Raw genomic sequence first — 288,358 nt, 5'->3', positions numbered from 1 at the left:
AAACAAATATGTGTTTGTATACATCATCGTTTGAAATTATATACACAAAGCATGATGACGAGGTTAAATATTTTGAATACATCATAATGCATAAAAGTATTTATTTTATTTATTATTTGAAAGCCTGAGGGATGAAACTAGAGCTAATTCAACAAGAAAAGGGAAAAAATTTGATTTATGCTTGTGGATGGACATTTTTGCATATAAAATAAAGAAATTAATAACATATTCACACGAATTTGGGTATTTGTAACAAAAAATAAACTCACATTATAAAAATATAAGAACTTTAAATTAACCCAAAATATATTAGTTGTAGCCTACTACAATTACAAAATTACTGGCAGCTGTTTCTTCAACAAGACCACAAAATAAGCAGTTTAATCAATATCATGATATTAACAGATAGAAGAATTAAACCTGTCACTCATATCTTTTAAGTTGTTGCACTTGTGATAACGTCGTAGGTCACATGATAACGTCAACATGGCGGATTATATCCGGATCTCGCATACTCAACGAGATTTGGCTGTTAAGTACCTACTCTTTTAGCGCTCGTTAAGTAAGTACTTAATGAAATTGAGTACCTACTCATTGAGTAGGCGGTTTCGGACGCAGCCAATGTCTCCTATTGAGGCTCAGGTGTGTCGTTCCTAAACTAGAATACGAAGAGGAAAGGAAAAAGGTAAGAAAGAGAAAATAAATGAAAATAATGGGATGAGATAAGAAAAAGGGAATTAAACAAAGAGGTAAATTAATAAATAAAATAGAGTGGCTAAGTGTATAACCAAGAAAGGAAAAGAAAGATATAACGCAATAAAATAATGAACAAATGTGAGTCAAAATTAGGAAAAACTTTGGTGGAATAAGTTTGCTTAAACTTTTAAAGTTCAAGGCTTATTCATACCTGAAGTAATTAGATCTAAAATATAATTTTAGTTATGAAAAGTATGAAATTAGAAGTAATGGAAATTTGGAAATTTAGAAATCATTTAAAATTACTTTCTAGAAAAATAGGATTTCAATTTAAATTTAATTAGTTTTATTAAATTCAAATTTGACAATTAAAAATTGTAAGCCAGTATTTCTTTTTCAAGTCAAATGCAGGTAAAACGATTAATAATTGTAAACCAATATTTTTCTTTTCAAGTAAAATATAGGTAAAGTAATAAGTGAGAAAGTAAAGGGGAAAATAAGAAGGAAAGACCAACAAGTGTACATAAAATTGAAGTGTTTTAAGTGGTTAAATCACTTTATAGTTGCTCACACAGACACTGCTTTCACACAATGATGTTAACTAGCTTAGCTTTGAGGCTAAAGGCTTTAGCATATGAACTTCAATGTAAACAACTGCAGAGGTTAGCTTTAACAAGACCGTGACGTTTAGCACAATGACGTTCTTCCGGAAGCGTTGGTTAAGACTTCCGTGCCACGACTGTAACTATGGCGACCAAACAAAATGAGAGTGGCGAACATGTGATTTACATCAAATACATGTAACTGTACAAATGAAAGACACATGCACGTACAATCAAGCGTTACGTGAAATGTCGGCGCATTTCAACTCTATAAATAAGAGACACCACTCGTAGCTGTTTTACGACGTGGGGCTTAAACTTTAAGTGATAGCTTTCTGCTGTAATAGATGGAAAAATCGCGACCTCGGCGGGTCTCTATTTGCACGCAAAATATAACAGTTTCAAAAGCTTCACTTGATCAGTTTCAAATCACTTCCCATTAAATTGCGCTCGTACACACGTAGTGTTACACGGGCTCAAACAAGCAAGCGTATAGCTGTTTAACAAGAGGAGAATATAGCAGACTGAGTACAGTGGAACACGCACTGTAATCAGTTTAGCTAAATATAAAACAAGCAAGCGTATAGCGTTACTGTTTAACAAGAGGAGACTATAGCAGACTGAGTACAGTGGAACACGCACTGACACTTTAACTATAAATAGTTTTAGAAACAGATCGAGGAACACGCTCGATCTTGCCGTTCTGTGAGGAGAGTATTCGTCCTGCACAGAGTATTTTAACTAAATGCAGTTTAGTTTCAATTCAGCTCTCTGATACACAATAGCGTTATTATAGCTATTTGAATGACGCTGGAACACGCAGACATCAGAATAGCTATAAACAAGGCATTCTAGAATTTAAGGAACAGGCTTAATTCTTACCTTATAGTATGTGTGATATAGATCTGAAATTTACTGCAGACTGGAGTTTAGAGACAAGACAGCAGACTGGGGTTACAGCTCTCACTCATTCAAGCACTCGTTCAAACGGCTCGCGCCGCGCGCTACATACGTCACTCACACAAACACTGGGGTTTAATAATCTGATCAATAAAAAGAAAAGTGACTTGATATGTGCTCAAAATTTAGATTAAACTGCCCGAATTATACTCCACCATTACTGTAGGGAAAACACCCTAGGAAGTAAAATTAGCTCAAATGAAATATTTAGGGAATTATAAAGAGTTGTTTAGATTACGACCGAGCAACTGATTCGTCCAGCGTTCATTTGCTCGAGCCGTAAGAAAACACTGATTAGAGCACGGTAACTTGATCACAGTTGAAGACATTAAATCATAAGCACATAATACAAGACACTTTCCTTTTAAAATCTACAAGAGATTTTATTTATTCTAACACAAACTAATCTAACACAAAGGCACGCACACACACACACACATTCATACGCGTTTCAGTAAGAAGGAAATGAGAGAGAAAGAGTCTTGAAAGAGAGAGAGAGAGAGAGAGAGAGAGAGAATTTTTTTGAATTTTAATACACCTTTATTAAACCAAAAAAGGTTTCACAATATTACAAAATCACAAAGCAAAAAATAAATAAATAAATAATAAATAAAAAACAAAATCAAAAAGCAAGCATTAATTCTTCAACATCATCAACTGTACAAAGAACCTCATTTATCCCCCAAATGTACATAAAAGACTCCACACATTTAATCATTTTATAATAGGCATGCTCTATTCTAAGCCGAGCTGCGACCAAGCCTTTAAAAATCTTCAACACATCCAGAGGACCCTGTCCAGACAACTTATTTTTTCTTGATTTCCAGATAGCAAGTTTTGCTATACCAGACAAAAAATTCAATGAAATCAATTGACTTTTCCTTTTTTCTCTATACTTTGGACCATATATAAACATTTCAAAAGAGAAAGCTTCACCAATTTCAGTAAACCATTGAGATAAAAATGAAAACAATTCATTTAGCCGAGTACACTGTACAAATAAATGAAAAACTGTTTCAGCCTCTGTACAGAAGGGACAACCCACCCCAACAGAAGGATCAATGTGCACCACGTATCTGTTTGTGGCTATCGCCCCATGTACAATCCTCCACTGAAGGTCACCTGTTCTTTTATCAATTGGGCATTTGTATAAGGACCGCCAGCAGCCTCTAGGGGAAGAAACAACTCCAAAAAATTCAGTCCATTTTGTTGAAGTCAGTCCACTCAAAAAATTAGCATTAGATGCTTTTACACAGGAGATATATAGGGCTTTTTTTCCTACTTCTTCAAAAATTCCAAGCTGAGGGGTTTTAAAAGACAAAAGACTCTTTCCATCATCTTGCCAATCTCCCACAGCAATAGTTACATTAAGAGAGGGGAAAACATAAGGAATCCCTTTTCTCCATTGATCAACTGCTATGGAGTCATTTGTCAAAGTCTTATGTTCCCCATGCAAAGACGTTAAAATTTCAGTAGTAGCTTGTTCCAGCAGACGCAAGGATCTCACCCCAGTCCTTTCACTCAGTTCCTCTGTGCTTGTATTTAAAAGATGCCCCAACTTTGTACATCCAGCAGCCGTAAAACATGCACGCAGACTGATACCAGACATAAGTCTTGAAGGTAGAAAATTGTTCAGAAAAAGTGGCTCTTCAAAAAGCCATAATCCATAATTTGTGTCTGATGAACGTGAAATGGTAAAAACCTTCCATGCCTCCATGACTGATTTATAAAACAACGTAAGACTCGCCCGATCTTCATTCTGAAGCTCCATCAAGAACAAATGTTTGTCCAGTCCCATACCTCTGACCCGCCTGAGAAGAGCAGAAGCTGTCTTTAGCCATGATACATCTGTATGATACAACAGTCTTTGAGCTACTTGTAGCCGGAAAGCCATAATTCGGGCTCTTATGTCTATCAAACCTTGACCTCCTTCTTGAACAGGAAGGTATAAAGCAGCAGCACGTATCCAATGTTGTCCAGACCAAAAAAAGTCACAAGTTTCCTTTGAATTTCTTCAATAATTCCAGCAGGTGGTTGTAACACACATACTTTGTGCCACAAGGTAGAAGCGACTAAATTATTAGTCACTAAAATCCTCCCCCTATAGGACAACTGAGGTAGCAACCATTTCCATTTAGACAACTTGCTGCACACTTTCTCCACTATACCCTCCCAATTTTTCTTTTGAAAATCATTTGACCCCAAAAAAACTCCTAACAATTTAAGTCCCTCCTTACCCCACTTAAGGTCCCCAGGTAATTTTGGGAGATTCTCAGATTCCCCTTTACCAGCCCAAAAAGCTTCACTCTTAGCCCAGTTCACTTTAGCTGATGAAACTTTCTCATAAAGACGGAGTACCTCAGATAAACACTTAATATCTTGAGTGTGATTCACAAAGACTGTAATGTCATCAGCATAAGCAGAGAGAGAAATGTTTGAGTCTAAAGAAAAACCAGGCACTTTAAAACCTGACAGTCCTTCTCTAAGTTTAATAAGCAAAGGCTCAATTGCTAAACTATATAGCTGACCAGACAATGGGCAGCCTTGTCTAATACCCCTTAAAATAGGAATTGGCCAACTCAAAGTGCCCCCTATCTTAACCATACATGATGCACCGTTATATAATAACTGTATCAAATTTAAAAAAGTTTCACCAAAACCAAAAACCTTCAATACATTAAAAAGATAATTGTGATCAACACGATCAAAAGCCTTCTCTTGATCCAGAGCAATTAGTCCAACATCCACATTAAAACCATTGCAAATATCTATAATGTCTCGTACTAAAAACAAATTGTCCATAATAAACCTCTTTGGAATACAATATGATTGATCCTTATGTACAACCAAACCCAAATAATTTTTTAATCTATTTGCCAGACATTTTGAAAATATTTTATATTCTGTTGTAAGAAGAGCAACAGGACGCCAATTCTTCAATAAGGCTAAATCTCCTTTTTTTGGCAATAATGATAAAACAGCATACTGACAGGTAGTAGGTAAAACACCCTCTTTTATAGATTCACATAAAACATCAAAATAATCATGTCCAATGCAATTCCAAAACTTCTTATAAAAGTCTGCTGGCAGTCCATCTATTCCAGGGGATCTTCCTGAACTAAGTTGTCCCACAGCAGCAGTAATTTCCTTAAATGTTATATTAGCATCCAAAACAGTTTTAGATTCAGAGTCCAGCTGAGGAAGACCTTGAAGAAGTTGTGTCATCAATTCATCATTTTCACAGTTTTCTGCAGCATAAAGATTTGAATAAAAATCCACAGCATGTTTTCTCATTTCTATAGTCTTATATGTTATCCTCCCATCAGGGAGTTTAAGACATGGCATTTGTTTTTGTTGAGCCACCTTATATTCCAAGTTAAAAAAAAAAGAAGTTGGTGCATCCATCTCTGCTAAAGACATGAAACGGGACCTTATCAAAGCTCCCTTTACTTTTTCATTTAGGACCAGACTTAGCTCTCCTCTTTTCTTTCGTAAATCTTCATACAGTACAGAATTGTGCGCATCAACAAGCTGCAATTCCATCAACTGAATTTGCTTTTCAAGTGATTCAATCACATTCTTTATTCTACTACTACAGTTGGCTGAATACCGCTGACAAAAGGTTTTAATTTGAGTCTTACCTACATCCCACCACTGTTTCAAGTTTTCAAAAGAACTTTTTTTTTTTTTTCCAATTTTCCCAAAAGAAAACAAAATTATCACAAAAAACAGCATCCTGAAGCAATTTAACATTAAAATGCCAAAAAACAGACTTTCTAGGAACATCTGACATGGTCATTGTCATAATAATTAAATGATGATCAGAAAAGCCTACAGGACAAATGCAACATTCAATTACTCTACTACTGAAATATTTAGACACATAAAATCTATCTAGTCTGGCAGCACTAACTCTATTATTAAAAGTCTTAATCCATGTATACTGTCTATCATCAGGGTGTTTTATTCTCCACATATCCAATAATTGGAATTCTTTTATAAGTTTTGTCAATGCACTTGAAGACTGTATATGAGGTTCTTCAGTATTACGATCTATAGTAAAATTTATTGTGCAGTTCCAGTCTCCACCAATAATAACACATCCTTCACTGGAAACCTTTTTTAGACTCTCATTGAGTATATTTAAAAAATGTAAGCGCTCCTGTCCCACTGTTGGCGCATAAATATTAATTAGAAAAACAAGCATTCCTTCAATCTTAGCTTTAACTACCAATAACCGACCCTTTACTGGTTCCTCTGTACTTATAATATCTACCCTTATGATTGGAGAGAAAAAGATTCCTACCCCTCTGCTTAAATTTGTACCATGACTAAGTATTTTATGTCCCTTCCACCACAAATTCCACTCAATTTCATTCTTTATATCACTATGAGTTTCTTGCAGGAAGACAATATCAAGTTTTTTTTGTTCAATTGTTTCATAGACTACAGCACGTTTTACACTATCCCTCCCACCATTAATATTTAAAGAGCCTATCCTCAAAACCTCCATACTCAAGATTAAGATGGAAAATAAAGAGTAAAGCATGATATGAAAGCAAGGAAAAGACACCATGTGATACATGATTATTTTAGATTTTAGATTTACTCTTTTTTCTAGTCATTGCTTTGCCTTTTCTTATAGTGGTAAGATGCTTTTTCAGCCGAAAACGCTTCTTCTCACTAAGTTCCTCAACTCCAACAGTCCTCTGATAAAACATAACAGATTGAACAAATCTGTCTACATCAGAAAAGAAATAATTTATGTTAATTTGTTTACCGTACGTCTCATCCAGGAAACTACCCAGATAGCAAACTGACATAGAATCAACGTAGAAACGACGTTTCTCGTGACATCGAAACGACGTTGATCTCCGACGTTGATCCGGCATCAGTTTGCTCATCGGGGTAATGTTGAATCAACGTCAGACACTCCATTCAAATCTAACGGAAAATCGACGCAATTGGTTTGGTTACCGAACGTTGAAACGATGTTGATTTTCGGATGGTTGAAACGACGTTGTAGAATCAACACATATTCAACATAAAATCGATCTAATTGGTTTGCTTACCTAACGTCGAAACGATGTTGATTTCAGCTGAGTGAAACGACGTTGTAGATCAACACGAATTCAACATGAAATCGATCTAACTGGTTTGCTTACCCAACGTTGATGTTGATTTCATTTGGGTGAAATAACTCTATACAATTAACACATTTTCTACTTATTTTAAAAATCTCAAACACTTAATACTAAAAGATAAGCCTGTTTACAAAATAATCACACATCACATTCAGTTAACATTGCTTTAATATTTACAAAATACAGGTACAAATAGCCTACATCGTTAGAGCATACAAATCTTCTATACAAGACTAACATAGAAAAGGCATTTACTCTCAAATACACACAAAGAGGTATACAAGTTAATTATTAGCTATTATAAATAGTCTCAAGCTACAAATTAAAAGCAATATTTACTCAAGTATAAAACTGGTCATGTTCTTTTGTACCAAATGTGTTATTTTTATTGGAGCACAAAAGGAGATGCAAGGCAGAACATCAAGAGACTGACAGCCTGAGTCAGAATACGCCATCAGTTTCTTTTCTTGCTGTGACTGAGACTATATGACTCTCTCCTTTTGTGTTCAACAAAAATAAAGACATATGGGTCACTAGATGATTTATAAAGAAATCTTACCCTTAAAAATGGAGGACAGAAGAATATAGACGATGAATTGGTTTTCCTTTGCAATTAAAATGTAAGTTCCTTGCTCTTGTAACAACAGAGATGTAAACTCATCAGGGATGAAAAGGGTGACAAAGATGTAACCTACAATTTCAATACAATGGACAATAAAATATATATTTTTAATTACTTTTTTTAATTTCAAGGTTTATGAATATTTAAATTTATTTCATAATTATTATTGACATTTATATCAAAATTAAAATATTTCATCTTTATCTAAATGTAAACCAGTGTCAATTCATGAAGTGCCCCAATGATTTAACGGATTCACTCCTGTAATTGGATAAGTGCGAATGTCACTCCTGAAAATTTGCAGTGCAGGTGGTTCTCTATAGCCCCCAGCTGTTAGAATAGCGACTCAATTATGCACATGCTGTATTGTATCTGGCATTATTGTAGTGAAACTGAGCAACTGACAGTGGAAGGTGTAGACAATATTTCAGTGAAGTCATCAAAATGTTTTAGTAGTTGAAAACTTAGTTCCTTTCTCTCTCAAAAACATAACACAACAGTTACACCTTTTAAATTTCAGAGTGTCTATTTACATAAAGTGCAAATAGCGTCCCTTTTTGGCAAACGCTATTTACACTAGCTTTTGGGCCACTCAAGTTTTAAAAAGAAGCACAGAAGGCAACGTCTTCAGTGACACAGCAGTAGAGAGTAGGGAGTTCTGGCTTTTGATGCAGGTTCAAATCTGCCTTTTGCTAAGCTCACATTTATTTTCAATAAAAATGAAAATAATGTTCTAAAAGCGACTAGACTAAAATACTGAATGTCAAATAGTAGCATTTATAATAAATATTATAATTATATATAATAATATATAAACCATACTTCTACAGTGCATGTAATTTCGGGGTGGTGCAGTGTTGATTACTGATTGATTAATAATGACAAGATCAGATTGTCAGATTGTATATCTTTACATTTTGAATATATTTGTTAAAATTTGAATTCATGTTAATAAAAAAGATACTGCAAAGTGTGACATCATATCAGGACTGTTACAGTGTCTGAAGAGCACGGCTTAAATGTAAGCATATGAATTTCTTAATTTGTGAAATAGGATTTGTGCACCCCCAATGAAGAATTTGAAAAGGTGTAGCTGTTTTTGTAACTGGAGAAAAAAGTTTGCAACTTTTAAAAATCCTTTCAAATTTTTAAATAAAAAAATAAATAAATAATTTACTGATGTATGACTATTCTTTAAAATTAGAAATCCCACTGTCACAGGTGCTCAGTTTTGCTATAATAATACCCGCACAGAACATGGTAGTAATCAGCCATCCATTTAAAAGCAGAGGTCTTTGTGGTGTACTGTTGGTACATCTGTCCAGGCCAACATCTGATGTCCTGATGCCTTCAACTGGGGATCCCTGAGAACCTGCAATAGAAATAGTACAGATCAAAATCATACATCATACATACCCATTACAAAGTATCTCATCTGGTAACACAAATTATCATTCCAGGTTTAGTTTTAGTGGGCATGATAATGCCCAAAAGAAATTATTTCAATTCGCCCCTCTGAATATTCCTCTAACGTGGCATTTTGTGAGAAGACCAATGACCTTGTCACGTCTTCTTTTACATTGTAATTTTCATATAAGAGAAATAATTAATGCAAAATATGAAACATCCATGCATTTACAAACCTCATTTGGATAAATACAATGGTGGAAAACTTGAATCAGTGTTACACAGGAAAGCCTGTCAGTGATGTGCTGTAAAGTAAAAGGAAAGACACGAATAACACTGTAAAACTGTATTTTCATAGTGGGTCCTTTTATAATAAAGTCATTATATTATGTTTTTAAAAGATCTTGTTAATTTTGTTTAATAATATGAACAATATTAATAGTAGTAATAGTAGTAGTATATATAAATGCTAGAAAAATTTCACCATGAGCTGTTTGCATGTAAATGAACATAATGGGAACAGAAAGTAAAAAACAGCTCCATCTGAAACTTTTCAATCAAATCAAAGGAGTACAAGCTCCTGTTCTAAAATTATAGTACACAAGACACACAAATGAGAGGTACAGTCTCTCCCTAATCTTACAAAATAACAACCATCCTGACAAACACATGTTGTATGAAGACTAGAGTTGGAATAAAACACCCCTCCTAATCCTCACATATCATATAAAGTATTTCCCCTCCTCAAGTCCATATTGTCCTTTCATCTTCAGGAAGCCATCTTTCAGCCTCCATGCAGTGGTTGGGTAGAGCTACATTAGGTTAGGACAGCCTTAAGAAGTTATTTCATGTGACTCATAGAAGTTATGTCAGTTATGTCATATGGGTAGGGATAGGTATCGTTATAGTTCTAACGGTATTGCTACTGTTAATTATTGATCGGGTACTTCAACGGTATTCTTATCGGTTCTTTTTATTATATACAAATTAAGAACATAATTAACATTGCTTTATAGATGAAATCAACTGAAGATAAAAGACATTAAATCTCTCAAGATCTCAGCAGAGGAGGATTAAACAACTCTAAACAACAACTAACACCGTGTCTACACCAGACATGACTTTTTTTGTGTCGCGCCTCAACAGCTAAAAGCTGACCGACTGTTGAAAATAGAACGCGGAGCCCGCTTACTGTCAGGAATTTGTTGTGTTGCGTCACTCCTCATCCAGTGTAGACAAAATCACAGATTATAACAGGTTCTATTATTAAACATGCTGAGAAGATGTTACTGTTTATGTGATCACAGATATTCCGTGCATCACAGCACATATGAGCTTTGAAGCAGTCTGTCTCAATCGAGATGTGTTATAGGCTGCCCACAATATGCGCGGCAATATCCATCGGCAACTGTAACAGATTTTAGATTTTTGAATTTCATCTTGGGATTTCAAACAGAAACAAGATTTTTCTTACCCCCCCAGAAAACAAGAAATATTTTATGTAATTTTAATTATCTAGAAAAGGCATCTTGATTTAACAATTTCTAGATATTTGGAATATAAACAATACAAAAATACTAAGTAAGAAAATTTTTTTGTAGTGCAGGACATTTTTAAATATATCTCCGATTGTGTTTGTCTAAAAGAAGAAAGTCATATACATCTAGGATGGCTTGAGGGTGAGTAAATCATGGGATAATTCTCATTTTTGGGTGAACTAACCCTTTAAGGTCTTTTTTTTATCTTTGGTTGATTTCATCTAAGGCTGTGGCTGGAAGTTTTTCACTTTTTCTGTTGTTGTTTCTTTCCTTCAGTAATTCTGCTCGTTAACAGGACTGGTTTACGTCACGTGACAAGCATTGATAATGACACAAGAGAGGGTAACTTCTGTCCACCTCGTCTATAGGCAAGGACTAAAATAGAGAAATTTCATATGAATTAATATTGATTCTGGAATAAAAATGTTTTTTTTTTTTTTTTTAATCATAAACAAATTGCGATAGGTGAATCGATTTTTTCCCCCCAGCCCTAACATCTATATAGCAATAATGAATAGTGCGTGTAATTTCTCCAGTACCGACGGCAGAACCAATATTGTTCAAGCTTATCGATACTCTGGTCTTTCAGAATTTAGCCCCGGGGCCTGTTTAATACCATGTTTCGGTACCCATCCCTACATATGGGTGAGCTCATAAGGATGAAAGCTTGAGTCAGTCTCTTGATTTGTGACTGTGCAGCTATTGTGAAACTCACCATCTTCATGTATCAAGTGTGAATGGCATCTTGTCCTGAAGAATCACAGCTCCAAACGCTAGAGATTACATCTCATCTGGTAACAAGAGCATAGTACAGCCATAACTGTAAGAACTCTAATGATATCTTTACCCCCTGATATTGCATTGATGATATAAATTCAAACACATTAGAGGCTAAGAGTATGAGCAATGAGTAAGCTGCCCAGATTTCTGTCGAAAATAACTTACTTGCCTGAAGTTGTCGACCCACTGGACCACAATCAGCATTTATAAGTAAAAATATTTAAGAATATATCATTAAAAAATGCATGCACGTATACAAATAAATAAATACCTTTGAGTGGAACAGTATGGTGTCTGTCACTGGCAAACATAACTACAAATAGACAGAGAAATACAATAAAATAGATTAATGACCATGATATTCTGTTATCATAATAGTTAAATAAATGATTATAACTACAAGCATTATAACATTATACTTGTCACGTATGTTACCTCTTTTAGCTGATTATTTAGCCTACAGGCCTTTCAAGAACAACCTCACTGAAACAACCTGGGGTTAATGATTTTAAAATGTGAGACTTCTTTCAAAGACATGTAAAAATCTTACAGACCCACAACTTTTCAACAGTAGTGTAGTGAATGATTGAGGTTTTGCTTACAATAGTCATCTGGTTCATGGCCTTTGACAGGAGGTCGCTCAGCTCTGCTGGGGTGCAGGAGGCCATCCTCATGGAAGGATCTAGGAACATAACGTTCAATTTGTCACAGAGCCAACCACATTTATTACAGGTTTATTACAAGGAACCAAGCTAGAGCAGAGGTGGAAAGAATAAAATACATAATATTAAAAAATAATTTCTTAAGTTAACAGAATTTATATTTTTAGTATTAGAATTCACTATTGTACATACAGTGTCACTTACGTTTGGATGTCAAAGCCTTCTTAACTAATGCATTAAAAATAATTTTACAAAAGAAAACTGCAGATGCATGGTGATATAGGTAAAATATATCGTGAAATAAATGCATTTTCAAGTATTTAATGAGCTTTCTCAGTTCACCTGTGTTTCCTCCAGAAATGCTGCAAACTTTGGAATTTACCCTTTGTTAGAGGGGGTTTTCTTTCGTCCCTGAAATTACAGAACAATTTTTATCAATATTTGTTTACCATTAGAGATCAAACCGTGTTTGAAATAGTTTCAGCTAATATTCGCGCTCATGTAAGTGACGTCACCGATTAACGGTACAGCCAGCGCATACTTTTAGGTTAAATAAATAAGTAAGTTTACCATCATTCATTGATAATATGCCAGCAAAACGTTAACAAAGCTATCAAAACATCTCATCTACACATAACGATGAGATTAAAAGCCCAAACTTTCATTAAACAAGGGCTCAAAATATAGAGTTAGCCAACCGCTTCTGAAAACGGTTGAGATGCTAACGGACTTTTTCAAAGACACTAAATCATTTCTTTTAAGTAAATATTCAACAGAAGTGTGTCAGTTACACTTAAGAAAAGTGTCAGGAACAGTTTTATATATTATGTGTGTGATTTTGTGGACTAAACTTACCTAAAATCAGTGAAAACAACAGCGAGACGGAGGCTTGCTGCTTGACGTTTCCCCGTTTCCATGGCAACTCAGATCCGCTACAGCATTTGAAAGCGATTCGAACGTTCAACGCGCACGCGCATTAAAACACGTCACAGTCATGCAGCATTTACAAACATAAACATATAGAATTATAACATTACATACAATTATTAAATCATGAATTTAAAATGCATTTTGTAGTTCTATCGACCCATTGTGCAAAATGAGAAAGTGAAACTTTAAAAGAACTTCTTTATATTTTTGGAAAACGTGCTTGGAGTATTTTTATACCAACACTTTACTTTTGTTTTATATGTATATATATATATATATATATATGTATATATATATATATATATATATATATATATATATATATATATAAAGCCAGTTTGTGCTTTTCTGATTCTCTGTAACTGTAAAAAAATAAATAAAATAAATGTACAATATATTAGATTTATTCATGTCCACTACAATGGGCACCAGGACGGAAACAACAACAACAAAAAACATATTTTAACCATACAGTATTATGAGCTAGAGTTCAAACACAGTATGTGAACTAGCGTTGAAGATTTTGAACTTAACACATACTGAAACAATGAGCAATGGCAATCAGAATGAAAACATGTAAGATAGGATGGAGTCTCAAGAAACATTTTGATTCTTTTTGTTGGTCGAGTGGGTGAATTGAAGTATATGTACTTGCTGGTTTTGATAAATATGTGTTTGTGTGATTGATTGCATATAGCATCCAGGCATCAGTGTGTGTGTGTGTGTGTGTGTGTGTGTTGCTTTGTGTACACTCATAGTCATTTCACATTCGTTGTTTCACAATATTGTCTCTTGTTAAAAACTATACATAACATGATTCATGAATAGGCTATATTTTTAAAATATATTTTTTACATATGTACACAGGCCTATTTATGCATGTAACATGAAGATCAATTTTTAAGCTTTATGTTCTATACATTTTTAAAATATAAACAGTATATATATATATATAAACAGTATATATATATATATATATATATATATATATAGCTCTGGAAAAAATTAAGAGACCACTTAATATTGATTTCTGAACTTGGAGTGGTCTCTTAATTTTTTCCAGAGCTGTATATATATATATGAAGACTTCAGATGCAAAAGCCTCTAAGTGCCATCTGAAATTCTTCTAAAATGAGCATTTTTATCAAGCTTATATGTTTATGTTCAGTTATTTCACTTTAATGGCAATGAAAAGGACCTATTAATTGCCATTCAAGTGAAATTACTGAACCTACGAGCTTGATAAAAATTTCAGACAGTACTTAGAGGCTTTTGCATCTTAAGTCTTCATATTAACAGTGTTTCACATATATGTTGCATTCATGGTTTTCATTAACGCTCCTTCTCGTGTGTTTATGACCTACCGATACCGTTTGAGCAATCTTCGGTAGGCTATGCTTTCATTTAATTTTAAAATGGATGCATCGGACAAGAAATCACGGAAACTTGAGGACTGCTCATTTTATCAGTGTCAGAGTAAGAGCCTGCTATAGATTTTGCTGCTCATTTATGTGGATTTATTATAAATAACCACTGCTATAAACTTGTTTAATTTACTTAAATAGGGTTTTTATAACGAATTAAAATTATATCAGTAAATAAGTCAAAAGACATGCACGTCCTAATAGTGCACGCAATGTCCGATTCCTCTAACCAAGTTTAAACATATATTAGACGTTATGATTTCGATCATATGCGTCGGCGTAGGTATCTGTTGATGAAACAACCTCATTTCGACATTGAATCGATGTCATATTTTCGACGTAATAACGTTCTGATGTACAGATCAAATAGTGAACGTTGAATCAACATTGAAATTTGATCGGCGACTGATACTGATCTTTACAACCAAAAATAAACGTTGAATCGACGTCCGTTTGCTATCTGGGTATTGATTTCTTCAAGACTATACAAGGAATCTTTATTGAAACCTCCTGAAAAAACTGCCTGAGACACATTAAATGCAAGTCCCTGTGAACCACCATCATTTTCACACATAGAAACTTGTGACTCTGTATCATCCGATTGCTCCTCTTCCACATCCTCATCATTCAAGGCGCCCAAATACGATTTTTTTTCCATTCCATCATTTGCAATTTCCAACTGTTTAGTACCTTTAGCTACTTCATCAGTAACATCAGGAGTTAAATCCATTACGCAATTCTTTGGGCCTACATTAACTACATCGCCGTCAGTTTCAGTGTCAACAACCAGTAACGCATCATCTGAATTAACAGCACTCACCTCAACAAGTGGAACAACCTCGTCTTTGGATGCCGCAACCAGATCAACGTTATTATTTGCGACCCCATTCTCTGATCCTGCCGCGCTCTCCTCACCTGTTTTCTTGTGTGGACACGTAAGACGCTTGTGTCCGATGTCTCCACACTCAAAACATCTTATGCTGCCAGTAGTTGCATACACCATATACAACCTTCCTTCATGTTTCACACGGAAATTAATATCCAGTGTATTCTCAGGTGATTCTAGCACCATGTAAACATACCGTCTGAAAGACGCAACGTGCTTCAGAGCCGGATGTTTACATCCAAGCGTAACAGTTTTAAAGGGACTAACAATTTTCCCAAAACGCGCTAACTCACGTTGCAAAACGTCATTAGATATAAAAGGCGGGATATTTGAAACTGTTACTTTCGTTGTCAAAGTATACAGCGGAGAGAGTTGCACAAACGCATCATTAACAGTAAGACCAGTTACAATTAAACGGTTGACAAGATTTTGTTCCTTCAAAAAAACAACAACAGCTTGATTCATGCGTGATGCCGATACAATATTCTCATGACCAATCTGATCACCAACTGCAATTAAAACATCCTCCACAGTAGAATTATCCTCAGGAACGCACCTGAAACCATTACGGAGTGATAATGGCGGCGTCTCATCAAGAGACGCCATTCTGCCAAACAAACACCAGTATTCAACTATTTTACAATTTCCTTTCTAAATCATGTATTTTCTAGACAGAAAAGCAAAAATAAATAAAGAAAAGCTAGATTTAGAAACTCTCACCACACCGCAGCTCTCACCACCACCACCACCACTCTCACCAACTCCCAGCATGCAACAGAGAGAGAGAGAGAGAGAGAGAGAGAGAGAGAGAGAGAGAGAGAGAGAGAGAGAGAGAAAGAGAAAGAGAAAGAGAAAGAGAAAGAGAGAGATCTGATTAACCGAATTCCTATCAATGCATTTCAAAGACCAGAACGAAACATGAATCATTCATTTAAATGCACCAGTTCAGTTTTCATCTGGAGGTACTTGCTTGCGTTGACTAAGGTGAATTTCCCTCGTCGTGCAGAGAGGGGTTTCCCAAGTCGATGATTGGTCCAGATCAGGTCCGTGTGGAACAATGAAGGAAGTCTCTTTGTCACTGGAGTTGAAGCGGCAAAAGTCGTTGGTTGAATTTTGCGGCGAAACTTAGGACACAAGACTTTCAGCGGTAAAGGAAAATTAAGTAAAGAAAAGAAAAGTGAGTGAAGGTTGGATGGCTTGAATGAGCGGCTGGTCTGTTCTTCTTGTCACTCCATTGTTCTTGGTACTTGTCTTGGCTTCTTTTCCCAGAACAGAACCAACTCCTTTCTCGTTTACTAACCAACTTCTCTCCGTTTACTATCTTGCAATATGATCGTTTAAACTTGTTTGATTGATTGATTGATTGATTGATTGAAAAACTTTATTAATCCCAGTAGGGAAACTAATTTGCCACCAACTTCGACAATACAACCAACAAACTCAGCACACAGTTAACACACAGATAAATAAGAAACAATAAATACATGATAAAAGACCAGTGAGACATGATACAGTTTCACAATTAAGGAAATAATTAACAATGTTCATTAAAATATCTGACCGCTGCAGGGACAAAAGACCGTCTCATTCGTTCACTAGAGCACCGAGGCATTATTAATCGCTCACTAAAAGAGCTTCTAAGTCCTTTAAAAATATTGTGTAGTGGATGGCCTTCAAAAAGCAGAACGATTTTTAATTTTGACCTTGTCCTCTTCTCTACAATGACCTCTAATAAGTCTGGAGTAAGACCATTAATCGAACCAGCCCTCTTGATCAGCTTATTTATTCTATTTTTGTCCTCAACAGGTATGCTGCCCCCCCAGCAAAGTACAGCATAAAAAAGAACACTAGCTAAAATCCCTTGATAAAAAACATCTAAAAACTTTGTGCTGACATTGAATGATCTAAGTTTTCTCAAAAAGAAAAGTCTCGACTGGGCCTTCTTCATTAGGACATTAGTATTCTCTTTCCAATTCAATTTTTCATCCAAATGGACGCCTAAAAATTTGTATGACTGCACAATTTCGATCAACTGTCCATTAATTGTGACTGGAAGGACCTTCTCTTTTTTCTTTCTAAAATCGATCACAAGTTCTTTAGTCTTCTCTACATTCAGTTTTAAAAAGTTAGACTCACACCAGCTGAAAAAAGACTGAACCTCCCTTCTGTAAGCCAAATCATCGCCCTGATTAAGTAAAGCCACTAAGGCAGTATCATCAGAGAATTTTTGTACCCAACTTGATTGCTGACTATGCCTATAGTCAGCAGTATACAGTGTAAATAAAAAGGGAGCTAAGACTGTGCTCTGAGGTACTCCAGTATTAGTTAAAATGGTATCAGAAAGATTTTTACCAAGCCTAACAAACTGTGGTCGTGATAAGAGGTAATCTAGAATCCAAGAAATGGTTGTATTGTGCAATTTAAAATCAATTAATTTATTGGCTAAAATATGTGGCTGAATAGTGTTAAAAGCACTCGAAAAATCAAAAAACATGATCCTGACAGAGCTGGCAGTAGTTTCAAGATGATTATAAATGTTATGGACCATAAAAAGTAAAGCATCATCTACCCCTACACCCTTCCTATATGCAAATTGCAAGGGGTCCTGAAAAACAAACACCTGCCTAGTCAGGTGATCCAATACAACCCTCTCAAAACACTTCATAATATGAGAAGTTAAAGCAATAGGCCTCAGATTGGCAAGGTTGTTGGACACCTTAGCTTTTTTAGGAATAGGGACAAGGCAAGACATTTTCCACATAGCTGGAATCTTAGCAGAAGACAGAGACAAAGAAAACAATGAATGAAGGACGGAGCATAACTGGTCAGCACACACTTTAAGGGTGCGTGGATAAACACCATCGGGGCCTGCTGCCTTATTAGATTTAATACGCTTTAACTGCTGACGAACCTCTTCAATGTTAAGGTTAATAGCTGGGCTACAATCATCAAGGCTGTTCTGCCTAAGATTAGAAAGAATATTCTCATGTAGAGAAGAAAAATCAAATTCATCAAACCTGGCAAAAAAAGCATTGGCATCATTAGCCTGTATACCCAGTTGACATAAACTGGGATTACTGGTCCCATATCCAGTAATAGACTTCATACCATTCCATAGCCCTCTTGTGTTAGTACAGGACATATTTCCTTCAACCCTTGCCTTATATTTTTGTTTGCCCTGTCTGATAATGACTTTCAGCTGTCTTTGAGCATCTTTAATCTTTTCTTTATCACCACTATAAAATGCAGCTTTCTTCTTATTAATAGCAGCTTTAACTTCTCTGGTAACCCATGGTTTATTATTGGGAAAAATTCTGATTCGTTTACTAGGAATTAAAGACTCAACACAGTAATTAATATAACAAGTCACTTTGTCAGAAATACTTTCCAAATCACTATCTCCATCAAAAAACACAGTCCAATCTGTGCATTCAAAGCACCCCCTTAGTGATTCACAGGCATCTCTGACCAGATGCGCACAGTCTTTGACGTAGTCGACTGTTTCCGTATCACCGGTGAATATTTGGACATCAGGGATATCAGGTTATGGTCGGATTTACCCAGCAGAGGAAGCAATTTTGTAACATAGCCATCCTTAACGTTTGTATAAAACAAGTCAATGGTTTTGTCACCCCTCGTAGAACATGTCACCATTTGTTTAAAAGACAGTAAAATGGCAGAGAGAGAGCAATGATTAAAATCCCCGTTTAAGATAACCAGCGCGTCAGGAGAAGAGCGCTGTAAGTTATGCATAATCCTCGAAATTGTCTCAGTGGCACACTTCCCATTACCCGATGGAGGAATATACGCCACCATAACAATGACATGGGAAAACTCCCTGGGTAGATAGTAAGGTCGACAGCTCACTGCAATGAGCTCAATGTTCGGGTCACAAACTCTCTCTTTTACCGTAACATGTTGAGTATGACACCACCGGTCATTCACATACAGGCAGACACCTCCACCTTGCTTCTTACCAGTACTTGCTTGTTCTCTGTCCATCCTATGAAGTGTGAAACCTTCAATATCCACATGAGAATCAGGTATCCTGTCCGACAGCCACGTCTCAGAAAAGCAGATTAAACTGGTCTGTCGGAACATACAATCGAACTTCAAGCAGGCCGCCAACTCGTCCGCCTTGTTAACCAGGGAGCGAACATTCCCCATAACGACCGAGGGTAAAACAGGTTTATATCCCCGCCGACGATTTCTAACCCGAACACCACTTCTGCTGCCTCTCTTCCTTCCTTTGGCCCTGGGCATGATTTCTGACACATCGGCGTCAGGGTCCAATAAACTTGGTGCAGAAACCCGCAGCCGAAGAAGCTCATTCCGGCTGTATGTAATGACCGGCCAGCCCGGCTCTCTCATCACCTGGAGTGTTTGTGTGGCGTTCCAAACAATCAATGTCCACAGCCACAAAAGGCATACAAAGGTGCAATTGTTAAGTGAAACCATAATCATGTCATCAGGGATCAATCACGCTAAAAATCCAAAATTAAACTAACTAAATAAATAAATAAAATGAACACATTAAACACAATCGTTCGACGCACAGTGGTAGCAGAGTCGCCAGCAAAAGGGGGCGGCGCCTCTGTCACCCCTCTGAGGAGTCCTGGCCAATCAGACATTGTCCTATTTCAAGAGGGCCTTCCTCTGCCCCCAATGAAACATAAGTGTAACATACTGTTTCTGCTTCAGCAGAGAGTGCCATTTTAACATAATTTCTATTAAATGGGATACAATACATTTTAAACAGATTTCATTCAAGTCAGGATATAGGAAAGGGGGAGAGAATCAAATTAAGTCCAAATAAGGCATACTTTCAGTCATTCAGTCAAGAGTTAACACATTTACATGAATTGTGAGTGTTCTAAAGCCTAACTGTTTACAGGTAGTACTTGTGGACACATAATGCAAAATGTATGTAGTTAAAAGATGTTTGATAAGTCCGTTAAAATTGTTGGAACAATTTTGAAGCAGATTTATTTGTTGTTCAACAGTCTCTTTGGCTTTCCTGTGAAGTAAGGAAACAAAAGGGTCTGGATTGTCTCTCTGTCTTCTTGGGTGACCCTTTGGTATGTCGCTTCTGCTATCAGGAAGCATGTGTCGTAAAAGTAATCAGCCTGGCTTTATCTGCAGACGGGCCGGAGCCGGAACCTCAATTCTGAATTAGAATTATGTTTTGAAAGAATCATCTGAATGATTCATTTGTCTGGTTCGTCCACAGTTCCTACATCACCAAAGCGAGGAAGTTGCCGTTTTCTGTTTACTCTCACAGGTCCACAAACCTGCCGAAAGTCACAGTCGTCCGGAGCCGAGTTAGTGATTAACAAACAAAGTTCATCAGGTTAAAAGCGTTCTGAAAACTCCAAAGTTTATTGACTCTGAACGGATCCATCCAGACGTTACAGTCCCCCTTTCGGCCAACAAAGTTCCTGTGCGGACTTCGTTGGACGTTAACCAAGTTTGATGGCACATGGATCCGGATGGTCACGCAGCAGGTGGTTCCTACTGGTCCTTGAGGAAGGGCAGATAGGCACTTGTCCGTGGATTCTTGCATCCCTTTGGTCCCTTTGGATAGGATGAAGGCCAGGCCCAGGGCGAGTGCGTACTTGATTGCCATGGAGAGGCAACGGATTGTGTTGGCAGCAGTCCAAGCTCGGGCTCTAGGTGAGCTGGTCAGGACAGGCAGTCGTGAGAATGCTTGGAGGGCTGCATCGATGGGGGTACTGTCACTTAGCTGGGACCCCCTTTTGTCAATCCTAAATTCCAGTCCTGGATCTAAGGCGTGATGGTGATTCCTGGAGGAGGATGGGATTTCCAGTTCTGACTGGTCCTCTTTGCTTGAGAGACAGTGCACTGCCAGATGGCTGCGATGAAAGGTGGAACTCAGGGGTACCTGGATCCTCTTACTTGGATTGGGCAGGCTGACACGAGTGGCGGTGTTGTGCTGATTGTAGATTAGGATGGCAGCATGAGTGGGGGTGTGGATGAGTAGTCGATCACCCACAATTTCGGCTTATGTTCCGATGACTGGGGTGCGAGGCTTGGCCGGGCAGCATGTGTCGCTGGTCATGGGCTGCAACCGGCCCATTCCTTCAGTGTGGTTTCTGAGGAAGAGCTGGTTTGGGCAGAAGTACTGAAAGTCTTTGGTGAAACTACACCTGCTAAAGTGGGGAGCCGGGCACAGCTGTGGGTTGTTGTTGTGGTAGGCTACCGCAACTGAGGTGTGTTTCTTGGCATGGGTGTTACGTTGCCGCCACCTGACATTGACCGTGTCTTTGGGTCTGCCAGTAGCAAAGTCCAGCACAGTTTGTGTAGGATACTGAGGAATCCTATTCATAGCCACTCTGTCCATAGAGAAGCTAATTTCTCGTAGCAGGTCTGTCAACAGAGCTATAACCAGCTGATTTTGGGCAAAGTCATTCTGGAGGACTGTAAACAGTTGCTTCCTTGAGTTCGCCGTTTGGATCAGCAGGAAACTGTGAGTGCGGAGAACCACCGCAATACCTTTCCAGGATTTGCAGGTGGTTTGCAGGGTTTGGCTCTGTGTTGCGAGTTGCTTTCTCAGTTGTAGCTTGTTGTGATGCTGATGAGGGGAGCAGGCTGTGATGAGACTCAAGTCTCCTGGTTGGTACAGGTGCAACGGCAGTGGCACCTGCCGTGCCATCAGTAGTTCCGTGGGGAACACCTGAGTTGACTCCTGTATGGTGTCTGTGATGGCCATGAGCATCAGATGAGATTTTACAGTCCAGTCTTTCTGGTCGACTGACCGTGGAAACGTGACTCCTCTGCGTTGCAGTGGAGCTCTGTGATTTGGGTTTACAGTTTGGACTTGACAGCAAACCTGACATTCTCTGATATACTCTGCCACATCTTTCTGCATGCTGGGCCAGTACGCCACTTGTTCCAAAGTCTCATAAATAGTTCTGGTGCCATGGTGTTTGGCACATGGTGTGTCGTGGGTGTATATCAGTTCACCCCCCTTTTGGCCCTGTGGCAGTACAAGTTTTGGCGCTGTGAAGACATCAGGGACATATATTAGAAAGTTCACTCCCACACGCAGCATGTGGTTGGTCTCATGTAGTCGTTTGTGGCCAGGGGCCGTCATGGGACCAGATGCCGTGAACGGGAGGTTGGAGGGGTATGAGTGGTGGTGCAAAACATTTCGCATGGAAGTGTTGGCAAGTTTGGTTGTCAGTGGCAGTGGCAGTAATGCGGGAGATGTTGCAGGGACAGTCCGCTGGATGCGGGTTGTTGTTGCCACACTAAGGGTGGGTGAATGGGGTGGGTGTGACCATAGCTTGTTATGCAGGGTGCCAGTCTTGGCAAGGGCATTAGTTTGGTCGTTCACGCCTTTGTCACGCCCTGGTTGCTTTAAGCGTCTTTTCACCTCTTCCCCGTAAGTGATTGTGTCGTGTGCTTAGGTGAGGTGATCACGTGTCTGGAACAGGTGTTGATGTTTCACCTGCTTGTTGCATTCAGTCTTGAAACCAGTTTGTTTCCAGCCCAGAAGATGGCATGTGAAACAAGGTCTGGCAAAGTTTGAGTCTGTGCACATGAGTTCCCTGATGTTATGAGCTGAGGAGACGTGAAGGGTTTTGAGGGTGGCTGCTGCTTCACCATACTGACATGACTGGGGACCCCACCTGCTGTTCTGTGGTTGGCAGGGTTGGTTTCTTAACCATCGTACCCCTGCATTTGCCTGTGGGATGCCCTTATGGATGTAGAAACGTCCATCACCATAGGCCTCCTGCACTGGTTCATGTGGGGCGATGTGACCTTCGTACTTGCAAGTTTCACAAGTTCACACTTACAAATAAGTCAGGTAAATTCATTGGTAAACGTATTTGGCGTGCTGTCCGGGGAGAGGGCTCCGAGCTTGGCAATCGGCCCGAACACAGAGTACCCCCCCCCCCTCCTTTTAGATTATATGAAGTAATCCAGAGAGTGTGAGGAGATGGGGTGGTGGAGGGATTCTGGAAACTGTCGTTGAACTACGTTTATAAAACATCATTTAGTGAGACCGCAGCATAAAAGGTCTTTGTCAAATGTCACTTTGAATTTGTGCAAGACGTTTCTGAGTCTTTGACAGTCTGCTTCATTCTTTAGCGCACTTGCATCTTTCTGGATCTGTTGGCCTTTAGGCTCAAACCTTGGGAAGGGCTCCTCTGTTGTGGTGTTAGCTGTCAGGTTGGCTGTCAGAGGTGCAGCGCTTTCCTGAGTTTCAACTGTGGGTACTGCAAGGTGTTTGTCCTCCATCAGCTCCGTTCTGTGCACCTGTTCTGTGGGTACCAGTTTGATGGTGTAAGGTGGTACTACCGTTTCCTGTGCGTGGAGCCAAACAGCACCCCCTTTGGTGTAAGGTGGTACTACAATTTCATGTATGTTGATCCAAACAGCACCCCCTTTGGTGTAAGGCGGTACTACAGGTTCCTGTATGTTGATCAGGATGCAGACCTGTTGGATAGTCTGGCCTGACAGGAAGTTGGCAGTGTTGACAGGAACAACAGGAAGCTGTACAGTCATCGGGGCCCACAACAACTCATTTGCACTGTCCGTATGAGCATTAGAGTGCATCAGGAGGTCTGGAAGGACCAGGAAGGGATGGGTTAAATGCCGGTTGTTCCATTTGAAGTTCAAAACGCAGATGTCCTTGACAGTCATCATGGTTGGCAGACGAAAGTCTAGTGGAAAGTGTGTTTGCTTGTTGACAAATGGGAGGTCCGGTGTTCCTTCACTGAGAGCACTTAACAGCGTGTGGCTGAAGGCTGAGTTGTCTGCCCACAGTGTGAGAATAATGTCTGTTGTAGTTACATCATTCAGCTGTGAGTCTGTCGTGACCTTGGAGCAGAGAGAGTTACAGTCTATGGTGAGTTGAAGTACGCCGGGTGGCGACCTTGAACTGTGCTCTGAGCCGGGGTTCCCGCGGTTAGCTGGGAGATTTCCCGCGACCTCTGTGACCTGACCGTCTGGCTCAGGTGGTCTGGGTGACTGGGAAGGCAGAAGTTCACACACTTGAGCCCAGATTTTCAGCAGTCTGGCATTCAATAAAGGCTCAAAACAGTCTAGCAGGTCTTTGTGAGTGAACCAGGGAAATGTGTCCATTTGCGCTACGCCCACAGGAGGTACCAGGCTCACTCGACCAATGGTGTGGTGCATGAGAGCTGTGTGTTCAAGGTGGACCTCATTTGGACTGTGCGACTGCACATTCAGCTCACATCTTTGCGACTTGACAGTCTGGCTTTGGCTTTCAGCTTCGTTTCTCAGTCTTTCAAAAAGGTAAGGACAGGTTTCTGGACAGTAATCGGAGACTGTGTAGCTGGTTTGATTTTCTACAGTCTTTTCAGGAGCAGTGTTCTGCTTGGAGTGAGCTTCATTGACCAAGTTTTGCAGCTGCTGAGTAGACATACTGCGTGAGCAGGCCAAGGCTGCCAGGTGATCACTCACCGCAGGGTGCAGCTCTCGGAAAAGCAGAGTGTTGAAGATGAAATCTTCCTCCATCGCTGGCTGACCACGTGCTATAAAGTAGGCCATTTGCAGTCGGCTGTAGCAAGTGTGTGGGTTTTTCAGTCTGCCCCATTTTAGGTCCATGGCAGCAGGGAGCCCTTGATCTGATGCAGGGTCTGAAAGCTTTTGGATCAGAGCCTGTCGCAGGTGCTGGCAGTTGGATGTGACAGCTGCTGGCAAAGGTTCTTGGCCGCTGGACATTTTGGGCAGTGGACTTTTAACCCCATTTGGAATTAGGGCTTCTTGACTGGTTAGGGAAAACTCGGTGATGTGTGTTTCCCCTCCCATGCCACTTTTCAGTACTCTGTAACCAGTGTCAAGTTCATTCACATAGTCTCTTTGTTGTTTCGGAGCCATAACTCCTTTCTGGGCCTGTTTGAGATGATTTTCACAGGTCAGGGCTTTAGTGTGTCTGTCTTTCAGCTTAGTCTCTGCTTTGGCTAGGGGAGCTTCACTGTGTTGGAGTTTTCCAGTCAGTTTTCTACGCTCCACCTCCAGGTGGAGCTCTGCAAGGGCTTTTTGAAGTCTTTGCAGCTCCTCCTGCAGCTCGGGTTTGGATTCGTCCTCTGTCCAACGCTGGTCCTGGGTCTCGACGAGTCGCTGATCGTGGTGACGATGAATCTAGGCCTGATTCCTCCGGGCATCCTCCGCCTGGAGCTTGAGGTTGTGGGCGATGGCTCGGATGACTTTCGCCCATTCTTTGTAGCTCGGCGTTGGATCGTGGGCCATTAGTCGATTCAGGTTGTCGTCCAGCTGCTCGTTGCTTCGGTGCTGGGGATCCACAGCGTCGTTGGGCAGGATTGTGCTGGTCAGGGAGCCCAACCCGGTCTTGAGTCCGTCCCCATGGGTGCTGGGGCTGGCTGCTCTGAACACGTTAGCTTGCTGTTGGCGAGAGAAAGACAGCACAAACAGAACCACGCGCAGGGCTAACGACTTATAATAATGCATGATTATATAATTCTTTGGTTTGGTTCCAGTTAACGGGTGCAGACAGTTAGTGGAATGTAGGCTAGACACTTAATTGTCTATAGCCAAAAGGACCACGCTGGTCAATCTGTGTGGGTGAGTGCCGGATTTTAATAAAGATTTCGACAGGCGGTAGCCCTAAGAGTCCTTTGATGACTCTCGCTGCTCGGTCGTCTATCTATTACTCCGTTTTCCGTGATGGCTCTCACAGGCTCTGCTTTTACATGAACTGAAAGAAACAAACACAGTAGAGAAGCAAAACAGAACAGGGTGGATGCAATTAAATGAGAAATAGAGCAGTAAACAAATAGAAAGGAATAAAAATAGAATAGCAATAAACTAAAACAGAAGGGCTAGAGTGGAGAAGTGAAACTTAAACTTCCTATTCCAGCTGGGTTTATGACAGTGTCAGGCGAGTGCACTGTTGCGTCCTACCCTAGAGGGATGGTATGGATCGAGAGCATAAGGGTTGGCCCGCACCTGAATAATTGAAGAATATGTAATATTCTGTGGCTTTCAATTAGGTGAAGTGACTGTATGTCACTAATTTAGGCCTGGGTGAATCGTGGGTGCTCAGATAAGAACTCAATGGCAGGCCACCGTTCAAACACTCTACTGCGGTGTCCGTGGCCACCTGTCCCCTTTGTACCACGGTGCAACCTCTCAAACAGGGAACACCAGCACAATTGCGCACTTTGGTAAGGTATTTGCGCCAACGGCCAGAGTGACCGGTCAAAATTGAGTTTTCCCTAAACTCAGAGTCTGTCCCCTTTACGGGCAGTTACTCCAAACGGGCGGTTCTGTCGTGCAGAAGCCTGAGCAGGGAAATTAAACAAAATTGCTATGGCGTTATTTTCCTATCAAATGTCGAGAGCGCATTATTGTAGCGCAAAAGTACATTAATATAATGCGCGAGCGCGAATCTCTCTGCTCGCGCACGGGAACTGGGCGCGCGCTCTCAGATAGATGCTGCTCTTGTAAGAATTTTCTCTGGGCTCGCTCAGAAAATATGCCTGCACTTAAAACGTGTCCAGTGCAATCGCGAATTTCTCCTCTTTGCTTAAAGTAAGCGTGTACGCGCACAGACTGTGTCCCGTGCGTTCGCGCATGCCTAAGTACTCTTCTCTACGACTTCCTTCTCTTTGCTCTTGGCATAAACACTGTCAAAACGGCAACAACCAATCAGAAATAGGCTTCAACTACTGACCAATGAAAACGCGACATAGTACATGGAATCTTATTGGTTGATATTGAATCGCACATGGAATCAGAATCACTTCGTTCAATCAAGACGAGCCGAGATGGATCCGCCGAATCGACGATCCAGGTAAACTGTTTTATTTGTTTTGCTGTTAAATATGTCAAATGTATCTTAGAAATGTCTGGGAAGAGGGCGATTGGATTATTTTACATATAAATGACCTAGACTGTCTATCTACACAACCATATTGTTCACACTACAGGTGCCATGCCCATTGAAAGTGAGATTTTTGAGGCAAATGGATTTTAATGCAGATTCCAAAAGGCAAAAATAATATTTTACGTCTGATAATTAACACTTTGTCTCGTGCAATCTCACCAAAACATTAAGTATGTAGCGAGATCATTCATATCTGAACAAAATGCCCCCCTAATTTCAAGATAAGGGGCATAATGCCCCAGAAAAATTATGCTATATCTATTATGGCTGTCACGAATGAAGTGATGTGAAATTAATGAAAAGTGTCATCTGCATTAGATTTCCTTTATCGCGGATTGCAGCGTTGAGTGTTATAACCAATCACGCACTTTCTGTTTTGCTTAATTAATGCAGTTTGGCCAATCAGAGGCATTTTGATACTCACCAAGGAGAACACTGGAGTTGTTTACTAAATGAATTCTGAATGTACTATCACAGTCTTTTTCTTTCTTTCTTTAGCTTTATTTAGCCAATAAGTTCTTGTTATTGATTATTTAGGGTAATTACATTATCCAAATTTGTGTAAATACATGTACATGAGCATCAAGCAGTCAGTATAAATAAACATAAACGCCATGTCAGATGTAGGTAACACCTTTTGTAGTGTTAAGGTGGCTTTTGTTGATGTTGATTGGTAACATAGTATTGAGATTGATTAAGTACCAGGTTATTTGTATTGGACAAAAAAAACAACAAAACAAAACAAAACAAAAAAACACAGATACATTGCCTTACAAAGCTAAAACCCTTAAAGGCAGGGTAGGCAAAAAATTTTGTTCCAAATTTGTTTAAACTTTCTATATATATCCATGCATAATTAAAATGTAAGAACTCTGATAAAAAGAGTATAAAAATCGAGTGACTCTAGACCGTTTCATCTGTATTAAACACAGCTCATTATTTCCATCCGGGACGAAACATAGGATTGGCTTAGGCGACTGTCACTCTCTCGCAACCATGGCAACCACCCTTTTGACACACATGACCTGCCCACTTGCGCGCACACGTTTGATTTGGGGAATTCAAGAGGCATGGATCATAGGAATACCAAAACAATGGCAGAGAAACAGCAAGCAAAATTCACAGTACCGGCCTACGCAGTTAGTAAAGGCAAACCAGGCAAAAAAAGGAAGACAGTAACAGTAGGTCTACACGAAAAGGCAATGAACAAAAAGTCTTTGGATAAACAAAGAAATAAAACGCGAGTTAATATCGGCGTGGCTTTCCAGCGATGGCGAGAACTGAGAGCAGGATTGTGCACAGTTTGCACGCATGCATCAATCGGCATTTATCATATATGCATCATATAACAGTGGCAGGTCCCGAGGCAGGCGCATATAACCACGGAAGGTCCCGAGGCAGGCGCGCATAACCGTGGCAGGTCCCGAGGCAGGCGCATATAACCACGGAAGGTCCCGAGGCAGGCGCATATAACCACGGAAGGTCCCGAGGCAGGCGCGCATAACCGTGGCAGGTCCCGAGGCAGGCGCATATAACCACGGCAGGTCCCGAGGCAGGCGCGCATAACCGCGGAAGGTCCAGTGGCAGCTCCCCCTGCCATGCGAAGATTTTACTCCCTCTCAACTGAGGGAACTCAAGGGGCTGAAAAGTGACTCCTTGATGGCTTTATCTCTGCTGGACAGGTAAATCTTTCTTTTTGTATTTTGATCATACATATTTTTTTGTTTATTTGTTCATGAAGCATGTGTCATTAGCACACGTAGCTGCGTAATATAGCTAACATAACATTACTCAGCGAGCCGTAGTAGAGACGATAAATAATCTATAGGCCTAGCTCAAGATGATAGCTATAGTGTTGAATTGTGCATACTTTTGCTTTAGATAACTAAATACATGTTTAACAGATAGTAGGCCTAACGTTACTCCGCATCTAGGAACTTTTTTTAGAACTATATTTACCCTCTGTCTAACTGTTTTACCATGTTCACCTGTAAGTTTACCTGCACGTTTTTTTTCGCCTTTGTGTTGTTTTTACATTCTCTACCTATGTTTACTGATGTCTTTATCTTGTCTCTGTGTGTGTCGTACACACTTTGTTGTATGTGTGTGTTATTATTTTGTGTCTGCAATGCAGTTGTGAGTTGATATTTGAGTGTATGTTACTCTGTTTATCTGTAGAACAACGTATATGTTATGAATCTTACACGAAATTCATCTTCATCACAGTGTAAATGATGGTAATGGAAAAACGTGTATCATGCAACCTGTTTTTAGCTTTGCCTTATAGATAACTAGCTCGTTAGCGAATCAAAAAATACATATTTTAATTGATATTTTACCAATATCAATATGCTAGCTTGATAGTGAGTACTAAAATACATCTTGTTTGTTTATCTTCATAATTATAAAGTTATTTTTATTACATGTGATTCTCACAAGATGTCACTACATGCACTGTGCTCCCTCCTCTCCGCTCGTCTCAGGTAAATGATTCGTCTTCCAGCTCAGTGGTCGGAGTCGCGCGTTCATGCGTTTTGGGGGCGTGGCTTTGGAAGGAGCCCAGAAGGGAGGGGGTGGAGTGAATGGAAATAATGAGCTGTCTTTAAAACAGTCGTGAGAGGTCTACAGACACTCGATTTTTATACTTTCTTTTTCAGAGTACTTACATTTTAATTATGTATTGATATATAAATAGTTTAAACTAATTTTGAAAAAAAGTTTTTTTATACATTTTTTGTCTACCCTGCCTTTAATGGAATATAAAGATTGATCTACCAGAATATAAAGATTGATCTACCAGATAAAATGTTATGGTTTAAAAATCTAAAATGTTGTATACTGTATTACTATTCCAGTCCGCCATCATTGATGAAGCAACTCGTCATCTCATAACATTGATAAGTGATCAGATAAGATCAGACAGCCAGCTACAGACAGGGCAGATTCAAACAACTGCTCCGCAGCAGCAGCAGCCCTCACCTGCTCCACAGCAGCAGCCCTCACCTGCTTAGCAGCAGCAGCCCTCACCTGCTCAGCAGCAGCAGACACCAGTGCAGAGAGAAATGACCAGGTTATTTATGTTTAGGAAAGATTGTAATTTGTTTTCTAATCTCTAGTTTAGCTAGCATATGAATATGTTTTGTTTAGTTAAATGGTCAGTTGACAACTGATATGTAAGCACTCAATTTATCATGTATAAATTCATATCTGTTAGTCTCTGTTATTAGGCTATTAAAATCACATGATATTATTTAATGAGTATACAATGTTTTGAATTTTTCAGATCATTCCCAGGATATTTTTTAAAGGGATCTCAAAAGGGACGAAAAAGGGTTCGATCCCCCTGTAAAGTGGTCAACACCAGCAGCAGGACTCTTTCCATGCAGTTCTATTTAGTAAATAAGAATGTGGAAAAGACACCAAAACCATCAGAGGATTTTACACTTTTCCTTGCTGGAATGGGAAGGCGTACAGTTAAATTATCTGAAGATGCTGACCACTCTGAGGTAAATTAGAAAAGGACATAATTGAACTTGATCAAAATGAAGGTTTAATTGGACCCACTTTATATTAAGTGGCCTTAACTACTATGTACTTACATTTAAATTAATCATTTGATACAGTGCACTTATTGTGTACATACATGTTTTTACATTGTACTTATATTTTAAAAAGACCTGCATGTAATTACATCTGTATTTAATTTCTGTAATTACATTGATAATTACATAGTTGACCCATCCCTTACATCTTACCCCTACCCCTTACCCCCCTTAAACCTACCCATACCACCAAACCTGTCCCTAACCTTACCCGTATTCCACCTCAATAGCTGCAAAAGTGTTTTGCAATTCAATATGAACCCAATAAGTACGTTGTACTTATTTTTTGATGTAAGTACATAGTAGTTAAGGCCACTTAATATAAAGTTTAATTAAATTAAAAATATAACCGTTTAATTTTAAAATCGATTTTGCTACAGTATTGTTTGCATTCCATTGTGAATTCTATTCAGATTATAGCACATTATCAGGTTCTTAGGGGCAGTTTCCCGGACAGGGTTTAAATTAAACCAGGATAAGCCTTAATCTAGAATAGTTAATTGTGGTTTAAAAAATGGCTTTCTGAAACACAGATTAAGTACAGATTACTAAAACCTGGACTATGAAGTCCAGACTTAAAATAAACTAGATTAATTTAAAACCAACTGTGCTAATCTGAATTAGCATGAGAGAGGTTGCCTGTAAAACATGGAATGAACCGAGAAAAGCTTAAATTGCAGGGAACTGAGTAGCAAATCCAAGGAAAACAATTTCAGCAAAAAAGACTCCAATATAAAAACATAACTAAACAAGAGACATTTATTTTAAAGCATGCAAAATTTCTGTGAAAAAAATAAATGCATGGAAATCTGTTTGTAATTAATTATTTTAAATAGAATAATTATATATATATATATATATATATATATATATATATATATATATATATATATATAATCATATGATTATTAAGGCTTTTGTTTTGTCCTTTACATAGCAACTGTTACGGGTGCTGGTTGCAATAGACGGGTCGTATACGGACATCCACAATTAATGGGTATTTAATGAAAGCAGGAGCATAACACACAACCAGACACTACAATATAACATTTAAGAACCGACAAGGAGTGAAGGGAGTGAGTCCATATATATAGGGAGTGCAAACGAGTCCAGGTGATGGTGATGGGTGATGATGAAGAGCTGACGAGGGAAGTGAGTGCAGGTGTAGAAACAGGAGTATCATGGGAAATGGAGTCTTGGAGACGAGGGAACTGTAACAGTACCTCCCCCTCCCGGTAGGCGCGACCTCGCGCCGTAGATGTAACACCGGGGAGGGGGGGTGGGCGCCCTGGAGACCTCATGCCGGTGCAGGGAGAGGCATGGGTAGGAGTGGAGGTCTCCAGGGCGGGTCAATGAGCCATGGTGGGTCAGGTGCAGCGGGCAGCCATGGCAGGTCAGGTGCAGCGGGCAGCCATGGCGGGTCAGGTGCAGTGGGCAGCCATGGCGGGTCAGGAGCAGTGGGCAGCCACGGCGGGTCAGGAGCAGTGGGCAGCCACGGCGGGTCAGGAGCAGTGGGCAGCCACGGAGGGTCAGGAGATGTGGGCAGCCACGGCGGGTCAGGAGCAGTGGGCAGCCACGGAGGGTCAGGAGCAGTGGGCAGCCACGGCGGGTCAGGAGCAGTGGGCAGCCACGGAGGGTCAGGAGACGTGGGCAGCCACGGCGGGTCAGGAGCAGTGGGCAGCCACGGCGGGTCAGGAGCAGTGGGCAGCCACGGCGGGTCAGGAGCAGTGGGCAGCCACGGCGGGTCAGGAGACGTGGGCAGCCACGGCAGGTCAGGAGCAGTGGGCAGCCACGGAGGGTCAGGAGCAGTGGGCAGCCACGGAGGGTCAGGAGACGAGGGCAGCCACGGCGGGTCAGGAGCAGCGGGCAGCCACAGCGGGTCAGGTGCAGCGGGCAGCCACGGCGGGTCAGGAGACGTGGGCAGCCACGGCGGGTCAGGAGACGTGGGCAGCCATGGCGGGACAGGAGACGTGGGCAGCCACGGCGTGACAGGAGACGTGGGCAGCCACGGCAGTGTTCAGAGCCCACCCCCATGTGTATTCCCCACATGTCCCCCACCCATGGGTACTTGGGCCCCCCCCCAAAAAATACTTGGGGAGGTTTAGGATAGCAACAAGGAGTCCCAGAGACATCATGGAAATGTGGGTGGAGGAGCATGGAGCGGAGGGCTCGGCGGCGGAGACTGGAGCGGAGGGCTCGGCGGCGGAGACTGGAGCGGAGGGCTCGGCGGCGGAGACTGGCGCTGCTTGCTCGGCGGCGGAGACTGGAGATGCAGGCTCGGCGGCGGAGACTGGAGAAACTGGCTCAGAGAAAAAGTCTATAAGCCAGATCGCATCATCTGGCGGCTTGCATAGAGTTGGAGCTGAGGGCTCGGCGGCGGCGGCTGGAGCCGATTTCTTCCTCCACCTTTTCAGGTTCATCAAAACGGATAGTTTCCTCGTCCAGTCCATCCAGAAACAGGGCGTTCAAAAGTGCATCTGACCAGTTAGTCAGGAAAGCCAGCTCTACAAACTCCTCCACATACCTCTCCAGTGAACGGCCAACCTGGAAGAGTCCTACGAGCCGTTCCGCCGCAGAGAGAGGTGGTGAAGGAGTGGGAGCCTCGATATGATGAGCAGTAGTGGAAACCGGTACCAGGTAGATACCCATCTTATGATGTGGAGGTCCAACGGTTTGGTCTGTTCTTCTGTTACGGGTGCTGGTTGCAATAGACGAGTCGTATACGGACATCCACAATTAATGGGTATTTAATGAAAGCAGGAGCATAACACACAACCAGAAACTACAATATAACATTTAAGAACTGACAAGGAGTGAAGGGAGTGAGTCCATATATATAGGGAGTGCAAACGAGGAAGTCCAGGTGATGGTGATGGGTGATGATGAGGAGCTGACGAGGGAAGTGAGTGCAGGTGTAGAAACAGGAGGATCATGGGAAATGGAGTCTTGGAGACGAGGGTACTGTAACAGCAACAAACTAAACATAACTATTTTCACGTGATGATCAGTGTTGGCAGTCTAGAAATGATACTGGTTTGATCTAAAGCACTATCATATAGTAGTTTCTTCATTATATAAAAAAGGCAATGCTTGTTAGCAGGTCCTCAACCCAAGCACAAGCTCTACACTTCACCACAACGGTAATCTCCAAAAAACACTAACATAACAAAAACATTTACATAATTGAACATTAAATAGTAAGAAGTCTCTCCATATTCTCATCTTTCTAAAAACTGCATAAAATAACACTTTTTCAACATTTACTCTCCCACTTCAGCTGGTGGGAAGCATGATGGGAAGTGAAAGTCCTGTTTGATTGGGTTACTTGACTGAAACATTATTTCAAAATGAAAACATCTAGTGAGTTCTAGTTATCATTTCAAGTCAATTTAAAATGAAGCAATAACATTTGAACCAAAAACAATGCTGTTAAATCAACCTCCAGGAAATTAGCTTATAAAACTCTGGACTAGACTAAGACCAGGACTATTTTAAACCATAATTTAAAGGGCCATTTTATTTTAGGACTAGGCTTAATCTCTGTCCGGGAAACCGCCACTTATTGTATGCAGATACATTTTAGTATATTAAAAAGTTTTAAAGTTGTAATGTACTGAAAGTACTGTTAACATTCTATTAATTTTTAACATTTGCGTTCAGTATGTCTGCTTTTGAAATAAATGTAGGAGTATTACTGAATGTTTTGGTTACCCAGAAATCTGTTTTTGTGCAGATAACAAGGCAACTGATGGAACACTATCCAAAATTTATGAAACTCACTGGAGGATGGCTCCTGTACAAGGCTCTTGGTAATTAGGGCCCAAGCGAAAATTCGCGCAGGGCCCTCTTGTTCTTCTAAGGATTATTAGGGCCCAAGCGAATTAAGCGCGCAGGGCCCTCTTGTTCTTCTAAGGATTATTAGGGCCCAAGCGAAAATTCGCGCAGGGCCCTCTTGTTCTTCTAAGGATTATTAGGGCCCAAGCGAAAATTCGCGCAGGGCCCTCTTGTTCTTCTAAGGATTATTAGGGCCCAAGCGAAAATTCGCGCAGGGCCCTCTTGTTCTTCTAAGGATTATTAGGGCCCAAGCGAAAATTCGCGCAGGGCCCTCTTGTTCTTCTAAGGATTATTAGGGCCCAAGCGAAAATTCGCGCAGGGCCCTCTTGTTCTTCTAAGGATTATTATTATTTTTTTTTTTTTTTTTTTGCGTCTTACAGGGCTTTTTGGGGGCCTTAACATGCTCAAAAACTCTTGAAAATTGGCACACACATTGGAATCCGCGGCCATTAGGACGCCGGAGAGGCTGGTACCCGGGCGTGGCAGGGGCTCGACAGCGCCCCCTTGAAAAAAGTCTGAAAATTTGGTCCATATATTAAACATGCTTGCACGTATTAGTATGAAACTCGGTACACATATAGACCTCATCGGGCCGAACAACTTTCGTGCTCTAAGTTAATCGCCACGCCAACAGGAAGTCAGCTATTAAGGGTTGTTTGAAAAACGCATGCTCTGGAATTTGATATACTCCTCCTAGACGATTAATCCGATCGCCACCAAACTCGGTCAGCATGAAGTCAAGACACTGATGATTAAAAATTGCCAGGGGATTTTTGATATCTCGAACGGTTTGGCCGTGGCGAGGCAACGAATTTATGGCGAGAAAAAGGAAACAGGAAATGTGTTATAACGTCTTAATACATATATTGATCTTTATGAAACTTCACGAGTGTGTTCGTTATAGGAGTCTGATCACATGGATGTGACTATTGTGAGTCAAAGTTATAGCGCCACCAACTGGCAGCAGGAAGTGTATCACTTTTTGAAATGTTTTGAGATCACCCTCTTATTTTTACCTGATTTGCTTCAAACTTCATCAGTGTAATGTCAATACACAGCAGATGTAGACCTATGACAGGATTTTTGATATTTGAAATATTGTTGCCATGGCAACAGGTCAAACTGTAATAATATTCTTGAGTGTTTTTGAGGATCTTAACATGCTTCAAATTGCATGAAACTCGACACACACATCAATATTGTCAACCAGTAGACATGGACAAAGCCATAGAAATGGGCGTGGTGGAGGGGCTCAGTAGCGCCACCTTTTGACAAAAGTGGGGGGGTTAGTTTTTCCTACAGTCACCAAACTCGGTACACATATTATTCTCATCAAGCCGGACAATTTTCTAATTTACATTCATTAGCTCCGACCAACAGGAAGTCAGCTATTTTGGTTTGAATGTTAATTTTTTGAAAAAACAGGCTATGAATTTTATACTACTACTCCTACAGGGTTTATCCAATTTACACCAAGCTTTTTTTAACTTGTTGCGAACACATTGAAGTTGTTTAATTGCAAACGGATTTTGGATATCTCAAACGGTTTGGCCGTGGCGAGGCAACGAATTTATGGCGAGAAAAGGGAAACAGGAAATGTGTTATAACTTCTGCATACATTGATTGATGTTTATGAAACTTCAGGAGTGTGTTGGTTGTAGTAGTCTGATCACATGGATGTAACTATTGTGAGTCAAAGTTATAGCGCCACCAAATGGCAGCAAGAAGTGTATCACTTTTAAAATGCTTTGAGATCACCCTCTTATTTTTACCTGATTTGCTTCAAACTTCATCAGTGTAATGTCAATACACAGCAGATGTAGACCTATGACAGGATTTTTGATATTTGAAATATTGTTGCCATGGCAACAGGTCAAACTGTAATAATATTCTTGAGTGTTTTTGAGGCTCTTAACATGCTTCAAATTGCATGAAACTCGACACACACATCAATATTGTCAACCAGTAGACATGGACAAAGCCATAGAAATGGGCGTGGTGGAGGGGCTCAGTAGCGCCACCTTTTGACAAAAGTGGGGGGGTTAGTTTTTCCTACAGTCACCAAACTCGGTACACATATTATTCTCATCAAGCCGGACAATTTTCTAATTTACATTCATTAGCTCCGACCAACAGGAAGTCAGCTATTTTGGTTTGAATGTTAATTTTTTGAAAAAACAGGCTATGAATTTTATACTACTACTCCTACAGGGTTTATCCAATTTACACCAAGCTTTTTTTAACTTGTTGCGAACACATTGAAGTTGTTTAATTGCAAACGGATTTTGGATATCTCAAACGGTTTGGCCGTGGCGAGGCAACGAATTTATGGCGAGAAAAGGGAAACAGGAAATGTGTTATAACTTCTGCATACATTGATTGATGTTTATGAAACTTCAGGAGTGTGTTGGTTGTAGTAGTCTGATCACATGGATGTAACTATTGTGAGTCAAAGTTATAGCGCCACCAAATGGCAGCAAGAAGTGTATCACTTTTAAAATGCTTTGAGATCACCCTCTTATTTTTACCTGATTTGCTTCAAACTTCATCAGTGTAATGTCAATACACAGCAGATGTAGACCTATGACAGGATTTTTGATATTTGAAATATTGTTGCCATGGCAACAGGTCAAACTGTAATAATATTCTTGAGTGTTTTTGAGGCTCTTAACATGCTTCAAATTGCATGAAACTCGACACACACATCAATATTGTCAACCAGTAGACATGGACAAAGCCATAGAAATGGGCGTGGTGGAGGGGCTCAGTAGCGCCACCTTTTGACAAAAGTGGGGGGGTTAGTTTTTCCTACAGTCACCAAACTCGGTACACATATTATTCTCATCAAGCCGGACAATTTTCTAATTTACATTCATTAGCTCCGACCAACAGGAAGTCAGCTATTTTGGTTTGAATGTTAATTTTTTGAAAAAACAGGCTATGAATTTTATACTACTACTCCTACAGGGTTTATCCAATTTACACCAAGCTTTTTTTAACTTGTTGCAAACACATTGAAGTTGTTTAATTGCAAACGGATTTTGGATATCTCAAACGGTTTGGCCGTGGCGAGGCAACGAATTTATGGCGAGAAAAGGGAAACAGGAAATGTGTTATAACTTCTGCATACATTGATTGATGTTTATGAAACTTCAGGAGTGTGTTGGTTGTAGTAGTCTGATCACATGGATGTAACTATTGTGAGTCAAAGTTATAGCGCCACCAAATGGCAGCAAGAAGTGTATCACTTTTAAAATGCTTTGAGATCACCCTCTTATTTTTACCTGATTTGCTTCAAACTTCATCAGTGTAATGTCAATACACAGCAGATGTAGACCTATGACAGGATTTTTGATATTTGAAATATTGTTGCCATGGCAACAGGTCAAACTGTAATAATATTCTTGAGTGTTTTTGAGGCTCTTAACATGCTTCAAATTGCATGAAACTCGACACACACATCAATATTGTCAACCAGTAGACATGGACAAAGCCATAGAAATGGGCGTGGTGGAGGGGCTCAGTAGCGGTTCAACGCTGTTTCCGGTTCAACGCTGCTCAACGCTGCTGCCTGCCAGCTGTCTGATCTACGCTCGGAGCTTCGTGGAGATTATCCTAAATCCTTCTCTTTATTCCTATTCGCATAATATAACTTTCTTATTTTTCACCTGATTACTTAACCTATTGCATAGTATTACTAAACGGAACGATTTATTACTAGCAATCCACCAGCGTAATCACCTAGTGTTAGCCATAGCCTGCTAGCTACCGTCTACTTTCTTTTTTTCCTCTAAACCTACCTTCCTTGTCGATTGAATGGCGGATTTATCCGATGTATGTTATTCTGATCTGTCCTCGCCAGATCGGGAAGCTGTGGAGACGTTGCTGCCCGGCATTCATCGATCCACCGCGAGGTACAGCGTCCCGCACATCACCCTCGCCCCAGGCACCGGCAAGCGACCGAGACATCCAGCCAGCGAGTCCCGTGTGCGTTGCAGTTTTTCGGACGGCGTTCATCAAACACACGGTCAGTCATGTCCGACGATTATCATGTGTAGTAAATGCAACATGTACAGCTTAGCTCTTTCTGTCAGCAGTGAGACTTACACATGTGATAAATGCAGGGATATTGTCAGGCTGACAGAGAGAATCTCAGAATTAGAGACACGCATCCAAACTTTAATTGAGGATAGTGAGAATGAAAGGGCCTTAGATACTGCTTTGGATGCGACTAGCCTAGTAAACACTACACATTCGGTTCCGGTTGTAGAAGCCACGCAGCAGGCTAACTGGGTGACTGTGAGGCGGCATAATGGCAAGAACAAACACCACTCTTCCGTTCCGATTAGAACATCAAACAGGTTCTCCCCACTCAGTGACGCACCCACTGAGAATCCTGTTGAAAGTGCCCTAGTAATTGGCGATTCTATTACACGGAACGTGAAAATAGAGACACCAGCCACCATAGTCACATGTTTGCCGGGGGCCAGAGCACCTGACATCAAAGCAAATTTAAAAGTGCTGGCTAATGCTAAACGTAAATATTCTAAAATCATTATCCTCGTCGGCACAAATGATGTTCGACTTCGCCAGTCGGAGATCACTAAAATTAACATTAAAGAGGTGTGTGAACTCGCAAATTCAATGTCAGCAAAAGTAATTTGTTCTGGCCCTCTTCCTGTTCGTCGGAGTGATGAGATAGTTAGCAGGTTATCATCACTCAATGGCTGGCTGTCTAAGTGGTGTGCGCAGAATAATATAGGTTTCATAGACAATTGGAAAAGCTTTTGGGGCAGACCTGATCTGTTGAAAAGAGATGGTATTCATCCCTCCCGGGATGGTGCTGCTCTTCTCTCTAGAAATTTGGCAAATAGTCTTAGAGCTGAAACATGACAAACCAGGGCCCAGATCAGGACGCAGACAAACTGGCTAAACCGACCGTCTGCTAGCCGCCTCACGTCACATAACTCAGATAATTCACAGCACATAGAAACACTTTCACCTAGATATTATCACATAGAGACTGTGTCTGTACCTCGAACTAGTAAATACAAAAAACTTCCAAAACCTTTTAAGGGTAAAAATTTAATTGATGTTCAAAAAATGAAAATCACAGATAAATCAGATAAACAAATGATAAAGCTTGGGTTACTGAATATTAGATCTATTTCTTCAAAAGCACTTATTGTAAATGAAATTATCACAGACAATAAACTAGACTTGCTGTGTTTGACAGAAACCTGGCTAAAACCAGACGATTACATTACTTTAAATGAATCTAGTCCTCAAGGTTATGATTATCGACACAATCCTCGACAGAAAGGCAAAGGGGGAGGTGTTGCTGTAATTTATAGTAATATATTCAGAATCATTCAAAAGAATTTCAAATATAATTCCTTTGAAGTGATGGTGCTTTATGTAACATTATGTAAGTTGACATTTGTGCTGGCTACTGTATACAGGCCACCAGGGCACCATACTGACTTTATCAAAGAATTTGCTGAGTTTCTATCAGAGTTAGTACTGGCTGCGGATAAAGTCCTTGTTGTTGGTGATTTTAATATCCATGTAGATAATAATAAAGACGCATTTGGATTGGCATTTGCAGATATCTTAAACTCTATTGGAGTTAAACAACACGTGTCAGGACCCACTCATTGTCGTAATCATACCCTAGATCTAATACTGTCGCATGGAATAGATATTGATGCTGTTGAAATTCTACAGCAGAGCGATGATATATCAGATCATTATTTAGTCTCGTGTATAATACAATTAGCCAAGGCTACAAAACCACCACCCAGCCATAAATATTGTAGAAAAATCACGTCTGCCACTAAAGATTGCTTTATAAATAATCTCCCCGAGCAGTTTCATCGCCTTAGTATACCTGACAACATAGAAGAACTCGATGCTGCAACAGAAACTATTGGCTCTCTCTTTTCCAGCACATTAGATGCGGTCGCTCCTTTACGTCTAAAGAAGATTAAGGAAACTAATCCAACGCCGTGGTATGATGAGCACACTCGGGCTCTAAAACGAGCTGTTAGAAAAGCTGAACGTAGTTGGAAGAAAACAAAACTAGAAGTTTTTCGCCTTTCGTGGAAAGAAAAAATGATTGAGTACAGAACAGCCATAAGAAATGCTAGATCTACTTATTTTTCAAATCTCTTAATAGAAAACAAACATAATCCTAGGTATTTATTTGACACAGTGGCTAAATTAACTAGAAACAGAGATTCAACTGCTGACGTTTCCATAGAGCACAGCAGTAATGACTTTATGAACTTCTTTACTTGCAAGATTGATAATATTAGAGAGAAAATTATAAACATGCAACCGTCTACAGTTTCTCTTCAGACAGTGCACTGTAGTGTCCCTGAGGTAAAACTAGAATCATTCGCCGCTATAGGAGAGGAAGAATTATCTAAACTTATCAAATCATCAAAATCAACGACATGTATGTTAGACCCAATGCCGACTAAACTACTGAAAGAAATGCTTCCAGAGGTCATAGGTCCACTTCTTGATATAATTAATTCATCTTTAACACTAGGACACGTGCCAAAAACCTTTAAGCAGGCTATTATCAAACCTCTTATTAAAAAACCTCAACTAGATCCGAGAGATATAGTAAATTACAGGCCAATCTCGAATCTACCTTTTCTGTCAAAGATACTAGAAAAGGCAGTTTCAACACAACTGTGTTCCTTTTTAGAAAGAAATGGAATCTGTGAGGATTTCCAGTCAGGATTTAGACCATACCATAGTACTGAGACTGCTCTCGTTAGAGTTACAAACGATCTACTCCTATCATCCGATCGTGGCTGTATTTCTCTATTAGTGTTATTAGATCTCAGTGCTGCTTTTGACACTATCGATCATAACATTCTTTTAAAAAGACTTGAAAACTATATTGGCATTAGTGGAATTGCTTTGGCATGGTTCAAATCATACTTATCTGACCGTTATCAGTCTGTGGTAGTTAATGAAGAGATGTCGTATCGATCACAGGTTAAATATGGGGTACCACAAGGCTCAGTATTAGGACCGTTGCTTTTCACTCTGTACATGCTGCCCTTAGGAGAGATAATTAGGAAGCATGGTGTTAGTTTTCACTGCTACGCTGACGATACTCAGCTCTATATTTCCTCGCGCCCTGACGAAACCTACAAATTCACAAAACTAACAGAATGCATAGCTGACATTAAAAACTGGATGACAAGAAATTTCTTATTATTAAATTCAGAAAAAACTGATTTCCTAATCTTTGGACCAAAAACTTCCTCACGAAAAAACCTTGAATACTCTCTAACACTTGACGGGTGCTCCATTAAACCTTCGTCCTCAGTTAGGAACCTGGGTGTGCTCTTTGATACCAATCTTTCATTTGAAAGTCATGTTTCTAGTATCTGTAAAACCGCCTTCTTCCATCTAAAAAATATATCTAAATTACGACATATGCTCTCAATGACAAATGCGGAACAGTTGGTTCATGCATTCATGACCTCAAGACTAGATTATTGTAACGCTCTACTGGGTGGTTGTTCTGCTCGGCTTTTAAACAAACTACAGTTGGTTCAAAATGCGGCAGCTAGAGTTCTTACTAGAACCAGAAAGTATGACCATATTAGCCCAGTTCTGTCAACATTACATTGGCTCCCTATTAAACATCGTATAGATTTTAAAATCTTGCTACTTACTTATAAAGCTCTAAATGGTTTAGCTCCCCAGTACCTAAGTGAGCTCTTAATGCATTATAGTCCTTCACGTTTATTGCGATCTCAGAATTTAGGCCAGTTGATAATACCCAGAATATCAAAATCAACTGAAGGCGGCAGATCATTTTCCTATTTAGCACCTAAACTCTGGAACAATCTTCCTAGCATTGTTCGGGAAGCAGACACACTCTGTCAGTTTAAATCTAGACTAAAAACACATCTCTTTGCTCTTGCATACACATAACACATCATCAATACATTAACATTTTTCAAATCCGTTAAAGGATTGTTACGCTGCAATAATTAGGTCGGCCGGAACCGAGAACATTTCCTATAACACTAGATATACCTGTACATCAGAACAAGAATGGCATCTACGCTAATATCTGTCTCTCTGCTTATCCTGAGGTTTGCCGGGTGCTGGATCCAGGCCGTATCCAGGTCAGATGGAGAACCTGCGTCTGGACCTGACTACAACGTAGCCCAGGATCCCCGTATCCGCTTGCATATATTTATATATAATCGATTTTTAATCTCTATAATAAAATGTACAATTCAGATTTTGATCTCCATATACATTTACATATATATATCTTCCAAGGGGTTTTTTCCCTCCTAGGACTTTTTTCCCAGTGCTAGCACGCTGGGTTTTTCTCCTAGGGGGTTTTTTCCACCCCTGGAAGTCAGCCGACATTGGCTTAATGTAGCACCATCTTGTATATGTTACATATTACCACGCTTGTTTGTACAGTTTTAACCACTTCCCTTTTTTTCTGTGCTTCTAATATGTAAAGCTGCTTTGAAACAATTACCAATTGTAAAAGCGCTATATAAATAAATTTGACTTGACTTTGACTAGCGCCACCTTTTGACAAAAGTGGGGGGGTTAGTTTTTCCTACAGTCACCAAACTCGGTACACATATTATTCTCATCAAGCCGGACAATTTTCTAATTTACATTCATTAGCTCCGACCAACAGGAAGTCAGCTATTTTGGTTTGAATGTTAATTTTTTGAAAAAACAGGCTATGAATTTTATACTACTACTCCTACAGGGTTTATCCAATTTACACCAAGCTTTTTTTAACTTGTTGCTAACACATTGAAGTTGTTTAATTGCAAACGGATTTTGGATATCTCAAACGGTTTGGCCGTGGCGAGGCAACGAATTTATGGCAAGAAAAGGGAAACAAAGTGTTATAACTTCTGCATACATTAATTGATTTTGATGAAACTTTGGCTTAGCCTTCGTTGTACAAGGCTGATCACATGGATTTGACTATTGTGATTCAAAGTCATAGCGCCACCAACTGGAAGCAGAAAATGTGTCACTTTCAGCATACATTGAGATCACCCTTATTTTTACCTGATTTGCTTCAAAATTCATCAGAATAATGTTAAAACTTGGCACATGTAATCCTTTGAAAATGGGAAGGGAGGAGGGGCTCTATAGCGGCACCTTGTAGTGCAGTAAATGTGGAGTGAATTTGACATAGTCCTTTGATGTTTAACCGTTTTAAGTGCCTATTGCCCGCTGTGCACAATTGCCCTGAAGCCACCGGGGTGGCGGTGCCACCGGGCTTGGGCCCGCCATCGCTGCTCGCAGCTATATTTATTATTATTATTATTATTTTTTTTTTTTTTTTTTCCGTCTTCCGAGGCTTTTTGGGGGCCTTAACATGCTCAAAAACTCTTGAAAATTGGCACACACATTGGAATCCGCGGCCATTAGGACGCCGGAGAGGCTGGTACCCGGGCGTGGCAGGGGGGCTCGACAGCGCCCCCTTGAAAAAAGTCTGAAAATTTGGTCCATATATTAAACATGCTTGCACGTATTAGTATGAAACTCGGTACACATATAGACCTCATCGGGCCGAACAACTTTCGCACTCTAAGTTAATCGCCACGCCAACAGGAAGTCAGCTATTAAGGGTTGTTTGAAAAACGCATGCTCTGGAATTTGATATACTCCTCCTAGACGATTAATCCGATCGCCACCAAACTCGGTCAGCATGAAGTCAAGACACTGATGATTAAAAATTGCCAGGGGATTTTTGATATCTCGAACGGTTTGGCCGTGGCGAGGCAACGAATTTATGGCGAGAAAAAGGAAACAGGAAATGTGTTATAACGTCTTAATACATATATTGATCTTTATGAAACTTCACGAGTGTGTTCGTTATAGGAGTCTGATCACATGGATGTGACTATTGTGAGTCAAAGTTATAGCGCCACCAACTGGCAGCAGGAAGTGTATCACTTTTTGAAATGTTTTGAGATCACCCTCTTATTTTTACCTGATTTGCTTCAAACTTCATCAGTGTAATGTCAATACACAGCAGATGTAGACCTATGACAGGATTTTTGATATTTGAAATATTGTTGCCATGGCAACAGGTCAAACTGTAATAATATTCTTGAGTGTTTTTGAGGATCTTAACATGCTTCAAATTGCATGAAACTCGACACACACATCAATATTGTCAACCAGTAGACATGGACAAAGCCATAGAAATGGGCGTGGTGGAGGGGCTCAGTAGCGCCACCTTTTGACAAAAGTGGGGGTTAGTTTTTCCTACAGTCACCAAACTCGGTACACATATTATTCTCATCAAGCCGGACAATTTTCTAATTTACATTCATTAGCTCCGACCAACAGGAAGTCAGCTATTTTGGTTTGAATGTTAATTTTTTGAAAAAACAGGCTATGAATTTTATACTACTACTCCTACAGGGTTTATCCAATTTACACCAAGCTTTTTTAACTTGTTGCGAACACATTGAAGTTGTTTAATTGCAAACGGATTTTGGATATCTCAAACGGTTTGGCCGTGGCGAGGCAACGAATTTATGGCGAGAAAAGGGAAACAGGAAATGTGTTATAACTTCTGCATACATTGATTGATGTTTATGAAACTTCAGGAGTGTGTTGGTTGTAGTAGTCTGATCACATGGATGTAACTATTGTGAGTCAAAGTTATAGCGCCACCAAATGGCAGCAAGAAGTGTATCACTTTTAAAATGCTTTGAGATCACCCTCTTATTTTTACCTGATTTGCTTCAAACTTCATCAGTGTAATGTCAATACACAGCAGATGTAGACCTATGACAGGATTTTTGATATTTGAAATATTGTTGCCATGGCAACAGGTCAAACTGTAATAATATTCTTGAGTGTTTTTGAGGCTCTTAACATGCTTCAAATTGCATGAAACTCGACACACACATCAATATTGTCAACCAGTAGACATGGACAAAGCCATAGAAATGGGCGTGGTGGAGGGGCTCAGTAGCGCCACCTTTTGACAAAAGTGGGGGTTAGTTTTTCCTACAGTCACCAAACTCGGTACACATATTATTCTCATCAAGCCGGACAATTTTCTAATTTACATTCATTAGCTCCGACCAACAGGAAGTCAGCTATTTTGGTTTGAATGTTAATTTTTTGAAAAAACAGGCTATGAATTTTATACTACTACTCCTACAGGGTTTATCCAATTTACACCAAGCTTTTTTTAACTTGTTGCTAACACATTGAAGTTGTTTAATTGCAAACGGATTTTGGATATCTCAAACGGTTTGGCCGTGGCGAGGCAACGAATTTATGGCAAGAAAAGGGAAATAAAGTGTTATAACTTCTGCATACATTAATTGATTTTGATGAAACTTTGGCTTAGTCTTCGTTGTACAAGGCTGATCACATGGATTTGACTATTGTGATTCAAAGTCATAGCGCCACCAACTGGAAGCAGAAAATGTGTCACTTTCAGCATACATTGAGATCACCCTCTTATTTTTACCTGATTTGCTTCAAAATTCATCAGAATAATGTTAAAACTTGGCACATGTAATCCTTTGAAAATGGGCAGGGAGGAGGGGCTCTATAACGGCACCTTGTAGTGCAGTAAATGTGGAGTGAATTTGACATAGTCCTTTGATGTTTAACCGTTTTAAGTGCCTATTGCCCGCTGTGCACAGTTGCCCTGAAGCCACCGGGGTGGCGGTGCCACCGGGCTTGGGCCCGCCATCGCTGCTCGCAGCTATATTTAGGGCCCAAGCGAATTAAGCGCGCAGGGCCCTCTTGTTCTTCTAAGGATTATTATTATTATTATTTTTTTTTTTTTTTCGTCTTCCGGGGCTTTTTGGGGGCCTTAACATGCTCAAAAACTCTTGAAAATTGGCACACACATTGGAATCCGCGGCCATTAGGACGCCGGAGAGGCTGGTACCCGGGCGTGGCAGGGGGGCTCGACAGCGCCCCCTTGAAAAAAGTCTGAAAATTTGGTCCATATATTAAACATGCTTGCACATATTAGTATGAAACTCGGTACACATATAGACCTCATCGGGCCGAACAACTTTCGCGCTCTAAGTTAATCGCCACGCCAACAGGAAGTCAGCTATTAAGGGTTGTTTGAAAAACGCATGCTCTGGAATTTGATATACTCCTCCTAGACGATTAATCCGATCGCCACCAAACTCGGTCAGCATGAAGTCAAGACACTGATGATTAAAAATTGCCAGGGGATTTTTGATATCTCGAACGGTTTGGCCGTGGCGAGGCAACGAATTTATGGCGAGAAAAAGGAAACAGGAAATGTGTTATAACGTCTTAATACATATATTGATCTTTATGAAACTTCACGAGTGTGTTCGATATAGGAGTCTGATCACATGGATGTGACTATTGTGAGTCAAAGTTATAGCGCCACCAACTGGCAGCAGGAAGTGTATCACTTTTTGAAATGTTTTGAGATCACCCTCTTATTTTTACCTGATTTGCTTCAAACTTCATCAGTGTAATGTCAATACACAGCAGATGTAGACCTATGACAGGATTTTTGATATTTGAAATATTGTTGCCATGGCAACAGGTCAAACTGTAATAATATTCTTGAGTGTTTTTGAGGCTCTTAACATGCTTCAAATTGCATGAAACTTGACACACACATCAATATTGTCAACCAGTAGACATGGACAAAGCCATAGAAATGGGCGTGGTGGAGGGGCTCAGTAGCGCCACCTTTTGACAAAAGTGGGGGGGTTAGTTTTTCCTACAGTCACCAAACTCGGTACACATATTGATCTCATCAAGCCGGACAATTTTCTAATTTACATTCATTAGCTCCGACCAACAGGAAGTCGGCTATTTTTGTTTGAATGTTAATTTTTTGAAAAAACAGGCTATGAATTTTATACTACTACTCCTACAGGGTTTATCCAATTTACACCAAGCTTTTTTTAACTTGTTGCTAAAACATTGAAGTTGTTTAATTGCAAACGGATTTTGGATACCTCAAACGGTTTGGCCGTGGCGAGGCAACAAATTTATGGCGAGAAAAAGGAAACAGGAAATGTGTTATAACGTCTGCATACATATATTGATCTTTATGAAACTTCACGAGTGTGTTAGTTGTAGTAGTCTGATCACATGGATGTGACTATTGTGAGTCAAAGTTATAGCGCCACCAACTGGCAGCACGAAGTGTATCACTTTTTGAAATGCTTTGAGATCACCCTCTTATTTTTACCTGATATGCTTCAAACTTCATCAGTGTAATGTCAATACACAGCAGATGTAGACCTATGACAGGATTTTTGATATTTGAAATATTGTTGCCATGGCAACAGGTCAAACTGTAATAATATTCTTGAGTGTTTTTGAGGCTCTTAACATGCTTCAAATTGCATGAAACTCGACACACACATCAATATTGTCAACCAGTAGACATGGACAAAGCCATAGAAATGGGCGTGGTGGAGGGGCTCAGTAGCGCCACCTTTTGACAAAAGTGGGGGGGTTAGTTTTTCCTACAGTCACCAAACTCGGTACACATATTGTTCTCATCAAGCCGGACAATTTTCTAATTTACATTCATTAGCTCCGACCAACAGGAAGTCAGCTATTTTGGTTTGAATGTTAATTTTTTGAAAAAACAGGCTATGAATTTTATACTACTACTCCTACAGGGTTTATCCAATTTACACCAAGCTTTTTTTAACTTGTTGCTAACACATTGAAGTTGTTTAATTGCAAACGGATTTTGGATATCTCAAACGGTTTGGCCGTGGCGAGGCAACGAATTTATGGCAAGAAAAGGGAAACAAAGTGTTATAACTTCTGCATACATTAATTGATTTTGATGAAACTTTGGCTTAGTCTTCGTTGTACAAGGCTGATCACATGGATTTGACTATTGTGATTCAAAGTCATAGCGCCACCAACTGGAAGCAGAAAATGTGTCACTTTCAGCATACATTGAGATCACCCTCTTATTTTTACCTGATTTGCTTCAAAATTCATCAGAATAATGTTAAAACTTGGCACATGTAATCCTTTGAAAATGGGCAGGGAGGAGGGGCTCTATAGCGGCACCTTGTAGTGCAGTAAATGTGGAGTGAATTTGACATAGTCCTTTGATGTTTAACCGTTTTAAGTGCCTATTGCCCGCTGTGCACAGTTGCCCTGAAGCCACCGGGGTGGCGGTGCCACCGGGCTTGGGCCCGCCATCGCTGCTCGCAGCTATATTTAAGATTAGAATAAATATATTCTAAATTCTAAATTGTATTCTAAATTTATAAATGTGAAAAAATTACAACATGTTATTGTGTGACAACGAGTAAGAACCTCAGTAGTATATAGTTGGATTTGTTGTCTTTAAAGGTGGGTCAGGACAGCGAAAACTGATGATTGTCCCACCAGAAGCTGATGGCTATAATGGCCAGTATTTAAAATCATCAAGTGGAGGTGGAAAGATTACCATGTTTATAGTTCCTATTCAAGAGGAGCTAGATACAATGCCTCTTCCTTCAGATGCCGAAGAATTTCAGAAAATGCCAAAAGCAACCTGCCAAAACTGCAGCTTGTCCATGCCCCTACAGATCTTGGCTATGCATGTTAAGTCATGCAGTACTATTGAATTGTCCACCGAGGATGATACCACTAGTTCTGGAAGGGTAATTACATTTTAAGGAAAACTTTAACCTCACTGTAACATTTAAATGTTCTTTAATGGAAAATGTTGTCATGTTTTTTGAAAGGTGATTATATGTCTTATATTTTCATTGTAGTCTTCTCCTCTTCCTGTATTCAATGGATCAGCATTACCAAAACCCATTTCAGAAGGTGGCAGCAGCACTAGTAAAGCAAGCTCTGAGGTATCAAATTTACAATAGCATTTACCACAAAATTGTACTACCCAACACTAATTCTAATTTGTTTGTTTTTTTGTGATATTTAGTGGTGGATAAATTAACTTGCTGATGACTCTCTTAATACATATGTTTTCATTGCAGTCTTTTCCTGTACCCACTACTGCTGGATTGTCCTCGGCAGAAGCCAGCACTAGCACTAATAAATTAAATTCCGAGGTATCAAATTAACAATAATGTCACAGACACGTCAGGTTCCACCTCACTCCCTTACCCACGCACTCAATCACCGGAATTCTAATCACCGCCACCTGAAGCTCATCACCACAGTCATCAGTCACACTATAAGAACCCCACACTCACACACACACATTGTCCGGTCTCGTTCGTGATACACCCCGTTGTACACTTACCTCAAGGACTCTCAAAACGATACTTACCTGTCTACATCATCTCCTTCGTCTCCATTGTCTCCAGTACTCCTCGTGTTCTTACCTGCCTGTGTGTGTGAGTGTTCCTGTCTGCCATCTCCAACGTCTCCTTCCACCATCACCTGCAACACAAAGAAAAGGACAGTATTACCTCTCATTCATCTCCAAGACCTTCCATATCTCCATTCACTTACCTGTTTGCTCTGCTGATTGTTTCAATAAACTACCCAACTGCTTTTATCTCTGCTCCCGGTGTCTCTGTTGTAACAGAAGACCGGACCATAACAGCTATTCATCAGCATGAGCTACAATGACCCGTTTCAAGAGCTCGTGGACGCATTGCGCCGAGCACTCACCCCTCAACCACAGTCACCGCCGCCAGGACCCCTCGCCGCTGCCACTTCCGCATCCACTGTCACCGCTGCTTCACCTGTTTACACCGCCAGTCCCATGGCCAAACCAGCGCCCTACTCAGGATCGGCGGAGGACTGCAGCGGATTCCTTCTTCAGTGCGAGTTGGTCCTGGAGATGCAGCCGCACCTCTATCCCACCGAAACGGCGAAGATAGCGTTCATTATCTCCCAACTGCAAGGCAAGGCCCTTCAATGGGCGGATTCCCTCTGGACTGCCTTAGGGAAGCACGCTTGCTCGGGGGTGTCGGAACGGCCTATTTTGCACTCCGTGTACGGCCGTTCGTGGACACTCCGCACCGCCCCCTAGCGTTGGCGCCCCGTACAGGAACGTCCTATCTGTCCACTTTCGGCCTAGTTTGCACTCCGTGTACGGCCGCTCGAGGACACTCGGCGTCGCCCCCTAGCGGCGCCCGACCCCCGTACATGAACGTACTATCTGTCCACTTTCGGCCTACTTTGCACTCCGCGTACGGCCGTTCGAGGACACTCGGCGTCGCCCCCTAGCGGCGCCCGACCCCCGTACATGAACGTACTATCCGTCCCCTTTCGGCCTGTTCCGCATCCTCCCACCTGCGACTTATCCGACGCGACCCCTGTAGTAAGTCCGCGGACGGACCCACGGAAGACCAGCCGAACGGCCGTGCCGGGCGAAGCGTCGCGCGCCGCGCCGCCCGGGCGCGTTATCGGGGGCGCGTCCACCGACTGACTATGGGGGCCCTGTGGAATAAGTTAGAGGTGGGAGGGTGACCAGCGGTTGTCCGCGTGCTGCTTTTCCGTCCCCTTTCGGCCTGTTCCGCGGCCTCCCACCTGCGACTTATCCGACGCGCCCCCTGTAGTAAGTCCGCGGACAGACCCACGGAAGACCAGCCGAGCGGCCGCGGCACAATTTCAATACTTTTTCAAGTCGAAAATCCCATAAAATGAAACTCAAAGTCACTGCAGAATCCCCAAACAGCCTAAACGGTCTGTGTAGAATAGATATAAAGTGGTAGACTTGCGTGTAAGGGAAGTCGATAAGCCGCCTGTGTACAAAAATATGCACAATTTCAATACTTTTTCAAGTCAAAAATCCCATAAAATGAAACTCAAAGTCACTGCAGAATCCCCAAACAGCCTAAACGGTCTGTGTAGAATAGGTTTAAACTGGGAGGTTTTCGGGTAAGGGAAGTCGATGATAAGCCGCCTGTGTACAAAAATATGCACAATTTCAATAATTTTTCAAAGTCAAAAATCCCATAAATTGAAACTCAAAGTCACAGCTGCATCCCCAAACAGCCTAAACGGTCTGTGTAGAATAGGTGTAAACTGGGAGGTTTTCGGGTAAGGGAAGCGGCCTCCCACCTGCTGTCTATCTGATGGTGACCCAGTAAGCCACCTGTGTACACCAACTTGTGTACAGGCCATCCACTTGACCTGTCCCTAAACCTAACCGTCTCGGCCCCCCTGCCCCTAACCCTAACCCTAAGCCCCTAACCCTAACCGCCCGGGCCCCCCGGCGCCTAACCCTAACCGCCCGGGCCCCCCGGCGCCTAACCCTAACCGCCCTGGCCCCCCGGCGCCTAACCCTAACCGCCCGGGCCCCCCCGCGCCTAACCCTAACCCCCTAACCCGCCTGGGCCCCCCCGCCCCAAACCCTGGCCGCCTCCCGCCCCGGGCGGTCGTTTCGGGGGAGTTTAGGCGGTCAGGGGGAGGTTCGGGCGGTCCGTGGACGCGAGGAAGACTACGGTGGAGGAAGGTCGGTCAGGGGGAGGTTTAGGCCGTTCGTGGACGGGCGATGAAGGGTAGTCGGTCGGCGGTAGGTTTAGGCCGTTCGTGGACGGGCGGCGGGGGGTAGTCGGTCGGCGGGAGGTTTGGGCCGTTGGCGTACGTCTAGGCGCTCGGGGGGAGCCCTAGGCTGTCCCCGTCCCGTGGCGCGAGGGCGCCCCCCCCTGGCGTCCGTGCGGCGCCTGCCGTGGCCAGGCGCCCTTGCCCCGGGGGTAAGGCCGAAACCTCCCCCCCGCGCGCTAGGAGATGGGGGAGCGGGCGTCCACGGCGAGCGCCGCTCCCTCCGACCCCCTAGACGTCCAGTGGCTGTCAGAGGCTATGGGCGGCGCGGGCCACGAACAGCCGGTTCCCTTGCTCCCCTAAGGGCACGGCGTTCCGTGGGAGCGTACGCGAACGGCCTGTTTTGCAGGCCGCGGACGGCCGTTGGTGGGAGGTGCGCGCCGCCCCCCAGGGATTTTTGGGGTCCGAAAATCCTGGCTCCCGGACGCGGTACCGGCTGCGGCCACGGGGTGGAGCGCTTCTCCGCGGACGTCCTAAACGTCCCCTTTCGGCCTAGGTGCTTCCACGGAAGTCCTAAGCGTCCCCTTTCGGCCTAGATTTTTTCCACCAAAGTCCTAAGCGTCCCCTTTCGGCCTAAGTTTTTCCACGGACGTCCTAAACGTCCCCTTTCGGCCTAGATTTTTTCCACCAAAGTCCTAAACGTCCCCTTTCGGCCTAAGTTTTTCCACCAAAGTCCTAAACGTCCCCTTTCGGCCTAAGTTTTTCCACGGACGTCCTAAACGTCCCCTTTCGGCCTAGATTTTTTCCACCAAAGTCCTAAACGTCCCCTTTCGGCCTAAGTTTTTCCACCAAAGTCCTAAACGTCCCCTTTCGGCCTAAGTTTTTCCACGGACGTCCTAAACGTCCCCTTTCGGCCTAGATTTTTTCCACCAAAGTCCTAAACGTCCCCTTTCGGCCCAAGTTTTTCCACCAAAGTCCTAAGCGTCCAGTTTCGGCCTACCTCTCGCCACCAAAGTCCGAAAACGTCCCCATTCGGCCAAGGCTTCCCACCAAAGTCCTAAACGTCACCTTTCGTCCTATGCCATAGGTAAGGGGCAAAACGTACACTTGGCCGCTCACTTAAGAAGGAAACGGGCGTCCATTTGTTGCAGCGCTCCCTCCGACTGCCTAGAAGTACAGTGGCAATCTAAATGAATGGGGTTTTTCCCACCAACGACCTAAATTCCCTTGGTCTGCCTTAGGGAAGCGCCCCTTACTCGGGGGTGTCGGAAAGGCCTATTTCGCACTCCGCGGACAGCCGTTCGTGGACACTCTGCACCGCCCCCTAGCGTCCGCAATCCGTACATGGAAGTCCTATCTGTCCACTTTGGGCCTACTTTGCACTCCGTGTACGGCCGTTCGTGGTCACTCGACGTCGCCCCCTAGCGTTGGCGCCCCGTACATGAACGTCCTATCTGTCCCCTTTCGGCCTACGCCAGGGGTAAGGGGCAAAACGTACACTTGGCCGCTCACTTAAGAAGGAAATGGGCGTCCATTTGTTGCAGCGCTCCCTCCGACTGCCTAGAAGTACAGTGGCAACTTAAATGAATGGGGTTTTTCCCACCAACGACCTAAATTCCCTTGACTCAAAAAGGCTCAGTCGTAAAATCCTATCCAGCGTTCGTCTCCCACTTCAGAGAAGTCTTCGGAAGACCTTTGGCTGATTCTTCTACTGGTGAGAAATTGTATAATTTAAAACAAGGAAACCAGACTGTTAACGATTATGCCTTGCAGTTCAGAACGCTCGCCGCAACCAGCGGATGGAATGAACAAGCCCTCATCACCACCTTTCGACAAGGTTTGGAGCCTAATGTGCGGTTGCATCTCGCTGCATACGAGGACTCCATAGGACTCGAACGATTCATCCAACTCGCCATCCGTGTGGGTTCTCGTATGCAGTCGTGTCTCCTTGAGCACCAGGGCCAACCACTGACCACCACCCTCCTCCGTCGGTCCGAACCCGTCAGCTCTCCAGAACCAGCCACCGAACCCATGCAAGTGGATAACTCCCGTTTGTCTCCAGCAGAAAGGCAGAGAAGGCTGACCCTGAATCTTTGCTTGTACTGTGGATCCCCTGGGCATGTCATCTCCACATGCCCAACCCGTCCTCCTCGACCTGTGGTGAGTGCTATCATTCCTTCTATCCAAAAGATGAAACCACTCACTACTATCGTAAACCTTACTGCTGCTAATGCTTCCGTTCCAGTGGTGGCACTCCTCGATTCAGGGTCAGCAGGAAACTTCATCTCCGGCGCCCTCTGTCGACACCTCGGGCTCAAGACCTCGCCTTCTCCGATTAACTACCAGGTCCACTCCATCACGGGCAAACTCCTAAGCCGAAAGATGATTCGTCGTGTTACTGGTCCCCTTCAACTGCAAGTGGGTATCTTCCACTCTGAGAACATCCATCTGCTGGTTCTGGAGGAATCCACCGCTGACGTGGTTCTAGGGCGCCCGTGGTTGGAACTCCACAATCCCACCATCTCCTGGCGCACGGGCGAAGTCCTGAAGTGAGGTGACCACTGCTTCTCCAGCTGCTTCCCAGAACTTCCTGTTCCAAGATCTCCTCTCTCCAAGAATATCTCTGTGAACGCTACCTCCATCGAAAGTCCTGTGGAAAAACGCTCCGTCGATGTTCCACCCGACTACGCCCCCTTCAGTGACGTCTTCTGCCCGCAACGCGCCTCCAAGCTTCCTCCACACCGGCCATGGGACTGCGCCATCGATCTGTTACCGGGTGAGCCAGTGCCTAGGGGACGCATTTACCCCCTATCTGTACCGGAGGAGAAGGCCATGGAGGAATATATTAAAGAGGCCCTTAACCAAGGATACATCCGCCCGTCTACTTCCCCTGCTGCTTCAAGCTTCTTCTTCGTGGCCAAGAAGGACGGAGGCTTGCGGCCCTGTATCGATTATCGCTCCTTGAACAAAATTACAGTTAAATTCAGGTATCCACTTCCCCTCGTCCCAGCGGCCCTGGAACATCTCCGCGGTGCCACTGTGTTCACCAAGCTGGACCTCCGCAGCGCGTATAACCTCATCCGGATACGCGAGGGGGACGAGTGGAAGACCGCCTTCGTCACGCCCACCGGCCACTATGAATACCTCGTGATGCCGTATGGCCTGGTCAACGCCCTCCGTATTCCAGGATTTCATCCATGAGGTGCTCCGGGAGTTCCTCCACAAGTTCGTTCTGGTGTATATTGATGACATCCTCATCTACTCCCGGAGCTTGGCCGAACATCGCCACCACGTTGCGGAGGTCCTCAAGCGCTTACGGCAGTTCCAACTCTTCCTAAAAGCAGAGAAGTGTTCCTTCCATCAGCCCTCTGTCCACTTCCTGGGATATGTGATTGACCACAGTGGCATCCGGATGGACGAGGGGAAGGTTTCCGCCATCCAGAACTGGCCAACTCCAACTACCATTAAAGAACTCCAACGTTTCCTCGGCTTCTCCAATTTCTACCGTCGCTTCATCAAGAATTACAGCACCATCGTCAGCCCACTCACCAACCTGCTCCGTAAACAGCCCAAGTCTCTGTCCTGGTCCCAGCCTGCCACAGAAGCTTTTGAAACCCTCAAGAAAGCCTTCACCACCGCTCCCCTCCTCGTCCACCCCAATCCAGATTTACCATTCGTCGTGGAGGTGGACGCCTCCACCACCGGAGTGGGAGCGGTCCTCTCACAGCAGCAGGGGAATCCAAGTAGGCTCCATCCATGCGCCGCCTTCTCCCGCAAGCTCAACCCGGCGGAGGTAAATTACGACATCGGGGACCGTGAACTCCTGGCTGTCAAGCTCGCCCTTGAGGAGTGGAGGCATTGGTTGGAGGGAGCTAACCACCCTTTCCAAGTTCTTACTGACCATAAAAACCTTGAGTATCTGAAAGCTGCCAAACGACTCAACCCACGTCAAGCCAGATGGGCAATGTTCTTTTCAAGATTTAACTTCGCCATCTCATACCGCCCTGGTTCGAAGAACCTCAAGGCCGATGCTCTCTCACGTCTCCACGCTCCCGAGGAGAAGAATGATGACCCTGAAACTATCCTGCCCGAGTCTCTCTTCATGAGCCCCATCGAATGGTCGGAAGAGACCTTACCCTCCTCCAATGCCTCCTCACGCACTCCGCCGGGTTGTCCCCAAGGCTTGCGTTACATCACCAGGACACGACGCACTCCACTCCTGCACTCCGTTCACTCTTCACTTGGCACTGGTCACCCGGGGGTCAATGAGACCCTCTCGCTGCTCAAACAGCGCTTCTGGTGGCCAAACATGGCCAGCGACGTCAGAAGGTACGTGCAGGGCTGCAGGGAGTGCGCCATCTCCAAGAGCCCACGCCATCTTCCAACCGGCAAGCTCAATCCTCTGCCCGTTCCTGAGAGACCCTGGTCACACCTGGGAGTAGACTTCGTCACCGACCTCCCCGAATCTGATGGTCACACCTGTATTCTGGTTGTCGTAGACCGTTTCTCCAAAGCCTGCCGTCTGATCCCCCTGGAAGGTCTACCCACTGCCATGGCCACAGCGGAATTAATGTTCAACCATGTCTTCCGTCATTATGGAATCCCCGAAGACATAGTCTCTGATAGAGGACCTCAATTTGTCTCTCGAGTCTGGAAGGCGTTCTTCTCCCTCCTGGGTGTGACCGTCAGCCTATCGTCTGGATACCATCCTCAGTCGAACGGGCAGACGGAACGGAAGATCCAGGAGATTGGCCGCTTCCTGCGTACCTTCTATCATGGCCACCAGGACTCCTGGAACCAGTACCTGGGCTGGGCCGAGTACGCCCAGAACTCCCTCCGTCAAGCTACAACAGGATTAACACCTTTCCAATGCGTGCTCGGCTTCCAGCCCCCACTGTTCCCCTGGGACGGGGAACCCTCCAACGTGCCAGCGGTCGACTACTGGTTCCGGGAGAGCGAGAGGGTATGGGACTCAGCTCATCACCAGCTGCAGAGAGCCCTGCGCAGGCGCAAGATGACAGCCGACCTTCGGCGCTCCCACGCTCCAACTTACCAACCGGGGCAGAAGGTCTGGCTGTCCACCAGAGACATCAGGATGCGCCTGCCCTGCATGAAGCTGAGTCCCCGCTTCATTGGCCCATTCACCATCCTCCGTCAGATCAACCCCGTCACCTACCGGTTACAACTTCCTGCACAATATAAGAGAATTCATCCAACCTTCCATGTGTCACTCCTAAAACCTCACCACCCTTCTGTTCTTCCTTCCACAGAACCTGACGTGGCAGCCGTCGAGCCCCCCCTTCCACTCATCCTGGACGATGGGACTGCCTACGAGGTTCGAGAGATCCTGGACTCCCGGCGCCGTGGTGGTCTCTTAGAATATCTGGTGGATTGGGAAGGCTACGGTCCCGAAGAACGCTCATGGGTCCCTAGGAATGATATCCTTGATCCTACTCTGTTACAGACTTTCCACACCAACCACCCGGACAGACCTGCCCCACGACCTCGAGGACGACCACCACGACGTCGGGGTCCTCGGCCCTCAGGAGCGGGCCGTGGGAGGGGGGGGTACTGTCACAGACACGTCAGGTTCCACCTCACTCCCTTACCCACGCACTCAATCACCGGAATTCTAATCACCGCCACCTGAAGCTCATCACCACAGTCATCAGTCACACTATAAGAACCCCACACTCACACACACACATTGTCCGGTCTCGTTCGTGATACACCCCGTTGTACACTTACCTCAAGGACTCTCAAAACGATACTTACCTGTCTACATCATCTCCTTCGTCTCCATTGTCTCCAGTACTCCTCGTGTTCCTACCTGCCTGTGTGTGTGAGTGTTCCTGTCTGCCATCTCCAACGTCTCCTTCCACCATCACCTGCAACACAAAGAAAAGGACAGTATTACCTCTCATTCATCTCCAAGACCTTCCATATCTCCATTCACACATTACACGTTTGCTCTGCTGATTGTTTCAATAAACTACCCAACTGCTTTTATCTCTGCTCCCGGTGTCTCTGTTGTAACAAATAAAGCTTTTAGCAATATATAGTACTACCTAACACTGATTATATGTTTAATGTATTTATTTTCATGATATTTAGTGGTGGATTGATTGACTTTCTGATGACTCTCATATCAAATGAACAATACTGCCAGACCACTACCCTGCATATAGAGTTCTTTATTCATTAAAGCTGAAGTGTGTGATTATTTCTACCACTGTATGAACATACAAACAAACTCAAACTCATTTGTTGTGTGTAGATGGACAGGTCACTTAATATAAATATAGCAATAATAATATTTATTTAGCATTAAAGAGACAATGTGTACAGTTAGCAAAGAAATCAGCATGATCATGAATTTCATATTTATAGTATCTACATATGACAATGTGAGTATGAGTTTTTTAACATCGAAAATAATATGCATTTTAGCTTTAAGTGATATATATAATTTTTTTTTTTGTAGTAATTTGTTTTATTGGCTGATTGTATTATTGTGTTTTTAGGCTGCCTGTCCACTGTGTCTACATAATTTTCCAATGGATTATTTAGAAATTCATGCCATCTTTTGTGGTGAAAGGTAACTTAATTCAAGAATTGCAATCAAATTTTCCTAACAAAATGGATTTAATTAATTTAGTGGTCAGTATTTTTAATTTGTTGTTTTATTCTGTTGCATGCAGTTTGGAGAATTCCCAAGCACCGATTTCTGATCTGGAAGATGTTTTTGAACCATTTGGCTGTAAAATCGAAAGGTATGACTATATTTTTTTAAATTTTAACTTAGATATACAATTTTACATTTATTACAGAAGTTAATAGTATTAAATATTTTAGCTGTATTTTTCTTTTCTTACCTAGCCTTGAAGATGTTCTCAAAACCATCAGTGCAGCCGTAATTACAGAAGGGCATAGATTTGACATCACCGTATCGAGACAAAACATGCTGGAGAGGGGCCTTGTGCAGTGGCAGAGGCAAAAAAAGTCATCTCCCATTAACAAACTGAAAGTTGCCTTTATAGGTGAAGCTGGAGTAGACACTGGGGCACTGAGCAAGGAATTTCTGACAGGCATGATTGCATAACATGAATAAAAATATATTGTAGATCAGGGTTTTTCCAAATATTCCTGGAGTTTCCCGATCACTGCATGTTTTTAAAGTTTCTCTATTTTTGACACATCTGAAGTTATGCGTTAAAAATTAGTAGAACTATGATCTGAAGCAGAGCTGGGTTTCAAATGGGAATGGCTGGTGCTGTACATGTGATAAACTTTTACAAGTCATGCAGAATTGTTACAATAACCATTTTCTCATTTAAGAAATGATCGGAGGCATTGAAGGGCGTTTTTTTGAGGGGGGAGCACCAAAGTATTCTCTGTCTGATCTGGACAAAGGTCATTTCAAGTATGTATTAGTATTTTAATACTTTATAAGACAATAATTTAATCTCACCTTCTGTTATTAAATGTTTACTATGTGAAAAAAACTAAAGAAAAATTATTTTGCTTATTCAGGACTATAGGAGAAATAATGGCGTTCAGCTTGGCCCAGGGTGGCCCAGCCCCAAACTTCCTTGCACATTGGTGCTATAAGGTCCTGTGTAGTGGCTCTCTAGAGTTTGCACACCTAGAAAAAAATGATCTGGGAAATGGGCACTATCGTGATCTTACAGCACAGGTATTTTTATTTAGATGATTATGATAGACACGTTTTTTGATGAAGACCTTTAAATATATGCACAATTATTTCAGGTTGAATCAGCTACAGAAAGCTCAATTACAGAGCTCACAGAAGACATTTTGAGCTGTGGGTATCTCGGCGTAGTCAGCTTAGAGAAGAAGGATGAAATTATCCGGTATGTAGGAATTGTTTAAGAATATTAATTTGAGTGAGGTTTGGCAGAATTAAATTCATTTGTGTGCATAACTTTGTCTCTCACAATGCTATTTTTCCAGAGCTATTATCCTACATGCCACTCTTAAGTTGATCCCTATGCTGCAAGAGATCAGGAAGGGTTTGCAGCTTTATGGCCTTGGTGGTCTTATGGAAAAACACCCAGAAATTTGTCAGCCTCTGTTTGTTCCTGGGACAGAAACGGCAGTAAGTACATTAGTAGTAGTAGTAGTACCACATAGATGTGGCTTTTGTGGTTCACAATCATAGTGCCACCAACTGGCTTCAGGAATTGTGGCACTGGAGTTTTAGCCCATCATTGCTGCTTGCCACTGTATTTATTATTATTATTATTAGGACATGCAGAAACCATCAATATTTGTAGGCTAATTTCCTTGCAATTGTAAAACTGCCTTATTATACTTTCATAACATTTTTTATTTATCTATTTTGTATCTGATCAACTAACTTGGTTAGTGACAGAATTTACACAGTGCAGCTTCTAATAGTTTTAAAACTATAAGGGAGCACAAACACATGCCAGAAGACCAGATGTGAACTGTGTATAGATCAGTGTTTCTCAGCAGTCCTCTGGAGCCACTGCTCTGCACATTTTGTATGTATCCCTTAATTAACACATCTGATTCAGATCATCAGCTTGTTAGGAGAGAGTTCCATGAACTGAACTGTGTCAGATAAGAGAAACATCCAAAATGTGCAGTGTGTCCTGAGGACAAGTTGAGAGCCACTGCTCTAGATCAGTGGTTCCCAAACCAGTCCTGGAGGACCCCCAGCACTGCACATTTTGGATGTCTCTCTCATCTAACACACCTGATTCAACTTATCAGCTCATTAGTAGAGACTACAAGACCTGAGGTAGGTGTGTTAGATAAGGCCAACATACAAAATGTGCAGTGCTGGGGGTCCTTCAGAACAGGTTTGGGAACCACTGCTCTAGATAAGACTAGGCTTTAATTTGAAAATTTTTCTTCATTGTTTTTCAACATTTACTTAACAGGTTGTGGATGCAGATTTCGTCATTTCCATTTGCCAGGCAGAGTTCAGTGTAAAGGGCTCATACAGAGAACAGGTCGAGGTTGTCATGATGAACAATCTTCAAGACCTTCTTCAGGAACAGGAGCAAAGTAAAAACACTAAAACTACAAGTCTTAAAAGTGAATGTAAAATTCACACTAAAATAGTGATTTTACTTACCTTTACATCATTGTAAACTTGCATGGCTTAGAACACAATGTGCAGATTAATGCTGCTCTTATCAATACAATGAATTCTGACAAGGGGCTTGCAAGTTTCATAAAAACAATTCTGCACCACATTCCTTATTAAACTACAATCTAAGTCTTCCTCTTTATGTGAGAATTTAAATTACTTTAGGAAAATACTGCACAAGAGGCATTCTTCACTGTCATTATATAAAAAACACTTTTCTTTAAAGTAAAAACAGGTTTTAAAAGATGAGTAAATAATGACAGATTTCAACCATAACTGTGATGCAGAATATAATGAGCCTAGGATATGTTATCCAACTGTGGCAGCATGCAGCAATACAATTATGCTACCTGTTAAACACATGTCAAACTATGAAGACGGATGGAGGGTTGATGGAGGGTTTCTTTCTTGGCCAGGAATTTCTGAAGGTTTAGCTGCACAAGATTTTCAGTTTAACATGGAAATGTATTAAGTTTAGAAACGATGGACACAATTTCTTTGCCAGGAATTTTTTGCTTGTATGACAGTGTATTACGGTTTCAAGTTGATAAAAATGTTAGTATAAAGAGTTTAAGCTGTCATATGGTAAGTGTAACAAGGTCAGTAGATGTGGGAAGAAGGAGGCGGGAACCGGCGAACATTGAACCAAACTTTAATCTAAAATAAACAAACAAAACGAAAGTAATGCCGGCAGACCCTCGCGGACGTCTGCCGGCCACACAAACATAACAAAACATAAAATAAAGTCCAGGCCTGGTCCTCTCTCGTCCTTCATTGTAGTCGCTCCTCCTTTTATGCCTCCGGAGCTCCTCCGTGAGAGACTCGAGGCTGGCACGCCTTGCAGGTGACGCTCATTATCACTCGCGTCACCGGCCTCGCGCCGTTCCCTCACGGCTCTCGCCCGCCCTGCTCGTCACATACCCCCAACGCCCCTCGCAGGCCGGGGGGTACCTCCGAGACTGCGCTCTACTCCCCCCCCGGGGCCTGTCTCGGCGGCCGCAGCACCTGGGGGTAAGGACAGACGAGACGAGAGAAAGGAGACGGAAGCAAGGGGAGCGACAGGACGAGAGAGGGGAGAGAGGAAAAAAAAAAAAAAAAATTCTTGGTCCGGTTCCCCGACACAATGCCGCTCGGTCCTCAGCCTGCCAAGAGGCTCTTCTTCGCGGTGCCATGCGGTGGCACTGGACGCTCGGTGGACGGCCCGATCCTCGACCGCCTCCTGGCGGCCGGCAATGGCTCCTCCGACTGAGGGCAGCCGGCAGCGAGTCCCCCGTCCCCTGCTCCTCCCCTTCATGGCGGACGGCAGCAGGCTCTGGCCCACGGCGAACGGCGGCGACTCCTCCGCTCCCTCCAGGTCTAAGACGGCAGCCACCCCACCCCGTCCCAGGAGCACGGCATCCGGGTCTCCGTCCCACCTTTCACAAGGCTCCAGCACCACCGCCTCGGGCAGCCTCTCGCGGTCTACACACACTCCTGTGCTGCCCGAACTCCGCAGCACCGCGATCCCCCTCAGCAGCGAGGGCTCTTCGACAGCATGTCCCTCCTTCCTCCCGGGTTTCGGCACCAATGTAACACGGTCAGTAGATGTGGGAAGAAGGCAGGAACCGGCGAACATTCAGCAAAACTTTAATATAAAATAAACAAAGAACAAAACGAAGGTAATGCCGGCAGACCCTCACGGACGTCTGCCGGCCACACAAACATAATAAAACATAAAATAAAGTCCGGGCCTGGTCCTCTCTCGTCCTCCACGGTAGTCGCTCCTCCTTTTATGCTCCCGGAGCTCCTCCGTGAGGGACTCAAGGCCTGTGCGCCTCCCAGGTGAAGCTCATTAACACTCGCGCCACCGGCCTCGCACCGTTCCCTCACGGCTCTCGCCCGCCCTGGTCGCCACATACCCCCATCGCCCCTCGCAGGCCGGGGGGTACTCCCGAGACTGCGCTCTACTCCCCCCCCGGGGCCTGTCTCGGCGGCCGCAGCACCTGGGGGTAAGGACAGACGAGACGAGAGAAAGGAGACGGAAGCAAGGGGAGCGACAGGACGAGAGAGGGGAGAGAGGAAAAAGAAAAAAAAATTCTTGGTCCGGTTCCCCGACACACTGCCGCTTGGTCCTCAGCCTGCCGAGAGGCTCTTCTTCGCGGTGCCATGCGGTGGCACTGGACGCTCGGTGGACGGCCCGATCCTCGACCGCCTCCTGGCGGCCGGCGATGGCTCCTCCGACTGAGGGCAGCCGGCAGCGAGTCCCCCGTTCCCTGCTCCTCCCCTTTATGGCGGACGGCAGCAGGCTCCGGCCCACGGCGAACGGCGGCGACTCCTCCGCTCCCTCCAGGTCCAGGACGGCAGCCACCCCACCTCGTCCCAGGAGCACGGCATCCGGGTCTCCGTCCCACCTTTCACAAGGCTCCAGCACCACCGCCTCGGGCAGCCTCTCGCGGTCTTCACTTCCGCGCTGCCCGACCTCCGCAGCACCGCGACCCCCCTCAACAGCGAGGGCTCTCCGACAGCATGTCCCTCCTTCCTCCCGGGTTTCGGCACCAATGTAACAAGGTCAGTAGATGTGGGAAGAAGGAGGCGGGAACCGGCGAACATTGAACCAAACTTTAAAATAAACAAACAAAACGAAAGTAATGCCGGCAGACCCTCGCGGACGTCTGCCGGCCACACAAACATAACAAAACATAAAATAAAGTCCAGGCCTGGTCCTCTCTCGTCCTTCATTGTAGTCGCTCCTCCTTTTATGCCTCCGGAGCTCCTCCGTGAGAGACTCGAGGCCGGCACGCCTTGCAGGTGACGCTCATTATCACTCGCGTCACCGGCCTCGCGCCGTTCCCTCACGGCTCTCGCCCGCCCTGCTCGTCACATACCCCCAACGCCCCTCGCAGGCCGGGGGGTACCTCCGAGACTGCGCTCTACTCCCCCCCCGGGGCCTGTCTCGGCGGCCGCAGCACCTGGGGGTAAGGACAGACGAGACGAGAGAAAGGAGACGGAAGCAAGGGGAGCGACAGGACGAGAGAGGGGAGAGAGGAAAAAAAAAAAAAAAATTCTTGGTCCGGTTCCCCGACACAATGCCGCTCGGTCCTCAGCCTGCCAAGAGGCTCTTCTTCGCGGTGCCATGCGGTGGCACTGGACGCTCGGTGGACGGCCCGATCCTCGACCGCCTCCTGGCGGCCGGCAATGGCTCCTCCGACTGAGGGCAGCCGGCAGCGAGTCCCCCGTCCCCTGCTCCTCCCCTTCATGGCGGACGGCAGCAGGCTCTGGCCCACGGCGAACGGCGGCGACTCCTCCGCTCCCTCCAGGTCTAAGACGGCAGCCACCCCACCCTGTCCCAGGAGCACGGCATCCGGGTCTCCGTCCCACCTTTCACAAGGCTCCAGCACCACCGCCTCGGGCAGCCTCTCGCGGTCTACACACACTCCTGTGCTGCCCGAACTCCGCAGCACCGCGATCCCCCTCAGCAGCGAGGGCTCTTCGACAGCATGTCCCTCCTTCCTCCCGGGTTTCGGCACCAATGTAACACGGTCAGTAGATGTGGGAAGAAGGCAGGAACCGGCGAACATTCAGCAAAACTTTAATATAAAATAAACAAAGAACAAAACGAAGGTAATGCCGGCAGACCCTCACGGACGTCTGCCGGCCACACAAACATAATAAAACATAAAATAAAGTCCGGGCCTGGTCCTCTCTCGTCCTCCACGGTAGTCGCTCCTCCTTTTATGCTCCCGGAGCTCCTCCGTGAGGGACTCAAGGCCTGTGCGCCTCCCAGGTGAAGCTCATTAACACTCGCGCCACCGGCCTCGCACCGTTCCCTCACGGCTCTCGCCCGCCCTGGTCGCCACATACCCCCATCGCCCCTCGCAGGCCGGGGGGTACTCCCGAGACTGCGCTCTACTCCCCCCCGGGGCCTGTCTCGGCGGCCGCAGCACCTGGGGGTAAGGACAGACGAGACGAGAGAAAGGAGACGGAAGCAAGGGGAGCGACAGGACGAGAGAGGGGAGAGAGGAAAAAGAAAAAAAAATTCTTGGTCCGGTTCCCCGACACACTGCCGCTTGGTCCTCAGCCTGCCGAGAGGCTCTTCTTCGCGGTGCCATGCGGTGGCACTGGACGCTCGGTGGACGGCCCGATCCTCGACCGCCTCCTGGCGGCCGGCGATGGCTCCTCCGACTGAGGGCAGCCGGCAGCGAGTCCCCCGTTCCCTGCTCCTCCCCTTTATGGCGGACGGCAGCAGGCTCCGGCCCACGGCGAACGGCGGCGACTCCTCCGCTCCCTCCAGGTCCAGGACGGCAGCCACCCCACCTCGTCCCAGGAGCACGGCATCCGGGTCTCCGTCCCACCTTTCACAAGGCTCCAGCACCACCGCCTCGGGCAGCCTCTCGCGGTCTTCACTTCCGCGCTGCCCGACCTCCGCAGCACCGCGACCCCCCTCAACAGCGAGGGCTCTCCGACAGCATGTCCCTCCTTCCTCCCGGGTTTCGGCACCAATGTAACAAGGTCAGTAGATGTGGGAAGAAGGAGGCGGGAACCGGCGAACATTGAACCAAACTTTAATCTAAAATAAACAAACAAAACGAAAGTAATGCCGGCAGACCCTCGCGGACGTCTGCCGGCCACACAAACATAACAAAACATAAAATAAAGTCCAGGCCTGGTCCTCTCTCGTCCTTCATTGTAGTCGCTCCTCCTTTTATGCCTCCGGAGCTCCTCCGTGAGAGACTCGAGGCCGGCACGCCTCGCAGGTGACGCTCATTATCACTCGCGTCACCGGCCTCGCGCCGTTCCCTCACGGCTCTCGCCCGCCCTGCTCGTCACAGTAAGCATTCCACAAACACTGTTCAGCACCACATACTTCTTTGTGACAATCACTACAGTTTTAGTTTAGGGTGACACCCTAAAAGAGAGTGATATTGAATCTTACAATAAGTTCACTGTATTTGAATTTTTTTTTTTTCTTATGTTCAATAAAGTCTATTTGGAAAATACATGTTTCCATCTCAAGTAGATATGAACAAGCAAAGGACAATAGATTAAGCGTATTCATAATTTGTCAGTGAAAAATATCAAAGCACTGAATATAGATGTCTCTACCATTCGAGTGTGATGTCACTGTAGGGTCAACAGCAGCTTGGAGGCTTCTCATTTCTTGTTCATTTAGAGGGGGGAGGAGTTCTGGAACCACAACTCCAAATGCTGTTAATGGTTCCTCATGGAAAATGGCACTTTCCCAGTCCATGTCACAGTCCTCTACATCCTAGGGAAATGTAATCAATTAAAATTCTTAGTCAAATAAGCAACCTCTAAGAAACATTATTTGTGTTAGAGAAATAAAACTCATTCATACCTCTAAATTTTCAAGCTCACTGATGCTATTTTGCATAAGTCCCACCTCCCACAACTGATGTGGGGTCATATTTCCCTCAGTGCGGAGAGGGTGATGGTTCCAGCCCTCAGCAAATGTCTGCAAGTCTTTGCGGAGACGGGGAAGAAACACAAACTGGGCAAGGAAAATGTGTAGTGTGTTTGAGATGTCCAGCAAGCCATCTTCTTCAAGACCATGGAGGGTATCGTAATATGTGGTAGTCACCGCTGTCCACACATCACGCCAGAGCCGTTCGATTCTGTAACAGGAAGAATGATTACTATGCGATACTTAAGAACACAAATGGAGCTAAATATTATGTAAAATAGCTTGAAATGTCTAATCATGACTAAAATTTAAAAAAAAGGGTATTCTACATTTAAATATAGCATGGCTTCAGAAAATAAACAAATTTAACGAATCATCTTATCCTACAACCTGCATTTTCTTACTTTACCTTTGGTTATGTACGCTTTTCCCAGAAATGAAACTTGCTCTGTCTGTTCCCCTTACAGTGAACATGAAGCGTGCAATGTCGAGGTTCTCAACTCCTTGAAAACCTCTAACCCTTTGCAATAATATAAAAGATTAGTCAATCGGTTTAACAGTTTAGCCAATAAGTTAATTTTTCATTCATGTTGTTCCAAACCTGCATGACTTACTTTCTTCTATGTAACACATAAGGAAATGTTAGTCTCAGTATTGTGTTAATCTCTCAGTATGATAGCCCAGGTAAAAAAAAAAAACATTTCTATAATGTACTTAAAGTGCTCTATTTACTAAAAATTCTTCTTTAGTATTTCTTAAGATAATCTTAAGAACATCTAAGTGTACTCACCTGTGCTATTTTGAGACACCATTAAATATGAACTTAAATGTGCTTTTATACTATATCTGTATTTAAAAATATATTTAGTTACCACTTGTAGCACACTATGGGTTCAAATGTACTATAATGTACAATATAAAAAAAAATACAGTTTTACTAGCAATTACCTTGAAGGCACACCATTCTTCTCAATGGATTGTAAAAAGAAGGTAAAGGCAGTTGATGCCTTGTTGTTGTTAGCTGCATCCAAGTACATTATCTAAAGAGAGCAAATCCATAAGATAATGTTTACTTGGAATGGACAGTAGATATCACAACAAAATATGTAATGACAGTATTATTATAAACATACAAACACATCTTATTAACTTTCTGGAGAAACCGTCAATGCCCCCAAATATGACAATGTTGTATCTAGTTGGAAGAAAACAAATTTTATTATTATTATTTCTATTGCAGTCTCATGTACAATTGTACAAAAATGTTAGAAACCTACCTTATCAGTTTGTGGTTGGTATCCACATGCACTAGACTGAGAGGGGCCCTGACAGAGTATTTTCTCCTCACTACACAGCCTAGCTGTGTCATGCGGGAAAAAATCCCAACTGCATCTACTCTGTGCATAGATGCCCTCAGTCTGCTCCACTGTATCTTGTAACCTAAAGATCTCAACCTTCCCATCATCAATCTATAGCCCACATGAGGCATTTGAGACTTGATGTTGGTCACTAACATATCAAGCTCTTGGTCACCTATTGTACTATAGGAGTCTGACACAGACAGTCCAAACTCTCTCATCCTACGGAAAACTGTACTTTCACTAACTCCTAATAGTTTGGCTATGCAAGGGACGGGCAGCTGAATGTCTAGCAAGGACTTAATCTTCTCATTTTCAACTGTGAATTTAGGTCGTCCCATAACTCCTGCGACTGCCTCCACCTCAATTTGAAGCGTTTCATTTGTTTCATTTTCAACCTGCTCTCTCACCAAAATACAGAGGTCTCTAAGGGCATTTACAATGCATTCTGGGATAACAAGTTCTTCTAATGCATCAATGAGTATTAGTTCATGTGTGCAAATGAAATGTAGATAATCAAGGTTGAGGCCTGAGGCAGAATGGTTAACAATATACTGCAGCTTATTCAGTAATCTGTCCAAGACTAGCCGTCTAAGCAAGATCTGTAGGGGGGAAAAAGTAGACTAGTCATTATAAAATCTATGTTAGACATTTAATATAACAGTTATAAATTGTATTTCTTACAACGAATAACAAAATTCCAGAACTACTAGTAATTGTCAGGTTTAAAGACACTATAATGACCAGGGCTGGATTTCCCGATGACGTGGTCTATTAGCGTGCTACAAAGACTTTTAAATGAAGATATACCTTTTCTAGACATGTTCCCCGAACTATAGGCCTACCTTATTGTTGCTTAAAGGGATAGTTCCCCCAAAAATGAAAATTCTTTCATAATTTACTCCCACTCAAGTACTTTCAAACAAGTATGAATTTCTTTGATCTGCTGAACACAAAGAAATATATTTGGAAGAATGTCAGTAACTAAATAGAATGTCCCACCGCCACTACCATTTACTACTAGTAGAATAGAAAAAAAATAGTTATCTGTGTATGAAATATGACAAGCGTTGAGCGCTTCCGTCTCTGGTTCAGTGCAAAAGCACATTTGAATTTAACAGTGAATCTTTGCATTTATTCTTTGCCATAATCCTAATTGAACACTGGGTGTATTACAGTTTCAGAATTATATTCGTATAGACTGTCAACAGTGATAAGGTATAGCTAAGAGTGGTCTAGACCAACCTTACTTACGAATGACTTACAGAAGACTTACACAGAATCACACACACACACGCACACACTGATGCCCTGATGTTATATGCACACAATCATATATGTATCAAAAACAGCAAGTACAAACAACACACCCACAAACACACACAGACATATACACACATATTCCCATTCACCCCTGCAAACAACAAAAATAATAAAACAAGTTTTTTGAGAATTCATCTTATCATCTTACATTTTCTCTACATTCTTATAGCATTGCTCTTTGTTACAGTATGTGTTCTTTTCAAAATATTCAATGCTATGGTTCACATATTGTGTTTGAACTCTAGCTCATAAGAAATGTATGGTTAAAATATGACAATTTTTTTGTTGCTTGAGCCCTGGTGTCCATTGTAGTGGACATGAAAAAAATCTAATAAAAAATGAGTTTGCACAAATATTTTTTTAGACTCATTTATACATTAAAGAAGAACAAATATCAAGTGGATATTTTTTTTTTTTTTTTTGCTCAGTGGCACATAATTCAGGTCTGAAGGGGTTAAGGTATAATTTAAAAACGACGTAGAGTTAAGAAGGTTTCGGGAAATCCAGCCCTGTAACATTACCTTTTAGATAACTTTAGAGTCTGGAGTACTAATGTTTACAGATTGTGCAGATAGACAGTCTAGGTCATTTATATGTAAAATAATCCAATCGCCCTCTTCCCAGACATTTCTAAGATACATTTGACATATTTAACAGCAAAACAAATAAAACAGTTTACCTGAGATCGTCGATTCGGCGGATCCATCTCGGCTCGTCTTGATTGAACGAACTGATTCTGATTCCATGTGCGATTCAATATCAACCAATAAGATTCCATGTACTATGTCGCGTTTTCATTGGTCAGTAGTTGAGTTGAAGCCTATTTCTGATTGGTTGTTGCCGTTTTGACAGTGTTTATGCCAAGAGCAAAGAGAAAGAAGTCGTAGAGAAGAGTACTTAGGCATGCGCGAACGCACGGGACACAGTCTGTGCGCATACACGCTTACTTTAAGCGAAGAGGAGAGATTCGCGATTGCACTGGACACGTTTTAAGTGCAGGCATATTTTCTGAGCGAGCCCAGAGAAAATTCTTACAAGAGCAGCGTCTATCTGAGAGCGCGCGCCCAGTTCCCGCGCGCGAGCAGAGAGATTCGCGCTCGCGCATTATATTAATGTACTTTCGCGCTACAATAATGCGCTCTCGACATTTGATAGGAAAATAACGCCATAAATTGCCGTTTGTTGTCAATCTGGCTCGTTGCCTCCCTGTACCTGATACACAACTCGCTGATGTCCTTGCATGTTGCCCGTGATACGAGGTCAGAATGTCCCCGATTCACACACAGTTAGTGCAAGAAGCGCCAGGCCAGGCAGCTCCACTCACTGGAACTCACTGGGGCGACTGTCAACTCACCACCAGGCGGTGAAGGACCTTCTCTGCAAGTGCACAAACAGTCAGGTAAACACGACTTAATTGTAAATTTAAATCTCAATTTAAATCTTGTTTAAATAGAATTTAAATAATTAAGTGTGTAGGATAAAAGAGTAGGGGTCTAAAGTGAACTAGCTAGAAGCAGAACAGAAGTAAAAATAAAATAAAACAAAACAAATCAGATGCACTTTATTCAAATTTGCATTAAACGAGTGCGCAGAATAGCAGAATGGGAAAAGAGAAAGCAACGAGGATAATTCAGATGCACTTGATTCAAATTTGAATTAAACTCTGTTCAATTAAATTTAAATGAGTGCATAGAATAACAGAAAAGGGAGAAAGAAAGGAGAAAGCCTTCCCTATTTGCAGATTCCCTAAAGAGAATTGCTTGTTGATGAGCAAAAATGCCAACTGATTGACACTACTTAATTTTAAGATTGAATTAAATGTTATTTAATTAAATTCAAAATAAGTGTATGAAATAAAGGAGGCTTGGGTGTGCGTGAATATTATTGCCAGCCAATAACAACAGGACCCAGAACTAAGAGTGAATGAAATAAAACTTTAAGTAATAAAGGGAATGAATTTCCAAAGTAAAACTAAAGAAATAACTTGAGAGAAAGAGAGAGAAAAGACAAAAAGGGAATGGATGAAATAACACAAAGTAGAATAAAAATAAAATAAATAAACTGAAATAAAATAAAATAGAGTAGATCTGTAAATACAGGAAAAAGAATACAAGGGAAAAGAGAATTGACTTATCTGGCAGTGTCCACCAGGGGGCGCACTCTCAGAAAGTGAATTCTCTTGTTGGAAAGGAAACTTAAATTAAATTAAAAATTTAAACGTGTTTAAATTAAATTTAAATCAGTAAAACACATTCCAACACGATTGGAAAGCATAACCACCAAAAGCAAATTACTTTTACAACTCCCCGCAGTATAGAGAAGCAAAAGATAATTTGGGGATAATTTCAGTTCAAAGTATGGAGCGGCTTTAACTCAGAACGTCCACGCGGTGGCGTCCATGAGTCCACACAACCAATAAGTAGGGAGGGGTGCCACACCTGAGCAGACTGCCCTCTGGCGTCGGGTCAGAGTTACTGCATCCCCTTTCTCTAATTCGTGATATAAAAACCAACGCGCTTGTGGGGTTCTGGCCCTTACGCTGTTTTAACTGCACGATCACGATTACACTATAGAATCTCGCGGATTCTTTGGTGCCAATTCACTGGACACTAAACATGCACTCCTTTCGCGAGTACACAACTTTGGGAATCAGTCCCAAAGTTTTGGGCAGACTTAGTGCACACGAACATGTAACGCTTGCGGGATTCCTTCGCCACGGGTTACAAATCAACATTGGATCAGGATGCTGATATAGCTCCAAACTCTCACACATCAATCGTTAAAGCAGATGAACTACTCGATTAGATTTGTAAGGGGGATCAAGTGGTTTGGTTAGCTAGGCCGAACGACGTAACCCAGGAGCGCCAACTATTGTGAATTTTTTTGGACGACACAATTAATTCAGATTTAATAGTGGCAATTTACTAATAAGGCCTTAAAAGAGATTTAGTGGGAATATTGCCACTATACTCGTTTCAAAACGCGTTGAATACGATTCAATTCGTTAATTCAAGCGGAAATTAATATTAAACTGTATTTGCAAAAGACTGTCGCCCTCTTGCATAAGTCTGAATATTAATGAACTGCAGTTATTTCACGGTCAACCAAGACTAGGCCTGCAGTGTTTTTAGACACAAACAGCAGCTTGTTAACGGTGCGTAGAGTGAGGACCCGTGCGTCTTCTCACTGAATAAAGCGCGCATGTACATTAAATCACACACAGATTATTCTACATTGCTCTTTTACCAAAACCCAAGTTTAAAACGTTGCTCGCGAATTCTCCACCAAATAATATGTGACGATTGTGTAGCGGTAATTAATCAATTTATGGATGAAATATGAATATAATAATTCATAAGGTTATGAATAAATTATGATTCATATATCGACCCAACGGGGAATTAAACATATATTGTGAATCAATTACAACAAATTATAATCAATTACATATATGATTAGTTCTGGTTTAATAATTATTTAGAGAAACTGTTCGTTTGTCCAGCAAACTAAGTCCCTCACAGAATATTATAAACAGAGTTATTATCTGGCCATGAAAATAACTTGTTATTATAACATCAAAGCATAAAGCGATCGAAAAACTGACCTGGTTTTCAGCTGAAAGAACAAACAGAACAATCGAGCATGAATTAAGTGTTTAATATATGCAGCTACGACTACAGAGATTATACGTCTAGAATATATACAGAAGTATATATATATATATATATATATATATATATATATATATATATATATATATATATATATATATATATACACAAGAGTGGAAGTGAAGAAAAGGAAAGAGAGAAGGCAAGTAGCAAACTCACAACCAGTCCTAAGCCAGCACGGAAATCAGTTCCATCATCTAAGATTGAGAAACGGCAGTATACTTGCATTGGTTGTGTGTGTCGAATTTCAGGTTAGCGCTGGTGCAGTTCGTTGGCTTCCTCCGTTCCGCGGAAGGTTTGAACTGAGGACTTGAGAGTGAGTTTCGCTGGAAGATGGCAGTCCCGAAGCTGAGCGCGATGGCAGCGCGTGGTCACCGGAGATGTCCGAGAAAAACGTTCTCCTTTTGAAGTCACCAAAGTGAGGAAGTTGCCGTTTTCTGTTTACTCTCACAGGTCCACAAACCTGCCGAAAGTCACAGTCCGGAGCCGAGTTAGTGATTAACAAACAAAGTTCATCAGGTTAAAAGCGTTCTGAAAACTCCAAAGTTTATTGACTCTGAACGGATCCATCCAGACGTTACAGCTGCAACAGAAACTATTGGCTCTCTCTTTTCCAGCACATTAGATGCAGTTGCTCCTTTACGTCTAAAGAAGATTAAGGAAACTAATCCAACGCCGTGGTATGAGCAGCACACTCGGGCTCTAAAACGAGCTGTTAGAAAAGCTGAACGTAGTTGGAAGAAAACAAAACTAGAAGTTTTTCGCCTTTCGTGGAAAGAAAAAATTATTGAGTACAGAACGGCTATAAGAAATGCTAGATCTACTTATTTTTCAAATCTCTTAATAGAAAACAAACATAATCCTAGGTATTTATTTGACACAGTGGCTAAATTAACTAGAAACAGAGATTCAACTGCTGACGTTTCCATAGAGCACAGCAGTAATGACTTTATGAACTTCTTTACTTGCAAGATTGATAATATTAGAGAGAAAATTGAAAACATGCAGCCGTCTACAGTTTCGCTTCAGACAGTGCACTGTAGTGTCCCTGAGGTAAAACTAGAATCATTCGCCGCTATAGGAGAGGAAGAATTATCTAAACTTATCAAATCATCAAAATCAACGACATGTATGCTAGACCCAATGCCGACTAAACTACTGAAAGAAATGCTTCCAGAGGTCGTAGGTCCACTTCTTGATATAATTAATTCATCCTTAACACTAGGATACGTGCCAAAAACCTTTAAGCAGGCTATTATTAAACCTCTTATTAAAAAACCTCAACTAGATCCGAGAGATTTAGTAAATTACAGGCCAATATCGAATCTACCTTTTCTGTCAAAGATACTAGAAAAGACAGTTTCAACACAACTGTGCCTCTTTTTAGAAAGAAATGGAATCTGTGAGGATTTCCAGTCAGGATTTAGACCATACCATAGTACTGAGACTGCTCTCGTTAGAGTTACAAACGATCTACTCCTATCATCCGATCGTGGCTGTATTTCTCTATTAGTGTTATTAGATCTCAGTGCTGCTTTTGACACTATCGATCATACCATTCTTTTAAAAAGACTTGAAAACTATATTGGCATTAGTGGAATTGTTTTGGCATGGTTCAAATCGTACTTATCTGACCGTTATCAGTCTGTAGTAGTTAATGAAGAGATGTCGTATTGATCACAGGTTCAATATGGAGTACTACAAGGCTCAGTACTAGGACCGTTGCTTTTCACTCTGTACATGCTGCCCTTAGGAGAGATAATTAGGAAGCATGGTGTTAGTTTTCACTGCTACGCTGACGATACTCAGCTGTATATTTCCTCGCGCCCTGATGAAACCTACAAATTCGCAAAACTAACAGAATACATAGCTGATATTAAAAACTGGATGACAAGAAATTTCTTATTATTAAATTCAGAAAAAACTGATATCCTAATCTTTGGACCAAAAACTTCCTCACGAAAAAAACTTGAATACTCTCTAACACTTGACGGGTGCTCCATCAAACCTTCGTCCTCAGTTAGGAACTTGGGTGTGCTCTTTGATACCAATCTTTCATTTGAAAGTCATGTTTCTAGTATCTGTAAAACCGCCTTCTTCCATCTAAAAAATATATCTAAACTACGACATATGCTCTCAATGACAAATGCGGAACAGTTGGTTCATGCATTCATGACCTCAAGACTAGATTATTGTAACGCTCTACTGGGTGGTTGTTCTGCTCGGCTTTTAAACAGACTACAGTTGGTCCAAAATGCGGCAGCTAGAGTTCTTACTAGAACCAGAAAGTATGACCATATTAGCCCAGTTCTGTCAACATAACATTGGCTCCCTAATAAACATCGTATAGATTTTAAAATCTTGCTACTTACTTGTAAAGCTCTAAATGGTTTAGCTCCCCAGTACCTAAGTGAGCTCTTAATACATTATAGTCCTTCACGTTTATTGCGATCTCAGAATTCAGGCCAGTTGATAATACCCAGAATATCAAAATCAACTGAAGGCGGCAGATCCTTTTCCTATTTAGCACCTAAACTCTGGAACAATCTTCCTAGCATTGTTCGGGAAGCAGACACACTCTGTCAGTTTAAATCTAGACTAAAAACACATCTCTTTGCTCTTGCATACACATAACACATTATCAATACATTAACATTTTTTAAATCCGTTAAAGGATTGTTACGCTGCAATAATTAGGTCGGCCGGAACCGAGAACATTTCCTATAACACTAGATATACCTGTACATCAGAATAAGAATGGCATCTACGCTAATATCTGTCTCTCTGCTTATCCTGAGGTTTGCCGGGTGCTGGATCCAGGCCGTATCCAGATCAGATGGAGAACCTGTGTCTGGACCTGACTACAACGTAGCCCAGGAGACAATGGGCCTACAGATCCAGTTCTGGCTGCATCTATAATTCAGATTTTTAATCCCTGTATCCACTTACATATATTTATATATAATCTATTTTTAATCTCTATAATAAAAATGTATAATTCAGATTTTGATCTCCATATCCATTTACATATATTATATATATCTTCCAAGGGTTTTTTTCCCTCCTAGGGGTTTTTTTTTTTCACCCCTGGGAGTCAGCCGACATTGGCTTAATGTAGCAACATCTTGTATATGTTACATATTACCACGCTTGTTTGTACAGCTTATTTTTAACCACTTCCCTTTTTCTGTGCTTCTAATATGTAAAGCTGCTTTGAAACAATTACCAATTGTAAAAGCGCTATATAAATAAATTTGACTTGACTTGACTTGACCTGTGAGGGTAAACAGAAAAATCCAACTTCCTCACTTTGGTGACTTCAAAGGAACACTACCCCCCCCCAGAGACTGTCCAGAACACATTCCAACACACACACACACACACACACACACACACACACACACACACACACACACACACACACACACACACACACACACACACACACACACACACACACACACACACACACACACACATATATACAGAAACACACAAACATACACTTTTGACTGTATATGTAAAATACAACTATGCCAAAATATATCCATCATGTCCTCAAGTTCAAACCTTCCCGCGGAACGGAAGAAGCCATTTTTGACAGCCCTAGTTTTAATATATACAAATTACGAATACAGAGGTTATACGTCTAAATATATATACAAGAATATACACACCTATGTACAAGAGTGGAAGTAGAGAAGGAAAGAGAGAAGGCAAGTAGGTGTTTGGTAGCTTCTCTGCTTGGCCCCTATTGAATGAACTGGGCTAAGTGCTAATAAAGTTTCGCCGCAAGACAGAGCGATTTAGTGCACGCACTGAGACGAGAGAGGTGTGTATCAATTCGTCTTAGTTAAGGGAATAACATAGTTTAATATGAAAAAACGGTGGAGTATCCCTTTAAACCACCATTATTTGGCTTTGTTAATAAACGGACATAATATGAAAATTATGTATCTGTGTCCTGTTATTTATCTTTTGGTATGCATTTCAGAAAAAAAATGGTTAGGATTCAGGTGTAATTGCAAATAGTGATTAATCCTGATTAATCCACTGAAAATTCTGATTAATTTGATTAAAAATTTTAATCATTTGACAGCCCTAATTAAAACACTTATTCATGCTTGATTGTTCTGTTTGTTCTTTCAACTGAAGACCAAGTCACTTTAACGTTTTCGATCGTTTTATGCTTTGATGCTATAATAGGAATATTCTCTTGGCCAGAGAATTACTCCGTTCATAATATTCTATGAGAAGCAACGGTTTGCTGGACAAACTAACAGTTTCTCTAAATAATTATTAAACCAGAACTAATCATATATGTAATTGATTATAATTCGTTGTAATTAATTCACAATATATGTTTAATTCCCCCTTGGGTCAATATGTGCATAATAATTCATAAAACCTTGTGAATTATTATATTCATATTCCACCCATAAATTGATTAATAGCCGCTACATCGTTACACATCATCCAGGATGAGTGGAAGGGGGGCTCGATGGCTGCCACGTCAGGTTCTGTGGAAGGAAGAACAGAAGGGTGGTGAGGCTTTAATAGTGAGACATGGAACGTGGGATGAATTCTTTTATACTGTGCAGGGAGTTGGAGGCGGTACGTGACTGGGTTGATCTGTCGAATGATGGTGAACGGGCCAATGAAGCGGGGACTCAGCTTCTTGCAGGGCAGACGCATCCTGATGTCTCTGGTGGACAGCCAGACCTTCTGCCCCGGTTGGTAGGTAGGGGTGTCGGAGCGCCGAAGGTCGGCTGCCATCTTGCGTCTGCGCAGGGCTCTTTGCACTTGGTGGTGTGCTGAGTCCCAAACCCTCTCGCTCTCCCGGAACCAGTAGTCGACTGCCGGAATGTTGGAGGGTTCCCCATCCCAGGGGAACAGTGGGGGTTGGTAACCGAGTATGCACTGAAATGGTGTTAGTCCAGTTGTGGCTTGTTGGAGGGAGTTTTGTGCGTACTCGGCCCAACCCAGGTACTGGTTCCAGGATTTCTGGTGGCCGTGACAGAAGGTACACAGGAAACGGCATATCTCCTGGATCTTCCGTTCCGTCTGCCCGTTCGACTGAGGATGGTATCCGGACGACAGGCTGACGGTCACACCCAGGAGGGAGAAGAATGCCTTCCATACACGGGAGATAAATTGGGGCCCTCTGTCAGAGACTATGTCTTTGGGGATTCCATAATAACGAAAGGCATGGTTGAACATCAGTTCTGCAGTAGTCATGGCGGTAGGTAGACCCTTCAGGGGAATCAAACGGCAGGCTTTGGAGAAGCGGTCTACAACTACCAGGATGCAAGTGTGACCATCAGACTCGGGGAGATCGGTGACGAAGTCCACTCCCAGGTGTGACCAGGGTCTCTCAGGAACGGGCAGAGGATTGAGCTTGCCGTTGGGAAGATGGTGTGGGCTCTTGGAGATGGCGCACTCCCTGCTGCCCTGCACGTACCTTCTGACGTCGCTGGCCATGTTGGGCCACCAGAAGGGTTGTTTGAGCATCAAGAGGGTCTCATTGATCCTCGGGTGGCCAGTGCCAAGTGAAGAGTGAACGGTGTGCAGGAGTGGAGTGCGATGTGCCCGTGTGATGTATTGCAAGCCTTGGGGGCAACCCGGCGGAGTGCGTGAGGAGGCATTGGAGGAGGGTAACGTCTCTTCCGACCACTGGATGGGGCTAACGAAGATTGATTCAGGCAGGATAGTTTCTGGAGTTTCAGTTTTCTCTTCTGGAGCATGGAGACGAGATAGAGCATCAGCTTTTGTATTCTTGGAACCTGGGCGATAGGATATGGAGAAGTTAAACCGTGAAAAGAACATGGCCCAGCGAGCTTGGCGAGGGTTGAGTCTTTTAGAAGCCTTCAAATACTCAAGGTTCTTGTGATCAGTGAGAACTTGGAAGGGATGGTTAGCCCCATCCAACCAATGCCACCATTCTTCCAGGGCAAGCTTGACGGCCAAGAGCTCATGGTCACCGATGTCGTAGTTGACCTCCGCCGGGTTGAGCTTGCGGGAGAAGACGACACATGGATGGAGTCTACTTGGCGTCCCCTGCTGCTGTGAAAGGACCGCTCCCACTCCGGTGGTGGAGGCGTCCACCTCCACGACGAAAGGTAAGTCCTGGTTAGGGTTGACGAGGAGGGGAGCGGTGGTGAAGACTCTCTTGAGGGTCTCAAACGCGTTGGTGGCATGTTGGGACCAGGACAGAGACTTGGGCTGATGACGTAGCAGGTTGGTGAGTGGGCTGACGATGGTACAGTAATTCTTGATGAAGCGACGGTAGAAAATGGAGAATCCGAGGAAGCGTTGGAGTTCTTTTATGATTGTTGGAGTGTGCCAGGTCTGGATTGCATAGACCTTCCACTCGTCCATCTGGATGCCACTGTAGTCAATCACGTACCCCAGGAAGTGGACAGAGGGCTGGTGGAAGGAGCACTTCTCTGCTTTGAGGAACAGGTGGTATTGCCGTAAGCGCTGGAGGACCTCCGCAACGTGGTGGCGATGTTCGGCCAAGCTCCGGGAGTAAATGAGGATGTCGTCTATATACATCAGCACGAACTTGTGGAGAAACTCCCGGAGCACCTCGTGGATGAAGTCATGGAATACGGAGGGGGTGTGTGCAGGAGTGGAGTGCGATGTGGAGAAACAGTGGTCACCCCACCTCAGGACTTCGCCCGTGCACCAGGAGATGTTGGGACTGTGTTGTTCAAGCCACGGGCGCCCTAGAACCACGTCAACGGTGGACTCCTCCAGAACCAGCAGATGATGAAATTTCCTGCTGACCCTGAATCGAGGAGCGCCACCACTGGAACAGAGGCATTAGCAGCAGTAAGGTTTACAATAGTAGTGAGTGGTTTCATTTTTTGAATGGAGGGCATGATAGCACTCACCACGGGCCGAGGAGGACGAGTTGGGCATGTGGAGATTACATGCCCCGGAGATCCACAGTATAAACATAAATTCAGGGTCAGCCTTCTCTGTCTTTCAGCAATAGTGAGACGTGAATGATCCACAGTGAATCCGCTCTTTGAAGGGCCTTACCTTGCAGTTGGGAGATTATGAATGCGATTTTATCCGTGTCGGTGGGGTAGAGGTGAATCATGTGGTAAATTATCATTGCATTGATTTATTTGATGTTATTATTAAATAATATTATAGCCTGGCATATATGATAGGCCTATATAATGTTTAGTGATTTTGATATCGCAGACTAAAATACCGGCAGGAATAAATATTTAGGCTAATTTAGGAGCGCCAAGAGAATGGATAACAGCCGCAACGAGCTGCAATGAGCACTGGCCATGATTTCAGAAACAACACATTCCAGCGGATAGATCGCCTCTTATTTAACACAGACCTACAAATTTCTTATCAAATGGAGATGTTTCTTTCTTTTAGGTACAGTTATTCGCTGAGTTTAAAGGGCACCTATTATGCCCCTTTTACAAGATGTAATATTGGTCTTGGGCGTCCCCAGAATGTATTTGTGAAGTTTCAGCACACAATAGCCCACAGTTAATTTATTATAACCATTTGAAAATGTCATTTTTGGGGCCTGTTTTAAAAAGAGCTGTTTTGGTGTGTACCACCTTAAATATAAATGAGCTGCATATCCCCGCCCTGCCTTTGAATGGGGGCGTAACTTGCATACCTATGACAATAAACAATGGCTGAGAGTGAGAGACAGTAATACTGTTTGTATGCTTTATAACAGGGCCTCAGCAGGGTGCGAGATGGTTTTGCACAATTTTAAACGTCCACAAAAAAAGAAAAAGAAATATAAATGGGTCCCAGTTCTCACCCACTGTGGTCCCACAAAAACCCCTTAGAGGGGCCATTTGTGGGTCCAGTGTTATCACCTTCTGGGCTCCATAAGGGTTCTGTATGTGGCCGATATTGGCCCCATTTATTAGAACCCATATGTGGGCCCCTATAATGAATGCACAAATGGGCCCCACTTAGGCTGCGTTTACACTGGCACAAAAAATCCGATCTTCTGCTCACATCTGACACAGATCGGAATTAGTTGCACACGTGTAAACACAAAAATCCACATGAGATCCGATTTTTTCTTATCCGATCTGAGCCACTTCCAAATGTGGTTTTAAATCCGATACATATCTGATCTCTTAACATGCAACCTATTTCTAAACACGCATATCCGATTCCCATTGTAATTCCAAGCCATCAAACGGTGACGGCGGCACGTTTGCTTCAATGTTGTTAGCTTCAATGTTGTATTATGAAGCAGACGTGCTTGTATGCACTCGCACAAAAACTTTGCAACTCTATATTGATGTGGGAACTTTGTCTAACGTGAAAGAAATTGCACACACACATATATTCAGCAGCTGAATTTCAAACTTTGCCCGGTTAATTTAAAAGACCGCCGTGTTGTTGTTTTTCCTATAAGCCAAACGCTTCACTGTAGCTCTCTTTTTCTCGCGCGCTCTCTCCCTTGCTCGCTCAAATTCATTAAAAAAATGGAATTCTAAAACAAATAAATGTAGATAAAATATCAAACACAAATTACCTTTATTTTGTGGTCAATATCCGTTCAGTCAGAATTTGCGCTGCAATACATCCATGACAGCTGTTAATTAATCCATTTTGACAGGCTAATCATGGCCACTCCATGAATAATTTTAATAGCACGGCCATTCAAAACCCGAGGATCTACTATGTGCATTTAAAACTATCAATAACGATCCTTTTGGGGCAGGAAGTAATGTAAACACATATCGGATACCAGTCACGTCTAAAGTGAATGTAAACACACTGGCCAAAATGATATGGTCAAAAGACTGGATCTGTGCATTAAGACTTGTAGTGTAAATGCAGCCTTAGAGCCCACTATGGACCCATCATGTGCCCCTATGGGCAAACACACATGGGGCCCTACAGTAATAAAAAAGAAATATAAATGGGGCCCAGTTCTTACCCACTTTGGTCCCACAAAAGACCCATAGAGGGGCCATTTGTGGGTCCAGTGTTATCACCCTTTTGTGCCCCATAAGGCCCACATTGGCCCCATTAATTAGAAACAATATGTGACCCATGTGGGCCCCTGTAATGAACACACAAATGGGCCCCACTTAGAGCCCACTATGGACCCATCATGAGCCCCTATGGGCTAACACACATGGGGCCTGTGTGGAGCCGATGGACAAAATTCTATGGGACCCACTTGGGTTGCCCATGCAGGGCCCAAGTGATAGCCCATCAAAAACCCACATGGACATGTTGGCTGGGCAGATGCCTCTCTCAGTGTGTGTTTTCTGATGGGACTGGATGGGGACACTATTCGTTATAGTGAACCTGTTTGTTATTTCTCTCTAGTCGAGTCGATTCATCTCATTTAAATGGTTCAAATTTTGAAGTTGAAGAAGTTAAAGTTGAGAATTATATTCCTCATCCGACCCCATCAGAAACACACATGGCCTCAAAAGCTCACCCCACGACGGTTCCCTCCACAAACCACTCCAATGCATCCGTCCATTACTGCACTCCAACGCTTCCCTGTGTCCAAAGATGGGGTTCCAACAGCGCTGACCTGGGGACCAAAGTGGCTGTAGCGTCTGCACAGGATCAGAATCATCAACACAACTGTAAATTAAAGAAAGCTTTTAACGTTTGACCTCCTTCGTATAACTCACAGACCATGGCTCCGGTCGGTCTGGATGAGATTGCTCCATTGGCATCTTTGTTGCCTCATTGAAGCTAAGCAGGAGACATTCTCACCAGCTCCGGGGACTTCAGCTCCGTCACCCCTGTTCACCCCATGTTGGGTTAATGGCCAGGTGGTCATAGACACCAGCCAAACCCACATGGAAAAAACCTATATAAACATATATGTTTCAATATAGGTTTTGATATAGGTTTTTAATATATGTGACATATATAAAATTGTCCGTTTTCCTATATTATATGTACATATATGCACACATATATGTACACATATATATATATATATATATATATATATATATATATATATATATATATATATATATATGTTACATATATTTTGTTATACATTTCTTCTTTTTCACTATCTTCATACAAGAAAAAATTGACCTTGTAAATGTTTTTGGAAAACGTGTAGATATCATAGTTAATATATCATGTTAATATATTGCCATAGTTAAAGATATGAAGAAGCAATGGATATGGATATGAAGAAGCAATACAGGAGACCTATATTTCCTGTATATGCACATATATGCACCTCAATTTTGCCTATATGTGGCATATATACGCATATATGCAGCATATATATTATCATATATGTGCATATATGCAGCATTTATGTGCATGTACACTGCATATAGGTTTCATATATGCGCATATATCCACATATAGGTTCTTTCCATGTGGGAAACCCCACTGCACATCACACACACACATACAGACACACACAAACACGCATGGAGAATGTATTTACATGTATCCTCAAAAAATGACTATGCCAAAGTGTACCCATTGTTGTATTCAAGTGTGCATGCATGTATCCATATTATATAAGCTATATAAGCTTAGACTGTAGTTGTGTTAGTTACACTCTAAACCAGGGGTCTCAAACTTGCGGCCCGCGGGATGATATTTTGTGGCCCCCCACCTGACATCAAAGTTTAGTGTTAGTGCGGCCCGCGAGTTATTCTAAAACTTTTGTTTTATTTTGTTATCACTTATGGCAGTGGTCTCAAACTGCCGGCCCGCGGGACATTATGACTGATATGCAAAGAAAAAGTCGCCGTTCTAAGGGGCATTCACATATCGCGTCACATAAGCGGCGCCGCGCCGCATTCTCCTTCTTTCCAATGCGCTTTTGCTCCAGTGGCGTCTGTCGTTGCTATGCAACCATGAGCCGCGCTCTCAACCGCGTCGCTTCTTTTATGAGCGCTCTAGGCCAATTTCACACTTCCGGGTTTTTGGCTTCCGGAACGATCCACGCAGTGTAAAACTTTTTCCGGTTACAGTGATAGATAGCCTCGATCAGAAACAGCTCGGGAATCAAAGTCGTTTTACGAATTAAATGTCATGAAAATGTTTGAACGTTCTTGTTGAATTATTGGTGAGACTACAGAGCTCTTATCAAGAGCAAAATTTAATAAATAATTTGTGATGGCGGTTAAACTGGTTATATTCTTCGTGCCTGTTTGGCGCGGCTGTGCATTATCGCGCTCCATGTGCTGTACAGACGGTGCCTGCGTCTCAAAGTGCTAGTCTGTGTAATAAAATAGTAAATAGTAGTCTATGTGTACTAATATTCAGTGCTATTTAGGGTGGATAGTATGCACTTTGGGAGTATAGAGTGCTTTTAGCGACGTGCTGGGGATATTATCAGCTGGAAGCTCCCTTATCACGCAAGATCCTCTGATTCATGAAACAGGACCACTCGCACCCTGATATTCCTGGATATAAACCTTACAGTCTATGATATAAACACTTCAGTCTCTCACTCATTTTCCTGTCGTCATCTTAAAATGTGTATTATGCGCAGTATTATTGTGCTGTTGCAACATTAATGCAAAGACTGATAGTTGTACAATGTGGTTTTGGAATTATGTCTTAGTTTAATCATTTTAATCGATCAGGATTAGTTATAACATATGCTTGAATGTGGGATGATGCCATATGATATTACATGCTATATATTTTTAAAACATATTAAACTCACGACAATATTATGTATCTCGATTTTATATCCCCCATTAAAGTATATATTGGGAGTTATTTTTTAATTAATAAATAATGTTCGTCGTAGGTAATACGATTGGGGGAATAGCTGAATGAGTAGCTGCGTAGCCTTTACTGTATGACAGCTGGTAATATAAATCCACCTGCCGGTAAATTTGAGCAACGGTCTTAGCGGCCGTACAAGCTACAAACCAGTAGAAAATAATTTCTTTGTAGATTATACAAAAAAACTTGGAAAACAGACAAAACATAAAAGGTAAGAAGCGATATTTGAGAAAAGAGCATATCAATCTAATAGCCGTAGACGCATAGCGGAACTAACTTTACCCTGCGTCACGTGATTTCCGATTCTTGTGAAAAAGGCCTCTTGCCTAAATTAGAGTAAAAGCTCTTGACTTTAAGTCACGAGCGTCGATTTAAACCACCGAAACGCGTCCGATGCAGCCATTCAGGCATCTTGAACAAATGTGTCTCAGGCTGTGTGAGCTCAAGCGCTGCCAGGTGTCTGTCAAGAAACAGAACAGTACAGTGTTGTTCAGTGCAAGATTTTAATGTTATTTAAGCTAACATGAAGTAAGGGAAAATACTTCCACTAGATTTTAAAATCTAATAATGTATGTATGAGAGCTTTTTATTTTTTGGCAAAATAAAGTATGTATATATATATATATAGATAGATAGATAGCTCCAGTTTTTTGTTTATTTCTGACTCCTCCACGCCACATGTTTTGCTGGTTTTGTTCCTAAATTACATATTTTTTATTCCATGCACCTTGTTGGATGTGAGAAGTTGCACCAGACTATTGCAATTAATAGCATTATATTAGTAGGCTATATTAGTAGTATTATATTAGTAATAGTATTATATTACACTCTGTAACAGAGAGAGACACTGCTGTTTACATTTAGTATGGTAAATAAAATATTTATAGTTTAGGTATAAAAACATTTTAGTTGCCCTAATGAAAGTAAATGAGAAATAATGCAAATGAAAGTAAATTTTCTGAAATATTGCGCTTTCTTGCGCTTGAATGTTAATATGGCCCTCTTATGACGTGTCTATAACAGAAACGGCCCCCCGACAATTTGAGTTTGAGACCCCTGCTCTAAACAGTATATTCAAGTATAAAACCGTATCTCTCCCTTAAAGTCCACGTGAACCGCAAGTTGCAAACGTCTTTTCTCCAGTGTTGTGACGTATTTCCAAGTGAAATGTATTAGAGTGCCCCAGGGATGACGCGTTTTTGTAGACCAACCCGGAAGTTAGCGGCGCACGGGTTCCCTCGGTTGAAAGCCTATTCATTTTTCCCATAGACTTTTGGAAAATCGCAGAAAATAAGCTCTGTGTTTAACAAAGGGTTATGACACTTACACACATTTTGTCCATCAAGATAATCTTTACAAGTTAACACAACATTTAGATTTTGAAGCCTAAATAAAGTCGTCAGATATAAAAGGCTAACATATAAACGGACTACAGCACACCATGGTCGCGGATCAACGACGTCACCACCAAGCTTCCTCAAACGGTATTTAAAAAACAACTTTATTTCTAAACATTCTCACTGATTATCTGTGCTGTTATGAATACTTTTCCACTTTTTTATGAGAAATGCTGTCCAAATGTCCCGTTTTTAATGATGACGTCTGAAGTCCCCGTCAAAGGAAGTAGTCCCTTTCAGCAATTTGTTAGCAATCGCGGATTTTAAGACACATTAATTGTTTAAAAAAATCACAAGTGGGTTATAACTGGTGTGTTTTATGTCATAGATCAAAACGTGAAAGTATTTAGAGGCGTTGTTAACCACAGACCTTATTTCAGGCTGTTAGATCAAAATCTCAGTAATAGGTAGAATATTTGTAATTCCAGTCATCAGTTAAGAAACAGGCGCCTCAACCCCTGTGATGTGTGGCAGCAGCAGCGTGAGATCTCGGGAGAATGACCAAGCAGACACAGATCATGTGTGGTACAAAGCATTCTCAGATTTATTCAGGAAGAATGGTCATATTTATAGACATAGGTTAAACAACAATCTCCAGGATGGCTTTAGCATCCAATCATACAACTTACCATGTAAACCTTACCATGTATGGCATTTCAACAAATAAGAAATGTATGTGCGTAAATGTGTGTGTGTCTTCAACTTCTGGTTACGTGTGAGAGTGTCAGTGTGTCCAGGTAGGCACATGAGTTAGAGAACCATTGTCCTTTTTACATAGTTCATGTTGATTGTCTTGGCAGCATTGTAAGTTAGAGGGACAACGGACCAGACGCTGTGTATGGCATGACAAATCAAAGAGTCCTTTGTGTCGTCCATGTGTCCATGTCATGGCAGCAGGCATAGCCGAGTTCAAAGTTATTGTTACAAGTCCCATTCTGCAGTCAAAGTTTTCTCCAACACTGCTGAACTGCTCTCTCCTTCCATGGTCCTTGACGTTGTTATGTTGGTCCAGATTAACTAGTCAGATCGCATATGGACGTAATGCTGCGTGTTCAGCTCCTTTCTGGCCATATGTTTACTCTCCTAATTAATCTGAACGTCCTCCTCGGCACGGGGCAGCCTTCAGTCTACTCGTGTGCATCAATTGCGGCTGCAGGTCAGTCAGCATTCCCATCCTTGTCACTGCAATCACCATGGCCGGCCCCAGATATTTTGGCTCTCCGATCTTGACTGGTTTCAGACTCCTCATCAGCACCTGCACAAACTTGTGTGTTGGTTTCTCTGAGGGGAGAGGAAGAGTTAGTGAAACATCACCATTAATATAATTACATTTTTCGACCAGCTCCGTGACATAGTCGTCCAGGATCCTCCATTTCACCTAAAGAAGAAAAACGCCAGCGCTGCCTTTGACCAATGGTGTCGGGAAAGGCCTACCCATCAGAATTTCAAAAGGAAACATTTTAGTAGTGGAGGATGGTGTCATTCGTATTTCAGCTAAAACAGCTTGCAATACAGTCATCCAAATTTTTCCACCTCTAAACACGCTTTAGTTAATATATCTTTGATCGTTCTGTTAAATCAATCAATAGTTTTAAGTTTTAGCCAATAATTGTGTTACTTTGGATGTAAAAGGTGTTCCATAATCATTTTAAATGACACTTGGTATCCCAAATCTGGGTATCATTTTTTTGCATTTTTTGCATTCTCCCTCGCACATAGGAAAGCTTCTGGCCACTTTGTGAATCTGTCAATGGATGTTAGTTTTTGCACAGATAAAGCATTAATTGCCTGAGCTGTCTTAGCAGCACTTGTGTGCGAGAGACCATGATAGTGACGTATAAGCAACACAAGTGTCGACTTTGGCCAATTGATTACTTACTTGCTTCCTCTTAATCTCCTGCTGCATGTCCCCTAACCTTGACTATGGCCTCTTTGCTCGTCAGCTGCACTACATTAATTAAATCTACTATCAAATCCAAATGTGTACTTAGAATTAGTATAAATTTTGACAATTTTATTAACAAGTTCCACTGCCTGTGCTGATGTGTATGGTAATGTTTTTCTGCATAACTATAAACCATCTGATGGTTTAGAACATGAACCATCAACATATAGACTATCCCCCTCTTTCCAATTCAATTCAATTCAAATTTATTTGTATAGCGCTTTTCACGATACATATCATTTCAAAGCAGCTTTACAGAAAATGGATGTCAACATTACAATTTAAAGAATGTAGTTAGCAAATAATATACTTTAGGTAATTACAATCACTGTTAGCAGTTTAACTGAAGGTAGAAGTAATGAGCTCCTGGAAAATGAATTACATTAACAATAAATTAGGATATAGAGATTGTGCAATGTGAATGTTGATCTAGATGATTGCGTCTCCTGAAGTCCTCGCAGGAGCTGGCACCGTCTCTTCACAGGTGATGGTCATCTGAGGTCTTCTTAAGAGGCTGGATACAAACTGAAGCTGATGTACTCTCTAGTCACCTCAGGGCGGGTGTCCCGAGGTAAAACAGAAAAGCAAAAGGAGAACAATTAGCGTAGCTGCTGTTCTTAACTTTAAGCAAAGATAGTCATGTGCAGTTGATCTGGTATGAGATGCGTTATGTGAATGCTTGGCTAAAGAGATGCGTCTTTAATCTAGATTTAAACTGGGTGAGCAAGTCTGAGCCCCGAACATTATCAGGAAGGCTATTCCAGATTTTAGGAGCCAAATGTGAAAACGCTCTCCCTCCTTTAGTGGACTTAGATATCCTAGGTACAACCAGAAGTCCAGAGTTTTGTGATCTTAAAGAGCGTGAAGGATTGTAGGGCGATAGAAGATTGGTTAAGTACACAGGAGCTAAACCATTTAGAGCCTTATAGGTCATTAGCAATACTTTATAATCGATACGGAACTTAATGGGTAACCAGTGTAGAGATGATAAGATTGGTGTTGTATGATCATATTTTCTTGACCTGGTAAGAACTCTAGCAGCTGCATTTTGTACTAATTGTAGCTTGTTTATTGAGGAAGCAGGACAACCAGCTAATAATGCATTACGGTAATCTAGTCGAGACGTCATGAAAGCATGAACTAACTTTTCTGCATCAGAAATAGATAACATATTCCGTATTTTAGCAATGTTTCTGAGGTGAAAGAAGGCTGTTTTTGTAACATATGAAATATGATTTTCAAAGGACAAGTTGCTGTCTAATATAACACCTAGGTCTTTAACTGTCGAGGATGGAGTAACAGTACATCCTTCTAAATGCAGATTGTAGTCTGAGAGATTCTGTGCACAGGTTTTTGGCCCAATAAGTAATACTTCAGTCTTATCTGAATTTAATAGAAGAAAATTACTAGTCATCCAATGTTTTACTTCTTTAACTGTCATGATCACCAGTGAGAGTGCCCTTTCAGCCACTAGAGGGCACTCCATTCCGGACTCTCGTTTCCACCCTTTGCATTCACTACATTACCCATAACGCACTCCCCGGACTCATTATCCCATGTTCATTGCACCAGCTGTTTTGTATCACATCATTAGTGTCTGTCTATTTATACCTGGTTTGTTTCTGCCTTTGTTTGTGGTTCTTTGTTTAATGTTACATGCACTTCTGTTTTTGTTTGGACTGACTTCTGGATTTTTGACCTTTTTGCCTGTTCTTGGATTACGATTTGGATTACCCATTAAACTTCTGCTGCTATTGGATCCTATCTTCTTGTTTTTGTGTGCACTGTGACAGAAAGAACCACCATGCAAGGATCCAGCAGTGTGGGGTTCTGAATCCTTCCTCCAGCCACTACCAGGGAGCGTTTGGATCAACTGCGAGCGTTGAGGGCTCTACGCCAAGAGGGATGGGAGGTAGGATGCTTCGCCAAGGTCTTTTGGACGATGGCGGTGGGGCTGGGTTACAATGACGCGGCTTTGAAGGATATGTTTAATTGCTGCCTTGACGATCCTCTGCCTCAATGTGAGATGGAAGGGCTACGGATTTTAGATTTCTGGAGATTCGCCGCATATCTCCGCCGTCGGAGAGAATGGACCTCACCGAGTCAACCAGGCAGTGTGCATGCTCCAGCCCATGAATCCGTTTCAGAAGGCATTGAGGAGGTGGACACTGAGCCTCAGCTTCACCCCGGTAAAGGGAGGAGGAGGAGAAGGAAGAAGTCTCCAGTCAGTGAGTCGGCTCCAGTCAGTCAGTGAGTCGGCTCCAGTCAGTCAGTGAGTCGGCTCCAGTCAGTCAGTGAGTCCGCTCCAGTCAGTCAGTTAGTCCGCTCCAGAGCCCGCTCCAGTCAGTGAGTCCACTCCAGTCAGAGAGTCCGCTCCAGAGCCCGTTCCAGTCAGTGAGTCCGCTCCAGTCAGTGAATCCACTCCAGAGCCCGTTCCAGTCAGTGAGTCCACTCCAGTCAGTGAGTCCACTCCAGAGCCCGCTCCAGTCAGTGAGTCCACTCCAGAGTCCGCTCCAGTCAGTGAGTCCACTCCAGAGTCCGCTCCAGTCAGTGAGTCCACTCCAGAGCACGCTCCAGTCAGTGAGTCCACTCCAGAGCCCGCTCCAGTCAGTGAGTCCACTCCAGAGCCCGCTCCAGTCAGTGAGTCCGCTACAGAGCCCGTTCCAGTCAGTGAGTCCACTCCAGTCAATGAGTCCGCTCCAGAGCCCGTTCCAGTCAGTGAGTCCGCTACAGAGCCCGTTCCAGTCAGTGAGTCCACTCCAGTCAGTGAGTCCGCTCCAGAGCCCGTTCCAGTCAGTGAGTCCGCTACAGAGCCCGCTCCAGTCAGTGAGTCCGCTACAGAGCCCGCTCCAGTCAGTGAGTCCGCTCCAGTCAGAGAGTCCGCTCCAGAGCCCGTTCCAGTTAGTGAGTCCGCTCCAGTCAGTGAATCCACTCCAGAGCCCGCTTCAGTCAGTGAGTCCACTCCAGAGCCCGTTCCAGTCAGTGAGTCCACTCCAGTCAGTGAGTCCACTCCAGAGCCCGCTCCAGTCAGTGAGTCCACTCCAGAGCCCGCTCCAGTCAGTGAGTCCACTCCAGAGCCCGCTCCAGTCAGTGAATCCGCTCCAGAGCCCGCTCCAGTCAGTGAGTCCACTCCAGAGCCCGCTCCAGTCAGTGAGTCCACTCCAGAGCCCGCTCCAGTCAGTGAGTCCACTCCAGAGCCCGCTCCAGTCAGTGAGTCCACTCCAGAGCCCGCTCCAGTCAGTGAGTCCACTCCAGAGCCCGCTCCAGTCAGTGAGTCCACTCCAGAGCCCGCTCCAGTCAGTGAGTCCACTCCAGAGTCCGCTCCAGTCAGTGAGTCCACTCCAGAGCCCGCTCCAGTCAGTGAGTCCACTCCAGAGCCCGCTCCAGTCAGTGAGTCCGCTACAGAGCCCGCTCCAGGCAGTGAGTCCACTCCAGTCAGAGAGTCCGCTCCAGAGCCCGTTCCAGTCAGTGAGTCCGCTCCAGTCAGTGAGTCCACTCCAGAGCCCGTTCCAGTCAGTGAGTCCACTCCAGTCAGTGAGTCCACTCCAGAGCCCGCTCCAGTCAGTGAGTCCACTCCAGAGCCCGCTCCAGTCAGTGAGTCCACTCCAGAGCCCGCTCCAGTCAGTGAGTCCGCTACAGAGCCCGCTCCAGGCAGTGAGTCCACTCCAGTCAGAGAGTCCGCTCCAGAGCCCGTTCCAGTCAGTGAGTCCGCTCCAGTCAGTGAGTCCACTCCAGAGCCCCCTCCAGTCAGTGAGTCCACTCCAGAGCCCGCTCCAGTCAGTGAGTCCACTCCAGAGCCCGCTCCAGTCAGTGAGTCCACTCCAGAGCCCGCTCCAGTCAGTGAGTCCACTCCAGAGCCCGCTCCAGTCAGTGAGTCCACTCCAGAGCCCGCTCCAGTCAGTGAGTCCACTCCAGAGCCCGCTCCAGTCAGTGAGTCCACTCCAGAGCCCGCTCCAGTCAGTGAGTCCACTCCAGAGCCCGCTCCAGTCAGTGAGTCCACTCCAGAGCCCGTTCCAGTCAGTGAGTCCGCTCCAGAGCCCGCTCCAGTCAGTGAGTCCGCTACAGAGCCCGCTCCAGTCAGTGAGTCCGCTACAGAGCCCGCTCCAGTCAGTGAGTCCGCTACAGAGCCCGCTCCAGTCAGTGAGTCCGCTACAGAGCCCGCTCCAGTCAGTGAGTCCGCTACAGAGCCCGCTCCAGTCAGTGAGTCCGCTACAGAGCCCGCTCCAGTCAGTGAGTCCGCTACAGAGCCCGCTCCAGTCAGTGAGTCCGCTACAGAGCCCGCTCCAGTCAGTGAGTCCGCTACAGAGCCCGCTCCAGTCAGTGAGTCCGCTACAGAGCCCGCTCCAGTCAGTGAGTCCGCTACAGAGCCCGCTCCAGAGCCCGTTCCAGTCAGTGAGTCCACTCCAGTCAGTGAGTCCACTCCAGAGCCCGCTCCAGTCAGTGAGTCCACTCCAGAGCCCGCTCCAGTCAGTGAATCCACTCCAGAGCCCGCTCCAGTCAGTGAATCCACTCCAGAGCCCGCTCCAGTCAGTGAATCCGCTCCAGAGCCCGCTCCAGTCAGTGAGTCCACTCCAGAGCCCGCTCCAGTCAGTGAGTCCGCTACAGAGCCCGCTCCAGGCAGTGAGTCTACTCCAGTCAGAGAGTCCGCTCCAGAGCCCGTTCCAGTCAGTGAGTCCGCTCCAGTCAGTGAGTCCACTCCAGAGCCCGCTTCAGTCAGTGAGTCCACTCCAGAGCCCGCTCCAGTCAGTGAGTCCACTCCAGAGCCCGCTCCAGTCAGTGAGTCCGCTCCAGTCAGAGAGTCCGCTCCAGAGCCTGTTCCAGTCAGTGAGTCCGCTCCAGTCAGTGAATCCGCTCCAGAGTCCGCTCCAGTCAGTGAGTCCGCTCCAGTCAGAGAGTCCGCTCCAGAGCCCGTTCCAGTCAGTGAGTCCGCTCCAGTCAGTGAATCCACTCCAGAGTCCGCTTCAGTCAGTGAGTCCACTCCAGAGCCCGCTCCAGTCAGTGAGTCCACTCCAGTCAGTGAGTCCACTCCAGAGCCCGCTCCAGTCAGTGAGTCCACTCCAGTCAGAGAGTCCGCTCCAGAGCCCGTTCCAGTCAGTGAGTCCGCTCCAGTCAGTGAATCCACTCCAGAGTCCGCTTCAGTCAGTGAGTCCACTCCAGAGCCCGCTCCAGTCAGTGAGTCCACTCCAGAGCCCGCTCCAGTCAGTGAGTCCACTCCAGTCAGAGAGTCCGCTCCAGAGCCCGTTCCAGTCAGTGAGTCCGCTCCAGTCAGAGAGTCCGCTCCAGAGCCTGTTCCAGTCAGTGAGTCCGCTCCAGTCAGTGAATCCACTCCAGAGTCCGCTCCAGTCAGTGAGTCCGCTCCAGTCAGAGAGTCCGCTCCAGAGCCCGTTCCAGTCAGTGAGTCCGCTCCAGTCAGTGAATCCACTCCAGAGTCCGCTTCAGTCAGTGAGTCCACTCCAGAGCCCGCTCCAGTCAGTGAGTCCACTCCAGAGCCCGCTCCAGTCAGTGAGTCCACTCCAGAGCCCGCTCCAGTCAGTGAGTCCACTCCAGTCAGAGAGTCCGCTCCAGAGCCCGTTCCAGTCAGTGAGTCCACTCCAGAGCCCGCTCCAGTCAGTGAGTCCACTCCAGAGCCCGCTCCAGTCAGTGAGTCCACTCCAGTCAGAGAGTCCGCTCCAGAGCCCGTTCCAGTCAGTGAGTCCGCTCCAATCAGTGAATCCACTCCAGAGTCCGCTTCAGTCAGTGAGTCCACTCCAGAGCCCGCTCCAGTCAGTGAGTCCGCTCCAGAGCCCGTTCCAGTTAGTGAGTCCGCTCCAGTCAGTGAGTCCACTCCAGAGCCCGCTCCAGTCAGTGAGTCCACTCCAGAGCCCGCTCCAGTCAGTGAGTCCACTCCAGAGCCCGCTCCAGTCAGTGAGTCCACTCCAGAGCCCGCTCCAGTCAGTGAGTCCACTCCAGAGCCCGCTCCAGTCAGTGAGTCCACTCCAGAGCCCGCTCCAGTCAGTGAGTCCACTCCAGTCAGAGAGTCCGCTCCAGAGCCCGTTCCAGTCAGTGAGTCCGCTCCAGTCAGTGAATCCACTCCAGAGTCCGCTTCAGTCAGTGAGTCCACTCCAGAGCCCGCTCCAGTCAGTGAGTCCACTCCAGTCAGAGAGTCCGCTCCAGAGCCCGTTCCAGTCAGTGAGTCCGCTCCAGTCAGTGAATCCACTCCAGAGTCCGCTTCAGTCAGTGAGTCCACTCCAGAGCCCGCTCCAGTCAGTGAGTCCACTCCAGTCAGAGAGTCCGCTCCAGAGCCCGTTCCAGTCAGTGAGTCCGCTCCAGTCAGTGAATCCACTCCAGAGTCCGCTTCAGTCAGTGAGTCCACTCCAGAGCCCGCTCCAGTCAGTGAGTCCACTCCAGTCAGTGAGTCCACTCCAGAGCCCGCTCCAGTCAGTGAGTCCACTCCAGAGCCCGCTCCAGTCAGTGAGTCCACTCCAGTCAGTGAGTCCACTCCAGAGCCCGCTCCAGTCAGTGAGTCCACTCCAGAGCCCGCTCCAGTCAGTGAGTCCACTCCAGAGCCCGCTTCAGTCAGTGAGTCCACTCCAGAGCCCGTTCCAGTCAGTGAGTCCACTCCAGTCAGTGAGTCCACTCCAGAGCCCGTTCCAGTCAGTGAGTCCACTCCAGTCAGTGAGTCCACTCCAGAGCCCGCTCCAGTCAGTGAGTCCACTCCAGTCAGAGAGTCCGCTCCAGAGCCCGTTCCAGTCAGTGAGTCCACTCCAGAGCCCGCTCCAGTCAGTGAGTCCACTCCAGTCAGAGAGTCCGCTCCAGAGCCCGTTCCAGTCAGTGAGTCCGCTCCAGTCAGTGAATCCGCTCCAGAGCCCGCTTCAGTCAGTGAGTCCACTCCAGAGCCCGTTCCAGTCAGTGAGTCCACTCCAGTCAGTGAGTCCACTCCAGAGCCCGTTCCAGTCAGTGAGTCCACTCCAGTCAGTGAGTCCACTCCAGAGCCCGCTCCAGTCAGTGAGTCCACTCCAGTCAGAGAGTCCGCTCCAGAGCCCGTTCCAGTCAGTGAGTCCACTCCAGAGCCCGCTCCAGTCAGTGAGTCCACTCCAGTCAGAGAGTCCGCTCCAGAGCCCGTTCCAGTCAGTGAGTCCGCTCCAGTCAGTGAATCCGCTCCAGAGCCCGCTTCAGTCAGGGAGTCCACTCCAGAGCCCGTTCCAGTCAGTGAGTCCACTCCAGAGCCCGCTCCAGTCAGTGAGTCCACTCCAGAGCCCGCTCCAGTCAGTGAGTCCACTCCAGAGCCCGCTCCAGTCAGTGAGTCCACTCCAGAGCCCGCTCCAGTCAGTGAGTCCACTCCAGAGCCCGCTCCAGTCAGTGAGTCCACTCCAGAGCCCGCTCCAGTCAGTGAGTCCACTCCAGAGCCCGCTCCAGTCAGTGAGTCCACTCCAGAGCCCGCTCCAGTCAGTGAGTCCACTCCAGAGCCCGCTCCAGTCAGTGAGTCCACTCCAGAGCCCGCTCCAGTCAGTGAGTCCACTCCAGAGCCCGCTCCAGTCAGTGAGTCCACTCCAGAGCCCGCTCCAGTCAGTGAGTCCACTCCAGAGCCCGCTCCAGTCAGTGAGTCCACTCCAGAGCCCGCTCCAGTCAGTGAGTCCACTCCAGAGCCCGCTCCAGTCAGTGAGTCCACTCCAGTCAGAGAGTCCGCTCCAGAGCCCGTTCCAGTCAGTGAGTCCGCTCCAGTCAGTGAGTCCACTCCAGAGCCCGCTCCAGTCAGTGAGTCCACTCCAGTCAGAGAGTCCGCTCCAGAGCCCGTTCCAGTCAGTGAGTCCGCTCCAGTCAGTGAATCCACTCCAGAGTCCGCTTCGGTCAGTGAGTCCACTCCAGAGCCCGCTCCAGTCAGTGAGTCCACTCCAGTCAGAGAGTCCGCTCCAGAGCCCGTTCCAGTCAGTGAGTCCGCTCCAGTCAGTGAATCCACTCCAGAGTCCGCTTCAGTCAGTGAGTCCACTCCAGAGCCCGCTCCAGTCAGTGAGTCCACTCCAGTTAGAGAGTCCGCTCCAGAGCCCGTTCCAGTCAGTGAGTCCGCTCCAGAGCGCGCTTCAGTCAGTGAGTCCGCTCCAGAGCCCGTTCCAGTCAGTGAGTCCGCTCCAGTCAGTGAATCCACTCCAGAGTCCGCTTCAGTCAGTGAGTCCACTCCAGAGCCCGCTCCAGTCAGTGAGTCCACTCCAGTCAGAGAGTCCGCTCCAGAGCCCGTTCCAGTCAGTGAGTCCGCTCCAGTCAGTGAATCCACTCCAGAGTCCGCTTCAGTCAGTGAGTCCACTCCAGAGCCCGCTCCAGTCAGTGAGTCCACTCCAGTCAGAGAGTCCGCTCCAGAGCCCGTTCCAGTCAGTGAGTCCGCTCCAGAGCCCGTTCCAGTCAGTGAGTCCACTCCAGTCAGTGAGTCCACTCCAGAGCCCGCTCCAGTCAGTGAGTCCACTCCAGAGCCCGCTCCAGTCAGTGAGTCCACTCCAGAGCCCGCTCCAGTCAGTGAGTCCACTCCAGAGCCCGCTCCATTCAGTGAGTCCACTCCAGAGCCCGCTCCAGTCAGTGAGTCCACTCCAGAGCCCGCTCCAGTCAGTGAGTCCACTCCAGAGCCCGCTCCAGTCAGTGAGTCCACTCCAGAGCCCGCTCCAGTCAGTGAGTCCACTCCAGAGCCCGCTCCAGTCAGTGAGTCCACTCCAGAGCCCGGTCCAGTCAGTGAGTCCACTCCAGAGCCCGCTCCAGTCAGTGAGTCCACTCCAGAGCCCGCTCCAGTCAGTGAGTCCACTCCAGTCAGTGAGTCCACTCCAGAGCCCGCTCCAGTCAGTGAGTCCACTCCAGAGCCCGTTCCAGTCAGTGAGTCCACTCCAGTCAGTGAGTCCACTCCAGAGCCCGCTCCAGTCAGTGAGTCCACTCCAGATCCCGCTCCAGTCAGTGAGTCCACTCCAGAGCCCGCTCCAGTCAGTGAGTCCGCTACAGAGCCCGCTCCAGTCAGTGAGTCCGCTCCAGAGCCCGCTCCAGTCAGTGAGTCCGCTCCAGTCAGTGAGTCCACTCCAGAGCCTGCTCCAGTCAGTGAGTCCACTCCAGAGCCCGCTCCAGTCAGTGAGTCCACTCCAGTCAGTGAATCCACTCCAGAGCCCGATTCAGTCAGCGAGTCCACTCCAGAGCCCGTTCCAGTCAGTGAGTCCACTCCAGTCAGTGAGTCCACTCCAGTCAGTGAGTCCACTCCAGAGCCCGCTCCAGTCAGTGAGTCCACTCCAGAGCCCGCTCCAGTCAGTGAGTCCACTCCAGAGCCCGTTCCAGTCAGTGAGTCCGCTCCAGTCAGTGAATCCACTCCAGAGCCCGCTTCAGTCAGTGAGTCCACTCCAGAGCCCGTTCCAGTCAGTGAGTCCACTCCAGTCAGTGAGTCCACTCCAGAGCCCGCTCCAGTCAGTGAGTCCACTCCAGAGCCCGCTCCAGTCAGTGAGTCCACTCCAGAGCCCGCTCCAGTCAGTGAGTCCACTCCAGAGCCCGTTCCAGTCAGTGAGTCCGCTCCAGTCAGTGAATCCACTCCAGAGCCCGCTTCAGTCAGTGAGTCCACTCCAGAGCCCGTTCCAGTCAGTGAGTCCACTCCAGTCAGTGAGTCCACTCCAGAGCCCGCTCCAGTCAGTGAGTCCACTCCAGAGCCCGCTCCAGTCAGTGAGTCCACTCCAGAGCCCGCTCCAGTCAGTGAGTCCACTCCAGAGCCCGCTCCAGTCAGTGAGTCCACTCCAGAGCCCGCTCCAGTCAGTGAGTCCACTCCAGAGCCCGCTCCAGTCAGTGAGTCCACTCCAGAGCCCGCTCCAGTCAGTGAGTCCGCTACAGAGCCCGCTCCAGTCAGTGAGTCCACTCCAGAGCCCGCTCCAGTCAGTGAGTCCACTCCAGAGCCCGCTCCAGTCAGTGAGTCCGCTCCAGAGCCCGCTCCAGTCAGTGAGTCCGCTACAGAGCCCGCTCCAGTCAGTGAGTCCGCTCCAGAGCCCGCTCCAGTCAGTGAGTCCGCTCCAGAGCCCGTTCCAGTCAGTGAGTCCACTCCAGTCAGTGAGTCCACTCCAGAGCCCGCTCCAGTCAGTGATTCCGCTCCAGTCAGTGAATCCACTCCAGAGCCCGCTTCAGTCAGTGAGTCCGCTCCAGAGCCCGTTCCAGTCAGTGAGTCCGCTCCAGAGCCCGTTCCAGTCAGTGAGTCCGCTCCAGAGCCCGTTCCAGTCAGTGAGTCCACTCCAGTCAGTGAGTCCACTCCAGAGCCCGCTCCAGTCAGTGAGTCCACTCCAGAGCCCGCTCCAGTCAGTGAGTCCACTCCAGAGCCCGCTCCAGTCAGTGAGTCCACTCCAGAGCCCGCTCCAGTCAGTGAGTCCACTCCAGAGCCCGCTCCAGTCAGTGAGTCCACTCCAGAGCCCGCTCCAGTCAGTGAGTCCACTCCAGAGCCCGCTCCAGTCAGTGAGTCCACTCCAGAGCCCGGTCCAGTCAGTGAGTCCACTCCAGAGCCCGCTCCAGTCAGTGAGTCCACTCCAGAGCCCGCTCCAGTCAGTGAGTCCACTCCAGTCAGTGAGTCCACTCCAGAGCCCGCTCCAGTCAGTGAGTCCACTCCAGAGCCCGCTCCAGTCAGTGAGTCCACTCCAGAGCCCGCTCCAGTCAGTGAGTCCACTCCAGTCAGTGAATCCACTCCAGAGCCCGCTTCAGTCAGAGAGTCCACTCCAGAGCCCGTTCCAGTCAGTGAGTCCACTCCAGTCAGTGAGTCCACTCCAGAGCCCGCTCCAGTCAGTGAGTCCACTCCAGAGCCCGTTCCAGTCAGTGAGTCCGCTCCAGTCAGTGAATCCACTCCAGAGCCCGCTCCAGTCAGTGAGTCCACTCCAGTCAGTGAGTCCACTCCAGAGCCCGCTCCAGTCAGTGAGTCCACTCCAGAGCCCGCTCCAGTCAGTGAGTCCACTCCAGAGCCCGCTCCAGTCAGTGAGTCCACTCCAGAGCCCGCTCCAGTCAGTGAGTCCACTCCAGTCAGTGAGTCCACTCCAGAGCCCGCTCCAGTCAGTGAGTCCACTCCAGAGCCCGCTCCAGTCAGTGAGTCCACTCCAGAGCCCGCTCCAGTCAGTGAGTCCACTCCAGTCAGTGAATCCACTCCAGAGCCCGCTTCAGTCAGCGAGTCCACTCCAGAGCCCGTTCCAGTCAGTGAGTCCACTCCAGTCAGTGAGTCCACTCCAGAGCCCGCTCCAGTCAGTGAGTCCACTCCAGAGCCCGTTCCAGTCAGTGAGTCCGCTCCAGTCAGTGAATCCACTCCAGAGCCCGCTTCAGTCAGTGAGTCCACTCCAGAGCCCGCTCCAGTCAGTGAGTCCACTCCAGAGCCCGCTCCAGTCAGTGAGTCCACTCCAGAGCCCGCTTCAGTCAGTGAGTCCACTCCAGAGCCCGTTCCAGTCAGTGAGTCCACTCCAGTCAGTGAGTCCACTCCAGAGCCCGCTCCAGTCAGTGAGTCCACTCCAGAGCCCGTTCCAGTCAGTGAGTCCACTCCAGTCAGTGAGTCCACTCCAGAGCCCGCTCCAGTCAGTGAGTCCACTCCAGAGCCCGCTCCAGTCAGTGAGTCCACTCCAGAGCCCGTTCCAGTCAGTGAGTCCGCTCCAGTCAGTGAATCCACTCCAGAGCCCGCTTCAGTCAGTGAGTCCACTCCAGAGCCCGTTCCAGTCAGTGAGTCCACTCCAGTCAGTGAGTCCACTCCAGAGCCCGCTCCAGTCAGTGAGTCCACTCCAGAGCCCGTTCCAGTCAGTGAGTCCACTCCAGTCAGTGAGTCCACTCCAGAGCCCGCTCCAGTCAGTGAGTCCACTCCAGAGCCCGCTCCAGTCAGTGAGTCCACTCCAGAGCCCGCTCCAGTTAGTGAGTCCACTCCAGAGCCCGCTCCAGTCAGTGAGTCCACTCCAGAGCCCGCTCCAGTCAGTGAGTCCACTCCAGAGCCCGCTCCAGTCAGTGAGTCCACTCCAGAGCCCGCTCCAGTCAGTGAGTCCACTCCAGAGCCCGCTCCAGTCAGTGAGTCCACTCCAGAGCCCGTTCCAGTCAGTGAGTCCACTCCAGTCAGTGAGTCCACTCCAGAGCCCGCTCCAGTCAGTGAGTCCACTCCAGAGCCCGCTCCAGTCAGTGAGTCCACTCCAGAGCCCGTTCCAGTCAGTGAGTCCACTCCAGTCAGTGAGTCCACTCCAGAGCCCGCTCCAGTCAGTGAGTCCACTCCAGAGCCCGCTCCAGTCAGTGAGTCCACTCCAGAGCCCGCTCCAGTCAGTGAGTCCACTCCAGAGCCCGCTCCAGTCAGTGAGTCCACTCCAGTCAGTGAATCCACTCCAGAGCCCGCTTCAGTCAGCGAGTCCACTCCAGAGCCCGTTCCAGTCAGTGAGTCCACTCCAGTCAGTGAGTCCACTCCAGAGCCCGCTCCAGTCAGTGAGTCCACTCCAGAGCCCGTTCCAGTCAGTGAGTCCGCTCCAGTCAGTGAATCCACTCCAGAGCCCGCTCCAGTCAGTGAGTCCACTCCAGTCAGTGAGTCCACTCCAGAGCCCGCTCCAGTCAGTGAGTCCACTCCAGAGCCCGCTCCAGTCAGTGAGTCCACTCCAGAGCCCGCTCCAGTCAGTGAGTCCACTCCAGAGCCCGCTCCAGTCAGTGAGTCCACTCCAGTCAGTGAGTCCACTCCAGAGCCCGCTCCAGTCAGTGAGTCCACTCCAGAGCCCGCTCCAGTCAGTGAGTCCACTCCAGAGCCCGCTCCAGTCAGTGAGTCCACTCCAGTCAGTGAATCCACTCCAGAGCCCGCTTCAGTCAGCGAGTCCACTCCAGAGCCCGTTCCAGTCAGTGAGTCCACTCCAGTCAGTGAGTCCACTCCAGAGCCCGCTCCAGTCAGTGAGTCCACTCCAGAGCCCGTTCCAGTCAGTGAGTCCGCTCCAGTCAGTGAATCCACTCCAGAGCCCGCTTCAGTCAGTGAGTCCACTCCAGAGCCCGCTCCAGTCAGTGAGTCCACTCCAGAGCCCGCTCCAGTCAGTGAGTCCACTCCAGAGCCCGCTTCAGTCAGTGAGTCCACTCCAGAGCCCGTTCCAGTCAGTGAGTCCACTCCAGTCAGTGAGTCCACTCCAGAGCCCGCTCCAGTCAGTGAGTCCACTCCAGAGCCCGTTCCAGTCAGTGAGTCCACTCCAGTCAGTGAGTCCACTCCAGAGCCCGCTCCAGTCAGTGAGTCCACTCCAGAGCCCGCTCCAGTCAGTGAGTCCACTCCAGAGCCCGTTCCAGTCAGTGAGTCCGCTCCAGTCAGTGAATCCACTCCAGAGCCCGCTTCAGTCAGTGAGTCCACTCCAGAGCCCGTTCCAGTCAGTGAGTCCACTCCAGTCAGTGAGTCCACTCCAGAGCCCGCTCCAGTCAGTGAGTCCACTCCAGAGCCCGTTCCAGTCAGTGAGTCCACTCCAGTCAGTGAGTCCACTCCAGAGCCCGCTCCAGTCAGTGAGTCCACTCCAGAGCCCGCTCCAGTCAGTGAGTCCACTCCAGAGCCCGCTCCAGTTAGTGAGTCCACTCCAGAGCCCGCTCCAGTCAGTGAGTCCACTCCAGAGCCCGCTCCAGTCAGTGAGTCCACTCCAGAGCCCGCTCCAGTCAGTGAGTCCACTCCAGAGCCCGCTCCAGTCAGTGAGTCCACTCCAGAGCCCGCTCCAGTCAGTGAGTCCACTCCAGAGCCCGTTCCAGTCAGTGAGTCCACTCCAGTCAGTGAGTCCACTCCAGAGCCCGCTCCAGTCAGTGAGTCCACTCCAGAGCCCGCTCCAGTCAGTGAGTCCACTCCAGAGCCCGTTCCAGTCAGTGAGTCCACTCCAGTCAGTGAGTCCACTCCAGAGCCCGCTCCAGTCAGTGAGTCCACTCCAGAGCCCGCTCCAGTCAGTGAGTCCACTCCAGAGCCCACTCCAGTCAGTGAGTCCGCTACAGAGCCCGCTCCAGTCAGTGAGTCCGCTCCAGAGCCCGCTCCAGTCAGTGAGTCCGCTCCAGTCAGTGAGTCCGCTCCAGTCAGTGAGTCCACTCCAGAGCCCGCTCCAGTCAGTGAGTCCACTCCAGAGCCCGCTCCAGTCAGTGAGTCCACTCCAGTCAGTGAATCCACTCCAGAGCCCGATTCAGTCAGCGAGTCCACTCCAGAGCCCGTTCCAGTCAGTGAGTCCACTCCAGTCAGTGAGTCCACTCCAGAGCCCGCTCCAGTCAGTGAGTCCACTCCAGAGCCCGCTCCAGTCAGTGAGTCCACTCCAGAGCCCGTTCCAGTCAGTGAGTCCGCTCCAGTCAGTGAATCCACTCCAGAGCCCGCTTCAGTCAGTGAGTCCACTCCAGAGCCCGTTCCAGTCAGTGAGTCCACTCCAGTCAGTGAGTCCACTCCAGAGCCCGCTCCAGTCAGTGAGTCCACTCCAGAGCCCGTTCCAGTCAGTGAGTCCACTCCAGTCAGTGAGTCCACTCCAGAGCCCGCTCCAGTCAGTGAGTCCACTCCAGAGCCCGCTCCAGTCAGTGAGTCCACTCCAGAGCCCGCTCCAGTCAGTGAGTCCACTCCAGAGCCCGCTCCAGTCAGTGAGTCCACTCCAGAGCCCGCTCCAGTCAGTGAGTCCACTCCAGAGCCCGCTCCAGTCAGTGAGTCCACTCCAGAGCCCGCTCCAGTCAGTGAGTCCACTCCAGAGCCCGCTCCAGTCAGTGAGTCCGCTCCAGAGCCCGCTCCAGTCAGTGAGTCCGCTCCAGAGCCCGCTCCAGTCAGTGATTCCGCTCCAGAGCCCGCTCCAGTCAGTGATTCCACTCCAGAGCCCGCTCCAGTCAGTGAGTCCGCTACAGAGCCCGCTCCAGTCAGTGAGTCCGCTCCAGAGCCCGCTCCAGTCAGTGAGTCCGCTCCAGAGCCCGTTCCAGTCAGTGAGTCCACTCCAGTCAGTGAGTCCACTCCAGAGCCCGCTCCAGTCAGTGAGTCCGCTACAGAGCCCGCTCCAGTCAGTGAGTCCGCTCCAGAGCCCGCTCCAGTCAGTGAGTCCGCTCCAGAGCCCGCTCCAGTCAGTGAGTCCGCTCCAGAGCCCGCTCCAGTCAGTGAGTCCGCTCCAGAGCCCGCTCCAGTCAGTGAGTCCGCTCCAGAGCCCGCTCCAGTCAGTGAGTCCGCTCCAGTCAGTGAATCCACTCCAGAGCCCGCTTCAGTCAGTGAGTCCACTCCAGAGCCCGTTCCAGTCAGTGAGTCCACTCCAGTCAGTGAGTCCACTCCAGAGCCCGCTCCAGTCAGTGAGTCCACTCCAGAGCCCGTTCCAGTCAGTGAGTCCACTCCAGTCAGTGAGTCCACTCCAGAGCCCGCTTCAGTCAGTGAGTCCACTCCAGAGCCCGTTCCAGTCAATGAGTCCGCTCCAGAGCCCGTTCCAGTCAGTGAGTCCGCTCCAGAGCCCGTTCCAGTCAGTGAGTCCGCTACAGAGCCCGCTCCAGTCAGTGAGTCCACTCCAGTCAGAGAGTCCGCTCCAGAGCCCGTTCCAGTCAGTGAGTCCGCTCCAGAGCCCGTTCCAGTCAGTGAGTCCGCTCCAGTCAGTGAATCCACTCCAGAGCCCGCTCCAGTCAGTGAGTCCACTCCAGTCAGTGAGTCCGCTCCAGAGCCCGTTCCAGTCAGTGAGTCCGCTCCAGAGCCCGTTCCAGTCAGTGAGTCCGCTCCAATCAGTGAATCCACTCCAGAGCCCGCTCCAGTCAGTGAATCCGCTCCAGAGCCCGCTCCAGTCAATGAGTCCGCTCCAGAGCCCGTTCCAGTCAGTGAGTCCGCTACAGAGCCCGCTCCAGTCAGTGAGTCCACTCCAGTCAGAGAGTCCGCTCCAGAGCCCGTTCCAGTCAGTGAGTCCGCTCCAGTAAGTGAATCCACTCCAGAGCCCGCTTCAGTCAGTGAGTCCACTCCAGAGCCCGTTCCAGTCAGTGAGTCCGCTCCAGTCAGTGAGTCCGCTACAGAGCCCGCTCCAGTCAGTGAGTCCGCTCCAGAGCCCGCTCCAGTCAGTGAATCCGCTCCAGAGCCCGCTCCAGTCAATGAGTCCGCTCCAGAGCCCGTTCCAGTCAGTGAGTCCGCTACAGAGCCCGCTCTAGTCAGTGAGTCCACTCCAGTCAGAGAGTCCGCTCCAGAGCCCGTTCCAGTCAGTGAGTCCGCTCCAGTCAGTGAATCCACTCCAGAGCCCGCTTCAGTCAGTGAATCCACTCCAGAGCCCGCTTCAGTCAGTGAGTCCACTCCAGAGCCCGCTTCAGTCAGTGAGTCCACTCCAGAGCCCGTTCCAGTCAGTGAGTCCACTCCAGTCAATGAGTCCACTCCAGAGTCCGCTCCAGTCAGTGAGTCCACTCCAGAGCCCGCTCCAGTCAGTGAGTCCGCTGCAGTCAGTGAGTCCGCTACAGAGCCCGCTCCAGTCAGTGAGTCCGCTACAGAGCCCGCTCCAGTCAGTGAGTCCGCTCCAGAGCCCGTTCCAGTCAGTGAGTCCGCTCCAGAGCGCGCTTCAGTCAGTGAGTCCGCTCCAGAGCCCGTTCCAGTCAGTGAGTCCGCTCCAGTCAGTGAATCCACTCCAGAGTCCGCTTCAGTCAGTGAGTCCACTCCAGAGCCCGCTCCAGTCAGTGAGTCCACTCCAGTCAGAGAGTCCGCTCCAGAGCCCGTTCCAGTCAGTGAGTCCGCTCCAGTCAGTGAATCCACTCCAGAGTCCGCTTCAGTCAGTGAGTCCACTCCAGAGCCCGCTCCAGTCAGTGAGTCCACTCCAGTCAGAGAGTCCGCTCCAGAGCCCGTTCCAGTCAGTGAGTCCGCTCCAGAGCCCGTTCCAGTCAGTGAGTCCACTCCAGTCAGTGAGTCCACTCCAGAGCCCGCTCCAGTCAGTGAGTCCACTCCAGAGCCCGCTCCAGTCAGTGAGTCCACTCCAGAGCCCGCTCCAGTCAGTGAGTCCACTCCAGAGCCCGCTCCAGTCAGTGAGTCCACTCCAGAGCCCGCTCCAGTCAGTGAGTCCACTCCAGAGCCCGCTCCAGTCAGTGAGTCCACTCCAGAGCCCGGTCCAGTCAGTGAGTCCACTCCAGAGCCCGCTCCAGTCAGTGAGTCCACTCCAGAGCCCGCTCCAGTCAGTGAGTCCACTCCAGTCAGTGAGTCCACTCCAGAGCCCGCTCCAGTCAGTGAGTCCACTCCAGAGCCCGCTCCAGTCAGTGAGTCCACTCCAGAGCCCGCTCCAGTCAGTGAGTCCACTCCAGTCAGTGAATCCACTCCAGAGCCCGCTTCAGTCAGCGAGTCCACTCCAGAGCCCGTTCCAGTCAGTGAGTCCACTCCAGTCAGTGAGTCCACTCCAGAGCCCGCTCCAGTCAGTGAGTCCACTCCAGAGCCCGTTCCAGTCAGTGAGTCCGCTCCAGTCAGTGAATCCACTCCAGAGCCCGCTCCAGTCAGTGAGTCCACTCCAGTCAGTGAGTCCACTCCAGAGCCCGCTCCAGTCAGTGAGTCCACTCCAGAGCCCGCTCCAGTCAGTGAGTCCACTCCAGAGCCCGCTCCAGTCAGTGAGTCCACTCCAGTCAGTGAATCCACTCCAGAGCCCGCTTCAGTCAGCGAGTCCACTCCAGAGCCCGTTCCAGTCAGTGAGTCCACTCCAGTCAGTGAGTCCACTCCAGAGCCCGCTCCAGTCAGTGAGTCCACTCCAGAGCCCGTTCCAGTCAGTGAGTCCGCTCCAGTCAGTGAATCCACTCCAGAGCCCGCTTCAGTCAGTGAGTCCACTCCAGAGCCCGTTCCAGTCAGTGAGTCCACTCCAGAGCCCGCTCCAGTCAGTGAGTCCACTCCAGAGCCCGCTCCAGTCAGTGAGTCCACTCCAGAGCCCGTTCCAGTCAGTGAGTCCACTCCAGTCAGTGAGTCCACTCCAGAGCCCGCTCCAGTCAGTGAGTCCACTCCAGAGCCCGCTCCAGTCAGTGAGTCCACTCCAGAGCCCGCTCCAGTCAGTGAGTCCGCTACAGAGCCCGCTCCAGTCAGTGAGTCCGCTACAGAGCCCGCTCCAGTCAGTGAGTCCGCTCCAGAGCCCGCTCCAGTCAGTGAGTCCGCTCCAGTCAGTGAGTCCGCTCCAGTCAGTGAGTCCACTCCAGAGCCTGCTCCAGTCAGTGAGTCCACTCCAGAGCCCGCTCCAGTCAGTGAGTCCACTCCAGTCAGTGAATCCACTCCAGAGCCCGATTCAGTCAGCGAGTCCACTCCAGAGCCCGTTCCAGTCAGTGAGTCCACTCCAGTCAGTGAGTCCACTCCAGAGCCCGCTCCAGTCAGTGAGTCCACTCCAGAGCCCGCTCCAGTCAGTGAGTCCACTCCAGAGCCCGCTCCAGTCAGTGAGTCCACTCCAGAGCCCGTTCCAGTCAGTGAGTCCGCTCCAGTCAGTGAATCCACTCCAGAGCCCGCTTCAGTCAGTGAGTCCACTCCAGAGCCCGTTCCAGTCAGTGAGTCCACTCCAGTCAGTGAGTCCACTCCAGAGCCCGCTCCAGTCAGTGAGTCCACTCCAGAGCCCGCTCCAGTCAGTGAGTCCACTCCAGAGCCCGCTCCAGTCAGTGAGTCCACTCCAGAGCCCGCTCCAGTCAGTGAGTCCACTCCAGAGCCCGCTCCAGTCAGTGAGTCCACTCCAGAGCCCGCTCCAGTCAGTGAGTCCACTCCAGAGCCCGCTCCAGTCAGTGAGTCCGCTCCAGAGCCCGCTCCAGTCAGTGAGTCCGCTACAGAGCCCGCTCCAGTCAGTGAGTCCGCTCCAGAGCCCGCTCCAGTCAGTGAGTCCGCTCCAGAGCCCGTTCCAGTCAGTGACTCCGCTCCAGTCAGTGAGTCCACTCCAGAGCCCGCTCCAGTCAGTGAGTCCGCTCCAGTCAGTGAATCCACTCCAGAGCCCGCTTCAGTCAGTGAGTCCGCTCCAGAGCCCGTTCCAGTCAGTGAGTCCGCTCCAGAGCCCGTTCCAGTCAGTGAGTCCGCTCCAGAGCCCGTTCCAGTCAGTGAGTCCACTCCAGTCAGTGAGTCCACTCCAGAGCCCGCTCCAGTCAGTGAGTCCACTCCAGAGCCCGCTCCAGTCAGTGAGTCCACTCCAGAGCCCGCTCCAGTCAGTGAGTCCACTCCAGAGCCCGCTCCAGTCAGTGAGTCCACTCCAGAGCCCGCTCCAGTCAGTGAGTCCACTCCAGAGCCCGCTCCAGTCAGTGAGTCCACTCCAGAGCCCGCTCCAGTCAGTGAGTCCACTCCAGAGCCCGCTCCAGTCAGTGAGTCCACTCCAGAGCCCGGTCCAGTCAGTGAGTCCACTCCAGAGCCCGCTCCAGTCAGTGAGTCCACTCCAGAGCCCGCTCCAGTCAGTGAGTCCACTCCAGTCAGTGAGTCCACTCCAGAGCCCGCTCCAGTCAGTGAGTCCACTCCAGAGCCCGCTCCAGTCAGTGAGTCCACTCCAGAGCCCGCTCCAGTCAGTGAGTCCACTCCAGTCAGTGAATCCACTCCAGAGCCCGCTTCAGTCAGCGAGTCCACTCCAGAGCCCGTTCCAGTCAGTGAGTCCACTCCAGTCAGTGAGTCCACTCCAGAGCCCGCTCCAGTCAGTGAGTCCACTCCAGAGCCCGTTCCAGTCAGTGAGTCCGCTCCAGTCAGTGAATCCACTCCAGAGCCCGCTCCAGTCAGTGAGTCCACTCCAGTCAGTGAGTCCACTCCAGAGCCCGCTCCAGTCAGTGAGTCCACTCCAGAGCCCGCTCCAGTCAGTGAGTCCACTCCAGAGCCCGCTCCAGTCAGTGAGTCCACTCCAGTCAGTGAGTCCACTCCAGAGCCCGCTCCAGTCAGTGAGTCCACTCCAGAGCCCGCTCCAGTCAGTGAGTCCACTCCAGAGCCCGCTCCAGTCAGTGAGTCCACTCCAGTCAGTGAATCCACTCCAGAGCCCGCTTCAGTCAGCGAGTCCACTCCAGAGCCCGTTCCAGTCAGTGAGTCCACTCCAGTCAGTGAGTCCACTCCAGAGCCCGCTCCAGTCAGTGAGTCCACTCCAGAGCCCGTTCCAGTCAGTGAGTCCGCTCCAGTCAGTGAATCCACTCCAGAGCCCGCTTCAGTCAGTGAGTCCACTCCAGAGCCCGTTCCAGTCAGTGAGTCCACTCCAGAGCCCGCTCCAGTCAGTGAGTCCACTCCAGAGCCCGCTCCAGTCAGTGAGTCCACTCCAGAGCCCGTTCCAGTCAGTGAGTCCACTCCAGTCAGTGAGTCCACTCCAGAGCCCGCTCCAGTCAGTGAGTCCACTCCAGAGCCCGCTCCAGTCAGTGAGTCCACTCCAGAGCCCACTCCAGTCAGTGAGTCCGCTACAGAGCCCGCTCCAGTCAGTGAGTCCGCTCCAGAGCCCGCTCCAGTCAGTGAGTCCGCTCCAGTCAGTGAGTCTGCTCCAGTCAGTGAGTCCACTCCAGAGCCCGCTCCAGTCAGTGAGTCCACTCCAGAGCCCGCTCCAGTCAGTGAGTCCACTCCAGTCAGTGAATCCACTCCAGAGCCCGATTCAGTCAGCGAGTCCACTCCAGAGCCCGTTCCAGTCAGTGAGTCCACTCCAGTCAGTGAGTCCACTCCAGAGCCCGCTCCAGTCAGTGAGTCCACTCCAGAGCCCGCTCCAGTCAGTGAGTCCACTCCAGAGCCCGTTCCAGTCAGTGAGTCCGCTCCAGTCAGTGAATCCACTCCAGAGCCCGCTTCAGTCAGTGAGTCCACTCCAGAGCCCGTTCCAGTCAGTGAGTCCACTCCAGTCAGTGAGTCCACTCCAGAGCCCGCTCCAGTCAGTGAGTCCACTCCAGAGCCCGTTCCAGTCAGTGAGTCCACTCCAGTCAGTGAGTCCACTCCAGAGCCCGCTCCAGTCAGTGAGTCCACTCCAGAGCCCGCTCCAGTCAGTGAGTCCACTCCAGAGCCCGTTCCAGTCAGTGAGTCCGCTCCAGTCAGTGAATCCACTCCAGAGCCCGCTTCAGTCAGTGAGTCCACTCCAGAGCCCGTTCCAGTCAGTGAGTCCACTCCAGTCAGTGAGTCCACTCCAGAGCCCGCTCCAGTCAGTGAGTCCACTCCAGAGCCCGTTCCAGTCAGTGAGTCCACTCCAGTCAGTGAGTCCACTCCAGAGCCCGCTCCAGTCAGTGAGTCCACTCCAGAGCCCGCTCCAGTCAGTGAGTCCACTCCAGAGCCCGCTCCAGTTAGTGAGTCCACTCCAGAGCCCGCTCCAGTCAGTGAGTCCACTCCAGAGCCCGCTCCAGTCAGTGAGTCCACTCCAGAGCCCGCTCCAGTCAGTGAGTCCACTCCAGAGCCCGCTCCAGTCAGTGAGTCCACTCCAGAGCCCGTTCCAGTCAGTGAGTCCACTCCAGTCAGTGAGTCCACTCCAGTCAGTGAGTCCACTCCAGAGCCCGCTCCAGTCAGTGAGTCCACTCCAGAGCCCGCTCCAGTCAGTGAGTCCACTCCAGAGCCCGCTCCAGTCAGTGAGTCCGCTACAGAGCCCGCTCCAGTCAGTGAGTCCGCTCCAGAGCCCGCTCCAGTCAGTGAGTCCGCTCCAGTCAGTGAGTCCGCTCCAGTCAGTGAGTCCACTCCAGAGCCCGCTCCAGTCAGTGAGTCCACTCCAGAGCCCGCTCCAGTCAGTGAGTCCACTCCAGTCAGTGAATCCACTCCAGAGCCCGCTTCAGTCAGCGAGTCCACTCCAGAGCCCGTTCCAGTCAGTGAGTCCACTCCAGTCAGTGAGTCCACTCCAGAGCCCGCTCCAGTCAGTGAGTCCACTCCAGAGCCCGTTCCAGTCAGTGAGTCCGCTCCAGTCAGTGAATCCACTCCAGAGCCCGCTTCAGTCAGTGAGTCCACTCCAGAGCCCGTTCCAGTCAGTGAGTCCACTCCAGTCAGTGAGTCCACTCCAGAGCCCGCTCCAGTCAGTGAGTCCACTCCAGAGCCCGTTCCAGTCAGTGAGTCCACTCCAGTCAGTGAGTCCACTCCAGAGCCCACTCCAGTCAGTGAGTCCACTCCAGAGCCCGCTCCAGTCAGTGAGTCCACTCCAGAGCCCGCTCCAGTCAGTGAGTCCACTCCAGAGCCCGCTCCAGTCAGTGAGTCCACTCCAGAGCCCGCTCCAGTCAGTGAGTCCACTCCAGAGCCCGCTCCAGTCAGTGAGTCCACTCCAGAGCCCGCTCCAGTCAGTGAGTCCACTCCAGAGCCCGCTCCAGTCAGTGAGTCCACTCCAGAGCCCGCTCCAGTCAGTGAGTCCACTCCAGAGCCCGCTCCAGTCAGTGAGTCCACTCCAGAGCCCGCTCCAGTCAGTGAGTCCGCTCCAGAGCCCGCTCCAGTCAGTGAGTCCGCTCCAGAGCCCGCTCCAGTCAGTGATTCCACTCCAGAGCCCGCTCCAGTCAGTGAGTCCGCTACAGAGCCCGCTCCAGTCAGTGAGTCCGCTCCAGAGCCCGCTCCAGTCAGTGAGTCCGCTCCAGAGCCCGTTCCAGTCAGTGAGTCCACTCCAGTCAGTGAGTCCACTCCAGAGCCCGCTCCAGTCAGTGAGTCCGCTACAGAGCCCGCTCCAGTCAGTGAGTCCGCTCCAGAGCCCGCTCCAGTCAGTGAGTCCGCTCCAGAGCCCGCTCCAGTCAGTGAGTCCACTCCAGAGCCCGCTCCAGTCAGTGAGTCCGCTCCAGTCAGTGAATCCACTCCAGAGCCCGCTTCAGTCAGTGAGTCCACTCCAGAGCCCGTTCCAGTCAGTGAGTCCACTCCAGTCAGTGAGTCCACTCCAGAGCCCGCTCCAGTCAGTGAGTCCACTCCAGAGCCCGTTCCAGTCAGTGAGTCCACTCCAGTCAGTGAGTCCACTCCAGAGCCCGCTTCAGTCAGTGAGTCCACTCCAGAGCCCGTTCCAGTCAATGAGTCCGCTCCAGAGCCCGTTCCAGTCATTGAGTCCGCTACAGAGCCCGCTCCAGTCAGTGAGTCCACTCCAGTCAGAGAGTCCGCTCCAGAGCCCGTTCCAGTCAGTGAGTCCGCTCCAGAGCCCGTTCCAGTCAGTGAGTCCGCTCCAGTCAGTGAATCCACTCCAGAGCCCGCTCCAGTCAGTGAGTCCACTCCAGTCAGTGAGTCCGCTCCAGAGCCCGTTCCAGTCAGTGAGTCCGCTCCAGAGCCCGTTCCAGTCAGTGAGTCCGCTCCAATCAGTGAATCCACTCCAGAGCCCGCTCCAGTCAGTGAATCCGCTCCAGAGCCCGCTCCAGTCAATGAGTCCGCTCCAGAGCCCGTTCCAGTCAGTGAGTCCGCTACAGAGCCCGCTCCAGTCAGTGAGTCCACTCCAGTCAGAGAGTCCGCTCCAGAGCCCGTTCCAGTCAGTGAGTCCGCTCCAGTCAGTGAATCCACTCCAGAGCCCGCTTCAGTCAGTGAGTCCACTCCAGAGCCCGTTCCAGTCAGTGAGTCCGCTCCAGTCAGTGAGTCCGCTACAGAGCCCGCTCCAGTCAGTGAGTCCGCTCCAGAGCCCGCTCCAGTCAGTGAATCCGCTCCAGAGCCCGCTCCAGTCAATGAGTCCGCTCCAGAGCCCGTTCCAGTCAGTGAGTCCGCTACAGAGCCCGCTCTAGTCAGTGAGTCCACTCCAGTCAGAGAGTCCGCTCCAGAGCCCGTTCCAGTCAGTGAGTCCGCTCCAGTCAGTGAATCCACTCCAGAGCCCGCTTCAGTCAGTGAATCCACTCCAGAGCCCGCTTCAGTCAGTGAGTCCACTCCAGAGCCCGCTTCAGTCAGTGAGTCCACTCCAGAGCCCGTTCCAGTCAGTGAGTCCACTCCAGTCAGTGAGTCCACTCCAGAGCCCGCTCCAGTCAGTGAGTCCACTCCAGAGCCCGTTCCAGTCAGTGAGTCCACTCCAGTCAGTGAGTCCACTCCAGAGCCCGCTCCAGTCAGTGAGTCCGCTCCAGAGCCCGCTCCAGTCAGTGAGTCCGCTCCAGAGCCCGCTCCAGTCAGTGAGTCCGCTCCAAAGCCCGCTCCAGTCAGTGAGTCCGCTCCAGAGCCCGCTCCAGTGAGTGAGTCCACTCCAGAGCCCGCTCCAGTCAGTGAGTCCACTCCAGAGTCCGCTCCAGTCAGTGAGTCCGCTCCAGTCAGTGAGTCCACTCCAGAGTCCGCTCCAGTCAGTGAGTCCACTCCAGAGCCCGTTCCAGTCAGTGAGTCCGCTCCAGAGCCCGCTCCAGTCAATGAGTCCGCTACAGAGTCCGCTACAGAGCCCGCTCCAGTCAATGAGTCCACTCCAGTCAGAGAGTCCGCTCCAGAGCCCGTTCCAGTCAGTGAGTCCGCTCCAGTCAGTGAATCCACTCCAGAGCCCGCTTCAGTCAGTGAGTCCACTCCAGAGCCCGCTTCAGTCAGTGAGTCCACTCCAGAGCCCGTTCCAGTCAGTGAGTCCACTCCAGTCAATGAGTCCACTCCAGAGTCCGCTCCAGTCAGTGAGTCCACTCCAGAGCCCGCTCCAGTCAGTGAGTCCGCTACAGAGCCCGCTCCAGTCAGTGAGTCCGCTACAGAGCCCGTTCCAGTCAGTGAGTCCGCTACAGAGCCCGCTCCAGTCAGAGAGTCCGCTCCAGAGCCCGTTCCAGTCAGTGAGTCCGCTCCAGTCAGTGAATCCACTCCAGAGCCCGCTTCAGTCAGTGAGTCCACTCCAGAGCCCGCTTCAGTCAGTGAGTCCACTCCAGAGCCCGTTCCAGTCAGTGAGTCCACTCCAGTCAATGAGTCCACTCCAGAGTCCGCTCCAGTCAGTGAGTCCGCTACAGAGCCCGCTCCAGTCAGTGAGTCCGCTACAGAGCCCGCTCCAGTCAGTGAGTCCGCTCCAGAGCCCGCTCCAGTCAGTGAGTCCACTCCAGAGCCCGCTCCAGTCAGTGAGTCCACTCCAGAGCCCGCTCCAGTCAGTGAGTCCACTCCAGAGTCCGCTCCAGTCAGTGAGTCCACTCCAGTCAGAGAGTCCGCTCCAGAGCCCGTTCCAGTCAGTGAGTCCGCTCCAGAGCCCGCTCCAGTCAATGAGTCCGCTACAGAGCCCGCTCCAGTCAGAGTCCACTCCAGTCAGAGAATCCGCTCCAGAGCCCGTTCCAGTCAGTGAGTCCGCTCCAGTCAGTGAATCCACTCCAGAGCCCGCTCCAGTCAGTGAGTCCACTCCAGAGCCCGCTCCAGTCAGTGAGTCCACTCCAGAGCCCGCTCCAGTCAGTGAGTCCGCTCCAGAGCCCGCTCCAGTCAGTGAGTCCGCTCCAGAGCCCGCTCCAGTCAGTGAGTCCGCTACAGAGCCCGCTCCAGTCAGTGAGTCCGCTACAGAGCCCGCTCCAGTCAGTGAGTCCGCTACAGAGTCCGCTCCAGTCAGAGAGTCCGCTCCAGAGCCCGTTCCAGTCAGTGAGTCCGCTCCAGTCAGTGAATCCACTCCAGAGCCCGCTTCAGTCAGTGAGTCCACTCCAGTCAGTGAGTCCACTCCAGTCAGTGAGTCCACTCCAGAGCCCGCTCCAGTCAGTGAGTCCACTCCAGAGTCCGCTCCAGTCAGTGAGTCCACTCCAGTCAGTGAGTCCACTCCAGAGCCCGTTCCAGTCAGTGAGTCCGCTCCAGTCAGTGAGTCCGCTCCAGAGCCCGCTCCAGTCAGTGAGTCCGCTCCAGAGCCCGCTCCAGTCAGTGAATCCGCTCCAGAGCCCGCTCCAGTCAGTGAGTCCGCTACAGAGCCCGCTCCAGTCAGTGAGTCCGCTACAGAGCCCGCTCCAGTCAGTGAGTCCACTCCAGTCAGAGAGTCCGCTCCAGAGCCCGTTCCAGTCAGTGAGTCCGCTCCAGTCAGAGAGTCCGCTCCAGAGCCCGTTCCAGTCAGTGAGTCCGCTCCAGAGCCCGCTCCAGTCAGTGAGTCCGCTCCAGAGCCCGTTCCAGTCAGTGAGTCCGCTCCAGAGCCCGTTCCAGTCAGTGAGTCCGCTACAGAGCCCGCTCCAGTCAGTGAGTCCGCTACAGAGCCCGCTCCAGTCAGTGAGTCCACTCCAGTCAGAGAGTCCGCTCCAGAGCCCGTTCCAGTCAGTGAGTCCGCTCCAGTCAGTGAGTCCACTCCAGTCAGAGAGTCCGCTCCAGAGCCCGTTCCAGTCAGTGAGTCCGCTCCAGAGCCCGCTCCAGTCAGTGAGTCCGCTCCAGAGCCCGTTCCAGTCAGTGAGTCCGCTCCAGAGCCCGCTCCAGTCAGTGAGTCCGCTACAGAGCCCGCTCCAGTCAGTGAGTCCGCTACAGAGCCCGCTCCAGTCAGTGAGTCCGCTACAGAGCCCGCTCCAGTCAGTGAGTCCGCTACAGAGCCCGCTCCAGTCAGTGAGTCCGCTACAGAGCCCGCTCCAGTCAGTGAGTCCGCTACAGAGCCCGCTCCAGTCAGTGAGTCCGCTACAGAGCCCGCTCCAGTCAGTGAGTCCGCTACAGAGCCCGCTCCAGTCAGTGAGTCCGCTCCAGAGCCCGCTCCCGTCAGTGAGTCCACTCCAGAGTCCGCTCCAGTCAGTGAGTCCACTCCAGTCAGAGAGTCCGCTCCAGAGCCCGTTCCAGTCAGTGAGTCCACTGCAGAGCCCGCTCCAGTCAGTGAGTCCACTCCCCAGCCAACATGTATATGTGGGCCCCACATGGTATATGCTTGGGCTACATGGGTACCAAGTGGGCATGGTCCCATAATGGGCATCTTATCTGGGGCCCACATGGGTCAGCCAAGTAGGTCGCACATGGGCAAAAACAGGTGGGCTCCCTATGTGGGTCCTAGCTGGGTCATTAATAGGAAATGAGTGCATGGGCTCAAAATGGGCAACACAAATGGGACCATCTTGGCCAAACCATATGGGTCAAACATGGGCAAACACAATAAGTCCCATGTAGGATGTCTACATGGGCCCAAGGTAGTACCCACATAGGCAATCTCTATATGGGATCTGAATGGGGAAATACATATTGGGCCCGTATGGCCAAACCATATGGGTCAAAGATGGGCAAACACAATAAGTCCCATGTAGGATGTCTACATGGGCCCAAGGTAATACCCACATAGGCAATCTCTATATGGGATCTGAATGGGGAAATACATATTGGGCCCGTATGGCCAAACTATATGGGCCAAACATGGGCAAACACAATCAGTCCCATGTAGGCTGTCTACATGGGCCCAAGGTAGTACACACATAGGTAATCTCTATATGGGATCTGAATGGGGAAATGCATATGGGGCCCTCTTGGTCAAACCATATGGGTCACACATGGGCAAACACAATCAGTCCCATGTAGGCTGTCTACATGGGCCCAAGGTAGTACACACATAGGTAATCTCTATATGGGATCTGAATGGGGAAATGCATATGGGGCCCTCTTGGCCAAACCATATGGGTCACACATGGGCAAACACAATCAGTCCCATGTAGGCTGTCTACATGGGCCCAAGGTAGTACCCACATAGGTAATCTCTATATGGGATCTGAATGGGGAAATGCATATTGGGCCTGTATGGCCAAACCATATGGGGCAAACATGGGCAAACACAATAAGTCCCATGTAGGCTGTCTACATGGGCCCAAGGTAGTACACACATAGGTAATCTCTATATGGGATCTGAATGGGGAAATGCATATGGGGCCCTCTTGGCCAAACCATATGGGTCACACATGGGCAAACACAATCAGTCCCATGTAGGCTGTCTACATGGGCCCAAGGTAGTACCCACATAGGTAATCTCTATATGGGATCTGAATGGGGAAATGCATATTGGGCCTGTATGGCCAAACAATATGGGTCACACATGGGCAAACACAATCAGTCCCATGTAGGCTGTCTTAGTGCTGTAGTACTCGAGACGTTTTTCTTTTGTCTCGGACTTGTCTCGGACTCGTTGGTATTTGCACTCGGACTTGTCTCGGACTTTGTCATTGGTCTCGCCGAAAGTTCTAGTTGGTCTCGACCGAATCCAGCAGGTCAGTCTCACTTCTTTCCAGTTCCGAGCCGATCCGTTGTTACCAGCGGCACCGCACAGGCAATAACGTCAGCTTTGTGTTCTTGCTCTCTTCTCTCCGGCGGTGAAGTGACACCTGCGCGGGCGCCTCCTCTCTCTCACTCGTCTCATTCGCTCTGGTTCCCACAGGTTTCGCGCTCACACCAAAAGCGCACGCACCACTGATCTATATTAGTGGACCGAACTAGAACCAGGGGGCGGGCCAAATAATATTTTGAATTTGGACTGCAGTACCTATTTTGAACACTGGGTGTCATTATTACATAGTGCCCCTTTAAAGGTGCTAAAGAGGATGTTTTGTTTTATACATTTTTGCAATATTACTTGAAACTGTCTTTACTAACTGATAAAAGACTATTTATTAGGTGCACTGAAAGTAATAATATTAATATACATCATCTGTGCACGAGGTAGTGCCTTAAAAACATCAGCCAATCGTTTAAGCGATCATCGCGTAAACGATTGGCCCTCTGGCTTGTCAATCACTGCCATTACGTTCCTTGTGAAAGACGTGTGTGGATTGGCCCTCTGGCTTGTCAATCACTGCCATGATGTTCCTTGTGCGAGACGTGCGCGGCTGCACTCTCCAGTAACTTTCCACACTCCACAGGCGCTGCATGCAATGTTTTTGTCAGGAGACAGGAGTAACAACTGCAGATTATGAGTTACCTGCGGTGAGTCCGATATAATGAATCCACTAACACGACACAGCGAATGCCGGTGGTAAACACTCCTGTTCCAGTACTCGTGTTTACGAGTTTTGGGAGGCGTTCCCTTGAAATGAGCTGTGAAGGAGGGGGGTTGTTCTTATGCATGCGCTCATTTCAAAAACTCACTAACAGTCTTTGGTTTCTCAGTCGACGAAAAGATCCTCTTTAGCACCTTTAACCTGAAAAACTTTCATAGCTCTCTATTCTATTGCATTAATTTGTGCTGTTGTTTGCAATTTTTTTTATTTGTTTTTATTTTATTACTGAGTTTTACTTTTTTTATGAAAATAAAACTTTGTGTTGAAGAAAAGTAGATTTTTGTTTGTATATGCTGTCAATTATAGTTCTTAGAAAGAAAATCGGAATCGGTAAAAATAGGTATAGGCAGATCACACTATTAAAAAATCTGAAATCGGAATCAGCCAAGAAAATTCTCTAGTTCCAACTAAAGCCACAGCAGAACTGAGACTCATATCGATGTTTTGTGAACGAATCATGGCTGTGAAAAAACCATGAAAGGCAATGATTCAATTACCCTTTCAAAAATACCAGCACTTGCTTCGTTACTGAATGAATGAATGAATGAATGACTCAATGACTCATTCATTAAGACAATGACTTACTGCCACTGAAAATGTGAAATTGCACTTCAGCTTTATGTGAATTTAGTGAAATTGCTATACATAAAGTAAATAAAATGGCCTTATTTGATCCTACAGTGTTGCTACTCTGCACATGATTTTTGATCATGACAAATAATAATGCAAAATGATTGTCTTAGAATAGAAGATATGCTGTCTCACGCATCATATAAATTATCAATAGTTATGTACGTGGTCTTGAAGAGGATTCTTTTTTTTTCCTGTCTCTTTCTTGACTGTCTCATTTGGACTCGGACTTGACTTGGACTCGAAACTTTTTGGACTTGGACTTGACTTGGACTTGAACCTCTTTGGACTCGGTCTTGACTTGGACTCGAACCTTTTGGACTTGGACTTGACTTGGACTCGACAAAGGTGGACTTGACTACAGCCCTAGGCTGTCTACATGGGCCCAAGGTAGTACCCACATAGGTAATCTCTATATGGGATCTGAATGGGGAAATGCATATGGGGCCCTCTTGGCCAAACAATATGGGTCACACATGGACAAACACAATCAGTCCCATGTAGGCTGTCTACATGGGCCCAAGGTAGTACCCACATAGGTAATCTCTATATGGGATCTGAATGGGGAAATGCATATGGGGCCCTCTTGGCCAAACAATATGGGTCACACATGGGCAAACACAATCAGTCCCATGTAGGCTGTCTACATGGGCCCAAGGTAGTACCCACATAGGTAATCTCTATATGGGATCTGAATGGGGAAAAGCATATGGGGCCCTCTTGGCCAAACCATATGGGTCAAACATGGGCAAAGGGTTATTTTCACTATGTTAGTTTCTGATATCATGAATGTGATTGTTACTAGTAAGAAAGCCAGTTTAGATATCTGAAATTATATTGATATTAGAAATACATTTTCAGATATTAAAAATGGACATATTTACCAGTAACAATTCAATTGTTGATATCAAGAACTAACATTTCAACTAGTGACAATTGAATTCTTGTTATCAAAAATTTGCATTTTACTAGTAGCAATGTAATTATTGATATCAAAAATTATGATTTTTACTAGTAAGAATTGTATTTCTAATATGTGAAATTGGAATTTCATGAAATGTACAGAAAATGCAGACTAAGGATGCTCAGGTCAAAGACCAGTCACATGATTAGCTTAGATCATTACAAACCAATCACCAGAACAAATCACAGTGATGAAGACATTCATTTTTACTCAACTGTAAGACTTAAATGTGCACGTATCTATTTCTATTCATTGAGACTCACTCTGTTGTTGTGACGAGTGACCTCCCGGCCGTAAATAAAACTTCATTTCTACAAAGAGCAACTTGGAAGTCGTGTCAGGTATATGCTGCGCAGCTAAGAAATAGAAGTACTAAAGATTCTATGCTCAAAAGACCACAGCAGAGACAGTGATAGTGTTGGAAGACTATAGAGTCACCCTCTGGGTGAGGCTGTAATACTCTGAGTTAGTATTAATGATCCAGTGTCGGACCAGCGTACACCTGAGAAGGACGGTGAGAGTGTATAGATGCTAAAGACCTGTGTGCTCATGTGTGATTGAGGTAGTGATAGTAGCTTCTTGACGGGACGCCGTCACCTTACTTCGGGAAGGGAATTACCTCGAAGTATTGGAAATGTATTAGAAGTATTCGAGAAGGGAATTACCTCGAGATACTGTAGTATTACTGAGTATTACATATATTATATTGACAACTGGAGGTTGTTTGAATTGTCAGTGGTGAAGTCAGATTAGTATTGGGAATTTCCACGACAATATCAACAATTGAATTTGAATGGCAGCCTATGGTGACATTTCACTTGTGAAAATACAATAACAGATATCAAGAATTCTAGATTTTATTAGTGGAAATTCAAATGTTGATAACAAGAATTAACATTGTTACTAGTGGAAAGGTAATTCTTGATATCAACAACTGAATAGTTGATATCAATAATTGAATTGTTGATATCAAGAAGTAACATTGCTACTAGTGGAAATGTAATTCTTGATATCAACAATTGAATTGTTGATATCAAGAATTCATATCCTGAGAATAAAAGTCAAAACGGCTTGCCATAAAACATCAATGGAACTACATGATATTATGTATTATTTACCTAAGAACATTGGTTAGATATGTTTAATATTAAAAGGATGGAGGGGAATTAAGGAAAACAGGAACTGGATTGTTCATAGTGTGAAAATGGGAAAAAACATAGAATTTATTTTATCATTATAGCTCCTTTACTGAACATCATTCTTACATGAGTGAAGACTTTCATTTAGGGCTGGGCGATATATCGAATGCTTTTGTCACGCACATTTCGTCAGTAAAGCCGGTTCCCGATATATCGATATTGAACGCGATATTGCGTGTCTTATCAGTGATCTACGGCTCTGTCTATTAAATGCCGCTTCATTTTGAAAGCAGGTGATGGCGATTTAGCGGCAATCAGGGAACCGGCTTTACTGACGAAATGCGCGTGACAAAAGCATTCGATATCGCCCAGCCCTACTTTCATTGTTTGATGGATTAAATGAAATCAGCATGCTTTTTAGTGCGTCTGATGGAGCTGACACAAATTAAGTTATGAAGTGAATAAATGTTAATATTTAGAAAAAATATTTTCATGAAAACCTACCACATATGGTTCATTATCTGAGACCAGTGATTGGGAGATCAGTGTTGGGGCCAGGGTAATGCATTAATTTGAGTAACATAATCAGATGACTTTTTTTCAAGCAGCTAACTAGTAAAGCAGCTAACAGCTAACTAATAAAGTAACACATTACTTTTAAATTTAAAACAAAATATATGAGTTACTTTTACAAATTTATTGACTGACAGGCAGCTCTCCCAGTGTTGATAGAAATCGGGAGTAAGTGTGTTGTGTGCTGTGTAAATATGATGGTTACTGTAATTTTAGAATAAATGTGAGCAGACATTTACTCATCTCACTTGCAAAAACAACAAAATAAAAAACAGATTCAATATTACTCAAATTTGATGAAGAATCTTCTTTGATGAAGATCACAATTTTTTTATTTTTTATTTTTTTGCTATTTATGCAAAGGTAATATAAAGTTATATAGTTAAATAAATGTACGTTCCTTTAAAAAAAATAAAAATAAAACGCGTCATCACAGTCTATGAAAAGGTCAATTTATATGCAATAAAAATAAAAATTAAATAACAATAAAGTATATATTTCTGCTGTTTGCCAAAGGCAGTATATTGTACATTTAGTAAGAAATGTGTTCAGCATTATGCGTCAAAAAAAAAAAAAACATATTGCGCCATTTTGTGATGGCTTAGTTGGCGGTCTTTCTAGGAGTGCTGGAGCGAGCTGCGGTGACAACTGCGGTGAGTACATCTTTAATTATATTATGTGATGATGTAAAAGTGTTTTAAACTATCCAAAACAGAATAGAATACAGGTATTTCATAATAAGTTTCTTCAGCTGTAAGGGGGAAGTGGTCAATTAGCTAATTAACTAAGGTTAAATTAATCGATTAGTGAAATGTAAAATACACGTCATTTGAAGCTATCTCATGGCTCGGAGAAACAGTCAGGTCAAATAGTTAAAAGTTTAAACACAAAACGTTTGTTTATCAGAAGAATATTACTTTATATCATCTTCTAAGCCTTTTAGGATTTAATTCTATGCCCTTTTGTCTTTTTTGGCGAACATTTCTTGTCTTTATTTGTATTATTTAGACAGATATTTATTCTACTTTACATGTTGAGATATCGACTTCTAAGGCAAACACCCTTCCCGAAATTTTTCTATTTTTTATTTACGGAATCGCATTGATGGGTGAAATATGCGTTCCGTATCAATCCCTTTTACATAGGCCTACACATAGCTGAATGAACGCATTGATTTTGCAGTTTGGACAATAATAATAGCAAATAAAAGGAAATCGACATAAGAATAAGTAGTAGAGAAGCCCATTTGCGCGTAATTGCATTTTAATGTCTTTGTTTCCAAAGCAAGAGTTTGGAGATCATGCATTGTAAACCCGCGCTTTTTTTAAACGCGTCCGCCCGTTATAGAAGTGGAGCCTCTCCAAATATAAGTTGTCAATGCGCCTGTCCATTAAGGTGAACTGCACAGTTTGCCAAAAACCATAGTCACAAACGGTGGACAAATATTAATACCTGTTAATATAATATCCCATACATTATCAGAGCCCAGCCAACATTTGTATGTGGGGCCCATATGGGTATGAAATGGGTTGAAAAATGGGTCCCATGTAGGATTTTCCGTGGGTTCCATAATGGCCCCATGTTAATTGCCCAGATGGATTTCATGCAGGATTGCAACTGCCTCTAGGTGGGCCCCAAGTGGGCAGCTTGTGCAAGACCCATCTCGGTCCCAGCTTTATTATATTTTTAGACATTATATAGGCCACGTTCACACAGCAGCAGAATACGGTTGTCAGTCCTGTATTTGAGTTCTTAATATGGTTACGTTCACACACAGTAAGGTTATTTATGTAACACCTATAAATTATCAGGACTCACAACCGCATTCTCGGAATATCCGCGCTGTGTGAACGGAACCGCACTGGACAACCTGTTGTCTGTCACGTCATACAGTGCGAGAGAGCTGGTGTTTTGTGTGTGGTTTCGCTTTCGGTAACTTACAGCGACACAGATCTGAGCTGAGTGTCATCTTAAGGTGTTAATGGTGCGTTCACACCAGACGTGACTTGCACAAATAAATTGCGCTATTCGCGCGTAGTTGGACGCTTGAACATTTTGAGTTTACTCGCTTCATTCGCGCATTAAATTCACTTCACAACAGACGCGAATTTGCGTCATGAGAGGGGCTCTCCCGCTCCTTTATGTGTCCCAGACTCTTCCACTTCTTTCTGCATACTTCCTCTGAATAAACACAACTTGTCAGCGGGGAAATAGTTGTAAATTACAGCGAATAAGCTCAATTGGTCAGCTTTAGCTAGCTTGTAGTCTCAATATGTATATTTATATAGCTCAAATTGAGTAAAGAGCGTTTTTTACAACTTGCCAGATTGTCCGACCTCCTCACTCACTTTCTTTCAAGCAAGATCCTTTTTATTCCTGTTTCTATAAAAGTAAGATGTACAGCGACGATGATTTTGTCCTCCATGTTGTTTCGGATTTCTGCTTAAGCTCGCTATGTCACATCACTACTAGAGCAAGCTCCTGATTGGTTAACACGGCGCGAATTTTCGCCAAAGTTCAGATTTTTCAACTTGCATGTTTCACGCGAATCACGCGTTACGCGCATCAAATGCCCGAAACGCTCAATTCGCGCTGCCTCATTTGTGTGAATCGCTTCATTCACGGCACCTCATTTGCGCGAATCGCGCTGCAGGATGTCTATTCACGTCTTTGCATTGACTTAACTTGTAAATCACTCGCGCTTAACGCTTCATTCGTGTCTGGTGTGAATGCACCATTAGATCCAGTCACTGATCTCCACCGAAGGCAACCCTAATCTCTAAACAAACATTAGTTTAACTTTAAAAACCTTTTCTACAATGATCATTATTACATGTTCTTCTCTGGATTTTTTTTTCAGATCCTGAATAGCTGGCAGGTGTTCTTCTATATACCATGTAAGTAATTTAAATTTATTATTTCACCATATGCAAATACAAAGTTTCGCTAAGGATATTAAAATCAGATGATGTAAATCATGTTGCATCACATCTTGTTAGAAATTAAGTTGCAAATTGTCCACCTTGTCTATGTAACGAGTAGTCATAAGCCATAGGATCCATGTGCAGCTTTATTGATGACAATCGTAGTACAACAGGCAAGGGTAAATCACCAGCAACAGCAGTATCACAGGCAAGGCAGAAACGTAATGAAGGGACAGGTACAGGGTCGGGGCAGGCAGCAAATAGAACGTAAGACGTCGTAACAGTATAAACAATCCAGGTCATACACGGGAAAAGGCTCAGAAATGTCAACCGTGGCAAAACAAGACTTTGCAGTGTGTATGTGAGAGTGCGTGTTTTATAGTCCACCGAAAGGGGAACAGGTGGGCGCAAAATCAGCACCAGGCAGTGAGTTATGGGAAATGAAGTCCAAAAGAGTTTGCACTCCGGTGATGGAGCCCTCAGGTGGTGATCGGAGGGAGCCACAGAGGCCGAATTCGTGACTATAATCGACTTTAATGTTCCAGTAATTTTGGAGAAGACTATATATCTGTTTCTGCCCCTGGTCTCTGTGTGTTGTAGTGAAATGGATTATCTAAGTGGAAATTCACGGACGAGGAGGAGAAGAATCAAACTCAGAGTGCAACAGCATTTACTGATTCTTGCAGTGGAGGCTATGGAGCAGGCAGATGAGGCTGTGGACCAGGCAGTGCAAAATGAAGAAGATGAAGATGAAGACAATGCTGATGAAGCTGTAAATTTTGATGTCGATTCTGAAGACTTGTACATGGCTAGTGATCCTGATGATGATTTTTGCTCAGATAGTCCTGAAGAGGAGCCCCATTATGATGCTAAAAGAAAACTTGCTGAATGGGCAGCTAACCGAAATATTTCTCACTCTGCACTTGCAGAACTATTAACTATACTTCTGGAGCTAGGTTTGGATTTACCAAAGGATCCCAGAACTCTCCTCAGTACAGTGAAAGAATGTGATGCCAAAGAGATGGGCCAGGGTAGCTACTACCATTTTGGTCTTACAAGTGCAATAATTTCACAATTGAAAGTTACAAGCGAGAGTGAACTGACAACAGATACATTGACTGTTCGTGTGAATGTTGATGGATTACCTCTTTCAAGGAGCTCTAATATGCAGTTGTGGCCTATATTAGGTAAAATAGTTGAATTACCAAAAGCAAATGTGTTTATAATAGGTCTTTATGCAGGTCCCTGTAAACCTGAATCAGTAAATGAATACATGCATGATTTTGTAGAAGATTTAAAAGTTGTCACAACAGTTGGTGTAACTTATAATGGTAAACACTACAATGTGCCATTGCCAGATGCTTTTATCTGTGACACTCCAGCAAGAGCCTTTTTAAAATGTGTCAAAGGTCATGGTGGATACAGTTCTTGTGAGCGTTGCACGCAGTATGGCGTTTATCTTGATGGTAAAGTTGTGTTCCCTGACATGGATTCCAGCCCAAGGACAGACACTCAGTTTGATCAAATGTCTGATGAAGAGCACCATCACTCTAAATCACCTCTCCAGGGCCTAGGCATTGGCATGGTTTCCAGTTTTCCTTTGGACTATATGCATTTAGTTTGCTTGGGCATTGTCCGTAAATTAATTGCTCTGTGGTTCAAGGGACCATTGCAGTGTCGGGTTTCATCTTCTGCTCTATCCGCTATCTCCGATCACTTGAAACTGTGTAGACAAAGCTTACCTCGGAGCTTCTCGAGAAAGCCACGCTCTTTGACTGAGTACAGCCAATGGAAGGCTACAGAATTCAGGCAGTTTTTATTATATACAGGGCCTGTTGTGCTTTTTCAAAGATTGCCCCGTCAACAGTACAAAAACTTTCTTGTTTTGTCATCTGCTATGAGAATACTTTTGTCTCCTATGTGCAGAGAATACTATGGGTATGCCCAAAAATTATTAAGATGTTTTGTTACCAACTTTGAGAAGATATATGGGACAAAATTTCTGGTTAACAATACACACAGTCTTTTACATTTAGCAGATGATGCTAAAAAGTATGGCCCTCTAGATTCAGTTTCATGTTTTCCATTTGAGAATTATTTGGGACAGCTGAAGAAAATGGTGAGAAGACCACAGGATCCTGTGCAACAAATTGTCAGGCGTGTTTATGAAAGGCAGTTATTTGCTTACATGTCTGAAGAAATGCCTGAAGATGTTAAACGGACACAGCCGCATGAATCTGGACCAATGCTGACAGAATTTCCCATGCATCAGTATGTTCAGTACAAGATGTATAAACACAAAGACACAATAATCTCAAACTCTGCTGGTACCAATTGTTTTGAACTTGAGGGAAGAGTTGGGATTGTGCGGAACATTGTGCATTCCACTGGAGGAACACATGTGGTGTATGAACTTTTTGAGACAGGGACATGTTTTTTCAACTACCCCATCAATTCTACATCTCTAGGAGTTTGTTTGGTATCGAAACAGTCTGGTCAGCTTTCCAGTGCTCCAGTAACAGACTTCACTAAACCACTGCTTTTATTGCCTCTTCAGAATATGTTTGTGGCTTTGCCTCAGCTACACAGCACATGACTCATTGAATTTTGCAGGGTGTCCTCATTCAGTGTTGTGGAATTTGTGGATGAAGTTGACCATGATGGCTGCAAGAAAATGGACATCATTCCAATAGAGTGGTTCAAGGGCACAGACAGAAAAGTATGCTGGTGGCCACCAGCCTCACTGGTCAGTGTAACCAAGGCAGTGAAGGAGCACACTCCACCAGCCAGCAACTGGATTGTGTGTAATGTGCGTGCAATGGGAAATGCAGGTAACTGATTTTCCTCCTTTAATAAATATAATAGAATAAATACTGATATACTTTACTTACTTAACCCTTATAGGGTCTTTGGGGTCTGCACAGACCCCAAACGACGTTTGCTCAAATAAAAAAAAAAGTTATCTTTGTCCAAATGACATGAAACTTACAGTTGTTAACACTTTCTAGATCTACAAAGAAAAAAAAAATTGGAGTGATATCTTGTTTTTATGTTGGTGTAAAAAAAAAGGTCACACTCAGGGTCTTCGGGGTCTACAAAATGTAATTTTGTAACATAATAATTGTTTTTTAAAAAAACAAATGTAATTTTACTCTGTTTATCAATGTTTTACTTCATATTTGTGCAGTTTTTGGAGGATTTGTTATATCTTTTTAATTTATATAAATAAAAGATGATAAATATATATTTTTTTTATACAAAAACAGCTTATTATGTAAAATTCACTTTATAAAAGACCCACATGTTTAACTTTCATTCATGGGGATAACATGAATAATTTGACATGGTTTAGTGTAAGATTTTTGCCCATCTTTTGGAAAATGCAGTTTAAATGTAAAAAAAAAATATCACTTTTACCAGTAGACAGCTGCAGAGCTCCACTATATGCTATGTGCTGTTTGACTGAAAGACATCTTTTCACAAGTATTTTTCAGTTGGATTTATATCTAAATATTATGAAATCAAAATTATGACAATAAAAGACAATAAAAATTACTTTTTGTCAAAGTTTAGCATTTTTTTTATTTGAATTTTTTCCAATTTTTAAGTGGGGTCTCATCATAATGTAACAATATTGAAAAACTGATTTTTTTCATTACAAAAATACTAAACTTTGACAAAAAGTAGGCTTTATTGTTATAATTGTGATTTCAGAATATTTAGACATGAATCCAACTGAAAAATTCTTGTGAAAAGATGTCTTTCAGTCAGTCAAATAGCACATAGCATATAGTGGAGCTCTGCAGCATTTACTGGTAAAAATGATAGTTTTCTTACTTTTATAACTGCATTTTCCAAAAGATGGGCAAAAATCATACACTAAACCATGTCAAATTATCCATGTTATCCCCATGAATGAAATTTAGAAATGTGGGTCTTTTATAAAGTGAATTTTACATAAAAAGCTGTTTTTGTATAAAAACCTATTTAAAAAAATATTTTTTAATTTATTTATATAAATGTAAAAAGTAGGATAAATCCTCCAAAAACCGCTCAAACATGGAGTAAAAACATTAATAAACAGAGTAAAATTACATTTGTTTAAAAAAAACAAGTATTTTGTTACAAAATTGCATTTTGTTGCCTGGGGTGTGTGGAGACCCTGAGTGTACTTCCCAAACGAAGACCGCACAAGGGTTAAAGTAGTTATTTGACCCTTAAATTGTTTACTTTTGTGTTAATTTCTTTACATCTTTGTAATGCATTTTATGTAATACATAAAGGGCTGATATAACTACAGGTTTTTACTCCTACCAAGCAGAATCACACCCTCAAATCAGAGGTGCTCTTGCTAGGTAGGAAATAAAACCTGCAACCACAATAGCACTTTGCAGATATGATATGAAGCTGTATATGAAACATGCATATGTTCTAGAGCAAACATTGCTTTTGTGGTACTAAAAGCTTATGCAAATTTCAAAATCTGCCTCAGTTCTGTTATTGTGTATCATTGTGTTTTACAGCCACTTATGCTGAAGCCAGGGTTAAACTCCACCAAGCTGAATATTCATCAGACTTGACAGACACAGAAAATATCTCAAGAAAAAGAAGGTAGGTGTTTGTGGAGCAATGCAGGTCAAATTCCATGCCCTCTAGAAATAATATGAAGGCAGTAGGTAAGGTGTGCCTTATATGTTTGTGTTAACTTCTCTAGGCCAAGTGCAAAACTTCTCCAGAGTCAACTGAGCACCCAACTGGAATCAAGTGATCATTCAGATTCTTCGGAGGAGCTTCCACCCACTCCACCAAGTCAACACCTTTGGCCAGCAGTGAAGGAAGTGAGCAACTACTTTCAAAATCCCACAGCCCGAGGAGTTACCAGCCCCACAGCCCAAGGAGTTACCAGCCCCACAGCCCAAGGAGTTACCAGCCCCACAGCCCGAGGAGTTACCAGCCCCACAGCCCAAGGAGTTACCAGCCCCACAGCCCGAGGAGTTACCAGCCCCACAGCCCAAGGAGTTACCAGCCCCACAGCCCAAGGAGTTACCAGCCCCACAGCCCAAGGAGTTACCAGCCCCACAGCCCAAGGAGTTACCAGCCCCACTTGTGAAGCCATGTTCACTAAACTTCTAACAGTTTTAGAAGAAGTGAAGGAGACACAACGTGTTCATGGTAAGATGTTGAATGCCCTGCTGAAAAAGCAAGACGGATCGGTACTAGAGGTTCCTGAAGGAGTGGTCTTACCTCTGAAAACCCAGGCTGACCTTGAGGCTCTTGATCAGAAGCTGGGGGATCGTAGTGTCATGTCCGCCGTTGTAAGTTTACATTATTAATTTAACAATTTTCTCCTTCTGGGACTTGTCTTAGGTCAAAAGCACTGTTAGCCTACAACTTTTTTTGAATTAATGAATTGTGGTTTTATTTTATTTTTCTGTTTATTATTATTATTATTATTATTATTATTATTATTATTGCTATACCCCTTTGTAAGTCTAAAATAAAGTTTGAAAATCAGTAAGTATTTGTACATAGACTACAATGTACCATTTGATTAGGGTTGGATACCATTCACATTTTAACAAGTACCAGTACCCATACCTGAAATTCGGTGCCGGTACCTTTTTTTGGTACTTTACTCTCTGTGTAATAACAAAAACATTTATTTCAGTGAAAAAATAAGTCAAAATCTCTCAATTTCAACAATTTGTTATTTATTTAGAAATTTTATACACTAGACAAAATAAATCCTCTCTCTACCTTCCAAAACCGTCCCTACAACCTCCAGCCTGTCTGTCATGTAGCGTCCAGTCCAGGGCATAGCACACTGTTATGTGTGTCTAACATTTATTCATGAGAAAGAGATCATTCAATCCAATCACTGCGCTTTAGTATGCAAAATTTGGCACCGATTGATTTAATGTGAATTGGTACACAGGAGTACTGATGGTCGGTGCCCTTAAAAATACAGGGTTAGGTACCCATCCCTACATTTGTTGATATAAAAATATGTATTGCAATGAATCTTCTGTCTTCAAGGAATCAAATTGTTTAATCTTAGTAGCTTATTGTTGTTGCAGTTTATGTAAACCTTTGTTTCTGCTTTTGGCTCTCATCCTTAGGTTACCATGGTGGCAGATGTTGGTGGCACAAGTATAGACGATGCAACAAGAAGAATGATGAAATACATCTTGTCAAATGAGCTGGCATTGGAGTACAATTTGTTTGGCCGTCATGGGAAAAAAAAGTTTAAAGATTTGTGTCTTTTCAACGTTGTGTATGGTAAGTAAATTAACTTAGTATAACTTAAGTAGGGGTACCCCCTAATAGTCAACTAACTGGTAGTCAATGAGAAGAGCCTTTGTTGACCACAATTGGCATTAGTCGGTTAGTCGCAGAAAAAAACTCCACAGCAAGTGGTGAAATCACACAGTCTGTGACGGACAGATCGTTAATGGCAGGAAATCCAAACATTCGCCTATCATTCATCAACCTCAAATAATGGCTTATCATGTATGTAGAAGTAGTGTAGTACATCCCTAGTATTAACGTTAAATTTTGTAGTAATGTGTGTAATACTGTTTGATCATAAACAACATCTGCAAAGTTACGACGCTCAAAGTTCAATGCAAAGAGAGATATTTTATTTTAAGGAATTCTCTGTTTAAAGGGATAGTTCACCCAAAAATGAAAATTTGATGTTTATCTGCTTACCCCCAGGGCATCCAAGATGTAGGTGACTTTGTTTCTTCAGTAGAACACAAATGATGATTTTTAACTCCAACCGTTGCCGTCTGTCAGTCAAATAATGCGTGTCAATGGGAACTTCTACTATAAGAGTAAATAAAACTTGCATAGACAAGTCCAAATTAAACCCTGCAGCTCATGACGACACATTGATGTCCTAAGATACGAAATGATCGGTTTGTGCGAGAAACCAAACAGTATTTATATCATTTTTGAACTCTAATACACCACTAATACATCTAATAAAATTTCGGCGCGAGAATCAAAAGTGGGAGACAAAACATAGTACTCGCTTCATATTGTTTTAGGCAAATAAAAAAAATGTATACTAACAAGAGACAGTGAAGTAAAAGACTCCTGTACTCACATCGTGAAGTCTTCATTTGTAATCTTCCATTAAAGAGATGGGCAGATCAATGCGCTGTTGACATTTCTTTCAGATACAGTAAATGCTTAAAGGGTTAGTTCACCCAAAAATGAAAATTCTGTCATTTATTACCTACCCTCATGCCGTTTCACACCCGTAAGACCTTCGTTCATCTTCGGAAAACAAATTAACACAAATATTATTTTTGTTGAAATCCGATGGCTCAGTGAGGCCTGCATAGCCAGCAATGACATTTCCTCTCTCAAGATCCATAAAGGTGCTAAAAACCCATCTAAATCAAGAATATTTTTTGTGCGCCAAAACAAAATAACGATTTATTTAGTGATGCCTGATTTCAAAACACTGCTTCAGGAACGTTCGGATCATAAATGAATCAGTGTGTCGAATCTGCTGTTCGGAGCGCCAAAGTCACGTGATTTCAGCCATTGGCAGTTTGACACGCGATCTGAATCATGATTCGATACACTGATTCATTTGTGATCCGATGCTTCCTGAAGCAGTGTTTTGAAATCGTCCGTCAATAAATAAGTCGTTATTTTGTTTTATTTGGCGCACCAAAATATTCTCGTGGCTTTATAATATTAATATTGAACCACTGTACTCACATGAACTGATTTAAATATGTTTTTAGTGCATCAATGGATCTTGAGAGAGGAAATGTCATTGATCCCTATGGAGGCCTCACGGAGCCATCGGATTTTAACTAAAATATCTTAATTTGTGTTCTGAAGATTAACGAAGGTCTTAAGCCCTGGGTATACTTCACTTTCCGCGCCCGGACGCATCGCGCATGTAGTCGCGTCCGCGAAACTTTCAAAGTATACTACACCACGGATGCGCGCGGATGAGCGCGTTCGACACATGCGCAGTAAATTTTTTTTCTATGCTCTACCAGACATCGAAGAGCAGCACTGAGACATGTCATCAATGGGACATTCTCTGGGCATGATCGGAGAAGAAAAGTAGTGCATCCCTTCCCATATTTTTACTTATCTCCCTCCATGAATTTGCCGCCCTAAATACGTCTTTGTACTCTTTAAAACATGAATTGTACAAATGTGGGCACTTTCTAATCTCTTCGCACAAACGCTGGTCAAGTTCGCCGTCCATTGTCGCGTTTTTCTGTTTTTTCAAGCGTGTTGTTTTTAAACCGGTCTTTTCACATTTTTAACTCCAACCTTTGCGGTTTGTCAGTCAACTAATGCGAGTGGATGGGAACTTCTACTATAAGAGTAAATAAAACTTGCATAGGCAAGTCCAAATTAAACCCTGCGGCTCGTGACGACACATTGATGTCCTAAGATACGAAACGATCGGTTTGTGCGAGAAACCAAACTGTTGTCACAATGTCTTAGGACATCAATGTGTCGTCACGAGCCGCAGGGTTTAATTTGGACTTGTCTATGCAAGGTTTTTCGACTCTTATTGATCCAAGTTCCCATCCACTGCCATTATTTGACTGACAGACAGCAACGGTTGGAGTTAAAAATCATCATTTGTGTTCTACTGAAGAAACAAAGTCACCTACATCTTGGATGCCCTGGGGGTAAGCAGATAAACATTTCATTTTTGGGTGAACTATCCCTTTAACCCTAAAACTGGCAACGTATCCTGTGGGATACAAACATTTGAGAGGCTGTGGGGAGAGTCAGGGAAAGTTTAGGTCTCATTTCTTGGTTTCATGTTGAAAGGGTGTTTGTTGTGAATATTTAGATATATTGACTTTGTTCATAAATTTTTTGTTTAGCTCACAGGCAGCATTTAAAAACAGCATGACCCCCTGTAGTGGGAAATCTACTAACCTTCTGATAAAAGTTTATATATTTCACATATTTACAATATTTGGAAGGGACTTACATGTTTAAAAAGTTGTTGTTGAGTGTTAGCTTATTACGTTTATGTTGAAATTTTATTAATTTAATTTGTACATTTTTTATAATTGCCTGTAAATGTTTGTATCCCACAGGATACATTGCCAGTTTATGGGGTATAAATCAGCTGAAAACAGAATGCATGTTTGGCAATGCATATTACAACATAATAGACAGATTTTTTAAACATTTATTCTCACATAACTTAAAGCAAACAGTTTTTGTAAAATTCTGTTGAACAATAAGAATAAATCCTATTTATGAATATATTAGCCTACTTCATGCCTTCTGTCCTTTGATTGGTAGTTCATAATTTTTTTCAAGTAACCTCTTTTTTTTTTACTCATAAATCTTTAATATTTGTAATAAAGTAATTGTAAGATAAACATTTTCTGGAAGGAAACAACTTGGCTTTACTTTTATGCCTTGTTTTTTTTTTGACGTTAAAAATAAAAAATTACATTGTAAAAATTACATTACAAATTTTACATTGTTTTCATGTTAATGTAAATATCAAATATGACACAACAGGCTTTTGGGGAACATTTATTTATCCATTTCTCAATTATTGATTTGCATATATCTATCTATCCCAGTGTGAGAGGATAGAATATATAGTTTGTACAGTATAAAAATCATTATGTCTTCATTGAGAGTGGCCACAGAGATAGCGAACCAGATGTGTGTGTGTGTATGATACTCAAAATGAAATACAAACTTGTATATAAATATATGTGCATTTTTTTGGGGGGTGTTGTTGTTGTTGAGCATCATATTTCTATATCAGGCTTTTATAACTCATTATATGCAATTTTTTGCAAATCAATGATAATTGAGAGATGGACAAATAAATGTGCCCCAAAAAGCCTGTTGTCATATTTGACATTTACATTAACATGAAAAAACGAAAAAAAAAAAAAAAAGTAGTTTATTAGTATTGTAAATAGTAAATTTTAACATTAAAAAATGGTGTATGAATATAAATAACCAAATTGCTTCAGCACAGTAATTTTTTCTTTTACATTTACTTTATAAGTATGAACTATCAATCCGAGTACAGAAGGCATGAAGGAGATTGTGTATGACAGGGTTTTCAGCTAAGATTTGTTCATATTGATAATTTATTTGCCCTAGAATTTTAAGTATTAAATATGATACAGTAAACAGATATATTAATAAATAGGCATTATACTTATTGTTCAACAGAATTTTATGAATGTTTGCTTTAAGTTATGAGAGTTAAGTTATGTTTTAAAATTTGCATTGCCAAAAAACATTATTTTTTCACTTAATTTATACCGACAAAGGAGTGGCGTATCCACAAAAAAAAATATAAATAAATAAATAAAAGTCTCTTTAAAAAAAAAAAAAAACATGAAAATGTATTATTTGTGTCCTAATTAGATAGAAAATAACAATAAAAATAATTTTCTGATTTCTCTTTGCCCTTTTTAGGGCTAATATGAAATTTATCTGTGTTACATTAACTTAAATGGTTTTTCAATATTGGAAATATTGTTTATCACTTATTCATAAATATTGTTTATCACTTATTGTTTATCATAATATGTCACAAAGAATGTTTATTATAAGTTATTAGAGAATAAAATGTTTTGAAATAGTTTAAAATGTTGTAAAAAGGCATTGCCAAACAAGAATTCGGTTTTCAGTCAATTTATACCCCTAAACTGGTAACGTATCCTGTGGGATACAAACATTAAAATTTAAATTAAAAGTCATATTTTGAAAAAAATTATCAAGTTGGTGTCCTAATAAGATGGAAAATAGCAAAATATTAATTTTCTGATGTCTCTTTAGGGTCTTGCCATTTTTAGGGTTAAGTACAAAATAAGTGCACGGAAATAAAGCACTTTAAGTACATTATGGAAGTGTACTAAAATAAAGTGTATTTTACTGCACTTTTTTTTTTTCACCTGGGTCTTGCACACCCCTAGTAACTAACGATTTAGTCATACTGAATGTGATTATCTACAAACACTGAACTGCAGCCAACCGATCAGGGGTGCGTTTCCCAAAAGCATCGTTGGCCAACTAACATCGCAAGTTCCGTCATTACTTACATTGTTCAACGATTTGGTGTTTCCCAAAACCATCGTTCAAACGAACATTCACAAACTGCATCGCAAACTTGTGTGGTTGGAACGACAGCTCTCGACCTGTGGTTAGAAGCATAGTTTCTTGTTTTTATGACATGTGGACTTAATAAATTGTTATCTTGAGCAAAATAAGCAAGCTGCATGTCATTAAATACAATGTATATATTTTATACCATATATATACAAATGTCATTTATATATTTTATTTTTGTCAAGATATTTAAAGCACCGTTTTTGGAGAGTGTGCATGTGCGTACGTGCTCTAGTACGTAAGAACAAGCATATAATTGAATCTGGAAATAAAGCAAAATAATAGAAAAATGAGAATTAGTCCTCTAATGCCATGTCCACTATTTATAGCAGAAAATCTAGCATTAATTCGATCTCAAACAGATTCATTTAAAGAAGTTATAACTCACCAACTCTCTGACGTCATTCACCAACGTGGCTGAACGACAGGTTTGTGACAGTACGGTTTCGGGAAACAGTCGTGACTAGCTAGTTGATTTGTTCAATGATGCATCGTACTATGGTAGCTCAGCAGCGAGTTACATCGTTGTTCAGGAAACGCACCCCAGACCATCCCTATTTGTAATATTAATTAGCATGTATATTGTTATTTGTTTTTGCAGAGGCTCTTAAGAACAACCCCCTGACGTCCAAGGTTAACTTGCAAGAAGCGGAGAGGGCACTGTCGAAGTGGTTTACTGGAGCAAGAGACAGAGGAGGACAGAGGGCAGCGAGAATGCACCAAAAGTTGGCTGTAGCTTAAAGGGATAGTTCACCAAAAAATGAAGATTCTGTCATAATTTACTCCACATCAAGTTATTCCAAACCTGTATAAATTTCTTTGTTCTGCTGTACTGAAATGAAGATGTTTAGCAAATGATGACAGAATTTTCATTTTTGGTGAACTATCCCTTTATGGTTGAGTTATAACATTATTTTAAGTTGCTGCTTCTGTTGTAGTTCTTGTATTGAAGTACTTTATTATAGTTGTAGTTTTCTGCCATTAAATAAAACTGAAATTGAAAGGATTTCAGTCTCACTGTGTTCTCTACTGCATTCTGCCCTGGTAATTTTTTGCTATTTTATTTGTGTGGTTTTGCTATTCAGATTACTATTCAGGTAGAAAATAACATATAAATAAAAGTTGTGCATTGTTATCATGGTAGTTTGTCTTAGTGAGGAATGCATTTATCTTATTTTAAATTGTTCAAAGTCTTATAATGGTCAGAGCAGGGGTGGGTATGGGCATTATGGTCCACTGAAACCTTGAAGATGGGACCAGGATGGGTTTTGCATATGTTAAAGAGTTGGGCCCTACCTAACACCCAGTGAAATCCTGCATATAATCTACATGGGAAATTGACAAAGGGCCAACATGGAACCCATGGACAATCCCACTTACAACCCATATTTCAAGCCCATGTAGTACCCACATAAAACTTAAAGCTGGGACCCATATGGATCTTGCACAAGTTGCCCAGTTGGGGCCCACCTCGTGGCTAGTGCAATCCTGCATGAAATCCATCTGGGCAATTGGCATGGGGCCATTATGGAACCCACGGACAATCCCATATAGAGCCCATTTTTCAGCCCATTTCAAACCCACATGGGCCCCACATAAAAATAGTATCTGGGTTAAAGCTGGGACCGAGATGGGTCTTGCACAAGTTGCCCACTTGGGGCCCACCTATTGACAAGTGCAATCCTATATGAAATCCATGTGGGCTGTTAACATGGGGCCATTATGGAACCCACGGACAATCCCATATAGAGCCCATTTTTCAGCCCATTTCAAACCCACATGGGCCCCACATAAAAATAGTATCTGGGTTAAAGCTGGGACCGAGATGGGTCTTGCACAAGTTGCCCATTTGGGTCCCACCTAGAGGCAGGTGCAATCCTGCATGAAATCCATCTGGGCAATTAACATGGGGCCATTATGGAACCCGCGGACAATCCTACATAGGGCCCATTTTTCAACCCATTTCATACCCATATGGGCCCCACATACAGTCCGCTCCAGTCAGTGAGTCCACTCCAGAGCCCGCTCCAGTCAGTGAGTCCACTCCAGAGTCCGCTCCAGTCAGTGAGTCCACTCCAGTCAGAGAGTCCGCTCCAGAGCCCGTTCCAGTCTGTGAGTCCGCTCCAGTCAGTGAATCCACTCCAGAGCCCGCTTCAGTCAGTGAGTCCACTCCAGAGCCCGTTCCAGTCAGTGAGTCCACTCCAGTCAGTGAGTCCACTCCAGAGCCCGCTCCAGTCAGTGAGTCCACTCCAGAGTCCGCTCCAGTCAGTGAGTCCACTCCAGTCAGAGAGTCCGCTCCAGAGCCCGTTCCAGTCAGTGAGTCCGCTCCAGTCAGTGAATCCACTCCAGAGCCCGCTTCAGTCAGTGAGTCCACTCCAGAGCCCGCTTCAGTCAGTGAGTCCACTCCAGAGCCCGCTCCAGTCAGTGAGTCCGCTCCAGTCAGTGAGTCCGCTCCAGTCAGTGAGTCCGCTCCAGAGCCCGCTCCAGCTAGCGAGTCCGCTCCAGAGCCCACTCCAGCCAGTGAGTCCATTTTGGGTGAGCCACCGCCTCACCCTCATAAGCGGAGGAGAAGGAGGAAGAGGGCTTCCTCCGTCCTACAAGGCCTGGAGACCACTCTAGGGGTTGTTTGTGGGTTCTCCAAGCGCCTTGCCCTGCCGGCGCCAACGAAGCGCCTTGCCCTGCCGGCGCCAACGAAGCGCCTTGCCCTGCCGGCGCCAACGAAGCGCCTTTCCCTGCCGCTGCCCCCCAGGCCGCCAGCCCTGCCGCCAGCCCTGCCGCCGCCGCCCAGACCGCCAGCCCTGCTGCCAGTCCTACCACCGTCGTCCAAGCCCTCTGCTCTGCCACCACTGCCCAAGCCTTCTGCCCTGCTACCTCTGCCCAGGTCGCCTGAACCATTGAAATCTGCCTGGTCAGTTTCTCCAGCACCACCCTGGCCATTAGCCAGAACTCCTGACCTGCCAGTGCCCGCCTGGTCAGTTCCTCCAGCGCCGCCTTTGCAAACAGCCAGGACTCCAGACCTGCCAGTGCCCGCCTGGTCTAATCCTCCAGCGCCGCCCTGGCAATCAGCCGGGACTCCAAACCTGCCAGTGCCCGCCTGGTTAATTCCTCCAGCACCGCCCTGGCTTTCAGTGGGGGCACCCTGGATCTGGCCCGCCATCCCTCCCCCTGATCCTCCTCCGGTCCACCTCCCTCCTGAGTTTTTTGTTTTTGTGTTTTGTCTGGTGGAGCATCTGGTAGCCGCTCCTTTGAGGGGGGGTAATGTCATGATCACCAGTGAGAGTGCCCTTTCAGCCACTAGAGGGCACTCCATTCCGGACTCTCGTTTCCACCCTTTGCATTCACTACATTACCCATAACGCACTCCCCGGACTCATTATCCCATGTTCATTGCACCAGCTGTTTTGTATCACATCATTAGTGTCTGTCTATTTATATCTGGTTTGTTTCTGCCTTTGTTTGTGGTTCTTTGTTTAATGTTACATGCACTTCTGTTTTTGTTTGGACTCACTTCTGGATTTTTGACCTTTTTGCCTGTTCTTGGATTACGATTTGGATTACCCATTAAACTTCTGCTGCTATTGGATCCTATCTTCTTGTTTTTGTGTGCACTGTGACATTAACACACTCTGTCAGTTTGGATAATTTAGAGATTTCATCTGGTCGTGATGATATATATAACTGAGTATCATCGGCATAGCAGTGGAAACTAATCCCATGTTTTCTTATAATATTGCCGAGTGGCAGCATGTAGATTGAAAATAGCAGAGGTCCTAACACAGATCCTTGCGGCACTCCATAGTTTACTATCGTTATCTTAGATTTTTCCCCGTTTATATAAACAAAATTGTGACGGTCTGATAGGTATGACTTAAACCACCGTAATGCCCGTCCCTGAATACCAGTGTAATTTTGTAGTCGATCTAGGAGTATTTTATGATCCATAGTGTCAAACGCAGCACTGATATCAAGTAACACTAGTATTGAGACACAGCCTTGGTCAGAAGCTAGAAGCAAGTCGTTTGTAATTTTAACGAGCGCAGTTTCTGTGCTATGATGAGACCTGAATCCTGACTGAAATTTTTCATAGAGTTTTTTTGCAAGAAGGAGCACAATTGGACCGACACCACTTTTTCTAGTATTTTAGACCTAAATGGAAGATTTGAAATGGGTCTGTAATTTGCTAATACGTTTGGATCTAATTGTGGTTTCTTAATGAGAGGCTTAATAACTGCTAGCTTGAACGGTCGTGGGACGTGACCTAGAGATAAAGACGAGTTGATAATATTGAGAAGAGGCTCTTCTGCTACAGGTAACAGTTCTTTCAGTAGTTTAGTGGGTATTGGATCTAATAAACATGTTGTTGGTTTAGACGCAGTAATAAGTCTATTTAGCTCTTCCTGTCCTATAGTTGTAAAGCACTGCAACTGTTCTTGAGGGGCGATAATTGAGGCTGAATCATAAAACTCTGTCAAAGGTTGTACATTTACAATTTTATTTCTGATACTTTCGATTTTTTTCATTAAAGAAATTCATAAAGTCATCACTACTAAACTGTAATGAAACATTTTGTTCTGGTGATATGTTTATTTGTTAATCTAGCTACTGTAATAAATAAGAACCGTGGATTGTTTTGGTTATTCTCTATAAGTTTGCGAAGATGCTCAGCCCTGGCTGCTTTTAGAGTCTTTCTATAGCGGGACGAACTGTCTTTCCATGCGATTCTGAAGACCTCTAAACGAGTTTGTCTCCATTTGCGTTCTAGATTACGAGTTTCTCTTTTCATAGCGCAAGTAATACTGTTGTACCATGGAACAGTATTTTTCTCTCTAACCTTTTTTAATCTCATCGGTGCAACAGTATCTAATGTACTAGTAAAAATGGTGCACATACTGCTAGTCATTTCCTCAAGATCATTTGCGTGTTCGGGTACGATGAGCAGCTGAGACAGATCAGGCAGATTATTTGTGAATTTATCTATAGTTGTCGGGAGAATTGTTCTGCCTAGTCGATATCGTGGCGCAATTTGACAAATATCATCAGTATGCAGTACGCAGGTTACTAGATAGTGATCAGAGACGTAATCACTTTGCGGTAGAATTTCTATATCGGTAGGATTTATTCCATGTTATATAATTAAATCTAGAGTATGATTAAGACGGTGAGTGGGTCCAGTGACGTTTTGTTCGACCCCAAATGAGTTTAGTAAATCAGTAAACGCAGCCCCTAACGTATCATTTATATTGTCTACATGAATGTTAAAATCTCCAACAATCAGTGCTTTATCGACGTTGACCAATAGGTCTGAGAGAAAGTCTGCAAACTCTTTTAGGAAATCAGCATAAGGCCCTGGAGGTCTATAAATGGTAGCCAAAGCAAGAGATAGTAGCGACTTTTTACTTATATCTGAGAGTGTAACATTTAGCATAAGAATTTCAAATGAATTAAACCTATAGTTTGTTCTCTGAGTAACATTAAGTATCTCTACAATCTATAGATTGTTGCTACACCACCGCCACGGCCAATCAGGCGGCATTTATTTTTATAACGGTAGCCAGGTGGACAAGACTCATTAAGACCAAAATAATAATTTGCTTTAAGCCATGTTTCAGTAAGGCAAATTACATCAAGACTATTATCTGTGATAATTTCATTTATGATAACTGCCTTCGGTGTCAGCGATCTAATGTTTAGTAGCCCTAGCTTTAGAGATTGTTTTTGTTCAGTAATTTTACAAAAATCTGGTTTGATCACGATTAGGTTTTTTCTAGATCCTTTATTTTTATTGTTAAACCTCACTATTCGGGGAATAGACACAGTTTCTATAGACTGTACTACACTCACATTTCTATCAATGAAGTGGGCAGAACACAGGCTGTGATTTGAGGTTTGACTTGGAGATGTTCTCTGACAGAAGATCAGCTCCGATGCTGCTGGGGTGCAGGCCATCAGCACGGAAAAGCCTAGGACGCTCCCAGAAAAGATTCCAATTATTTACAAAGACCTCTTCTAGTCCCGTATCTAACAGATCAGTCCTACGAGCAGTTTCAGTTTCAATTGATTTCAAACAATCAGGTACCTCATCAGTGCTGTCAGTGCTTTGGTCAGCAGTACCAAGCAACTCTCTCAAAGCAATGACAGCAGTGTGTGGCACAGATGTTGGCTTAATCATTGAATTTGTAGTTGCACTTGTTACAGATCCCTTGTTTTCCTAGACTCCATTTCCCAAGATCCTCCTGTTCTCCACACCTGCACTCACTTCCCTCGTCATCTCCCTATCATCACGGATCACCTGCACCTGGACTCTATTGTTAGCACTCCCTTTATATGACACTCACTCCCTTCACTCCTTGTCCGTTCTGAATGTTGTTTACTGTGTATGTTGGCGTTCCTTACCTTTGTTACATTAAAAGCAGTATATTATTGTGGAAATCCGCATCTGCCTCATCTCTCTACCAGTACACGTAACAGCACTGTGCCGTCATTTGTATTAAAATTATGTAAAATTGCATTTACCTGATGTGAGGTGTGTAACGTCAGTGGATGTGTACTGTTTTTTTTCAGCATCTCATACCATCAGGGCAGCAGCAGCCACTGCTCGAAGGCAGACCTTGTGTAATGTTGTCTAATGTTTTGGAAAAATATGCCAAAGGGCGATAACTTCTACCGTGTTCCTGGGCCAGTATCCCTGCTGCAATGCCCCCGCTCTCGTGCACGTAAAGGTGGAAGTCTTTTTTGTAGTTCATTTCAACAGTCCACTTGATGACTTGTTGTGGTGAGGCTTGGTGTCAATGGCCTTCTGAGATAATGTGTCCCAGATAACAGACTTGTGGTCTCACCCACTCTACTTTCTTTCCTGAAGCAGACAATGACGGAGGCCTGTTCAGTTCTCCGTTGTTGTGGCTGAGATGAGCGTAGTTGGTGGGAGCTTGATGTTGCTGAGGGTTTTGTGCACGATTGCAGAGAACACAGCAGGCGAGTCAACATAGCCCTGAGGAAGACGTGTCCATGTAAATTGTTGTTGTTTGTACATAAATGAAAATAATGGCTGCACCTCTTCAGATATCAGTATGCTGAAAAAAAATCAGAACATATATATAAAGGACAGTATAGAATTTATGTGTAGGATATTGAATTTATTATAGGTACCACATCCAGTACCACTGGTGAAAGATCAGATCTTTGATCTTTCTCAAATCTTGTGTCAGTCGCCAACTTTGTCCATCTGCTTTGAGAATAGGATTAAAAAGTGTGTTGTATGGTGAGTGCGTCTTAATAATAATGCCATGTTTTAACAAATTTTCAATCACAGGTTCAATGCCCTTCTGGAGAAAGAGGGTATTGTTTTACATAGACCGGTGTTTTTGTTTTCAGTAACGCAGTGTACAGTTTATCATTGATGAAAGCTTGTGCTTAGCCCACAGTTTCACAGTTTTGGATTTACTCATTTCAGTGACGCTATCTCTTCTCCCTCACTCTCAGCTTCACACAATAGATGAGGGTGTGGCTCAGTGGACACCATCAGCACAGAAGGGAAGAAAAAGAAAAATCATTTTCATAAAATGTTGACCATCACTTGTGACCACAGGCAATATTTTTTACCATCTACATTCAATTCCAAATTTGGCAAATCAGTTTTGTTATTTTTATATTTTAGAGTGAGCAGAAGTACTTGGGGTTCCTTCACTCCTTAGGCATCCCTATTGGGGAGTCCATTCCATTCTGTTTGGTATTTGTTACTCTTGGTTGGAGTTTTTAATTCTCCTTTTTGTCTGGTTCTCCCTGTCTGCGTCTTTCCCCATCATTTCGTTTCCTGCACTCTTTTGTCCAATGATCAGGTTTGCCACAATAATGACATTTCTCTCGCCTTCCTTTCCCTTTTCCAGTAATTTTATCATTTTCGGTTTTCAAAGAAGGACACACATCAATTATCTCTGTCTCTGTCACATCATCCCCCAAAGTTCTGAGGAGTATTGCTTTAAAATCTGGACCCGTCAGTTGTGCATAACGGGTATGACATTTCAGAATCTGCACAATTTTCACTGGATGAGAGGGAGAAGGCAGATTGTTGCATATACTTTCAATGTCACTTGCCTTAGCAGGACATATGGAAATTTGATTTCCCTGTCTCACAAACATTAAAGCAGGCTTTGATTTTTGTTCACATTTTGCTTTCTCACAGTCTGCCCGTTTACTGGGAGCTGCGCCCCCCCTACCACACACTGCTGTGTCTCTCTACATTCTGGCAGGGTGGGATATAATTTTGATGTAATGAGAGGTTTTTTCAATTCCTCTACTGTAGGCACCTTATATTGACAAATATTTGAAGGGGATGTTGAGGCATAGGGCTGATATGGATACCCCTTTTTTCCTTTTTTCCTTTTTTATCCCAATTTGTTTTCATTTCTTTCCATTTACTGTACGACTTTTTCATGTACTTATCATTCCACTCTGGGTCTCCCCAGCCCCCATTAATCATCGAATTTGCACTTTCCATATCCCCTGGCTTAAAAGAGCCTTCTTTGGGGAAAGGATCCAATTGTATTTCTCCTTGAGTCCACCCACTTAAATTTGATAAATAGGGTTCAGTCCAATATCCACAATTATTTCTAAACATCCAATTTCGGGGTGTCTCATCTTGTATTGGTCTTGATATTTTTGACCTATCCTTCATCTAATTTGATTTTTAATTTGCCACACCACACCAAAGGGGTCTTTTTATAATTCTTTAATTATAATTATTCAGCCAATTTTATTAATTTGTCAACCGGAATATTCCCATCAACACTTTATTTTCCGTCAGAGCGGATCTAAACGGATATCCGTCAGAGCGGATCTGCACGGATCTTCCTCGCACCGGAGGGATTACCAAAATATTTGCCAGGTAGCTGTGCGTTTAAACAGTACCCTTCCAGACAAATCTTCCTGGACTAACTCTTAGAGCTGCATCTAAGGATAACATGGGATGAGTTCAATCAATCCTACCACCACAGGAAATTATTAAAAAACAACTTACCTGTGATGAAGGATGACCTCTCAGTCCCCCAGTCCCGTGTTTCTTGGGAATATCCCGGACAAGCCCCCAAACTGTTAGATCAAAATCTCAGTAATAGGTAGAATATTTGTAATTCCAATCATCAGTTAAGAAACAGGCGCCTCAACCCCTGTGATGTGTGGCAGCAGCAGCGCGAGATCTTGGGAGAACGACCAAGCAGACACAGATCAAGTGTGGTACAAAGCATTCTCAGATTTATTCAGGAAGAAGGGTCATATTTATAGACATAGGTTAAACAACAATCTCCAGGATGGCTTACCATGTATGGCATTTCACAAAATATAATAACAAATAAGAAATGTATGTGCGTAAATGTGTGTGTGTCTTCAACTTCTGGTTACGTGTGAGAGTGTCAGTGTGTCCAAGGACTACTGCTTGTTGTTTTGTCTAGGTAGGCACATGAGCTGCACAATGGAAAAATCCCAAGACACAGAGAAAGTCAGAAAGTGATGCCCAAAGAAATAAAAAATATTTAACACAGGCGTTTTAGCAAAAACCCATTCAAAAAACCCATAGGCCTATTTCACAAAATGGCGCCCGAGAACGGAAGTAGGGAAGTGTTTCTTCCGGTCGCGCCGACGCCCGCTACGATCGTCATTCATTACCATAATGGACTTTACGGCGTTGGAACCGGAAGTCCTAAAATGCTAACTCGCTTCCGGGTTTTGCCTACAAAAATGCGTCATCCCTGGGGCACTCTATCCGCTTGTTAAGTCGTGACGTAAAGAACGCCGTTTCCGGGTCCAAGCCTTGACTCGTTTCGGTACCGTGTCAAGATGGCGGTGTGAGCGCACTTGCGTTTCGGAGCTGTTCACCTTCGGACTTGCTTTTTAGTGATTCATAGTTACGTAAAGTATATTTTCAGAGATACCTAAATGCAGAGTTAAGTGCACCGTATCATATTAAGCTTGTATTGTATAGAATTTTCACCTCTTAACGACACACGTGGGGAAAACCTAGGCTAACAGCATCGCTAGCTAGCTTCCCACAACTACGACAGTATGCCGGTATCGACAGACAATCTGCTCGTGAACAACCGACACGACTACTGTGCAGCAGGTGGTCCTGTGATCTCCCTCGGGGACCCAGATTTCCCCTCTCTCCCCATAACTCCTTAACGAATTAATGAGCTGGAAAACTATTCGCGACGGTGGAACCTGCGACTTTTCGTGTGGCTGAAAACAAAGACCAGAACGTCCATCAAGAGGTTATACACATCTGTCAGTCCATCCTGCCGGAACACAAGGCCAAACTCCCTGATGTTATTGATTCAGTGCATCATCTTGGCCAACTAAAGAAAGGTGCCACCAAGCCTCAAGGGATAATTATACAGTTTAGTGCTCGTATTTACCGCGATGCTGTCTGGAAGGCTGCAAAGAAGTCCACTTTCCTGCAGAACAACAAGCTACGTTTTGCCGAAGACCTGTCCTCAGCAGTCAGAGAGCGTAGGATGCAGCTGTGGCTGCTGGTGGCTAAAGCACGAGAACAAGGGAAAGCCGCTTACTTCGTTGGAGGTCGAGCTTTTGCCAACGGAACTGAACTTTTTCCAGATACCTGATTATGGTAAACGTCACAACTGTCAATATGTGCCTTAAGTCGAGTTAAGCTATAATATTCAAAATACTCATTTTTCATTGTGTATATTTTTCTATCTGGTCTAAGAAACACTATATTTTTCAACTATTTTTATAAAGGTTGTTGAGTTTTTTAATGACACTCAACAGAATGTGTTCACAAGACAACGTCTTTTACATCCTGTTCATTTATTTGCAATGCTCTAAATAGCGTTTTATGTCTATTTAGTTGCTAATTTCTGTTATGTATTAAGTTGTCGACTGTGAACCTAGGTATCTCCTTAGTTTTCAGTGTTTCACTAAGTTTTGCTATGCTCCTTTAAGTTAATTGGTGCAGCTCCTTACTGTAAGGTTAAAGTCTAATTTCTTCTAAACTTTACCCTTTTATATTGTTCTATCAGTTGTTGTTAATACGTCTTTATCTATCATTACTCTCAATGCCAGGGGGATAAGGAATATTGTTAAGTGCAAGGCGTTATTTTTGTTTCCCAAGCAGCACAAATCTGATTTCTGTTTCATTCAAGAATCACACTCAGTTCTGGACGATGGTAGATTTTGGAGATCCCAATGGGGGAATGATCTGTGGCAGGCTCATGGGTCTGAACACTCTGCTGGTGTTGCGACTCTAAAATATAATTTTCCAGGGACTATTCTTTTATCTGTCAGTGATTAATCAGGTCATTTTATTTTTCAAGTATTAACCATTGAAAACTTTACTTTGATAGTTATTAATATATATGGCTATAATTCTAACCATGAGAATGACATATTGCTTGAAACCTTAGAGGAGCATATACAAAATACCCTTAATAACTTTCCAAATTCAGGTATAGTAATAGGGGGGGATTTTAACATGATTTTGGATCACAATATTGACTGTTGGCCTCCACGTGTTTCCGCTGCAGTAAATGATATTTTAATATTATTTATGAAAAATTTTAACTTGATTGATGTATGGATTTAACAACTCTAACATAAGTGCTTTTACTTGGAGTAATAGAAGTACCACCAGACGTTCACGTTTGGACTATTGGTTAGTTTCTGATCATTTGAATATTGAGAAAATATCGGTTAATATCATCACAACCCCATTAACGGATCATAATGCAGTTTCCATCTTTATCCCTTTGCACTCTGCCCCCTCTACAAGATGTAGGAATGCTTACTGGAAACTAAACAGTTCGCTTCTAAAACACACTGTAGTAAAATCACATATAAAGAATTTAATAATGAAATTCTGGAATAAAGAAAAGTCAGAGGGTGCTTTTGGTAGCAATTGGGAACTTCTAAAGTTTAAAACTGGCCAATATTTGAGGAATTATGGTAGTATTTTATCCAAAAATCGTAAATTGGAGGAAGAGAGAGTGGTTTCTAAAATAATTTCCTTATACCAGAAGGACCCTGCAGATATATCAGAGGAGGATCGACTAACTTTAATTTCAGAACAACTTAAATTAAATGAGATCTACTCCAACAAAGCAAAAGGTGCCTTTATAAGGTCAAGAAAAAGGTGGATTGAAGAAGGGGAGCAGAACTCTGCCTATTTTTTTGGCTTAGAAAGATATCATGGGAAACTTAATTTGATCCAGCAACTTAATATTAATGATACTGTAACTGATAATCCAAAGAGCATAGCTGTTTTTTGTGCGGACTTTTATAGTAATTTATACAAATCTAAATATTGCCATCAATCATCCACCACATTCTTGAACTCTCTTGTCGTCACTCCAATCTCTCAAGAAGATAGGAAACTCTGCGATGACCCTATAACTCTGCAGGATATTACATTTGCAATTGAACATTGTAAAACGAACAAATCTCCTGGTGTTGATGGCCTCTCTGCAGAGTTTTATCAGGCGTTTACACAAGAGTTAGCTCCCTTTTTACTTGAAGTAATTTTAGAAAGTGTTGGAAAAGGTTCTTTACCTCCTTCGCTGACCCAGGGCTTAATTACCTTAATCCCCAAACACAATAAGGATCCACTGTTTATAGATAATTGGCGACCTATTTCATTACTAAACACTGACTACAAAATTTTTGCCTCAATTATTGCAAAACGATTAAAGAATGTTTTAGACCCTATTATTGATGAAGTCCAATCAGGATTCATGAGAAAAAGACACATTTCAAACAATATTCGGCTTGTCTTAGATATAATTGATTATTCATTTTTATGTCCTGATGATAGTTATATCTTTTTTTTTTTACTTTTATAAAGCCTTTGACACAGTAGAACATAACTTTATATTTCAAACTATTGAGAAATTTGGTTTTGGTGATTTTTTTTTTGTAAAGCTGTTAGAACAATGTATTGCAAAGGCAATAGCTCTATTAGACTAAAAAATGGGACTTCACCTAGATTTGAGCTGCAAAGAGCTATCCGTCAAGGCTGCCCTGCCTCCCCCTACCTATTCATTTTATGTTCTCAACTTCTTTCCACCCATATTAAAAATAGTACCCTAAAAGGAATTTCAATTGCTGAAAGAGAAGTTATCCTCACCCAACTTGCAGATGATACTACGTTATTTTTAAAAGATGCCAACCAAGTGCCAAATGCTATCAAAACAATAGAATTATTTTTAGCAGCTTCTGGACTCTGCTTGAATCTGAAGAAGTGTGAACTTTTTTTTCCCTTAAAGAAAGTGACACTTCCCAGATCTGTGGCATACCAATCAAAGATAAGATCACTTATCTAGGGATTACTATAATGAAAAATGGGGAGAGATGCTCTGTAAACTTTAATTTGATTAGTGATAAGACAAAGAAAAAGCTTAATCATTGGCTGCAGAGGGATTTATCCTTGAAAGGACGAGTATTGTTGACAAAGGCAGAAGGTTTATCCCGTCTTACATATGCAGCTATCCCCTTGTTTGTCAACAAAAAGCTCTGTAATTCCATTGACAATTTACTTTTCAATTTTATTTGGAAAAACAAGACACATTATGTGAAAAAATCTGTTATCATGAACACCTTTGAACGTGGTGGTTTAAACTTTATTGATTTTACAACCCTTAATAATACTTTTAAAATTAATTGGATAAAGCAATTTCTAAATAATCCCACATCTACATGGAATTTTATACCTAACTATATCTTCTCTAAGGTTGGTGGTCTAGAATTCTTACTTTTATGTGATTATAAAATAGAAAACATTCCCTTAATTTTATCTAAATTCCATAAACAAATGCACTTAGCATGGTCATTAATTTACAAACATAATTTCTCCCCACATAGGTGCTTCATCTGGAATAATCGGCTTATTAAATTCAAGAATAAATCCTTATTTTATAAGACTTGGTTCAATAATAACATAATTTTAGTGTCCCAACTAATAAATGATAGTGGATCATTGCTGAATTATTCTGAATTCCTTAACACTTTTGGCATTCCAATCATCCCAAGAGAGTTTGCAATTGTTTTGGATGCCATCCCATCTGGTATTTTAACTCTCTTAAAAGGGGCTGGAAAACCAGCTTGCCTACCAGATCTGGACCCTAAGTTGACATCAGTTGGTAAAGTATGTTTTGCAACAACAATGAGGAATAATAATCGTAATATTCGCTCTTTATTCCAGAGAGATGTCACAAGCATACCTAATGTTGTTTCCTATTGGTCTAACTTTGTTGACAACCTGAATTGGGGGAACATTTGGAATCTTCCTTATACCTCCTTACGAATAAAGTAAGAGAAGTCTCTTTCAAAATCATACATAGGTATTATCCTGCTAAGCATTATCTCCTTAGGTTTAAGTCTGACATATGTGTTAACTGTTCCTTTTGTGGAATATGTCCAGAAACAATGGTACATCTGTTCTGGCAATGTCCCTATGCCTTCACTTTCTGGAAAGATCTATCCCGATACATTACTGTTAAACTTGTTGCTGATTTTTCTGTTTTGGAAAAATGTACTGTTTGGTTTCCATGATAACAAGAATAAAAAACACCAAGAAATATACCTAATTAATTTATTGATAATTTTAGGGAAATATCACATTCACAAAGCCAAATTTAGCAATTCTAAACCTTCTTTTATAGCTTTTGTTAAGGAGACGGAACAGTACATGAATTCCATTTATGATTCAAAAAATAAGAAGGCTGCTAAAACCATTCAGTTATGCTCTATCTTTAATGTATTTATTTGAAATTCCCCCTGGCTCTGCTCTTGTCTTATCTGATATTTCTGTATTAATGACTCTATTTGTTGTGTTCTTATTCTTTGTATCGTACAGATTTAATAACGAAAAAAAATGTTCAAAAAAAAAAAAAAAGCCTTGACTCGTTTCACTCTTGAAAATGTTTCCGTTTATGAGCGCTATTTATTCATATTAAACATCAATCATTTTAAAAACTTAAATATTTTAAATACTTACAGTCTACACAACAGTCTCCGTGCTCACAGCGTCACAGATATTAATATTTTAATGATTTATAAAAGATGAATCATCTGGCCATCTGGAATTTTGATATGGAGATAAAGGTTGTAATTATATATTTTTTGTAGTATTACACCACATCCTGTATGTATATTAGCACCATTTGTTGTTTTCTTGTGGTATGAGATTGAGCGTTTTTTTTTTTGTTGTTTTTTTTTAAGTCAAAACCTAAAACACCTGTTGCCACATCCACCCTAGCACACCACACTAATCACCAAACCCAGCTGCAGCTCATAACCAGGACTATAAAGGACTGTCACACACACCACTTCACCGCAAAGTCTTGATCTTGCCCCGGCTGTCATTTCTGAGCGTTATTACCCTGTTGGATTACCTGTTACTGTCTTTGTTTGCCTAACGTTTCCTGACCCTTTGCTGCCTGCCCATCGACCCTGTGCCTGCTCTCTGGACTGTGAACCTTGCTTGTTGCCCTGACCCTCTGCCTGTCTCTGACCACGTTTCTGCCTGCTCTACATTGCTGTGTTTGCTGATGCTGACCCCTGCCTGTACGACGACGATTACTTTTAATAAAGCTTGCAAAATGGATCCCATGTCGAGTGTTGAATCATTACAGAAGACTTCGCCACTACCACGATCCAGCAGCTTTCCCGGAGTTCAGTTGTACGGTATGGACATTGATCAGTTGTTATTGTGGAGTACGCAGGGCACGCGATCGTTAGAGGATTATGTGCAGGAATATCTGGACACATACCTCTCTGATCTTCCGGACTGTGCACTGATTGACTTCTTCTGTGACGGAGTCAACCAACCTCTCCAAAATCAACTAAGACCAGAGGGACCGCGTTCGTCACTCAGCAGCTTTATGGACTATGCATTGTTGACTGTTGGCTCTCCGTTTACTGTGGGTGTCGCGGAGGAATGCGACACCATGGTGAACCCCGTAATGGCCGCCGCGCCAAACACACACAAAATGGCGGCTACCATCACAACAGCAACAGTTCATGTCTCCGCTGATCGCCCAGAGTCACGTCACGTCTCTAGATCAGTCAGGCAGCGGAGAGGGTTACGTTCCAGTGTGGCTGATCCACCGCTGTCTTCAGCACGAGTGGCTTGCATTCCAAAGCATTCACCGGCCGTCTTGCTCTCAAGCCCGGTGGCCGCTTCGCTCTCAAGCCCGGTGGCCGCGTCGCTCTCAGGTTCGTCTGTTTCAGCGCTCTCAAGTTCGTCTATTGCAACGCTCTCAAGTTCGCCGGTTGCAACGCTCTCAAGTTCGCCGGTTGCAACGCTCTCAAGTTCGCCGGTTGCTATGGATTCAAGCGTCTTGGACGCGATGGACAAGATGGCTGCGTTGCCAGTGCCCACGGGCAAGATGGCCGCTCCAGCCAGTGAGGCCGCTCCAGCCAGTGAGGCCGCTCCAGCCAGTGAACCCGCTCCAGAGCCCGATCCAGCCAGTGAGTCCGCTCCAGCCAGTGAGTCCGCTCCAGCCAGTGAACCCGCTCCAGAGCCCGATGCAGCCAGTGAGTCTGCTCCAGCATAGCCTGCTCTCCTGGTCTGTCCTGTCTTGGCCCAGAGGGTCGTGCTCACTTTCTATGTCTTGGCTGTCCTGCGTGCGTTGAGGAACTCGAGCTCTATGGACTTTGTAACAGTCTGCCAGCCCAAGCCGTCTGCTGTCGTCCCAGACCAGCTCGAGCAGCCCGCTGTCGTCCCAGAGCCGCCCGCTGTCGTGCCAGAGCAGCCCGAGCCGTCCGCTGTCGTCCCAGAGCAGCCCGAGTCGCCAGCTGTCGTCCCAGAGCAGCCCCAGCCTGAGCCTGCTGCCATCACTGAGCTGTCCGCTCTCCTTGATACGGCCACGGAGGCCGTCACCGAGCTGTCCGCTCTCCCTGATATGACCACTGAACACCCTTGGTCAGCCCTGCTGCCGCCGGCCAGGCTGCCTGCCCTGCCGCTGCCGCCGCCCAAGCGTTCTGCCCTGCTGGTGCCATCCAGGCCTTCGGTCCACGAACCTATTATGGACCCTGCTGAAATCCCCAAGAACTTTTTTGGGGGGGGCAGTATACCTGAGGGTGGGGAGCTTGTGGGTGGGGACCCTGCTCAACCATGGCCATTAAGGGCCACTGAACTGTTATGGCCATCTCTGAACTGCGAATTATTATGGCCTTTAATGGACTCTGACCCGCTGGGGTCACCTATAGACCCTGTTCTGCCGTGGCTGCCCGAGCCATCTGATCTGCCGTGGCTGCCCAAGCCACCTGACCCGCCGTGGCTGCCCGAGCCACCTGACCCGTCGTGGCTGCTCGAGCCATCTGACCCGCCGTGGCTGCCCGAGCCGCCTGACCCGCCGTGGCTGCCCGAGCCGCCTGACCTGCCGTGGCTGCCCGAGCCGCCTGACCTGCCGTGGCTGCCCAAGCCACCTGACCCGCCGTGGCTGCCCAAGCCACCTGACCCGCCGTGGCTGCCCAAGCCACCTGACCTGCCATGGCCGCCCGAGCCACCTGACCCACCGTGGCTGAGTCCCTGAGGCTGCATTGGAGATCCCGTCTGCCGTTAGATCTCCAATGCGAGGACGCGCCTTCCGGGAGGGGGGCGTTATGTCACGATCATAGCCTGCTCCTGTCAGTTCCCGGACTACACTTCCCACAATCCTCCCTGTCTGTCACATGTTCACGTCACACCAATCACCTGTTGCCACATCCACCCTAGCACACCACACTAATCACCACACCCAGCTGTAGCTCATAACCAGGACTATAAAGGACTGTCACACACACCACTTCACCGCGAAGTCTTGATCTTGCCCCGGCTGTCATTTCTGAGCGTTATTACCCTGTTGGATTACCTGTTACTGTCTTTGTTTGCCTAACGTTTCCTGACCCTTTGCTGCCTGCCCATCGACCCTGTGCCTGCTCTCTGGACTGTGAACCTTGCTTGTTGCCCTGACCCTCTGCCTGTCTCTGACCACGTTTCTGCCTGCTCTACATTGCTGTGTTTGCTGATGCTGACCCCTGCCTGTACGACGACGATTACTTTTAATAAAGCTTGCAAAATGGATCCCATGTCGAGTGTTGAATCATTACAATTACCTATGTATCGGACTCTTTCTTCTTTATTATCTTACTTAAATTAAAACTTTGTTTGAAAATCCCGCCGAAGAACCCTTCCTCGGGAAAAGGACCAATCGCTCCAGATCACATACACTAAAACTCCAGCAGAAAGGCGAAGTAACCACAGCACCTAAACCTATGCAAGTATAGAACCATTAAAGCTTTAAGCTCCAGGTGTAATTTGAGTTTCCTTGCTGGCTCTCAAAGGTTTTAACTGTTTGTAATTTGCCATTTATTTGATCACCTCTGTTTTCTTGGCTTTACTTTCATTTTATTCTATTTATGTTCCTTTGTTATATTCATAGTTTAATATATTAAATACATTATATTCATGCTCAATTGTCTCTGTTGCTCATTCAGCAAATCAAGTCACTTTTACGTTTCGATTTTGCAAACTGCTTTACACTTAATGCTAGAATAGGAAGTTATTTCTCGTGGCCAGAGGAATAATCTACTTTTATAATAGACAAACTAGACCAGTCTTTCTGAATTAACTATTAAACTAGAACTAAAACTGAACCATATACGTTGTAATTAATTCACAATATATGTGCATAATTCCCTTTTTGGTTGATTTATATTATAATTGATCATAACGTGTTAATGATTTAATTATATATATATTTCACCCATAGTTTGAGCTAATTAATTAATTTGTTGTAATTCGTTACATGGCGGGCCCAGCAATATCATCTGTCAGGTCAGCGCTGAAGTTAGCCTCACTTCCTACATCTCCTAAGAGCATCACAGTCCTCAGTCCAGTGATTAAGATGGCCGCCATTCCAGAGCCTCTTTGCAAGATGGCTGCCATTCCAGAGCCTTGTTGCAAGATGGTTGCCATTCCAGGACCTTATCCTAAAATGGCCGCCAGTCAAGAATCTCATCTTAAGATGCCCTCATTCAAGATGGCCGCCGCCACGCCTGAGCCCTCGGTAAAGATGGCCACCGCCACATCTGAGCCCTCAGCCAAAATGGGCGCCACAGTATCTATGAACCCAACTCCCTTCCTCGTCCTGAGTCCAGAGGTGACTCCCTTCCTCATCCCGAGTTCGGAGGTGATTCCTTTCCTTGTCTAGCGTATGTGGGGTAACGCAGCGCTGTTTATCATATTAGATACATTTGTGTGTGTCGAAAGTTGTTATACTGGTACTCTGCGTTCACTCGGCAGCTGCTATGAGACACTTGTTGCACACTGCAGTAAGCTAGACTGATATATCTATGGTAAAACATGGTACTAGCGTTAAATCAAGAAAATGAGATTTAAGCAGGAAGCTATATAACATGATTAGTTTTCTTTGTGTTTCCATGGTTTCTACAAAATAAAATCAGAAATCGAGGCTTACACTGGTATGATGTCATTCGACGCACGGACACGTGTCCAGCCCCTGTCCTGGTTAAAATTTCTTATTTCTCTGGATTTATTATGGACATTCTTGGAAACATTTGGGATAATGTAAGTACACAAGTCAACAAAATATTGTTGTGCTTTAGTCTTTCGTTTAACAGCGTCCAAGGAGGCATGAAGAGAAGCACACAACAAAACGAATCCGTTTCAGGAACTTTACTTAGCTTATTAAACCAAAACTTTACAATAGCGGGGGTTTATGCTCTTGCCCAGCGCTGATGGGTTTATACACAACCATCCGCACCGAAGCCTGCGAGCATACTGACGCTAAACATAACAACAAAACAGTGAACTTGACCCCCCGTGATGACGTAGCCACATCTGATTGGCTAATGTAGAACTTACTGTGAATACATGAAATAATTGTAACAAACAACCTATTTTAATTAACTAACACTATAACACCATATAGCATTGTTCTAGTATTTTTTGGATTTTAATCCAAAAATCCTACTACATTTTGTATGCATATGTCAGATTTATTGCATGACTCAGGCAGAAAAAAGCTATCAAACATTGTTTACTTAATCAACTGAGTCAGCATAATTGTGAAGGTGTAGATCAAATAGGCTAATTGATGGAAGGTTTGCGATGAAATTTCATGCTCCCTTGTAAAAGTATTTTTTTTAGTATTTTTTAAAATACAAAAATACAGTAGTTTATTTTGATAGATTACCCCCTACCTTATTTTCTTCATGATATATTACATGTCAAATTAGAAAGATATGTGAAATTTCCCTTGAACACACTTTTTTGTGCCTTTTATTAGCAGTTTCTCAGCATGAGAATGTCCACTTTTTTTTTTTTTAATTGAAAATTTTAAAAAGTTTTCTTTCAAAAGATACCAACCTTTTGACTCTCCTTGCTATAGTTTTGGAGTAATGAGTCTTTACTTTTTTGTATGTCACTCAGAAAAACTCTAAAAATGCCTTCAGGGCTTAAGGGGTTGAAACACTCAACACCCCTAAAGGACATTTTGAATTTCTTCTCTCTGCTTTTTGTTTGTTTATTGTTGTTCTTGTTTTTTCTCCCTTTATATTGTTGTTTGTCTGTGTTTCTGTTTCACAATTTCTGTAGCCTATGTATACCATTCGTTCCTGCAATAAAAAAGAAATGATTAATGTTATTATATATTATAGAAGATTTTATTACATCTGAAAGGTCACTGAAAGTAAAAATTAGTTAATTAATAAATTGATAAATAATTGAATAATAAAAAAAAATCTTCCCAACTAGAGTTCCCCCAGTGAATCACATTTCCAGTTCTGATTTTAACTTGATATTTATAAGTTCTGCAACAGGATATATGTTTCTAGATTTAGTTTTTCTGCCTTCTCATATTGAGATGCAATAAACGTTAGTTGATCTGTTTGAAGCAACGAGCGCTACACTTTGTTGTTCCTCTTGGTCTGTTCTGAGTCCTTGCGCATTCAGACTCGTGCAAGAGCGTTAACTGGAGACGGAAAAAATATTTATAGCATAATGTAATGAAAAATGCTTAAGAAAAAAAAGTTTCATCAGAGAACACGGCTACATTTGAATGGCTTGTCTATGGAGAATTTGCAATCGTGTGGTGTAGTTCCAGCATCTACCATTAGGGGATAAGAGGGTCCTGTTAACCAAAGTGTTAACCCGCTGAAGGGGGTGAGTCCCGACCTGACCAATCAGAACTGCCTTATACATGTGATCGCGGGTGCGCATGAGAAGGAGGTCTCTGTGGAACAAAAGGGGCGGTTCCCAACTTTGGGGTGTTATCACACGGGAATAGGTGTTTTTCAACCTCTTTACCTGATTTGCTCAAATCGAGTGGGATATTTCCGGAAAAACAATAAGAGATATGTATTGTATATAAATGCAAGTGTATTGTTTAAGTTGTTTAACAGTTGTTTAACGTTTCTTTTGTGTGAATATGCTTGCTAGCTCGTTGTAAAAAGCTCCAAGCAATCTTCCACTCACTTCTAGCGATAACTATTATTAGCTAACATTCGCTATTCTATTTGATGTATATGTTAGTCACTTGATTTAGTTTTGCAGTTAGGTTGTGGCTACAGTGTCTGTGGTCAATAAAAATGATTATAAAGTTTAAAGTCTTCAGAGTCATCATTTCAGGTTAACACTTTTTTTTTTTAAGTTTACAAAAGGTCAGTAAGTCAGTAGTCTTATTAATGCATATAAAGCTTATACTTATACAATATGAGGCAGTCATGTGTTTCTGTGGTTGATAGCCTATAAAAAACAAACACTTCAAATTAAAGTTAATTATATCACAAGCACTGTCTAGCCTACGTATTCTCTCTGCTTGTCTGTTGATAGTGCAGTGGTGGTTATGTCATTTTAATATTATATAATATATATAATATTATATAGCTTTTATGACGAAGGTTTACATTATGCACGTGAAATTTGGCATGCGAGAGATTAAATAAAATAGGCTGTTGATCGCGTGCCTGCTCTTCTGCGTTATTCATATTGAAGAGCATCAATTATTAAACAAGACTTGTAGCACAAGAAGGATCTAGCCTTAATAAAAGGTGAGGTGAAAAAATACCGTAGTAATTTATAGAAAGTACTATAGTGTTTTTGAACCATACTTGAATTAATTTGTTGTGGTAATTCTATAGGCTATTGCTGTGGTAATATAACAACTATAGTAATATAAACAAATTACGTTACCCAATACTGTACTATGTTTTCTTTAAACTATATTATAATACAATACACGCAGTTAACTGTAGTACAAACTAAAGTACTACAGCCTATGCTGTAGCAATAATTAACAAAGTGTTGTAAATACTATAATATACAGTATATTTACTGGTTCAAAAACACTACTATCAATATAGTAGTTTTACACCCCATGTCCAACCAAATGACGCCGATTGGATAAGTTCAGACAAATGACTATTTGTCTATGTAAAATATATAGCCATTGTGACAAAATTACATCCCGTGTCATTATAATTCGTAGGCTAGTTTATGCAAAATAATAATAATAATAATAATAATAATAATAATAAAATAAATAAATAACTAGCAGTAAAAAAAAACGGAGTAGGCTAATATAACTTGCATAAATCATATATTTCGCCCTCTCGAGCTATAAGCTACAGGTCCTGTAAAATATACTCTTCAAAATAAATGAATGCATTATAGTAAAATATATCTATGCAGGCACTCGGGAAAAACGTATAGTTTCCCTGTTACGGAAGTCAAGCATGCAGCAATATTTTATTTATTTTTCATTATCTCGACATAATTGTTTCTCGGGATCTAAACATTAAAAAAGTAGTTGTAATCATAAGAAAACAATAAATTAATAAAATAATAATGAATGGCCTTTCGTACTTTAAAAAACGCATATCCCGGCTTCCGTACTTTTTTGGTTGGATCGTTAAACACCTCTCTCAGTTAGAAAACACCCCAAAATTGGGAGACGCCCCTCTTTTGTTCCGCAGAGACCTATACTTGGTGCGCATGAGCATTGAGTTTAGCTGCCTGGTCGTCAGTTCATGATGCAGCGCGTGCTGACGCAGAGACTTGCACGGCTCTTCGTTCCGAGGAATAATCTGTTGCTGAGTGTCCGACCAGCAGCAGCGAACATGTCAAAACTGCTCATTAACCAACCAAATTACAGTTGGTTGAAAGAGTTAGGCCTTAATGAGGACAATGACGGCGTTTATAACGGCTCATGGGGAGGACAGGGAGAGGTAAGAGGATCTCACGAGCATGACGCACTCTGAATGTAGTGAAAACCAAAGTTATCTCATTCTTTCATGCTGATACTTTAATATTAACTTTTATATTAATTTATTTTATACTATAAGCTTGTGATTTGTGAAAGCTTGATTGCTGCAATGTTTGAATGAGCTGTTCTGGTCAAGGCTACTGTTTAAAAGTTTGCGAACCTGCTGAGATAGGACTAACTGCAGAACCGCAGAGCCATACGTCATGACAGTCTGAGGACGACAGCGCCAGACCAACAGCCTGAGGGCGGAAGTGGGCGGAGCCTATTTATATTCGTAGGCATTGCTCCATTTTGAGCTTTTTAAAGTTTAAAACCATGTTAATGTCAAATATTGTATTAAAACGATCTAACTGAAATGATAAATATATAGATACTCGCATTGTGTTAATAGTTTAATCATACACACAAACACATAAAAGTAATATATATATATATATATATATATATATATATATATAATATAATAAGTAATATATGTATATTTTACTCAAACATTTCAGAATGAACCATTGTTTTTCATAATATATAATACACATAACACGGTTGTACACTAGATTGCATGAATTAAGCAAATTCAGATCCATCAAACCCAAAAACAAAACACAAAAGTTCCCTTTTGATACTTCACTCGTACTGCGTATGGGGAAAAGTCTCCCTTTTTCCCCGTCACTGAAGCCTTTTTCAATAACGCAGTGTAACTGCATCGTCATTGGTTCACTCATAGACAAGTCGTTGAACCAATGACGGCGCGGCATAGCTGCGCGGTCTATGGCGAGAGAGCGCGCAAACTTTCCCGCCGAAATGGGCGGGGCAAAGGGCTATATAAGCAGGCGTTTCGCCATAGGATTTCAGTCCTTTCTCCTTCAGCGACGACAACGCATCTCTTCGCTGATCTCCGCCTGAAGCCTGAGGAAGCTCGCCGCCTTCAGAAGCTCCCGCCGCCGTCTGAAGAGGCCCCGCAGCGGACCCAGCTGAACTCGCCGGTCGGAGACAGCGCCGGCGCCCTCGCTGACTGCCGCCCCGAGCGCCGTCCTCGAGACGCCCGCCTCCCGCTCCCGCTTCCGGCCGCCTTCTCAGCGTGTCTCCTGCGCCATCCGGCGCGCCTCTGAGAGTTTCTCCTGCGGCTTCTGCCGTTCTAAAAGAGCGTTCCTCCAGCGGTTCTACCGCTCTAAAAGAGCTTCCGCGGCCCTCGCTGCTCTAAAAGAGCCCCCACAATCGCCGTTATAACGGCGGCGGCGTTGCTGCAAATGCCGCGCCACTCCTGTGGCACGTGCAGAGCCCCTCTGCACGACGACGACGGACACAGCGAGTGTGTCGCGTGCCTGGGCAAGTCCCACGCCGACGGCGCGCTCGCTGGAGCCTCATGCCCGCACTGCGAGAGCATGAGCCTCGGTTCTCTGCGCTCGCGGGTCGCCTTCTTCACTGAAGGCGATCTCGCCGCTCGCGCCCTCCCGTCTCCTTCCTCCCGCGAGCCGGCCAGGAAAAGACAGCGGGGTAGAGCGACTCGGCGCCGGCCCAGCCCCCGCGTGCCTCGCCTTCTCCCTCTAGAGAACAATCTCCCGTCCTGTTCTCCCGACCAGAGCAGCGTCCCTCTGCAGATGCGAGCGACCTCGTCTCGTTTGGAGGATCCGACGAAGAGCCCGACGACTCCATGTCTCTTGCGGCTTCTGAAGCGGAAGGATGGGCTGGCGAGCCAGACGAACCCGCTCCACCGCCTCCTCTGGAGCCCATTGAACACGGCCAGGGTATGGATGCCGAGCTCTTCCGCATCCTATCCAGAGCAGTGGAGGAGTTAGACCTCGACTGGGCCCCGCCGGAGGAGCCATCACGCGGCCGCCTGGATGAGTGGTTCCTGCCAGGCCGTCGCCAAGCCCCTCGCCAGCGTTCCGCTCCGTTTCTTCCTGAGGTGCACGAGGAGCTTACGAAGTCGTGGCGCGCTCCGTACTCCGCCCGCATCCACACTACGCACCGTTCTGCCCTCACTGCTGTCGACGGCGCAGAAGAAAAGGGCTATGAGCACTTGCCGCCCCTGGATGAAGCGGTGGCAGCTCACCTTTGTCCTCCCGCGGCTGTGGGATGGAAGACTAAAAGAGCCCTGCCTTCCAAGCCCTGCAGAACCACCTCTACACTGGCTGGAAGGGCCTACACCTCTGCTGGCCAAGCTGCTTCGGCGCTTCACACCATGGCTATCTTCCAGGTGTTCCAGGCTAAACTCCTCCGCTCCTTGGACGAGTCCGGCACTTATGCACCTGCCTTCAAGGATCTCCGCAGCGCCACCGATCTAGCCCTGCGGGCCACGAAGGCCACTGCCCAGGCCATTGGGCGTTCCATGGCCAGCCTGGTTGTGCTTGAGCGCCATCTTTGGCTCAACCTTACGGAAATTAAGGACCTGGATAAGACGGCCTTTCTGGACGCCCCAGTCTCCCCTTCCGGTCTTTTTGGGCCAGCGGTGGATAGCTTCACTGAGCGCTTCACAGCAGCACAGAAGTCGTCTCAGGCCATGAGACACTTTCTGCCTAAGCGCTCCAGCTCCGCGTCTGCTCCCAGCCGCCCCAGGACTGCGCCGGCTCAGCAGACCAAGCCTGCACCATCCGCCTCTCAAGCAGCACCGCCTAAGGAGCATCGTCAGCGCCCTCGCCCTGCTAAGCGCCAATCCTCCTTCCCGAGACGCCAGGGACCCCGGCCCAAGATTGTGCTGGACCCGGTGACTCCGAAGACGTCCTGATCCAATAGCAGGAAGGAAGAGGGTCGGGGAATGTCTCGTTACGACCGGACCACCCCGAAAGCTCCCTCGTGCAGTCTCCCCTCCGCCTCGTTTAAACCCAGGCGCGGGAGAAATGCTCTGTGTTGTAAATGGGCCCACACTTGTTGCGCCCAAACAAAACGCCGTTTTCACGGTGAACACTATTTTACTTCCTCAAAAAGAGAGCAAATTTCCTCTTCCACCCCCTTCGGTGCACGGCCCCCTTCCCAGCGGCCTATCACCCGACATCATTCAACCCCTTGTCACTCGGGCCGAGGCCTGGCAGGCCATCCCCGACGTGTCAAGTTGGATCCTAGGGATCATAAAGCAGGGCTACTCGCTCCAATTTGCACGACGGCCCCCTCGTTTTGGAGGGGTGCTTCAAACCTTGGTGAACCCGGACGACGCCCCTGTCCTCCGGGCCGAGGTCATGACTTTGCTGAAGAAAGGGGCTATAGAAATAGTTCCCCCTTAAGAAAGCGAGTCAGGCTTTTACAGCCATTACTTTCTGGTCCCCAAAAAGGATGGCGGCCTCAGGCCCATCCTGGATCTCAGACTTTTGAACCGCTCCCTCATGAGACGGAAGTTCAGAATGCTGACGTTGAAGCAGATCCTCGCACAGATTTGTCACGAGGACTGGTTCTGTTCGCTGGATCTGAAAGATGCATATTTTCACATCCAGATAGCCCCCCTTCACAGACGATTCTTGAGATTCGCATTCGAGGGAGTGGCGTACCAATACACGGTCCTGCCCTTCGGGCTGTCTCTGGCTCCTCACACTTTCACCAAGTGCATGAACGCGGCGCTTTCCCCTCTGAGACAGATGGGAATCCGGGTTCTGAATTATCTCGACGATTGGCTCGTTCTGGCCCATTCGCGAGTCGAGCTGGAACACCACAGATCCGTACTCCTCAGCCATTTGCAATGCCTGGGTCTCAGGGTCAACTTGGCTGGGGAGCAGTGAGCTCTTGGCTAACGCATTTCGTTTCTGGGGGCAGTTTTAGACTCAGTCCGCATGGCGGCGGTGGTCTCGCCAGAGCGCGCCCTGGCAGTACAGCAGCTCGCGGCTTCCGTCAAGAACAAAGCCTACCTTCCTCTGAAGCTCTTCCAGAGGCTCTTAGGGCTGATGGCTTCCGCCTCCCCAGTTCTGCAGCTCGGCCTTCTTCGGATGCGGCCGCTACAGTTCTGGCTGAAATCCCGGGTCCCCCCACATGCCTGGCGGCACGGCCGCTTTTGTCTCAAGGTCAATCAGGCCTGTCTTTTAGCCCTGAAACCTTGGATGAACCCTGCTTGGTTCAGTCTTGGGGTATCCCTACAGGCAGTGTCACGAAGGACGGTGCTCTCGACGGACGCATCCAACTCAGGTTGGGGGGCTCTGTGCGAGGGCAGACCGGCCTTCGGCTCGTGGTCCCACGAGGAAAGCCATCTCCATATCAACTGCCTCAAAATGTTGGCAGTGATGAAAGCCCTGCAAGTTTTCCAGGCTCACTTGACGGGACGCCACGTCTTAGTCCAATCGGACAGCATGACTGTGGTGTCATATATAAACCACCAGGGCGGTCTTTCGTCCAGCCGCTTATGCGCTCTGGCGAAACGTCTTCTGGAGTGGGCAACACCAAGGCTTCGGTCGCTCAGGGCGACTCATATACCTGGCAAAACCAACAGGAGCAACGTCCCCTCAGACGAGTGGATGCTCCATCCCCAGATGGTTCTCAGGATATGGGAGCTCTTCGGGAGGGCGGAGATAGACCTCTTCGCCTCAGAAGACAACTCTCATTGCCCAACATATTTCTCAAAGGAAGTAGATGCGTTGGCCCACACCTGGCCCAGCACACTCCTGTACGCATTTCCCCCGATCGCACAGATCCCTGCAGGCCTCTACGCCCAGAAATGGTCGGTCTTTGTTGGTTGGTGTTCTACACGCAACATAGACCCCGTAGGATGTGACGTATCTCCGATACTGTCCTTCTTACAGGAGCGTTTGGATCTGGGGCGCTCCCCCTCAACGCTCAAGGTATACGTAGCAGCCATCTCGGCGTTTCATGCTCCTATCGCTGGCCAGTCAGTGGGTCGAAACAGCCTTGTGGTTCGTTTCCTGAGGGGTTCTAAATCCTCCTAGTCCCCTTACTGTTCCCACTTGGGACCTTTCCTTGGTCCTTAGGGCTCTCAAAGGTCCCCCCTTTGAGCCGCTGAGTTCAGCTGACCTCAGGCCGTTAACCCTGAAAACCGCTCTGCTACTTGCTCTAGCATCGGTCAAGTGCGTTGGCGACTTGCAGGCCCTCTCTGTGAGCCCTGCGTGCCTCGAATTTGGGCCTAACGACTCTAAAGTCGTGCTGAAACCTAGACATGGCTACGTACCCAAAGTGCTCTCTACTCCGTTTAGAGCTCAGGTCATTTCTCTCTCTGCTCTTCCTCCCTCCACGGATGAACAGGAGCTGGAGTTACTCTGCCCTGTCAGGGCATTGAGGACCTATGTAGAGCGATCGCAGCCTTTCAGGCAGTCAGATCAGCTCTTTGTCTGTTTTGGTGGCCGCACCAAGGGGTCTTCGGTCTCAAAACAACGTCTCTTGCGTTGGATAGTTGACACGATTAATCTCTGTTACTCCTCCTTGGACATGCAATGCCCCTTAGGAGTTAGGGCTCATTCCACCAGAGGAATGGCTTCCTCCTGGGCTTGGTCTAATGGAGTTTCCATTAAAGACATCTGTGAGGCGGCCGGCTGGTCCTCGCCGTCCACTTTTATCAGATTCTATCATCTGGACGTCCCGGCCTTGCAAGCCCGGGTCCTCTCGGTATAACTAGATGGCCTCTTCGAGTTCCATCTCTCACCGAACAGGAGTTATCTCCTCTTGTAGTGTAACAAAGGTTACGACGGCTTTGCCTTCCTACTTGCTCTCTCGGTCCCCCTTCGGCGTCCAGAACAAGTTATGTCGTTCCCTGCCGTGGCACGGCGCGGTTGAATTCGTTCCTCATACGCAGTACGAGTGAAGTATCGAAAGGGAACGTACTCGGTTACTAACGTAACCTCGGTTCCCTGAGATACGGAACGAGTACTGCGTTACTTGCCGTGCCACGAGGCTGCGGCTTCAGTGTCGTCGCTTCAGTCGATTGGCCTGAAATCCTAAGGCGAAACACCTGCTTATATAGCCCTTTGCCCCGCCCATTTCGGCGGGAAAGTTCGCGCGCTCTCTCGCCATAGGCCGCGCAGCTATGCCGCGCCGTCATTGGTTCAACGACTTGTCTATGAGTGAACCAATGACGATGCAGTTACACTGCGTTATTGAAAAAGGCTTCAGTGACGGGGAAAAAGGGAGACTTTTCCCCATACGCAGTACTCGTTCCGTATCTCAGGGAACCGAGGTTACGTTAGTAACCGAGTACGTTATTTAATTTTAATAAAATGTACTTTTCCCCCTAAGTAGCAAAAGCATTATATAGCTACTAGCTGTGCTTTTCTCTAAAAAATTACAAAATCAAACCAAAGAGTGTAAACTGCATGCATGTACATGATGACAAATTAAATCTCCATAAAGACACTCATTAAGAAAAATCTCCATATCATCCTTAATTTGTAAGCAAAACACTTAAAGCTTTTTGGCCTGTTGTCATCATCCGTTTCAGCCTGTGAAGACCAAGTATAGGTCTCTGCGGAACAAAAGAGGGGCGTCTCCCAATTTTGGGGTGTGTTCTAACTGAGAGAGGTGTTTATAACGATCCAACCAAAAAAGTACGGAAGCCGGGATATGCGTTTTTTTAAAGTACAAAAGGCCATTCATTATTATTTTATTAATTTATTGTTTTCTTATGATTACAACTACTTTTTTAATGTTTAGATCCCGAGAAACAATTATGTCGAGATAATGAAAAATAAATAAAATATTGCTGCATGCTTGCCTTGACATCCATAACAGGGAAACTATACGTTTTTCCCTAGTGCCTGCATAGATATATTTTACTATAATGCATTCATTTATTTTGAAGAGTATGAACTATTTTTACAGGACCTGTAGCTTATAGCTCGAGAGGGCGAAATATGTGATTTATGCAAGTTATATTAGCCTACTCCGTTTTTTTTACTGCTAGTTATTTATTTATTTTATTATTATTATTATTATTTTGCATAAACTAGCCTATGAATTATAATGACACGGGATGTAATTTTGTCACAATGGCTATATATTTTACATAGACAAATAGTCATTTGTCTGAACTTATCCAATCGGCGTCATTTGGTTGGACATGGGGTGTAAAACTACTATATTGATAGTAAATAGTGTTTTTGAACCAGTAAATGTTATGTTATAAATGCCACGATACAAAGACTTGCTGTGAACTCTGATTATTTATTAAGTGCGCACACACATAGCGTTTATCTCCTTGGCCCCGGTGCACTTCCCAGAACTGCCCGGTCTACAACCAGTACCGGAACCAAAGATGTTATATGGCATAACATCACATCTTCCCCCCTTTAAAAGTAAATAACTTTCCTTTGAAATCTCTTTTTTTTTTTTTCAATTTACACTTGTACCAATAATAACATTTTCATAACAACATCACAACAAATGCTCCACAGAATTTTTACAATGAACTTTTTTTTTTTTTTTTTTTTGAACTCCATTCAACAAATTTCAATTAACCTTTCAGGAGGTCTAACAGTGCGTTTTGGTCTGCAATACTTCCCAGGTGAAGCAGTAATGTCCTTAGTCCAATCAGAGTCAGTGTGATCCACAGAACTGTTTTCAGCTTGTTCACTTGTGGAAATATCAGACACATCTTTGTCATGTGACTGTGACTCAGCTTCATTAACAGTCACTTGTGGTCTTAAGTCCCCTCTGTTCCTTCTTAGAATTGCACCACGCTCTGTCTGAATCTCGTATGACCGTGGTACTAATTCTCTCTCAACACATCCTTGCTGCATCCATGTTCCTCTTGTATGGTTCAGGATACGAACTCTATCTCCAGGCTTGAGTTTCTGCAGGGTTTTTGCTTTCTTGTCATAGTTCTCTTTTTGTTTGTTTTTATGTTGTTGTTTAGCTTCTTTGATTTTGTTTGCCCCTGCAGGTGTCAACAGATCCTGGTGGATGGGTAAGTTAGTGCGTATCCGTCTACCCATCAACATCTGGGCTGGGGACAACCCATTTTGAAGCAGTGCACTTCTGTAGATCATTAGACTCCTATGGAAGTCTGTCTTCCCGTCATGACTCTTCTTCATGAGAGCCTTCACAATCTTTACAGAACTCTCCGCCAGCCCATTGGACCTAGGGTAGTTTGGGCTTGATGTGGTGTGTTGAAATCCCCACTCTTCAGCGAAAACAGCAAACTCCTTACTGCAAAATTGTGGGCCATTATCAGAAAACACCTCACAGGGAACTCCATGTCTTGCAAAGACTGTCTTCAGAAAAGCAATGACAGCTTGACTAGATGTCACCTGTAGCGTTGCAACTTCTGGATAGTTGGAGAAATAATCTGTAACTACAATGTGGCTCTTACCATTGCAGTCAAACAGGTCTACTCCAACCTTTTGATATGGATGATCGGGCACTGGATGAGGCATGAGTGGCTTCACTTGTTGCTTAGACCTGTATGTGAGACATATTTCACATGAGGCTGTAGTCTGACTGATGTCATGGTTTATCCTTGGCCAGTACATTACCTCGCGGGCCCTACGCTTGCATTTCTCTTCTCCTAGATGTCCTTCATGAACTTTCTGCAGCATTTCTTTGCGCATCAATGCAGGGATGACAAACTTGTTTCCCTTGAATACGATGTCATTCACTACTGAAAGCTCTGCTCTACACGACCAGTAATCTTGGATTTGCTTCGGACAGTCACTTTTCTTTTCTGGCCAACCTTTCAGGATGATCTCTTTGAGTTGTGTCATTGTTCCATCCATATCGGTTGCTTTTCTTATTTGTTCCGTTTTCTCTGTGGACACGGGAAGAGAGGTTACAACCATGTCAACATATGCTTGTATGTCTGCACTTTTCTCACTGTTGAGGTTTTCATGCTTGTCGACTGCCCGAGAGAGTGTATCTGCTGCAAACATGAATTTTCCTGGTGTGTAGATCATTTTGACATCATATTTTTGGAGTCTGATAAGCATTCGTTGGATTCTCATGGGACAGTCATTTAAGGCCTTGGACATTATGGACACTAGTGGCTTATGATCTGTTTCCACTTCAAAAGACTGTCCATAGACATACTGGTGGAATCTTTCGCAAGCATACGTGCAAGCCAAAAGTTCCTTCTCTATTTGTGCGTAGTTGGACTCCGCACCAGTCAAGGCTCTCGATGCGTAAGCTACCGGCTGCCAGCTTGCACCATGTTGCTGCAGAAGCACAGCACCAAGACCATATCGTGAGGCATCTGCTGAAATTCGTGTGCTCTTGTGTGGGTCATAATATCTGAGCACTGGCTCCTCTGTAATGATGCGCTTCAGATTTTGAAAGCATGCTTCCTGCTCGTGAGCCCACATCCACTCATTCTTTTGTTCGAGGAGACATCTGAGTGGAGCAGAATGCGTTGACAGCTGGGGGATGAATTTGGCGAGGTATGTGACCATCCCCAGGAATCTTCTCACTTCCTCCTTATTTTGAGGCTTTTCCATGTTGACTATTGCTGAGGTTTTTCTTGGGTCTGGCCTGACACCTTCTTCAGACAAAACATCTCCAACAAAAGTTAGACTGTTGACTGCGAACTCACATTTCTCTCTGTTCAATTTCAGATTGGACTGTCTTGTGAGCTCTAGAACCTGCCTCAATCGTGCGTCGTGTTCTTGACGGTTGGAACCCCACACAATTATATCATCCATCATAGTCTCTACACCTGGTAGGTGCTCAAAAATCATGTGGATTGTTTTGTGGTACACTTCCGGTGCCGACAGAATGCCATACGGGAGACGTAGAAAACAATATCGGCCTTCAGGGGTATTGAAGGTACACAATTTTGAACTTGCCTCATCAAGTTTCATTTGCCAAAAACCGGATGACGCATCCAGCTTACTGAACCACTTTGCTCCAGCAAACTGAGACATGATCTCTTCCCTGGTTGGCAGTTTGAAGTGCTCGCGTTTTATGGCTCTATTGAGGTCTCGTGGGTCAAGACATATTCTCAATGCACCATTTTTCTTAAGCACAATAACGAGTGAACTCACCCAGTCTGTTGGTTCATCAATTTTCTTTATGACATTTAACTTCTCCATGCGAGCTAGTTCCTGTTTGAGTTTTTCACGCAATGCAAATGGAACTTTTCTGCATGCATGTACCACTGGAGTCACCGTATCATCAATGCTTATTTTGTGCTCCCCAGGCAAGCATCCCAGTCCTTCAAACACATCTTTATACTCCTCCATGAATGAAGTTTCCTCTGTTTTAACCTGCGATGTCACTACAAACACTCTTCTCACAAGGTCAAGTTTTTCGCATGTACTCAGTCCCAGAATTGGCTGGACGTTCTTTTCTACGATCATCATTTGCGTCTTTAACAGCTGACCTTTGTGTTTCAGAGTCGCTAGGCAGCTTCCTATGACAGGGACATCCTCACCTGTGTATCCTGTTACTTTCATTTTCGTTGAATGAATTTTGTTTTTGACTTTGAGGGTTTTGTAGTCATCCATTGACAACAGGTTAACTTGTGCACCTGTATCTAATTTAAATGGAATTATTGTCTCATTTACAGTCAGTGGTACGATCCACTCGGCTTTATCTGCTGTGTCTGTCTGTACAGAATCAACAAAGAATTCCTCTGGCTGTCCTTCAACTGCATATACTTTTTTCTTTGCAACATCAGCTTTGCAACATTTTGCAAAATGATTATTCTTCCCACAGCTATTGCAGGTTTTTCCATAAGCAGGACACAACATCGTGGCATGTGTGTCCCTCCACATCTGCCACACTTACTTTTCTGCGTTTTCACCCTCTGTTGTCTTTGTTTTGTTAACTGTTTTGTGCGCTGATCCTCTTTTTTTACAGCATGCACTGCAGCATCATCTCTATGCAGTTCCTTGGCTTGTGCACGTGTTATTTCAGCAGCTCTACACATATTTACAGCTTTCTCCAGTGTCAGAGCTGGTTCACGTAACAGTCTTTCCCTGAGACCATTATCGGGAATCCCACAGACTATTCTGTCTCTCACGAGTGAATCTCGTAAATCTCCAAAGTCACAAGTCTTACTCAGTGTGTGCAGTTCAGCAAGGTATTGATCAAAAGTCATTCCTTGTTTCTGATCAGCAGAGAAAAATTTGTATCTCTCAAATGTGACGTTTTTGCTTGGCACAAAGTATTCTTCAAACTTTGTCATGAGAACAGTCAGTGTTAAATCTGCCTCGTCAAGTTGAAAGCTATTATATATGTCCAGTGCATCCTCACCTATTATATGCAAAAAGATGGATGCTTTTAACTTCTCATCATCTCCACCTGCACCACTAGCAGCAAGATAGATGTTGAATCTCTGCTTGAAACGTTTCCAGTTTTCGGCCAGATTACCGACGAGCTGCATAGGCGATGGCGGATTTAACTTCTCCATGACGGGAAAACACTCTGAATCCTTTTACTTTGTGTCAAATATGTCTTTTCGACTTGCTATTTCGCTGCACTGCTGCACTAGACTTTTTCCTGCACTCGGCCCGCGTGCGTTAGTCTCGTTGGCCGCTCTCCGTGCAGGTCTCGCTCTCCGTGGGTCTCAACTCGCTGGCGATTTTACACTAACTCTCTAGTGTTCGCCAATCCGTTAATCTGACACCATGTTATGTTATAAATGCCACGATACAAAGACTTGCTGTGAACTCTGATTATTTATTAAGTGCGCACACACATAGCGTTTATCTCCTTGGCCCCGGTGCACTTCCCAGAACTGCCCGGTCTACAACCAGTACCGGAACCAAAGATGTTATATGGCATAACATCACAGTAAATATACTGTATATTATAGTATTTACAACACTTTGTTAATTATTGCTACAGCATAGGCTGTAGTACTTTAGTTTGTACTACAGTTAACTGCGTGTATTGTAGTATAATATAGTTTAAAGAAAACATAGTACAGTATTGGGTAACGTAATTTGTTTATATTACTATAGTTGTTATATTACCACAGCAATAGCCTATAGAATTACCACAACAAATTAATTCAAGTATGGTTCAAAAACACTATAGTACTTTCTATAAATTACTACGGTATTTTTTCACCTCACCTTTTTCACCTCAAATAGTTTATTAAGGCTAGATCCTTCTTGTGCTACAAGTCTTGTTTAATAATTGATGCTCTTCAATATGAATAACGCAGAAGAGCAGGCACGCGATCAACAGCCTTTTTATTTAATCTCTCGCATGCCAAATTTCATGTGCATAATGTAAACCTTCGTCATAAAAGCTATATAATATTATATATATTATATAATATTAAAATGACATAACCACCACTGCACTATCAACAGACAAGCAGAGAGAATACGTAGGCTAGACAGTGCTTGTGATATAATTAACTTTAATTTTAAGTGTTTGTTTTTTATAGGCTATCAACCACAGAAACACATGACTGCCTCAGCGTATATTGTATATACGTATATACTCGTATAAGTATAAGCTTTATATGCATTAATAAGACTACTGACTTACTGACCTTGTGTAAACTTAAAAAAAAAAAAAAGTGTTAACCTGAAATGATGACTCTGAAGACTTTAAACTTTATAATCATTTTTATTGACCACAGACACTGTAGCCACAACCTAATTGCAAAACTAAATCAAGTGACTAACATATACATCAAATAGAATAGCGAATGTTAGCTAATAATAGTTATCGCTAGAAGTGAGTGGAAGATTGCTTGGAGCTTTTTACAACGAGCTAGCAAGCATATTCACACAAAAGAAACGTTAAACAACTGTTAAACAACTTAAACAATACACTTGCATTTATATACAATACATATCTCTTATTGTTTTTCCGGAAATATCCCACTCGATTTGAGCAAATCAGGTAAAGAGGTTGAAAAACACCTATTCCCGTGTGATAACACCCCAAAGTTGGGAACCGCCCCTTTTGTTCCGCAGAGACCTCCTTCTCGTGACTGAAGAAGGCTGTTTTCCTGGTCTTCCTCTTTCAATATCAGAAAGCACGGCTCTTCCACTAAACCTCTTTTGGTTGTTGTGCAGCGCAGACGTCTTCTGTGATCCACAGCTCCTTCATGAGAGAAGGGTACAAACAAATGGGATGAAATGTTAGAAGTGTATTTAACAATACTTTGTGCTGTAGTCAGGATGCAGCACAGCATGTATAATAAAGTTTTGACATTCTGTTTTTCTCATGTTTATGTATTGAAGACATAAATCATACCCTGTCACTAATGAAATTAATCTATTATGTTCAGTTTTATTTTATTTTTTTAAAAAGGCAAGCAATTCACATGGCTTTTCACGCTGCACTTAACCCCAGGTTATCGTCGTCCTAAACACCACTTTTAACCATGGGTAAAGTAATGCTCCACATATTGCTTGTATATTTACGTGATTTTGACAGTCACAGAAAACTGTGCATTGTATATAAATAGAAAATTCAGCATTGGAAAGAAAAACAAATGCTGACAGAAAATGCAACAATTGCAGTGCAGAAAATACTGTTTAATTCTTTTATAGTCTGAAATGTCCATTCAGGATAAACTTGATAGTGAAGTTGACTATATGTAATGAGGATATGCAATGCCTGAGCATTTATGTAAACATATGGTGTGCTTTGTTCATCAAATCAGTGACACTGACACTGCAAATATGCAAATAAGGACGTTAACCCAGGGCTTAGTAATGTACAGTGTGAAACGCAGCATATGAATACTCTGGATTAATTGTTAACCTCAGGTAAATGATGATCAGTGTGAAATGTGAATCAAGATGACCCAGGATTCTGTTTACCTGGGGTTTACAATCACCCAGGGTGAACTATTTCAAGTATGAAATAAAATACAGCACCAACAACAAAGCAAAATCACAAAGCATGAATATGTAACCACCCTGGTGAAAAAAATACTAGTGAATTGCAGTATACTGTATACATTATGGTATTTACAACACTTTGTTAATGAATGCTACAGAATACTGTAGTAGTTGTAGAAAACTTAATAATAGTTAGTAATTTAGAAAACTTAGTAATTTGTTTATATTACTATAGTTGTTATATTATCACAGAAACTATAGAATTACCACAATAAATTAGTTCAAGTACTTATAGTACTATAGTATGGTTCAAAAACACTAGTATTTACTATAAATTACTATAGTATTTTTTTTCACCTGGGCGCAAGCAACGTGAGACGATTTGTGAAATATCAAAAGATGCCATAAAGAGACTTTGAATCCCATTTACAAAATATTTGAGTCATGTTAAGTGTTAACTATCGATTAAACGCGATAGATTAAAAACACAACACAAGAAACTTTTTACCGCATTGTCTTCTTCCGCCATTGTTTTGTTTGTCGTTAACTCCGCCCACATGCTTCCTCGTGAATGAATTCTGTACAGTTGAACTATTTTAACAGGGCTCCAGACAAAAAATTAATTACAGGGGGAAAAAACAGGCACCAAATATATTTTTTAAGAGCCACACAATAATGAACTTAAAATTTTAAATCACTTACTTTTAGTCATCCTGTTGTTTATATGTCCCCAGGTTTCCTACGCGGTTTGGAAAAGTATGGAAAAGTATGGAATTTGATTTGAGTTTTTTCCAGGTCTGGAAAAGTATGGAAAAAAGAAATCAGAGTATGGAAAAATATTTGTGTTTCCAGACTATTGCCTCTATTCAGTTTTCTAATTTATTATACCTGCAAACTAGTCACTTTGTGGCGAAATTAGCAGTTTTGAATCAAAATACATCATTTATGTGAATCGTTTACATCCGAAGAGTTATTTTTTCGGGGTGAGTGACTGTGTGACACAAGATTCTCATAAGAATTGCAAATGGGCTACTATTTTTCCATTGACTGGAGTTAGTCACTATCTTTCTTGGCGCTCTGTAGCGTGACCAGCCATCTCTTTGGCTTTACTAGTTACAACACAAAATGATTGAACATCTGAAGGTATATTGAAAGATACAGTACAACTTACCAAAATCTTTCATGTCACATGCAATTGATTAATCAGCGTTTCAACCGCAGAAAGGCGTCAATAAAACAGCTTGTAAAAATGTCACATTTAGCCTACCTCAGAAAAGCCTTACAATGTCCAATAACTCATCATTTAGCTACAAAAATTAACTTTGAGAGGAGCATTTTGATAAATATATGCTCTATAGGCTATTACATATTCATTGTATTTGTACTTAACATGTGCTTCTATATTGAATACATAAATCTGTTTTATGACAGTCACCATTTTAGTGTTGCACGATATACCGGTACTAGAAAGGTATCGCGATACCCTGCTTTTAGAAACGGTACGGTTCTTCATTTTATTAGTACCGGTACTTTGAGTGCCAGCTGTATTTCCTAATGTGCGACAGCAGGGAGCAGTGTGTGTGCAGCGCGCTGCTTCTGAGGCACATTGAGTGCGTGTTTATTCCTGTCAACTGCGCAACGGCAGATGCACAAAGCAAAATATGGCATTATTTTGCTTACATTGCCGACAGTCAGGGCAAGCCCACGGACACCACAAAGCCCGTCTGCAAAATACGTTACAAAATAACGCAAGCGAAGGGAGCATCCAACTTGCCAAACATCCCGATTTGTACAGAGAATTTAAAGAGCGACAGGTTAGTGAATGTGATACCAGCGTTATGTTTATGCTCTCAAAAATTAAATGAGTGTTATTTATATTACTCATGCAAGCAGACATCCGCAAAGAGGTGTATTATTGAGTCTAATAAGTGATATCTGGTTGCTAAAATAAAATTAATTTTAAAAAACAAATATGTGAAGGGACTATACAATTATATTAAACCAATTTATGCTTTAATAACATTGCTCTAATTATTTACAGTAATCAATATTCTCACTGTCAAAACACTTACATGCAGGGCTTGATGACAGCCACTCCCACTAGCCACTTTAGCGAGTTGAATATAATTTAAGTTTACAGCCAAATGGTCGTCGAAGATCGTCGTAGCACAAAATTACAATCCAATCACACAATTCGTTATTTACATGCAGTTAGTGAAGGAGGGATAGGCGGAATTGCGCTGAATGACACACAACAGAAGCGCTCTCTCTCTCTCTCTCTCGCTCTCTCTCTCTCTCTCTCTCTGTCTGTCGCGCGCGCGATCAGTTTTCCACGCGTCTGAATAGTCAAATACACGTGCACACAGATGTCTAAATGTCCATCATGTGGAGTATCTCGCGTGAATACAGTCGGTTATGGCTTAAGTGGACGTAAACAGGTGGGTAATAACTGGATATTTGTCAGTTACGTCCATGCATTCAGCAGCCCAATTAAATAGGCCTGTCCATCATTAATGTTAATCAAACAACAAAACCTGTTAAATATGTTAAATAAACTTAGTGTATCTGAAAAAAGATTATTTTTAATTTACTACTGTTTTTGTAATTTGCTTCTTTGTTCTTTTATATAGCATAACACAAATAACTTGTTCTCATACTAGCTCATGCTCATACATTGTCCACCTCTTGCCCACCTGTACATACCAGCTGATATAAAATGTAATCTTGATTTGGGTGGTCAGTCTGCATTTAAAAGTTTGAAAGTGTTTTAAATCTTCTAAATCAAGTAAAATGACTCAAAAGTAATTTAAGCATAAGAAAGTCAGCTTTAATCATATAAAATGTAATTTACCAACATCAAAATTGTGGCCAATAAAAATGCTAGCCACAGTTCTGTCATATGTTATTTATTTACTTTTCCTACTGTTTTAGGTTTTTGCCATAGTATCGTTTAAGTATCGGTATCGTGATACTGAAGTTGGGTATCGTATCGAAGTCAAAATTTTGGTATCGTGACAACACTACACCATTTAAATGTTTAGGCCTACATAAAGAGTAAAAAAATAATTGTCACTTTTATTATAACGTTATTATAAAAACTTCCTTATGTGTAAGTTAGCCTATATGTAAGTAACTTACGATCAATTTAACCTAATATTATAATGACGTACCAGCTGTGGTTCCCTGTATTGTTTACAGCATTAGTTGAGAGATTTTTTTCTTTGAGGAAATTTGCCATGTACTGTACCTGATAGGCCCAAATTAATCAATACTGAATCAAAGGTAATCAAATCAAAATCAAATTGCAAGCTTCTGAATCAAAATCGCATTCAATTATGAAATTTGTCAATGCTCAGCTCTGGTGCCAAAATGTTTTATTTTTTATTTTTTACTTGAAGCAAATGTTGTTTTTTCCATTCATGTTCTTTTCAGAGTGCACCAGAATGCTTCCTTTACATGTTAAAATCACAAAAATCTTCTCCTGGGGGAGGATGCCTCCAGACCCCCTACAACTATCTACTTTCTACATGTCACCTTTTTCACCTCTCTTCACTTTGCAAATATGTTTATAGAGTTACGAATTTCTAAAATATTACGGAAACTGCTTGTGCTACTCATACTCTTAGGCTACTCTATAAAAATACTTTGATACATATAATATATGATACATATTGTTACGAATGGGAGGCTCAGGCAGGAGATCCAAGTGCAGCGTTTTATTAGAAGTGAGCGTGGTCGTTCAGGCAGGGTCAAACAGGAACAAACAGGAGCAGCAAAGGACAGGCAGGATCGTAGTCAGGGTACAGGCGGTAGGTCAAAAGGCAGGCAGATATCACTCACAGGTCGGTATACCAAGCAAGGATCAGGACAGGCAGCAACGGATCAAAAACAGGAACAGACAAGGTCGAGAACAGACAGGCAAACAGGGAATAAACGCTCGGAAATTGTACACTGGGGAAACAATACTTCGCGGTGAGGTGGTGTGTTTGGAAGTCCTTTATAGTCCTGTAAATGAGCTGCAGCTGGGTGTGGTAATCAGTGTGGTGTGCTAGGGTGGATGTGGCAACAGGTGATTGGTGTGAAGTGAACATGTGACTGACAGGGAGAATTGTGGGAAGTGTAGTCCGGGGAGTGACAGGAACAGACGGTGATCGTTACATAACGCCCCCCTCCCGGAAGGCGCGTCCTCGCGACGTAAAGGAACAACTAGGGAGGGGGGGTGGGTGCATTGGAGATCTAACAACAGCCGGGAACGGGATCTCCAATGCAGCCCCAGGGACTCAGGCAGCCACGGTGGGTCAGGTGGCTCGGGCGGCCACGGCAGGTCGGGTGGTTCAGGCAACCACGGCAGGTCGGGTGGTTCGGACAGCCACGGCAGGTCAGGTGGCTCGGGCGGCCAAGGCAGGTCAGGTGGTTCGGACAGCCACGGCAGGTCAGGTGGCTTGGACGGCCACGGCAGGACAGAGTCCATACATGGCCCTAGTGGCCTACAGTCCATGAATGGCCATAGTAGTTCAGAGGCCCTTAAAGGCCATGGTTGAGCAGGGTCCCCACCCACAAGCTCCCCACCCCTAGGTATACTGCCCCCCCCCAAAAAGTTCTTGGGGAAATCAACGGAGTATGTAGGGGGTTGATGGGCAAGGAGCTTGGATGACGGCGGCAGGGCAAGGCGTTTGGGCGGCGCCGGCAGGGCGAGGCGTTTGGGCGGAGCAGGAGAGACCTCTGGAATGGTCCCCAGGCCCACAGCGGCCTCTTGAAGGGCATCGGCGTCTTGAGGAGAGGAGGACGCCTTCTTCCTCCTCCTCCTCCTCTTTTTCCGAGGGTGAGTCGATGATTCACCGGTTGGAGCGGGTTCAGGAGCAGACTCACTGGCTGAAGCGGATTCTGGAACGGACTTAATGGCTGGAACGTCCCCTACCTCCGTGAGCACCGAAGGGGCGGCCATCTTGCCCGTAGGCACTGGCAAAGCAGCCATCTTGTCCATCGCGTCCAGGGCGCTTGAGAGCGTTGCAACAGGCGAGCTTGAGAGCGTTGCAACCAGCGAGCTTGAGAGCGTTGCAACCGGCGAGCTTGAGAGCGTAGCAACCGGCGGGCTTGAGAGCGAAGCGGCCACCGGGTTTGAGAGCGAAGCGGCCATCGGGCTTGAGAGTGAAGTGGCCGGCGGAGACTTGAGTGCGGAGAGCGAATTGGCCACCGGGCTTGAGAGCGAAGCGGCCGACGGAGACTTGGGGATGCCAGCTGCTCGGACTGAAATCAACGGTGGATCGGTCACACTGGAACGCAACCCTCTCCGCTCCCGGACTGATCTAGAGACGTGACGTGACTCTGGGCGATCAGCGGCGACGTGACTTTGCTCTGGGCGATCAGCGAGGGCGTGATGTTGCTCTGGGCGATCAGCGAAGGCATGACGTTGCTCTGGGCGATCAGCGAAGGCGTGACGAGGCGTTGTAGCATCCGCCATTTTGGGTGCGCAGTCTGTAGCGGCTGCCATTATGTGGTTAAGCGTGGCGTCGCGTTCCTCCGCGACCCCCACAGTAAAAGTTGAACCAACTGAGAGCAGGGCAAAGTCCAGGAATTCCATAAACGATCCTCGGGGACCATTGGCAAGTAAATAGTCCTTTAATGGTTCATTTAATCCATAAATAAAGAAGTCTATGAGGGCATAGTCTGGCAGATCAGATAAATGAGCAAACTCCAGAAACTTTTGAATATGTGCCTCGAGGGTACTGCTACCTTGCTGCAGGTTGATGAGGCACCATGCTGGGTCCATGTTGAAGCTGGTAATGCTCTGAGAAGCTGCTGGATCTTTGTACGGCGAAGTATTCTGTTACGAATGGGAGGCTCAGGCAGGAGATCCAAGTGCAGCGTTTTATTAGAAGTGAGCGTGGTCGTTCAGGCAGGGTCAAACAGGAACAAACAGGAGCAGCAAAGGACAGGCAGGATCGTAGTCAGGGTACAGGCGGTAGGTCAAAAGGCAGGCAGATATCACTCACAGGTCGGTATACCAAGCAAGGATCAGGACAGGCAGCAACGGATCAAAAACAGGAACAGACAAGGTCGAGAACAGAAAGGCAAACGGAATAAACGCTCGGAAATTGTACACTGGGGAAACAATACTTCGCGGTGAGGTGGTATGTTTGGAAGTCCTTTATAGTCCTGTAAATGAGCTGCAGCTGGGTGTGGTAATCAGTGTGGTGTGCTAGGGTGGATGTGGCAACAGGTGATTGGTGTGAAGTGAACATGTGACTGACAGGGAGAATTGTGGGAAGTGTAGTCCGGGGAGTGACAGGAACAGACGGTGATCGTTACACATATAATGTCGAGAACAGAGCAGATGGATAAATCACAGAAGGATCTCTATAAAGGAAATGTATCGAATTAATAGACAAATTAAATATTCACGCCTATGTAGCGAGTGGTATGGCCGGAAAGGGAAACAAACTAAGTCATGACAACTTGTTAAACGGAATATATTAGTACTTGTAGATTTTATCCCCAACAAAAGTTACACAGGTACGTGGTTTTTAAGAAGAGAAGGGCCTAGGACATGAATACTGAATACAAAACTTTATTTCAACAATCAAACACTAATTTAAAAATCACTAAAAGACTGTAGGACCCGGACTACAAACATGAAGCAGTGACATTTCCTCTCTCAAGATCCATTAATCAGTTCATGTGAGTACAGTTGTTCAATATTAATATTATAAAGCGGCGAGAATATTTTTGGTGCGCCAAAAAACATAGAAAAGGACACCGAGGCTCACCAATGGCAGAAATCGTTTGGAAGGAGGTCTGGAAATTTGAGTATGGAAAAGTATGGAATTTTGAAATGGAAAATGTGTAGGAACCCTGTGTCCCCTTTACAGTTTCAGCTTTTTCATCTTGTGACTTTTCTGGGAAATGAATGTCACTATTTTCACTTAACACTATTATAGTTTTTGTTAATATTCTGAATCCTATTAGATTTTTATATTTTCTGCTTTCATTTTTGTAGTTTTAATTTTTGTTTTTAGTTTTATTTTTTGTTGTTTTTAAACATGTCTGTTTAGTTTGTATAGACATTTATTTCAAGCAATAAAAAAAAATGTTTTAATGGTTTTAGTTAACTATAATAACCATGATGCTAGTAAAATCTTTATATTGAATAATATGTGCCAAACAACGTTCTTAGTCCTTCCTTCCTGAAGCTACAACAGTTTACTTTGAATCAAATGAAAATAAATATAAATGTATGGAAATAAATATATTAAATGTGGTTTGTGTAACCAAATAACAAACAGGGGCAAGTGATATACATACTGCTTGACTTAACTTCATTCTTGCCTCTGTCACCTGTGGCTTGCTTAGTTGGGGACACTTGATATTTGATATTCAACAGTGCTTTGCGTTTGACTGCTTTGACACCATTTTCTTTAAGAGCTGCTGTGCAGCCAAAATTATATACCAGTTATCACTGTAAAGCTGCTTTGACACAATCTGCATTGTAAAAAGTGCTATATAAATAAAGGTAACTTAATATTATAAAGCGATAAGAATACTTTTTGTGCGCCAAAAAAACCCGAAATAATGAATTTTCAACAATATCTATATGGGCCGATTTCAAAACACTGCTTCATGAAGCTTCTGAGCTTTAGTGATTCAGATCACCTGTCAAACGGCTAAACTGCTGAAATCACGTGACTTTGGCGCTCCGATTCACTAATTCAATTCCTAAAGCTCTGAAGCACTGTTTTGAACTTGGCCCAAATAGATATTGTTTAAAAGTCGTTTTTTTTTTTTTTTTGGCACACAAAAAGTATTCTTGTCACTTTATAATATTAAGATAGAAACACTGAACTGTTTCAAATATGTTTTAGTACCTTTATGGATCTTGAGAGGTGCAGTAACATTGCTGGCAATGGAGGCCTAACTGAGCCATCAGATTTCATCAACAATATCTTAATTTGTGTTCTGAAGATGAACGGTCTTAGGGGTGTAGAATGACATGAGGGTGAGAATAAATTACATTTTTTTTAATTTTTGGGTGAACTAACCCTTTAAGTGTACGTAAAAAGACGAAGACAACACGAGTACAGTATCAGTGTACTGGATCCATGCATTATGTCTAGGGGTGCGCAGGTGTGCATGCGCGACCAAAATAAAAAATGTGTAAACGCGTTCTCTCATAAATAACTTCAGAACACTCAATTGTATACCGACAACAACTAACAACTAACATTGTAAGTTCCGTCGTTACTTACATAGTTTAACGATTTGGTGTTTTCCCGAAACCATAGTTCAAATGACCATTTGCAGACTGCATCGCAAACTTGTGTGGTTGGAATGACGACGCGTTTCACTCGGCAGAGCTAGAACTGGCAGTGTGTATACTTACTTCCTGGCAATCCTTTAAAATAAAAGCTTGCTGATTTTAGGTTTGAAAAATGTTGAAAATTCTTATAAAAATAAAGTAAAAATGTAAATATTAGCATTGTATTTTTAAAATATAATAGTATTATCACACTATTTATTTTATTTATTAAATAACTAACTTAATAAAGTGTAACAATGCTATTATTATTTAATTTTTTATAGTTACATTTAATGGTTCACGCTATGTGCAGTGTGAGCACCAAACCAAATCTCCAGGTTCTCTCATGAGAACCAGACTGAGAAACATACAGTGCCCTCCACAATTAATGGCACCCTTAGTAAATATAAGCAAAGGCGACTGTGAAATAAATCTGCAATGTTTATCCTTTTGATCTTTCATTCAAAAAATTCACAAAATTCTAACCTTTCATCTAAGTAAAACAATTGAAAGTGGGGGGAAACTCACATTATGAAATAAATGTTTTTTTCTAATACATGTTGGCCACAATTATTGGCACCCCTAGAAATTCTTATGAGTAAAATATCTGTGAAGTATATTCCCATTCATACTTACATTTTTTTAGCACACCAGGGTGAGTAGGAGCATGAAATTGTCCAGCCATGATTTCCTGTTCCACAGGAGTACAAATATGTGTAAACACAAAGGCCAAATTACCTTAATCATGACAAAGAGAAAAAACAAAGAATATAGTTCTGATGTGCAGCAAAAGATTGTTGAGCTTCACAAAATAGAAAATGGCTATAAGAAAAAAGCTAAAGCATTGAAAATCGCCATTTCCACTTTCAGGGCAATAATTAAGAAGTTACAGTCAACTAAAAAATGTTACAAATCTGCCTGGAAGAGGACATGTAACTAAATCGTCCTAATGCACGGTGAGGAGGAAAGTTTGAGTGGCCAAAGACTCTCCAAGGATCACAGCTGGAGAATTGCAGAGATTAGTTGAGTCTTGGGTCTCAGAAAGCCTAAAAAAAATTATCAAACAGCACCTACATCCCCACAAGTTGTTTTGAGAGGGTTTCAAGAAAAATCCTCTGCTCTCATCCAGAAACAATCTCCAGCATATTCAGTTGTCAGACAAAACTGGAACTTCAAACGGGACCTGGTTCTATGGTCAGATGAAACTAAAAAAAAGAGCTTTTTGGCAGCAAACCCACCAGATGGGTTTGGTGCACGCATGGATAAATAGTACCACATGCCCATGGTTAAATATACTGCTGGATCTTTAATGTTGTGGGCCAGTTTTTCTGCTGGAGGTCCTGGACATCTTGTTCAGATACATGGTATCATGGATTCTATCAAATACTAATAGATAAAAATCAAAACCTGACCGCTTCTGCTAGAAATCTTATAATGGGCCGTGATTGGAGCTTCCATCAGGACAATGATCCAAAACAAACATCAAAACCAACACAAAAATGTGTCACTGAGCACAAAATGAAGCTTCTGCCATGGTCTTCCCAGTCCCCTGACCTGAACCCTAAAGAAAATGAGTGGAGTGAACTGAAGAGAAGAAGCACCAACATGGAGCTGGGAATATGAAGGATCTGGAGAGATTCTGTATGAAGGAATGGTCTCTGATCTCTTGTCAGGTGTTCTCCAAACTCATCAGACATTACAGGAGAAGACTCAGAACTGTTATCTTGGGAAAAGGACGTTGCAATAATTGGGTGCCAATAATTGTGGCCAATGTGAACTAGAGAAACATTTCATAATGAGCTTTTCCCCCCATTTCATTTGTTTTACTTCAATGATAGGTTAGAATTTTGTTAATTTTTTTTAATGAAAGATCAAAAGGATAAACATTGCAGATTTATTTTCACAGCCGCCTTTGCTCATATTTACTAAGGGTGCCAATAATTGTGGAGGGCACTGTATGTGCACCCCTGATTATGTAATGGCAGCCTAATATTCAAGCTGTCTGTGTTTTTAATGTTAATCAAACAACAAAACACAAGAAAGTCACTCAATGCTCTTAACTGAATAGCTTTTGTAACTTTAATAATGATTCATCTTTATTTAATTTATACAGTGAAGGTTATATGCAATGTTGTTTTACATTTGATTACTTTATTCAATTTCTCTACCTGAAAACTACTGTTAGATACCTTAGAAACCTTGAAAGCACTGTTTATTTTATTTGTATTTTTGCTGTTGCTTATGTATTTTTTATTTTCTTTTTTTTTTTATTTGACAGTATTCCTTTTCCCCCCTGAACATAGCACATACTGAACAGTACAGAAACTGTGACCATAAAACCATGATACAAACCGAAGCGTGAGTGTAATTTGAAGGGCAATTCCACGCAAAGGTCATCCTTACCATGAAAAAAAAGTTTTTACCAAAAGAACAAAACCCTTTTTAAGTTGTCCATTTAGGTCTGTAATATATTGTATCAATGTGCTCTAACAGAAATTTTAAGGAAATTGCCTTGTTTATCCACAACATATGAAGTAAGCAACAATGCTAAAATTAAATATTCTACCAACCATATTTCATGCTTTCAAAAAAGGGATCAAAGACCCCATTTTTTTTTTAAACTTTATTTTAACAGTAAGCATTCTGCAGAGAGATGGAGACATGCCTGAGAAATAAATACACTCATTTTGTCATAACAGCACTGCCTGTTGAATTTATAAGGGCTAGAATAAAGAGGTCAGGACGCTTCAGTGCTCTGTCATGTCTGTAATGTTTTAAAGATTAAGTTTGTCATATAACAATTATAAATAAAAATTGAAGCTGCAAGCAGCGATGAAAGGGCCCTCGCACCCGGGCTCACCACCACCCGTTGGCCTCAGGAATACAGCGAACAGTGGGCGACATGCTTGTGAGCGAGTAAATACAGGAGAATTATGGCAAAATCATGTAAAAGTGCCACACTTCCTGCTGCCAACAGGTGGCGCTACAGCTAACTGAATATTGTCAAATAGATGTCTTTAGGCCAGGACTTTTATCACTCATGTGAAGATCAGATCAGACATAGTATGCCTGAGTTACAACAGCTTCCTCTTTCATGGCAAAACATCAGACTTAGTCAGTCCGACACAGACATGCCCTTCAACGAAAACTCAAGATCTTTGCAATTTAACATCTCAAAGGCCTTAAAATTAGACTGGCTATATATGATGTTGATCTGGTTTAATCTCTATGAGGAGTTAATCACAGTGTAAAAAGTGTTCACAGTGTTCCATGTAATTTCCCGTTGCCCCCAGGTGGCGCTATGTCTGTAACTGAATATTGTCATATAGATTTCTTCAGGTCAGGACTCTGACAAAACATGTGAAGTTTGGGGCAGATCAAACATTGTATGCCCGAGTTACAACAACTTCCTGTTTCATGGCGAAACATTGAACTTTGCCAGGCCGCCACGGACACGCCCTTCAGCGAAAACTCTAGATCGTCGCAATTTAATGTCTCAAAGGCCTTTAGATTAGACTGACCAAATATGATGTTGATCTGATTAAAGCTCTAGGAGGAGTTAATTAAAGTACAACGTCTGGAAATGGCAAAAACTGCACAAATTTTGCAAAGAAAATTTTAAATATCTGACTTCCTGTTGGTTTACAGATTTCACTCCAAGAGACTTTTTTGTAGGTATCGGGCTGTTAGATGTGTTTACCAAATTTCATACCTGTACGTGAAACGTAGTATCAGAGGCACTTCGTTGAAATTGTTTAGGTGGCGCTATTGAGCCATTTTGCCACACTTCATTCTGAAACCCATATCAGACGTAAATTTTCACCACTTCTGACGCATCTGCAAAGTTTCATGAGTTTTCGAGTATGTTTCGGCCCTCAAAAAAGTGATTCACCTTACATGGCGAAACATCAGACTTTGTTGGTCACCACAGACACGCCCTTCAACGAAAACTCAAGATCTTTGCAATTTAACATCTCAAAGGCCTTAAGATTAGACTGGCCATATATGATGTTGATCTGGTTTAATCTCTGAGGAGTTAATCACAGTGTAAAACATGTCATTTCCTATTGCCCCCAGGTGGCGCTATGACTGTAACTGAATATTGCCATAGAGATGTATTCAGGCCAGGACTCTAATAAAACAGTTTGTGGCAGATCAGACATTGTCTGCCCGAGTTACAACAACTTCCTGTTTCATGGCGAAACATCGAACTTTGCCAGGCCGCCATGGACACGTCCTTCAGCGAAAACTCTAGATCTTCGCAATTTAACGTCTCAAAGGCCTTTAGATTAGACTGACCAAATATGATGTTGATCTGATTAAAGCTCTAGGAGGAGTTCGTTAAAGTACAACATGTGGAAATGGCAAAAACTGCCAAAATTTTGTAGAGAAAATTCAAAATATCTCACTTCCTGTTGGGTTTACAAACTTTGCACCCAGGGGCTTTTTTGTAGGTATTGGGCTGTTACATTTGTCTACGGGATTTCATAACTGTACGTGAAATGTAGCACGAAGGGCGCTTAATTGAAATTTTGTAGGTGGCGCTTTCGAGCCATTTTGCCACACCTAATTCTGAAACCCATATCAGATGTAAATTTTCACCACTTCTGACGCATGTGCAAAGTTTCATGAGTTTTTGAGAACGTTTAGGCCCTCAAAAATGTGATTCATTTTGGAGAAGAAGAATAATTGGCTGAGCAATTCCAATAGGGTCCTCACACCATCGGTGCTCGGGCCCTAATAACTTGAAACTTTATAAACAAAGCTAAATTATGTATATGCTTATTAGGAACAATATTCATATTAAATCCTATGCATGACTTTGCTTCTTTATATTGCTGTGATCTGTTTCAGGTTTATCGTATATATCAGAACATATCCAGTAATCGCAATAATATAATTATATAATATAATACTTTTAATCCGAAAAAACGTGTTAACTTTCAAATTGTCAATTTTACAGTAAAATTCAAATTATAGATTTTATAGTCGCTCTTTAATACAGCTCGTGTCAGTTACTGCAGCGCCTCAGTGTAAGCAGCGGATCAAGCGCCCGTGAACCGATCTTCTCTTCCTCTTTGCCAGTTACAGAACGAATTAAAGCTGCAAGCAGTGATGAAAGGGCCCTCGCACCCGGGTTCACCGCCACCTGTTGGCCTTAGGAACAGTGATCAGTGGGCGACATGCATGTAAGCGAGTGAATACAGGAGAATTATGCCAAAGTCATTTCGAAATGCCACACTTACTGAATATTGCTATGTTGATGTCTTCAGGCCAGGACTTTTATCGAACATGTGAAGTTTGGAGCAGATTGGACATTGTATGCCTGAGTTACAACAACTTCCTGTTTCTTTAGTGCCGTTATTCACATAAATTAGCACTCAGCCAAGTGTTGCATGATTTAACGTGTTTCTAGCATGTTTGGTACTTCGTGGCATAATGAAATGTGAATCTGGTAGTGAATTAGAGTGTAAAGCATGCCATTTCCTGTTGCCAGCAGGTGGTGCTATGGCTAACTGAATATTGTCATATAGATGTCTTTAGGCCAGGACTCTTATCACACATGTGAAGTTTGGAGCAGATCAGACATAGTATGCCTCAGCTACAACAGCTTCATCGTTCATGGCGAAACATCAGACTTTGTCAGTCCGCCACGGACACACCCTTCAGCGAAAACTGAAGATCTTTGATATTTATCATTGCTAAGGTCTTAAGATTAAACTGATCACATTTGATGTGTATCTGGTTAAATCTCTATGAGGAGTTAATCACAGTGTAAAACATGTCATTTCCTGTTGACTGCAGGTGGCGCTATGACTGTAACTGAATATTGTTATGAAGATGTCTTCAGGTCAGGAATCTAATAAAACATGTGAAGTTTGGGGCAGATCAGACATTGTATGCCCGAGTTACAACAACTTCCTGTTTCATGGCGAAACATCGAACTTTGCCAGGCCGCCACGGACACGCCTTTCAGCGACAACTCTAGATCTTTGCAATTTAACATCTCAAAGGCCTTAAGATTAGACTGGCCATATTATGATGTTGATCTGATTAAAGCTCTAGGAGGAGTTCGTTAAAGTACAACGTCTGGAAATGCCAAAAACTGCACAAAATTTGCAAAGAAAATTCAAATTATCTGACTTCCTGTTGGTTTTCAGATTTCACTCCAAGAGACTTTTTTGTAGGTATTGGGCTGATAGATGTGTGTACCAAATTTCATACCTGTACATGAAACATAGTGTCAGGGGCACTTCGTTGAAATTTTTTAGGTGGCGCTATCGAGCCATTTTGCCACACTTAATTCTGAAATCTATATCAGACGTAAATTTTCACCACTTCTGACGCATCTGCAAAGTTTCATGAGTTTTCGAGTATGTTTCGGCCCTCAAAAAAGTGATTCACCTTACATGGCGAAACATCAGACTTTGTCGGTCCGCCATGCACACGCCCTTCAACGAAAACTCAAGATCTTTGCAATTTAACATCTCAAAGGCCTTAAGATTAGACTGGCCATATTATGATGTTGATCTGGTTTAATCTCTATGAGGAGTTAATCCCAGTGTAAAACATGTCATTTCCTATTGCCCCCAGGTGGCGCAATGACTGTAACTGAATATTGTCATATAGATGTCTTCAGGTCAGGACTCTAATAAAACATAGGAAGTTTGGGGCAGATCAGACATTGTATGCCCGAGTTACAACAACTTCCTGTTTCATGGCGAAACATCAAACTTTGCCAGGCCACCACGGACACGCCCTTCAGCGAAAACTCTAGATCTTCGCAATTTAACGTCTCAAAGGCCTTTAGATTAGACTGACCAAATATGATGTTGATCTGATTTAAGCTCTAGGAGAGGTTCGTTAAAGTACAACATGTGGAAATGGCAAAAACTGCCAAAATTTTGTAGAGAAAATTCAAAATATCTCACTTCCTGTTGGGTTTACAAACTTTGCACCCAGGGGCTTTTTTGTAGGTATTGGGCTGTTACATCTGTCTACCGAATTTCATAACTGTATGTGAAACGTAGCACGAAGGGCGCTTAATTGAAATTTGTAGGTGGCGCTATCGAGCCATTTTGCCACACCTAATTCTGAAACCCATATCAGATGTAAATTTTCACCACTTCTGATGCGTGTGCAAAGTTTCATGAGTTTTTGAGAACGTTTAGGCCCTCAAAAATGCGATTCATTTTGGAGAAGAAGAATAATTGGCTGAACAATTCCAATAGGGTCCTCACACCATCGGTGCTCGGGCCCTAAATATGAACATCAAAAGGTAGGCCTATATGATATAGTACAACTTACAGAAGCATTGTGTCTCATAGGACACTTCCTTCGGGATGTCGCAATTTTACCTGTTGGTTAAAACATGAATAGCCTATTGATCATAATCTCGTGATCAAGCTGACAAAATAATAATAATAATAATAATAATAATATTGCAATAATTTTGACATGAAATAAAATATGCTCATTTGCTAAACTTTGCTTTAAAGGATCACTCCACTTTTATTGAAAATAGGCTCATCATCCAACTCCCCTAGAGTTAAACAGTTGAGTTTTACCCTTTTCGAATCCATTCAGCCGATCTCTGGGTCTGGCTGTACCACTTTTAGCATAGCTTAGCATAGTTCATTGAATCTGATTAGACCGTTAAGATCTCGTTAAAACATGACCAAAGAGTTTCAATATTTTTCCTATTTAAAACTCGACTGTTCTGTAGTTGCATCGTGTACTAAGACCAACGGAAAATGAAAAGTTGCGATTTTCTAGGCCGATATGGATAGGAACTATACTCTCATTCCGGCGTAATAATCAAGGAACTTTGCTGCCGTACCATAAGTGCAGCAGGCGCAATGATATTACGCAGAGTTTCTCACAAATGTCTTCATGGTTGCAAGGCACACTCCCTGTGCAAGCAGGGGGTCACAGGCAGTGCGTAATATCAAGCCGAAAACCGTGCGATCATTTAGACACAAAACATAAAACTGACATGATTGCGAGTGACAATGGTGTCAATCGGTTCACCTGACTGTGGGGAAACCCTGCAATTTTAAACTGCTTTATGACAAACTTTAATATTTTTTAATGTATTTCAGCAAGCAGTTCTGTTAGAAGGAAAATCATGGTCTCTAAATTGATTCTTGCACAATGCGCTTGTCAACATGAGAAATAATCCATAACCACTTGCAATATACCTAAAGGGTATAAAGTTGTATAAAGTTTAGTATAAAGTTGATTATTTCTGCAGTCTTATCATACTGGTATCCCAGATATCAACATGTGGTGTTTTAAATTCCCGTTTGAGGTCTCTGTTACAGTTTTAAAGCAGTCTTCTGTGCCGAAAAAACGAAAAACATAAAAAATAAAATAAAATGAATATTTTATGTTCTGTGGAGAGCCAACCCTTCTTCTTTCGGTGGGCAGTATTGCTTTTGGTTTGCGCAGTGTAATTCACAGAATTCCTAAAAAATATGTTGACATCCAAAACTTGGTGACTTTTTTTTTTGTCACGTCCTTAACTCTTGTATATTTCCCTAATATCTAAAATATAAAATTATTGTATAGACTGACATTTTTCTAATGTCTGGACTCCTTTAATAAGGGACTATGAATATATAAACAGACAGTTCAATATGTTGGTATTAAATGCATTCTCTAAGAATTTATATTTCAAGTTTTGACTGCAAATGTCACGTCCATAACACTGGAATTGCCCTGAACCGTTACACCCCTAATACCTACTTATTCATTTGCAACACTCCTTTTATTGCACGTTTCCACAAGTGTGAAGTCGTGATACTGTTTTCTCTTTGTGCTTCGCTTTATAGCATTGTTTTGACATGGGGTGAAATCAAGGGACGGGGGCATGTACAGCGGCCTGGGCATGCCTCCCTCGCAGCAGGGCTGGACCGGGCCTAAAATTCAGCCCTGGACAAACCTAGCCCATGCGGCCCACGAGTTCCCCTGTGAATGTTTTTGCTGGGGTTAGGGCCTTAAATTGGAGTAAATAAATTAATAAATAAAACAAGGACAGCAAGGAAATTATGGATACTATAGAATTTACTACAAATTTAATATTGCACTTTTGTCACATAGAAATGCGCTTTGTTAGTAAAGCACTGATTTTCATGCCTTTAAGTAAATTTAATGCTATTAAATTCCGTCATCATTTACTCACCCTCATGTTGTTCTAAACCTGTATGACTTTCTCTTTTCTGTAAAACACAAAAGAAGATATTGTAGACTGTACTGAAGAATGTTGTCAACCAAGCCATTTTGATTAGGCTACCCTTGACTTCTATTGTACAGACAAAAAACAGACCAATTATTTTCTTTATGTTACACAGATAGAAAGTAATTCATGTTTGTAATGACATTAGGGTGAGTAAATTATGACATTTTGGGTTGAACTACCCCTTTAAAACAATAACATTTTTAAAGAGTTAACACCTAATTTATGTTAGACACTGATATCCATCTTTTATTATGCTCTCATTGAAATAACATTTTACTTCAATTAAAATTCATAAGAACTATTAAAATATCTTAAAACATATTTAAAGGGGAAAAAAAAAAAAAGTTTTGTCCTTATTTCATGGGATCCAGGCTTTAAAGCTGTTTTGTTTTGTTATCCTTTAATTGCCCTAATGAAATTTACCATGGTTTAACTGTAAGATCATGGTAAACAGAGCACAGGTAAAACCATGCTCCTTATTACCATGGGTATATGGTTTATAAAATAATAAACTATAGATTGTATAATAAAAATATTGTAAACGTGCAATGTTTAATATAAGTAGGCCTAATAATGGCAGCATTTTTAATAAATACATTTCTGCCAAAACACCATATTTCTTCACTGTTAGTAGCTGCAAGGTAAATTACTATAAAGGTGCTGGTGTTGGATTGACAAGCTTGTAGTTATGTGTATTAGCATTTTCCAATTTACCTCGTCATGTCTTTACATGGTCGTGGCTGTTTTCAGCTAGATTCATCACAGAACCTGTAATGTTACCATATCACATGACTGTTTTAAACTAAATTCTGAGACAAATCTGAATGGATCAAGGCATCAAGCGGTTTGCGCTGCTTATCACTTAATAGGGTGGCAGAAATGCAGTGCATGTTCATCAGCGGTGAGTGGGTACTTGCCTTTTACAGTGCGGGAGGGGGAGGTCTCTCACTTTGGCCTGTCAATTCAAAAGATAAACCAATGGGCCGCTGTCCCTGCATGATGGCCCAGTCCGTGGCAATAAAATAAAATAAAATATTTTATTTATATTTTATTAAAATAAAATAAAAATAACCTTTTATCGGCCCCAAAGTGCGTTGGCCCACCAGGAAAATGCCCGGTATGCCCGATTACTAGTCCAGTCCTGCCTTGAAATTATATCAACAGCAGATCAGTGGCAAAGCTGGGGGGCCCTGCGAAACATACTTCTTACTTGACATTACTTATTTTATTTCAAAAGAGAGCCGTGCGTGAATGCAGCTTATTAGATCTCCAACTGTCTATTATGTCAGTAACAATCAAACAGAGAAAGAAAAACCAGTAACAGTTCTTGAATAGAAAACAGATAATCTTAAATACTGAAAGCACTCTTTGTTTATTGCTTGTAATATGTTTCTTTGCTCCTCTTTATTATTTATTATTTTACTCTTTAAAATTCTTAACACACAGTTGTTTTAATTTTTTTTTTTTTTCAATTATTTTAAAAAGTACTTCTAATTACTTATGTAAGGATATGTAAATGTAAGGATTTTAACATTTTCAAGCAGTAAACTAATTAATAATAAAAAAAAAAAAAGTAGATCAAGAATAATTTTGGAATGGGATCATGACTCTCGGAATCGGATCTGATTGTGAGGTGACTAAAGATTTCCACCCCTACCACCAACATGTTCTTTCTATCAAAACTCTTTATTATTGAAGCTTGTTTTATTAGACTGCTGGTTTTAACCCTGTGAGAAATCTTTTTTTATTCAGTTAACCCTTTTTATAGAAATTTTTAACAAAGTTTTTAGCAAAAATAAATTGTAAAAACTTGATAGTTTTACCTTTTAAAACTGGATGACCAGTAATTTCCTACTACTAAATTCAGAAAAAAACAGAGATTCTAATTTTTGGACCAAAAACTTCTTCACGTAATAACCTAGAATATTGTCTAACACTTGATGGCTGCTCTGTTAAGTCTTCGTCGTCAGCTAGGAACCTGGGTGTGCTCTTTGATACCAATCTTTCATTTGAAGGCCATGTTACTAGCATCTGTAAAACCGTTTTCTTCCATCTTAAAAATATATCTAAACTACGACATATGCTCTCAATGAAGAATGCAGAACAGTTAGTTCATGCGTTCATGACCTCAAGGTTAGATTACTGTAACGCTCTACTGGGTGGTTGTTCCTCCTGCTTGATAAATAAACTACAGCTCGTACAAAATGCAACAGCTAGAGTCCTTACTAGAACTAGGAAGTATGACCATATTAGCCCAGTTCTGTCGTCACTGCATTGGCTTCCTGTTAAACATCGTATAGATTTTAAAATCTTGTTAATTACGTACAAAGCACTAAATGGTTTAGCCCCCCAGTACCTATGCAAGCTCTTAATGCATTATAGTCCTTCACGTTTATTGCGATCTCAGAATTCAGGCCAGCTGATAATACCTAGAATATCAAAATCAACCGCAGGTGGTAGATCCTTCTCCTATTTGGCACCTAAACTGTGGAACAACCTTCCTAGCGTTGTTCGGGATGCAGTTTAAATCTAGACTAAAAACGCATCTCTTTAACCTGGCATACACATTACACATTATATATTTATATTTTCAAATCCGTTAAAGGATTATTAGGCTGCATAAATTAGTTCAGCCGGAACTGGGAACACTTCCTATAACACCAGATGTACTTGTTACATCAGAAAAAGAATGGCATCTACGCTAATATTAGTCTTTCTGTTTATCCCGAGGTTTACCGTAGTCAACCGGATTCGGGGCCGTTTCCAGATGAGACCGAGGACCGGTGTCTTGACATGACCACAGTGCAGCCCTGTATCAGCAGAGATCGAGTTGACTAGATCATCCATTGTGAAGACATCATCAACACGACAGCCAGTGCCACAGTTTCCTCAAAATTATAATCACGATTATTAATCATGTTTATTCTATCAAAAGAGTAATGTAACTATGGCTATTTTGCAAGTTCTTTACCAACCTACACTTCACCCAAAAGGCCTGTAGGTGGCACAAAAACTTAAATTTAACCAACAATGATAACTTCGTTAGATGGTAAATCAATACAAAACATGGTTTTGGTGAGCGCTTTGTAATATGTATTCACATTAGATTTTAAAGCAACACAATTCGTTTGCAATAAGACGAACCAGATTCAAATTGCCCGGCAAATTCGTAAAGCAAAGAAAAATCATTTCTAGCTGATCAACACTATGAAAACTGGTAAAACCTTTAGGAACTTCAAAAGATAAAACAGCGAAATTCCTAATATTACTTCCAATATTTCCAAATTATGTTCATTTTCATAGAGCGGGCCAATATCGTGTCGATTATTTAAAATCAATCGAGAGAAGCAGATATCGTTATCGTGATAAATTACGATTAATCATGCAGCCCTAATTTAATTTAATTTGACTTGAAATTTGATATTCAACAGTATCCTTGACATTTATTCAACAGTGCTTTTGATCTGCCTGCACTGACACTATTCTTTAAAAGGAAAAATTATATACCAATTATCAATGTAAAGCTACTTTGACACAATCTGCATTGTAAAAAGCGCTATATAAATAAAGGTGACTTGACTTGACCTTTTACATTTAAAACAAACACACACATGCGTTTTCTTTCTCACATGCGTTTTTTTGCGCTGGTTTTGTATTGTTTTCTATGTAACCATGCGCTAGATGGACATCTTTGACCGTTGCACTCATGTCTTGCACAAGAGAGAAAAGTCTTTTTTTTTTCAAGTCTTTGTGGGGCTTTTTCCTTTCCATTGCATCTCATGTTTTTTAAATGTAAAAAATGCTTTGTTCATCGTACTGTTCATCACAACTTCATAAAATTTTGCTCATTGCTTTTTGCCCTAACTAAGCATTTTAAATTTAAAGATAATTTGAATATTAGTAATATTTAAGTATAAAATTCAAAGCCGTTTTGACAGCCTTAGTACACTATTTGAGTGTGAGTGCACCATCTCTGAGAGCACACAAGTGCTGAATGGTTTAAAAATGCTTTAAATTGGCAAGACATAAAAAGCAAATGATAAACTTCAGTGATGATGTGACACAGCCCCGATTCTGATGCAGTGTATGCAGACGCGATGTCTCACAGAAAGTTTTAAAATTACTGATTTGTCAAACATTATTTAAAAAAAAAAAGTATGAGTTGTACCTCACCTTCAGTATTATAATTATTTTACCCACTCTAGGGCAGGGAGATATGGCCAAAAAGTCATATCTCTGTATTTTTTGACTAAATGGCAATATACAGTATATATCTCTGTATTTTCTACATTTTTCTTTATTTAAAGGGCACCTATTATGCCCCTTTTTACAAGATGTAGTATTGGTCTTGGGTGTCCCCAGAATGTATTTGTGAAGTTTCAGCACAAAATACCCCACAGTTAATTTATTATAACCATTTGAAAATGTCATTTTTGGGGCCTGTTTTAAAAAGAGCTGTTTTGGTGTGTACCACCTTAAATATAAATGAGCTGCATATCCCCGCCCTGCCTTTGTATGAGGGCGTAACTTGCATACCTATGGCAATAAACAGTTGGTAGAAGCAGAATGGCTGAGAATGAGAGACCCGCTGTTTTGTATGGCATTCAGCCGTACATGTTTGAACCGGAATCAGATCCAGATGATGAAGAGACTCCGGCAGAAGAAACACAATTGAGAATGGAGCAGGACGTCTCTGAATGGTTATTTGATACATTTATGTACTTATAGAGTTTTAATCACGTCCCCTTTGCAATTATGGATGTGCAACACACACACACACACACTGTGATAACGTTTGCGCATTTTTTTTTAAACTACAAACACAAATACTGTAACGTTTGCTAAGTACGTTAGATACACACTATACAAACAAGGTTTAAATTATATGCACAGACATTCTACGACGACGACGACAACTTTAGAAGCATTTGTTATTGAATTGGCTGACATCGACTGAAATGACTATTTGCTCAAAAAACATTAAATACTTCTTCTGGAGGTGACGTTGGATCGTGAACAGTAGGCCTGCTTTGAATTGACCCTTGTTCTCAAAACAGTCAATCAAAAAAATTATTTGCGCAAACATAAACGTATTTTGGAATTTTGAGTGGCGCCTTTCCCTTCGTAAATAAAATCCATCCACTGCGTTTTCAGTGGCTCTGATGTCGGAAGTAAGTGAAAACTACTATGTTCATTATTACATCCCACAACAGAACACTTATGTTTCTTAGGAGACATTACCGGCTGCCGTTGAAACAATGGAGGATGGTTGACAGATCACCGACGGCGGGGTCTATGCCAAAACCAGATTGTCAATCAAACCACGTGGGTGGGGCTTAGCGCAATTCTACGTCACAGTGAGAGCAATCTTAGAACAGGGCGTTCTGAGACAGTGCTTATGAATTATTGAGATTGTAAAAAAAACACTGGGTGGATTTTTCTCATTCTAGGGTGGTATTGCTCACACACTGCCAACACACATTTATGGTCAAACACCATGTAAAAGTGAATTTTGCATAATAGGTGCCCTTTAACATTCTGCCTAATGTTGTCCTACAAACAGTGTTCATATTGAAAGCTATTAATACAAATACAGTGAATGTAACCATTTAGTCAGTTTCCATTCATGTGTACTCGTTCATGGAAGTCTATGAAGTTTAGAGGAGAATGAGATTCGCTAGCAGAAGGCTCGTCCACTCCTAACAGCAAAATGGAAATATTTGTATGACTTTCTAACATTTAAAGATGGAGAATATACCTGTGAAACGTAAGTTCCCTTTCGACACTTCACTTGTACTGCGTATGGGGAAAGGTCTCCTTTTTCCCCGTTACTGAAGCCTTTTTCAATAACGCAGTGTAACTGCATCGTCATTGGTTCACTCATAGACAAGTTGTTGAACCAATGACGGTGCGGCATAGCTGCGCGACCTATGGCGACAGAGCGCGCAAATATTCCCGCTGAAATGAGTGGGGTTTAGGGCTATATAAGCAGGCGTTTCGCCATAGGAATTCAGTTCTCTCTCCTTCAGCGACGACTTCACATCGCTCCTCGCTGATCTCCGGCTGAAGCCTTCGCCGCCAGCAAGAAGCTTGCCTGGAAAGAAGTTTGCCTGGAAAGAAGTTCGCCTGGAAAGAAGCTCTCGCCGCCGTCGAAGAGGCTCCTGCAGCGGACTGCTGAGCTCGCCGAGGAAGAAGCGCCGGCGCCCTCGTCGACTGCCGCCTCGAGCGCTGTCTCGAGCCTCCGGCTTCCGGCCGCCTGCCAGCCCGTCTCCTGCCGCCATCCGGCGCGCCTAAAAGAACGATTTTCCCGCGGTTTATTGCCGCTCTAAAAGAGCCCCTCAAACGCCGTTTTCACGGCGGCAGCGTTGTTACAAACGCCACGCCACTCGTGTGGGTCAATGACCGTGCGGCATAGCTGCGCGACCTATGGCGACAGAGCGCGCAAATATTCCCGCTGAAATGAGTGGGGTTTAGGGCTATATAAGCAGGCGTTTCGCCATAGGAATTCAGTTCTCTCTCCTTCAGCGACGACTTCACATCGCTCCTCGCTGATCTCCGGCTGAAGCCTTCGCCGCCAGCAAGAAGCTTGCCTGGAAAGAAGTTTGCCTGGAAAGAAGTTCGCCTGGAAAGAAGCTCTCGCCGCCGTCGAAGAGGCTCCTGCAGCGGACTGCTGAGCTCGCCGAGGAAGAAGCGCCGGCGCCCTCGTCGACTGCCGCCTCGAGCGCTGTCTCGAGCCTCCGGCTTCCGGCCGCCTGCCAGCCCGTCTCCTGCCGCCATCCGGCGCGCCTAAAAGAACGATTTTCCCGCGGTTTATTGCCGCTCTAAAAGAGCCCCTCAAACGCCGTTTTCACGGCGGCAGCGTTGTTACAAACGCCACGCCACTCGTGTGGAACATGCAGAGCCCCCCTGCCAGCCCGTCTCCTGCCGCCATCCGGCGCGCCTAAAAGAACGATTTTCCCGCGGTTTATTGCCGCTCTAAAAGAGCCCCTCAAACGCCGTTTTCACGGCGGCAGCGTTGTTACAAACGCCACGCCACTCGTGTGGAACATGCAGAGCCCCTCTGCATGACGACGACGGACACGGTGAGTGCGTCGACTGCCTGGGCAGACCCCATGCACAGGCCGCGCTCGCCGGGACCTCGTGCTCTCACTGTGAGAACATGAGTCTCGCCTCTCTGCGCTCGCGGATCGCCTTCTTCAGTGCAGAGCGGCCCAGCGCACGGAGTCGGATGACGTCACGCCGGCTTCCCCGCGTGCCTCACCCTCTCCCCCGAGAGAGCAGTCCCCCGTCCTGTTCTCCCGCCCTGAGCTGCGTCCCTCGGCAGATGCGAGTGACCTCATCTCTTTAGGCGGTTCTGAGGACGAGCCGCTGGATGACTTCATGTCTCTCAAGGCTTCTGAAACCGAAGGTTGGGCCGGTGATTCTGACCCCGCCCGCTTTCCCTCGCCAGAGCCCATTGACTGCAAGCCGGGTATGGATGCCGAGCTCTTCCGCATCCTCTCAAAAGCAGTAGAGGTTTTGGACCTCGAATGGGCTCCGCCAGAGGAGCCATCACGGAGCAGGCTCGATGAGTGGTTCCTGCCCGGTTCCCGCCAGGCCCCTCGTCAACGCGCCGCACTGTTTTTCCCAGAGGTTCACAACGAGCTGACGAAGTCGTGGCGTGCCCCGTATTCTGCCCGCCTATGTACTACGCATTATTCAGCTCTCACCTCTGTGGATGGCTCTGAAGAGAAGGGTTACGAGCATCTACCACCCCTGGACGAAGCGGTGGCGGCTCACCTCTGTCCCCCCACGGCTGTGGGTTGGAAAACTAAGAGGGCCCTTCCATCCAAGCCTTGCAGGACTACTTCTGTCCTGGCTGGCAGAGCATATACGTCTGCAGGCCAAGTTGCCTCAGCGCTGCACACCATGGCTGTTTTGCACCTGCCTTCCGTGACCTCCGCAGCACCACTGACTTAGCCCTGCGTGCCACAAAGGCCACAGCTCAGGCCATTGGACGATCCATGGCCAGCCTGGTCGTGCTTGAGCGCCATTTGTGGCTCAACCTGACCGAGATTAAGGAGATGGACAAGACGGCCTTTTTGGATGCCCCGGTCTCTCCTTCTGGTCTCTTCGGTCCAGCAGTAGAGGGCCTTACGGAGCGTTTTACTGCAGCACAAAAGTCATCTCAGGCTATGCGACACTTCCTGCCTAAACGCTCTAGCTCCACGTCTGCTTCCAGCCGCCCCAAGTCTGCGCTGGCTCAGCAGAACAAACCTGCCCCCTCTACCTCTCAGGCAGCACCACCCAAGGAACAGCGCCATCGTAAGCGCTCCTCCTTCCCGAGGCAACGTCAGGGACCCCTGCCTAAGATTAAGCTGGACCCGACGCCTCCTAAGCCCTCCTGATGTTTCAGGAAGGAAGAGGATGGGGCAAAGTCTCGCCACGGCGAGGCTGTGAAGCTGGAGCATCACAGATCCGTATTACTCAACCACTTGGAGTGCCTGGGTCTCAGGGTCAACTTTGCCAAGAGCTCACTGCTCCCCAGCCAGCGTATAACGTTCCTGGGTGCAGTTTTCGACTCAGTCCGTATGACAGCTATAGTCTCTCCAGAGCGCGCTCTGGCCATTCAGCAGCTCGCGGCATCGGTCAGGAACAGAGCCCATTTCCCTCTGAAGTTTTTCCAGAGGATGCTAGGGCTGATGGCTTCCGCCTCCCCGGTTCTGCAGCTCGGCCTTCTTCGGATGCGGCCTGTGTAGTACTGGTTGAAGTTTCGGGTCCCTCCTCATGCCTCAGGGTCAATCAGGCCTGTTTGGCATCTCTGAAACCCTGGATGAACCCTGTATGGTTCAGCCAAGGGGTACCCCTACAGGCGGTGTCCAGAAGGACGGTGCTCTCAACGGATGCGTCCAACACAGGTTGGGGCGCTCTTTGCGAGAGCAGATCGGCCTTCGGCTCGTGGTCTCACGAGGATTGCCATCTGCACATCAACTGCCTCGAGATGTTGGCAGTGATTCGAGCCCTTCATGCGTTCCAGGCACACCTGACAGGGCGCCACGTCCTAGTCCAGTCGGACAGCATGACAGTGGTGTCATACATAAATCACCAGGGCGGTCTTTCGTCCAGCCGCTTATGCGCTCTGGCGAAGTGTCTTCTGGAATGGGCATCACCGAGGTTTCAGTCGCTCAGGGCGACTCACATACCCGGGAGAACAAACTTGGGAGCAGACATGCTATCTCGGAGCAATGTCCCCTCAGACGAGTGGATGCTCCACCCCCAGACGGTTCTCATGATCTGGGAGTTCTTCGGGAAGGCAGAGGTAGACCTCTTCGCTTCAGAAGGCAACTCTCACTGCCCAATTTATTTCTCGAAGGAGAAAGATGCGCTGGCCCATGTCTGGCCCAGCACCCTCCTTTACGCTTTTCCCCCGTTCGCTCTGATCCCACAGGTCATCAGACGAATCAGGGAAGACAAGCACAGAGTCCTCCTGGTGGCCCCGCTCTGGAGGAGCCAAGTTTGGTCCTCAGAGCTGTTCAGGCTTTCCACAAAAGCTCTGTGGCCGATCCCCCTGAGACGGGACCTCCTCTCTCAGGCGAACAGGACGATTTGGCATCCCCAGCCAGAACTCTGGGCTCTGCACCTCTGGTCCCTCGACGGGAGCCTGCTAACCTGCCTGGGGACGTGCTGAATACCATTTCTCAGGCGAGAGCTCCATCCACAAGACGCCTCTACGCCCAGAAATGGTCGAACTTTGTTGATTGGTGTTCTACACGCAACATAGACCCAGTGGAGTGTGACGTATCTCCAATACTGTCTTTTCTCCAGGAGCGTTTGAATCTGGGTCGCACCCCTTCAACGCTCAAAGTTTACGTAGCAGCCATTGAAGCGTTTCACGCTCCTATTGCTGGCCAGTCAGTGGGACGAAACAACCTTGTGGTGCGTTTCTTGAGAGGTTCTAGGCGATTAAATCCTCCTCGTCCTCTCACTGTTCCCACCTGGGACCTCTCTTTGGTCCTCAGAGCTCTTAAAGGGCCTCCCTTTGAGCCACTGCGTTCAGCTGACCTCAGGCCCCTGACGCTCAAAACCGCTCTGCTGCTTGCACTAGCATCGGTTAAGTGAGTTGGTGACTTGCAGGCCCTCTCCGTGAGACCTGCATGCCTTGAGTTCGGGCCCAACGACTCCAAAGTCATTTTGAAACCTAGGCATGGTTATGTTCCTAAGGTGCTCTCGACCAGAGAGCACAGGTTATTTCCCTCTCAGCGCTTCCTCCCTCGTCGGACGTGCGAGAGCTGGAACTACTCTGCCCTGTCAGGGCAATAAGGACCTACGTTGATCAATCACAGCCTTTTCGGCAATCTGATCAGCTCTTTATCTGCTTTGGTGGCCGCACCAAGGGGTCTTCGGTCTCAAAGCAACGTCTTTTGCGTTGGATAGTCGACGCTATTGCTCTTTGTTACTCCTCTATGGGCCTCGACTGCCCCATAGGAGTTAGAGCTCACTCTACTAGAGGAATGGCTTCCTCTTGGGCCTGGTCTAGTGACGTTTTGATTAAAGATATCTGTGAGGCGGCCGGCTGGTCCTCGCCGCCCACTTTTGTCAGATTTTATCATTTGGACGTCCCGACCTTACAAGCTTGGGTCCTCTCGGTATGATCCTGCGGCCTCTATCGAGCTCCGCTTCATGCCACTCTGGGAGTTAACTCCCTTTTTGTAGTGTAACGAGGGTTCGACGGCTCCGGCCTTCTCACTTGTCCTCTGGTTCCCTCACGGTGCCCAAGTCCAGTCGTTCCCTGCCGTGGCACGGCGCAGTTGAATTCGTTCCCCATACACAGTATGAGTGAAGTATCGAAAGGGAACGTACTCGGTTACTAACGTAACCTTGGTTCCCTGAGATACGGAACGAGTACTGCGTTACATGCCGTGCCATGAGGCTGCGGCTTCAGTGTCGTCGCTTCAGTCGAATGACCTGAATTCCTATGGCGAAACACCCGCTTATATAGCCCTAAACCCTGCCCATTTCGGCGGGAATATTCGCGCGCTCTGTCGCCATAGGTCGCGCAGCTATGCCGCGCCGTCATTGGTTCAACAACTTGTCTATGAGTGAACCAATGACGATGCAGTTACACTGCTTTATTGAAAATGGCTTCAGTAACGGGGAAAAAGGAGACCTTTCCCCATACGCAGTACTCGTTCCGTATCTCAGGGAACCGAGGTTACGCTAGTAACCGAGTATGTTATGCACTTATTAAATCACCGCATCACAAAAGCACTAAACAGCGCAAAAATCTGTCAGCACATAAATCTGTCAGAGCAACTGACGGGGCAAGCCGCTTTAAACAATAGGCCTACGTGTTAACTATATCTTAACACTGCGCTGCTGCAAACATGTCACACCATACATCTCAAGGCAGGCGCATCTTTTTTCGTCATCAGCATGATAGTGGTTTGTGAAATCGGCATATTGAGAGATTGCCGATCGAGTCATTAGAAGCGATTATTGGCTGGTAGCAATTGTTATGGTTAGGATAAAGGATAGGTTTGGTACCAAATATTACAGTACAATAGACCTGTATTTTATTGTATAGTTTATTGTAGGTTTCACTAATAGCTGTTATTTAATACTTAAGACTAAAAAGGATAATAAAATATAAAATTGCTTTTTATTCAGTGTTGTCCTTTGTCAGTTGTTGCACTGGAAGTTCTTTTTATATTCTTTGTTCATGATACTGTCTAATGAATTGTTGTTTCATACAGGTGGTAACTTCATACTGTCCAGCCAACAATGAGGCCATTGCCAGAGTGCGTCAGGTAACAAAAACAATTTTTTTCATAAAATGCATTTAATGAATAAACACATATTAAGAGGCATGATTACTTCTCTGAATGAATTTTGTCTTTAAACAGGCAACCATGGCAGAATATGAGGAAACTGTACAGAAAGCACAAGATGCGTGGAAAGTGTGGGCAGATGTAAGCTTTCATATTATTAAAGGGATAGTTCACCCAAAAATGTAAATTAGATGTTTGCAGTTAAAAATCATCATTTGTGTTCTACTGAAGAAACAAAGTCACCTACATCTTGGATGCTCTGGGGGTAAGCAGATAAACATCCAATTTTCATTTTTGGGTGAAGTATTGAGTAAGGCATATACAATTTGTAACTTTCCCAAACCACAATCAATTAGGGATGGGCATTTTTGGCTATTTTTCATTTCTATCATCGATAGGTTTCAAAAATTGTTAATCGAGTACTCAAAGGGGGGTGGTGGTTCATGGCCATCATGGAGATGATGAAAATATCTGAAGACTGTTAGGAAAATTAATGTTAAAAATAAAAATATGACATGAAAACCTGTCTATGAAAACATGATTAGAACAGTGTTAGATTGATTATGATTAGTGGTGGGCATATATATATATTTTTTTTAATCTGGATTAATCTTGGAATTAATCTAGATTAATATAGATTAAAATGGCTCATTTGAATCTAGATTAATCTAGATTAAAATGGCTCATTTGAATTCTGCCGAAGACATTCAGAATATGTGAGATACCTAAATTGTCCCTGCGTCCCAATGTCCATACTATCCATCCTAAATAGTATGTGAGATTAAAATAAGTGTGTCCCAAAGCATAGTATGTTTAAAAGAGTATGCTAAAAGTCCCCAGATGGTCTACTATTTCCGGTAGATTTTCAAAGTGTGGATCCATGCACACTATAGAGGCTAATATTGCCCACAACCCATTGCGCGTTGTACGAGGATTCAGTTCAGAACTACAAACACGAGTAAAAAGTGTTAAAAACTACAAAACATGGCGAATATGCACGATCGACGCTGAGAGGTTGTTTGAGTGACTAATAATCAGTTCAAACTGAAAATATTTATTTTAATGTTATATGTGTTATTTTTCATCTGCAAATACCAATGTGGACTTTTATAAAGATCTGATTGGCCATTAACTTTTAAATGCATCATTATGCATTAATATGAGGAGAGTTCTCCACATGAAAGACTCGCGACTGCATTTCTCTCCGACACAGTAGGAAATTAGCTAAATGAAATGTGGAGGATGTAAGATGATTGACAGGCCAGTTCAGTTGACTGGATGCGGCAGAGAGCAAAGACGCAATTGTATGGCGTGATAGTATGTCCCAAAGCTTGTCTACTCTTTTGCTACACACTCAAAAGTAAGTACTTTTTGTTCACAGAAAGAGTACATACTTTTAGGGCGTAGTATAAGTAGGCGAATTGGAAACTAAAAGCAATCCGTCATTTTGTCCGACAAAGCAGATAGGAGTTGGAAGATTAACCTCGGTGGAGTTAAACTTGAAAAATTGTGTATATTGACATCTTTCCGCGTTTGAAACAACATTGATTCTCATGTTCATTCATGTTTATTTGATGCTATAAATGGACTAGTAGGAAGAGATAATCAGTTTACGAGCCTCTTGAGCTGAGGCGCTACAGCAATCTGTCACGACCATGGTCAGGACACATTAAAGAGCCACAAAACGGTTTTTATTGTTTGAAATTCTTAAAAAACTACACAGGTTTAAAGCTGGGACTTTGTTAAATATCATAAGTAACCTGCTCTGTCTTGTCTGTCGAAGTGTTGTCAGTGTCCTCTTTGCTCCGTGATGCATTTATCACTGTGTGTGGAGTGACAGCGCCACGGCTTGTTGGACAAAGCAACAGTAACTAAGGGGGGGAGGGTCTTTGCGAAGGGTCAATTTAGGGTCAGTGCGCTTTTTGTGTGTTGCCATGGTCACTCACTATAAGCGTTTTTGGGCTTGTTTAAGCTCGTCTCATAAAGCGAACAGGTTTATGGAGTTATTAAAGTGAGCAAACATGAATCGCGATTTTCAGCATAAAGCATTTGGATAGGCTTGTGTTTTCCCTGTGATTCGCCGTGCATACACGAGAGACGCACGTTACACCAGTGCACGTAAACGTCATTAACAACTAGTTGCTCAGTTCGGTTCTGTACACACTGCATAGAATTTCTGTAAATGTTGTTGTCACTACCTGTATTTTTCGGGAGTTAATTCGGTTGTAGAATGCGGTTGTCACTCCCGTATTTTACTGAACTCTGTGTGTACAGAACGCGATTAAGCACTAAAAGTTGAACTGACAGCCGAATTTAGCTGTAGTGTGTATGTGCTCAATATAGATGTAACAACTTGTATCAGCACCAAATGATGCAAATGCCAGTGAACTTACATTTTGCAGTTCAGCTCAGTATTGCGGTCTAATCTGCCAATATTGTCTTAAATAGCCTCCACAGCACTTCATCTATTATAACATGAGATGTTGACCAAATGTTGATTTTGGTAAAATGTTGCAACAATGTTATTTTTTTATTTTTTGGACATATATATTTATAAATGAACATGTTAAGCAAATATCTTAAAAAAAAATGGGGGGGTCATATTCAGTGAACTGCGAACAGGTGCGCGTGCCAGAAGGGAGCGCGAGATTCGGTGAACTGCGACCTGCGATTCAGTATACTGTGAACAGATGCGCGTGCCAGAAGGGCGCGCGAGTGTATGGGAATATTAACGCGAAGGGCCTTTCATCACCAGTGCAGACCACCATCAGAAGCTGAAAGCACGCCTGGCCTCGGCGATTTACCTGACTGAATTTGGTGAGTGATGGCAGGGCTCGACAATAAGGACTGCCCGATGGCCCGGGGCCAGTGTGAACGACGCTCGGGACAGTAGACACCAGTCACTTGCCCGATCGGGCCAGTGCTGTAGGGTGTGCGTTATATATCATCTATAATATCGTAGGCTAATTGTTGATTTAACGATCTGAAATTATTGAGTATGTCCCTCACTTTACAAAAACAGTCTAACATTACTAGACACGGCATAGTTATTGTTACCTACGGTTAGAGTAGTGTGTGCTTATATTAAAGTGTACGCTTTCACTGCGTGATTTAGTCTATTAAAATGCCCCCAAAATTCAAGATAAGGGGCAAAAATGGCCCTGTATTTCATATATAATTTAATAAAGTTAATCAATATTACACAGAGCTCCGTTTTTCAGTTTAATGAACAAGAACTTAATATCAAGTGACTTACATTTTAGACACCAAATCGTCTGTTTTCACCAACGAAAATAGTTCCAAAGTCCACCGAATTGTTTTGCGTCTTTGAGCAACACTTCCTGAATGAATCAGCCGCTTGAATGAATCAGTTGAATCTCAATGATTCGCTCATTAACAGTGATTCGCTGCCACCTACTGGCGGGTTAAATTTCACGTTTAAAGTGTCTTCATTTTTAAAAATTTCAAATAACAGTATTTAACGTTTTATATTTTGAACATTAAAAACATTTTTATGCATCTGTAACTGCTCTCGATTAACTTTAATAAAGTTATCTATTCTATAGTTATACATTAGATTACAATTTCTGTACCTGAAAATCTTCTGTTTAAACCTACATGAAAAACTTGAAAAGCACCATTTAATTTATGTTTGTTCTGTTGAATTTATTTGTGCTATTACTCGTAATTTGATTATTTGTTACTATTTTACTACTTACTGTTTATTTGTCTAATAATATTTAAAATAAATCTAGTAGCTTTTGGTGTCGTAACCTTATGTATTGAGGTTAAATTAATCAAAAACAATGAAAACAATAACTATGCTTATTTTATAGGCCCATTTTCTTTTCTTTTACTTTTATTAATTTTATGTTGTGGGGCCCAAGTAAAAATTTGAACCACTGGGCCAGCAGAAAAAATCCTTAGCGTTGAGCCTTGAATGGTTTCAATAATTTTAATATTTTCTGGTATATAAGTTACCCAGGAGCTCTGTTGACATAGACTTAGCTAACGTTAGCTACAGCTTGATGAATGGAGTCATTGAACACAGCAGGAGAGAACGCAACGTTAGCCAGCTAGCTAAAGCTCCGGTGGAAAATTATTAGCTAATGCTACCGTTTTTGAGGAGGTAGATTTTGAGGTGAGGGGAATGACAAGGCAGAAGGTAAAGTGGTCCACCGTTCTAATAAGTAGACCTGCCAACCTGTACGCAATTTGCGTAGCGGATACGCATTTTGACTTCGAAGTACGCTGGTGCGATTTGTCACTCTAAACTACGCAAAAACTTGGTCACGCCTCTTTGCACGCGCAATCCACAAATCAAGCAAAAGAAGAAGACAGGGTTCCCACGCTTCTTGAAAGTACTTGGATTTCAGACACATGAATTCAAGGCCTGGAAAGTACTTGAAAACAATATTGGTCCTTGAAAGTGCTTGAATTAAATTTGAAATAAATTTTGTGAAAATGTATTATAAGATGCCCCTCTTAGTCCTAGTATACTTGTTCTGTTATTATTTTACAATCAGTTTCCGAGTCTTTTCCATTGCGGGCTTGGACATTTGAGCAGTGACACTTGCTGTGTCCGAAATGAACATTCTTATAGGTGTGTGCGATTTTGATCGTGGACAATTAAAAGGTCTCCACGATCTGCTTTTGAAAAAATATTGTTGTATCGCGCTATATCGCTTTCTGTTCCCTTTCAGTCGCTCACTTTCGACGTACGTCAGTAGTGACCGACGAATTGGGATATCGCTAGAGAGCCCCTATCAGCTTCGAGAGAACTAAAACAAGCCAATGGAATTGGCGTGCGATATTTGCATAATGCGCACCTCCCCTAACAGGTGGATATAAAAAGGGGGGCAGATGCAATCGCACTCTGTCTTTCGCTTCGGAGCCTACCTGGTGTCCTGCGGCTGTTTGAACTTCAAGCCTCTGAAGAAGTTTCGGCGCTTGTGTTGGTGTGACGACGCCTGCAGCGAGGTCGCGAGTTGGAGTGAGCCGGGTGGAAACATCTACTGTTTTCCCAGCGTTCCGCTGTAATTCCACTGGTTGGTCTGCGATTTGGTCTGGTTCCTCCTGTGTTTTTCTAAACACGTCGTGACGCTCCCTGTGTGTCTCAACACAAAAGAGCTGAAGTTTCCCCTTCTAAAAGAGCTTCACAGACAGACACTGCGTCTTTTTCAAGATGTCATTCTGTCTGTGCGTTTCTGGAGGCGGTCGTTTCCTATCCTCTCTGACGGCCACGATCACTTTCTCTCATGTCTGCTTAGCGTGCTGAGACTGTGTTTGTGGGTGGTCATATTTTCTTATGGAAATATGTCCACGTCGGCGCGTTGTTTGCTCGCCTTTCTCGTAAGGGCTTGAGCGCTCAGCGCGCCGTGTGCCGTCGAATTGCCGGCTGACAGCGCGCGTTGCCACGGCAACCCTGCGCGCTGTCTGGCGCTCTAGATGCACGGTCGAGACTCGGCTGCCTTTAATGAGGTGGAGTCCCCTCACTTATTCCCCGATCTAGTTATTTTTCTGAATCAGAAAAGTGCTACTTTGGTTAATAAGCCTGGGTGACCAGAGGATCACAGTGGGGCAATACCCGCCGAGTCATTCTCCGTGGGCCCCCACTCCTCTAGTGCATCGCAAACATGTTGTGACTATGTTCGTGGGTGGATCATGTTTAGATACATGGCCACGTCGGTGCCCAGGGTGCCGTGTGTCGTCCAGTTGGGCGGCCACGTTCACTGTCCAACATGGCTGGTAGCTTCTGCATGTGTTGCTGGTCCTCCTTAAAATAAATATGGAGGACCTAACATCTTAGTCAGGGCTCCAGCAGAGGATCAGATGTCGACTGCTACATTGGAGAGAGTATTGTTGGGCTCTGAACATGAAGATGAGGCTGAGCGTCCCACGGTTGTGGCGTGCTCATGCCGAATCGGATTCAGACTTGGCAACCATGCTTTCCCGGGCCCCTGGGGGTGTCGTGCGACGCATACTCGCCTTGCCCCGCCCCTGGCTTAGCCCGGATGTGCATGAAAAAACTTGGTAGTTTGTGGCCTTTTTTGGCGTTAATATGGAACGCCAAGAGGGTCATAATCTGCACTACAAGTTTTTCTCTCTCTCTACCCCCTAGGGTGGGGTGGCAGTGCTACGGGCACACCACCTCTGCCCTGCATGAGTCTTGGCCCCTGGCAAGTCTGCAGTAGGTCAAAGCACTCATTGCATGTGGGTAGTTCTGAGTCGGGGTTGAGCTACGCAGGATGCAAATCAAAGCGCAGGCCCCTGGCCAGACAATGTCCACCATGGTGGTCCAGAAACACCCCTGGCGAGTCTTGCTGGGATGTGCCGTCGTCAAAGTGTGCTTTCTCGATGCGCTCATCTCACAAACTGGCCTTGAACCCAGCCCGCTCAACCCGCAGTCACCTGACTAGCGGGAGACGGTCCTGGAGATATGGCGACCTGGAGCTGACGTAAACGGTTCTTTCTCCCCGGAGGAGGGCCGGGTGGAGAATTGGTCTGTTCCGCCGCTGGCTCTCCGGAGTCCAGCGGTACCCACTAAGAACTGTTTTCCGATCCTCTACGTCCCAAGAGTGTGGCTGGCGATGTGCAGCGCCCCGCGTTGCTACTCCCAGCCCCCTCTCACCTCGCCAGCAGGTGTCAGTGTGTTGGTGCAGGCCGCGCCCCGTGTGCCGTCTCCCATACGCACTGCTACCTCGCAGAGTCTGATCACACTCTGGGCCGCTACCACGCCGCCCGAGTCGGGTCCCCATACTCTGGTTCGCTGCCCCACCCCCGGTACGTCTGTGGTGCGTTTGGTTCTGCTGGCTCGGTGTCTGGAGGCCTGGTTAGTGCCCCCAGCCCGTTCCGCTGGCTCATGCGTACTATCAGACTCGGCTATGCGATTCATTTCGCCCGGTGTCCTCCGGCGTCCAGGGGTGTCCACTTCACTTAGGTGTCGTTGGACATTGCACCTGTTCTCCGAGTGGAGATTGCTGTCCTCCTGGCGAGGGATACAATCGAGCCGGTCCCTCCAGCCGATTTGAAGTCAGGTTCAGCCCTACTTCATTGTACCCCAAAGGGCGGTGGGCTATGGCCAATCCTGGATCTGCGCGTCTTGAACCGGTACCTTCAGGCTGCCGTTTAAGGTGCTCATGCAGAAGCGCATTTTCGAGTGCGTCCGTCCCGGGGTTTGGTTTGCAGCATTCGACCTGAAGGATGCATACTTTCATGTCTCGATTCTGCGCTCGGGTCGAGCATGTCAGTACAAACTCCTACCCTTCGGGCTGGCCCTGTCGCTCCACGCCTTACACGGTTGCGGAGGTGGCCATTGTTCCCCTCAAGGAACAGGGCGTTCGCATTCTCGACTGCCTCGACGACTGGTTGTTCCTGGCCAGCTCGCGAAGCAGTTGTGCGTACACAGGGAGATGGTTTAGCTCACCTCAGCCTGTTGGGTCTTTGGGTCAGCTGGGACAAGAGCAAACTCGCCCCCGGGCAGAGGATCTCTTTTCTCAGTCTCGAGCTAGACTCGGTCGCCTGGATTGTGCGCCTCTCTGAGGAGCGCGTCCAGTCAGTGTTGAACTGCCTGAGTTCGCTCAAGCGCAGGATGGCGGCCCCACTGAAAGACTTCAGAGGCTCCTGGGGCATGTGGCATCTGCAGCCGCGTTTCGCCGCTCAGGTTGCTCCATATGAGGCCGCTTCAACACCGGCTCCGCGACTGGGTCCCGAGATGGCCATGGCAGCGCAGCACGCTCAGTGTCCTCGTGACACGGAGCTGCCGCCCTACCCTCATCCGGTGGTCGGACCCTTTGTTCCTGCGGGCGGGAGTACCCCTTGGACGCTGTGGTCCACACAGATGCCTCTACCACCGGATGGGGGGCCATGTACAACGGGCATGCGGTTCGGGTCTTGGACGGGGCCTCGACTGCATTGGCATATCAATTGCCTCGAGTTGCTAGCAGTATGTCTTGCACTGGGCCGCTTCAAGGAGCTGCTGTCAGACAAGCACGTACTGGTCCGCTCGGACAAGCACGGCGGCCGTTGCGTACATCAACCATCAGGCTGGTCTACGCTCCCGTCGCATATCGCAACTCGCCTGCCATCTCTTGCTATGGAGTCAGAAGCATCTGAGGTCGCTTCAGGCCACTCATGTCCCAGGTGTGCTTAACCGTGCAGCCTACGAGCTCTTACGGCAGCCTCCACTTGCGGGCAAGTGGCGGCTCCATCCCCAGGCGGTCCAGCTGATCTGGCACTACTTCGGCGAGGCCCAGGTAGTCCTGTTGCCTCCCCAGGAACTGCCCTCGGCCAGTGGTTTTCCCTGACCGGCGAGTCGCTCGGCACGGATACCCTGGCACTCAGCTGGCCCCGGGGCCTACGCAATATGCGTTTTCCCCCAGTGAGCCTTCTCGCACAGCTCCTGTGCTAGGTCAGGGAGGATGAGGAGCAGGTCTTGTTAGTGGCTCCATATTGGTCACTCGGACCCGGGTTTCGGACCTAATGCTCCTCACGACAGCCCTTCCTTGGCCGATTCCTCTGAGGAAGGACCTCCTGACTCAGAGATGGGGCTTCCTATGGCACCCGCGTCCCGACCTGTGGAACCTCCACGTGTGGTCCCTGGACGGGATGCGGAGGTTCTGGGTGATCTCCCGCAGGCGGTCGTAGACACCATCACTTCCGCTAGAGCTCCTTCACGAGGAGCCTCTATGCGTTGAAGTCGAACCTATTCGTTGAATGGTGCTCCTCTCGCAAGACGAGAGGACCCCCGATCATGCTCGGTCAGATCTGTGCTTTCCTTCCTGCAAGAGGGCTTGGAGCGAAGGCTGTCTCCCTCCACCCTCAAGGTGTATGTTGCCGCTTCGCTGCACATCTCCATGCAGTTGATGGCAAGCCCTGGGGAAACACGGTCTGATCATCAGGTTCCTGAGGGGGGCGAGGGGACTGATTCCTCCTTGCCCACCCTCCTTACCCTCTAGGGATCTCACCTTAGTTCTTAGCTAACTTCGGCGTCATCCCTTGAGCCTTTGCAATTAATCGAGTTAAAAGTACTGTCTCTTAGACCGTCCTCCTGGTTGTATTGGCCTCATGTTAAGAGGGTAGGGGACCTGCACGCATTTTCGGTCGACGAATCGTGCCTGGAATTTGGGCCTGGGGATTCTCACGTCTTCCTGAGACCCCGGCCTGGATATGTGCCCAAGGTTCCTACCACTCCCTTCAGAGATCAGGTAGTGAACCTGCAAGCGCTGCCTTCGGAGGAGGCAGACCCAGCCCTAGCTTCGCTCTTTCCAGTTCGCGCCCTGCGTGTTTACGTGGATAGAACTTGAAGCTTAGGACCTCAGATCAGCTCTTTGTCTGTTACGGAGACCAGCAGAAGGGAAAGGCTGTCTCCAAGCAGAGGATGGCCCACTGGTTAGTGGATGCCATCGCCCTGGCTTATGTTCCCAGGGCGTGCCTTGCCCGTTCGGGTTGAGAGCCCACTCCACCTGAGTGGCCTCTTCCTGGGCGCTGGCTCATGGCGCCTCGCTGACAGATTGTAGAGCTGTGGGCTGGGCGACACCCAACACGTTTGCTAGGGTTTTTAGCTTACGTGTAAGCTGGTTCTTCCCGTGTACTCGCTTCCACCAGCCGGTAGACGCGTTGAACCTGTGCTCGTGTCGGCTTGCAATGCCACTCCCGCCCCCTGGGCAGGATATGTGCATCTGTTGACTCCAGTCGTGTTCCCCGTTCGGTGAACCCTGTCGAGTTCCTCCACCTCCACCTTCGGCTCGGGCATTACGGAGTGTCTGATGCCAGACCAACATCCATCTTCGATGTTGTCTGTTGGTTGGGTTCCATATGTTGCAATCCCTCTACGTGAGTGATTCCATATGTGTATTGTCCACGGTTACTCCCTACGGTGAGCCCGTGTCTTTCCCTTAGCAGAGCTTCTGCTTTCTCCTGTCAGATGAGTCTCCCCCTACTCAGGTGGAGCCATCCCAGGGACTCATATGCGTTCTGCCCTGCGGGCCAGTCCATATGTTTTCCATGTAAATTCCTTCCCCTCTGGGTATGTAGTGGTTCCGCAGCGTTCCTTACGGGTTCGCTTCCCCAGTGTAGTCTAGTTTACTTAGTGGGTATATCGGAACAGCAGTAGACTTCCCGGCGTAAGCTCGCCCCCTTCTCCGTCCCCTTGGTGCGACGGGCGGCTAGAGCCTGCGCTGGGCACTGGAAGGGGTTTCGTAACTGTGGCGTTTTAGTTGGGATCCCAATTCGTCGGTCACTACTGACGTACGTCGAAAGTGACCGACTGAAAGGGAACGTCTCGGTTACGTATGTAACCCTCGTTCCCTGAAGGAGGGAACGGAGACGTACGTCCCGTCGCCACAGTTTCTGTACCCTCGCTGCAGTGCGGACACCGGTTGTCTCCTCAGCGAAAAACAGAGTGCGATTGCATCTGCCCCCCTTTTTATATCCACCTGTTAGGGGAGGTGCGCATTATGCAAATATCGCACGCCAATTCCATTGGCTTGTTTTAGTTCTCTCGAAGCTGATAGGGGCTCTCTAGCGATATCCCAATTCGTCGGTCACTACTGACGTACGTCTCCGTTCCCTCCTTCAGGGAACGAGGGTTACATACGTAACCGAGACGTTAGTTGCAGTCCTGGCGCCTCTGTCTCAACCATAGACTGCAAAAAAATATGGACGTAGCGTCCGTGACGTCACCCATAGAGTTCCGAACAGCAGTTTTGAAGCAAAAATGAGGCCGCGGCCATCTTAGCTGCGCGTCACCGCACGTCACTCCCGGATAACTGAAAATGGGCAAAGAGGCGGGGAGGGGGTTTGAGCTGATGTGATTGGTTGCTGAAACCACGCCCGCCTAGCTCGACGTGACCACGTTAGCAAGCAAAGGAGCTATCTATCTAGATACGATCTAAATTATTAATAAAGATAAGTTTTAACATCAGAAAGTTCTAAAGGTTTACTGTCAATTTACGGTGTTTTTTTAAGATATAGATGCTCCAACACCAGTAATTTGTGTTGGGTGTGCAAATAACAACATGGAACATCAAATGGGACTTCATACCTTTATAATAGAGATCGCGAAATGAATCCAATCTGTGGCACTTGGATAAATATAAATGTCCATTGCAAAACAAAAAAAAAACATTTCACATTTCTTCTGAATGAATCTGCTGTCTGTCATCGTTCTTCAAGAAAGGATGCAATCTGAGCAGCGATCGTATCTAACAAACAAATGAGCCTGTGTCCAAAGTATATATTTTTTTAAAATAGTGCAGTAGTTTTAGTTATAATATCCAAGCAGTGCTGTCAGAGTTGTATATCCTCCTGGTATTGTCATTGTAGTAAATCTCGCAATCAAAACTTTCAGCCAATGCCACGATCCAACAACGTGTGTTCTGTGTCTCTTCCCCATGTATGCACACAGACACACATCAGTCTCGAATATTATGCAGCAAGCCATATTTTATAATTGTATAAAATAATCGAGAAAAAAAGCACAAAAACGGCTGAGATGCCAAATTCAGCGGCAGCTGAGGTATCATGACGCCTCACAAAGGCAGCGCAATCTACCTGTCACTCAAGTGACCATGCCCTTAATTATGCAGAACTTTAAGGCTTAATATAATTTAAATGGATAAGTTATAAAAAAATTCACCCCCCTCAGAGTTGTCATGAAGGGCAAAAAATAGCAGTATAGACCAAAACCACAATTTGAACCAACTTGTAAACATGTTTTTTTCTGCTATAAACTTGGCCAATTTAACATGGGACTCTATGAGATTCTGCTCTCTTTTGGAGCCTGTCCCTAGCGGCCTGTCGATGAATCGCAGTTTAAGGTACTTCCGTATTGGCTTCACGAGAGAAAGGAGGAGGTTGCCGCTTGGTCTCAACATACTGTGTAGTACAAAGCGACATACATTCACATCACATGTTAACAGAGTGGTAGAGTTATACTCACGGAACACTGCAGTTATTCACAATCACAAAAGTTTATTATTTGCATGCGTTTTAAAGCCTTGCCGGTTAAACATTTTATCTGTGTGCTCGTCTAACACAGGCTTTTCTGAGCCGAAGCGCGTGCGCTCTAAAACCCTGTCAAACGCTGCTTTTGCTGGACAAAGTTATCATTCGCATCTTATTCTGCTAATACTGTCAATACACACAAGGTTTACAGCATCAGTTAAGTGTAAAGTTTAACAGTTGAGAGAAAACCGAATGCGTGTCAATATATTAAATGCGCGCAAGAGCCTTAAAGGGACAGACAACAAATGCTGCGACTTGTGAAAAAATGAAAATTCTGTCACTCTTAAGTTGATCCAAACCTGTATTAATTTGTCTTGTGCTGAACATAAAAGAACTTATTTTGAAGAACGTGGGTAACCAAACATTTCCTAGTACCCATTGACGTCCATAGTATTTTCTTTCCTACTATGGAACTCAATGGGGACCAGCTGTTTGGTTACCCACTTTCTTCAAAAAAAAACAACAAACTTGTATGTTCAACAGAAGAAATGTATTTGGGTTTTAAACAACTCTTATGGTAAGTAAATAATGACAGAATTTCCCTTTTTTTTTTTCAATTTCTTTTCAATTTCAATTTCAATTTTTTTTTTCAATTACAGTAGCTTTAACAAGAAACTCATAAGAATTGTGATATATAAATTACAATTCTGATTTGTTTGTTTTTTTCAGAATTGCAAGCGTATATATGATGTTTTATTAACAAAGTTCGGGAGGAGCAAGTTCAGATTAACCTAATTAGCACAGGTGGAGAGCATTCAGTTAACTCAACCATTGTCCATCTCCTCACTTCTAGTTCTATCTACTTTTACCACACCGGGTGGAGTACTCTGGGTTTGGGACAAAATTTCAAGCTCGGAGCCCTCTCCCCAGACAGCATGCCAAATATGCATAACTTTACTCTATTTAATTATATGGATATGTGAACTCGTGAACTATAATATATTGTATATATTCTGACTTTAAGCCACAATTACGATCCATATAATCCTTTTTTTTCACTCAATTGCAAAATGTATTTTTATAATATTCTCTTTATTATAATGTTTTTACTGAAGTAATGATTCATAAAAAATGAAAACCAAAACTAGTATGGAATAATTGGTAACATTAGGGATAAGAAAGCTGCAAACAGTTTTAATATATTTCCAAAATTACTGTACAAATGATTCTGTTCCTCTTCCGTGTTAAAATGGATGCAAATGCAATAGTATGATTAAAATGTTAAGTACTGTAAGAGGTTTTTCATGACGCTTCATATGTAATGTGAATTTGATAGGTGCTTGATATAAAATAAACGGTGCTTGAAAAAGTCCTTGAAAGTCCTTGAATCTGGTGTTCATGAAAGAGTGGGAACCCTGAGAAGAGTTCGAACAATCAAAGCGCTAGGTTCTTCCCCCAAATATACTGTAAATGTTAGACCCAGTGACAGGCTGGCATGAAATGGCTTGCATAATACTTAGTAAGGAGGCCATAATAATTTTTGACTCATGGCTGAAGTTAAGTTTCTCCAGCTCTCCCCAGGTCGGCAAAAAAAGCATCTCAAAATGCATCAGATTGATGCTTTAAAATGTGGAATATTAAAATTTTTCTTACGGGGGAGCATGCCCCTGGACCCCCTTAGAGGGGTAATATCCTTCTCACCTTTTTCACCCCTGACCCGTTTTCATGCCTGACAATAGTACCGTACCAAAAGGGTGGAGCTACACTCTGCAGAACGTTGATTGGTTGACAGAGAATCGTCACTTGCACGTGCTACAAGGGGGATGACGAGGCACCACACAAATGTGGTCCAGGCAACGCATGCATTGATTATCTTCACTTTATGTAGGCTGCCTAACAAAACAAAATATAAAACACAACCCTGCCTCTTTTCGTTTTCATTTAAAAAATATGAAATCTATTAATGTGTGGTTCAGGCAATATGTGCATATGTACTTTGATTATCTTCACTGTATGTAGCCTACATGTAGTCTATAATAAAATGAAATGAGACAAAACAACCCTCTCTTTTTGTTGAAAGTCAGTTTTAATGATCAATAATAACCCTTATAAAAGAGTAAGTATAAAGTTTGAGAAGCTATACAATAAGAAATAAAGACAAGCAAACAATTTAGTCTAACGTACAGCGCACTAAGTACAACGGTAAAGTTAAATTAATATATATAAAGTGAAGTTATGAAACTTCACTTTGCCCTCAGCCAAAACGATTTCTCCGGGAACAAATTATAAATTGACGAGACCAAAGATTACCCGTTATGCACAAGATGGATGATATCTCGTTTTTAAGCACTACAGAGACATCTGAGCCAGCAGCAAATTTCAGAAGGAATAGCCGAGGTACAGCTGCTCTCGGCTGGGTACATTAGCACCAAGCGCCTGGTGATCGCCTGGATCGCACAACTCCAACATCAGATCAAATTTTCAAATTATAAATAAACCACAGATTTGAGCTTTAAACAACTACATTCTCGCCTGGAAAAACGTTTAAAACTACATTTCATGACACAAAAAAATACTTTTTAATTAACGCTTGTTTTCTCCTTTCTTTCTTCTCCGCTATTGATGCTTGCTGGTAGGTGCTGCTGCATGGACGTCTGAACTTTGTATACTTGGTATTCTGAAACTTGTCTTCTTGTGACAGACAGCCTCAAGCCGAGAAGCAAGAACAAGATGTGCTGTATCCATTGTTGTTTACGGTGTCATTTTCTTGTTCGCGCGAGAATGGCATCGATCACTTCTTTCCAGCTACACCACGCCTATCGAGAAGCGGTACTGTTGGCGGTGGAAATGCAAACCTGATCAGGGTGTACCATTCCAAATCATACCGAACTGTACTGAACCGAACCGTACTGCTCAGTGGAAACGAGGCAATACACACAATATGATCTCAAAATCCCTGTCTCGACAAGTATTCTTGTATATAGTTTTAAAGTCTTAAGTGAACCTAAACAGTTGAGAGAACTTGAGAAAGAAATCGGATATGTTTGATCATAATGGTTCTGTGCATTCATACATTGGTTCCATGCATTTATTGACAGCAGTTGCATTGTATAGCATTGCTATGTCATTAATTGTCAAACAACTTTAACCATTTTTTAGCCTGGTCGTTCACACCTCTGAGCTGAAAAAGTCTAAGAAAATGGCCGTGTAAAGCTCTGGAAAAGTGGGAGTGTAGAGTGGGGGAAGAGGGAAGCGAACAACCAATAAAACACAGACCTACAACACACTCATAGAATGATGAATAATACTCACGGCTCACATGTGGAACGCAGAGCAGGCAGAGGTGAATGAGCAGCACTTTTGTGACATTTGAATTCTCCGCTGCCTGCATTGACACTATTCTTTAAGAATAGCCAAAATTATGTACCAGTTATCAATGTAAAGCTGCTTTAAACCAATCTACATTGTAAAAGCACTATATAAATAAAGGTGACTTGACTTGACTTAAAGTTGCCCTAGAATTAAAAATTGAATTTATCTTGGCATAGTTAAATAACAAGAGTTCAGTACATGGAAATGACATACAGTGAGTCTCAAACTCCATTGTTTCCTCCTCCTTATATAAATCTCATTTGTTTAAAAGACCTCTGAAGAATAGGCGAATCTCAACATAACACAGACATGCGTATCAGTCGTTTTTTTTTTTTTTGCGTAACTTTGAGGTTTTTGTTTTTCACCCAAACACGCATCTTAACCCTTGATTGCACTTTTTCACTTGTTATTGTTTTTGTACGGAGATAAAAGGTGCACTTGAATTTGAAGTAGAAGTTCAGAAGCCCCTAAACACATTGTTTTAGTTTTCACCACAAGAAAATGCTGATTGTTTAGCTGATTGTTTTTGGTAGATTTTATACAAAGTTTGAGTTCACACAGGTGTTCTCACAGCCAAACCTATAAATATGTGGTGCTGGAGGGGTTGATCATTTCATTGTTTGCAAGATGAGACGTTGCTCAGCAGAGGAAACTCTGAAGCTAGTGTTGCCCACTGACAGTGAGCACACAGGTGCATTAGAAGCTGAGGATGTAAAGAAACCGATTTGTAAAGTGTTAAAATTCTAAAATTCTGAAAAATATTAACATATAATATTTCTATCAATTTTTTGGCATGGACATTTTTGCACAAGGGTTAATGTAAGATATCATTATAAAATAAAGTTTTCATACTGAAAATAAATATTCTATTTATGTAATCCGTATGAAACCCATGAGAGGTACAACCTTCTCTGTTATAAACTCGGAACAAGCATGCTTTATTAATCATTCGTTATAGTTAAAACATGAGGACAGGCTAATTCATCCTGTGCTTTAATTCCTTTGTTGTAGTTAAATTGTGGCTACCTTTTAACCTACTTATTCGTTTCTTTAGTTTGTTTTTTTGTTTTTTTTTATTTTGTTTTTTCAAATCATAAAAATTATATAATCTTCTCATGTTTTAACTAGGCTACAAAGAATGATATAATAAAAAGGGATCACCAATTTCTTAATTCATTTACAAAGTAACAATTTAATCAAAAGCAATCAAATTTCTTAATTCATGGACACTTTATTTTATTTTTCTGCATGTTATGGGCAAAACTCCCCTGTTGTATGGGAATAAATGTTTCAATGTGCATGCGTGACCTGTTGAAATACATCAGTAAATTATTAAATGCTGTTTCAAACATTTTATTTTTAAATAATTTGGCCACACTAATTTGGTCACAATATTGAAAAAGTAAATAAATCCACATGTTAGAAAACTAGGCTATTGCTGTTCCACCTAAAATGTTCAATGTTCAATTTATTTATATAGCACATTTAAAAACAATCGTAATTGACCAAAGTGCTTCACAAGATCCAACAGAAAAAAAACCCTGATTATTATACAGACAATAATTTTACACATAGTGCAAACAAAATAACCAACCGGTCAAGATATCAAAGCTCAACTAGAATTGAAAACCAAAGCATAGTAATGCGTGTTAAGCAAGGACTTGAAAGTTTAAATAGTCTGAGCTTTTCTTACATAAATTGGTAGACTATTCCATATATTAGGAGCAGCCACTGCAAATGCTCTGTCACCTTTGTTTTTTAGCCTAGATCTTGGTACATCGAGGAGCATCTGGTCAGAAGACCTCAGCACCTTGGCAGGTGTGTGGACATGTAGAAGCTCCGTCAAATATGAAGGCGACAACCCACTCAAACTTTTAAAAACAATTAATGCAATTTTAAATTTAATTCTAAAACAAACAGGAAGCCAGTGAAGTGAGGCCAATACCGGTGTAATATGATTAAAAACTACCTTCTCCAAGACTTTAGATAAAAATGGGAGTTTAGAAATGGGTCTAAAATTAGATAAAACCGAATGATCCAGATTTTTCTTTTTTAAGAGGGGTTGCACGATTGCATGTTTAAAAGCTACGGGAACACACCCTGAACTAAGAGATGCGTTAACCAAGCTTAAAATACTGGGACCAACAATGTTAAAAACATCTTTGAGTAATCAGGCAGGGATACTATCCAACAGGCAGTTTGTAGGGCGGAGCTGTGTAACTATGTCAGAAAGAACATGTAAAGTGACTGGGTCAAACTGTTGGAAGGCAGCTTTGCATAAAGATGGAACCAAGGGGTCACTAGTAAATGTAGGTGATGAGAAACTCAGGCCAGCAATTTTTTCTATGAAATATTTCAGAAAATTTTCACACAACAAAGTGGACGGCACAACACAATCTCTTTCACAAGGGTTAACAAGAGAGTTAAACACTTTAAAAAGAACCTGAGGCCTCTGATTATTATTAGCAACCAGGTGAGATAAAAAAAAAATGTTTTAGCGGATTTAACCACTCCCTGTGTCATGATCACCGTCTGTTCCTGTCAGTTCCCGGACTACATCTCCCATCATCCTCTCTGCCACTCACCTGCACACACTTAACACTAATCACTAATCACCACACCCAGCTGCAGCTCATTACCAGGACAATAAAAGACTCTTACACACATCACCTCACTGCTAGGTCTTGATTACCCTGTGTGTCAATTCTAAGCGTTTCCCTGTGATTATCCTATTTCCCTGTCTGTTCCTGTTCCTGCCTTTGACCCTTGCCTTGCCATCCTGTTCTGTGAATGATATCTGCCAGCCCTGATCTTCTGCCTGTATCTTGACCACGATTCTGCCTGTCCCTCGCTGTTCCTGTTTGCTCCTGATTGACCCTGCCTGTATGACTACGCTCACTTTAATAAAAGCTTTGCACTTGGATCCCTGCCTCAGTCCCGCTTCATTACAGAAGACTTCGCCACACCCAGATCCAGCAGCTTTGTTGGGCGTCCTAGTCCCAGTATGGATCCCGCAACACATCTGGTCAGCCTTCGTCAAGGTAACTGCACCCTGGAGGTTCATATCCAGAAATTCCTGGACATTGCCCATTTTTCTGATTTACCGGACTGTGCCCTCATTGACTTTTTTGCTTATGGACTAAATGAACCTCTTAAGGGTTATTTAATCGCCAATGGTCCCCGAGGGACGTTTATGGAATTCTTGGACTTTGCCCTGCTTACCGTTGGTTCACGTTTTACTGTGGGTGTCGCGGGGAAATGCGACACCATAGTAAATCACGTAATGGACGCCGCATCAAAGAACATTCACAAAATGGCGGCCACCATTACAACAACACCAGTCTATGTCCCAGCTGATCTCCATGAGCAATGTCACGTCTCCGCTGATCGCCCAGAGTCACGTCACGTCTCCGCTGATCGCCCAGAGCAACGTCACGCCTTCGCTGATCGCCCAGAGCAACGTCACGCCTTCGCTGATCGCCCAGAGCAACGTCACGCCTTCGCTGATCGCCCAGAGCAACGTCACGCCTTCGCTGATCGCCCAGAGCAACGTCACGCCTTCGCTGATCGCCCAGAGCAACGTCACGCCTTCGCTGATCGCCCAGAGCAACGTCACGCCTTCGCTGATCGCCCAGAGCAACGTCACGCCTTCGCTGATCAGTTCGGGAGCGGAGAGGGTTGCGTTCCAGTGTGACTGATTCACCGCTGATTTCAGCACGAGCGGCTGGCATTCCTAAGCCTCCGCCGGCCGCGTCGCACTCAAGCCAGCCGGCCGCGTCGCACTCAAACTCGTCGGACGCTACGCTCTCAAGTTCGTCGGACGCTACGCTCTCAAGTTCGTCGGACGCTACGCTCTCAAGTTCGTCGGACGCTACGCTCTCAAGTTCGTCGGACGCTACGCTCTCAAGTTCGTCGGAGGCAACGCTCTCAAGGTCGTCGGACGCTACGCTCTCAAGTTCGTCGGACGCTACGCTCTCAAGTTCGTCGGACGCTACGCTCTCAAGTTCGTCGGACGCTACGCTCTCAAGTTCGTCGGACGCTACGCTCTCAAGTTCGTCGGACGCTACGCTCTCAAGTTCGTCGGACGCTACGCTCTCAAGTTCGTCGGACGCTACGCTCTCAAGTTCGTCGGTTGCAACGCTCTCAAGTTCGTCGGTTGCAACGCTCTCAAGTTCGTCGGTTGCAACGCTCTCAAGTTCGTCGGTTGCAATGCTCTCAAGTTCGTCGGTTGCAACGCTCTCAAGCGCCCTGGATGCGATGGACAAGATGGCTGCTTTGCCAGTGCCCACGGGCAAGATGGCCGCCCCTGCAGTGCTGAAAGATGTAGGGGGTGTTCCAGCCATTGAGTCCGCTCCAGAACCTGCTTCAGCCAGTGAGTCTGCTCCAGAACCCACTCCAACCGGTGAACCATCACCTCACCCTCGGAAGAGGAGGAGAAGGAGGTAGAAGGCTTCTTTAATTCCTCAAGGCTCAGAAGCCTTTCAAGAGGCCGCTGGGGGTCCAGAGACTACTCCAGAGGTCTCTCCCACTCCGCCCAGGTGTCTAGCTCCTTGCCCTGCCGGCGCCACCTGTGCTCCTCGCCCTGCCGGCGCCACCTGAGCTCCTCGCCCTGCCGGCGCCACCTGTGCTCCTCGCCCTGCCGGCGCCACCTGTGCTCCTAACCCTGCCGGCGCCACCTGTGCTTCTCGCCCTACCGGCATCTACTGAGCTCCTCGCCCTACCGGCATCTACCGAGCTCCTCGCTCTGCCGGCGCCACCCAAGCTTCCAGCCCTGCCGGCGCGATCCAAGCTTCCAGCCCTGCCGGCGCCGCTCAAACGCCTTGCGCTGCCAGCGCCACTCAGGTGTCTGGCCCTGCCAGCTTCACCCACACGCCTTGCCCTGCTGGCGCCACCCGAACTCCTTGCCCATGAACCTGTGACGGGCCCCGCTGAAATCCCCAAGAAATTTTGGGGGGGGGGCTGTATACATAGGGGTGGGGAGCTGGTGGGTGGGGACCCTGCTCAACCACTGCTGTCATGGCCATTAATGGACTGTAGGCCACTAAGGCCATGTATGGACTCCGACCTGCCGTGGCTGCCCAAGCCGCCTGACCTGCCGTGGCCGCCTAAGCCGCCTGACCTGCCGTGGTTGCCTGAACCACCCGACCTACCGTGGCCGCCCAGGCCACCTGACCTGCCGTGGCCGCCCGAGCCACCTGACCCGCCGTGGCTGCCCGAGTTCCAGGGGCTGCATTGGAGATCCCGTTCCTGGCTGCTACTAGATCTCCAATGCACCCACCCCCCCCCTCCCTAGCTGTTCCTTCACGTCGCGAGGACGCGCCTTCCGGGAGGGGGGCGTTATGTCATGATCACCGTCTGTTCCTGTCAGTTCCCGGACTACATCTCCCATCATCCTCTCTGCCACTCACCTGCACACACTTAACACTAATCACTAATCACCACACCCAGCTGCAGCTCATTACCAGGACAATAAAAGACTCTTACACACATCACCTCACTGCTAGGTCTTGATTACCCTGTGTGTCAATTCTAAGCGTTTCCCTGTGATTATCCTATTTCCCTGTCTGTTCCTGTTCCTGCCTTTGACCCTTGCCTTGCCATCCTGTTCTGTGAATGATATCTGCCAGCCCTGATCTTCTGCCTGTATCTTGACCACGATTCTGCCTGTCCCTCGCTGTTCCTGTTTGCTCCTGATTGACCCTGCCTGTATGACTACGCTCACTTTAATAAAAGCTTTGCACTTGGATCCCTGCCTCAGTCCCGCTTCATTACACCCTGGTATGTATGTAATGTGTTCTTTAAAATTTGAAATGACACTTGAAGTTTGTCCTTTTTCCACTTTCTCTCAGCCGTTCTACAGGCCCGTCAGAGAGCGGGTATGGTCATTTAACCAGGGTTCAGATAGCGTTTTAGTGCGTTTTTCCCCTAGTGGGGCAACAACATCTAGTATTTCAGAACAGATAGAATCAAAGTGGTTTGTGAGTTCATCCACATCAAGAATACAGTCTTCAAGATTGTACAGCACTGAGTCTTTAAAAGCAACAGAAAACTGTGAGGTAGTTAGAGGGTTAATAGAACGCATACTGCGTGCTGGAGCAACATTCAAAGTGAACGGGCAGGGAACAACTATAGTAAAAACAATGGGTAGATGATCCGACATACCATTGTCACATATTTCAATAACGGCAACATCTAAGGCATATGACAGTATGAGGTCCAAAGTATGACCTTTTTCGTGTGTCGGACCAGTGACGGACTGCATAAGATTGAAAGAATCAATAAGATGAATAAAATCCTTAGACATAGGTCTGGATTCGCAGCATACATGTATATTAAAATCACCAACAATTAAAAAGCAATCATATTTTAACGCAATCCCAGCCACAAAATCAGCAAAGTCCTGAATAAAATCCTTGTTAAACTTTGGAGGTCGATACACCACCGAACATAATACAATCACTGGGCAATTTAACTCGAACAACTGCAACTCAAAGCTGGAGCAGCTGTCAAACAGTATCTCTCGACATTGAAAAGTAGACTTAAACACAGACGCTAGCCCTCCACCTCTACCTGTGACCCGAGGAGAGTTGAGGAAGCTGCATCGGGGAGGAAGAAGTTCGGAGAAAGACGTAAGATCGCCATCATGGAGCCAAGTTTCCGTTAAGAACATGAGATCCAACTCCCGAGAAGTGAAGAAGTCATTGAGAAGAAAAGTCTTGTTGGCTAGCGATCTAGCATTAAACAAAGCCAGACGAAGAGTTTTTTATCCTCACTGGCTGTGGCTGCAGACGCCACACGATCTAACGGGCACAGGTTCAAAAAATCCACACCATCACCTCGGTGGATCCGAGCCCACCTAGGAGAAGATGGCACCGTCAGCGGATGAGCCTCGGAGATAATCTGAGTCAAGAAAAACGTAACCAGCGATCTCTCCTCCTCAGCAAACGCCCGGCAACAGTAGGAACGTAGCATCCATCAGGACATGTCACACAGGTGGACGCCAGGTAAGCCTTGAATCGTACCAGCGCACCTCCGCGTTTTCCCCGTCTCCTGTAACGTTTCTTGCGAGGAAGAACAACAGCAGGTGAACGGCGCAGATACTCCGGTATGTCCGACAGCCAAGGAGGAAGTTTCGAGGTCCAGCGGTCTCCCAAGTCATGTCTTTCAGACAATATATCAACAGTAATTCGAATGTTGAAAAGTGTATGACGATCATAAACAAGCAAAGCAGAGACATCTTGACAAAATATACTGCTAAGGAAAGCGGTAGCAAACAGCAAACTAAGGAGATGCGACAGAGACAGACGGCTTGTCAAACATTCTGGCACTATCTTGAAACGTCAATTTGCATGCATTAAAAAAAATAAACCTTTTCTGTCATTTTATTTATTTTATGGCATAATCCACACCTCATGAAATCTAAAATACTGTCTGGAACTGTACAGAAAAATGTAAGCACATTTATGCACTGCTATCACTGTAGCCTAATATTTCACTGTAACAGCAGTCAAATAGCTGGAACATTAAGCACTTATATTATAGGCTAAATAAATAGCCATGATTAATTGTTATAATACTAGGTGTTGCAGGGCAGAGTCACGGTGTGTGACAACAGACTCGCGGCTTCTTACGTTACTCATTTACCTGATGTTGCTGTGCTTCGTGGTCATGAAAACTTATCATTTGCATGCATTTTTAAGCATTGCAGTTCAAAACAAGTGCTTTTAAACCTTTGAATCACAGTCACTAGCGACAGATAACTAATTTCTCCATATGCACGAGAGACTGTTTCTGAGTGCTGTCTGAAAGATGCAGACCATAGACTGTAAAAAAAGATGCAGACATATCCGCTGCTACATTATTGGCCTTGAGCGGTTAAATATACATAAGTGTATGTGTCAAAATGCCCATCTTTGCAAGTATCCTCGTGTAAACAGTCATTTAAACGCGCTTGTTACAGTATAATGGACCTGGGCAGCTCTTAACGTGACAGCTGTATAATTTTTCTGCTGTCTGTCATTCATATTAATCAAAACGACAAAAGAGAGGAAATCTCTCACTACTCTTGACTATTCCACTTCTGTGACTTTAATAAGAGTGAATATTTAATTTACACAATGAAGACTATACTGTTTTTATACATTTATTATTTATTTGTTCTCATATAGTTTTATGTCCTATTGCTTGTAATTAGTTTAATATTAACTAACTGTCTTCAGTGAGCTTGAGTTTTATTTATTTAGGCTAGTAGTTTTTGTAGTATTGACATTGGTGACAAGAATAATTACATTTCTATGGTATCAAAAATGTTTATATCATAAAATCCTTATAGCATCTGTTAAACAAATGTTAAACTTTCAATATTTCAGTAATCTGTTAAATAAATGTTATGATAAACTTTTTAATTGAAATTTTTGTTTTATGTTTCCTGTGGCTTTGTTTTTCTGGTAACTTTTCTATGCATTATGCACCCCATTGTAAAAAGACCGTGGAGTTAAGTTGGGTGGAAGAGGAGGGAGGGTAGGTGGATTGATACGCGTTTTCATGTTTTCATACTTTTTTGTTTGTTGTAAAAAATGAAAAAATGATGTCAAGCTTTGAACTGTTAATTAGCCTTACGTGGCCAACTTTTGTTTTGATTTTAAGGAGTGGTTCATTATAATTTCACTTTTTTAACTTTAGTGTGTAATGTTGCTGTTAGAGCACAAACAACATCTGCAAAGTTACAATGCTCAAAGTTCAAAGCAAAGGGAGATATTTTCTCTGTTTAAGGACTACAACAAACGGCGGGTAGGGACTACAACGAGGTTCTTCCCGGGTTGGTGACATCACTAACCCTAAAATTTACATAAACCCTGTCCCCGAGAACACATAGCAAAGGGGTGAGGCCATAGGCGTTTCTCAATGTCATGGATACTTCCTTGGCAGGACTGGTCCTTCCAAGTCACTTCCTTCAGAGGCTAGGAGAGGCTCCTCTTTAGCATTCGGAGAAAACGTAAATGGAACAGACTAGCAAGTGCACGTCATTGCGTCATTACCCCCCGGTAAACAGCTGCTTGTTTTCTACACGGAGTATACGGCAGTAATTTGTACTCGCATTTAAACGTTAAACTTTATTTATCTGACATATTTACTACTGTTATAACAAATGTTTGGTAACGTAAATATACTTACATTTGAAAGCATATTGCCTGCTAACGTCCAACATTTTTGAACAAGATTGCAAAGCTGCACACATAGGATTGTGGGTGATTTGAGAGCGCGAAGATCCGGAAGGCTACACATATGCATCCTTTCCTGTGTATGGGATATTTTTCGAACTAAGGATTTCGAGTATCCTCGACATTGGAACAGTCCTTTGACGGATGTCGATGACGTAGCATCCTCGAAATTCTGGCTTCCGAGGATCCTTCCTTGACATTGAGAAACGCCTCATGTCATTTCGATACAGTACATAACACAAATGCAATAGCATGTCATAAAAGCAAGATGCCAACATAAGTTATAACCGTAATTAAACTAAACTATACCTGTTCTATCTTCATGCAGCATATATTCTCTGGCTCTGTAGGATCTTATAACAGTTCCCACACAAGTGATTTATAGATTATTATAACAGAATATGCTAATCAATGACTTTAAGATATCCCACATCAGCTACATAAATTAAGCAACTAACCATTCAGAAACGTCCTGTTGCATTCTACATGCGGTCACTTCTTTTTGAGTTTCTCCATCATTGTCCAACTTTGGGTAAACAGTTTCTGACATTTTCAGTGAGTCTTCGTGAGGTAATCTGCGCTGTTAACACTATGTGCTAACATGAGTGTTACGTTCCCCTCCTAGTCTAGGAGTTAGAAGGGAAGGCAACAAGAAAATAACTTATTAGAAAAGGTAACGCAAGGATGAAAAAAAAGAAAACTGAGGACACACTTCAGCCTCAGTCTCAGAGGGAAAACACAACACCACTTTAAAGGAAAGTCAAAATGTTTATTTCCTTATACCAAAAAGCTTACCAAGAGGAGAATATGAGGGAATAAATCTTCAGGAGAGAGTATACCTAAAATAACAAACAAAACTGGAGCTAACTAAGGTTTAAGGAATCTACTTACCCTGCTCAAAAACAAAGATGAAAAACAACAACACAAACTTCCCTGAGCTCCGTCTTTAAACAATAAACAGGAGAAAACAATTATACACAAAACAAAAAGGCACTCTCTCCCTATGATTCCCAGGTAACCCAATAATAATTAAGAGTTAAATGATACAATACCTTCTAGTTACCCACACATGGATTGACCCGAAAGCCGGCTAAAGAATGATGCTAGCACACAGAAAAAGTATAGGCCCACACCTAACTCAAAACTGTTAACCCTCAGTCACACACAGTACACTCAGGCAAACAATTCAGTTTCCACTCTGAGGCTGGGGAGAAGTGTTCCTCGGCGCAGGATCTTCAGAATGCACCATATGTACAGCTCTGCTCAGACTCAGGCATGCTCACAACGAGTTGCAGCTGGTGGCAATTAACCTGAGTAAGAGAGTGAAGGAGAGAAACAGGGCACAACACAGCACAGGACAGGGATATGACAGTAACACACCAAAACACTCTGGGACGTAACATGAGCTTTTTTCACCCATGATGAGTTTGCACCCCTGACACCTTTATATATTTATATATATATATATATATATATATATATATATATATATATTTATTTATATATATATATATATATATATATATATATATATATATATATATATATATATATATATATATATATAAAATTTGTAAGAAGCTAATGCATTTCCATGACCACATATGCCATGTTCTCCAGCAGAAACTAAGGAGTGTTAAATGTTCTCTTTATCCCTTAAACCATGAAGTAGATATTATTAACAATATTTGCGTTTACGTGTTTCCAAATACTGCTTTCTGCAAAAACCCTGGAATATACAGCATGTAAAATATCTTCAGATTATCTTCAGGTCATCTTGCTATCTCAATATGTGTATCAGTGTTAGAATCGGCCAATAAAACCTATATCTGTCGATCAATTTTATCAAGAATTAAGTATCTCATGTGTATATATAAACCACTGAACCATTGTCCACGTGTTTTCATTCAGGTTCCTGCTCCAAAGAGAGGTGAAATCGTTCGACAGATTGGAGAGGCTTTAAGAAGGAAGATCAAAGCTCTTGGCAGCTTGGTAAGATTGCATTAAAATGACTGTAACAATCCACATAAATGAGTGATGGCGCAGCGTTGTGATAAGTGTGTTGTGTGCAGGTGTCTCTGGAAATGGGCAAGATCTATGTGGAGGGTGTTGGTGAGGTGCAGGAGTATGTGGACGTGTGTGACTATGCTGTAGGACTGTCACGTATGATCGGCGGACCCATTTTACCCTCTGAAAGTGAGTTCACTTGACATTATTCATGCATATAAACAGGGCTGTGGTTGTATTAAAATAAATTCAGACGCTGAGTGTTTTTTACTTGTGGTTTGAGGGCCGGGTCACGCACTGATCGAGCAGTGGAATCCTGTTGGCTTGGTAGGAATCATCACTGCCTTTAACTTTCCTGTGGCTGTATTTGGCTGGAACAACGCCATCGCTCTCATCTGCGGCAACGTCTGTCTTTGGTTAGGCCTTGTGTTTCTCATCGGGTGTCAACTGGATGCAGAATGTATAATAATTGCATTTAATGTGCAGTTAATGACTTTGTAATTCTTTTCTTCACAGGAAAGGAGCTCCGACAACACCCCTCACAAGCGTTGCTGTTACAAAGTATGTCATTTACATGTATTTGTCCCTCCCCTCTCCAAATTCTTATTTCACATGTATTTCAGAGTGAAACATCTTATTTATAAAAAAAAAAAGAAAAAAAGCGAGACTTGATTTTATCTACTGTTAAGGATTTTCTGGATTGTGAGACGTGTTGCATTCTGAAATGGAGGCAGGTCTAAAAGCAACTGGCTGAAATGCAGCACAGCATTGTATACGTCAGCATATCACATGAAGAGCAAGTTAAGGCATTTTGAATAAAGTTTACAAGGTCAAAAAAAAATTTAATTATATGTAATAAGACCAGTAAAGTGCAATAAGGCAATAGCTAGTCAATTATGCTTTCTTGCTGCCCTTCATAGAGAAAGTGTTTGAGTGTGCTTAAAGGTGATTAAATTAAAAATTAAATTAGGGCTGTCAAATATAATTTTTAATCTAATTAATTACATGATGTAGTAAGTAATTAATTAATCAAATTAATCACAAATTAATTGCACATTAAATTTGGCTGAGATATTACCCCCAAAAGATCATTTAAAGGTCCCGTTTTTCGTGGTTTTTGAAGCTTTGATTGTGTTTATAGTGTGCAATATAACATGTGTTCCTGTTTCGTGTGTAAAAAAACAGTATTTTTCACATAATTTACTTATCTGTATACCGCTGTTTCCACTGTCATAAAAACGGTCTGATGACTTCCTTGTTCTATGAAGTCCCTCCTTCAGAAATACGTAACGAGTTCTGATTGTGCCAGCGGTTCCTGTGTTGTGATTCGACAGCAGCTTAGCGCTCCTTGCCCGGAAAGGTCACGTCTCTTACCATAACGTGTGCTGCACATAGTTTTACATGTGGACTAATAATAATCCTTACATTTATATAGCGCTTTTCTGGGCACTCAAAGCGCTTTACATATTGAAGGGGGAATCTCCTCAACCACCACCAATGTGCAGCATCCACCTGGATGATGCGACGGCAGCCATATTGCGCCAGTACGCCCACCACACACCAGCTTATTGGTAGAGAGGAGACAGAGTGAGGAAGCCAATCAGTGTATAGGAATGATTAGGAGGCCATGATGGACAGAGGCCAATGGGCAAGTTTGGCCAGGATGTCGGGGTTACACCCCTACTCTTTTCGAAGGACATCCTGGGATTTTTAATGACCACGGAGAGTCAGGACCTCGGTTTAATGTCTCATCCGAAGGACTGTGCTTTTTGTCAGTATAGTGTCCCCATCACTATACTGGGGTGTTAGGACCCACACAGACCACAGGGTGAGCACCCCCTGCTGGCCTCACTAACACCTCTTCCAGCAGCAACCTAGTTTTCCCAGGAGGTCTCCCATCCAGGTACTAACCAGGCTCAGCCCTGCTTAGCTTCAGTGGGCAACCAGTCTTGGGCTACAGGGTGATATGGCTGCTGGTTATTGTGGTGTTGTGCCGAATGAACACACAAGACAATAATTCCCGAGAGACTGAACTCTTTAATCTCCACAAGCAGCGACAGAAAATGTACAACGTTAGCACTCACTCAGAAGAGTACCTCATACGGAAAACAGCCATATACATAAACATAGTCCCCTCTTGTGGCCATTATGTGCACTGCAGTCCAACATTAACTATTGCAGTAAGGATACCACAATTATAATTTTCGGGAACCGAGTTAAACATAAATTGTAACCATTGATCTCTAAGTACAGCGTCCCTGGGAAGGCCAAACAAAGGTGATTGGACTGCGGGATGAAAATAACAGCGTTTCGATGACATGGCGACAAACACACTCTACAAACGCAACTCTTGCTCTTCTCCGTGGGAGCGCAACAAGACCACGCCCCCTTTTTTGTGTAAACTGTTTTAGTGACGTCATTAAAGAAGGAAGTAGAGGGATGTAGTCCAAACTGGCTGTTCGATGTAGGCGACTTCTGTTAAATAAAATATCTCACTTGGCATTGAACTTTGAGCTTTAAAATTTTACAGATTTTATTTATACTCTAACAACAACATTACACACTAACTAAAGTTTGAAACATGGGATCATGAAGAACGGGACCTTTAAAGTCATTATTGTGTAAAGTATCAAATAGATCACTGCACCAATGATCCCTCTAAGCTGCATGCGTGCGCGGCCGTGCACTTCTGAAGTAATTGCCACGCAGAGAACAGACATGAAGATCATGTGTGGGGAAATCCATTTGATTGTAGTAGTTTAAATGAGAAACAATTGCAGTGCTCTGGACAACCGCTATGGAGTTACTGTCGCTATAAAGTTAGAACCGGTGAATGCGGTTTACAGTGTGAGCTGGCTGGCCCTGAGCCAAATCAGTCGCAGTAAGAATACTGTAATGTTTGCGGACTAAATACATCAATACGAGAGGCAACGCGAAACGAAAAGAAATGTGAAATAAAACGCCATGTTTTAATGAAAAGTGGTGGAAATAACGGATGATGGGCACAGAATGCTAACAAAACTCTGAGACATTTACAATCACACACCCACCACAGGTGTAGCTTGCAAACTCAAAATACATCAGTGATATACCTCCGTTTAACCCTTGTGCATTCAAAAAAAAAAAAAAGTTACACATAGCTGCAAAATGAGTTTCATGACTGAACTTTATGTTTGTGCTTGCTAAAGTGATTCAGGTTGATCAGCATCTTCTTGACTGTCATTGCCGATCTTGGCCTTGAAATATGGCAAAAATTTATGCCATAGTTGGTGTAATTACAGTAGTATTTAAAGCGCCTCAGAAAGCCTCGGGATTTACCAGTCATGGTAAGGGGCATTGCTCTAAGTGGTAGGCCAATCATAACAGACTGATGCCAGCTGACCAATCAGAGCAGACTAATAAAAAAAAAAAGAGCATAGGGTAAAAAACAGGTGGTGCAACAATGTAAATTATAAGAAAAAAATAGTTAATTATCTATGTATACATTACATTATGTAAAAATATTCTAGTAGACCCCCTAATCAAAATTATGAACCTGTAAATGAGCATAATAGGGGCACTTTAGGCAGAAACTTGTATATTCAGTAATGTATGCATTTAAAAGTACTGATAACAGATAATGTATTGTGTATCCCTAATTTTGATGAATTCTTAGCTTGTGGTTTTGAGTTTCAGCTCTTGGGTTTGTAGTGTTTTCTCTTATATCCAGACCCTGTTTATTTATTTATTTATTTTCATGTTCTTGTGTAGGATTCTAGCTGAGGTATTGGAGCACAATCATCTTCCTGGTGCGATTTGTTCTATGACGTCCGGTGGCGCTGACATCGGGTATATTACAAATATATTGCTGATCATTGAACTGAAATAATTTGTACTCTTATCAGTTTAGCACTTCACATTCACATATGACCACTTGATACATCATGAATTTAGACAGTTATTCTGATACTATACTCTTTCTGTACAGAGAAAGGCATTTAGTCATGTGCGTGTGCGTGTGTGTGTGTGTGTGTGTGTGTGTTTAAACAGCACAGCCATGGCAAAAGATGAGCGAGTTGGTCTACTGTCCTTCACAGGCAGCACTCATGTGGGCAAACAGGTGGCCATGATGGTACAAGAGCGGTTCGGTGAGTTTTATCTTGTATCACATATCAAATCATATAATATACACTCACATGGAACAGGATAGGCAAAGGACCTAGATCCCGGACTGAGGCACAGCTGCGGAAAATTTTGGAGTGCTGTCCACAAGGCAATTGCTCCGAGACATACATTTAGCTTTGACAGCAAAGCCATCCTTCATCGCTGAGGTTTTGTTGCTAATTTGGAGTTATGATCACTGTAGGACTTCTGTTCGAATGCAGTTTTTTTTTGTTCTCTATCTGCATTCTCTTTTATTCCTACTTGCTTCTTTTAGGTTACAGGTGGCTAGAGATGTGGTTCTACAATAAAAACAATAAATAAACTATAAACAATAAATAATAGGGGTGAAAATCTTTTGGTACCTCACGATTCGATTCTTGAGGTCATGATTTTAAATTAAATTTTGATTCGATATATGCATAGATTTGATTCTAGTTTACTGTTTTGTGTTACTTTTCCTATTTGAATGCGGTAGAAAATTTCATAGGTCTTGAAGAAGAAAAATCCCACTGAATTAAATGCGAACCTTGAAATTTAGTTTTTCTTCTCATGTTCGTCAACCTAATATTATAAAACAAATACTATTTAAAGTCCCTGTAAAGTCAATTCTGAGAATTCTTTTTAAACACTTTATAAATGTTACAAATGTATTGCTGAAACACATAACAAAGACTATGAATTGTGTAATGCTTAATTGTGAAGTTAGAGTGTTAAACAGTTTTTCACCAAGTCTCTGCTCAGGATTTTTTGGGCGGAGCTAAAATGGGGGTCTGATGACACAATTGGACCCCCGAGCATAGCCCCTCCCCTGACACTATATAACTGTCGATGACGCACCGAGCGTGGCGCCGCCTCTAACTCTACAGCGGTCGTTCACTCGCTCAGTCTCGGGTGTCATTACAGTTATACAGCCCTTTGCACATTTAGCTAGTAATGCCTTCATCACGCAAATGTATATTACATTGTTATAATATACAATATGCTCGGTCTCCTTATTTAAATTTCCTAAAACGATGATATGAAGGATTCTAAAGTGATCGTTCTACGCCGGATAATTTTGCAAACTTTTATCAGACAGCTGAGATTCACAGATAATCCGCTGTTTTTGGTGAATGTGACTGAACAGACTTCGGCCCCCTCCCGCCTCCTACCGTCCCACCGATAACCGATGATATATGGGGCCGGACAGAGTCTCTCCCGTCCCGGCCTTCATCCTCCCGTCTCGCGGCACCGTCATTTGTCGACTCGACAACAGTCGACAGTACGTGCCCACCAATGAGTGTGAGTTGCAGAGTTTGCTTATGTTATAATTAGTAGGTAGTCCACAGTAACTCTACTAAAATTTGCAACCCTCAAATGATTCTTTTTATATGCATCAGTATGTGTGACTCGTTAGACTCAAGTCAGTTGAGGCTGCAGCTCTCGCGAGAGGGCGTGGTTTTAGCGCCGACAGCCGACACACCCTCAGCGTTTGAGAGCAGAGAGCGCTGCCTATTTTTCCGAGATTTTGATAACTTATTTCATTTACTTGCAGATTTTTTTAATCATTCAAATTTGGCTGGGTGGTTAATAACACATTTTTCTGCGGTGTGACAAACTGAGGACACATACTTTAAAATGACTTTACAGGGACTTTAAGCATGACTGGCAGTCTTCTGTAATAAAGCAAGGCAGTTATTTTACTTTTTTATAATAAAAATAGGAACAAAGAAGCAAATTACAAACAGTAGGACAAATACAATAGAAAAAAATACACATTAAACTTTTAAAAAAGTTTTTCAGGTACAGTAGCCTAGGTTTATTGAACGTAGTAAGAAATACTACAGTAATTGAATAATCAAATGTAAAAATAAAACATTGTATAGTCCTCACTGTATGAATTAAATATAAATCGATTCATATTAAATATAGAAAAGTGATTCAGTAAAGTCAATTTGAATTTTTTCTATTAACATTAATGAAACAGCCCTATACCAGAGGTCTTCAACCCTGCTCCTGGGGACCTATTATCCTGAAGAGTTTAGCTCCAACCTAATCAAAGACTGAGCCTGTAGTTCACAAAACTACACATAATCCTTTTCTTAGGAATACCATCTCTGTATGGTATGAAGCACAATTTTTTCGATGAAGCAATTACTTTGTCAGTTTTGTTACCAATCTGGGGTAATTCAAATTTTGTGCCTGGGAGAAGTGATAAGGGGTTTAAAAATTGGATGTATAAGGGAATAGGTCAAGTAGAAGATTTATATTAGGAAGGTATAATGTTGTCATTCCAGCAACTGATGAGAAAATTATATTCCTCAGAAACATTTTTTTTTTAAATATTTACAAATAAGAAGTTTTATTCATTCTGAAATTAAAACGTATTCAGAACCCCCTTTGTCAATTATAGAAAAACACACTTTAAAACATTTAAGGGATAAGGGCAATCTGTCATTCTTTTATAATATAATCTTAGAGGGATCAAAAGAGAGTTCATTATCTTATTAAACAGTTTGGAAGAATGATCTTCAGGAAGATATTTCTAAAGAAGAATGGATGGAATCTTGTTTATTTGCACAAAACAACAGCGTCAATACTAGGTATTGCAGTATAAATGGCTTCTTCGTACCTACATTAGCCCAGTCAAATTACATACATTTAATCCCAATATTCCAGACAGTTGCTTAAAATGCAAACAAGAAATTGGTACCCTTTATCACTGTATATGGGAGTGCAATGAGATTCAAGGATTCTGGAAGGAGATTGCTCTTATGGTTGGTAAATTGACTGAAGAAAATGTCCCACTTGCTCTCAAATTTTGTAATTTCATATATATCCAGTAAATTTGGAGGTGAATGCAAGAAAGCGCAAACTAATTGATTTTAGTTTGCTTCAGGCCAAACGTGTTATTACTTTAAAATGGAAGGAGACCCAAGGACCATTCCCTAATCAATGGTTTAAAGAAATGACTAACAACCTTGCCTTGGAAAAACTGACGTATGTTGTTAAAGGGAAACTAAAAGACTTTAATAAAATTTGGACTCCCTTTGCGTGGTTTGTCAGTGAACTACGGCTCTGTCTATTAAATGCCGCTCCATTTGAAAGCAGGCGATTGCGATTTAGCGGTAATCAGGGAACCGGCTTTACTGACGAAATGCGCGTGACAATCTCATGCGATATATCGTGCAGCCCTACTTTCAATATCCCATCTTTACTAGTCAAGCATATTTACAGTACAAACCTTGTAAGTGAACTATGAGGGCAAAAAAAACAAAAACAAACAGAAACAAAATAATCGTTCATTAATTGTAATTGAGGTAAAATGTTCAATTAATCAAGGTTTTGATTTTAGGTCATAATTTTCCAGCCCTAGCAGCGACACTAAAAAGTAATTTTCTCCTCAGTCATTTTGACAGTTCTAGGTAAGGAACAATGGCTTATGATGCAGAGCCGTATGTAAATATGCGCTTTGAGGAAAAACACGGAAGTGACCATGCATAGGGTCCATTTGGGTGAGAAATAAAACTTAAAGCAATTTAAATGTAAAACCGGAAGAACCGCAGTTCACAAGCGCGTATTGAACCGTGGATGTTGTACTGAATGGCTCAATATTATATTGAGAATTGTGGCATCCCAAATAAATAAATACATAAATAAATATATGTATGTATATATTAAACACATTAAACTCTCACATGCAATTCGCTTCATTCATACTCTACGCCGGAGGTTACCCTTTGCACAAGGTCCACAAGCGAGACTCAGAAGTAATAAAACAAATACTTTCCAGCAAATGCAAAGGTAACCAGCAATTAAAAGATGTGTTTTGACAGATGAAATGTGAAGAGAATTAATGCACGATTGCAAAAGTATATGGTCTATCTGTGTTCAAGCCATCTCGGGTATTTTTCATAAGGTTAATGTATATACATGTAATGTAAAAAATTTCTATTAGTAATAAATAGCTAGTAAGATAATATAACGGTAACTAACGTTACAGTATGCAAGTAATTATTCAATCGATATGTAATGCTAAATAAGGTTTGCTAGTACATTTATTTCAGCAACATGACAAGTCAGTGAATTAGTAGGTTTCAATAGTTGCTTTGCACACTGCATGACATTTTATCTGTATGTTATGCGGCTAGAGTTTTGACACAGAGTCAGTGGGCTCCGACGAGGAATTCACACCCACAGCGACTTCGAGGAGTCACCGGGCGGGGAGAAGAGGAAGCCGTGGTGTGCGCGGAGCATCAGGCAGGGGACGGGCAGGCCTGTTTTGAAATGATCTTAGTTGTGTAGTTCTTAAAAAATGAAACAAATCAAGCAGGGATACTTACTTGTCAAGCAAAAATGTGGCTGACTCTGCATCGTTTTTTTTAATCCTTTCAGGACACGTAGCTCCCTTCACTTTGGAAAAGCCGCTCCGATATTTTCCCTTGTTTTATTTCGGGCTCTATCGAATTCTTTCTTTTTGGCTTTTTTATCATCGTCATCTGTCTTTTTCCATTTACCCGTCTTTATTTTATGAGGTGCCACTCTAGGAATTGGCAGTTTGGATTGATTGTCCACCATAAGCAAAGCTGCGGCACACCGGTAATCTTGAATTTGAATAGGACCACTGGGAGGAGCCAGAGGAGCTTGATTTTTTTTTTTTTTTTTTTTTTTTTTTCTCAAGTCAAATTCAATCTCAAGTCAAATTCAAGTCAAATTTATTTATATATAGCGCTTTTACAATTGGTAATTGTTTCAAAGCAGCTTTATATATTAGAAGCACAGAAAAAAGGGAAGTGGTTAAAAATAAGCTGTACAAACAAGCGTGATAATATGTAACATATACAAGATGGTGCTACATTAAGCCAATGTCGGCTGACTCCCAGGGGTGGAAAAAAACCCCTAGGAGAAAAACCCAGCGTGCTAATACTGGGAAAAAAGTCCTAGGAGGGAAAAAAAACCCTTGGAAGATCTATATAATATATGTAAATGGATATGGAGATCAAAATCTGAATTATACATTTTTATTATAGAGATTAAAAATAGATTATATATAAATATATGTAAGCGGATACGGGGATTAAAAATCTGAATTATAGATGCAGCCAGAACTGGATCTGTAGGCCCATTGTCTCCTGGGCTACATAGTAGTCAGGTCCAGACACAGGTTCTCCATCTGATCTGGATACGGCCTGGATCCAGCACCCGGCAAACCTCAGGATAAGCAGAGAGACAGATATTAGCGTAGATGCCATTCTTATTCTGATGTACAGGTATATCTAGTGTTATAGGAAATGTTCTCGGTTCCGGCCGACCTAATTATTGCAGCGTAACAATCCTTTAGCGGATTTGAAAAATGTTAATGTATTGATAATGTGTTATGTGTATGCAAGAGCAAAGAGATGTGTTTTTAGTCTTGATTTAAACTGACAGAGTGTGTCTGCTTCCCGAACAATGCTAGGAAGATTGTTCCAGAGTTTAGGTGCTAAATAGGAAAAGGATCTGCCGCCTTCAGTTGATTTTGATATTCTGGGTATTATCAACTGGCCTGAATTCTGATATCGCAATAAACGTGAAGGACTATAATGCATTAAGAGCTCACTTAGGTACTGGGGAGCTAAACCATTTAGAGCTTTATAAGTAAGTAGCAAGATTTTAAAATCTATACGATGTTTAATAGGGAGCCAATGTAATGTTGACAGAACTGGGCTAATATGGTCATACTTTCTGGTTCTAGTAAGAACTCTAGCTGCCGCATTTTGGACCAACTGTAGTCGGTTTAAAAGCCGAGCAGAACAACCACCCAGTAGAGCGTTACAATAATCTAGTCTTGAGGTCATGAATGCATGAACCAACTGTTCCGCATTTGTCATTGAGAGCATATGTCGTAATTTAGATATGTTTTTTAGATGGAAGAAGGCGGCTTTACAGATACTAGAAACATGACTTTCAAATGAAAGATTGGTATCAAAGAGCACACCAAGTTCCTAACTGAGGACGAAGGTTTAATGGAGCACCCGTCAAGTGTTAGAGAGTATTCAAGGTTTTTTCGTGAGGAAGTTTTTGGTCCAAAGATTAGGATATCAGTTTTTTCTGAATTTAATAATAAGAACTTTCTTGTCATCCAGTTTTTAATGTCAGCTATGCATTCTGTTAGTTTTGTGAATTTGTAGGTTTCATCAGGGCGCAAGGAAATATAGAGCTGAGTATCGTCAGCGTAGCAGTGAAAACTAACACCATGCTTCCTAATTATCTCTCCTAAGGGCAGCATGTACAGAGTGAAAAGCAACGGTCCTAGTACTGAGCCTTGTGGTACTCCATATTGAACCTGTGATCGATACGACATCTCTTCATTAACTACTACAGACTGATAACGGTCAGATAAGTACGATTTGAACCATGCCAAAGCAATTCCACTAATGCTAATATAGTTTTCAAGTCTTTTTAAAAGAATGGTATGATCGATAGTGTCAAAAGCAGCACTGAAATCTAATAACACTAATAGAGAAATACAGCCACGATCGGATGATAAGAGTAGATCGTTTGTAACTCTAACGAGAGCAGTCTCAGTACTATGGTATGGTCTAAATCCTGACTGGAAATCCTCACAGATTCCATTTCTTTCTAAAAAGGAGCACAGTTGTGTTGAAACTGCCTTTTCTAGTATCTTTGACAGAAAAGGTAGATCCGATATTGGCCTGTAATTTGCTAAATCTCTCGGATCTAGTTGAGGTTTTTTAATAAGAGGTTTAATAATAGCCTGCTTAAAGGTTTTTGGCACGTATCCTAGTGTTAAGGATGAATTAATTATATCAAGAAGTGGACCTACGACCTCTGGAAGCATTTCTTTCAGTAGTTTAGTCGGCATTGGGTCTAGCATACATGTTGTTGATTTTGATGATTTGATAAGTTTAGATAATTCTTCCTCTCCTATAGTGGCGAATGATTCTAGTTTTACATCAGGGACACTACAGTGCACTGTCTGAAGCGAAACTGTAGACGGTTGCATGTTTTTAATTTTCTCTCTAATATTATCAATCTTGCAAGTAAAGAAGTTCATAAAGTCATTACTGCTGTGCTCTATGGAAACGTCAGCAGTTGAATCTCTGTTTCTAGTTAATTTAGCCACTGTGTCAAATAAATACTTAGGATTATGTTTGTTTTCTATTAAGAGATTTGAAAAATAAGTAGATCTAGCATTTCTTATAGCCGTTCTGTACTCAATAATTTTTTTCTTTCCACGAAAAGGCGAAAAACTTCTAGTTTTGTTTTCTTCCAACTACGTTCAGCTTTTCTAACAGCTCGTTTTAGAGCCCGAGTGTGCTCATCATACCACGGCGTTGGATTAGTTTCCTTAATCTTCTTTAGACGTAAAGGAGCGACTGCATCTAATGTGCTGGAAAAGAGAGAGCCAATAGTTTCTGTTGCAGCATCGAGTTCTTCTAAGTTGTCAGGTATACTAAGGCGATGAAACTGCTTGGGGAGATTATTTATAAAGCAATCTTTAGTGGTAGACGTGATGGTTCTACAATATTTATGGCTGGGTTGTGGTTTTGTAGCCTTGGCTAATTGTATTATACACGAGACTAAATAATCTGATATATCATCGCTCTGCTGTAGAATTTCAACAGCATCAATATCAATTCCATGCGACAGTATTAGATCTAGGGTATGATTACGACAATGGGTGGGTCCTGACATGTGTTGTCTAACTCCAATAGAGTTTAAAATGTCTGCAAATGCCAATCCAAATGCGTCTTTATTATTATCTACATGGATATTAAAATCACCAACAACAAGGACTTTATCCGCAGCCAGTACTAACTCTGATAGAAAATCAGCAAATTCTTTGATAAAGTCAGTATGGTGCCCTGGTGGCCTGTATACAGTAGCCAGCACAAATGTCAACTTACATAATGTTACATAAAGTACCATCACTTCAAAGGAATTATATTTGAAATTCTTTTGAATTGTTCTGAATATATTACTATAAATTACAGCAACACCTCCCCCTTTGCCTTTCTGTCGAGGATCGTGTCGATAATCATAACCTTGAGGACTAGATTCATTTAAAGTAATGTAATCATCTGGTTTTAGCCAGGTTTCTGTCAAACACAGCAAGTCTAGTTTATTGTCTGTGATAATTTCATTTACAATAAGTGCTTTTGAAGAAATAGATCTAATATTCAGTAACCCAAGCTTTATCATTTGTTTATCTGATTTATCTGTGATTTTCATTTTTTGAACATCAATTAAATTTTTACCCTTAAAAGGTTTCGGACGTTTTTTGTATTTACTAGTTCGAGGTACAGACACAGTCTCTATCTGTCTCATATTCTACTGTCAGAACATAATGACAGGTTTAACATGTAAAAAAAAAAACATTTTTACAAAGGTTACCTACTGCAGCTTTAATTAGGTTAGGAATAACTGTTTCTGTTGATATTTTTGACATCAATTTTAATGGGACTATTAAGCAGTGCTGTTAATGAGGTCTTATTACAAGAAGCTTCCTCAGTTGCTATCACAAATGTTTTATTCAAAGTATAATAAATAATATATCAAAGTATAATATAAAAAACAAATCAAATGCCATTAATTATGAAGTGTCTGTATAACGTGTTCTTTTATTAATTAGCAGGGCTTGTTTTGTTTGTTTTATGGAGGGCTTGTCTAAACAGGCCAAGAGACTATACCTTCTACTAATTACACAAATGTCTCATTAAAAATGTCTAAATGTATAAAACTGATCCGAGATCAGGTAAAAACTATGAATGCTGGTTCAATGGTGACGATCAGTGATTCATGGGTGCACTGAGATCAGCCCCCAACAACGAATTGTTTAAATTTTGAAACATTTCGAACAGTTGTGACGCGATGAAGTCTTGTTCACTGAAATCAAGTGACTTTGGCAGTTTGATGCACACTCCTGACCACTGGTTCAAAACAATTGTTGCACAAAGGTTTCAAAGCTTCACAAAGCAGTGCTTCACAAGCACCCACCATCACTAGTGTTAAGCTAGCATTTTATCTCTGTTAAGTGTAATTGTTCTTTTTGTATGCAATGGTGTGATTCATTGGTCCAAAAATTACAAATTAAACAAAATAAAGATGAATTTGTCTGATAGCATAGTATTTTTCAAGATTTCTATAGATATCGCGATATACCATTTTTGTGAACTCTTTTGGCCAAGATAATCATGAAAAATCTGATAAGATTTTTCTGGGGGAAAAAAAATTTAGTGTCAAATATATCAAATATAATTTTTGGTTTGTGTGTGTGTGTGTGTGTGTAAATAAATAAATAAATATATATATATATATATATATATAATAATATAAAGGATCCTGTAAGCATTTTCTTTTTACCATTTTCTTTTTACTTAGATTGCACCAAATAGTGATTATAGATCTAAATGCAAATGCAGATCCAGACCCAGAAGTTTTTGGTCAGGTTTTATGCATATGTTGATGTGTTCTTTATGACAGTTTTTCTAAAACCACAAGATAATCAGTTGGAATTATTTTACTATTTTATTTAACTAGCCTATTTTTAAAAACATATGATGGTAATCATACATATAAATATTTGGAGTTTGTGTGTGTGTATATATACCTCAATTAAATAAATGTTGAAATATAAAAAATAAACAAACAAATGCTCAAACATACATTTTGTAACAGATGTGCATGTTTATTTTAGCTATTCCGTCATTGAAACAACACACTACAGCCTGTAAAACTATGAAATAAATATCAGTAAATAATGGTAACTTAAATAATAAGAAAGTTAAGTATTATTCTTAAAAACATTCATTTTTTATTTCCACACAAAGATGCGTCATATAGCCTACCGTTCTGCGCTTTGAGAGGGATGAAGGACACGAGCAGGAAAGAGACCATTTCTCTTTAATAATATCTTCGTTATCTCCTGATGTTACAAGCAATGTGACACTTGTTGTGACACTTGTTGTAAAAGGTCTGAAAAGCTAGTTTTATCTTCAGACATTCAGGCTATGTTTGATTTGCGCTGCCTAGAAAGCGAAAGTAAAAATCACCAGCGTGAGTGAAACGCGCTATAAACTTAACACGCCTTATAAAGTCTAATAACAAGCACAAACTGTGTTAAATAGAAACTGACGTGCAAGCAAAAAGGTTTCTGTCCTAAAGTGTTTTTTCTACAGTAAAGAATGCAAATATAATAGGCCTAAAAGCGAATTAAAGGAAGAAATGTTCATAATCCCCTGCGTGAGTGAAGATTTGAGAAAAGAAACAGAGATTCCATGTTCAGTGGAATAACTAATGGCATATTGTTATTCTCTGCTAATTGGGTAACCAGATCATGATTCGCAAAATGTTTCCATGGCTGCGATGTCACATTTAATTACTAACCTATTATTTCTTCTATAAACAAAGCTTTATGACTCGTGTCATATTCACGTAAAATACTGGCACAGCCCTATCAGTAGGTACCGAATATACCTGGATTCTTGGTACTCCCAGTACTACAGAAATGTTGGTATCGTCAGATTTTCAAAATTTCAGTACTGACTGAATGTTGTCAAAAGTACCGGTAGTTCTGACAACACTAATTGCAATATATCGTATCGCCAAATTCTTGGTGATACACAGCCCTAATAAAAATGATAAAATTAGTTTTTAAAAATGAGCCAAAGCAATTAAGAAAAACTGATATATGATTTGTAATATTACTAAAATTGAATATTGTTCAGTAGCGGTTCAACGGATCACAAAACTTACAGTTCGGATCATATTACTGTTTTTGAGTCAAGGATCGAATCATTTTTTGGATCAGCAAGAAAAAAATATTTTGGGGGTGGGGGTACAGTAACTTTGCTTTCCATTCAACATGTGAAACAATATGAAAATGATAACCATACCATATAATGTTACTGACTTGAGTGTATTATGAACGTTTTGTACAATAACTGGCGCTGTCTGCTTTATTAGCGCTTTTACCGTTCGCGCTGCTTGAGCTTAAATGTTTTTGTTCTTTATATATAGTATATATTTTTTTGTTTACACATATTGTTTAATCCTTTGAACTAAAAGAAAAGCTTCAGATATAACGTAAGCTTGTTGTGCATATTGCCTAATCGTAAGCTTGTTCAGAAATGGTTACAAAATCTTGATGAATTTAAAAGAATAACATCATCCTCATTTAAATAAAAGAATATTCGAATAATTTGTTTTTTATGAGCCCAAATATTCGAATACAATATTTTGGAAAATGCCCATCCCTATTAAAAATTCACGTGAGCATTTTCATTTTGCATAAAGGTTCGTCCTGGCAGTCTGCATTAAACTTAAAACTTTACTGAATGAGCGCCGGCGCGCACACCTGTGTCAGACAGAACGCGGGAGAGAGGGACACTATTAATATTCAGCGCAAAAAATATTAATTTTGCTGAAATATCTGTTGTTTAAAGTTAAATTTAGATTTAAAAGTCAACATGTTATTCAAGTATTTTATGATAGGTAGTAACTGTGAAGGGAGAACTAATTGAAAATAAATGTAAGACGTTTCTTGTAGCCTATTTACAGGTTTTTGGTTTGTGCCACAGGTCAGTATTGGTGATTACTAAAATCATTTTTCATGTTTCTGTAATGATTAATCCACCAGTATGTGTAAGCTCTTTGGTTACAGCAATATTTCTAAAGATATAATATATTTATTGTTGTTATCCATGAATGTTTGATTTTACGGTTTTAAAAGTAAAACACTTCATAGTAGTTGTTAATATCATATCATATTATTGTTGTTAATATGATATCATAACATTTCAGAAGCCCAGTTACAGTCAATACCAACAGAGACTATGTTTTTTTTTTTTATATTATGTGTGAATATTATTTAGAAACTGTTTAGTTGTTTCAGTTTATTTTCCTAATAAATTGCAACACCATTTTTACACTGTAAAACTTTTCGCTGTAAATTTACAGTAAAATACTGGCAGCTGGGTTGCCAGCCACTCTGTAAACAACATTTACAGTATAGTACTGTAATTACCAAATACAGTTTCCTGCTGTAATATTATGTACTTTTACAGTATTATACTGTTTATCTACAGCTATTAACTGCATTTATACAGCTTTTCATACTGTACTTATATATGTCATTAAATCGTTAAAAATATACTTTTGTTATGTTATGGCAAAGGAAATGGAAAGCAACATACTCTGAGTTTTAAAACTTTTATTTTTAAAAAGAAGAAAATTGCAACGTTGAAAGGTCAACATTTTAAATGCAATCAACAGTTATCAATGAACAATACAGCAAAATTATTTACTTTTAACATTTTTCCAAATGTGGAGTAAAAACAAATAGTTGGCCTACAAGTTTTTCAGTACTGCTCCTTTTTTGCACAGTGTTGCCAGTCTTGGAAGTCATTTTCTCTTGTTCTTGGGCCGTGTTCATGGTTGATGTCAAAGTACCTATAAAAGAAGAAAAAGAGAAGAAAAAAAAGGAGAGAGAGAAAACAGTAATGAATATTGTGAATATATGCACCATAGCAATTCAAATGCCTAAGCATTTGATTGCAGTAAGTTAAAATATCCAATTAGCACTTCAGAAAAGTTGAAAAAAAAAAAAAAAAAATGCTAATAATTGTATTCATTGAAATCGTTCATTCATTGAATGGACTATATGCACAACAGCTTCCGCATTGTATGTCATACTACATCTTGGGAGTTTCTGGTAAAAGCATTCAGCCCACCAATTTACACCACTAACCTGCTGCAGTCCAGTGCTCATCTTCTCATTAACTGTTTTTCTCTTACTGTTTTTCTTCTATTTTATACCTGTTGAATTTACATTTTAATTAATTTAATAAAGTAACGATAAGTACAAGCTTGTGTGTGTTGGTGCTCTTATCCCAGTCTTTTAAAATAGTTAAATAAATGGTACCTGCCTCAAGACATTTAGCAATGTTAAATATTTAATCTTTAAGGGTTAGTTTACCCAAAAATTTAATTTCGGTTTGTTGTTAATTACTTGCCCTTGTGTCGTTCCACACCCGTAAGACCTTTGTTCATTTTTGGAACACACATGGAGATATTTTTTGATGAAGTCTGAGAGCTTTTTGTTCCTTCATAGGCAGCAGCACAACTTACACATTCAAGGTCAAGAATGGTAGGAAACCCAATTGTTAAAGTAATCCATGTGTCTCTGTGATATGTGACAGAAAGCTCTCCCATCACAAATATCTTAATTTGTGTTCTGAAGATGAGCAAAGGTCTTATGGGTGTGGAACGACATGAGGGTGAGTAAATGACAGAAATTTTATTTTTGGGTGAACTAACCCTTTAAACAGTAACACACTGGCAGCGGACTGACAAATAAATATTAAGAATTTGAATACTAAGAATTGAGTGAATTACATACAGTGAAATGATTGTCAATGAAAAATAGGGATTAACATTTAATAAAAATAAATGAAGGTTTGTTTTGATCTTATTCATCAGGTCTCACACACACTGCAGTATCGATCACTAAGCAGAAATAGGCAAGTTGTATTATTTCAAAATGTAAGTGTGTTACAAGCCTCAGTGCAAGTAGTCCATTCTTTGCCATAAACCTGATTACATCACATGTGAAATTAGGTGCAATACTTACGTTAACAAAACCATATTTCACAGAAGGCAATTTTCCCCCCTTTCTGGTTCTTGAGCCATGTTTAGGGTGTATTTCAAAGCCTAAAAGCAGAAAAGCAAAGAGAGAGAAAAGTGAATATTGTGCATTCATTCACCATAGCATTCTTGTGAACACAAGGACTCACAGCTAAGCATATGATCTCAGTAATGTGTCCTGTTACACTTCAGAAAAGATGCATCTTAAAATGATGCATCTTAAAATAATTGACAAAATAAAATTGTTTATTCACTGAATTCTTTATCATAAACCTGATATACGTGAAAATAAGCACAACACTTACGTAAACAATGGAGCTGCATCAGATGATTCAGACTGAAATCAGGTTGTAAGAATAACTTAGATTTGTCTATAAGATGAAACATCAGTGTTACTGCGTGAAGCGCTGAGAACAGAGCAACGTTAACTGTTTGCTCATGAGAAGTTTAACATTTCAAGATCAAACAATTCATGTAAAGTAAAGTAAAAACGCGAACGAAAAGCTCCAGAAAAGAGTGACTTACCGTATTCTCAGCCGAACAATCGTTTATTAGTCTTCTCAACACGGGTACAAACGTTTTGATTAATCAGGCGGAAAATAACATCTCCGTCTTCTCAGCAGCGGTGTCCGGTCATCCCGCGTCTCAAGCAAACTGACGCTTCGAAAGCTTAAAACTGCACACTATATTCACTCAAATATCGTTTAATGATAACATTAAACCGTGAAGAGTCGACGTGAAACACTAAAAGCGTTGGGAGAAAAGCTCAAATGTATGCCTGGCTTAGAAATTTGAAATGAGCGTGGGAAAAAAAATCAATCCAATAATGCAATGCTTCTACAGTATTATACTGTATTACGAGTGAAACGGGCTGAAAACAGAAAACTACAGTATATTTACAGACATTCTGTAAAATATATAGAATGTTACTGTTTTATGAAAATACAGTATAATACTGTTAGAAATTAGCTGTAAATTTACAGCAAAGTTTTACAGTGTAGTTTTTTTTGATGTTTTTGATAGATTCCTAAAATATTTGTTCTCTTGTGACTGTATTTTTTTCATAGTATTCAGCTGACATGTTTGTTTGAAGTACATTGGGCTGGATGTGCAATAGTGTTTTTTTTTTTTTTTGTCAATAAAATTAAAATAAATAAAATTAGGATTTTTATCCGATTAATCGAAAAAAATAATCGGCCAACTAATCGATTATCAAAATAATCGTTAGTTACAGCCCTATTCATATAACAATTATATAGATTACTAAGGGATTCGATCAAAAATGAAACAAGTGAAGTATTTGTGAATCAATCATTTAAATCATTCTTTTAAAACAATTCATTGAAATTGATTAAACATTTTAAATAGACTACAGCAATTAATGTTTTCAGAACCTCTAGTAAGTTACATTGTTTTGTTTAATTGTTCATAATCGTGGGATAGTCGTGATCTCTATTTGAAACAAAAAAGTGTGCTTCTCAATTTATCCAAAATTGTGTAGCTCTAGTAAAACCTGTTTTGGTTCCTGATTTTGACTTATGACTTATGAAGTGAATATTTTGATTTTGTACAGGTCGTCAGCTACTGGAGCTGGGAGGAAATAACGCCATCATAGGTTTGTTGAATTTAATTAATTGAAAAGAGTCTGTTTGTTTGAATGTATAAAGGCCCATTCACACCAAGGACACTAACAATAACAATAATAATATAGTTCTACAAAATCTTTCTAAATATAAAGAAATGGTCTACACCACAACTGTAATGATAACGGCACAGAGAAACGATATTGTTGGAATCACTTTCAATTTTTTTTTCAGCTGATGAACGATAAAAACATTGACAACCAATCAGAATCTATTCCGCTTTAAAGAGCATGAGCATTTAAAGCAGCAGACAACAAACCTGCAGCGCGCACTTAGAATAAACAAAGTTATCATTCGTTGGTGTGGACCCTAATACAGTTATCGTTATCTTTATAGTTATTGTTCTCGGTTCTCCTTTAGTCTTTGGAATAATTATAATTGAATAAACTGTAGGGCTGCAACAACTAGTTGATATAATCGATAATGAAAATAATCTAAAACAAATTTCTATTAAAAGAACATGCTTGGTAAAATTCTGAAGTTCACAGAGTGAGCTTGCTGCTGGAAAGGTGTATGACCCATGCCCAAAGCAGAAAAAACTTTAAACATTATTAAACAATTTAAAAAATGCTTAAGACAGTTTTATTTTGTGTTGGATATTAAATTTTTAATTGACAATAATTACTTGAAATTTTACTGATGTACAAATCGATAATTTATTGATTTATATTGTCCTGCTGCTTTAAAACTTTAACATTTGTTAAACCATTTGCTGTGTATCATAGCCTACGTTCATACATTTGTATCTGTTTTCAAAGGCTCCACTTCCAGTTCACATTGTTTGGAAGATGAGTATTGGGCAGGATATGACCTTTTTTTTCTTTCTGTATTTTATCCGAATAATTGAAGAAATAATTGACAGATTAATTGGTTATCAAAAATAATTGTTAGTTGCAGCCCTAATTAAATGTGTTAGGCCTGTAGGTAGTTAGTCTGAGGGTGACCACCATGGTGCAATCTCAAAATTGGGAACTTTGTCCCACATCTGGCAAGACGTAAGCAGTGTCCTGCGTTTTACTTGTGCCTGTATTATTTATTTATTTCTTTTCAACAATTAAAACAATAAAACAAACAAACAAAAAAAAAACAATAAAAAAATAATTAAACTGTGATTGCCATTTAAAAATACATTTGACCAGCTGACATGTTCTAGCTAGAGCAGGAAAAATAACTATGCCTTTATAGACTGGGTTTTTTTCCACTGATGACGGCTATGTGGATGGAGTCAAGGAACTAGTGTGGACCTCATTAAAAGTGAACTTGGGGTGAAGGCTTAATACAGCTACACTAGCCAGGACTTCTTTGAAAAAAAGGGAGGAGCTTCTAGATATATCCCCCCCTGTCTTCCTGTTTCATTGGAAAATTCGTCAACACAGTGAATAAAGCTGTGCGTTCCAAGGCACTTCAGTGGACCTTTAAGTAAGTTCAATATTGATTCATTTCTGTTGTAAAAATCATCAGTTATCAATTTAGTTAATTTATCTATACAGCTTTGGAGAAAACGGTGATGTCATCGACCAGCTCAGTTCAGTTCTCATACAACGTTGTCAAAGTAGGCAAGTCAAAAATATTAAGAATAATAAGTGTGTAATAATAAATTACACATAATCAATTAAATAATAAATTACATTGTATCACTTAAACCTGGGCAAACTGATGGCCAGTCACAGAGCTAATCACAGTTAACAAAGATTATTGAATCAGTTGCATCTGTAGTAGAGAGCAATAGTAGAGAATTTATCTCTCTCCCCGTGTCCTGCATTGCCCCGAAAACAGAGCAACCAGGTGGTCACCCTAGTCTGAGGTTGTGTCTGTAAGGAATCACATCACATTTATTCATTCAAGGAAGTCTTTTCATGTTTATGTAGTCCACAAAGTCATTGCATAATGTTTTTGTCCCAGTGTTTGACGATGCTGATCTTAATCTGGTTGTGCCATCTGCTGTCTTTGCCTCTGTGGGAACGGCTGGCCAGCGATGCACTACTACCAGACGACTGGTTAGTATAGTGTACTAAAGATAAGCACTAGTTTAACCAAAGTTTCTCCTTTTTTTTCTTTAACTAGTTTCTCCTTTTTTACCTTTATCTGTCTGTTATTCATCTGTTGTCCTGCTGAATTAGATGCTGCATGAAAGTGTACATGACCAGGTTGTGGAGAGAATCATTAAAGCTTACCAGCAGATCCGCATCGGTGACCCCTGGGACCGTAAGTTCAGTAGAGAATAATGTCTCATTCGCTAATAACTGCATGTATTATTCATAGTTATATGCACAGGAGAACTTTCCCCCAGAAATTCCACCTAATTCACTACATGTGCGTACATGCTTGAATTTGTTCTTAACTTCGTTTTGATATTAAAAAATCAATAATAAATAATTTGGAGTATTCTAAATGAGTGACCCCATGCGCAGCAAGATCCTCGAACAATGACAAGTGTGCAATCCTCAAAACAAGTTTAATAATTTGTTTATTATGCCAGTAGGCTGAGCCAGTTCTAAAGTCAAGATTACAGAGAGTCTACCTGAGATGAAAGGTGTCAGCCCTGGATGTAGTTATGAATTCTGCCAGATGAGGATCGATTCATTGGTAGACAGAAAATACAAAATGCTTCAACAAACTTGTTTGCCTAGCAAACCATTATACGTGTCTCTGCAGCATCGGTGCCAGGAGTGTGTTTTCTCTTCAGCCAGTGTTATTGTTAACACACCTTCACCTAAGCATGTGGATATGCTTTTATTTCTCAATAAGAAAATGACCTCTGAAACCATAAAAACATAACCATTATATGGCAAGTGTTTAAGAATGTTCTGTACTGTATGTTATGATGGCACACCACAGAGAATTCTAGCCTATTTCATGTGTGCATTTTTAATATTTAAATACATTTTTATTGAAAAATGCCCATCCCTAGTATGCACGTGTAGTGAATGAGACCCAATGTGTTTTACGTCTGTATAAAATGCAACTATGCACTAATTCGTCTGCATTTGGTAACAGCAAACACTCTTTATGGACCTCTGCACAGCAAACAGGCTGTTCAACAGTATCTTGCAGCCATAGAGCAAGCAAAGCAGCAGGGTGGCACTCTTGTGTGTGGGGGAAAGGTAACACATTTCATTCACTATCATTATTACACCAGAACAGGGTGTCTTCTGACAGTTACTGTGCTATGTGTTGATATGATGTTCCTTCTAGGTCAGTGATTAGGATGCCTTTTTTTTTTTAAAGCCCTTTAATGATATTCAGTTTACATTTTAGGCCTTTTATAGGACCATGTTTTTTAGCATTACATTCCAGCTGTATTTTTGCATTCTTGAAGGGCACCAGGAAGGCAATATCATGTTTCAAACAAAAGTTTGCATTTAAAAGTTTGCATTTAGTTCATATTTGCATTTAAAGGGACACACACAAAAACTGTGTGTTTTTGCTCACCCCCAAAAGGGCAATTTTAATATGCTATAAAAATGATCTGTGGAATATTTTGAGCTAAAAATGCACATACAGACTCTAGGGACATCAGACACTTATTTTACATCTTGTAAAAAGGTGCATAATAGGTGCCCTGAGCATAACCCTATAATCCTGTGTGTTTTTAAAAGATGTATGTGTAATAAATGACAATCACAGGAAATCTGCAGTTTGATAAAGGATAATCAGTTTGCTGTAAAGTAAGACCATTTAAGAAGTATTACATTTTTTCACAATCACTTTGGCTCAATTCTCGATTGAGACTTTTTTTCCCCCTCAAAACAATAAGTTCAGATGTTTGAACAGTTAGTTTCTTGTTCACATCAGATTTGAATTTCATATTGATTTATGCAAATTGCATGTGTTTTTATGCAAAACAAAGTACAATTATCTACAACAGGGATGGACAACTCCGGTCCTGGAGGGCCAGTATCCAGCAGAGTTTAGCTCCAACCCTAATCAAACACACCTGAACCAGCTAATCAAGGTCTTTAGGATTAGTAGAAAGTTATAGGCAAGTGAGTTTTTATCAGGGATGGAGATAAACTCTGCAGGACACTGGCCCTCCAGGACCGGAGTTGTCCATCCCTGGTCTACAATTTGCACATGGCTTGTTGATCAAAACTGATGAGTTGATTCTCAATGAAATCTCAGTGAAGTCAAACTCTTCACAACTTCTAAAGATTCTTTCAACGTGTGAGCCACTGCATGCAAAATGATCCATTTTGCTATCAAAATCTGTCAGACATGCGTGTATATTCCATAAATAATTTGACATGGAATGTTTGTAATGTCTGCTAAATTGGCATGCCATTGTAATGTAATAGGAATCACAATCTTACTAATCAAGTTTGGAACCACATATATGGAGTTTGCCCAGCACAATCACTACCATTTTTGAACATGGAGGAATGTTACAACCCTAAACAGCAGCAGCAGTACTGTATAAATACATTTGTATTTATACAGTACATTTATTTTTGTAGAAATATATGTAAACTGAAAATCCTCAGTTGCTTGTTGTGGAAGAGAAATAGGAAGACATAATGTGTGGTATAAAAAGAATATGTGGTGTTGATGTTAGTGGAAAACATAATAGAGTGTGTAAAAATAAATAAGAAACTGTGAATTTTCAGTTTAGATGTAACACATTTATACAAAAATAAATGCACTGCATAAATACAAATGTTCATTTTCTTTGTGTACTACAGTATTGACTTTTTCCAGTAAATTTTTACCTATTGTCTGAATCTGTATCTAAAAATCTCAGTGTGATACACATGAGCATTCTGGTAGACAAAACTGACATTCTGGTATAGTATAGAAAGCAGTCAGTGTCAACAAAATAAGTAGGAAAATACATCTAAACATTTTGACCAGTGTGGCTCACACAATGACGAACACTTTTTATTTTGGTGGCATTGGCTAATTTATGGGCACAAGAACTAGGTTTTGAAGCATGAATTAAATGTTTTGGGTGAGTTGCTACATTTTGCAGACATGCAAGAGATTTCTGATGTTCAAGCAAACAGTGATGACATTTGTACCTACAGTTTAGAGATTTAGGACTGTTTCTAAAAATGTGCCAAAGCGATTGAGAAAATTACATTAATTATTTTTCAATTGTATATTTTTCTTAGGTCTAGGGCCGCCCAGTTAATTTAAATTAAATTGAAATCTCTACATATACTATATTGCCAAAAGTTTTGGAACGCCTGCCTTTATGTGCACATGAACTTTAATGTCATCCCATTCTTAATCCATAGGGTTTAATATGATGTGAGCTGTCAGCTCCTCTACAATTTGGAGAGGTTAAGGCCCGGGTATACTTCATTTTCCGTGTGGACAATCTAAATCTAGTGGACTTTTCAAGACTTTTCCTTAATTCACTTGCACGTGCGCTTGCAGGTGCGGCGCGCCGTAACAGCTAAAAGCTGTCTACACTGAACGCAACAAACTGGCCGTTGCAAAGCACTTGGACTATGTCAGAAGTAGAGCAGGGAATCCGTTTACTGTCGGGAATGTGTTCTCGCACCGCTCCGCGCCGCATACAGTGTAGACAATATCATTATAATGTGTTCTATTATCTTTTGTAGCATCGCGTTGCGCCACTTTGAATATATTCTTTGAAAACAGCGACAACTTCGTTACAGATAAGACGCACTGGCTTTGCATTCACAAAAAGCTAGGTAGGATGAATGCATAGTTCTTTCCATTCTTCTTTGTATGCCCTATTTTCGCTGACAACTTTCCTCTTAGACTCTTTGATAGTGCCATTTTCTCTCACCAGCTAGCTTAAATGTTGACATCACTCTACACACGATGTAATAGCGTACCTCCAGCACACAAACAATAAAAAAAAATGCAGTTTAGTATGTGAGGATGCCAAGAAATAGTGCTAAAGTAGGCTACGTCAAATAATTATTACAATAAGTTAGGCTCCATTGTGTAACAAGCAAATTAAAATGTTACACATTTATTACTCACAATATGGAAAGAGGAAATAAAACATAGTTCGTTAAGAGCATGACTCAAACATGCCATTAATGGGCTTATTCATGTTATTTTTATCCATTTTGCATCTCCCACATATGTGTGTTTTAGTAATATGGTCTGTGTTCACCAACTTGCGGTGAATGAAGATACTTGCCAGGTTACATGTCACTACTCTGCTTTATTAATTTATCCAGTGTAAAACCCAGACACCGCCACACAAATATGGCTTCTTGTTAATGACTGTCCTACTACAGGATTTAACATGGAGTAACAACTCAATACCAGTTACAAAAGACACTGTAACAGTCTTTCACAGTTAATTCTAGTTGCATTTTTCAGCTAATTTCTTAAATTATCCTTTGACTATGTTCTGGCCCGCCATCTAGTGACACAATTTTTTTTAGTAGATCGCATACTCCTCATTTAAAAAAACAACTTGTTTAACACAAAATTCTTCTCGATTCACAAAAAATACTCATTTTTTTCTCACTATGGGCCACAAGAGAAATATTAAGAAAATAAATTAGATTTATCTCTCATTGTCTCTAAGAGAATATGCGCCGTTAATGCAGTGTGCTAAAATCTCGGCCAGTTTTTGCTTTTAGTTTCTGTAAGTGAATAATTGACTGGCATTTGAGACTTCTTAACCCGCATAACTCTCACACAAATTTTGCACATTCATTGTGTGATATCCACTAGCTCACCTTCATGGTTTAAAATGGAAATATTTTATATATATATATATATATTGCAGTGTGGCACCAGTTGCTTGCAAAATGATGGACATTGATTCACAAACTGTGCGCATCATATCCTGTGATAATAAAATTAAGTAAATGATTAAATAAATGAATAAATAAACAAGTAATTTGCACCTTGAACTAAGTGAACAAAGGCAACTCGTGATGAGATTAGCCTATCATCAATGGGCCGTTGATGTCATCTTTCCTGTCTTCCACCTTTGGCAGTCCAGATTACAATAGTCGTTTACTTGACGTTGAGGGTCCGATCACATTCTTTTGATTAATCAAAGTGGGACAAAAGAATGTCTGTTGTGAAGCTCTGGTGCCATCACATCTGTTGTTCACTACATTCCCCCCTACCCTGGCGGGTCGAGGCCGAAGTCGTTGATCCGTCAGGTGTACTAAAGTGGAACAATTAGCGAAACAACATACCACACCTAATCCTTTGACCATTGGCATTTCGGTAAAACTTTGTAATAGCTACTATAGGACTTGATAACTATAAAGGTAGCTCTAATCCACCTATGGTAGGACTGACAAGAATTATATCAGGTAAAAGAAACTGAAATCTAAAGACTACTCTAAAATAAAGAATCAAAAGAGGAGCTAATCTACACAGTGGGGAATTCTAAAGGACTGCATAGCAGCGTTAGCAAGGGCATGCTGCTGTTTAGTCTATGTTGTGTGTAGTGATGGAGATAATTAGGGGAATGGCCTACATGTTGTATGTTCCTAACATCAAAAATTAGAAGGTTTAACCGGAAACCAGTTTCACCAGCTTCTGGGTCTACATGGATTGACATGGCGCTACCCAAATCATAGGCCAAGTGTGCTTGTTGCATTTGGGTGGTTCCCATTGTAGCCTGTCTCAAGATTCTCTCCACCAGTTCCACGGGTACTAAGTACGGAGGGATCCTGTTCTCTACCAAGCTGTCCAAAGCAGGACTTACTTCTCTAGAAAGCAAACATTCTAGTATCAATGCAGTGGCCATTTGTACATGAGATAGTTCACAATTTGGTGCAGTGTGTGGCTCTTGAGCCACCACAGCATACACCATCATTTCACTCTCACTCCTGAAGTCTACACACTGTCCCCCCCATCCCAAGATGGATGTGGTATGATGGTAATCATCTTAATTGGTAAGATGTCCCCTGTTCACAGATGTCCCCTTTTCTTGGCAGATCTGGGAGCTCTCCTATGACCGGAACTGTTAATTCAAAGTCATGAAAAGATCTGTTGATCAAGTACCCTAAAGGAGGGTAAGTGGGAATATCATATCTTGTGAGATTATGTACACACAGATATGATGCGCAGTTATTAATCTCAAGTTGGGTGTTGCCCCTAACTGAGAGACCTATATCACGGAGTTGGACAGAGGGCTGGGAAATTGCGAGTTTAGCATTTTGCAGATCTTGGCCCTTTATGAAGACCAATTTGACTGGGACACCTGCTGTCTGTGCGGGTACCACTACATCAAATTTGTTCACCAACTGACAAGCTTGGAGAATGGTTTGATTAGACATCATCTGACTAGCATCACCGGACAGCACATTTAAACCAATGTCTGCATGGGACAACAACATCTGGTGGACAGTGTCTAACTGGGCTTCTAACCTTATTAATACATCAGAGCCGATGCATACTCCGGGTCAGGTACCTCAAGCATGCAATGGGTGAATTGTTTACGACCTAGTTTGAGAGAGACAGAGCAGATTCCAACACTCTTAAATGGGAATGCCAGAAGGCCACTGGTAAGCCACAATTTCTGTTTCTTTTCTATCAGAGGAGTCATGCCAGGTGGCTCGAGCAGTAGTTGGTACAACTGTTTGTTAATGGCTGACTTCTCTGACAGAAAAACAACAACAGTATCCTTGACATCCATGTCGTTAACCTGGATGTCACCTACCACCTGTGGACAATACACCTCTGCATTGCACTGTTCCAGAGTACATGAGAATGCATCTCTTTTCACCAGCACCTGTGTGGGAGGCCAGTTTTCTTGGGGTGCTTCTGCTGACTGAGGTCTAACAGCCTGCTGAAAGGTTTCCCCCCTACCTTCCGGCTCTTCCCCCCATCCAATGAGGTACACGCTGGATGGAGGTGGAGAGGAGTCCTGGTCTAGTCATGCTTTTGTTGGCGGGTCCCTATCTTTCTTGGAGGATTTCTCTGTGGACTCTCGATCCTTCAGATCCTCAACTACCATACGATGCATTTCTGCTAAGTTCACCTGATCCCTTTCTGCTTTTTCACTTTCACTTGCTTTGCTTTGCTGGCTAAACCATTTGGGATTATCCCCAGGTCTCCTGAGCCTTTCTCCATGCAGTACATGTCTACTGCTTTTGAATACTCTGTCACGTGAGGGTTTAAGGCCTTTGACACCCTGTTTGAAGTCATTAGGCTTTGACTGAGAAGAGTAGCCACGGCTACCAGTAAACTCACTTCTTGGCTGAGGGAGCTCTGATCCTTCTAACACAAGAGAAGCTTCACTGACATTTCTAAGTTGAAACACGTGGGTACCTGGTTCTCTGTCCCTTTTGTCTGTGCTCACCTTCTCATGGCAAGCTGTCTTAACTCTGCTGCAGACATGCGATCAACATCAACAAGAAGTGAAAGGGGTTTCTTGATGGCTGGATGCAGGTTACTTATAAACAGGCTTTTAAACATTACATCTTCCTCCGCCCTAGGGGAGTCAGTGCCAGCAAAGTATACTCTACGTAAACGCTCATAATATTCTCTTGGTGTTTCATAGCGGTTTTGTCTGATCTGCAAAGCAGAGAGACGAGAGGCAGATGGATTCTGATACATTGTGTATTCAGCTCTCACATTTCATAATAGTTTTCAGCAACAGCAGGATTCTGACGTTCCATAAAGCCATGGACAGACCGTGAGGTTGTCTTTCTCAGGAGGAGAAGCTTATCCGCCATAGTGGCTTTTGGGATGTAGGACAGAGCATAGTTAACATCTTTAAGATATAACTCTATGTTGCTACCAGGGGAATCAGGGTTAAACACTTCAATGTCTCGTGCCAATTCCCTAAGTTGACGCAGTTGGCTATCTCTAGCTAACAATGAGCTTGGAGGTTCATAAGACAGGTGAGCAGGTCTTCCCCAGGCTGGACAATCAAACGCTGCTTCATGGAAATAAGGGCTAGCATCTGTGACTCGGCGGCCAGTAATTACGGGTTCGCTACTCTGCTGGTAGCGCAGTCCCCGTGCTAGATTATCATACAGGGGGTCCCTGGCCATTGAACCAAAAGGGCTGAAATGCACACTTTGTGGTTCGGGCAGCTCATAACGGGTATCTCCCTCTATATACAATTCTTTCAACCTTCTCCCTATTTCCTCAAATCTTCGCTCAGCAACATCAGGTTTGCTTGGCCAGTCCAGGGCCCTAACAGTAGCTCTGTTGTTACTGCGTTGAAAGTCTCTCAACTTGTCAATTTCTCTGCCTAACTCTTCCCTAAGCTGGGCTTGGACACATTTGGAATCATGTAGCTGTCACTTAAACATTTCCGCTTGTTCATGAGTATCAGCATAAAGCCTTCTCTCCATTTCTAGGTCAGATCTCAAACTAGAAATTTCAGACAATGCAGCTCTTAATTCTGCCTTTACTTCAGTTTTGCTTGTTTTCACAGCATTTAACTCATCTGCCTTGGCAGATAATTCTTGCCGAGTTTGTGCCAGCTCTCTTTGCAGAGTGGCAGTATCCACATCTTGGTGGTCTACTACAGAAGGGGGACGTGAGTGTCCTTCCTTAAGTTCCCTGAGCTCTTTTTTAGCTTCTAGATACTTTTCATGTAGCTTTCTAGCTTCAGCTTCCTGATCATGGACAATACATCGCAAGTCCTCTTTTTCTGCTGACAGACTATCAGCTTCAGCCCTTAGCCGGTCATTTTCTTTACGCAGCTCAGCAATCTCACTCTTAAGGTCCTCTATCCTCAAATCTCTATCTTTTATATGATCCCGGGCAATGTTTACTTTATCAACAGCTTGCACTAGCTGGGCAGCCCAGTTTAACGCTAAACTAGAGAGCAGTTTAATCAGCTTGTCACACTTTGGGGCTTTGATTGCTGTTTCAGATACTAGCTCTTCTGTTTTCTGGCTAATTTCATCATAGTCAGACAGACCATGAAGTGTTTCTACGTACCCTGGATTAACGCCACTGGTAAGGTCTACTACCAGCTGTTCAGGCGTGGTTAATGCTATGTTACACTCAGCTGCCTTTAAAAGTATAGATAACCCCTGTTACAACAGGTCACACAAAGAAGCAAAAAGGGTACGATGCTAGCTTTGAATCGTCGGTGGGTGTTGACCTCTTCCGACAGGTTTCACAAAGAAACAACAATGCAATATTATAGACTTATTAGGTACATACGCCCTATGCTATGCTTAGGAACAATATGGCAAATGCTCACAAGTTACAGTGTTTGCCGAGGCTATGTTTTCCTGACAAAGGAAATTTTTTGTTATTGCTAGCTTTTAGGTAGTCGGTGGGTTTTGCCCTCTTCCGACAAGTTTCACAAAGAAACAATAAAGCAATATTATAGGCTTACTAGGTACATATGCCCTATGGCCACTACTCAAGAGTTAAAGTCTGCCAATGCTACCTGTTCCTGATACAGGAAAAATTACCAGATCTTTGGGTCTGGAGGGAACCACAAACTGATAATAGATTCTGGTGTCGGAGCTGGTAAGCTGATCTGAAACTTGGTTTCCTTTTAAAGCTTTACTCTTCTTATCTTTCTGTGTTTTCAGTTGTATTGACAAAACAAAAGGCTCATTTCAATCTAAGCTCGCCTCACACGGGGCACCAAAAATGTAGTGATTTTGGATTAGTCTCACAGGAGGGCACCACAAATGTAGTGATTTTTGGTCTTAAATATTAATATTAATATTAATATTTTGTATTAATATCAATATTGAGTCAGATGATTCCTTCCAATATTTCGGGGCACCAGTCAGGAATCTCACCTTGACAATAAAGAACAATCATAAAAGATTGTTAACTGAATTAATATTTTATAAATTGGAGGAAGTTTATCATCTGACCAATCTGAAGGATTTAGTGAGATTCGGGCGAGCTTGTAGAGCCTCTGATTATCAAGACAAGAATGACACAGTTTGCAATAAAATGAATTTATTAACAAAAAGATATACAAGAGTAAAATATCACACTCACTAAATACTACGAAGGAAAATGACTAAACTACTAAGGAAAGATGAGTAAACTACTAAGAAAATTGAATCAATAATCAAACAGAAACTACAAACTACAACACAAATGGATGTTTACAAAACTGAATGCCAAGTAGATGAGCAACGGATTGGACGAAGCAATGAATGGGTAATTAGCAGTCCATGAGGGAGTCAATTGTGGTCTTTCTGGATGCTTGTATTGAAAATAAGTAAATAAGCATTTACTCTGAATACAGATAACGTGTCTAATGTATCTATCTGTGTATGCTGACCCTAGACAAACAGTCTCTACACAAATAGCAATCTCATTTAGCAACAACCTAATGCCAAGGCTTTTGGAAAAGGTTTGGTTAGCTTATATTTACGTTTCATTTGGTCGGGTGATCAGTCCGGGAATGGGAAACGTTGTCCACTGGTATCCTTCCGTGTGCAGTGGGAGACTGGATTGCTTTCCAACAGCTGCAGAGCTGCTCTGAGTGCTGGAGGTCTTTGTGTAATCCAGAGAACTGTAGGTCAGATGGTGGTCAGTCCGTAGGATCTTCTGTAGGTTGGAGGTACTTGGGTTATGCAGGTCAGGAGTCAAAGTCCTCTGCAGAAGCACTTTGGCTGCTTGATCCGTGCGGTGAAAGGTTTACTCGCAAGAGTCTCACCTTGGTCGTGCTGTTGTTCTTCCCTCGTCAGGTCAGAAACTCAGAACAAGGGTCTGTTCACTTGGGAAAACTTTTATTCCTTCCCATTGGGGAGGGGATTACTAATCCCCACTTTTCCAGATGTGGTGATGTGATTGGGTCACAGCATTCCAGGTGTGCATCCTTTAACACGCCCACCTTACATCCTGTGAAACTTGTTGTATTGTTCCAAAATAGTTAAATAAGACAATGTCTTTAGGACCTTGGAAATGCTTTATTTCTTTTTCAAACCTTTCTCAAAGTCCTTGTGGCAGTGTTCTGAACTCTAAACTTGATGTGAATTGGTTGAGGTATCACACTTCTGTCTCAGTGGGTGTAGTTGCATTGGCTTTTATTCCAGGTGTGGTTTCTACTGTGTGTGCACAGTTTCCTGGATGAGTACAAGGACACATAGGACATGTTCCTTACAGTATTCCTGTCCATTTTTGGTGATTTCAAGCCAGTATGTTTAGAAAATGTCTTCCTTTCGGAGCATTTCTTTGTTCTTGCTGTGCTCTAGCCAGAACCGGTTTGGCAGCCCTAGGAGTCCATGGTCATTCGCACCTTGAACTAAGTGAACAAAGGCAACTCATGATGAGATTAGCCTATCATCAATGGGCCGTTGATGGGCCGTTGATGTCATCTTTCCTGTCTTCCACCTTTGGCAGTCCAGATTACAATAGTCGTTTACTTGACGTTGAGGGTCCGATCACATTCTTTTGATTAATCAAAGTGGGACAAAAGAATGTCTGTTGTGAAGCTCTGGTGCCATCACATCTGTTGTTCACTACATAGGTATTGGGCTGAGGCATGTGTCTACGGAATTCCATACCTGTACGTGAAACGTAGCGCAAAGGGCGCTTAATTGAAATTTTGTAGGTGGCACTATTGGCTCAATATTTTGCCAATTACAGTACAACTTACCGAAATCTGTTTCATACCACATGTAATCGATCAGAGTTTCAACCGCGGAAAGGCGTCAACAAAACAGCTTGTAAAAATGTCACATTTACCATCACATTTACCTCAGAAAAGCTGTTCAATGTCCAAAAACACATTAGTCAGCTATAAAAATGAACTAGGGGATGATGCCCCAGAAAACAATTTAGTTCGTACACATTTTTCACCTACGTTAGGTTTGCAGGTATGGTGTTTATGACTTGAAAATATGCGTGTGCACGTTGATTGCAGAACACAATTTATAATTCAAACGTTTGTAAATCTATGTAAAAAAAAAAATTAGCTAGTATTTAAAATTTCCCAGTATTTACAGTATCTCACAGGAGTACACCCCTCACATTTTTATAAATATTTTATTATATCTTTTCATGTGACGAAACTGAAGAAATGATACTTTGCTACAATGTAAAGTAGTGAGTGTACAGCTTGTATAACAGTGTAAATTTTATGGAAGTAAACTAATGCAAAATGTTTTTGAAACAAAAAGCTTGTTGAATTGCACTAATTGAGAAAAAAAAAAAGGATTACATTAGCTGTACTTGCATTTTGATGCACTGTATTTTTAAGGCTTGCATTTTTATGGGCTGAATTTCAACATGGTCGTATATTTAAGCTGTGAATATTTCAATTAAAAATATTTCACACACATTTTCATTATTAAAAATTCAATAATTCACATTCACCTTTCAGATTTCACTTCTGAAAATACAACCTATTTGAAAATACAACCTATAAAATTCGACTAGCAATTTTCAGTCCATTTTATTTTTTCTTTACAAATTCGCTTACACAAATTCAGTGGTTCAAATTCGGCAGAAAATTCAACATTTCACATCCGGGAACTGCAGGAAAAGCAGTACCGATACATGATCTCCATCTGCTGTTAGTCTTCTTCACCAGCAGGTGCCGCTAGCGGCTGTTTACAAAGACCAAAGCAACACTAGTAAGTCATCATTCATTCATAAAAACGGATTTACAGAAATAGAGCAAGTGGTAAGTGAATGTGTGATGATTATCAGGGACAGTATAAATGCAGAAAAGCTAATAAAGACACAAAAGCTGCATTTATGTTTAATTTAATGTCTTTATGGTTACTTTCCGTGTGTAGGCTACAGCTTTCTCTACAGTGAACAAGATAATGCTATTGCCCGATGCTGGTGTACAGATCAAACGTTAAATCTGAGGTAGACATATATTTCTCGCTTTTGTGTAGTTTCCTTAACTTTATATCGCAGCACTGTTGTAATATTAGGGCTTCCCTCATACTTCATAGGATTCCCCTGCCATCAGGACATATAAAACGCTTAACACCGCTTAATGGACTAGTGCAGTGATATAAAAGCCCAAACCGTTCATCTAGGTGTCAGGTCAAACAGTGATGCACCCTACTCTCTCTCTTGAGTGAGTGGGCGGAGTCAGCGTGCGAGTGAGACTGCTGCGGTACGAGTGAGTGTGCTCTTTTTTTCTATTTTCATTTACTGTCTCTGCTTTAAAGTTTTGTTTATACGTTTGTTTGAAAATAAAGCTAGGAAAGCTTAAGGAGGGGGCTTTGGGGTTGTGGAACCGTGTCAACCAGCAGCTTTCTCGAAGGCATTGGATAAAACGTGCGCCTGTGATGAACTGCTCTGTGGAAGACTGTAGCCTGGCTGTTGGTGAAGTTGTTGGTTTTTACAGTATTATGTCGGCTTCACGAATGAACAGTGCTGTTGTCATTTTCCTTGATACGATTGAGAAGGTAAACCGTGTGGTTCAGAGCGGAGTAGTAATTCAGGACACTTTTACTCCAGTAATGCCGCTGGTACAGCTGGCAAAAAAGATAACGCTGTCGAATGTGCAACCTTTCATTAAAGATGAGCTCTTGGTTAATGAATTGTCTAGACATGGAAACATTTTGTCCCAGATGAAAAGGATTCCACTGGGGTGTAAGTCGCCTTTGCTTAAACATGTTGTATGTTTCAGACGGCAGTTACATATGATCCTAAAGAGCGATATGGATGAAATGAACATGACTTAAATTCAGAGTTGATGGCTTTGTCATATTTGCATCATCTTGATACTATGACATGTTTTAGCTGTGGTCAAGGGAGCATGTTAGGCATGCATGTCCTGAGAGAGTGAATGAATTACTAGACTCTGAGCCGGGCCCAATTAGGGAAACCAGTAGTGCAGGGGTGGGCAATAGTTTTAGTCTGAGGGCCACAGTTACTTTGGCAGAGTAAACGGAGGGCCACACTTTGGACAATTGCAATTAAACATAGTTACATGATTAAATGGTACAAATTAATGCAATGCAAATATGTATAAGGCTACTCTACAGTTACTTTGACAGCCTATTTCAAGGCCTGATACTTATTTTTGCTAGGCCTGTCTGACCTAGGCTACTCTAAGGTTACAATAACTGGATTTACTTTCAAGGATTCATTTCCTACACTACCCTGCATATTGTTCAACTGCCATTCATACCAGTTGTAGCTTTTCAAGATAGAAAGCTATTAACAAAACTGCAAATGTATGTGTGCAAGTTACATTAACATACAGACTTCAGGCAATCTGGCTTGGAATTATCAAATTTAATTGAGGCTATATATCAGAGGGAGACCTTCATCACTGAATGAAAAACATATTCAGTTTTCAGTTGTGATTATTATTATTTTTTTGTAATTTCTTTCACATATTTTGTTAAAATCTTTTATAAAATAGAACACAATTTAAGTGCAGATCAACTTCATCACATGTATGTTTGCTTGAAAGATATAAAGGGCCTATATAGGCCTATGCATCTCACAAAATTTTAATTTGATTTAGCTGTATCATCACTATCTACGGGACATGCATAAGAACAACATGGCAACATGAAACTGAACAATGTTGTAAAAATAACATCATCAATCAAGGGCTAGGCCTACTTTAGAAAAATGTATTTCGGCCTATGCAACTGAGATGAAGAGCTTTTTGTTGGTGTTCTGTAACTCAGTGTGAACAATTGAGACGGTCGACTTTCTTTACTAAGTCACCGAAATCTGGGGTTGTGTTCGACGTTGAGATGCGCAACACGGACGACAGGTTTGTGTCGGTTAGTCATGATCTGTAGTGTGACTTGTTAAAGTTCATTACAGAGAAAGTCTGCTCGCATACATACGTGGACCCGAATAAAACGAGCATCCTTTGCGCGTGCCTCCGCATGTTAGGAAACTTGCCCTCGTTCAATGCACCGTAAAACCTGTCCAATGACTGGCCAGCAATAGGAGCGTGAAACGCTGCAATGGCTGCTACGTAAACTTTGAGCGTTGAAGGGGTGCGACCCAGATCCAAACGCTCCTGGATGAAAGACCGTATCGGAGATACGTCAGACTCCACTGGGTCTATGTTACGTGTAGAACACCAGTCAACAAAGACCGACCATTTCTGGGCGTAGAGGCGTCTGGTGGACGGAGCTCTCGCCTGAGAAATGGTATTCAACACGTCCCCGGGGAGGTTAACAGGCTCCCGTCAAGGGACCAGAGGTGCAGAGCCCAGAGTTCTGGCTGGGGATGCCAAATCGTCCTGTTCGCCTGAGAGAGGAGGTCCCGTCTCAGGGGGATCGGCCACGGAGCTTTTGTGGAAAGCCTGAACAGTTCTGAGGACCAAACTTGGCTCCTCCAGAGCGGGGCCACCAGGAGGATCTCTGTGCTTGTCTTCCCTGATTCGTCTGATGGCCTGTGGGATCAGAGCGATCGGGGGAAAAGCGTAAAGGAGGGTGCTGGGCCAGACATGGGCCAGCGCATCTTCCTCCTTCGAGAAATAAATTGGGCAGTGAGAGTTGCCTTCTGAAGCGAAGAGGTCTACCTCTGCCTTTCCAAAGAACTCCCAGATCATGAGAACCGTCTGGGGGTGGAGCATCCACTCGTCTGAGGGGACATTGCTCCGAGATAGCATGTCTGCTCCCAAGTTTGTTCTCCCAGGTATGTGAGTCGCCCTGAGGGACTGAAACCTCGGTGATGCCTGTTCCAGAATACTTCGCCAGAGCGCATAAGCGGCTGGACGAAAGACCGCCCTGGTGATTTATGTATGACACCACTGTCATGCTGTCTGACTGGACTAAGACATGGCGCCCTGTCAGGTGTGCCTGGAACGCATGAAGGGCTCGAATCACTGCCAACATCTTGAGGCAGTTGATGTGCAGATGGCATTCCTCGTGAGACCACGAGCCGAAGCCCGGTCTGCCCTCGCAAAGAGCGCCCCAACCTGTGTTGGACGCATCCGTTGAGAGCACTGTCCTTCTGGACACCGCCTGTAGGGGTACCCCTTGGCTGAACCATACAGGGTTCATCCAGGGTTTCAGAGCTGCCAAACAGGCCTGATTGACCCTGAGACGCAGGCGGCCATGCCGCCAGGCGTGAGGAGGGACCCGGAACTTCAACCAGTACTGCAGAGGCCGCATCCGTAGAAGGCTGAGCTGCAGAACCGGGGAGGCGGAAGCCATCAGCCCTAGCATCCTCTGGAAAAACTTCAGAGGGAAATAGGCTCTGTTCCTGACCGATGCCGCGAGCTGTCATACGGACTGAGTCAAAAACCGCACCCAGGAACGTTATACGCTGGCTGGGGAGCAGTGAGCTCTTGGCAAAGTTGACCCTGAGACCCAGGCACTCTAAGTGGCTGAGTAACACGGATCTGTGATGCTCCAGCTCGGCTCGTGACTGGGCTAGGATGAGCCAGTCGTCGAGGTAATTGAGAACCCGGATTCCCATCTGTCTCAGTGGGGAAAGCGCCGCGTTCATGCACTTGGTAAAAGTGCGAGGAGCTATAGACAGTCCGAAAGGAAGGACCGTATATTGGTAAGCCACACCCTTGAACGCGAATCTCAAGAATCGCCTGTGATGGGGGGCTATCTGGATGTGAAAGTATGCATCTTTCAGGTCCAGCGAGCAGAACCAGTCCCCGGGGCAAACCTGCGCGAGGATCTGCTTCAGCGTTACCATCTTGAACTTCCGTCTCATGAGGGAGAGGTTCAAGAGCCTGAGATCTAAGATGGGTCTGAGACCGCCATCTTTTTTGGGAACTAGAAAAATAACGGCAGTAGAACCCCAAATTGCTCTCTGAGGGGGAGACTATTTCTATAGCTCCTTTCCTCAGAAGAGACGTGACTTCGGCTCGGAGGACATGAACGTCGTCCGTGTTGACTGAAGTCTGAAGCACCCCGCTGAAGCGCGGGGGCCTTCGGGCGAACTGAAGCGAGTAGCCTCGACTTATGGTTCCCAGAACCCAGCTTGACACTCCGGGGATGGCCGACCAGGGCTCGGCCCGCGTGACAAGGGGTTGAATGGTATCGGGTGACGGGCCGCCAATCGGGGGCCCGTGCATCGGAGAGAGTGGAAGAGGAACTTCGCTCTTTCTTAGAGAAGGCAGAATATTCATAGTGTTCGCCATAAGAATAGCGTTTTGCATGGACACAGCACTGGGCCCAGTTAGCACAACACTGAACATATCTCCCATGCCTGGAGCTGAACGAGGCGGAGGGGGGGTGGAACGAAAGAGCTTTTGGGGTGGTCCGGCCGTGGCGAGACTTTGCCCCAATACTCTTCCTTCCTGAAACATCAGGAGGCTTTGGAGGTGTCGGGTCCAGCGTAATCTTAGGCGGGGGTCCCTGACGTTGCCTCGGGGAGGAGGAGCGCTTACGATGGCGCTGTTCCTTCGGTGGTGCTGCCTGAGAGGTAGAGGGGGCAGGTTTGTTCTGCTGAGCCGGCGCAGACTTGGGGCGGCTGGAAGCAGACGTGGAGCTAGAGCGTTTAGGCAGGAAGTGTCACATAGCCTGAGACTACTTTTGTGCTGCAGTAAAACGCTCCGTAAAGCCCTCTACTGCTGGCCCCAAGAGACCAGAAGGAGAGACTGTGGCATCCAAATAGGCCGTCTTGTCTATCTCCTTAATCTCGGTCAGGTTGAACCACAAATGGCGCTCAAGCATGACCAGGCTGGCCGTGGATCGTCCAATGGCCTGAGCTGTGGCCTTTGTGGCACGCAGGGCTAAGTCAGTGGCGCTGCGGAGGTCACGGAAGGCAGGTGCATCGACGCCGGACTCATCCAGAGAACGGAGGAGCTTCGCTTGAAACACCTGGAAAATAGCCATGGCGTGCAGGTTGAGGCAGCCTGGCCCGCGGACGTATATGCTCCTTCGTCCAGGGGCGGTAGATGCTCGTAACCCTTCTCTTCAGAGCCATCCACAGAGGTGAGAGCTGAATAATGCGTAGTACATAGGCGGGCAGAATATAGGGCGCGCCACGACTTCGTCAGCTCGTTCTGAACCTCTGGGAAAAACGGTGTGGCGCGTTGACGAGGGGCCTGGCAGGAACCGGGCAGGAACCACTCATTGAGCCTGCTCCATGATGGCTCCTCTGGCAAAGCCCATTCGAGGTCCAAAACATCTACTGCTTTTGAGAGGATGCGGAACAGCTCGGCATCCATACCCGGCTTGCAGTCAATGGGCTCCAGCGAGGGAAGGCGGGCGGGGTCAGAATCACCGGCCCAACCTTCGGTTTCAGAGGCCGCGAGAGACATGAAGTCATCAAGTGGCTCATCCTCAGAGCCGCCAAAAGAGATGAGGTCTGCCGAGGGACGCAGCTCAGGGCGGGAGAACAGGACGGGGGACCGCTCTCTCGGGGGAGAGGGTGAGGCACGCGGGGAAGCCGGCGTGATGTCATCCAACTCCGTGCACTGGGTCGTTCTGCCCCGCTGTCTCTTCCTAGCCGGCTCGCAGGAGGAAGAAGACGGGAGGGCGTGATCGGTGAGATCGCCTTCACTGAAGAAGGCGATCCACGAGCGCAGAGAGGCGAGACTCATGTTCTCACAGTGAGAACACAAGGTCCCGGTGAGCGCGGCCTCTGCATGGGGTCTGCCCAGGCAGCCGACTCACTCACCGTGTCCGTCGTCATCATGCAGGGGCTCTGCATGTGCCACACGAGTGGTGCGGCATTTGTAACAACGCCGACGCCATGAAAACGGCGTTTGAGGGGCTCTTTTAAAGCGGCGAGGGCCGCTAGAGAAGGGAAAACCGCTGTTGGAAAGCTCTTTTAGAGCGGCAATAAAACGCGGGAAAATCGCTCTTTTAGGCGCACCGGATGGCGGCAGGAGACGGGCTGGCAGGCGGCCGGAAGCGGGAAGCGGGAAGCGAGCGGCTCGAGACGGCGCTCGAGGCGGCAGTCGACGAGGGCGCCGACGCTTCTTCCTCGGCGAGCTCAGCAGTCGAGAGCTTCTTTCCAGGCGAGCTTCTTCCAGGCGGCGAAGGCTTCAGCCGGAGATCAGCGAGGAGCGATGTGAAGTCGTCGCTGAAGGAGAGAGAACTGAAATCCTATGGTGAAACGCCCGCTTATATAGCCCTAAACCCCGCCCATTTCTGCGGGAATATTCACGTGCTCTGTCACCATAGGTCGCGCAGCTATGCCGCGCCGTCATTTGTTCAACAACTTGTCTATGAGTGAACCAATGACAATGCAGTTACACTGCGTTATTGAAAAAGGCTTCAGTAACAGGGAAAAAGGAGACCTTTCCCCATACGCAGTACGAGTGAAGTATCGAAAGGGAACTATAGATTGAAGAAACTGAGGATGGCTTTGAAACCACATAATCTGTGTTTTTCTATGCTTTTGTTTGGTTTGTGTCCCCTCATACTATTTTTTTTATAATGAGTGTGATGAGGGTGAGCTCTCAAATTGAATGGGGCCCGAGATATACATAAAAGAGCATTGTTGTTTGAACTTATCAAACAAACGAATATGTTTGCTCACATGAGCTCTACCAGAGGAGGGGTGGCTGTTCTCTTTGCTAAGAATTTTTTGCCTATTTCATGTGATGTTAAATATGTGGTTTCTGGCAGATTATTATGCATAAGAGCTCAGTTTGAAAAATTCAAGGCTGTTTTTTTTTTTATTAATGTTTATGCTCCTATAAATGGAAGTGAAAGAATACTTTTTCTTAAAGATGTTAATCATCCTGCAGAATTGTAGTTCTGATGATTTTTCTTGTTTTTGGGTGGCGATTTTAATTGTACAGAAATAAAATTAATCAATACTTTTATTCATCAAGGATGAGTTAAACTGATCAAAAGTTACAGTAAAGACAATTATAATGTTAGAAAATATTCTATTTTAAATAAATGCTGTTCTTTTGAACTTTTTATTCATTGAAGAATTTTGAAAAAAATGTATACACAAATTTTTTTGTTTGCATTTTTAATCAAATAAATGCAGGCTTGGTGAGCAGAAGATACTTCTTTTAAAACATTAAAAAATCTTACTGACCCCAAACTTTTGAACTGTAGTGTATATATATATAATATAGTCCACAGAAGGTTTTTCACCTTGGGAGTTATTTTGAAAAAGTTTTTGTATTACATCACACAGTGGTGTGTGTGAATTAATGACAACATTGATAAAGCACAATTCCCTCACACCTCCAGCACTCATACATCCCTATATAAGAGCTTTACTACCACTGAACTTCACTGTGGAAACCAGGTTCTTCTCACTACTCTAGCAACACCATAACATTTTGGATGCTGTTGGATCCAAAATTATTGACTTTGGTCTCATGAGACCAGAATATAGATTTCTAGAAGTCTATATTTTGTAAATATGGGCTTTGGAAATGGCTAACTGACTTTATGATGCTTTGGCTACAGTGGGGTAGTTCCAGTGTGGACAACAACCATGCATGTCACTTCTGCAGGCTGCATCTTTCTCTGTGAGATAAACAGTCACTCTTTTCTTAGCTTTTGCTGGCTCTGAGACACTCGCTTGGTATTTCTCCTGCTCTTTGTCTAGCAAAAAACCCACTCATCACACAGAAACTGTGTGACTCGTCATAGACATAAACAGAGAGAAGTAGCTCCGGCTACTCCACAGCAATTCCTACCAGACCAGTCTAAAATAGTCTGAATATATACAACTTATAATATAAGTGTACCATAATGATTCAGGGTCAGACAAAAACAGGGTTTGGAAAAGGGATTCATGTTGTACATTCTCATTATATAATTTTTGTAAATTTTGAACACAAAAAGTTACGGACAGCAGCTTTAAAGGGTTAGTTCACCAAAAAAATTTCTGTCATTAAGTACTCACCCTCATATCGTTCCACACCCACCCATAAGACATTCGGAAAACAAATTAAGATATTTTTGATGAAATCCAAGGGATCCGTATCTGATCAACACATAGGCAGCAACGTCATTGCAACTTTTGACGTCCAGAAAGGTTGTTAAAAACATGGTTAAAATAGTCAAATTGACTATGGTTCAGCCTTAATGTTATGAAGTGACAAGAATACTTTTTGTGTGTAAAAACAAAACAAAAATAACTACTTTAGTAACAAATTACTTCTCTTTAAATGTTTTGGTTCAACATGCTTACCTGTTGATCAGAAATTGTCTTAAAGTTACACCAGAAAAAATGTATTTAGTTTTATTTAGTAACTTTCAGGAGGGTGTACAACACAACACTTTTATCACTTTGATAAGGAAATCTTATTTTCCTGAATAATTTTGACATGCTTCTTTGGTAATTGATCATGCAGACTTGCTGGAACATTATATCTCTAAAGCAGTGGTTCCCAACCTTTTTTATGCCAAGGCCCACCTCCTCTCCGAATCAATACGGCAATCCCATGTTATTATTTCTTTAAAGAAGAAACTCAAGATAGATTTAAACATTGTGTTCTTTCTTTTTTCAAACATACTTTGCAGACATTCTTTACAACTTAAAAGTACTTATTTTGCTCAGTAATACAGTAACTTAAATAAGCACATGTCAACCTGCCATGCAAAATAAGACCACAGGGAGATACAGAAGACTGAATTTAAAAACTATGCGGATCCATTCAAAATTATTGACATATAACACATATAACACCACTGATCCTCTCAAACTTTTCCAAAACACGCTTGTTTGGCAAATTTCCATTATAAAGCACTTACAGTACATTAATTACTTTAACTACGCAAATATATTGAACTGTGTTCATGCAGAAATACTATGTTATATCGATCAGTGAGTCGAGAGTGCACATGCACAGTCTGTTTGCGCATCAATAATTGCAGACTCGAGCACGCCTTATGTACGACTCCTGTATGCGACTGTAATCGTCTTTACCTTCATTACAATCGTCATCCATCAAAACCTTTTTTGCGACACAGACAGAACGGTGGCTCAAAACGCAAACTCTCCCAGTTGGAAAAAGAAAACCTGTATTTCACAGCAGCACGATGAGAAACAGACTGGGCTGAACCGAAACAATCACAGAATACATAAGAGAGAGGTGGTGCCTTGTTTTAAATGTACTTTTAATTAATTTAATTTAATGTATTAAATGTAATGTATTAATAATTAAATTAATGAATTACATTAATATATTTAAATTAATTATAATTTATCTCGTGGACCACTTGGAGGATCACTGAGGCCCCCTAGTGGGCTGTGGCCCACAGGTTGGGAACCACTGCTCTAAAGAATCCTAACATGTCCTCTAAGTAAAGAGTAATTGCTGAATTCGGTGTACTCATTTATGTTGTGCACTGTGTATATATCACCTGACATGTCTGTTCAATGAAATGGGGGACTGAAGTGGGTGTGGCCTTTTGTTTGGGAGAGGAGCAGTCCTTTCAGTAAAAAGCAAAGCCACATGGGACACAGAGCCCATCCACACCACACGGAGATGCGTTGAGCTGTATACGCAAACATTTTGTATCGTATAAGCGTTTCTGTCTTTTTGGGAGCCTGAAACCGCTATTTTTGGAAACTGGCTCCTAGAGTGGATAAATCTGAAAACGACACCCTTGCATTTTCATGTGTACAGCCAATCTGTATATTTTGTGAAACAATGATGTCATCTCGACCCTAGTCAGACACCGCTACGTCACATAACAGCAACAACAACAACAATAGCGGACTACATGCTTGTGTTCGTGCCGCAGAAACTACCGAGCCTATTAGCTTTACTAAAATAAAGCTTTATTTCTAAGCTTTACTAAAGTTTGTATACAGCACGCAAGCTTTATGTGCATGCTCCAAGTCTTATTCTCCGTTTTTAATGTATCTCTGTGGCAGAATTACAGCACCACATACTGATCTGACATGTATACTACATCGGTTTCGTGTGTACTCAGATATTTCTTGAGACGAGGGAAAAAAGATTGGATAAGGATGTGGGTGGCCAAATTGTCACCAATTGTCAAGATAAATATCACTTTTTTACATGTTTAAAATGAAATAACTTTGTTGAAATATGCGTCATTGCTATGTTAGAATTTTTAAAGACTTGTATTGTTTTTATTTACATAAGAATATACTGTTTTTTGGTTTGTTACCCAAGAGCAACATTGTGCAGTTAGGCCACTTTTGTTCAGGCAATATAATAGGTAGGGCTGCCCCCTAATAGTCTACTTACAGATAAGAGTAATGCAAACTGTAAAGGGTCTACTTTTATTTCTGTAAACTCACAATAACAGCGAAACATTGTGCTTTTGTAAAATAATGAAAACAATCAGGATGCGCTTTCTGCCGTCTCGGTCTCTGAGCATCTCGGAATTTGAGCTTGTGAGCAAACGAACAAAACTCAGCATATTTTTGCGTCACAGACAAGAGAAATATATCTATAGAAGGCTTGAAATGTCTACTTTTAAACAAAATAATTCAAATGGAAAATAATATATTATGTAACCCATATGAAACCTGCATATAGGCACGTTCACTACTGCAGAGATGTGTTGGCATCGTTGACTTTGAGAGTTTTGGAGATGATAGTTCTCTGCAGCCGAAAACACAGAAAACATTATCATTAAATTATTAAAATGTGTAGACAGTCTCCATGCTGTTTTTTTCATGACACACCCATAATCATTACGTTTGCCGGGGCGCTGAGGCAAACTTTATGCATACATTTGAGCGCTGATCATTATGTATAGGCAATAGGGGTGTGACGAGACAGGTATCTCACGCGACGAGACTCGAGATTGAGTTCACGAGACGAGACAAGATTTTTACACACTATTTTTAAGAAATCCTCAATGGCGAAATACATGACTACAAAAAATATTCTGCAGGTATATTTGAAATGTTTTAACTAATCATCTTGTAATGAATGTCATTTCAGTTCTACTTTCTGAGTATGAATTATCATATGCAGTAAAAGACAACAATACTCAAGTACCGTAAAAGGTTTTGCCACTAACGCAACTGACTGACTTCTCTTCTGTATGATTTCAGTCTCTTCAGATCTTACTGTACATGATTTATGAGCTTCTACAACTTTTGACCTCCTAACTGAACTCCTTTCCACAAACTGATCATAGAAATAAAAACAGTATAAATAAAAATGTTAACACTTTACAATAAGGTCTCATTTATTAATATTAATGTATTAACCAACATCAACTAACAATGAGCAATATATTTGCTACAGTATTTATTCATCTTTGTTTGTTAATTATTAAAAATAGTCATTCATTGTTAGTTCATGATAATTCACAGTGCATTAACTAATGTTAACAAATGAAACCTTATTGTTTGTGCTTAAGATTAAGAGAAAACTCTTATTTATTTTTATGGTAACACTTTACAATAAGTGCAACAATAATCACACTTATCTCAATATTTAAAGAAATTTTTTTTTCTTTGATACAGAGCAAAGAGATGGTTACAACTACACTGCCCAGCCTAAGATAGCTTTCATATTGGAAGTTATTTGCATTCATCAGGGAGCTGCTTTCAAAATGCGGGGTATTGAAAACGCGTTTGAATGTGCGCTCGTGTTTACTTTCACTTTCAGCGATCGCACGCACTCTGTAAATATGGAGCGGTGGTGACCGTTATCCAACTGAATTAAATGTTTTTTATTTAAATACAAAGCAAAACGACAGTGGAGGCGTAATGTAAACGTAGCGGTGGCATATTCTTTCTTAATCATCCTAACCACTCTGTCATGGCAATATCACAAGACTACTTTTCGTCTCAACGAGAAATCTCATCACATTTTAGTCTTGCGAGATCTCGTGACACGAGATCTCGTCAAACCCCTAATAGGCAATTCATGATTTATGATTTATGGCTTATTAATATAAATGGACGATTAGTCGATGGCTTAAATGCTACTGGTCGACTAGAAAAATCTTTAGTCAAGGGCAGCCCTAATCATAGGGTTAGGACCATAAGGTGTATTCAAGTCCTCCTGGGATTTTTTTTTATGAGCTCGGAAAACTTAAAGGGCACCTATTATGCCCCCTTTTACAAGATGTAATATTGGTCTTGGGTGTCCCCAAAATGTATTTGTGAAGTTTCAGCACAAAATAACCCACAGTTAATTTATTATAACCATTTGAAAATGTCATTTTTGGGGCCTGTTTTAAAAAGAGCTGTTTTGGTGTGTACCACCTTAAATATAAATGAGCTGCATATCCCCGCCCTGCCTTTGGATGAGGGCGTAACTTGCATACCTATGGCAATAAACAGTCGGTAGAAGCAGAATGGCTGAGAGTGAGAGACCCGCTGTTTTGTATGGCATTCAGCCGTACATGTTTGAACCGGATTCAGACCCAGATGATGAAGAGACTCCGGCAGAAGAAACACATTTGAGAATGGAGCAGGACGTCTCTGAATGGTTATTTGATACATTTATGTACTTATAGAGTTTTAATCGCATCCCATTTGCAATTATGGATGTGCAGCACACACACACACACACTGTGATAACGTATCTTTAAATATATATATATATATAGTGTGGATACACACTATACAAACAAGGTTTAAATTATATACACAGACATTCTACGACGCCGACAGCAATTTTAGACGCATTTGTTATTGAATTGGCTGACATCGACTGAAATGACTATTTGCTCAAAAAACATTAAATACACTTACTTCTTCTGGAGGTGACGTTGGATCGCGAACAGTAGGCAACGATCCACACTTGAGGATTAACTTTGAAGCAAGACCTGCTTTGAATTGACCCTCGTTCTCAAAACAGTCAGTCAAAAAATGATTCGTGCAAACATAAACGTATTTTGGAATTTTGAGTGGCGCCTTTCCTTCGTAAATAAAATCCATCCACTGCTTTTTCAGTGGCTCTGATGTCGGAAGTAAGTGAAAACTACTATGTTCATTATTACATCCCACAACAGAACACTTATGTTTCTTAGGAGACATTACCGGGTGTCATTGAAACAATGGAGGATGGTTGACAGATCACCGAGGGTGGGGTCTATGCCAAAACCAGATTGTCAATCAAACCACGTGGGTGGGGCTTAGCGCAATTCTACGTCACAGTGAGAGCAATCTTAGAACAGGGCGTTCTGAGACGGTGCTTATGAATTATTGAGATTGTAAAAAAAAACACTGGGTGGATTTTTCTCATTCTAGGGTGGTTTTGCTCTCACACTGCCAACACACATTTATGGTCAAACACCATGTAAAAGTGAATTTTTGCATAATAGGTGCCCCTTTAAAGAATGTGCATTGTGTGTAAATTATTATTATTTTTTTTTTTTTAAGGGGTCAAGCACCGAAGGTTAAATCTACTGGTCTGGAGATATAAAAAAATGGCTATTTTTGCTTGTAACTTCTGAAGGGTTTGTCCAAAAATCATAAATGTGGTCTTGTTAGATTCAGGATGAATGATATCCAATTTTCCCATATCAGACATTTTAGGCATCAGCCGTTTAGAATTTTGTCATAAAATGCTGTTTTTCTTATGAACACATTAGCATATCATTACACTGGGTATTGCCTGAGATGCCCCGAAGGAGCCTGAAAGGTTTCAAGCCAGCCCCACCTATTGGTAAAATCAAATTTTTAAATGCTTATAACTCTCGGTGTGGTCAACTTATTTTCATGCGAGTCATCTCCTAAGACTCCTGAAGCCTTGCCGAGTATGACCAAATATGCTAGGTTTCACCTTATGGCTTGTGCAATGTGGTTAAACTTTTGTTAATCCTTTAGAATATTTTTTAGTAAAATAAAGTAAAATATGAGATTACAGATGTTGAAATTAACAAATCGTGAAAAAAGTTGATTATTGCATTTTATTTAGATCTATTCCTATCATATTGAAGGTTACAGTGGTTAACATTGAGCAGATGACAGTCTAAATGCAGTGATTTCATCATTGTAACCAGGGCTTGACATTAACTTTTTTGCTCACCAGCCACTGTGGCTAGTGGTTTTCCAAAGTTACTAGCCACTCAGCATTTTCACTGGCCACAATTTTGCTGCTGGGAAAATTACATTTTATATGATTAAAGTTGACCTTGGCATGCTTAAATTACTTGCTTTTGAGTCATTTTACTTGATTTACAAGATTTAAAACCCTTTTAAACTTTCGAATAAAGATTGACCACCAAAATCAAGACTACATTGTATATCAGCTGGTATGTACAGCTATTTTTGTTTGACTATATAAAAAGAACAAAGCAAATTACAAATAGTAATTTTAAAAATCTTTTTTCAGATAAAAAGGTTTATTTAACATGTATACATTTATTTAACATCTTTTGTTGTTTGATTAACATTAATGACAACAAAGAGAGTGCGCACGCGGGAGAGCGCTTCTGTTGCGTCATTCAGCGCGATTCCGCCTATCAGCCTTCACTGCAAGTTAATCGATAGAGAATTGTGATTGAATTGTAATTTTGTGATAAGAGCAGCTTGGCTACCTTTCATTTGGCTGTAGGCTGTAATTATATTCAACCCGCCAAAGTAGCTAGTGGGAGTGGCTGTCTTACCCGCCACAGCTGAAATCAACCCGCATTTGGCGGGTTTTAATGTCAAGCCCTGATTGTAATGCAATTTCACATTCACAAAATGCTTTCACCATAACTAACAATGCAAAGTCGATTTAAACATGTACAGCAAGAGATATGTAGTGTAAGAGCGTCACTATAATGGGAGTTTTGGCAAGTGTCCAGATAAACTCGTGCTGCGTGATCGACCGCTTCAGCTTTATAAAGAGAGCGTTCTTTCAAACTAGGATTATTCATTATGAATTTAACTGTCTTAAAAATTAAATGCATAACTTGCAGTTTGCGGGGTCCTTGCTGATTCCAGAACAGTTGATTCCTGATCTTTGAGCAAAAGTTTTTGGGCAAAGCCGGTATCGTATTGCGACTTGTTCTCATAACAGTCACTGGTAAAATGTACAGTACAATCATGCAAGTAAGCACTGACGTGACTAGGACATTTGTTAAAGATAAACTGAAACCATTTTTTTTCTGATATCGGGATCCTTCGGCAGCTTAGGCAAAGATGATGTTTTTCCACAGCCAGGAACAGGACAACGTCTGCGTGGCATCGCAATCTTGATATTATTCAACCCGATCTCACGGCAATTCGTACGTATTTTACGAGGTGGCTAAATCGTATGAATTCATACGACCTCACTCGTACTAATTCATACGTTTTTTGCTAAATCGTATGTATTTTACGAGTTGACAAATTCGTATGAATTCATACGAATGACCTACCCCAAAACCCGCCCCTAAACCTAACCGTCACTGGGGTTTAGACAAATCGTACGAATTCGCACGAGTGACGTCGTATGAATTTATACGAAATAGCCACCTCGTAGAATAAGTACGAATTGGTCGTGAGATAGCGTTGTATTATTACAATGTTAAACAACTTGGCCTACTTTAGATCCACTTGCTGCTTATCGACTGAATATCAGTGGGCGGGGACAACAATGCGATTATGTAAAAGTAGGCGTTGTTGTCTTGCTCCAGAGGCAGTCATATGCAAATGATTGTCCCCCTTTGACGTCACATGTCACCTTTGTTTTTTGTTTTTTTTACAGCTTGAATATATAAATGCTTTTTTATTGATGACAAGGACATTTTAAGTTATGGAACTTGAAGGATGTAATGATGATACAAAGACCTCTTATATGCCAAAAGACCAAGGAAAATTTGATTTGTCATGTCATGATCCCTTTAAACATAGTGTGTCTGAGTCCTCAACAATCCTAGGAAGACTATTCCAGCGAGTCTTAAGATTTTGAAAAATTTTGAAATTTGCGATTGTAGTGACAATAATGGATATAGCACAGTTTATAACATAAAACACTGCATAAGTGCCAAAGTACTTATACAGCCATGCATCTAAGTAATTAACAGAATTTAAAACTTGACAGGTAACCAATGCAGAGACAATAAAATTAGGCTAATGGGATCATATTTCTCTGTTCTAGTAAATAAGCAGTTTAGCTGCTGCATTAAATTGGCATAATTTAGAAATAAAAGGCATTTTTCCTACCCTGATTTTAGCCCTCTTTTTTGAGCCTGTTAAGGGGCATGTCTGCTGTGAGACTTCAGTGTAAATGCCCACTGCTGTGATTGGCTAATATCTTTCCATTTGAAATAGCTAAGTATTACTCTCTCGAAAACTTTTAGCATGTTTTTACTGTTACAGCTCTAAAGGTTAACTAATCGTGAAAAGTGTTGCATTACATTTAGATCTATGGCATTATATTTAGATAGTGGCATCAAAGGCTGCAGTGATTGAGCACATGAAAGCAGTGATCTCGTCATTGCAACTCAATTCTGCACACTAATGAATGCTTTCCTCATAACTAACAGTGCAAATATAAATGGGAGTTTTGGCGAAAGTCCAGAACAGCTCCAGCTATTGTAAAGGGAGCGTTCTTTGATCACTTTCTTTATGTAATTTAATCACAGTTTAAATAACAGATTATTTTCATCCTACTAATATAAACAATGTGAAGTTGACCATTTAGACAAAGGACATCTGACTGTACATGAACCATATATCAGATCAGGCATTATAATTAAGGTAGTTACTTACATGCATTACTGTCAAGTCCATTTTGTAAAGTCTGTTTTCAAAGCCTGTGCCAAAATGCAATTGATTTACCAAAGAATCCACAGTGAAATTGTTATAACAAATAAATAAAGCTCAACTGAGACATTCACATTGTTGAAAATAAATAACCATATACCTAGCATTAGGATCCTTTGAAAGGTAATGTTATTTTTGCCCTGTTGTATTGCTATTCTCTCCTCCTCATCTCATTAACACACCAGTGAGCAGGGCTAACATTGCAATGATGAAGTAGGTGTTGATTTCTTCTGAGCAGACGGCATTTCACCGATCTATAGGCACATTCCAGTATCAGTCGTTCAATGGGCCTGGTATCAATAAAAGCTTGGATTACAAGGAAGCAGGGCTCTGAACTGGTTCAAGGAACGAAAACGAAAACTGGAAACGAACAAAATTTTGACCGGAACATAACCAGAAACGGAAACAAAATCAAATTTAATTGTTCTGAACAGAAAAGCTCATTTGAAATGGCCATTAACCAGTTAATAATGTTATTTTATCGTTCTGTTTAATATTTTGATTTTGCAGTCAACCAATCACGAATTCAAATAGTAAGCCTATGCAGATGTAATGCTGACGCATCCAAAGTGTGTGAAATGCCCATGCTGACGCGCTCAGGCTCAGCTGTCAGGTCATCATAGGTTTGGTAAGTCACAATAGCAATGCTCTGGCGTTAGTTTTTCCGATGATGTATGTCACCAACCATCAAGCATTAGGCCTACATTTAAGTGAAAATTAATGTCAAATAGGCTAATATGCAGCTTGTTGTGCGTTTTGAAACCAGCGAAAATTGCAGGATATGTAGAACATGAGTTCACACAACGTCACATCACACATCTGTTGCGTTTCTGTGAACAGAGAAAACTGAATAAAACAATAGACCTACATAACACATATAAAATAAAAGGAAATATTTAGGACTATAGGCTACACTAAATATTTCACTTAAAGAATTAGGCCTATTAACAAAATTAAAGTGGTTAATTGTGGCGCAATCCAACGATCTAGGAAAGGAAATAGACATTAGGCACACACAAATTCTTGCATTGCTTATGATGATATTGCAGCTGTTAAATATTAAAATGGAATACAATCAACCAAACATATAATACGTTACACTGCTCAATTAAATTCTGCAATTGGCCTACAATCTGCTGTTTACCACCCGTGACCACAGCCTGACTGTGCTGTTATGTGAAGGATGATGTTGATACTGCGAGTGAAGTATAAAGCTTACAAAATAAATAATAGTTTAGCATTCGTCTCGAAAATAGAAACAGTTGGATTCGTGCCAAATGAGAAAGGTAGACTTCAGATTCACTTTAAATTAATTTGTTTTGCATCTTATTGTTCCTTGCCTTGAATAGACTAGCAATAGAAGCTGGAATGGTGTTAAAAAAAAAAAAATAATAATAATAATAAAATAGGGCAGTTTTGTTTATAATTTTGGTTTACAAACATTATAAACAAAGCTATATAGGCTAGGCTATTTGTAAACATTTTACTTTATTTAGCTACCGATAAATTACATTATTTCTGAATTATAAAATGCGATGTATACGTGACTTATCTTTTTTTCCTCTCAGGAATAGTGTCGGTATTTTTAATCATGAAACAAACATTTTAAAATATCTTGAAAAAATACTTTAATTTATAAACCGTTGTTTTTCCTTTTATTTAATAGGTATAGCCTACATTAGGACAGAATCTTGTTATAAAGATAATTGTAGTACTATTGGCTCTCTTTTTTTTTTTTTTTTAATAAATAAAATGCTGTACGTATTATTACTATTATTATTATTAAGTAGGCTACATGCAAACCAAAAAAAAGTTAAATAATGTTATTAACCGTTATTTTTTCTGATCAAACCAGTTTTGGAATGTTAATAATACAGAAGGAACGCTGGAACAGAAACGTTAAAATACCAATTCTGCTCAGAGTGAAACAATTGAATTTTTTTTTTTTTTTTCATTTTTAATCCCTGCAAGGAAGTTTTCAGTTCTGAAACTTACAGGATATTCTTATAGTATGATGACCTCTTATATATCAAAAGCTCAAGGAAAAGCTTCTGCACCTTTTAACTTCATGACCTGGATGATGCATTAAATTTGAGCACTGAAATCTGATTGGCAGATTATGGATCGCCCAGGTAACTACGTGGAACCAACTATTATCACCGGACTGCCACACAACGCTCCCATAGTTCACACAGAGACCTTTGTGCCTATCCTTTATGTACTTAAATTCAAGGTGGGACCTTTTATTATATTCTATTTTGCACACTTTATACTTTATTATATGATTTGTATTTTGCTTGTAACATGTTTTTTTTTTCTTTGGTTTTAGACAGAGGATGAGGCATTTGCCTGGAATAATGAAGTGAAACAAGGGCTCTCTAGCAGTATCTTCACTAAAGACATGGGCAGAGTGTTCCGCTGGTTAGGGTATGTGTGCAAGGGAGCTTTTTGTTTACAAGTTACTTGACAGTAGCTGCTTTTTTCCTCTCTCTCTCTCTTTTTTTTTTTTTTTTTTTTTTTTTACTAGTTTCAGCTGTATCAGAAATGTATATCAAAGCTTCAATGAACTATATACAAACAGATGCCATGAAAATTGACTAGACCAAAATAAAATAATTAGATAAAACAACTACACATAAATTAGAAAGTCAAGGGTTTAATTTTTCTAACAATATCTCAGCAGTTATTGGCCAGCTTTGAATAGTTCTATTCTTGGCCACATTGAAATAGCCGCTTTTCCACTTTCGGACCAGTGCGAGCCTGGGCTAACAAACATGCCGGGTGGGGCTAATAGCCTTAGCCTTAGACCTCGAGCCTGAGGCCAAAATCAAGCTGCATTTCTGCTGCTGTGCCAGTAACCCCGCCAGTGGTGGTTTGTCAGAAGAGGTAAGGGAGGCACAGCCTACAAAAAAATTTTGTGGAGAAAGGATGATTTAATGTTAAAAAAAATTTCCCAGTTATTCGTTTCATTTCATGTCTTATAATGTGTATTTTTTTGTTTGTAATTTCACGGCTGTAACACCTTAACATGTTACTGAAATCGAAAGCACCGCTTTTCTTTCACGAGCGTGCCGAATCTGCTGATGTCATTAAGACCACAGGGGATAGAGAAGGGGAGGGGGAGGCACATGAGCCGAGCTCGTCTTGTGCCTCAGTTGGTACATTCAGCACTTAGGAGAGTTGAGAAAAGATACATCGCAGAGGAGGCTAGCCTCCCTTGGTATATCAACCAATCATCATAGAGACGTAAATTATGTGAATAATGTGATATTAGTTTTGAACTGTTATCGCTGCACTGAAAATGTACCAAGCATCAGTGGCGTGCAAAGGGGGTGGGGCTGGGGGTTTTGAGCCCCTGCCCCTTTGATTGCCAAAGTGCCCTCCCAAGGAAGGTGGTTTCTACAGAGGGAGACCCACAGAATCCACCTACCCTTCCAGTAGAGACCCATAGAATCCACCTAATAAATGCTGTATAAGTGCAGTTTATTATTAGTTCATGTTAACTAATGTAGTTAACTAATGTTAATTACATTATGAACATTCTGTAATGCAAAATAAGCATTACAGAAGCGGGTGTTTTGTCTATACTGAGAACTCCAGCATAAATTAACTGAATGTCATGGAAGTGTCTTTATTTAACACTTTGTTGTTTGCCTAACTATAGCCCCAAAGGCTCTGACTGTGGCATTGTTAATGTCAACATTCCAACCAGCGGCGCTGAGATTGGAGGAGCGTTTGGTGCGTATCAATACATAGAGTACCACACCATTCTGTACACAGCAACACAATGAATATTGACAATGATTCAGTGATCCTAAATCAGCCTTATTGTAGTTGGGCATTCAGAAAGTACCTTAGACGTTTGGAATCTCCACCACCAATTAAAGAAATACAAAATGTGACAAATATCCTTTTTCAATAGTTTGTCTGAAAATAACATTAAGCTAAAGTCATTACTTTTTCTCTTCTTATTCCTTCAGTCAGGCAAATTACTTGTCAGCTATTCTGAATTTTTTAGTGTTTTTTTACCTGTCCTACAAATTTGACATTTGATAAAACCAGGAATGACTAGGCCAGTGTCTGTCCACTATCTATTTTAATGTTGTGTGTGCACAGGAGGTGAGAAACACACGGGAGGTGGGCGCGAGTCGGGCAGTGACTCATGGAAACAGTACATGAGAAGATCCACATGGTGAGTGTCATTCTTCAACAGAACCTCAACAGAAATTTGCCAGCATGCTTGAAATTAAACATAGTTTATCATGTAAAATGGATACAATGGCTTTTCCTGTTGACAATCTCACCCTCTTCTTGCAGCACTATCAACTACAGCAAGGATCTGCCATTGGCCCAGGGGATCAAGTTTGAATGAACATGATGTTGCCTAGTTAGCAGTGTGAAATAGCGTTTATGATAGATAAAACACTGTTTCCATGTTGGTTTCATGAATATCTGTTTGTACTTCTACATAAAATAGTCCAAAACAGCTCATCAATCATTGCAGTGGATTTTGTAGCCCTTCAAGACTCAACACTGTTTATTACCAATAAACCATGAGTCTGTACAACCAAAACTGTCTTACAATGCTTTTGGGAGACACTGAAAACATTTAAGAAGTGGAATTGAAAACCACTGGTAAGGGTAAGGATGATTATTGGTCATTCAAATGACAAATCAATCGCTTTGCTAAGATTGTAACTGAGAAAAATATAATGTCTATTTACAAACAAATTACAAACAATAAAACAAATACTACAGAGACACAAATTAAATATTTCTTCAGATACAGTAGGTTTATTTACCATGTATACATTTATTTAACATATTTTGTTGTTTTATTAACATTAATGACAAATATAGGCTACGGTCCCTTTAAGACCGAATCAATGGATACTGACACATATCCTGTTTTCACCCAAATGTTTACATCCACTTAAGCCATAACCGACTGTATTTACTTGAGATACTCCACACGATGGACATTTTGACAACTATGTGTGCATTTGACCATTCAGGTGCGAGAAGAACTGATCACACACTGAGAGATCTGGGATTGCGTGCAAGAAAGAGAGAGAGCGTGTGCGAGAGAGAGACCAGTCAATTAGTGTGATTCCGCCTATCCTGCCTTCACTAATTAATAGTGTGTGTTGTCATCAATTTTGAAGTATTTCCACACCCCTGAGGCTGACATTTTGTCTCTGTTCACAGAAAATTCTGTTAGTTACGTCACGTGAGGTATCAGTCTTTGGTAACGGGGGTATTTTTACAAGTACGAGTTCAAGTACATGAGCTTGGTATTGGTGCATCCCTAATAACAATGAAAACTAATGCCATGCTTTCTCATAATATCAGTTAAAAAAAGCAAATAGTCATTCCACACAATAAAAAAAAAAAGGTCCTGTTAAATCTGAAGTGGTGCACAAACCAAGGACTTAAGAGAAAATTTGGTGCATGCCTCCTCCCCTTGCACCCACACAGGAGTTGATTGTGAGTCCCAAACTGGCGTCCAATGCACAATTTTTTTTTTTTTTTTTTTCAATATTGCTTGCCCAGTACTACAATAAAAAGTTTGGCAATGCCATCCCTCCTTGGCACTTAGGCTTCTGCAAAGAGGATTTTCCAAATTGTGGGGATTTACCCCCTCACAAAAAGGAGTTTATTAACTTATCTAGGTTGGAAAAAAATTTCTTATGAATATAGGTCGTGATGAAGACGAGCCCACCAGCTCGCCTTCGGGGAAGGAAGTGTAAGTACATGAGGGGATGTAAAAATGATGGCTCACTCGCAAAAGCACTTTTCGTGCAAAGTGTAATTAATTTACAGTGCCAAAAGTTGGTCCACCGTGAAGCATATATACAAGTGTCCACAAAAAAGAAAAAAAAAACAAAGTACCAAAGAAATAACAAAGGAAAAATAAACCAGAAAATAATCCAACAATGAAATATATATACAGGTATCCACAATATACAAAAGAGAGAGGTTTTTGGATTTGCTCGAGGCACCACGGTAGCACTCTTGAGTCGACTTGGTAAACAAGTACTGTCTTTAGGTTTGGCCTGGCTTTTACAGGCCAAACCCCACCCCTTTTTGGGCCACCCCATCTTTGGGTACATATAACATAATGCACATCCAAAATACTTCAATTATTTCATTTTAAATATGATAAAACAATAATAATTAATTATTATATATATATATATATATATATATATATATATATATATATATATATATATATATATTATATATATATTAATAATATACACACAATCCAATCACAATTAATAATATACACATAATCCGGACATTTAAATACACACTCAAACACCTATTCACAATGGACAATGGTTTCGTCAGCGACCAGGCCGTGACGTCATAAGCAGCCGCCACTCGATCGTTTGGTTTGTCCAGCGCAGCGTTTCCCACCAGAAGACTGACTACGCCCACATCGACAAACAGCACAGAGACAAAACAAGACAACAAGTGCAGTGTAGGTGCATGAAATGACCGGGAAATGTATATGGAATGGATGGCGGGAGGAGAATGGAGTAATGGGAGAATGTCCATGTGCTATTGTGACTGCGTGTGCACCCGCTACTACGATAGCGGCAATGGCTGGGAGGAACGATACAGAGAATGAATGAGTTAAGTATGTGCAAGGTAAGGAGTGTGTGTGTGTGTGTGTGTGCGCCAGTCCTGCTTCCCCAGCGGTGGCAGCTAATGTGACTTTATCACATCACTTTCCCCCTCTCCAAGCCGCGTACTGGCCGGAAACCTTGACAGGTAGTCGGCTACCACATTGAGTCTGCCAGGTCGGTGCCGTATCTTAAAGTGATATGGCTGCAAAGCGAGGTACCAGCGTATGACTCTGGCATTGTGGTCCTTCATGGACTGGATCCAGGTTAGGGCCTGGTGGTCAGTTTCTAGGTTGAACTCTCGCCCAAGGAGGTAGTAGCGCAAGCTTGATGGCAAGACTTTCCTTCTCGACCGCTGAATATATAGTTTCCATGGGCAGTAGCTTGCGGCTGAGGAAAACAACTGGCCTCTCTTCTCCGGCAGTTCCCTGGGCAAGAACTGCACCAGTCCCCGTTGCAGAAGCATCTACTTGCACCAGGAATCTCTGGGAAAAGTCTGGACTCTGCAGGACTGGACTGGAGCACATCTTTTCTTTTAAAGTAACGAAAGCTGTTTCACACTCATCGGTCCATGGGATAGGGTTAATCACCATTTTGGACAACAGGTTGGTCAGGGGAGCCGCGATGGAAGCAAAGTTTGGTACAAATCGCTTGTACCAGCCCACCAGTCCTAGGAATGACCTCACTTCTTTCTTAGTCTTTGGTTGTGGGCTCCTTCGGATTGCCTCCACCTTGTCAATCTGTGGTCTCAGTTGTCCGTTGCCCAGGTGATACCCCAGGTAGTTTGCCTCTTGCCTTGCCCACTCACATTTTGAAACGTTTAATGTCAATCCTGCTTTTTCTATCTTCTTTAGGGTTTGTAGGAGGTGTTGGAGATGCTCTGTCCAAGAGTTGCTATGGATTACCACATCACCCAGGTATGCTGCAGACCAGTCTTCACAACCTTGAAGGACGCAATCCATCAGTCTCTGGAATGTGGCCGGTGCCCCATGCAGGCCAAAAGGAATGACCGTGAATTGGTATAGTCCTAGTGGAGTTCGGAATGCGGTATAGGGACCGGACTCAGGGTTGAGGGGTACTTGCCATTATCCCTTGCACAAGTCTAATGTGGTTATGTACTGTGCTCTTCCAATTTTCTCCAGCAGATCATCTATTCTTGGCATGGGGTATGTGTGGCGACCAGGGCGGGCGAGAGCCGTGAGGGAACGGCGCGAGGCCGGTGACGCAAGTGATAACAAGCATCACCTGGGAGGCACACCGGCCTTGAGTCTCTCACGGAGGAGCTCCGGGAGCATAAAAGGAGGAGCGATGACCGTGGAGGACGAGAGAGGACCAGGCCTGGACTTTGTTATGTTTTATTATGTTTGTGTGGCCGGCAGATGTCCGCGAGGGTCTGCCGGCATTACTTTCGTTTTGTTCTTTATTTTGAATTAAAGTTTTGTTGAATGTTCGCCGGTTCCCGCCTCCTCCTTCCCATATTTACGAACTGTGTTACATTGGTGCCGAAACCCGTGAGGAAGGAGGGACATGCTGTCGAAGAGCCCTCGCTGCTGAGGGGCAGCGCGGGTGTGTGTAGACCGCGAGAGGCTGCCCGAGGCGGTGGTGCTGGAGCCTTGTGAAAGGTGGGACGGAGACCCGGATGCCGTGCTCTTGGGACGAGGTGGGGTGGCTGCCGTCCTGGACCTGGAGGGAGCGGAGGAGTCTCTGCCGTGGGCCGGAGCCTGCTGCCGTCCGCCATGAAGGGGAGGAGCAGGGGACGGGGGACTTGCTGCCGTCTGCCCTCAGTCGGACGAGCCATCGCTGGCCGCCAGGAGGTGGTCGAGGATCGGGCCGTCCACCGAGCGTCCAGTGCCACCGCATGGCACCGCGAAGAAGAGCCTCTTGGCAGGCTGAGGACCGAGCGGCAGTGTGTCGGGGAACCGGACCAAGAATTTTTTTTTTTCTTTTTCCCTTCTCCCCTCTCTCGTCCTGTCGCTCCCCTTGCTTCCGTCTCCTTTCTCTCGTCTCGTCTGTCCTTACCCCCAGGTGCTGCGGCCGCCGAGACAGGCCCCGGGGGGAAGTAGAGCGCAGTCTCGGAGGTACCCCCCAGCCTGCGAGGGGCGATGGGGGTATGTGGCGACCAGGGCGGGCGAGAGCCGTGAGGGAACGGCGCGAGGCCGGTGACGCAAGTGATAACAAGCATCACCTGGGAGGCGCACCGGCCTTGAGTCTCTCACGGAGGAGCTCCGGGAGCATAAAAGGAGGAGCGACGACCGTGGAGGACGAGAGAGGACCAGGCCTGGACTTTATGTTTTATTAGGTTTGTGTGGCCGGCAGACCCTCGCGGACATTACTTTCGTTTTGTTCTTTGTTTATTTTGAATTAAAGTTTTGTTGAATGTTCGCCGATTCCCGCCTCCTTCTTCCCATATTTACGAACTGTGTTACAGTATGCATCAAACTTAGAATGGGCGTTGAGCTTGCGGAAGTCGATGCAGACACACAGGGATCCATTTTTCTTTGGGACGATCAACATTGGGCTGCTCCACTCGCTTGATGAAGGCTCAATCACTCCTAACTCCTTTATCACCCTGATCTCCTCCTTTAAGGGTTCCACCAGCCTCTCAGGCACCCGGTAAGGACGTTGGCGTGATGGTTTCAGGTCGGAAAGGTGGATGGTATGTTGGGTCAGCTCAGTCTGTCCAGGCCTCTGACGGAACAAAGCAGGGAACTGGTTCAGGAGTTGCTGCAGCTCTTCCCTCTTGGAGTATTTTAGGTGCTCTAGGCTCACCACAGACGGCTGTCTCTTTGTATCCTCCGATTCCTCTTCCACCTCCACCTTCCTCACCAGAAGAGATGTTTCCGGTCCCTTACCGGGTGGCTCCTTCCATTCCTTTAGCAGGTTCACATGGTAGGTCTGCCTGGTCTTGCCCTTGTTTGGATGATGCACTTCATATGTGACTGGTCCCATCTTGCGGACCACAGTGTATAGCCCTTGCCACTTAGCCAGTAGCTTGCTCGTTGAGGTTGGCAACAGGAGTAATACCTTCTGCCCAGGTTGAAATTGTCGTAGTCTGGCGTGATGACCATACCATCTTTTCTGCAAACGTTGTTTTTCCTGTAGATTCTCTTTGGCCTGTTCTCTGTACTGCTCCAGGCGATCTCGCATCTCTAGCACGTACTGCACGATGCTGCCTTTCTCCTCCATCTTGCTTGCAGGTTCCTCCTCCCAGCCTTTCTTCAACAGGTCCAGGGGTCCTTGTACCTGCCATCCATAGAGGAGCTCGAACGGTCAGAATCCCGTTGATGCTTGGGGTACCTCTCGGTATGCGAAGAGAACAAATGGTAGCCACTTGTCCCAGTCTCGTCCCGTGTCTGCAATGAACTTCCGCAGCATGTTCTTGAGAGTTTGGTTAAATCTCTCCACCAAACCATCCGTCTGTGGGTGGTAGGGGGTTGTTCAGATGGCTTTGATGCCCAACTGCTTGTTCAGCTGCCCCATCAGTCGCGACGTGAAGTTCGTTCCCTGATCCATAAGAATTTCCTCAGGTACGCTGACTCTGGAGAAGAGTTGAACCAGGGCATGGATGATCTTGGGAGTGGTGATAGAACGGAGTAGGAAGGCCTCAGGATACTGGTGGCGTAGTCGCTGACTACCAGGATGTAGCGATGTCCAGCACTGCTC

At 43.3% G+C, this 288,358-nt stretch overlaps 1 protein-coding gene and 1 pseudogene across 1 annotated transcript; one reads left to right on the top strand and one right to left on the bottom strand.

Moving 5' to 3' along the window:
- The first annotated feature begins 157,428 nt into the window (after positions 1 to 157,428).
- Positions 157,429 to 282,836, top strand: aldh7a1 (aldehyde dehydrogenase 7 family, member A1). Its single transcript, XM_067398466.1, has 18 exons — positions 157,429 to 157,652; positions 200,624 to 200,677; positions 200,774 to 200,839; positions 227,149 to 227,229; positions 227,310 to 227,433; positions 227,528 to 227,660; positions 227,761 to 227,805; positions 230,995 to 231,072; positions 231,274 to 231,371; positions 246,587 to 246,628; positions 248,559 to 248,653; positions 248,777 to 248,861; positions 249,654 to 249,760; positions 280,177 to 280,293; positions 280,390 to 280,487; positions 281,725 to 281,798; positions 282,177 to 282,252; positions 282,378 to 282,836. The coding sequence occupies exons 1-18, from the start codon at positions 157,455 to 157,457 to the stop codon at positions 282,430 to 282,432; spliced, it is 1,626 nt and encodes a 541-aa protein (XP_067254567.1). The 5' UTR covers positions 157,429 to 157,454; the 3' UTR covers positions 282,433 to 282,836.
- LOC137029760 (5S ribosomal RNA) lies at positions 229,106 to 229,222 on the bottom strand (annotated as a pseudogene).
- Positions 282,837 to 288,358: the final 5,522 nt, after the last annotated feature.

The sequence above is a fragment of the Chanodichthys erythropterus genome, chromosome 10 (genome assembly GCF_024489055.1).
Source record: "Chanodichthys erythropterus isolate Z2021 chromosome 10, ASM2448905v1, whole genome shotgun sequence".
Classification (NCBI taxonomy): domain Eukaryota; kingdom Metazoa; phylum Chordata; class Actinopteri; order Cypriniformes; family Xenocyprididae; genus Chanodichthys; species Chanodichthys erythropterus.
Note: the sequence above shows the minus strand (reverse complement) of the source record. Positions and strands in the feature narration are given on the sequence as shown.

What these genes read in the sequence shown, in the direction of transcription:
- aldh7a1 (XM_067398466.1), top strand. Translation starts at nt 157,455, where the DNA reads ATGATGCAGCGCGTGCTGACGCAGAGACTTGCACGGCTCTTCGTTCCG. An exon ending in GCACTACTACCAGACGACTG is followed by an intron (nt 248,654 to 248,776) that starts GTTAGTATAGTG and finishes CTGCTGAATTAG; the next exon opens with ATGCTGCATGAAAGTGTACA. An exon ending in AGAGTGTTCCGCTGGTTAGG is followed by an intron (nt 280,488 to 281,724) that starts GTATGTGTGCAA and finishes GCCTAACTATAG; the next exon opens with CCCCAAAGGCTCTGACTGTG.